We start from the raw sequence: 288,358 nt of genomic DNA on the forward strand, positions 1-288,358 counted from the left end.
ATGGACTTTTGCACCATATTCAATTTTTTACAGTTTCACTTGTTTGTATAATTGGGTGTTTTATTTAGCATTTCTATTTCTCATAATGTAGTAAAAGCATATCTAGAAATAAAAATCCTTAAAAATGAGACTAGAACAGGCACAAATATGATGGAGGACTTAAACTTTTTTAACGCCTGAGTGTTACAGGGGGACTAAAGAGATGATCAGCAACACTAACTGGTTCCAGTTGGATGACTGGAGGATGACAGGAAGATAAAAGGTCTTGAAGAGGCATTACTGTTGCATAAATGTAAAAGAATTAGCTTACCTCGACTTTTGTAAAGCTCTCTAACCCTAACCCCCAAAAGGGTGTATGATGCTTGTTCAATTCTATTACCTTTTTTCAAGTTATGTGCCTACTTATTAATGTGTGGTGTAATTATGTCAGTAGAATAACTAGATAAATGAGCTTTCTGGCACAAATGCTGTTTAAAAGCTGGTTACTGAAGAGCTGAGCAGATCCATCAGGGTATAATGTGTCAGGGATTTAGAAATGTGGGTGGGGGGTGAACTCGACCACCCAAAGAAAACCCCCATGCAGCACAAAGACAGAAATAAATTGATCGGGTGATCTTTTTCCTGTGAGATAATCCGTGTGCTGCATTTTTTTATACTCCAAGGTGGACGGAGTAGATCCTAGATAGAAACACCTCCTGACCGCATGTCTGACTCCAACAGGTTTTGTGTTACCACCCATCCCCACGTGCTTCTGGCAGCTCGTCCACATCCAGTGTCTTTGTTATCCAGACTTCTTAATGAGAGAGCTACATTTCTTTTTAAAGGTTTGGAAAAGTTTCTTCTTCTGATGCTTGGGTTTCAGATTTAAGTCTTTCTTCACTTGGTTCTCTGACTGAGACAAACACTCCTCTGCCTGGACTAACTTTTCAGATTCTGTGTGTTTAGCTTTTAGATACAGGACTTGTTCGTGAAGGACTTGATTTAGGACCTGGTTTGTTGTAAGTTTCTCCGTTAAATGCTGAACATTCTCCTCCAAGCGTTCATTATCCTCAACCAGAGCGCTAGCAACTTCTATAAACTCCTCAGTTTGGCATTCAAGGCTGCTAATTTTCTCACAGGCATAATGGAAGTCCAAAATGCTTTGATCCAAAGCTATTTTCTGAATTTCCACGTTCTCTCGACTCTTCTCCAGGTCTATGGTAGTGTGTTTGAGTTTCTCTTCAAAGTCTTTGTTTTTTTCAGAGAGGGAGCTGTTTAAATCGCGCAGGAACCTACACTCATATTCAGAACCGTCGAGTTTAAAACGTGTGGCTTGGAGCTCCAGAGTCTGTTCTTCTAGTTTCTCCTCTAGTTCTCCAACTTTCTCGGTTTTCTGAGATAACTTGTTGTTACAAAAGGCAAGTTTTCTCTTCAGATCCCCAACTTGGTCATGAAGTAACTCATTGTCTTCCCTCTCCTTCTCAAAGTCCACTTTAACGTTCTGGAGTTTAAGACTTTGTTCTTCCATGACTTTGTGTTGTTTTTTCAGATGTTCCAGTTGGTTGTTGAATTTTTCATTGAAATTGAGAACCAATTTTTGATTTTCCTCTTGCAGTGAAGTGATTTTTTCACGTAGAAAGTGATTTTCTTCTAAAAGGTCCTCTTTTTCCTTTTGGATCCGTTTAGACTTCCTATTTCTAAACGTTTCTATAGTTTTACGAAGGTCTTCCACAATTTTATGGAGTCCTTCATTGTCTTGTCGAAGGCTAGCATTCTCTCGGCTGAGAGAATCAGGAAGACCAGTTTGGTCTTGAAGACCCGTGTCTCTCCTTCTTCTTGCTGTTTGGAACAGTTTCATTGTTCTGATTTATTAGGTTCAAAACAAAAACGTGCTCTAACAGGGTGTGTGTTCACAGCGGTGCGTCTCTACAGATGTGATCTGTAGAACTGGTGAGATGAGCACAACAACATGCATTTAGGCATCAAAGTGATTATGATGATGATGTCACAAAGAGCATTCTAGAACTTGCTGTATGTCCTTTGATTACAGCAGATTGCATGGTAACAACATCCAAATGAATAATGCTCATCATGCAGAATAAATCAAAATACAAATTTTGATGATTCGATGACTTCATCATTGTGACAATATAAACTCAAATACATGCGTGTTTACAAATACACATTATTTTACTAGGGGTGGGAGTTGATTAAAAAATTAATCTAATGAATTAGAGGTTTTGTAATTAATTAATCTAATTAATCACATCTTAATCATTCAGGCAAATGTGCGCTCAAAGCAAATTTTTAAATTAAAAATAATCAGGCAGAGAATCAAACACTAGACATGGATATTAATACTGTAAACTCAAGCTTCATTTGTAAAAAATGCATTTTAATTTTTCAAATGTCACTTTGTGATATGAAACAAGTCACAAATCAACATAGATTAATAATTGCAAATAGAAAACACCTGAAACTGGTTCCTGGCCCTTTAAATTGTCTCTGTGTTGAATTACTGAGATAAATGGACTTTTGCACCATATTCAATTTTTTTCAGTTTCACTTGTTTGTATAATTGGGTGTTTTATTTAGCATTTCTATTTCTCATAATGTAGTAAAAGCATATCTAGAAATAAAAATCCTTAAAAATGAGACTAGAACAGGCACAAATATGATGGAGGACTTAAACTTTTTTAACGCCTGAGTGTTACAGGGGGACTAAAGAGATGATCAGCAACACTAACTGGTTCCAGTTGGATGACTGGAAGATGACAGGAAGATAAAAGGTCTTGAAGAGGCATTACTGTTGCATAAATGTAAAAGAATTAGCTTACCTCGACTTTTGTAAAGCTCTCTAACCCTAACCCCCAAAAGGGTGTATGATGCTTGTTCAATTCTACTACCTTTTTTCAAGTTATGTGCCTACTTATTACTGTGTGGTGTAAATATGTCAGTAGAATAACTAGATAAATGAGCTTTCTGGCACAAATGCTGTTTAAAAGCTGGTTACTGAAGAGCTGAGCAGATCCATCAGGGTATAATGTGTCAGGGATTTAGAAATGTGGGTGGGGGGTGAACTCGACCACCCAGAGAAAAGCCCCATGCAGCACAAAGACAGAAATAAATTGATCGGGTGATCTTTTTCCTGTGAGATAATCCGTGTGCTGCATTTTTTTATACTCCAAGGTGGACGGAGTAGATCCTAGATAGAAACACCTCCTGACCGCATGTCTGACCCCAACAGGTTTTGTGTTACCACCCATCCCCACGTGCTTCTGGCAGCTCGTCCACATCCAGTGTCTTTGTTATCCAGACTTCTTAATGAGAGAGCTACATTTCTTTTTAAAGGTTTGGAAAAGTTTCTTCTTCTGATGCTTGGGTTTCAGATTTAAGTCTTTCTTCACTTGGTTCTCTGACTGAGACTTACACTCCTCTGCCTGGACTAACTTTTCAGATTCTGTGTGTTTAGCTTTTAGATACAGGACTTGTTCGTGAAGGACTTGATTTAGGACCTGGTTTGTTGTATATTTCTCCGTTAAATGCTCAACATTCTCCTCCAAGCGTTCATTATCCTCAACCAGAGCGCTAGCAACTTCTATAAACTCCTCAGTTTGGCATTCAAGGCTGCTAATTTTCTCACAGGCATAATGGAAGTCCAAAATGTTTTGATCCAAAGCTATTTTCTGAATTTCCACGTTCTCTCGACTCTTCTCCAGGTCTATGGTAGTGTGTTTGAGTTTCTCTTCAAAGTCTTTGTTTTTTTCAGAGAGGGAGCTGTTTAAATCGCGCAGGAACCTACACTCATATTCAGAACCGTCGAGTTTAAAACGTGTGGCTTGGAGCTCCAGAGTCTGTTCTTCTAGTTTCTCCTCTAGTTCTCCAACTTTCTCGGTTTTCTGAGATAACTTGTTGTTACAAAAGGCAAGTTTTCTCTTCAGATCCCCAACTTGGTCATGAAGTAACTCATTGTCTTCCCTCTCCTTCTCAAAGTCCACTTTAACGTTCTGGAGTTTAAGACTTTGTTCTTCCATGACTTTGTGTTGTTTTTTCAGATGTTCCAGTTGGTTGTTGAATTTTTCATTAAAATTGAGAACCAATTTCTGATTTTCCTCTTGCAGTGAAGTGATTTTTTTCACGTAGAAAGTGATTTTCTACTAAAAGGTCCTCTTTTTCCTTTTGGATCCGTTTAGACTTTCTATTTCTAAACGTTTCTATAGTTTTACGAAGGCCTTCCACAATTTTATGGAGTCCTTCATTGTCTTGTCGAAGGCTAGCATTCTCTCGGCTGAGAGAATCAGGAGTACCAGTTTGGTCTTGAAGACCCGTGTCTCTCCTTCTTCTTGCTGTTTGGAACAGTTTCATTGTTCTGATTTATTAGGTTCAAAACAAAAACGTGCTCTAACAGGGTATGTGTTCACAGCGGTGCGTCTCTACAGATGTGATCTGTAGAACTGGTGAGATGAGCACAACAACATGCATTTAGGCATCAAAGTGATTATGATGATGATGTCACAAAGAGCATTCTAGAGCTTGCTGTATGTCCTTTGATTACAGCAGATTGCATGGTAACAACATCCAAATGAATAATGCTCATCATGCAGAATAAATCAAATTACAAATTTTGATGATTCGATGACTTCATCATTGTGACAATATAAACTCAAATACATGCGTGTTTACAAATACACATTATTTTACTAGGGGTGGGAGTTGATTAAAAAATTAATCTAATGAATTAGAGGTTTTGTAATTAATTAATCTAATTAATCACATCTTAATCATTCAGGCAAATGTGCGCTCAAAGCAAATTTTTAAATTAAAAATAATCAGGCAGAGAATCAAACACTAGACATGGATATTAATACTGTAAACTCAAGCTTCATTTGTAAAAAATGCATTTTAATTTTTCAAATGTCACTTTGTGATATGAAACAAGTCACAAATCAACATAGATTAATAAGTGCAAATAGAAAACACCTGAAACTGGTTCCTGGCCCTTTAAATTGTCTCTGTGTTGAATTACTGAGATAAATGGACTTTTGCACCATATTCAATTTTTTTCAGTTTCACTTGTTTGTATAATTGGGTGTTTTATTTAGCATTTCTATTTCTCATAATGTAGTAAAAGCATATCTAGAAATAAAAATCCTTAAAAATGAGACTAGAACAGGCACAAATATGATGGAGGACTTAAACTTTTTTAACGCCTGAGTGTTAAAGGGGGACGGGACTAAAGAGATGATCAGCAACACTAACTGGTTCCAGTTGGATGACTGGAGGATGACAGGAAGATAAAAGGTCTTGAAGAGGCATTACTGTTGCATAAATGTAAAAGAATTAGCTTACCTCGACTTTTGTAAAGCTCTCTAACCCTAACCCCCAAAAGGGTGTATGATGCTTGTTCAATTCTATGACCTTTTTTCAAGTTATGTGCCTACTTATTACTGTGTGGTGTAAATATGTCAGTAGAATAACTAGATAAATGAGCTTTCTGGCACAAATGCTGTTTAAAAGCTGGTTACTGAAGAGCTGAGCAGATCCATCAGGGTATAATGTGTCAGGGATTTAGAAATGTGGGTGGGGGGTGAACTCGACCACCCAGAGAAAACCCCCCATGCAGCACAAAGACAGAAATAAATTGATCGGGTGATCTTTTTCCTCTGAGATAATCCGTGTGCTGCATTTTTTTATACTCCATGGTGGACGGAGTAGATCCTAGATAGAAACACCTCCTGACCGCATGTCTGACCCCAACAGGTTTTGTGTTACCACCCATCCCCACGTGCTTCTGGCAGCTCGTCCACATCCAGTGTCTTTGTTATCCAGACTTCTTAATGAGAGAGCTACATTTCTTTTTAAAGGTTTGGAAAAGTTTCTTCTTCTGATGCTTGGGTTTCAGATTTAAGTCTTTCTTCACTTGGTTCTCTGACCGAGACAAACACTCCTCTGCCTGGACTAACTTATCAGATTCTGTGTGTTTAGCTTTTAGATACAGGACTTGTTCATGAAGGACTTGATTTAGGACCTGGTTTGTTGTAAGTTTCTCCGTTAAATGCTCAACATTCTCCTCCAAGCATTCATTATCCTCAACCAGAGCGCTAGCAACTTCTATAAACTCCTCAGTTTGGCATTCAAGGCTGCTAATTTTCTCACAGGCATAATGGACGTCCAAAATGCTTTGATCCAAAGCTATTTTCTGAATTTCCACGTTCTCTCGACTCTTCTCCAGGTCTATGGTAGTGTGTTTGAGTTTCTCTTCAAAGTCTTTGTTTTTTTCAGAGAGGGAGCTGTTTAAATCGCGCAGGAACCTACACTCATATTCAGAACCGTCGAGTTTAAAACGTGTGGCTTGGAGCTCCAGAGTCTGTTCTTCCAGTTTCTCCTCTAGTTCTCCAACTTTCTCGGTTTTCTGAGATAACTTGTTGTTACAAAAGGCAAGTTTTCTCTTCAGATCCCCAACTTGGTCATGAAGTAACTCATTGTCTTCCCTCTCCTTCTCAAAGTCCACTTTAACGTTCTGGAGTTTAAGACTTTGTTCTTCCATGACTTTGTGTTGTTTTTTCAGATGTTCCAGTTGGTTGTTGAATTTTTCATTAAAATTGAGAACCAATTTCTGATTTTCCTCTTGCAGTGAAGTGATTTTTTCACGTAGAAAGTGATTTTCTACTAAAAGGTCCTCTTTTTCCTTTTGGATCCGTTTAGACTTTCTATTTCTAAACGTTTCTATAGTTTTACGAAGGCCTTCCACAATTTTATGGAGTCCTTCGTTGTCTTGTCGAAGGCTAGCATTCTCTCGGCTGAGAGAATCAGGAGTACCAGTTTGGTCTTGAAGACCCGTGTCTCTCCTTCTTCTTGCTGTTTGGAACGTTTTCATTGTTCTGATTTATTAGGTTCAAAACAAAAACGTGCTCTAACAGGGTATGTGTTCACAGCGGTGTGTCTCTAGAGGTGTGATCTGTAGGTGTGATCTGCAGATGTGATCTGTAGAACTGGTGAGATGAGCACAACAACATGCATATAGGCATCAAAGTGATCATGATGATGATGTCACAAAGAGCATTCTAGAACTTGCTGTATGTCCTTTCATTACAGCAGATTGCATGGTAACAACATCCAAATGAATAATGCCCGGCATGCAGAATAAATCAAAATACAAATTTTGATGATTCGATGACTTCATCATTGTGACAATATAAACTCAAATACATGTGTGTTTACAAATACACGTTATTTTACTAGGGGTGGGAGTTGATTAAAAAATTAATCTAATGAATTAGAGGTTTTGTAATTAATTAATCTAATTAATCACATCTTAATCATTCAGGCAAATGTGCGCTCAAAGCAAATTTTTAAATTAAAAATAATCAGGCAGAGAATCAAACACTAGACATGGATATTATTACTGTAAACTCAAGCTTCATTTGTAAAAAATGCATTTTAATTTTTCAAATGTCACTTTGTGATATGAAACAAGTCAAAAATCAACATAGATTAATAATTGCAAATGGAAAACACCTGAAACTGGTTCCTGGCCCTTTAAATTGTCTCTGTGTTAAATTACTGAGATAAATGGACTTTTGCACCATATTCAGTTTTTTTCAGTTTCACTTGTTTGTATAATTGGGTGTTTTATTTAGCATTTCTATTTCTCATAATGTAGTAAAAGCATATCTAGAAATAAAAATCCTTAAAAATGAGACTAGAACAGGCACAAATATGATGGAGGACTTAAACTTTTTTAATGCCTTAGTGTTACAGGGGGACTAAAGAGATAATCCGCAACACTAACTGGTTCCAGTTGGATGACTGGAGGATGACAGGAAGATAAAAGGTCATGAAGAGGCATTAATGTTGCATAAATGTAAAATAATTAGCTTACCTCGACTTTTGTAAAGCTCTCTAACCCTAACCCCCAAAAGGGTGTATGATGCTTGTTCAATTCTATTACCTTTTTTCAAGTTATGTGCCTACTTATTACTGTGTGGTGTAAATATGTCAGTAGAATAACTAGATAAATGAGCTTTCTGGCACAAATGCTGTTTAAAAGCTGGTTACTGAAGAGCTGAGCAGATCCATCAGGGTATAATGTGTCAGGGATTTAGAAATGTGGGTGGGGGGTGAACTCGACCACCCAGAGAAAACCCCCCATGCAGCACAAAGAGACAGAAATAAATTGATCGGGTGATCTTTTTCCTGTGAGATAATCCGTGTGCTGCATTTTTTTATACTCCAAGGTGGACGGAGTAGATCCTAGATAGAAACACCTCCTGACCGCATGTCTGACCCCAACAGGTTTTGTGTTACCACCCATCCCCACGTGCTTCTGGCAGCTCGTCCACATCCAGTGTCTTTGTTATCCAGACTTCTTAATGAGAGAGCTACATTTCTTTTTAAAGGTTTGGAAAAGTTTCTTCTTCTGACGCTTGGGTTTCAGATTTAAGTCTTTCTTCACTTGGTTCTCTGACTGAGACAAACACTCCTCTGCCTGGACTAACTTTTCAGATTCCGTGTGTTTAGCTCTTAGATACAGGACTTGTTCGTGAAGGACTAGATTTAGGACCTGGTTTGTTGTAAGTTTCTCTGTTAAATGCTCAACATTCTCCTCCAAGCGTTCATTATCCTCAACCAGAGCGCTAGCAACTTCTATAAACTCCTCAGTTTGGCATTCAAGGCTGCTAATTTTCTCACAGGCATAATGGAAGTCCAAAATGCTTTGATGCAAAGCTATTTTCTGAATTTCCACGTTCTCTCGACTCTTCTCCAGGTCTATGGTAGTGTGTTTGAGTTTCTCTTCAAAGTCTTTGTTTTCTTCAGAGAGGGAGCTGTTTAAATCGCACAGGAACCTACACTCATATTCAGAACCGTCGAGTTTAAAACGTGTGACTTGGAGCTCCAGAGTCTGTTCTTCTAGTTTCTCCTCTAGTTCTCCAACTTTCTCAGTTTCCTGAGATAACTTGTTGTTACTAAAGGCAAGTTTTCTCTTCAGATCCCCAACTTGGTCACGGAGTAACTTATTGTCTTCCCTCTCCTTCTCAAAGTCCACTTTAACGTTCTGGAGTTTAAGACTTTGTTCTTCCATGACTTCGTGTTATTTTTTCAGATGTTCCAGTTGGTTGTTGAATTTTTCATTAAAATTGAGAACCAATTTCTGATTTTCCTCTTGCAGTGAAGTGATTTTTTCACGTAGAAAGTGATTTTCTTCTAAAAGGTCCTCTTTTTCATTTTGGATCAGTTTAGACTTCCTATTTCTAAACGTTTCTATAGTTTTACGAAGGTCTTCCACAATTTTATGGAGTCCTTCATTGTCTTGTCGAAGGCTAGCATTCTCTCGGCTGAGAGAATCAGGAGTACCAGTTTGGTCTTGAAGACCCGTGTCTCTCCTTCTTCTTGCTGTTTGGAACAGTTTCATTGTTCTGATTTATTAGGTTCAAAACAAAAACGTGCTCTAACAGGGTATGTGTTCACAGCGGTGTGTCTCTACAGATGTGATCTGTAGAACTGGTGAGATGAGCACAACAACATGCATTTAGGCATCAAAGTGATGATGATGTCACAAAGAGCATTCTAGAACTTGCTGTATGTCCTTTGATTACAGCAGATTGCATGGTAACAATATCCAAATGAATAATGATTAGCATGCAGAATAAATCAAAATACAAATTTTGATGATTCGATGACTTCATCATTGTTACAATATAAACTCAAATACATGCGTGTTTACAAATACACATTATTTTACTAGGGGTGGGAGTTGGTTAAAAAATTAATCTAATGATTTTGAGGTTTTGTAATTAAATAATCTAAATAATCACATCTTAATCATTCAGGTAAATGTGCGCTCAAAGCAAATTTTTAAATTAAAAATAATCAGGCAGAGAATCAAACACTAGACATGGATATTATTACTGTAAACTCAAGCTTAATTTCTAAAAAATGCTTTTTAATTTTTCAAATGTCACTTTGTGATATGAAACAAGTCACAAATCAACATAGATTAATAACTGCAAATAGAAAACACCTGAAACTGGTTCCTGGCCCTTTAAATAGTCTCTGTGTTGAATTACTGAGATAAATGGACTTTTGCACCATATTAAATTTTTTTCAGTTTCACTTGTTTGTATAATTGGGTGTTTTATTTAGCATTTCTATTTCTCATAATGTAGTAAAAGCATATCTGTGAGTTTCTCTTCGAAGTCTTTGTTTTTTTCAGAGAGGGAGCTGTTTAAATCGCGCAGGAACCTACACTCATATTCAGATCCGTCGAGTTTAAAATATGTGGCTTGGAGCTCCAGAGTCTGTTCTTCTAGTTTCTCCTCTTGTTCTCCAACTTTCTCGGTTTTCTGAGATAACTAGTTGTTACTAAAGGAAAGTTTTCTCTTCATATCCCCAACTTGGTCACGAAGTAACTTATTGTCAATCAATCACTTTATTAAAGACACAAGAAGGTCTAAAACTGATGACAAAAGCATGAATAGATAAAAAGACATGCAAGCTATTTTAGGCTCACATAAAGTTTAAGACGCTAATAATTCAACATGTTAGAATGAAACATGACAGAACTCCATGTAGGGTTTGTCAGGGACAGGATTATACTGTTCTTAGAGTCCCTTAATCTACACATACAACTGGACATGAGATTCAGTCTCACTGCAGGGCTTGTGGGAACACCCACACTAACAAACATTGTGCTTGCACTGCACCTTCTTGGCATTCTAAGCATTGTCCTTAACCCATCATTATACGCAACAGTGAGTTTCCTCATGCTACTTTTCTTATAACGCTTCCATCGATGGGCAGTGTACATAGGGGTACAATATGCTTTAAACAGTGCGGTTTTCACAGGTACAGAACCCATTCTATATCTGCGTGCCAGTGTGTTTACCTGCACTTACAGTAGAAGGCACTGTCTGTACCTGTCCACATCGTCTGTCAGGTCCGCAGATGTGTGATGTCCCAAATATGTAATCACAGTACATTCATTTAGAACAGCACCGGATAGAAAGGAATCTGGAAAAACCAGCTTACTGTCCTCCTTACTTCTCACAATTAAAATACGGCTCATGTTGGCATTAAAATTTATGTCAAACTCTGACTCATACTGAGAGCAGACTATCAGTAACTGCTGAAAGACAGCACTGTATGGGCAGAAGATCACCAAATCAGCTGCATACATTAAGTGGTTTGTTATTGTCCCACCAACCACACATCCAGTTCTGCGGTCATGAAGCCGCTTCGACAGGTCGTCCGTATAGACAGTAAAATGAAGAGGAGACAGAATACGTCCTTGTCGAACACCATTACAGACCTTAAAAGGAGAGGATACACAATTACCCCATTTCACATACATGGATTGGTGAGTATACCAAAATGATGAAATCCTAATTACAGACTTAGGAACACCTCACACCAAACCTTCTATCAGGAATCTTGGCATGACCTTTGACCCAGCTCTCACCCTGGATTCTCATGTCAGTTCTCTTGTTCGCTCTTCCTTCTTCCATCTCAGGAACATTGCTAAGCTGAGTCCCATTCTGTCCTCCTCTGAACTTGAGACAGTTCTCCACACCTTCATCTCCTCACGCTTAGACTACTGTAACTCTCTTTTCACGTGTCTGAGCAGAACCTCCCTGAACCATCTACAGGTGGTTCAGAATGCCTGTGCTCAGTTTCTAACTAAGTCCTCCAAACACACCCCCATCACCCCGCTTCTCCTCCAGCTTCATTGAATGCCAGTCAACTTCAGGGTTCATTTCAAGATCCTGGTTCTGGTCTATAGGGCCTTACATGGACAAGCACCATCTTACATTGGTGATCTTCTTAGTCCCTACACCCCCAGCAGGTCCCTGAGGTCCAGTGATCAAAGCCTACTGGTTGTGCAGCACCAGGCTAAAGACCAAAGGAGACAGATCATTTGCTGCTGTGGCCCCCAGACTCTGGAACTCTCTCCCCCTGAGCCTGAGATCAGTGGACTCAGTGGTCTCCTTTAAAAAGCAGCTGAAAACTCACTTGTTCAAAGTGGCTTTTGTATGACCTTCTTCACCACTCTCTCTTTATTCTGTTCTCCCCACTATTCCACCTTCCTCAGGATCCACTGATTTCCCTCTTTCCTGTTCACTCTCTCTTCCTTAACATTTTTTCAATCACAATTGTCTATTTTTGCTCATTTTAAACATATTTTTAACTATTTTCTATTTTTGTTTTAATATTTTTACATTTTTTGTTTTTGTGAAGCGCCTCGTGATTTTATCTTGAGAGGCGCTATGGAATGATATTTTCTTCTTCTTCTTCACAGGAGATTTCCCAAGGTTCCGATGGTCCATGATGAGACAGAGCAAAAAATGCTGCTAAACACTGACACTAAACATCAAAGCTGTGAGATTGTTTCTGAGGGAAATGGAGAAGTGCTCCCTGCAGAGCACATCATGCAGAAAAAGCTTTAAAAGGCTGAAGCATTTGTGACTGACACCATAGATATGTATATAAACACATGTAAAATGTATTTATATACAGATCTTAGTTTAGACGGGGGAGCCGTACCAGCGTAAATAGATGCCAAATTGTGTACTGGCTGCGCAAAATGCGTACAGGTTGGCAGGTCTGCCACCTACCGACGTGGAGTGTGGACTGGCATCAACTTCACATTGCCAGGCTGTATTCAGTTAAGATAAGATAACCTTTATTAGTCCCACAAGTGGGAAATTTGTTTCGTTTACAGCCAAAGTAAAAGTAAAGTAAAAGTTATGCAGCAGAGGGAGAAAACACTAAAATACAAGTTTGATCGTAATGAGATAAAATAAACTCAATACAATAGATAATTTATACCTTAAAAATTGAGTAAAAAATAACCATACTATATACAGCTTAGAAATACAGATGACGCTTCATCTAGCAGTTTTGTTGTCGAGTCTGACAGCAGTGGGGAGGAAAGACCTCCGGAATCTCTCTGTCCCACACCTTGGGTGTTGCAGTCTCCCACTTAAGGAGCTGGTCATAGCTGTCAGTCACCTACATGGGATGGGAGATATTATCCAACAGGGATGACAGTTTAGCTGTCATTCTCCTGTCACTCACCACCTCCACAGGGTCCAGGGGGCATCCTAGAACAGAACTGGCCCTGCGGATCAGTCTGTTCAGCCTCTTACTACCCCCCGCAGAGATGCTGCTGCCCCAGCAGACCACACCATAAAAGATGGCTGAGGCCACCACAGAGTCATAAAAGGTCTTCAGGAGAGGGCCCACAACTCCAAATGACCTCAGTCTCCGTAGTAGGTACAGCCTACTCTGCCCTTTTCTGTACAGGGCATCTGAATTATGAGTCCAGTCCAGTTTATTGTTCAAACGGACCCCGAGATACCTGTAACTGTCCACAGTCTCAATGTCCATGCCCTGTATGCTCAATGGTTGAAGCGAGGAATGCTTATGCCTACAATAGTCTACCACCAGCTCCATAGTGTTGCTGGCATTAATCTGTAGATAGTTCAACTGGCACCAGTCCACAAAATCCTGAGTCAGTCTCCTGTACTCCTTGTCATCCCCATCCTTGATGAGACCTACAATCGCAGAGTCATCAGAGAACTTCTGCAAGAAGCACTGAGTAGAGTTATAGGAGAAGTCCGCAGTATAGATGGTAAAAAGGAACGGAGCCAGAACCGTTCCCTGGGGGGCCCCCGTGCTGCAGACGACACTATCCGACACACAGCCCTGAGTCCTCACATACTGTGGTCGGTCAGAAAGGTAATCCAGAATCCAGGTAGCGAAGTGATGATCCACTCCAGCGTTCACCAGTTTGTCCTTCAGAACCGAGGGAAGAATGGTATTGAAGGCACTGGAGAAGTCAAAAAACATGATCCTCACAGTACTCCCAACAGTCTCCAGGTGAGCGAGCGAGCGATGCAGGAGGTGGATGATCGCATCATCAGCACCAATGCCAGTTTGATAGGCAAACTGAAGCGGGTCCAGTGAAGAGCCCACTAGGCGCCGAAGCCGAACCAGAAACTAATTACTACTGAGAATTAGTACTAGGTGTTCTGCCTCATTTAGGTGAATCAGCCATCATCTTTTCTGGAGTCAAATATATTTTAAAAAACACCATGAGTGCACACATTTTTCAATTTTCTTTAGTTTAATAGCTTGATATAAATAAAATTAGCACAAATACTTACATGTTGGTTTTATTTTGTCCATTTCAGGCCTCAAATTTTAAGTAAAGTGTTGTTTTGAGTGTAAAATTAAAAGGGAAAATGTGACAGCAATCTATGGCTTTTACTGTTAAAGAGACTCGCTTTGGCATCAGGATTCTGGGTTGTGATTAAAATGTAAGTTAAGCAAAAATACAGCAACCTTTACAAAATGACTGTCAAAAATCTTGATAAAAAGCACAATTAGGACTTTGTGATGTAAACAAGTTTCTCTTCAAAAACAAAATAAAAAGGACAAAAATCCCTTCAACATTGCATTTTTTTTGTAGATTAAACTGTTTTTAATCATGTGAGAGAAATGTGTGTTTCCTGGAAACTTCATAACATTAAATAAAAAAAAATAAAAAATAAAGGTGAAAAGGGAAAAGTGCAGCTTAGTAACTTTTTTACACATTTAATACGATCAGTGTTTAATATACAGTGTTTATATTATCATGATTTTCTTTGACTTGCCACGAAGTCTAAAGCGGATATTTTTACAAATTTTGGATTGTTCCTTCTAGATTTATGAATGCATCCTGCTGATCTAGGTGTGCGGACATCAAATTGTCCATAAAAGTGCTAAACTGTTGATGACTAATCTTTTTTTAGTGTAACATCAGAGCAAGTCCTTCTATTGGGTCCATGTGCTTGTGTCCCATTATTTACACGATACTTTGAGCAGGCTTGAACTTAAAATCCCATAATGCGCAGCACCAGCAGCATCGATAACAAAAGGCTTAAAGTGGGCGTGGTCATAGATGCTTTACCTGAAAACAAGGAGGAGGAAACATTTTTGAAACTGATAATATTTGATCAGTCAGTAACTTTTTGAGGTCTTACCCTGAATCCTAATCTTCCGTACGGGGCCGTCTCCACCTTCATAACGGCCACGCACCATCAGCTCAAAATCCCCGAGCTGAGGCATGGGAAAGTCCATGAAGTGCCAGCCAGTGATGTAGACCTTCCCGTAGATGTAGCCCGTCTTTCTAAACATGACCTTGCAAACATCAAACATGGATCATTTAAAATACTTTGCCATACAGACCTGAAAATGTTCCTTTTAGTACTTTTACCAACCTTGTAGTACAGTGGGAAGGATACATTTCCAAACCAGTCATATGGAATGTGATCCCACCACACGTACAACCATTTTCCAGTCCAGCTGATGTAGCGCCACATCCTGGGAGGCTCTGAGGGTGCTGTGGAGGGGTCATTTATCAATATATATGTAATTGTTATTGCACATCTCTTAGTCAGCATTACTGGTCTTACGTGGTCTTTTTGTGAACATCTCACAGTGTTCACCGGGTGGTCCAAGTCCTGCTCCGTTGAAGGCACGGACCTCGATGAGGTAGTGTGAGTCCGGCAGCATGTTCTCCAGCCTGGTCTGGTTAACTTCGGCTGAGACAAAAATCCGATTGGCTCCTGGCTCCGGGTCATCGTACTTTCTCCAGTATTTGACCTGGTGAGCAAAACACAAGAACAGGATTAATGGTAGATTTATGGGAGGCCCAGACTTCATCAATCAACATCATCCTGAGTACACGTCAGCAGCTCATCTGCCTCACTATAAACAGTGTTGGTAGCACACTGCTTTCCCCTCCTAAGGCACCAGATGGTGGACCAGAATCTCCTTGAAGCCGCACAGAAGTATTGCCCCATGGTCTCACGGAACTCTTCCCACGCCCCGGTTTTTGCCTCTGCGACCACCCGAGCCATATTCACCTTGGCCTGCTGGTACCCACCAGCTGCCTCTGGAGTCCCACAGGCCAAAAAGACCTGATAGGACTCTTTCTTCAGCTTGACGGCATCCATAACCATCAGTGTCCACCAGCGGGTTTGGGGATTGCCGCCACGACAGGCACCAATGACCCTGCGGCCACAGTTCTGATCGTTCACTACAAAAATGGACAAACGGGGCCCACTTGGACTCAGTGTCCCCTACCTGCCACAGTTTGGTAGTTATGTCAGAGGTGGGAATTGAAGATCCTTCTAGCAGGAGACTCTGCCAGACATTTTCAGCAGACCCTCACAATACGTTTAGGCCTGCCAGATTTGACCGATATCTTCCCCCACCATCGGAGCCAACTCACCACCAGGTAGTTGCCAGTTGACAGCTCCACCACTCTCTTCACTCGATTGTCCAAGACATGCGGCTGCTGACATATTTTTCATGCCTCTCAATTTTCTAACATAGTATAGCGATAAATATATTATGGAGATAAAAAAGAAAAAATATTTTAAAACTACCATATTGACCCGAATATAGGACAACCCTCCCTTTTATTTATTATTTGATGACTATCAGAACTTTGCTCACACGTTAAATCAAAAGTAAAATTAGGCTTTTATTCACAGACTGCCTCGCTGTGCTCACTGTCACTCTCATACTGCTGCGGTTCCGGCTCCTCCCACAGAACGTCATCCTCACTGCCATCCAATGCATTAGATATGCAGCACTTTTTGTAGCCAGTGATGATGCTCTCTGGTTTTATTTTCACCCCATGCCTGATGGATCAATTCATAAAGCTGATGTACAGCCGTTTATTTTTTATTTTTCCAGATGGTGTGAGTGTATGATCACCATACAGGAGCCACTTGGTGACCTCCTGCGCAGACTATCCTGACAGCATCAGTCAGGTCTCCACGAGCATGTTTCTCTTTTTTTCTGAGAGCGCCGCTCCGTGTTCCCCACACCACTTTCAGTCAGTCTACCACAAGTTCACTCTCCATCCAGCCCTTTTCCTGCGCTCTTACAACAATGCCAGCTGTCACTGGCTCTTTTGGCACAGTTTTGCACTTTAAAATCACATATGGGGGCAACTTTGTCCCGTCTGCCAGGCACGCCACCATGATGGTGACCCGAATTTTTTTCATTTCCAGTTGACTTCACAACAACCGACTTTTCACCTTTTTTGTACACAGTCACAGATGATGGCATGTCAAAAAACACAGGGTCTGGCCAGCGTTACCGATCTGATCAAGGGCGTATGAGTGTTTTTTTTCTCAAGCCATTTACATATTGTAGCTCTGAAAAGACTACAGGTTCCCTTCAAAGTCTGATAGCAAGTGCTGGGCAAGGCTGGTTCTGCGCCGTAATGCAAGAGCAGTTTGGCGCATCATTCTTCTGCACCAGTCGATGCCGGCTTTAAACTCTGTGGGGGATGATAGCTGACGGGAGGGGTGAGAGTTCTGAGACCATGTTTGTTTTAAACTAGCTTGTTTGTTGCAGCTAAGTAGTTCAATTTCTCTTGTACAAGTTATTTTTCTTGCGTTGCTTTAGAACTAAAATGGTATGTGTCCAAAAAAAATGACACTGACCCATTAATATGCTTTCTGATGAGATGGGGAAAGTTTTTACTGGATTCCTAGTATTAAATTTCCTCATTATCATAAATGTATTCTTTTTTATCAAAGGTATTAACACTTTTTTGTAATAATATAATTAATTCGGAGATAATAAGTGCCTAATAAAATAATCCCATTTAAAATGGAACCACATATTTGTACCTGGTAACCCTCAATGTACTGCTGTAGACCTGTTCCAGTGTCTACCACTGGAAGCCACCAAACCACAGCTTCAGTGGAGGACACCGGCCTGGCGTAGACATCTGTTGGAGGCTCTGTGGGTACTGGTTGATATAGAGAGTACAAAAGCAGGGTTGATCAAGGGTGTGCCTGAACTATTAAATGGTAAATTATTTGAAGGATGACTTTGATTTCAAACTGATGGAACAATGAAAATCCTCTCACCATCTCTTGGGTAATAGATGACCTTAGTGAGGCTGTAGGGTCCATCTCCTTTCACATTAAATGACTTGATCTTCACCTGAAACTCTCGTACCTGGAAGTCCTCGTCAGTTGGAACAAAGTAGGTATCTCTGTGAACGTGTCGCCTGGTCTCGGGGTCTGAGATAGTCTCGTACCACCAGTCATAAGCATTGTGAGGCTTGAACGCAACGATGTAGCCAAATTTCTTGCCATAGAAGTACCAGGGCTGGACAGGCTGAGGGTCGGATGTGGAAACAGGTTTGTGTAAAAAAAAAATACAGGCTGAGTGACATAAATTTCCCTTAAGAATGAGACATACTGTGAAGGCACTTACATTCCACGTGATGACGATTTCACCATTTCTCCCTCCGTATCCCGCCACACCAGTGGGAGAAACCACTGGAGCTAAAGTGAATACAATGTGTTATCTCCTTTTCATATAAACCACATGAAACAATCTTGTTTTCCAGTGTCCTTACGGGCATCCCAGGTCTTGATCTTGAGTGAAGGTATACTAGCCTCTCCGGAGCCATATTCATTAGTGGCAATGATCCTGAACTGATACTCCATCCAAGGGTATAAATCTGTTACTTCTGCTCGCTCCCTGGTTCCATCAATGACAGCTGGATCTGAAAGACACAAACGTCCAACAAAAAAGCTAATAAAATGTAAGATCTACCTATAAGTATAAAGAAAAAAGCCTTCACATTCAAAAATGTTCTTTTTTTGGATTAGAAGGTAATTGGAATTCTGTTTTGGTGAAGATGTTTCGCTTCTTATCCAGGAAGCCTTTGAATATGATGTCCACAGTGTGTATCAGGAAAGCGGTTAGATGTCATGTGTAGCAGTTTTAACATGTTTTGTCCACTGTTAGCTAGGATAGTGGGGGTCTCTCTCTGGAGCCTAGGAGAAATTAGATGGAGACGCTCCCAGAGAACTATTGATTATTCACAGCTAAATGCTGATAACACAACTAGTGGCTTTATGGGTGGAGAACTCCTGGCCTGTGAAGGTGCACATGCCAGGTGTGTGTGTGTGTGTTTGTGTGTTAGTTTAAAGACAAAACCACCCCTACTCCTAACAGTGGATTTTCATTCAATGTTCTGTTTGTAATTGTGAGTCTACACTCATCAAAGTTGTCCTGAGTTCAAAGGAGTTGTCTCTCTGTGAAGTTTCTGTCAGTGTGTGCACAAGCTGTGTAAAGCTGCCCAAACTTTCAAGGTTGGTGTGTTAGGAAGAAAATTATTCCTGGGAGACGTCTGGATCTCTGGGGCTTGGAACTAATCCATTCTCTGCGGGCCTTTGGGGGAAGATCTGTGGCCCTTCACACTCACTATTGAACACTCCTATAGAGAAACCTTACATACACAAGCAAGTGTACACACACAGGTCAGTATTTCTTTTACTCTAATCACTGACAGGAGCACAATTCATCAGAACATCACACCACAGGACCGAGAACATCCTCATCAAGAATGAAGAAAGCCCTCAAAACCTGCTGATACCCCACAAAATCTGAAAATTTCGAAGCATCAAAGAATCAGAAGTCAACAGAGGAAGAGATGCCTCATGCTGGCAGAAAATCAGTACTTACTAGTGCTGGCATTCCTCCAGTCATCTTCATACAATGCCCAGAAGTGCCTGGTTTGAATGGTGTAGTAGAGGATGGGGCTGTTGTGTTCAGCTCCCTTTGTCCACAACAGATTCACTGTTGTGTCCCCAATCGCTTCGACTCGGATTACACCAGGAGGCCCAGGAACACCTGAAGATTCACGGACACATGTATCCAAACTGGTACTATAGCTTAATACAGAATGTCAACAGATCTTGTCGGCCACGTCGAACACAAAAACAACAGTTATGCTTAGTTAACATGTAGTTGAAAGCATGTGAACAGACCAACAATTTTGAGGTCAGCATAAGCGGTGTCATCATCCACAACGGTTTGAGCTGTGCAAGTGTAGCGACCTTCATGCCAGATCTGGGCATTGATTATTTTCAAGTCACCAACTCCATCTTCACTCTGACCAATGAGAAACACAACATAAATGAGGCATGCCTAGAAGAAACAGAACCTTTGACTAAACCTTTGAAAATGTCACTGTACCATAACTCGCTCATAGTGTTGCCACTCAGTGTTGAAGTCAATGACCCGAAAGTCTATGGCCCAAATGAATGTGATGTCTAGCATAGGGTCATATGAAGCAGTGCACCTGAGAATCACCTCATCTCCGACCTGAACCTCAGAGTCTTCAGGTGCTACTGTGATGCTGGTAGGCTCTGATGAAATTAAATTTAAAAATTCAGAACATAATCAGTATAATACAACAATTGAACTTGCACTCCTTCTGTCTTGTGGAAATAATTTTGTGAATCTTGCAAACAAACTCTTGATTTGGCCAAAGTGCAGAAACATGCATGCAGAAACTTACCTGTGATGGTTAGATAGCCCGAGCTGTTAGATTTTCCTCTGTCATTCTCAGCATAGCAGGTGTAAAATCCCTCGTCATTTTTGGTGGCATTGAGGATCTCCAAAGTCCCGTCCAACATGACAGAAATGCTAAAAGTAAACCAAATTACACAAAGAACTTGGTGGCACTTAATCCTGATAGATGTTTCTTGTTTCATGTGAAATTTAATCATGCTGACCGTGAACTGTTGTAAAGCAACTCTTTGCCCTTCATCCAGGTGAATCGAGGTTTTGGAGCCGCTCTAGGTTTGCACTCAATCAACACTCGAGCATCTTTGGCACCAAGAAGCTGCTTCTTCACGGGGTTGAGCTCAAATGTTGGCGCACAGGCTAGTGGGAGATTCAAATGATAACTTAGTGTATGCTCTGCAATGTATTTGCTTTTGCAAGTACTCACCAATGACTCGCAGCTCAGCATTGGCATATTTGATGCCCCAATAGTTCTCAGCGATACACTGGTACATCCCTGAGTCATCAAACGTCAGGCTGGAAAACTTCAACTCGTTTTTCCCAAACTGAAAAACATACATTTTAGAGCCGACACCTAAAATTGTGTAATTTTTTACAACAAAAGGGAAAAAAAAGACTACCATGTATCCATTTTTGTACCAGCGGATGAAAGGGAAGGGTTTTCCCGAAGCCACACAGCGCATCGTGTGTTCCGAACCAATGTCTACCTGGGTGTTGTTGATGGTCTCCGCCCATTCAGGAGCAGCTAAAATGTACAAGCAAACACATTACTGTGTGCATCTTCCAAAAGACACTTTCAAACACAGTTTCACGTACATTCCACATAAAGCCAGCCCTTGTGCCAGTCCTTTCCTTTAGTGTTGATGGCTTCGCAATCATATCCTCCGACGTCTTCGTACTGAACATTGTACAGATGAAGCACCGCACCTGATTCGCTGATTTCATGATTTGCAGGAAGGTCAGTGGCATCCACTTTCCTCCATACGATATGAGGGATGGGACTGAATATACAGAAAGGTACAGTAGTTGATACGATCAAAAATCTTGAAAGCAAGTGCATTCATGTACCAAGTTTACCAATGTACCAAAAATATATTGGCTTCACTGATACGTTTAAATATGCAAATATCTGATTGTTTTTAACACAATACCAACAGGATGCATAACCAACAAAAGGCAAATTAAACATAGCTACCTATTGTTTTAGTGTGTCTTCTGCAAAAGCATTTTTTAAGTAGAAAGGTATATTTTAAACTATCCCTTCAACAATCTAAAGGGGTTCAAATGAAGGCGACTGGACTTCTTTGGTTTCTTGAAGACATTCCGCTTCTCATTTTTGTCAATTCTGACTGGAAGCTTAAAAATTGTAGCCGTCTATTGTTGCTTAACAAGCTGAAACTACCTATGAATACCATTCCTCCCTACCCCCTGAAGAGTTGTTGGGAGTCATTAGGCTTTATTGTGTTAAAATGGTTGTTTTGATCAGATGCAGGAGGGTGTGACCTAGACTGAAAACAGTTTTGGATTTGGGTTCAGAGCTGCACTATAGGTGCTGGAAAGGGGAAACCTGTGGCCTGTGCTGGAAAGGGGAAACCTGTGGCCTCCTCCTCTGTTTAATGCAGGGTTTTCCAGTTTGACATAGACGGCTTCCTTTACTCCTCTCTGAAACCATCTATCTTCTCTGTACAGAATGTGTACTTTGTCATATTCAAAGTGTGTCCCTTGTCCTTCAGGTATAAGTGGACTGCAGAGTCTTGACCTGAAGAAACAGCACTCCTGTGTTGTGCTATATGGTTGTGCAATTGTTGTTTAGTTTCCCCTAAAGGTCTTAACAATCATTCCCACATAAAAGAGGTTAACGACTCTAACAACTTCACAGGAGTAGGAATGAGGGGTATTCATAAGTAGTTTCTGCTTGTTACGCAACAATCGACAGCTACAGTTTATAAGCTTGACTCTCCCATATTCCAGTCAGAATTGTCAAAGCTCCTCGGATGAGAAGCGAAACATCTTCAAGAAACCAATGAAGTCCAGTTGTCTTCATTCGAGCCCCTTATTATTACCATGGATCACCAACAAAATTACCCAGTTTAGGGTTTTCTCTAATGCGCTACCTACATATCTCAAAGGGCTTCAAATCTTGTGATTTTCACTTGATTTCATGGTCAATATTCTTTTGAAGGGTTCAAAATTCTGTCAAAGTTTGACTGAGTTTATGAAAACTTACTTTCCAAGAGCAAAGCACTCCAGTGTGATATTAGAGGCCAGCATGGCAGTAGTGTCTGGAAACTTCACTCTGATGTCTGCTGGATATTTTTTCTCCTCACCTGAGACAAAAAACTTTTAAGTACAATGAAAATAAAACAAAGTATTTTTATACCAGCTTTCAGTTGACTAACCATCATCAGGTGGTAAAGGGATGAGAGGGATGAACTTTGAGTAGACGCTCTTCCCTAAAATGGGACTAGAAACAAAGCATGAGTAGTTTCCTGCATCCTGAGCTTCCACCTTGGCGATGTACAGGTTCCCCGTATTCTGAGAGACAAACCGACGACGGTCTGTTCGCAGGAAAACTGGAAACTCATTGTAGATCCACTGATAAGTCACTTCCTCTGAAAACGAGATTAAAAAAGTTAAACAGGCATAAGAATATTTTTTTCTTTGTATATTAGACGTTAAATGTCAAAAAAGCTATGGACTGATCTTGTGGTAAATGTGAGACATTGTCAGTTCTACTGAAGGCTGATGAAGACAAGAGAATCTGCACGTACCAGGCCAGACCTTTGGAGGGACACACAACAGAACGGCCCCCTGTCCTTCTTTCACATACACTGGTTCTCTCTCGTCGTCAGGAAATGCCTCGATAACTACGCGTTGAAGATGAAAAGAATTGATTTTAGGAAATAAATGGCCTGTATTTGATATAGCGCCTTCTAGAGTCATGGAACCCCTCAAGGCACTTTACAACACAGTCATTCACCCATTCACACACACTTTCACATGCTGGTGGGGATGAGCTACGATGTAGCCACAGCTGCCCTGGGGCGCACTGACAGAGGCGAGGTTGCCGAGCACTGGCGCCACCAGTCCCTCCGACTACCACCAGCAGGCAACGTGGGTTAAGTGTCTTGCCCAAGGACACAACGACAGTGACAGACTGAGGGGAGCTCGAACCTGCAACCATCCGATTACGGGGCGAGCACTTAACTCCTGTGCCACCGTCGCCCCATCTTATTTTGTCGCTTATCTTATTTTTCACACTGTAACAAATGTTATGTTTTCACAAGCAATTTGTCTAAAATAAAAATAATAAACGGATTAAAATAAAATTTTATCACCATCACCAGTGACATACATCACTGTCGACATGGTGCATTTGCTTTCAAAGTCCTTTGGGTACTGAATTAAAGAATTAAATATTAACAAATGACAATCATATTAAAAATAGCAAAAAAGGAAAAAAAAACAACTGCAATTATTTGAGCTATAGTACAAGCCAAAAGTTTGGACACATCTTCTCATTCAATGTGTTGTCTTTATTTTCATTGGGAGATTCTCACTGAAGGCATCAAAACTAATGAACACATGTGGAGTTATGTACTTAACCAAAACAGGTGAAATAACTGAAAAACGTATTTTATATTCTATTTTCTCCAAAACGGCCACCCTTTGCTCTGATTACTGATTTACACACTCTTGGCATTATCTTAATGAGCTTCAAGAGGAAGTCACCTGAAATGGTTTTCCAACAGGCTTGAAGGAGTTCCCAGAGGTGTTTAGCACTTGTTGGCCCCTTAGTCATGGTCATGGTCATGAAAATAAAGACATTGAATGAGAAGTTGTCCAGACTTTTGGCCTGTTCTGTATGAAATGTTAAGCTGTCTTCAACTTTGTAATTGGTCTGTCATCCTGCTTTATTTGTGAAAAGTAATCACAGTGCTGTTTGGTATCTGGGTGTGTACCACACTGAGCATGGACCAAAGACAGCTATGGCCAGAGTTGTCTCAGGGGATTAGAAAGATATTCATCATCAACCGCTTGATGTATCTGTGATTAAATTTTGAAGTATTTAGGATGCTAAAATCCACAGGACTGTAAATAACACCAAGAGGAAAAATGCTGACAAAGAACCCAAAAGTATCTTTCAAAGAGGTGACCTTTAGATCACAGGCTGTTTGAGCCAAAGTGGGTCCAAAGGAAGAGAACTGAGCAGGACACCAATGATGTTGACACCATTGTTGAAAGCAAATCATGAAAAAGGAATTTGCCTAAATAACACATCACAAAGGAAAATGTCTTTTGAAAAGAGAAGACAAAACTAGAGCTTTTTGGCACCGCTGGAGATAGGCACCACACCCCCCGCGACCCTACATGGACAAGTAGGTTAGGACAGTGGATGGATGGATGGATGGAGCTTTTTGTCAAAACAAGCAACAAGAACTCTACAATAACATATTTCAAAATTAAGCAAAGAAAGAAAAGACCACTGTGTGTGTTTAGGGAGATGGAGGGAGCTCTGTTCCGTTGGCTGCTTTGTTGCATCTTATACAGGGTGTCCTGAATCTGTTCAAGGTCCAGTTAAATCTAAAGACTGAGACAATACTGCAGCGCCGGGTTTTGTAATTCAATACCAGTAGGCCAAAAGCTCCAGAGTTGTTCAAAGCGGAATTAGGCAGTTTTGACTTGTTTTTAGCACCCCCAAGTGCACGTAAGTAGAACTCTCCTTGCTGTGCATTAATTTTTTTAACTCCTTACACCCGGAACATACCAGCTGTGAAGCATCGTGAATTGTATCACTCACGAAATTTGTGCGCTGTCCGCTCCTCCTTTGTTCACGTCAGGTGAGAATTTTCAACGAGCGCTTCTGCTCACTATTACTGTTTTCCAAACAGTGTGTGTGTGTGTGTGTGTGTGTGTGTGTGTGTGTGTGTGTGTGTGTGTGTGTGTGTGTGTGTGTGTGTGTGTGTGTATTTGTTCATTTTTATCTCTTTATTTTGTTTAGATACACAAAAATGATCACATTTATCAATCGCGGTTTTATTTTGAAATATTTCTTTTATTTTGTCAAAATTTACCAGCCTGCCTCTTCTGCTTTGGTATGACTTCCTGTCAGAATTGACACTGCTCACTCACAGCTCACGATCAAAATAGAGCTCATGCTGACATGATTGCTGCACGGTGCGTGCCTTCACAGTGCTTTGCAGCACTTCTCAGCTGATGTGACCGAGAGCATGGGCTAACAAGGGCGCCGATTAGAAGCGCTCGTTTCTTCAACGGCGCTTCGCGGCATATTGTTGCGCTTCCGCGTCCGGTATATTCCGGCCATTAATGTCTGAAATGTCTCCCCAGTCTTCATTAATGTCTACAGGAGTGATTCTTCACTAAATTGAACAAATCAGCTGTGTTCATGATCTAAAACATGTAGGAAACATGCTGGAACCAGACTGAGTGCCAGTTGTGCCAGTTATGTCAGCTCCATAAGTCCCAACAGAGCGGCCCAGCCAGTTTGAAGTTGAAAATGGAATATTCTGACCACAAGCGGCAATAGGGGCTGGGTGGCATTTCATTAACCCTGTACAGGGTCATTTTAGCACATACTGGCTCAAGAAATGTATGTAAAACATGAAAATGTTGCTAAGTATCCCTTTAAAGAATCAAAGCCAGTAAACAGAATTTATTTCTTGTACCCTTAAGAAGCCACAGCACCTTTTTGCTTTACTTTAATATGATGAGGTAAAGGCTAACGTTGAGCTAACGATGCTAATGGTGTTTTAGAAGTAAATAGTGCGTTCTAAAGATATCTCTACTTTTTCAATTATCAACAACTTGATATTACAGTGAAAAGTAATGTGTGAAGTGAATTTAGTCAATAATGGTGTTTAACTTTCTATAATATGTCATTCATAATTATAACTGCAGGCTGCAAGATGGTAAAAATCCACACTTACTTTAAAGAGCAAATAGCAGGTACATTTTTTTTCTAATTCATATAAAATTCTGTCCAAAAAATATTTGAACTGCTTTTTGTGGATATTTCATTTTAAAATACACAACAGCTGAGTTTTTCAATTAAAAAGTGGCCTTTCTCAGAAAAGCTTCTAAAAAGGCTCTGTTTTCTGAATCTGAACCTCTGATGTAACCAAAGGGAAAAAGAAGCTAGGCGCTGCCTCAGCTCAGTGTGAGGAGTGGGTAGTTTTAGGGTAGAGAGGTCATGTTAATGAGTGTGTGTTCACTAGTTCTAGATTGTGTTCATTTTGAAAAACTATAGTTTGTGACGGCTGGACCAACTCCAGCCTGTCCAGACTTCAAGTCCACGGATTTCCTGATAAGAGAAACAACGCTTCTATCTCCATGCCTGAGAGTGTTTTGTGCAGCTGAATAAACGGACTTCTGTAGCTCACATCGGTCGGTACCGGGACAGGGAGGTCCGCGCTGGGCTCCAGAGACCCGTGGCGGGGTTTAAAAAATTAAATGCGGATTCCTGGAGCTCGGATCACCATCAGAACCAGATCAGAACCGACCACCAGAAGAGACGCGCAGCTCAGCGGGCCAGTCAAGCTGGTTTCTGAGTCGGATCCAGCTCACAGAAGCCAACATGAGCTCCACAACCGGATGACAGGCGTCTCTCTCCCTCACTCTAAGCGCTAAACTATGTTATGTGAACGGATATTAATGAGTTTGAGACAGCTGACAGACGCTCATTAGTTTATTATTGTCACATATTAATATTATATTAACTGAGCAATGCTATTTTAATTGTCTGGTACATGATAGTAATCTGTACAATGTTATGATGTTAGCACACGAGTTTAAGCCAGCATCGTTATCGCACCTGCTGCTCCCCCGCTGCTTCTCCACAATCTCTCTGCTTTGGCCGATCGTTTCTCCCTCTGGTTTGTCTCTGCTCTCTGGGGCATGCAGCAAACTCATAACTTTATGGTTTTGGTCCATCAGAAGTAGAATTATAATAATAATAATACATTTTATTTCAAAGCGCCTTTCAGGACAACCAAGGTCACTTTACAGAAAACACGTAATAAAATACAATAAAACAAAAATAAAACCCAAACAAGAAAAAACAAAGAGAGAAACAGTTCAATAAAATCAGAGGTTGTAGGCAGATTTAAACATGTGTGTTTTGAGTTTTGATTGGAAAAGGGTAAAACTGTCAATGTTCCTGATGTCTGGGGGAAGTGAGTTCAAGAGACGGGGAGCAGAGCGGCTGAAAGCTCTGCTCCCCATGGTAGCGAGACGGGCAGAAGGAACCGCAATTATCAGCGGAAGCGTCAGCCCTTGTGTCTCAGCCCCTCCAGTGTGAAGACTCTCCGGGGTAAAGACATACGTGTCTACCTGCGCGTGTCCACAGAGCAGGTACACAGAGCAAACAACTCGACCCAGACGCTGCTCCATCAACACCTAGCAAAATGTGCCATTATCCTATACCTGTGATCACTAGCTCCAGAGGAAGGTCACACACAGCAAAACGCTTTCGCAACCTTCAAAACCTCCGCTCACTAAAATCAACTCCCCCCGAAGACATCCACCTGTCTATGGGACTGTGAAACTGCCAATCAGCTGTAAACAAAGCTGACTTCATTACCACATATGCAAACCACCTGTCACTTGATGCACTGGCTCTCACTGAGACCTGGATCAAACCATGTGATAATGCTACCCCATCTGCTCTCTCAGTTAACCACACTGTCTCCCACACTTCACGTGCATCTGGCTGAGGTGGTGGAACGGGCATGTTAATTTCCAATAAATGGATATATAGTCAGTTGCTACCCATCACTAAATACAACTCCTTTGAATACCATGCCATCCAGGTGACTGCACCGAAAAAATTCTTTTTGGTTGTCATATATCGTCAACCAGGTCAACTCAGAGACTTTCTTGATAAACTCGACACCCTGCTTTCCTCCATTCCTTAGCACGACTGTCCCACAATGGTCCTTGGAGACGTGAATATTCACCTGGACAATCCAAGCTCATCAGGATTCCTGTCACTAATGTCATCATTTGATCTAAAACTAGTACAAAGTCCTCCGACTCACAAAGCTGGAAAAGCACTTGACCTCATTTTCACCAGAAACTGTGCCATAGACACAATCTCTGTCATACCGCTGCACCTTTCCGATCATTCCTTCATCCATTTCAGTACGACTCTACAAGGGAGGTCCACTGCTTCCTCCCCAATGGTCTCATTCCGCCGCAACCGCCGCAATCTGGCACCCAACTACTTCTCCCCTCTTGTTGCCTCCACTCTTCCATCTCCCAGCACATTCTCTGCTTATGAAGTGAATGAAGCCACCGAGTCACTCTGCTCCACACTCTGCTCTTGTCTTAATAACTTGTGTCCTTTAGCCACTAGACCTGCTAGATCCTCTCAGTCGCACCCTTGGCTAAATGATACCCTCCGGGCTCTACGCACCAATCTTAGAGCTGCGGAACAGAAATGGCGCAAAAACAAAAGATCCTGGTGATCTATTGAAATTTCAGGAATTACTTTCCTCATTCTCTTCCAGCATCACTGATGCAAAGAAAGCGTTCTACACTGACAAAATTCTCAGCTCTACTGACTCTCAGAAACTATTTTCAACATTCAAAACTCTGCTCGCCCCTCCATCTCCACCTCCTACCAAAAATCTATCAGCTGACACCTTTGCCTCATTCTTCACTGACAAAATGGCAGCTATAAGCAAACAGTTTACTCAACTGGCCACTCCTGAACATTCACTACCACAAACTCCTTCAAGCCCAACCATCTCAGGCCCTACTCCTTCATTTTCCTCTTTTTCCCCAGTCACTGAGGACTGTGTGTCCAAGCTTCTCACATGCAGCCGCCCTACCACATGCCCACTTGATCCCATTCCGACTAAGCTGCTCCAAGCTATTGCTCCTACAGTAGCCACAGCAGTCACACATGTGAGCAACGCATCACTGACATCCGGTACATTTCCCAGCTCTCTCAAGCATGCTCAGGTTAAACCGCTGCTAAAGAAACAATCTCTTCCTCCAAATCATGTGGAGAACTACCGACCTATCTCTCTCCTCCCTTTTCTGTCCAAAATCATTGAAAGGGTGGCTTTCAAGCAGATCACAGAATACCTCTCACACAACTGTCTGCTTGATCCTTACCAATCTGGGTTCAAAAAGGGCCACTCCACTGAAACTGCTCTGTTAGCAGTGACTGAATCCTTAAAAGAAGATAGAGCAACAGGCAAATCCTCAGTGCTTATCCTGCTCGACTTATCGGCTGCATTTGACACTGTCAACCATGGCTTCCTTTTGTCCACACTCTCTACCATGGGCATCACAGAGAAAGCACACGCCTGGTTTGAATCATACCTCACAGGACGATCATTCAGTGTATCTTGGCTTGGACAATCCTCTACCGTGCACCATCTTGCCACAGGAGTCCCCCAGGGCTCTGTACTAGGACCTCTTGTCTTTGCCATATACAACACCTCACTGGGTGAGATCATTCGATCACATGGCTTCTCCTACCACTGCTATGCAGACGACACCCAGCTCTATCTGTCATTTCCACCGGACGACCACACTGTCTCCGCACGAATATCAAACTGTCTCTCTGAGATATCAAAATGGATGAAATCCCACCATCTCCAACTCAACCTCTCTAAAACTGAATTACTTGTCATCCCAGCAAAACCATCCATCCATACAGCACAATATCTTGATCCAAAATGAATTCCTATCTATGGCTCCTTCAAAGGCAGTTTGAAATCTGGGTGTTATGATTGATGAACACCTGACCTTTAAAGATCATGTTGCCTCTGTTGCACGTTCATGCCGCTTTGCGCTGTATAACATACGAAAGATCAGACCATACCTAACACAACATGCCACCCAGCTCCTGGTGCAATCTACTGTCATCTCCCGCCTTGATTACTGCAATGCCCTTCTAACTGGTCTTCCAGGCAGTACTGTGAGACCTCACAGGTCCAGAACGAAGCGGCACGTCTGGTCTTCAATCAGCCAGAAAGAGCACACGTCACCCCTCTGTTCATTGAGCTCCACTGGCTACCGCTAGCAGCACGCATCAAATTCAAATTGCTAACACTAGCATACAAAGTCCAAGATGGTACGGCTCCCATCTACCTGAACCCTCTAGCAAAGGCTTACGTCTCGGCCCGGCCGTTCCGGTCATCACAGGATCGTCGGCTAGCAGTGCCTACACCACGCTCAGGACAATCCAGACTTTTCTCATGCATCATTCCACAAATGTGGAATGACCTTCCAAGCACTCCCAGAACAGGGGCTTCCTTTTCAATTTTCAAGAAACTCCTGAAGACCCTGCTCTACAGAGAGCATCTTCTTAACTAGCACCTTGCCTGCACCCGTCCCCCCTCTCTACTGTCCATTCCTTGTTCCCTACTCTCCATGACTGATGTCAATGTTGTTGTTGTTATTGTTGTTAGCCTCAAGGGCAATATGCCGATTATCACTTGTAAGTCGCTTTGGACAAAAGTGTCTGCTAAATGCATAAACATAAACATAATTATAAATATTTTAAGTTTCCTCTGTGTCAGAGCCGCATTAGAATCCATACTTTTCACTGGATTAAGCTAACAGGACTCCATCAGCTGATGTCACATGGTTTGGCAAAAAAATAAATAAAAAACATTTTTCTCACAAAAATGACTCTAATAGCCTAAATAATTTATGCATGTGTAAATTTTTTAAAAAGAGTTTCTATCACGTATCTCTAAATATTGATTCATGGGAGGCTCTAACTTGCTATTTACTTTCTATCGTAATAAGTATAGTAATTGCTCCCAAATGGAAAACACCCTAGAGTGCTAACACCAGATATGACCAGATTATCAACTTGCCATGTATTGTATGCCTATCATCTAGAATCTTCTAGTGCTGATCCGTAACTGGCAACTGCCATGAAACTCATGGAGCAGGAATGAGAAAAGGACTTCTAGTTTAGAAAATTGGACTGCAGTACCCAAATTTGACCACAGGACGTCGTTCTTCCTTTTTTCATACATATTACCCCTTTAAGACTTCCTTTTTGTTAAAACTGAGCATTAATTAGGGTTATCTTGACTCATCTTTTTAGTTATGCTGCAGTAGGCTTAGACTGTTGGAGGACACTTGCTTTTTGGTACTGTGTTGTGCTTTTCTAAATCAGTGTAAAAGCTATAAAATGCTCACATCCAAACTTGACCCTAGCATCTTTGCTGAGGACAGTGCCATAGATATTTCTGGCCACACACGTGTATGTCCCAGCATGCTTCTTGGTGGGATTGGTAATCACCAGGTTCCCTCCAACTAGGCTGTAGTGCTCATTTGGTTGCTCCTTCAGCTTGACTTCCCAGTTATCGTGACGCCAACTATTAAAAAAAAAATAAAAAAATAAACAACCATCACATTAAACAGAATAAGTGAATACTGTTTAGGTATATTTACTTTCCTGACCTGTAAAAAGCTGGCGGGTTTGCACGTGCCCTGCAGTTCATGGAGATTCTCTTATCGGGAGAGTCATCAGAGTAGACCACATCCACAGGCTCTTCTTCGAATATGGGGCCATAACCAGTAGCCTCCTCTGACAGATTTGAGCAAAAAGAAGTTAGCGTATTTGAAAAAAGAAACAAAATTTGCCCTGCTGCTTTATTTGTCCAACAATTGAGCTCACCTCCATATATCCTTGGCTCACGGAACAGGACCGCCACTAAACAAGACAAACCGCCATGTCAGAACGGGCCTTACATTAGCTTATCACTTGGAGAGAGCAGGTGGTTTGAGCTCACCTGTGACGGAAGTGTAGGAGGAGAAGCTCAGCAGCAATAGAGCTGTGAAAGCCATGGCTGTTAGCAGAATGAATCTCACAACCCACAAGAGTTAGATGGATGGACAGAAGGACACCAAGGAGAAGTCATTGAGCAGAGCATGAATCGGAGAGGGCTGAGAGAGGGAAAATCACAAGTTAGTTTAATTCACTCATCTAGTTTGCATCAAGATGTCCTGAATGAGCTGGACTTCTTGTTCATTTAAAAGATTCAGTGACTCAGCACAAATGAGAGAGAGAGAGAGAGAGAGAGAGAGAGAGAGAGAGAGAGAGACAGAGAGAGAGAGAGAGACAGAGAGAGAGAGAGACAGAGAGAGAGAGACAGAGAGAGAGAGACAGAGAGAGAGAGACAGAGAGAGAGAGAGACAGAGAGAGAGAGAGACAGAGACAGAGAGACAGAGAGACAGAGAGAGAGACAGAGAGACAGAGAGAGAGACAGAGAGAGAGACAGAGAGAGAGAGAGACAGAGAGAGAGAGAGACAGAGACAGAGAGAGAGAGAGAGAGAGAGAGAGAGAGAGAGAGAGAGAGAGAGAGAGAGAGAGAGAGAGAGAGAGAGAGAGAGAGAGAGAGAGAGAGAGAGAGAGAGAGAGAGAGAGAGAGAGAGAGAGAGAGAGAGAGACAGAGAGAGACAGAGAGAGACAGAGAGAGAGAGACAGAGAGAGACAGAGAGAGACAGAGAGAGACAGAGAGAGAGAGACAGAGAGAGACAGAGAGAGAGAGACAGACAGACAGACAGACAGACAGACAGACAGACAGACAGACAGACAGACAGACAGACAGACAGACAGACAGACAGACAGACAGACAGACAGACAGACAGACAGAGAGACAGAGAAAAAAAACACTGACACACCAAACCCCAGAGCTGGGCTGTCTGCTTGCACGATAACAGAAAGTCTGCAGCAGCCAGATGTGTCCTGCTGTGCACTCACAAGTGTCACCTCTGCAGGATGACTTTGCACTGCTGCTGCGTGCAGCTGCAGCCACATGGGATGTAAAAGGAAACAAGAGACAGCAATAGGAAAGAACCAGACAGGAAAATAGATATAAATAGAACAAACTGATAGGCCAATAGGATGAGCTCAGGTGTGGGAGGGGGCATGCCAAAAAGTCTGGGGGTAACTGATGCTACACTCACTGCATAAATACATAACTGCATTTATTATTGCAAAAAAATGTGTTTTTAGCTCTTACTGATGAAACAGACCTCAAGATGTGTTTGATGATTGAATAAAAATAATAAATGAATCACAGTTTTGGGCTTTGCTGTTTCATTTTCAAATTTAGATTTTCTTTATGAGAGAAAAAATGTTTTAACTATTTTCTGGAGTTTTGGGTTCTGTGTGTAATTTACTTTAGTCCCTGTGCCTTTTGGGTCTTTCCTCATAACCGTCACCTGTCCTTTATCTGCACATCATCCAACTGTTTTCTCATCTTAGTAACCAGACCTCCCTGTAGAGATAGCCCTCAGTTTCATCAAAACATTGTAAAATGTTGTCCCCCGTGTTTAACTTCTGTTCATCTCCTTATGGAAGGTTTGCACCGTCGACTTATTTTGTTGTTTATTCATAACTCTTTGATGACAAATTAGGTCTTCTTCAAGGATGCCCTAAAGTTAACTGGAGAAAAATTCTAAATAAAAAAAATTTAAAAGAGAAAGTAGGTGTTTGAATTTAAAAAGTTAAACATTGATCTGTTAATATCAGAATTTTAAAGCCTTACATTATTCTAACCTATATTGCCACCAATAAATAAAAAAAACATAAACTAATGGTTTTATTTTGCTTTAATGTAAGTTTCTGGGGTGAGGACATTGATGGTTTAAAGTATTTTAGTGTTTTCAGTTCCTCTTTGTCCAAGTCTTCATTCTGGGTCCTTTTATGTTTTCTTTGTTACAGAACGAACAAACTGTTTAAAATAAACAAACTTAATCCGCCAAGGCTGCCCTTTGTCACGATTCTGTTCATAACCTTTATGGACAGGATTTCCAGGTGCAGCCGAGGCGTTGAGGACATCCATTTTGGTGGCCTGAGGACCAGGTCTGCTTTTTGCAGATGATGAAGTCCTGTTGACTTCATCAGGCCAAGATCTCCAGCTTTCACTGGAACAGTTCACAACTGAGTGAGAAGCAGCTGGAATGAGAATCAGCTCCTCTAAATTTGAAACCATGGACTTGAGTCAGAAAAAGATAGAACACCTTCTCCAGGTCAGGGACGAGTTCCTGCCTCAAGTGGAGGAGTTTAAGTATCTCGGGTCTTGTTCACAAGTGAGGGAAAGATGGAGTGCGACATCGACAGGCGGATGAATTGGTGCTGCATATAAAGTGATGGAGCATCGTACTGATCTGTCCTGGTGAAGAAAAAGCTGAGCCAGAACACAAAGTTCTCAATTTACCGGTCGATCTATGTTCCTACCCTCACCTATGGTCACATGCTTTGGGTAGTGACCGAAAAAACGAGATAGTGAATGCAAGCATCCGAAATGAGTTTTCTCCTCAGGGTGGCTGGGTTCTCCCTTAGAGATAGGGTGACATGCTCGGTCATCTGGGAGGGGCTTGGAGTAGACCTGCTGCTCCTCCACATCAGCAGGAGCCAGTTGAGGTGGCTTCTAGTTAGGATGCCTCCTGGACGCCTCCCTGGTGAGGTTTTCCAGGCATGTCCAACCAGGAGAAGACCTAGAGGAAGACCCTTGCTGGAGGGAATATGTCTCTCAGCTCGCTAGGGAATGCTGACATTGGGAGAGGGAAGTCTGGATCTCTCTGCTTAGGCTACTGCCCCCACGACCCGACCTCGGATAACCGGATGAAAATGGATGGATCCCCTCATCAATAAACAAGTGTATGTCTCCAGTAAAAATTCAGGCTTGTTTCTTTTATACAAAAAGAACAGAAAAACATTGATGACTTGACTTTTAAAGTATTTCCCTCTGAGTATGCAACAGAAAGATGTGAGGTTACAACAGAATAGCACAACTTGAGCATTCATTCATTCATTCATTCATTCATCAGTTTGAGCAAATGAGTAAATAGGTCCTGAGTCTAAACAACTTACGGGACAGAGGTTTTCCTCACTTCATTCAGTTTGCTAAACAAAATGCATTTAGGTATCATTTCAAACCACTGGCGTTAAGCTCATGTAAGAAATGTGTTGTCATGTTTTATTCTTTGCTGATTTAATTGAAAATGAAGTAGTGTCTGAAGAGTTGAGTTTTCGACAGTAAATCTAATGTTTAATGTTTGGAATCAAATTTAACCCCAAAGACAGCTCAGCTCGTTAATGAGATCAACATAATTTTCTCCTAGTCATGCTTACATCCAGCAGCAGCAAGGTACCGCACAGTCATTTCCATATGGGGGGGGTGAAACAGCCATTTATAAGCCTGACAGAGGGTGTGTGTGACCAGAGCTATCCACCCGACACAGATCTATTCCACATGCAGACTGCAGCACTGACTCCTAATGGACAATCCTGATGACTCAACACTTATGCTGCTACAGTCCTCAACTACTGGATGCATATGTTGTGCTTCTGTTGCTAAATCAGTATGTCCTCTGCATATCTTTGAGATGCAGTTCAGAAACAAGACAAACCCCTGTCTGATCGAGAGGCACCTCTTGGTCTGATCAGATTTCTCTCAACTCAGTTTAATCCAAACTCAAAGTAAGCTAATTTATTTAAAACTCATCCACAGCTTTATGTATTATAACTGTGATTCTGGTCAATTCACTTGATAGTTTTTTGTGTATTCCTCCCTGTTGGTAATCCCATCCTCACATCCTCTCAGGGCAGACTGCTGTAATGTAGGTCAGATGTATTAATCCTTGTGTTTTAGGGACATGGGTGGCAGGATTGATGCTTTCAGCTGTCTCAGTCAGCAGCACTGCATCAATTCAGCATGGGGCTCATTTTTCTTTTGTGTTCCTCAATTACATTCAATCACAACAGAAATTGACAAATGCAGACATCTGAAAGGAGATCTAATCTCGTTGTGTGCAGTCCTAATCATTTATTTATTTATTTTGAATTGTTCAGTTTACATTAGAGAATAGGAGCTGGAGGGAGATCCTTTACAGAAAAACTACAAACTGCATTTTAACCCAAATGAATGCAGGTGATTGATTATGAGAGCCATCCAGCTGCTCTCTCTCTCTCTCGCTCTCTCTGCCCTTGACTCAATTCTGTCACTTTCACCTTGCACCTCCTCCGTCCTCTTTCTGGTTGTTTTTTCAAACTCTAAACTGTTTTCAGAGCCCTACGTTGCGCACAGCATCCTCTAAGCTAACTGCGCAGCTCCTGACATCACCTCATCCTAATGACGACGGAGCTGCACCGGTACTTGCTCTGCATTGCGGTACTTCAGAGCGCCGGTCCACTTCTGCGCCACAGCGCACCCACAACACACCCCAGATGTCCCCCTTCAGCCACAAGACACCGGAAGATCTGCCCCGGTTCGGTTCTTACCTTTGAGGCGGGATGGAACGGGATTAGTCAACACGCTGTCCTCGCGACACTCCTGAACCAGAACCGCATCGCCCCGCGCACTCAGCCCACCCGCCCGACTCGAGCGTCCCGTTCAGGATGAACTTTTCTGTTGGATTTGTGACACGTCATCGACGCTTCGGCTGTGATTGGTCCGTGAGAGAGGGAGGACGAGGAAGCAGGAATACAAGCGCATCCCAGATCTGAGGAGGCATCAGGAAAAATAAATCTGGATTAGACCAGCCCAGAACAATCATTCCTGGGAGAAAAGGATTTAATCACAAACTAAGCCTAGAGCTAAAAGGCTAGAATAGTATAACTCATGGGGAAGCTGCAAAAATGATGTAAACTGAATAAATGTATTTAAACTAATTGTTGTTGGATTATCGACACATGCGTGGCACTGATAATATAAGTTAAAGCTGCAATAGAAAACCAGGAAAAACATGCTTTAAACACAAATCCGGTCACAGAACTTTCAGGCCTCATTGGCAAACATTGGAAAAGAAATGGACCATTCCCATCTGTACCGGGTCGGCCCGGGCCGGGTAGCGTAGGTTGTTTACATATCTGGGTGGCCTGGTATTTTTCCGGGCCAACCAAGGCTCATTCTCAACCCTCTTCTCGAGGGAGTCTGCTTCAGGCCGACCAGGGCCGACACACCCACTGCTGACAGCAAATTCACACCTTCCATTAGAGCAAGCCTCTGATTGGTGGGTAGAATCAGCCCACATGGGCTTAAGACAAGGATGTGTGGAATCAACCGGGCCAGGCTGGGGCCGACTGGGGCTACCCGGCCCGGGCCGACCCGGTACAGATGGGAATGGCCCATAAGATGTACCAGGAATGGCCCACCTTTCTGAGCTCTGCTATGATTGGCTGTTTCATTTAGCAGCAAACAGTTTTTCCTGCTAAGTGTAGGGCATCCTGCCACCAACACAACAGCTGCAGGGCTGCCAACTCTCACGCACTGAGCATGAAACACACGCATCTGATCTTTCATGCTCCACAGCTCCAATATCTCACACTGAAGAATCCCACCCCCCCCACCCCCCCACCCCCACCCTACCCAGCCAACATGTCTCAGACAGAAAGTAACTATTGGACCATCCCGTTGTTGGTCTTGCTGAACCACCACTTCTGCACTGTTGGGTCCTCCACACATTAAGCACTCACGTATTTTGCAATAGAACACCACTGGTGTGAGAGATTCCCCTCTCAATAATATCAGAAAAGGAGAAGCATCCAGCTGCTACTATTTCAGCTATTTTCAGCTCAAGCACCCCGAGTGACTGGTGCACCATAACTTCATCTGGTGTTACGGGTTTGCAGGTCTGGCAGAAGCTTATCAGGGGAGAGACCTGAGGGGAAGGGCGAGTGTTCTTTGACTGTGGTTGCCTTCAAAACCAGGCTTGTTTGCAGATTTGTTATAACAGCTTTAAATTTGACTTAAGTTATACACATTTAAACAGATGAGAGATGTTTCTCCTCTCTCGTCCTAGTAAATGAAATGTATTTACATAGTACTTATCACAGAAAGAAAAATCACAAAGTGCTTCACAAAGATCAACAAAACAAATCAAACTCGTCCTAGGTTTTCACACACTGTTGCTGGTATTTTGGCCCATTCCTCTATGCAGCTCTCTAGAGCAGTGTGGTTTTGGGACTCTTGCTGGGTAACAGACTTTAAACTCCCTCCAAAGATGTTCTAAGGGGTTGAGATCTGGAGACTTATTAGGTCACTCAAGGACCTTGAATTGTTTCTTACCAAGCCACTCCTCCGTTACCCGGGCGGTGTGTTTTAGATGAGTGTCGCGCTGAAAACACTGTACCCAGCCACATTTCATCTTCAGTTGCCCTTGCTGGTGGAAGGAGGTTTTCACTTCTTTTTATGCAACTCAGCGTTCCATCTCCTTCAAACATGACAAGTAGAGTTTTAAACAAAAAGTTCTATTGTGGTTTCACCTGACCATATAACATTCACCCAGTCCTCTTCTGGATCATCCAAATGTTCTCTAGCAAACTTCAGATGGGCCTGCTCATGTACTGCTCTCCCCACTTATTCCACCTTCCTCAGGATCTACTGATTTCCCTGTTTCCTAGTCACTCTCTCTCTCTCTTTCTCAACATTTTTTAATCACAATTGTCTTTTTTTTTTTTTTGCTAATTTTAAATGTATTTTTAACCATTTTCTAAATTCTTTTTTATATTTTTTGTTTTTGTGAAGCGCCCCGTGATTTTTATCTTGAGAAGCGCTATAGAAATGATATTTTCTTCTTCTTCTACTGGCTTAAGCAGGGAGACATGTCTGGTGGTGAGTTACTGATGCTAGCCTTTGTAGCTTTGGTCCCAGCTCTCTGCAGGTCATTCACTAGGTCCCCCGTGCTGTTGTGAGAGTTTTGCTCACCATTCTTGTGATCATTTTGACTCCTCGGGGTGAGATCAGACATGGAGCCCTTGATAGGGAGATTATCAGTGGTCTTGTATGTCTTCAACTATCTTATAGTTGTTCCCACAGTTGATTTTTTCACACCAAGATTCATTTCTATTGCAGATTCAGTCTCCCCAGCCTGGTTCAGGTGTACAGTGTTGTTTCTGGTGTCCTTTGACAACTCTCTGTTCTGAGTGTGACTGTTTGAGATTGTGGGCAAGTGTCTTTTACACTGATAACAAGTTCCAAAGGGTGCCATTAATACACGAGTAGAGCCATTTTCTTCTACTCTTTTCTGTCTCTCATTTGATGACATCCATTTAGTGAGTCAAGCATTTGTAGTCCTCTTTGTCTTTTCACACAAAACCTAAAAATTACTTTAGCCACCTGTTGAAAATAAGCACTTTCTTGGTATTAAAATGTGCCTCCACACACATCATACACTCAACAAAAATATAAACGCAACACCTTTGTTTCTGCTCCGATTTGTCATGAGAAGGACTTAAAGATCTAAAATTCATTCCAGACACACAATATTACCATTTATTTCAAACATTGTTCACAAATCAGTCTAAATGTGTGATAGTGAGCACCTGTGCTTTGCTGAGATAATCCATCCCACCTCACAGGTGTGCCTCATTAAGATGCTGATCTGACATCCTGAGTAGTGCAAAAGTGTACCTTATACTGCCCACAATAAAAGGCCACCCTGGAATGTACAGTTCTTTGCTTTATTGGGGGGGTCTGGGGACTCAGAACCGGTCAGTATCTGGTGTGAACACCATTTGCCTCATGCAGTGCAACACAACTTTTTCGCATAGAGTTTATCAGATTGTCAGTTGTGGCCTGTGGAATGTTGGTCCACTCCTCTTCAATGGCTGTGCGAAGTTGTTGGATATTGGTGGGAAGTGGTACACGCTGTCGTATACGCCAGTCAAGCACATCCCAAACATGCTCAATGGGTGACATGTACGGTGAGTATGCTGGCCATGCAAGAACTGGGACATTTTCAGCTTCCAAGAATTGTGTACAGATCCTTACAACATGGGGCCGTGCATTATCTTGCTGAAACATGAGGTGATGTTCATGGATGTACGGCACAACAATGGGCCTCAAGATCTCATCACGGTATCTCTGTGCATTCAAAATGCCATCAATAAAATGCACCTGTGTTCTTCGTCCATAACAGATGCCTGCCCATACATAACCCCACCACCACCATGGGCCACTCGATCCACAACATTGACATCGGCAAAGCGCTCACCTATACGACGCCACACACGCTGTCTGCCATCTGCCCTGAACAATGTAAACCGAGATTCTTCCATGAAGAGAACACCTCTCCAACGTGCCAGACGCCATCGAATGCGAGCATTTGCCCACTCAAGTCTGTTACGGCGACGAGCTGGAGTCAGGTTAAGACCCCGATGAGGACGACGAGCATGCATTTCAGCTTCCCTGAGACGGTTTCTGACAGTTTGTGCAGAAATTGTGTGATTTTGCAAATCAATTGTTTCAGCAGCTGTCTGAGTGGCTGGTCTCAGACGATCTTGGAGGTGAACCTGCTGGATGTGGAGGTACTGGGCTGGTGTGGTTACACATCGTCTGCGGATGTGAGGTCGGGTGGATGTACTGCCATGTTCTCTGAAACGCCTTTGGAGATGGCTTATGGTGGAAAAATGAACATTCAATGCACGAGCAACATATCTGGTTGACAATCCTGCTGTCAGCATGCCAATTGCACACTCCCTCAATGCTTGTGGCATCTGTGGCATTTTGCTGTGAGACAAAACTGCACATTCCAGGGTGGCCTTTTATTGTGGGCAGTAGAAGGTACACCTGTGCACTACTCATGATGTTGGTTCAGCATCTTGATGTGGTACACTTGTGAGGTGGTATGGATTATCTCAACAAAGCAGAAGTGCTCACTATCAGACATTTAGACTGATTTGTGAACAACGTTTGAGAGAAATGGTAATATTGTGTATCTGGAATGAATTTTAGACGTTTAAGTCCATCTCATGAAAAATCGGAGCAGAAACAAAGGATGGTGCGTTTATATTTTTGTTGAGTTCATGTTAAATCCATGACAGATATCAAACGGAACCAGAAAATAACTTTTATCCTTTCAGAGACTCCTTTTCCCTTTTTTTTTTTTTGGTAGTCCTGCCACCAACAGAACAGCTGTTTTGGGGAGTTTTGTGAAGAAAATCTGATCTTAATGCTATAATACCCATTCTGTCCTGTTCTGCAGAAAACTAGTTTCTTTTAGAAAAGAAACTGAAAAAGTCAAATATGAACTTGTCATGGCTTTTATAACACAGTTAAGCCAAGCACCGGGGTTATGTTACTTATTGTATCTCCCAAGAACGTTTAACATCTTGAAAAGTTCGAATACTCACGGTCTTATGTACGTATTCCCTGAACACAGAAAACATAGCCCTGTGGGTGAAAGATGAATCACTTAGTAGAGCTTATATATTCACAAAACAACAACAAAAACAAACAAAAATAAATAAACCAACAGTCTGAGTCTTTTGAAAAAGCTGAAGGTTAGTTTCATCTGTTATATCTATAATATAATTTAAATATAACATAATATAATATAATATAATAATAGTTTCTTGTATAGTTTTTGTGAAGCACTTTTAGACTTTTCTACTCATTTTAATGCAATCTAGTTACGATCAAACAGATGTGAACAAAACACATGCTCCAGATGTGTGCTTTTCGTTGAAGTTCACATCTTTACAAATTCATACACTAGTTGGAGTAAAACACATCTCTCTTATCTTGCACTGCACGCATGACTCAAACACGCATGACTTGAAATCCTAAAGCCAACATTTATTTGTTTAATTATTTAAACTTAATTTATAATACAAAATATTTTGCAATTTCATATTGTAGAGGAAACCATTTGACAGCCTTTCATGCTTCTCATGTAGCTTCAACATTGACCAGAACTTTATTTAATCACATCATAAACTTTGTCCAGCAACTACATCACGTTCCCACTGCAGCGTGCCAGTCCATCGTTGCTCCTTTTTTACCCCAAAATTCACAAAGCCATCATTTCCTGGAGGTCTAAATTAGGAAAGCATCCAGACTTTGTCTTAAATTTGTTATTGTGGATTTCCTTGAAGTGTCATAGCCTGCTTGACGTTGCGCCTTTTGGTAAAAACAGGAAAAAAAAAATCCAAGAATGTGCATAAACTGTCAGAAACAAAACAAGAGTCACAAGTTTAATAATCAGCTTTGAGACCTGAAACTGTAACAGCTGCTTCAGTAAAGTCACTTAAAGAGGTTTAAAATAAATAAAAAGTGAATTTCACACCAAACAAAAGAGTGAAAACTGTAAATAGATTTAAATCACACAATGACCACCCCTTTTCCATAACGCAGCAGGGTTGGTTGAGGTCAGGCTCTCACCTCTGTCCTCTGCACTCAAGTTAAGCCATTATTTTCAATAAACAAAAAGTATATATCAACATGTGGTATGCTGACATATTGCAACCTAAAAACTTGATGCAAGTCATGAGAGGAAAGGAGAATATCCTCTAATAAAAGAACAAACAGGTGTTTGAAGGAGATACAGGTTGCTCGACACCCACTGGAATAAAAACAGTTTTTCCATGTAAATAAAAGTCACACACACACACACAATACAGAGTAGCATGCACGTACCGCACACACCCGTGCACCCAAGAATTCGCTCTAAGCTTTGCAAAAATAGAAAACTCACTCGAATGCTGAATTCAGATTGCAACAACGTATACTGCAAACGGATACATGCTTAAACCAAAGTCACCAGTTTGTTTTCATTTTCATTCACATTAACAGATACACTGGTATCCACATTCTGGAGCATTATTTCTGGCCTTTTCTGATAGCTACCATTAGTAATTAGACTAAGCAAGGTGGTGAATCTGGTTCCCACTGGCAGTTACCTGGTGAGAGGGTTGGCAGTAGTTTACCGCTGCTGAACCAGCGCCTCCTCTTCAGATGAACGAGTTTAGAGGAGAAGAGGTGGGTTTGTTAAATGAACTCATGACCTCAGGGTTCCCTTAACGTTTTCTCCTCACCTATGAAACTAAACTTTCCAAGATGGTGTGTGTTGATGCGTACTGTAACGTCAGATGATGTCAGCTGAATATCATGATTGTCAACTAGGCACCAAAAGATTGTGCAGCTGAAAATGAATTGAAATCGGTGTTTTTGATTTAAGGTAGGAATCTGAATGCTAAAATAATGAAAGTGTTTTGACACTGATGGGTTCAGTTTAATGGAAAATCTAATGTGAATGGAAGCAGATCAAAGGGCAAACTCAAAAACTTGTTTAGGATGGCGTTAAGACCATTACAAAAACAGTTTCAACAAACAGTGTCGCTCCAAAAGACGACGCTTCATTCTGATGTTTTATGGCTGTGGTGGAGTACAACCATCAACCCAGTATCTCCAGTATATGTTCAGACTCATCAATGACAAACCATCAAACCTCTCAGTGATGTATGAATGGGAGCATTCGTGAATCAACCACTCAAAACTAATTGGTAAAACTATACAATGGCCACAAAAACAATCTTTGTTAATGATGAACTAACGATTTATTATTAATGAGATAATTATCTGTTGATGCTGAACGAGTGTTATCTAAGATGAATTAATGTTAGCATAAATAATGTCAAACTAATAGTTTGTTATTGTTGAACTAAATGCTAAATAATGACTTGCTTTACTTTATGAGCTGCGATAAGTTACACTAGTAGATAGTTAATCATAAACTTATGGTACTTAATCATGAACTAAGCATTTCTAATGATAATGCTCTGAAACAAAGCAATGCTTTGCTTATTCTTATTATGTTTACTTCATGTTTATTTCACCTTTAGTTTATCATTAAAAAGAACAGTTTTGTCCCCATTTTTAGGAAATGTTACCAATAACATTATTTTCACTGGTTAGCTGTGACCTTTGCTATGAAGTGTGCGGATGTAGTTTGTAAAATGACCAGCATCCTAACTTTCATTACTTTATTATCAGCAGAACCCTGTAGATAATTTCCATGAAGTACTGGATGTAGCTTTGGCTCCTCCCACAGCTTTTAAAGCCGAGTTCACGGTTAGGAGTTTGTTCCAGTGTGGTGCAGTCATGCGTTGCCGTCTGTTTAGAGAGACATGGAACTGTAGTTAGGTCGCAGTTTTCTGCAAAGGCACTAGAAACCACGCTGACAGCTTCTTAATCATCAACATGTGAATAAATACCTGGAAATGGCCGCATATGCTCTCTGTAAACCTTTACGAGAAGCATTTTCTATCAACTTTTTAGCAGAAGAAGAGCAGTGATATCATTGTTGAGATCTGATGGAAACACTTGACAGCGGCATCGGACCAGTCATACTCCTTTTTTGTGGTTCAGTTAGTTTTCTGTAACAAGGGTTTAATGCAAAGACGCGATATAAGGAAACACAAGGCTACAAACAGGCTAAATGTTGGAGTACAGGCTGGCTGGTGTGATGCTGAGATCCCTCATTTCCACATTTCCAGGCATTACAAATGAACAAACCTCACCTGGAAACATAGCTTTCTTGTTTTTTGTTACTCATGTACAATCAGTCCCTCTGTCTTAAAAAAATAAATAACATAAAATAACGTAACTATCTTCTCTTTTAAGTCACGCCCTTTTTGCAGCTATACGTCCACAAGGACACTACTGCCATTTTTTCTCATTATGTCCAAACGCCATACATTTAACACTTTCTGGGAGGAAAAAAAAGCCATACCCACTGGCTCGTGCACCAAATACAGTTAAAGATGCGAGTTACATCTGCAAAAACTGACACAAGGTTGTAAAATGCTCAACAGACTTATGATTTACTCCATGCAGGTGCTGTAAATGTGATTCAATGCATATTAGCCTGCCAGCGGGTCATGTAGTGTACTTTCATTAAAATATATACGTATATATAGATATCTAAATGCATCATATTCAGGGACCACTTTATGTAAGGGCCCTTTTATTAACGCTACTTTATGCATTATTAAGCATTAATAAACAAAGGATCTCTTTAATAACATTTGTATTTAGTTAACTAAGTTTCCTTGAGGTTGGGCCAAAGGACCGGGGGTTGTCTGCTTAGTAACACATTACCTAATAACATTAAGTAGTTGTTAATATTTTAGTAGTTTATTAATGCTTAATGATGCTTAGTAACATTAATAAAGGGACACTTATTGCAAAGTGTTACCCAGGGACCAAATGGCACTAACACACAACTGGCCGCACTCGTGCTCAGTCCGAGTGGTGAAACCCCTGGTTGTACATTCTATATTGCTTCCTTTCCTTTTCTCCATTGACCCTCTTTTTATGGATTCTTTAATGGTTGTGGGGGAGATTGTTGAGTGTCCCAGTGTGACTGGAACTGACGAGTGTGGAGATGACAGCATGTCAGCAGCCTTGGCCAACAGCGAGACAGCCACCACAGGATGAAATTAGGTGTCCACAACAAGTGTCAACTCAGCAACTATCACCACAGCAATGGTCACATCTGCCAGGGTGATGTCGGGTGGCCATTGCAAACGCTGCAGCGAGGCCGCAGTCCATCGTTAGACAAATGAGTTCATGGCATTGACGGGCGACGGGGCCTCTGAACTTTCGTTGCCTTCGTGTGTGTCCTTCTCCTTCTTGCCGCTGTACTGGCCAATAAAGGAGCCATCCTCATTGAACTGTCCATCCCCGCCCTCCCCGTAGTCCACTAAACTGTCATCACTCTCATCACGGCGCACCGTCCCATTGGACGGTGTCCGGCTGCCCTTCAGTGGCTTGTGGTCCTCTGTGTCACTGCATGAGGAAGAGATGGAGAAGGAAATTCAATTCAATTCAAAGATACTTTATTAATCCTAGAGGAAAATTAAAGGTTCACTCAGGAATCACAAAAAAAAAGTCCAACTGCTAAAATGTGTAGGCTTTCTGGCTTTTCCACTGCACAAGCATCACAGAGGATGGTGTCAAGTCAACAAGTCTTGATACCACCTTGTGTGCACAGCTTGTTTTATCTTAAATCCAAACTTGTGTTTGAAATCCTATTTGTAACACAAATCTTTAGGTTACTATCGTAACCCCGGTTCTCTGAGTAACATGAGTGAGATGTCTCACTATGGGATACGCCCCTCCGCGGATTCCTCAGAAGCACTTATCACAATACGCCAATCCTGATTGGCCAGTGACCGTGACGTACGTGTCCCCTGCTACTATAAGTAGCAAGCATCCCAACACACGCACTATTCAAGATAAACACCTCTTCTCGCTTCGCCCAGCAAGAAGGGTTGTCTGGTGAGACATCTCACTCATGTTACTCAGAGAACCGGGATTACGATAGTAACCTAAAGTTCCCTTTCTTAACATTCGTTTCGATGTCTCACTATGGGATATGGAGACTCCCGTATTGCCAGACAGCTTATCCAGCGATCACCAACCTACAGGGATACTGTTGGTGCCAAAAAGGTCAAGAGGTCATCTACAAAATGTATTGAGTTAAAGCTGAGTTCTTGGGTTGAAAGTGTTTTCTGGCTAGAGTTCGTGTGCTGTTCCAACATCAGCTCCAAAGGAATTTCCTGTTTTGGTCTCTGCTTGCTTCCAGTAACATTGCTTAAAGCTTATCTGACTTGCTAAATACTTGATGTGATTCCAAAAGTGTTGCTGTGTCCCAGACAGAAGTCTCCACCCACAGTTTCCACAGAAGAGATGTGAGCTATAAAAAAGGGAACCACTCTTTTGTCGGGGTCTTTCAGCTGTCAACCCACAGTTTCCACAAAAGAGTGGTTCCCTTTTTTATAGCTCACATCTCTTCTGTGGAAACTGTGGGTGGAGACTTCTGTCTGGGACACAGCAACACTTTTGGAATCACATCAAGTATTAAGCAATGTTACTGGAAGCAAGCAGAGACCAAAACAGGAAATTCCTTTGGAGCTGATGTTGGAACAGCACACGAACTCTAGCCAGAAAACACTTTCAACCCAAGAACTCAGCTTTAACTCAATACATTTTGTAGATGACCTCTTGACCTTTTTGGCACCAACAATACGTCTTGGCCTGCCAAAGACCCCACACTCAGAATCGTGTGAGTCATTGCAGGGACCGAAACATCAAGCTTATAGAAGCGTGCAAATGCAAGTGGAGAAGCCCAACTTGCTGCAGCACAAATCTCCTGGATTGACAGCCCCCGAAAAAGGGCCCAAGAAGCAGACAGGCCCCTAGTAGAATGGGCCCTGAGCCCTACAGGTGCCTGAATGCCCTGACAGGAGTAAGCCATAGAAATAGCCTCCACAATCCAGTGGGAAAGCCGCTGCTTTGTGACGGGTTTCCCCTTACGAGGCCCACCCCATGACACAAAAAGCTGGTCCCCCCTGCGAAGGTTCTCCGTCCGATTCACATACTCCTTGAGCGCGCGAATCGGACACAGCTTGTGCCACCGCTCCTCCTCAGGAGAGGAGAAGGGCGGTGGGTAGAAAGCTGTGAGTATAATAGGAGAAAAGAAGCCCACTATCTTAGGCACAAAGGCAGGGTTGGGCTTCAAGGACACCTTCATGTCACCTGGTGCAAACTGGGTGCAGGATGGGTGCACAGAGAGAGCCTGTAAGTCACTAACTCGCTTTGCAGATACCAAAGCCAGGAGTAGCACCACCTTAAGAGACAGGATCTTAAGGTCCAGGCCTTCCATAGGTTCAAATGGAGGCCCGGAGAGGGCCGACAGCACCAAGGACAGATCCCATGAGGGCACCAGGGGTCGAGACACAGGGAGAAGCCTGCGTGCGCCCCTCATGAAGCTACACACCAGGGGGTGCTGACCTGCCAATTTCCTCCCAAAACCCAAGTGTCGGGCGGAAATGGCTTATAGGTACACTTTAATGGTGGAGAAAGCCTTCTTCCCATCCAACAAGTCTTGCAGGAAAGACAGAATAACATTCACCGGGCATTGGAAGGGTGAGACCTCCCTGCCCTGACACCAGGCTTCAAACACCCTCCATTTACAGTCATATAGGGACCTAGTGGAGGGGGCCCTAGCATTCTGAATGGTTCGAATGACTGCCTGGGGCAGCTCTGCTGACACTAGCCCGCACCCCTCAGGGGCCAGGCCCACAGGGCCAGCCGTTCTGGATGAGGGTGGAAGATCGAGCCTCCCGCTTGAGACACCAGGTCCCTGCGAAGTGGCAGTTTCCAAGGTTGGCCCTCCAGGAGCTGGAAAATGTCCGCCTCCCAATACATGGCTGGCCAGTATGGGGCCACCAGAATGAGAGTGTGGCGCTGGGTTCGTACCCTCAGCAAGGTGGGTGGTATCAGGGCCACTGGGGGAAAAGCGTAAAGCAGTCCCCGTGGCCAGTCGTGCGCCAGCGCGTCCACGCCGAGTGGAGCATCTCGGTCTCGCAGGGAGAAGAACAGTGGACACTGAGCATTCTCCTTGGAGGCAAAAAGATCCACTACGGCTGTGCCGAACCGGATCCAAATCTGTTCCAACACTGCTGGATGCAGGCTCCAATCCCCGTACAGGGGTGTCCCTCTGGACAACAGATCCGCCCCCCGATTCAGAACACCCGGGACATGGGTGGCTCTGACTGAGAGGAGAGGCCTGCTGCACCATAGGATCAGTCTGCGTGCCAGCGTGTGTAACCGCATGGAGCGCAGCCCCCCCTGGCGGTTTATACAAGCCACAGTCGTGGTGTTGTCTGTTCTCACTAGGACATGATGGCCGGAGAGAAAAGGCAGGAAGCGCCTCAGGGCCAGAAAGACCGCGAGGAGTTCCAGATAATTTATGTGTGTCCCCCAGAACTCTCTGCTCCACACACCCCTGACAGAGCGACCCTCCAGGAGCCCCCCCCCCCCCCAACCTGACAGGCTCGCATCTGTCGTGACCACTTTCCTCAAGAGAACCAACCCCAAAGGCACCCCCTGTGCCAAGAGGGAGGGGTGACGCCAACAGCGGAGCGCCGCGACGCACGCTGCAGAGACCGTCACCCTGCGCGCTCTGTGGCGCACTGGAGAGAGACCCAGAGAAGCCACCCAGCGTTGAAAATCTCTCATGTGTAGACGGCCGAGTGGTACCACTGAAATAGCCGACTCCATGAGACCCAAAAGCCTGAGGCATAACGCAAACCGCACCGAACTGTGTAGGCGGAAGCGCGCCAGGCAGAACGAGAGCGCGTTCACGCGCGGTGCCGAGAGACGGGCCGTGAACGCCCCTGAGTCCAGATTCAGACCCAGAAAGGTTATTTTCTGGGAGGGGAGTAAAGCAATTTTCTGCCAGTTTATTCTGAAACCCAGACCACACAAGTGATGGATCACAACCAGCGTGTTTGACGCTGCCTCCTCTCTGGACCGTGCCAGCAGGAGCCAGTCGTCTAAATACGTGGCCAGCCGAATGCCCCTCCCACTCAGTGGGGCAATCGTCGCCTCCGTACACCTGACAAACACCCTCGGGTTCAGCGAGAGGCCGAATGGGAGCATGGTGTATTTGTAACACACTCCCTGAAAGGCAAACCTCATAAATTTCCTGTGTAGAGGGTACAAGGGAATATGAAAGTATGCGTCCCTCAGGTCGATTGAGGTGAACCAGTCGTTCTGGTGAATCAGATGCAAAAGGGATGAGAGTGCGAGCATTTTGAATCTGTACTTTCTGAGGCATCGGTTCAGGACCCTCAGATCCAGGATCGGGCGAATACCGGTCCCTCCCCGTTTCGGGACCAGGAAGTACCTGGAGTAGAAACCGCTCTGAGACCGATCGGGAGGCACAACGCATATCGCTCCCATCTCTAGCAGGGAGGAGATTTCTCCCTGAAGGATGTGAGCTGATGTCCCCTGGGTGTGGGAGAACACTACGCCGGAGATTCGAGGAGGAACAGAAGTGAATTGGAGCCTGTAACTTCTCGAAATATTTCTTAGCACCCAATGTGAAGCAGAAACTGCTGTCCATTCCTCCATGTGAGTGGAGAGCTGTGACACAGCCGTGACACACGGAGCAGCAGCTCCCTCCAGAGGTTGTGGGGCAGCGGTGCTCGTGGCAACCACTGCGCATGTGCGGGGGCTTTGTGCTTTGACGGCCCTGGTGTACGGGGACGACCCGTGGCTGGCGGGTAAGTCCGCCAGGGGCCGCCCCCGCCTGGAACCGCTCATGGGCAACATTTTTATTGATTTGTGCTGCACCCTTGACATCTTGTCTGGATGCGGCAGCGAACTTTTTAATGCTCCTTGAGCGTGACATGTTTGCAAAAAACAGTGTGAGTGCTTGTGACGTGTGTTTTGAGCTGGCACAGCCGGTTGCATGTCCTGGCCCCACCCTGGACCGCTCAGGGACTCTGCCGGAGGGGTTCCGTGAGGGGGGGGGGGGGGGGGAAGGCACCATGGCAACATCGAACAGGAGGAGCTGGCGAACGGGGAACTGCCAGCTGCAGCGTTGGGAGGGAAAGAACTCCGTCAAGCTGCCCTCTTCTTCTTCCTCACCTGCTGACCGCCGGGTCGGGTGGGTTGTCCCGGCGGCGGAGCGGCTTGGTTGCCGGATCTCTGAGGCCAAACTGGTCGAGGCGCTGAGCCCGAAGGAGCTGGTTGGACAGCTTGAGGCTTTGAGCACTTTGGGATCCGGAACTGAGGCTGGGCTCAGGCAGCTGCCTGAGGAAGGTTCGGCCGAGCCAGCAGCGCCGGTGAGGGCTTACGGGGAAGGCAGAGATGAAGGGCTTCATCCTCTTTCTTTTTGGCCTCACACCGTTGCTTCATTGATGCCAGGGCAGAGCCAAAAATGCCTTCAGGCACGATTGGCATGTCCAAAATGTCCTCCTTCTCTCTATCAGAGAGGATGGTGAGGTTCAGCCATCGTGCACGTTCTTGAAGCACCATCATGCCCATAGCTTTAGCCGTAGCCTGGACCGCGCAGCGCTGCACACGCAGGCAGATGTCGGTCAGTACGGTGATTTCCTCCCACACCTCCGGGTCCGGCTTCGTATTCATGTCCTCACAGAGCTCGGCTTGGTACGCCGAGAGCATGGAGGAGACATTCAAAGCTCGGACCGAGATGGCGGCAGCCTTGTACGCCCTCTCGTTCAGTGCCGACTGGAAGCGGTCCGCCTTTGCAGGGAGAGCGGGAGGCCTGGAAGAAGTTGCCGAGAGCTGTGGGTGCAGGTGGGCTGCAACCAGCGGCTCCATCGGCGGCATGCGAAGCATGCCAGCCTTCTCCATTTCCTCGAAGTCCAGCGAGGAGGCTCCTTGGACAGGAGACCTGGAGCTGAAAGGGTGTTTGTCCCAGGAGGACCTCACTTCTTGGAGAAGCTCCGGGAAGGCGGGGTTTTGCCGCCCTTGTGGCCTGAGGCAGCTTCTTTCCCTCGTAGCGGGACCTGACAGCCTCAGTGACCACGGTGGGCCAAGGGATGTTGAGCCTGGTCGCAGCACATCGGCAGACTGACTGCATGTCCAGGTGGGCGGCCGGAGAAGCCGCTCCATCCCTGGGAGAGGACGGAAAGCTAGGCATAGAGGCCTGAGCGATGGGGAGAAAAACGTCATCATCCTCGTCCTCCTCTGAAATGAGGAGTCCCGAGGTGTCTTCGTCGTCTCCGTAGTCCAACTCCAACACGTCCTCAACGGGGTGGCTCGGACCGGCCAGTTCGAGCTGTGAGCCCCAGCTGAGTTCGGCACACGGTTCCGGCTCCGGGAGGGCATGTTCGCTGGCGTCCCCAGGCGGTGGCTCAGGGGCCGGCAGGCAAGGGTCCTTCCCCGACAGGCTAGCTTGGCACGCTAACCGCCGGTGAAGGCTCTTCAGGCTGAAGCAAGCACAGCTCTCACATGACCCGGGGACTTCCAATGCCAGCTGGACATGTTCCAGCCCGAGGCAGCTCGAGCAGACCTTGTGCGGGTCTTTGCTCAAGATTTTGTTCCCACAGATACAGAGGCGAGCTCCTGCGCCGTCGACTCCTCTGGTGGGAGGAGCGGCTTCCATGTGGGCTAACTGGTGTGTTAGCAGAGAACGAACAGGTGCACTGGAGTGTGAAGCTGCTCGTTATGCCCCGAGCCTATGGTGAAGGTCAGGACAGAAGGATAGTAAGTTAATGTTCGGCAACGGAGAGAATATTAGCTGGCTCTGTCTGTGAACAGTTGAGCTAACTTACCTTAGAGATAAGCGACCACCGAAGCGAGAAGAGGTGATTGAATAGTGCGTGCGTTGGGACGCTTGCTACTTATAGTAGCAGGGGACGCGTACGTCACGGTCACTGGCCAATCAGGATTGGCGTATTGAGATAAGTGCTTCTGAGGAATCCGCAGAGGGGTGTATCCCATAGTGAGACATCAAAACGAATGTTAAGAAAGAGAACTGAAAGGTCTGGTACTTGTACAGTGAAACGGCACAGCTAAATAAAAATATACATACCAATAGTACTGTAGGGGTTTAAGCCTGCGCACTGCTAGATAGAAGTTTGCAAATACGTGCAGTTCAGCCCTTTGAAACATACCTGCATTATGCAATTTTTTGATGGCTTCAGTCATTAAGCTAGCAGGTCACATGCAGTAATCCAAAATGCAATCAAGAGTCATTGCTACAGGTACATCTTCTTTTTACTCTGGATTCATATGAAAACTACAATCTATTTTTTATGCAGGGTTAGATATTCATTGAACATTGAAAGTTTGTAAATATGACAAAAACCCTAAGAAATTATTAAAAAATGAAGTTAGCATGAGTAAAAGCAGTAAAATATGATTTGAGCTTTGAGTTGAGCAGCATAGACCCATTTACACTTGGTATTAGCTTTAGTGAATAGCTTAGGTGTGAACGTCAAACTCCAGACAGACTGATGGCAGACAACAATCTGATAGACAAGACAACATTAGACAACCATTGCTGTAAACACCAAAGAGTTCGGAACTAGACTAAAACACCACCAACACCCTAATGTATGAAATCTTCTGGCTTTTCCCTTGAAGTGGCTACAGCCAACCATCTGTCTCCATTTAGTCCTGTCTTCTGCATCCTCTACACTCATACCAAGTCACTTCATGTCCTCTTTCACCACATCCATCTTCTTGTTGGTCTTCCTCTCAGCCTCTCAACTTATTTGTAACGTGATATTTCAATGTAAATCACAAAATAAACGTGATGAAAAAAATTACTATTAAAAAATTCTGGAGGGTTTTTACATTGTTGCCAAAATCAAATGAAAACCCTTTTAGTTGTCAGTGTTTTACAATTGCTTTCATTGGTGATGCATTACCCATTACACACAGGAATAGCACATGGATTAAGAGCACAATGTACGAAAAAAAATGTTGGTAGATTATTTTTCATAAAAAGGCTTCTTGGCAACACAGATATCATTGAAAAGCCTTGTAATGATTAACAGCTAAAGGTGAAGCTAGTTCTAATTCCATTTTTGGTTCTTTTTTAAAACACAGGAAAGGTTTCTATTTACCTTGCTGACAGTTTCGTTTGCGTCTGCAAACATCCTCAGAGCTGACGCTGATGGTGGCGTCACTTCCTACTTCGTTTATCCGCAGGCAGCAACGTCCTCTGCTGCCCACGGATAAACGAAGTAGGAAGTGACGCCATCATCAGCGTCAGCTCTGAGGATGTTTGCAGACGCAAACGAAACTGTCAGCAAGGTAAATAGAAACCTTTCCTGTGTTTTAAAAAAGAACCAAAAATGGAATTAGAAGCCAAACACAGAAAGAACGTACCAAAGATGTGAAGCTAGTTCACTCCCAAAAGTGTCAAAATCGGCACATAAGTGGTTGTACTTGCTAAGATTAAATGTGCCAATATACTGATAATTCAATAAAATCTTCATGATTTCACTCTTGACTCTAACCATTAGGCTCCATTATGATTTTTTTCCCCATAGATAGGCATATTCCTTGCATAAATGCATGACTTTAAAGATTAAAGGTGCAATATGAAAGAATAAAGTAGAATGACATCCTGTGGTCAAATTTGGTCACTGCGGTCCATTTTCTTAAGCAAAATTTCACTTTCTCACTGCCGTTCAGTAATGGCGTTTTCACATCTGGCCCAGTCCAGCCTGATCTTGGTAGTGTCGGCCCGTTCGCGCACAGACAGGTTTTGTGCACGAAAGGATGCCGTAGCTTCTTAGGGGCACAAGTAATCATTTCTGGGTCGCTCCTGTTTACTGGCATTGGTTCTTTAAACAACTCTTTTTGCCCACTGGTGTTGATTTAATTACAAATGCCGGCACTGCAGCATTAGCTCACCAGGGACCAAGCAACCTCACAAACTCACTGATTGTAAACAGAAACATGGTCCCTCTTTCGTTTTGGTTAAAGGAGAAAAACTGACCACCCCCCAGCTGGCTGAGAATCAAATCTCTTTCAGTAAAACCTTCTGTCCAACATGATTGAGACAGTAGACTGCTGTGTGATTATTTCTAAATAGAATTCTTACATATAACGGACTCAAAACAAATCTGAAAGGTCTGAATTGATATCAGTCTGGTTCTACACATCAAATCTAAACAGAAACACAAATTTCCTTGACACACCACACTATCCACATGTGACTGGATTCCTCAGACCCACAATAATACCAGGTGTAAATAAGGTCTCTGTAGATCAGATAAATTGGTGTTTTTGGCCCACTAATGTTAGAAAGAGCTTACAAAGCATTTAAAAGGGTTGCATGGAATACATGCTGGTTATTTTTGCTTCTTGCCTTACCTCTCCATTGACCTAAACTCCTCAAAGCAGAAAGATAAAACAAAACAAAATAAAATGCAAGTTTACATGAAAATAAGTTCACAAGCCATAATGAGAGTCTTGTATCCTTTTAAATTTGAAAAACAGACAATGATTTGGGGAATTGCAAGAAAATAAAAACCGGATGCATAAACATCCATAATTAAAGCTAGACAGGCAACAAAATGCTAATTTAAATCTATTTCTTGATAAATTTTTTAGATCGTAAAAAGAAATGACACTATGGATGTAATGTTTTTCTTCTCATGGTTAGTATATTTTAAAAGAGAAGAGAAAACTTGTTAAACTTGAACTATTCTATATTAAATTAATCTCTTTTACTATCAGAGGGCCAGTGGGGTGGCTTTGTAAAGAGTGCTGAGGATGTTGCCTTGCCTCTATGCAGTGTTTGGAAAATGGAGTCTGAAGAGGAGAGTGTCTCTGCAGCCTGGTAACATGTTTTACACATATATATCCACATCAGGACAAAATAAGTGAATTAAAAACACAAAAATAAAACATTTGTCATCATTTCTCACCTGTACTCCCCAAATGTTCCATCGTCCTCCTTCATGGGCTGGATCTCTGGGTCTTGGTGAGCATCTTCTTTCTCTTTCACTGTAGATTATACAATATATTTATTCTAAATGAGTGTCCATTTGTATCAAAGGGCTTGAACTCAGATGTGTAGCCTTACCTGGATATTTTCCTCCTTTGTTCCTCTTGATGAAGCAGACTATGAGAAGCACCAGGATCAGGAGAGCAATGGCACACATCAGTCCAATAAACCATCCCTGTGTGGCGATGTCGATCTGCCGGTTGGGGACAGCTGAACGGAGAAAGCGAAACAGAAAAAAGAAATGTATCAGTTTTAATACAGGCTGTGAAATTATTGAAACACTGAGATTATCAGAGGCTGTCATGGGATTATAAAATGGGTTAAAATGAAGATATTAGTTAGACGGTATAAAAGAAAAACAAGATGTTATAAAATGATGAACATTTACACAATTTTATGGCAAGCACTGGTGACAAAGTCTTCAGTACCTTTTTTTTTCTCTTTTTCATGTAAATAGTATTGAAATAAAATCATCAATGTCTCTTTTCACCCTAAATTGAAGTTTTACTGCAGTAGAGTTAAGTTATTGTGTTTAAAGATAAAATAATATATATGTTGAAAATTAATATAGAAAAAATATTTAGCAGGACAATTTTTTTTGTCTGATTAATTTGCTAGTGTGCAAAAAGTTGTACTTAATAATCTGGGGAAAAGATGTGGCTACCTTTTACAGTCACCTAATCACTAAGTACTTACATGGTAATTACATAGTAAGTAAAAGTGTATTATTGTTTCTGAATTCTTGAACTGTTATTGCCATGTGACTCAGGTTCAATTCTAGTTCTTATTTTATTAACCATTCCCAGTAAATAATTACACCTTATTACAATTATACACTTTAATTACACAGTAATACACTTTAACTACTTAGCAATTAGGGGACTGTAAAAGGAAGTGTTACCAAAAATGGATATTTGACTATTTTCTATTCGTTAAGTAAAAAATAACATTGACCCTTTAAAGCCTGATATGTGACATTACAATTAGTAGTTTTACTTGAGCTAATCTTACTTTAACAATTATCTAATTATTTAATAAACAGAGGGCACCTGGTCTCTCTCGAAAATGAAGTTCTTAATCTGAATGGGATCGCCTTCCCAACTAAATAAAGGTTAAGTAATAACTATGTTTTGATTTGTGATTATACAATAATTTTACTAATATAAGTAAATAAACTGATGCTCAACACATGTAGTACTTATATCCACCACCGGAGGTAGGACACTGAAACCTATGGAAAAATACATTTCACAGATTTTTTTAAAAGAATGCACAAATACTGCTAAAGAGGTAGAGCTCCTTTAAACCCAAGAATAATCTAATCAAATATGATCATTCTTGCATAAATATGTTAACACTGAACTGTGTATTTCACATACTTGTCTCTAATATCCTTATTTCAAGCCTCTAATTAATATCTCAGATTGAGATGGTAAGACTGAATGTATGCAGTCAAAATGTTGTGGATTCATGAAAAACAAAACAAAAAAAATCAAGGTTAGAGTTACTTAACATGAGACAACCCTGAGGCAAACGGATAGCAACCAGCACACAAACTAGGAACGTAACACTTGACATATGATGATGAACATTCACACAAAAATGAGCAAAAATAAACAGAAAGACCGTCTACGCTGAGGCATGCTGCCTCACCTGGCACTGTAACCGACACTTCATTTGTCTTGTGGACCGTCTGGTCAGCTCCGTCTCGAGCTAACACACAAACCCTATAGGTTGTCCCCGGCTTTAAGCCTTTAATTGTATGTGAATGTGTACCGTTTACCAACTCCCTCTTCCAGTCCTCCTCACCTGGAATCGGTTGAACGGATGGAGAGAGATTAGAATCAGACTCAGTTCACATAGGTATGCACAGGTTTTCAAAAAAGAGTTAAAAACAAGAAGCCTTACTGTTTTCTACATTATATTCCACAAATACATTCTTATGGTGTCCAAAGTATTCCCAACTGATCACTGCACCTCCCTCAATCGCAGATGCATTAACTGTGCCAAACACAGGGCCAACAGGAGGCACTGAGACCACAAGGGAGACAAAAAGATGAGTTCAAAATGCAAATCAAGTTTGCAACAAAACTTGCTAGTGAGCCAAAGTGTGTGCAATATCTGCACACATCACAGATAATCACAGTGTGTTTATCAAAAACAGTCCAATGAAATACATGTTAGAATTATTAGGAACTCAGACATTAAGTCTGGAAAATTACTCATAAGATCAATTTTTGCAAATTATATTCAGTAATTTCACAAAAGCTATTTTTTTACTAGTAAAGAATATTATAACTAAAATGTTTTCTTCTGTTACGGTTTCATCTCTTTTTTTCCACTGTCTTTGATTTGATGTTTAGAAGTTTGTGATTCTTTTAGAAATTCATTTTTATTTAAAGAGTAATTCACCTCCAAATCAACTTTTTTTTCCTGATAAACTATATAAATGCGTGTCTAATCATGTTGCAGACACGTGTAGTCAATAGTTTAGCATTTTAGTGCATTTTAGTTCAAATTAAAATTTTCTGCCTAAAACTATCAGCGTTGTGCCGTTGTCAGGTAAAAACTCTGCACTGCATTTGAATTTAAATCTGCCATTGTATTTGCTATTGGCTAAGAGGTACCCTAGGATGTTAGCTGGTACCATATGATGTCAGAATGTTGTTGTGAGCCTGTGTGTGTGTGTGTATTTGTTAGCGGCTCCGCCCCCTCGATCTGCTAGGCAACGGCATTTGGTGCATTTTTCAAACAGGAAGTGGGAGTGGAGTAATACTCTGGTATGGGGTGACCCTGTAGGGAATGCACACCATCAGAAAATGTAACTCCACCCTTAGTAAAGATTTGAAAAATGCCACGAAAGTGAGCATTGCCAGGAGGCACAGAGTGGCATGGCCAAGTGTGGGGAATTTCCATCCTGAGAGGGAGAGGGAGGGGGAGTGGGAGGAGACCATACCGATGACTTGAAATTGTACCAGCCCCAGTCAATCACAAGTTTAAAATGCAGTAGCCGCTGTTCTACCACAGGGGGCAGCACTAAGACATTTTTAGACCTAGATTCTAGATTTAATCAAGTTTACACAAACATGTCAAAAAATGCACAGAAACAGGAAGATTGCATTTGTAAAGACCCAATTATACAGCTTATTAGCAAAAAAGTTAGTTTGGGGTTTAGTTACTCTTTAAGCCTATATTTTTTCACAATTTCTAAAGGAAAGATGGAGAGAGTGATCTTAATAGAAATGCACACAAAAGTCTTGGAAACATTTTTGAAATACTTGTTTATGTATTTAGCAGAAGGTTTTTATCCAAAGTGACTAACTGATGAGAATGTAACAAAGCAGTCACGACTAACAATAAACTACTTCCAGGGAACATAGAAGTGACAGGGTGTAGAAAACTGAGTATAAGCAAGAGAGTGCAGCTGAGTAAAGGAAGGAATATATAACCCATTTATTTCCAGTTTCCCAAGTCTCAGTTAGGAATTGTGTGGAAGACCCAGAAGTAAACATGTAAGATACTGATTGCTGCTCTCAGATATGTAACATTGAACCCCTTCTTTCCTTTTTGTCTCATTTCTTTAATACAGAATCTCTGTTTCTACTGAAACTCATTCACTGCCATTGACGACAAAAGTCGTCATTTTAAATCCAATGACTTCCAATTTGCATACGAACCGGAAAAGCTTCTGCCGATCACAATTTCAATTATTCAATTATGAAAGAATGGATATCGCTCGAAATGCGTGGATTCTTCCTGATGTAAGAGGTGAGTTTACTCTTTGTTTTGTTAGTTTTGGCATTGACATCATCCTAGCACGCAAAGTTCTGCGACTCTTAAAAAACAGTAAAAACACTGAAAAACACTGGCAGCGAAGGGCTTTACTGATCAGGAAACGGCTGACAGTGAATGAATTAAACGGATTCTTCAAAACCTTTTACCTTGTTGTTGTTGAATATGGAAAGCTTGTGGTGTCTAATGTAACATATCAAAAAGGCTGTGCCGTCTCTGTCCTGCTTTGATTTGTAAATGAATGATATTGAAAAAGCCCTGAAGAAAGGATTTGTTCTGAGTAGAGCTGGTTTAAGCCCTGATGGGTATAGACACACACCATTAAATTTGCACATCCTAACCAGACCTGGACTGGGATGAGAATTCAGCCCTGGCATTTATCTGTCCTCTGCCCTCAGAGCGGGGGTGGGGTGGTGGGTGCTGGCGAAAATGTCTATGGCGGGGTGGGGGGGTGGGGGTGGGGGGGGGGATGGGACTCGAGGATAACTCTCCGCGACGTCGGCTGTCAGAGCGGGATGGGTGGGGGTTGATAACCAGACCGGCCCACCAGGAGGCGCCCGGTATGCCAGATAGCCAGTCCGACCTTGATCCCAACCCACTCCACTAACCCAACCCACTTCAACATCAGCAATATAACTGCAGAATTTTTGCCCATGCTACTGCTAACTAGCTTGCTGGACAAGAGGAAAAAACAAAGGAGAATATCGGAGCACACATGTAACGCTGCAGGCTGTACTGGGAATATCCGGAATCTGAATGAAAGATGGGGAGATAGACCCACAGCTTGTCTATGGCGTCATCCGGCTACTGTACACAGAGTTACTAGCATCAGTCCGTCATGGAGACATCGGTGTTAACTGGACAATCAGTACACAGTTCACTTATTTGTGCCCTCGCCAAGTGGGCGGGGCAAACCAACCTTTCCAATGTGGGGCTCCTGGGCCATTGAGAGGCCCAACAAAGTTTCATAAGCCATATTGAGGCTGAAAGAAGGAGCTTCCAATTTTCCAATCTTTTTTTTTTCATTCCAGAGAGTTCACAAACTTTTAAACACCACTGATGAGATTAATAGAATTTGCTGATTGGATATTTTGGGGGAGGAAGGGAGGGCATGGGGGAGTGCTTGTACCCTTGTGAAACGTGGGTTGCAGAGACTGAGTGATGGGGGGAGTTTGGTGAGGGGGCTCTGTGGGGCCTGAAAGGACACAGAAAGAGTGAGACAAGAACACAGAACAAAACACAGCTTGCATTACTGAAACATGCTGCTGCAGCTCAACTAGACCGAAAAAGATCAAATAAATGAATGAATGAATGAAGCAAAACAGCCTGGATTCACAACACAACGGCATGCACATGGAGTTAGGATAAAATAAAAGTCTATTTGAGAGTAAAGTTGTGTAAATGGAGAGGATGGTAAATATGGTTGTAATCAACACAAATTAAGACAAAAGCTGTCTAAATGAGATGTAACTTAGAGATTGCAAAAATTTTAAATAAAAAACTAAAAGCACAGCTAACATCTAACACATACAACTATAGGTTGTCGTAAACTAGCCTATTTTTTCCAAATAAGCATAAACGGTTTATTTTGCATGCCATGGAAGTCTTTTTTTCTGTAACACGTGCAGAAAAATGAGATAACTAGATGATCTATGCTAAGATTTGAGGGGATTTTGGGATATCTTATGAGAAAACGAGCATGCAGATACTTCAACTGACACACAGGGGTTACCTTTGTCTGTTTCTACAGTGGGTTGAATAAAAGCTTAAAGGAAAAGAGAAAAAGATCAAAAGAATTTAATATGTTGAGCAAATAGTGCAGAAGGGACTGCTTGATTTTGCTTATTTGGGGTGGGGCAGGGGTATTCCTTTAATTGATCATTATTTCTTTGAGGCTGGTGGTAAAAGATTATTCCACGCAGGACTCACCTATATCCATGGCCGTATAGGCCTCCTCTGTGATATTGGGGCCTGGGCCCCTGACAGTTGTGGCGCTCAGGTAAAACTTGTAGAGGACGCTGGAGTTCAGGCTGCTCAGAGTGAACGTGGTCTCATTGGCTTTAAAGCTAAACTTCCTGAGTGGTCCCAGTTCGTTAGTGGTGTTGACTGTTGAGAGGGTGAGGAGTAGACAGCGACGGGTAAGGAAACAAAGAATGAAAAGAAATGGATCAAACTGCTGCTAACTATACCTGGTTGGAAGTTGAGGGTGTATCCTGTGAGGCGACCGTAGTTGTTGACCGGTGGACCCCAGTTCAGAGTGAGAGAGTTCAAACCCGGGTTGATCACTCTGAGAAAGGAAGGAGGTCCTGGCACTGAAAACCGACAGAGTAATGTATTTGATTCATTGTGATATAGAAATATCTACTACAAAATATCTTTGTTGTAAAACAGACTTCTGAAATACAGTTAATGTGAATATGTTCCATCAAACTGAGCCACTGTTCCTTCATCAATGCATCCCTACATTTCTAAAACTAGTTGAATATAACCAGTTTGTAGCCTGGCCTGCCAGACTCATCCTCTGTTTAATCCTGCACAGAAAAAGAGTCTGGTTACTCACAGGCAGAGAGGCACATGAGGGGCAAGACTAGGCAGCTCAAAAATAACCAATCATAAATAAAGATGGAAATGCAGACTGTAAAACTACAGCGTTGTACTTGTACAATACTGTAGTTTTTTTTTAGCTGTGGTAAAAAAAAGGCATCTGGCAACATGTCTGGTGGACATGTCTTTAAATTCACAGGAAGAAGAAGCGCTAAAAGCCTTTCTTCTAAAGAAAGATGTTTGTGCTGTCGCCAGACACAGTCATTGTCTTTGGACTACAGCTAAAAAACTACAGCATCGCGCAATACAGTTGTCATTTCCGCCTTTTGTCTGATTGGTTACTTTTGAGCTGGCTAGTCCCGTCCCTCATGGTGCTCTCTGCCTCTGAGTATTCAGACTCGTCCTCTGTGTAGAATAGACACAGGGCGAGTCTGGCAGGCCAGGCTAGTTCTACCACTGACTCTGTTTACTTTGCAACATTGATGTTTTATCTCCACAAATAACACAAGCCTGGAGGAGTTTTGCAGTGTGGTAGAGTTGCTAATGCTAACGGTTAGTTTCTACTAGTCGTGATGTTCTCTGCTGTTTCCTAGGTGCTAAACAACAACCTTGTCTGTCAAGAGTCAAGATGGGCGAGTCCATAAATGCTAAGTGACATTGTGATGTCACACTGTCAGGCTTTTTAAATCCTAGAGTTTCACCACCTATTTTCTATCAGACGCTAATGCAGGAGATAGGGGACAGGCTCATTACATGCAAAGCCTGATATTTCAAGGCTTGATCTGTTATACCTGCACTATTTACCAATCTGATTTTAAGGATTTTCCAGCTACCTGGACTTATGTTTTTCTCTGTGGTGCTCATAAGTACCACACACTAAATTACCTCTGCGTTTGAAATGTATAAGAAAATCTGCCCTGGCTTGCCAAAAAAAGAGTGCTTAGCTTTGGCTGTCTTTTTGTCAGTTGTATTTAGTTCTGTCAAAAGCTGTTTGGTATTGTTACAGAGGAGTTAGTCTGTCCTCAAAAGTTCAACATTGTGTCGTGACTGCTTTGTAACCAACACAATGCAGAATACCACTAATTACACACACCTCCTTCAGGTGTTTCAAAAGTCAAGATGGGGCTGGGTGGTCCTTCTCCTTTGCTGTTGAGGACCTTGATGTAGAGGCTGTAAACACTGTAAGGTTGGAGGCCTGGCAACATTCCCTCACTACGGTTTCCGTTAAAGGTTAAATGTTGCTCCTGCTGATCGAACTCCTCCTCAGTGCCATGCAGGCCTCGCTCCCGACGGTAATACAGCTAAATGAAAAGCACAAAGAGTATAAGTGTGAGACGCTGCAGATTTGTAGTGATCACTCATAAACACCACACAGTTGTGATAAAAAAGGTGAGGCTGTTTTTTTAGATGTGAAAGAGTAGGGTAAGCACAGCTGTATTAGGTACCTCATATGTCTGATATAGCACTTTCTAGAGTCCTGGAACCCCCAAGGCACTTTACAACACAATCAGTCATTCACCTATGCACACACACATTCACACCTTGGTGGTGTTGAGCTACAGTGTAGCCACAGCTGCCCTGGGGCACACTGATGGAAGTGAGACTACAGAGCACTGGAGCCACCGGTCCCTCCAACCACCACCAGGCAATGTGGGTAAAGTGTCTTGCCCAAGGACACAACAGCAGCATTCTCTTCCAGGAGCCGGGATCGATCTTAGAACCCTGCGAATACTGGACGACTCACTCTACCTCTTGAGCTACTGCTGCTAAAGTTGCCAGTTTACACTGTGTTACGCTCATTAGTGGTTTGCAGAGCATCTAGTGGGCACAGGCTGCAGAAGTGGAATGCAGCCATCATTAGTTCATCAGTGCTTCTCTTGCTCATAAATTAATATTGTTCCTATTATCCATTATGCTGTCCTCATAACTACCTAAAGCCTAAATCTAAAAGAAGAGTTTTACTTAGATAAAAAGGACAACAATTGTAGATTTTTAGTTTGTTGTAAACATCATAACGAAATGAGACCTTCAAAATTCAAGCATCGTTTTCCTACCCCTAAGTATCAGAATGGTTTGGAAATGATCTCCAAACTTTTTATCACTAAATAATAATTATAATTCATTCATGCTTCAAACTGGCAAACTGTGTCAACTTTTGCTTTCAAAAGTTTATAAAAATGAAAGGTACCTTGTATCCTTGAAGTTTCCCTCGAACAGACTGAGTAGGTACGGGCTCCCAGTGCACCTCAGCTAGCGTGCTGTTGTGGACCTTCACCTGGACATCATCAGGAGCAGACAAAGGCACTACCAAACAGAGAATTTTTATTAACTTCTTTTGTAAAAAAAAAAACTGTTTTCAAAATCACTTCTTCTGTCACTCACCGTCTTCTCCTGAGTAGCCAATCACGACCTCCGGTTCAGGGCCGTGATTGTAGTCATTGAAGGCCTGAACTTTAATTTCATATGGCACGTATGTCTGAGTTCCAGTCACAATGAAATGAGAAGAATTAGTGACGTTCACTGAGGACCAGTCTTTTTCTACATCCTTCTGTCTCCAGTGCACTTTGTACTTCAAACCCGGTCCATTAGACTGGAATCCTGTAAGTGGCTGCACAGAAGGAAGTTTGGATGAGAGTGAGATATAAAAAAAAATGACGTTCTTAGGATTTTCCTTTTGCTGTTAAATGTTTAAGGCCTCCTTACTGTCCACGTGATCACCAAGTTGTCGGGCTTCGTTCCTACTCCTTGAACATTGGATGGATTTTCATCCGGGGCTATAAAAGTAAAATAAATAAAGTTTTCACTCTGTCCACCTTTTACACGAGTGGATATTAGATTTTCGGATAAAGGATCTTTTTATTACGTGCAGGGTTGGTTAGGTATTTGGCTGAGGAATCACTGGGCTGGCTGTAGCCCACTTGATTTCGTGCCTGCACTCTGAAAGAGTAGTACACATAGGGAGACAGCAGCAGCTGGGCTGTAATGCTGCTACCAGGAACTTCTGTCAGGTTGACCCAAACTCCTGGCTGGTGGAGCAAATCCTCATATTGGATCAAGAAGCCTGGAGAAGATACACAATCCAGGCTTTAAGAGTAAATCCGATGGTAGATAAGGACTAAAACACAACGATCAATCAATCATGAAAAACTATTTTGATGTATGTAAACATTTTAAAGTTGATTAAAGGTGCTGGACACTTGTTTGATCAATAATTCTAACCCTAGTTGAAATGAATGCCTTCTAAGTCATACTTGAAGGGGAAAAAGCCACAAAGGCTTGGATCAGCACGGATGAGTCAGCTGGAGGAGAGTGGCAGACATCTCTCCTCAGATTGGATGAAAGCAACGCGGCTCTACCACGGATATTGTTGGCTCTGCAATGTTGAGGTTTTATTTCCACCAATAACATAAGTCTGGAGGAGTTCTGCTGTGTGGTGGAGTTACTAATGCTAATGGTTAGCTTCTACTAGTAGATACATTCTCTGCCGTTTTCTGGACACTAAAACAACAAAAGCCTTCCCTGTCGTGAGTCAAGATGGGTGAGTCCATGAATGTTAAGTGACAGTGTGACGTAGATCTGCCGGGCGTTTCTAATCCTAGAGTTTCACCGTAACTTTACCTAATAACTTATCTTAGTAAACACTTTGCAAGACCAATACTGTGGGAAATATTTGCATTTTCTCTTGAAAGCTTTCATGTAAGTAAATATTAGTCAAAAATAAAAAGAAATACAGAATCAGTCTGTTTAAAACTGATGTTTGTATTCAAGTTTTTCAGTATGAGAATCCAAAGGCTGGGCCAAAGAACGTTTTGTCAGTGGTCTAGAGTTTGACACTGAACAGATGTAGAAAAGTTGGGAAGAAATGCTATGAAATTAGAATGAACATTGTTTATTTCATACTCTGTACGGGACTGTTATGTTCATCTCCAGGGGTCCAGGTGAGCTGAATGCTCCTGTCTGTTTGGTCGGTAAGCTCCAGGTCAGTCGGAGGGTCGGGTACCTCTGCAAAAAATGATCCAAGTTGTTAGATATTTATAGTGTGTCAACTGAAACAAGTCAAACTGATGCAATAGTCTTTCTAATTTAACAAAAATAAGATAGAAACTCTAATTAAGCAACACATTCTTTAATTTATGCCCTAATTTTGCTTTTATTTAGAGAATGGTTTATGTTGCAGGAATGATTTTCAAAACAATTTAAAAATACCCTTAAAATTAAATATTAACAAGTAGAAAATAAATAATAGGAAGGAATGTTGTATGAACTTTATTTGCCTTAATCATTTAAAGCAGCAATCTGGAATTTTCAGCAGCCTCTGCAGGCCTGTCGTTGGCCTGAGCAGTTTTGTGTCTTGCCAATCAGAGCACTCTACTGTTTTGGTGGGTTTGTGGGATTAGGACAATGCTGCAATGGAGCGAAACGACAAAGATGGCAGCAGCTCTTTAGCATCCACTTTGGACAATTTAGACTAGGGCTTTTCTCTTAGTCAAGAGCAGATAGAGGTACTTAAGTCCTTTATTTAGGAAAAGGATGTATTTGCATCTTTGTTGACAGTGTATGACAGACTGCCCCATTGACTGACATCAGCAGCAGTGAGTATGTCTTTTTGTTTGGACTGGTCCTAGCATTGTCCAATAGCATGCAGAGACAACTGTAGATTCCAACCTGACTGAGCTTCCTCTATGGTTCGTGACCAGACTATAAATTAATATATATAGGATGGCTTGCCATGCAAAGACAAAAGCAGAGTTGGTGACATTTCTTCAGGACACGTAAGTCTTTAAATTTTAAATATATGAATAAACTGCATAACAGCATAATGTAAAACAGTGTGTTTGCTCTGTTGCTGGGTTAGAGGTGTGCGTTTGTGAACAACCGTGAGGCTTAAGGTGTAGTACATTTTCCTGCCTCTAGAGGGTGTCCTCTGACAACAAAAATGTGAATTTCTGCTTTAGTAAAAAAATGAAAAAGGCAAAGGTGAATGGTAGCGAATATTGATTATATGTAATCAGTAAAACACAGAAGTAGCTTGCAGAAAGTGTTACGAGAAAAAAGCTTGCTCAAATAAAACAGTTTTTTTCCACTCCTACACAGGTGTCTTCACTTGTGTCTGACTAAACTTGCTGAAGTGAAGAAAATGCACTAGATCAGGGGTGCCCAATCCTGGGCCTGGAGGTCTGTATCCAGCACGTTTTAGTTTTAACTCTACTTCAACATACCTGATTGCAATCAGCAGGTGATTAACAGGCTTCTGCAGAGCCTGATGAGCTGCTGCAAAGCTGAATCAAGTGTTTTGAATCAGAGAAATCATTAGAACATGCTGTATACTGGACCTCGAGGACCAGAACTGAATACCCTTGCACTAGATAATAAAGGAAAAACACCCATGGCTGCTTGATGGTAGCACGGATGTATTGAATTTAAACTAAATAAGGTAAAACTAACCTAAAGTAGCACATTTTAGGAAGCAAACCCCTGATTAAATGAACTGGATGGAAGCTACAGTGGTTTGTTTACCGTAAACAATTGCTGGGGTAGGAGTTGCCTCTGACAGCAAGAAGAAAAGAGTAAAGTCCAGAAAGAGAAGATGTTAGTGATAGGCATTATTAAAGAAAAGGATGGAAAAGCAGAAAAATTACAACTGTAAAGAGATTCTAGAAATAAATCCAGAAAAATGTTATTGATAAATTAAAAAGGACTTGAAATTAAAAAGCTAAATTTAAAATGTTTTTAAATACACAACAGAGGCAGGACAGATTACAGATTAGTAGAGATTTAAGCTACTATATGTCTGTACAATAACATGATGTGCCAACATTTGATTTTAAACATTTCCAGGAACAAAGAACAAAATTATTATTCAACGTACCTACAACAGTCAGCGTGGCGCTGGCTGAGTCCTGATCCAGAATGGTGTTAGCGATGCATGTGTAAGTGCCCTTATCATCATCTATCACATCATTGATGATCAGACTCTCCTTGCTCACCACAAACCTGTAAGTATTACCAATCAAAATTAGTTTTCTGAGTTGTATTTCAGACTTTAATCTGGATTCAGCATTGTGTGTGTGTGTGTGTGTGTGTGTGTGTGTGTGTGTGTGTGTGTGTGTGTGTGTGTGTGTGTGTGTGATTTCTCTCTTTACTATTCACTCTCTCTCTTTCTTAACATTTTTTCTTTTAAATCGCAATTGCTTATTTTTGCTCATTTTACATATATTTTTAAACATTTTCTAAATGCTTTTTTATATTTTTACATTTTTATTTTTTTATTTTTTGTTTTTGTTTTTGCGAAGCGCCTCATGATTTTTATGTTGAGAGGCGCTATAGAAATGATATTTTCTTCTTCTTTCTTCTTTGTGTGTGTGTGTGTGTGTGTGTGTGTGTGTGTGTGTGTGTGTGTGTGTGTGTGTGTGTGTGTGTGTGTGTGTGTGTGTGTATGTGTGTGTGTGTGTGTGTGTGTGTAGGACCTCTCATCAGGAGGCAGCTCTACACTGTCTTTCAGCCAGGTCATGGTAGGAGTGAGGGTACTGTCGTGTTTGACCTGACACTCGAACACAACGCTCATTCCTCTCTGTACCATTCTGTACTCTGGTTGCTTCAGGATACGAGTCGGCTCTGAAGTACAGACAAGATTGGGTAAATATTGATAATTAATGCAGCTTTGCGACTTAAGTTTGTTAGGAAAAACAAACAGAATCAACATATTGACCTTTGACCTCCAGGGAGACGTGGTTTTCTTCCCTCCCCAGGTTGTTCGTGGCGATGCAGGTGTAGTTTCCACTATGTAGCGGCTGGGCCATGTTGATTTCCAGGGAACCATTCTCATGGATTACATATGGGTCAGCATTCCTAACACTGACCTGGAAATCTTTAAACCTGTTTAAAAAATGGCCAAAATGATAGATGCAGTACAATGATTGTGACTTAGACCGAAATGTACCGTTGTGAATCAGACCAAAGAAATGATTTCTGAAGCGCAGCTTTGAAGCCTTAAGTCTGGATGATGTTCACAGTCGACGTTGCTTTCTTTCCTTTTTTAAAATGTTTTGTAAGTTTCACCAACTTCACTTATCTATGAGATCAGCTGTGAATTTTCACTGCTGCCTTGGCAGTTTTGGAGGTTTAAAGCATTGATAAACAAACTGACATCGAAAGTAAAAAGATTCAGTATTTTACACAAAAATCAAAGTCTAAAATAAACTATAGACATAGAAGAACTGTATATGAGCGTGTGTTAGATTTAGGCCCAATCTTAGTGGGAAATACAAGGTTTGAAATAACAAATGAATTCAGCTTTCTATTGGTAGCACCAAGAAAGGGCAAGTGGACTCATCTTGTTGCTTGAGGACATTTGACCCCTCATCCAGAAAGTTCTTCTGTTCTGATCATGAGTATAGGCAGCAGTAGCTCAACAGGTTGTGCGGGTTGTCCAGTAATCGGAAGGTTGCAGGTCGATCCCGGCTCCGGACAATGAATTCTGCTGTTGTGTCCTTGGGCAAGACACTTAACCAACCTTTCCTGCTGGTGGTGGTCGGAGGGACCGGTGGCGCCTGTGCTCAGTATTCTCACTTCCATCAGTGTGCCCCAGGGCAGCTGTGGCTACATCGTAGCTCATCACCGATTCTGTTCATAACCTTTATGGACAGTATTTCTAGGCGCAGCCAAGGTGTGGAGGGCATCCGTTTTGGTGGCCTGAGGATCAGGTCTCTGCTTTTTGCAGATGATGTGTCCTGTTGGCTTCATCAGAACGTGATCTTCAGATTTCGCTGGAGCGGTTCGCAGCCGAGTGTGAAGCAGTTGGGATGAGAATCAGCTCCTCTAAATCTGAGACCATGGTCTTGATTCGGAAAAGGGTAGAATGTCTTCTCCAGGTCAGGGATGAGGTCCTGCCCCAAGTGGAGGAGTTTAAGTATCTTGGGGTCTTGTTCAGGAGTGAGTGAAAACTGGAGCATGAGATCAATAGGCGGATTGGTGCTGCATTTGCAGCGATGCGGGCGTTGTACCGGTCTGTCATAGTGAAGAGAGAGCTGAGTCAAAAGGCGAAGCTCTCGAGTTACCGGTCGATCTACGTTCTTACCCTCACCTATGGTCATGAGCTTTGGGTAGTGACCGAAAGAACGAGATCGTGGATGCAAGCGGCCGAAATGAGTTTTCTCTGAAGAGTGGCTGAGCTCTCCCTTAGATATAGGGTGAGAAGCTCAGTCATTAGGGAGGGGCTAGGAGTAGACCCGCTGCTCTTCCACATCGAGAGGAGCCATTTGAGGTGGCTCGGACATCTGGTCAGGATGCCTCCTGGACACCTCCCTGGTGAGGTTTTCTGGGCACGTCCAACCGGGAGGATGCATAAAGGTAGACCCAGGACACGGTGGAGGGACTATGTCTCTCACCTGACCAGGGAACGCCTTGGGATTCCCCCGGAGGAGCTGGTCCAAGTGGCTGGGGAGAGGGAAGTCTGGGCCTCTGGCCTTAGGCTACTGCCCCCGTGACCCGACTCCGGATAAGCGGATGAAAATGGATGGATGGATAAAATAACAGTACATATCCAAAACATTTAACTTAAATTTTACAAACACAAACATTTTAGAAAAACACATTTCAGTTATTTAAAATGTTATCCCAAATTTAATTAAAAAAATTTTTTAGGTTAATTCACCTGTTGCTGTGTTCACAAAAAAAAAAACATGGAGATAAAAACTTTTTTAAAATGGTGAGCAGCAGAAACGTATGTATTTTTTTTATTCTGATTATTTCTTTACTCATTAATTGTAATATTTTTATTTTGTTTTACAATTATGTCTTGAATAAACAAGATCAATAAATGGTTTGACAGAACATTTGTTAACCCTAGCTTTTGCTAGGAGGACCAGCAATTTTCTCGGGGTGGCCATGGCCATCCCTGGCCACCTGTTGGGGTGCTCTTGCTAACCAGGAGACGTCCAGTTGCCAGTTTTTTAATCTCTTGACATTGCCATGTCCTGGAGGAATGAGAATCTTCACTATAAGTGATTAATGTCATACCATGTGATGGTTGGTATGGGAGAGCCAAAGGAGGAGCAGTCGAGTAAAGCTGGGTTGTTGGTGATGACCCGGTACACTTGGTTGGGTGGAGTAAGCACCCTTGGTCGTTGAGCTATTGAGGGCAAAAGCAAACGCCGAAATCAGAACTTTCTAAAATTCCTTTCCTCACACAGAAGCCTGTAAGGTTTTAAGTCATGATGATTAAATGTTTTGTAACTCACCCAGAACGCTGACAAAAGCATTTGCCAACAAGTAGCCATACTCATTGGATGCGTTGCATTGATAGACGGCGCTAGTCCCGGTTTGCACATTGCTCAGAATCACAGTGTCATCTTCCACTTTGCGACTGTGGTCCTTTGGGTCATCTAGCATGAAAATAAATGTGAATAAATATTTATTTTATCCACAAATTTCAACGGCACCAGCACACAATGTAAACCTTTAAATCTGATCACTAACAATTCACTGGAACTGTTGGTTAATTTACCGTGGCAACCCACAAAGTAGATTTTACACGTTCTGTTCTCTATAAAAGCATACAACATGTGGTACAATCTGTTTTATGACAGCATTCTCTCAGTTTACTCACTCTCTATGGGAATTCCATTCACAAACCAGCTAATATTTGGTTTAGGGTCTCCATCAACGCGACAGGTGAGGCTGTCCGTCTCATTCGGAGCCAGAATCAGGTTCCTGGGGGCACTGACCCAGAAAGGAGCCGCTAGAGAAAATGGACAGAAAAAATGAGTAAAGGAAAGGATTTCTCAGGAAGAACAAATTTAATTTTGAAAATTTTAAAGTGATGAAGACACAGTTGTGTCAGTGCAAAGGGAAGTTTAGACCTCCACGTGAAATATCCATCCATTCATTATCTTCCACTTATCCGGGGTTGGCAGCAGATGAAGCAGAGAGGCCCAGACTACCCTCTCCCCAGCCACTTGGGCTATAAATATAATAAATAAATAAAAATACCTGTTTATTTTAATACCTTTGACAGTCACTTTAATGATGTGGTGTACAGAACCCAGCTTGTTGGTGGCCGTACAGCGATAGTCGCCAGCATCCCCTTCATTTACATTAGAAATCATCAATGTTTTATTGAAGTTGTAGAAAACCGTCCTGCCACTTTGCAGCTCTCCTCCAATCTTATGCCAGGAAATACTTGGAGTAGGCCTGTCAGAGAAGGTATTAGGCAGATAAAGGGCAATCTCATCAGATTAGTTGATTACATTATTAAAAAAAGACAACTTACAATCCCTCAGCAATGCACTCCAATGCCAAAGTTTGTCCCCTTAGAACCATCTTGGTGCTTGTGGAACCAAGAGGTAACATAAAACCTGGCCGACGGTCCCCTTCTGGGCTGCCTAAGATGATGAAATCAGATTCAGTTTAAAGTGACGTTATGCTACAATGTCTAAAAGACAAGTATCAAACAGGTAAAATGGGAATTAAAAACTGTTAATGAAGAATAACGTAAAACTAAATTAATATATTAATAAAACCACAGAGTAATGAGTTGAGGCCAACATCAAGGGACCAAGGGAGTAAAAACATCACTGACATAGTTGAATGGGAACAAACCATCAGCACTCACTACTATGGAAATCTCAGATATTGTATAAATACAAACCAGAGTTTCCTTCATTGTTGCAACACGAAAGCAAGTCATAAGCATTTAAAACATGAATTGTCAGTATTTTAGCTTTGAAAAGTCCTGTGAACAAGAATATTTCTTAAAAGTAAAAGGTTACAAAACTTTGTGATTCTTAAAAGATAAATGTTAGTATCAGTTATATTAAAGTGGTGTAAAAAACCTTAATGTCTTCATTTTAATCAAATTTGTAAAAATACTTTAACTCGTAGGTCGCCATTATTGTCAGCGTCGCAATGCACTCTGGGTAGTGATGTCATATGGTTGTACCTCGGTTGCACCGGCCGGCTTTGGGACCCTGTAGGGACTTTTCAGCGGCGTAAACATGTCATCTGTTCAACCTCTTCAATTTGAACCAGAACGAAACATTAATGAGGACATCACTGAAGATGTTTCACAAAACGAGCATCAAAATGAAGAGCAAGAAGGGCGGGATGAAGCGGGTGGAGGACTAAACTGGTGGTGCGTGTGCGGCAAATGCGTCTCCATGGTAACAGAGAGGGAGAGTGCACACATTTTTGTCAGCAGAAGTTAACGGTAAGCTATCGTGTGATCAAACTTCAACTATGAATGATTTTGGAGAATTTTAGCATCCAGAGCTGCCGTGTGCTTTATAGATGATTAGGATATTCAGGGGAACGACTTTAATCATTTTTGCAGATGATATATATTTGGAGAACACTGTATTGGTACACTTCCTGCTTGTTTTACTGACAGGAGAGGTGAATGTTCAGCTTCATACGTGATGAGTAGAGTGTCTGATGGTTCGTTGAACGTGACAGAAGCGGCAGCTGCAGGAGCGGGTTGTCGGCTCAGGAGAGCGTCCAGCGTCTCGTTTCTCCGAGGACGTTTAGGCTCCTTGTGTGGGAAAATGGTTGGTAAAGCATTTAGTTTCCGCCTTCTCTTATACCCAGCCACTCTAGTGAGCTCTTTATGTAGTTGTGGTCGACTATAAGCCTCAAACGCATCAGGAGAAAAATGTTGGGAACACAGCCACAGATCTTTGGGAAGTTGTGTCCGTCCACATATATTGGTTGTGCTTGGAAGAATAGCTATTGACGCTAGTGCTTGTTTACATGCTCACCGTATTAATAATTAAGTAAAATGCCGCATTGTGCTGCTTTTGGATGCAATTTCCAGTCAGAGGACAACAAGGGGAGTGATGTGATCGCCCCCAGAATGCATTGCGTGTGGAAAACACGGCGTCCTACATATGTAAAAAAAATTTACTAAATGTTATAGATTTATAAATAAACAGCAATATTTTGTGTGTTTCTAACAACATAGTTTGGTACAACAGAAAACTTGTGGCTTATTAGGCAAACACGTCCTCATAGCCAGAGTTCCTTTTAACAATTGTGAGTCTGTTTGTTCAGAATTGGTTTAAATGCAGCTGCTAAGTCCATTGGAAATACCTAGACAGACACCCATTTGCATTCATTTATTCACACTGACATGGCTGATCTGATCTTACTGCCGTAAAACAACATGAATCTTTTGGTTTTTTAATATTAAGATTAAATGGTAAGTGACCAGTATTTGTATAACATGTATATTAACAAACCAAGACGCTTCACACCACACTTAGTCATCCATTCATTCACACACTGGTGAATATGAGCTACAGTGTAGCCACAGCTGCCCTGGGGCACACTGACAGGAACGAGACTGCTGAACACTGGCACCACCGGTCCCTCTGACCACCAACAGCATGCAAGGCAGGTTAAGCGTCTTGCCCAAGGACACAACAGCAGCATTCTCTGGCAGGAGCTGGGATCAAACCTAACACCTTCCAAATACTGGAGAACCCGCTCTACCTCCTGAGCTACTGCTGCCTGTTAAAAATAAAGATTTTTAACAACCCATGACCATTCAACACGGGGGCTTGTCCGGGATCTCAATCTACCAGCTCAGGGTCCTAGTGATATGAGTGTCCACCCTGGGACTGGGAGATCAGAGTTCAAAATCCCGGTTGAGTCATGCCAAAGGCTTTATAAAAATGGGACCCAATGCCTCTCTGCTTGACACTCAGCTTTAAGGGGATGGATTGGGGGTTAAACTGCCAAATAGTTCCCAAGCGCAACCATGTCTGCAGCTCACTGGTCCCCAAGGGGATGGGTCAAATGCGGAGGACACTTTTCACCACACCACACCAGTGTGTGTGACAACTATAGAATCTCAATTTGACCTTTAATCTATTTCATCTTATTTATAAGCATTTTTAGCTGTAATTTTGTTCATCTTTGAGAAAATAACAGTGAGGAGTTATCTCTCTCTTTAACAACTGACACAAAAAGTTTAATAAATGTCTCCATGTAAAATAACGGGACATTGAGCTTGTAGTTTTTAGACCCAACACAGAATGTATTATAATCACAAAAAGTCACTTTGCACTATTATTTGCTGTACAATAACATCATTATGAGAATAAGATGTGAGCTTATTATATACTAAATATTGCTCAAAAAGCAATTTTTAAAGCATAAAATCAGAATATAGGTTTATTAGAATGTATATGTATATTATAGATGACTTACTGTTCATCACAGTGACTGAAATGGGCTGTTTCTGCTGGATAGTCTGAGTGTGAGGGAACCGGGCATAGCAAATATAATCACTTCTGGTGTCTTCTGGGAGAACATTGGAAAAATACAAATCTCCATTCAGGGCCTGGGACACTCGCCTGTCCAGTGGCAGCTTCTGAAAATCTGACAAAATTTGAGACATGAAAAAAATATCTAGCATTTACAGTTTTATGTTGTAATTTCATAGCATTTCTTTCAATTTAGTTTATCTTCTGTGGTGTTTTTGTGGGGATTCCTGCAGATGCTGTGTTGCACTTTGTTGAAAATGGGAATTTGTAAATTTTTAACTAATGAAAAGAAATAACCTACTGTTATCCATCCAGAAGATGACAGGAGGAGGCAGCCCAGTAGGCGGTCGGCAGTGAAGCACAAGGGAGATCCCCGTTTGCACCATGATGGGCTCATTTACCTCCTTTGACCATAAGGGGGACCCTGTGAGTCACAAACCATCATGCAAAAGAATCCTTTGCAAACCAGGGTGGAAAATGTTTGAAAATGCTGTAACAAGATTCAATGAGATATCTTACTGGACTGCCTGATGAAAATTTTATTGGAGAGAGCCGTGCCGTGCTGATTCTGAGCTCTGCACTGGTACATCCCCTCATAGGCTTCAGCCTTTTCCCCACTGATGTCAATGGTCAGAGTTCCTGAACCGGGGCTCATCAGAACTTTAGGGTCTTCCTCCACGTCAAAGTGGCTCCCGTTTCTCGTCCACGAAAAACTGCAAAAGGAAGAAGTAAAGAATGACCAAAGAAACTATAATTGGTTGAAATTCATGAAGATGGTGTCCTAATTGCTCGATTCCCAGTCCTTTAATTCAAATGATGTGGAAAATCTTAGTGGTAGCTAAGTCAACTCTTGCAGCTGAGTTTCCCTAGCAGCCTGTCTCCTAGACAACAGTTGCTATGGAAATTTATGTTACCTCAGTGCCCCAGGTTGAGTTGCCCTCAGAAACAGAGCTTTGCTTCACAGAGAAGACCATCACTGGATTTAACTCATTAATCAAGCATTTGGATTGGCTGTCTCACCTGGGATGAGGTTTCCCTTTGGCCTCACATCGGATGACGATGTTCTCCCGTGGATCAAAGATGTAATCTTTTGGGGACTGCTGTGTTATGGTAGGGGGTTGAGGCACTAGAGAAAGATGAAAAACAAGATAATTCTGACACTGATCAGCACTGACATAATATGCTGAATCAAACCTTACAGAAACAAGCATATAAATATGCAAGCAACATGCGGCGAGCATTAAAGGCAAACATGGAGCAGAACGACACCCTTCACCTGAAAAACCATCACTTCCTAAATTAAAATTTAGGAACACTCCAAGCCAAGCAAAAGCACCTACTAGTGTTGAAAAACCTGCATGCACACATGACACACTTTAAAATGGCAAAAGCTGAATTCAGTGTTAAAGCCAACTTACATCCTTCCAGTACTTTAGCTTTTTGTCCACCGTGACATGCCGTACCACAGTAATAGAATATTAAGGAGAGATATTAGTTTTTTGTTGTTGCTTATTTGCAAGACTGGGGTGAAATGGCAGAACTTTAAAGCATCTGCTTGATCAGTTTGACCACTTTTTAATTGAATTATTATGTTTGTTTTGTTTGAAGCAGGTGGAATGACTACAAGCATCAGGAATAGCATGGAGAAAAGTTTTAGATAGTCGTTCTGGTGTGCAGTTAATTAAAATGACTTGACTTAAGCATCTTAATTCTTATAACCTTAATGTGACGTCAGTGAGCATGATACTTACGATCTAGAGGCACTTCAAGTCCTGAAGTCACATGACTCAGGAGTAATAGCACGGCTCCAAAACCTGAAACCCACTTCCAAATCCGGTCCATGTTTGTAAGTTTCAGTGTCCGGATTCTGACGTTCCACCAGGTTCTAGAGCAGCAGCAGCAGAAGCATCAACTCTGCAAGGATGAGTAAAAATAAAATATACATTGTTTTGGCACCATTTGGTCTCCATACCTGTTAACTCAATTTTAGGTCTTGTAAACTCAAACATACAAACACTTGAGTCTATAAATCTAAAGTGCTGTAAAACAGATATAAATGTTTAGTCTGAACAAGTGGAATGTTTTCTTTTTGCCAACGCTGACATCCTTGTGGCTCACAACCAAGAGCATTGTGTCTTAAGTGACTTGTCTGTAGGATAGACCATCATTTTGCTGGAGTAAAGACCGACAGAGGCAGCAGTCAAAACAAACCGGATTCCTGGTCTTGTAACTTAAACACGTGTCTATCTACTTTCCTGTTATTTACCTTATAGTGATGAAGAACAAACGTAAACTTTTACCCTGCATTAGTGCACAGTGCTGCGGAATAGTTTCCCCTATCAAAGTTCTTTGTTTTTTGTTGTTTTTTTTAATCATACTTAATGTTTCAGAACAGCAAACAGATTTTAACATCAGACTAAGATAACCCGAATACAAAATTCAGATTTTCAAAAGCTATTTAGTTTATTAAGGGGAAAAGCTATCTAAACTAAATGTACATCAGTATGCCTGCGTCCCAGTTGAGGTGGCTTGGGCATCTGGCTAGGATGTCTCTTAGACACCTCGGGGTTAGGTTTTCCAGATACGTCCCAGGAGGAGACCTAAAGGAAGACCCAAGACACGCTGGAGGGACTATATCTCTCAGCTCCCCAAGGAACCTCTTCAGATTCCCCTGGAGGAGCTGGCCCAAGTGGCTGGGGAGAGGGAAGCCTAGGCCTCCCACTTCAGGCTGCTGCCCCCACGACCCGACCTCAGATAAGTGGAAGAGAATGGATGGATGGATGGATGGATGGTGTCCCTTTTGCTCCTTACTTTTGGAAACCCAATTTTCAATCTTTATTTGTTGTTTTAATAGTTGAAGGTTAAAATAATAGCCTACTGCCAAACATTTACTTTTATTATTTTTCTTCTTACCTGGCCCTGTATGAAAAATGAATTCCTTCCCTTGTTGATTAACCCTCTCAGGCTCAAAATAAGTTTTGATAAAAGGATGAACAACTAAGTCCTTCAGGAGTACTTCTGAGTTAAAAAATGCTCATGAAATACGTATGTGGAGTAACCAGGTAGGTAGGTTTTAACTCCAGAGGGTTAATGAATAACCTGAAAAAAACTTCACACTCAGACCTGATTATTACCTGATTTGTAAAGCCAAGAAATCACCTCAATAAAACTTGCCAAAGAAAATTGAGTCAGCTAAAAGATCTTGAGATGACTTGTGTTAGGGATTGGCGCTATTTAACAAATCAAACTGAATTGGATCTTCCCGATGATTCCCAAGAATTGGAGGGAGATATTCTGTGGACTGATGACACAAAACTGACACTTTTGGAAGCGGTGTGTCCCATTACATGTGGAGTTAAACTAACTCTGCATTTCAGAGTAAGAGTCAAGCATGGTGGTGGTGGTGTGATGGTCTGGGGCTGCTAAGAAAAATGGAAAATTGAAAAACCTGGATTAAAGCAATACTATGCAGTTTTGTCAGCTTTTAGCACCCCCAGTGTTCATTAGTGAAAGCAAAAATGAAACTTATCTCCACGCTGTGCGTTCGTCTTTTTAATACCTTAATCTAACTACTGAAATGTTTCCTCAGCCTTCATTAGTGTCTACAGGAGTGATTCATCACTAAATACAATAAATCAGCTGTGTTCACAATCTAAAATATGTAGGAAATAGACTGCAGCTCCTGGCTTTTTAGCTCCACTTTTACTAAGTCCAACAGACCGGACCGGCACTCTGAAGTTGCAAGTGCGATACTCTGGCCACAGGGTGTGGTGAGGGTCTGAGTGACATTTCATTAATCCTGTAAAGGGTCATTTTAGAACATACAGACTCAAGAAAATGTTTTTAAAATTTTGCATAGTGCGAATTTAAAACAAGTCCGTTATAGTGTTATAGAGGAAAACGCCTTTTCAGAATTCTGTAAAATACTTTCTTCCATGCTGCGCAGTGGCACAGTGGTTAGAGCTGTTGCCTTGTAGCGAGAAGGTCCTGGGTTCGCTTATCGGCCTGGTATCTATCTGCATGGAGTTTGCATGTTCCCCCTGTGCATGCGTGGGTTCTCTCCGGGTACTCCGGCTTCCTCCCACAGTCCAAAGACATGACTGTTAGGTTGATTGGTCTGTCTAAATTGTCCTTAGGTGTGAGTGTGTGTGTGCATGGTTGTTTGTCCTGTGTGTCTCTGTGTTGCCCTGCGATGTACTGGCTCTCTGTCCAGGGTGTACCCCGCCTGATTGCCCGTTGACTGCTGGAGATAGGCACCAGCCCCCCCGCGACCCTGCGTGGACAAAGCGGGTTTAGAAAATGGATGGATGGATGGACTTTCATCCATCAATACATACTTGCATACTTTTAAATAAGTTGTTGCCAAAACAGACAAAAATCCTTAAATTATCATTTATACATTTAAAAATAAGACCAAAACAAATGCACTTTCTTGAGTTTCTAACTGTTGTTACTTGTGTCCTTTTGAAAAGCTGCTTCTATGCATGGACTGAGATGCCCTTTTAACACGTGTTTGTCTGCAAACCTAAGACGTGAGTGCACTCAGCTGGATAAAAGAAAATTGCAGCTACATTGGAGATGCATCTGCACGCGGAGTGGCACATGCATGTGCAAACACAGCACTCCAACAGAAACCTCCTTGGCAGTGTGTCGTATGGATCGAGTTACACATGAGTGCAGACCCACGAGCTTCAGCTCCTGTTGTCTAGTGCATCACAAACACACAAAATCATGTTGGCATTAATGGGCTCCCGTGAACTGCACCGTGGGGAGAAGAAATTATGTGTTTGGTTTTCACTTTTACTGCTTGCTGTGTATAAACTGCCAGACATGTATTAGCAGGAGTTAAAATATTAAATTTATAGTTTTGCTAGTGCTTTGACATAAATACACACCTCTGATGTACACCAGATACATGTTTAAACAGATGAAGAGCATCAAAATCAAATGAGTTTAACACACTCCACTAGCGTGACTGCTGAAATATAGAAAGAGGAGGTAATGAATTTTTATCCAGTTGAGCAATGCAGTGTGAGCTAACACACCCGCAAGACACAGCTAATTACACTGGCACGTCCTACTGGATATTACTGACTAGAGCACAGAAAAGCAGGGATAACGAGAGCAGAGTTAGAGGGAGTCCATCCATGCTAAAGCTCAATCCAGCTGTGATAAAATTGCAATATGATCAGCCAAATGTAACGTCTCATCTTCAGATGTACCCTGGAAAACTCCAGCTGATATCCTGTAATACTGGAGCTGTACTGGACCTTCAGCGAGATGTAATTAGACAAACATTAATATTCACATCTAGTTATGTATAGGGGATTTTTAAACACAAAACGCATAGAGTAATAAAGTCACGGTGGTCAAATAAAGTGCACAAATGTGCAGAAATAAGTCTTTGTGACCTCAGATGAAACTACAGTATAAATATCTACAGATAATTTGTTCACCATAAAAAGGTACATTTACTTATCTTTTATTTATTTATTTATTTTCCCCCATGTCCTGTCTGTGAAGCAAACAGAATTAATGTCTGAATCCTGGTGACAAGCCTTACAGATTTACTCTCAGGTGGAGCATCAAACCTTCTGCTTTTAATGTCACGCCTGATACTTATTGTTTTTTGAATGCTTTATAATTCCGAACAGAGATGGAGACAGAGGTGAAAGAGAAAGGAAGAAACAAAAGGAGGGGGGGGGGGGGCTCCACAAAAATAAACAATCAATGATGAACAAGAGTCTGCTTCTAGACCTGCAGAAAGAGAAAAACAGACAAAACAGAAAAAAGGAGACACAACAATACAACAAGAGCAAGCTATCACTGCGTGAACCTGATGAGAAAATATAAAATCAACATTGTTTAACTGAATAATCACACAATAACAAATCACAGTGCATTAAGTGCCAACCACAGCCATAAGACATGTGTTGAAAATGCCCAAGTCCATACTTATGAGAGCACCATGTGAGCACCTGTGTGTGTACACGCGCTTGTATGTGTAAGGTTTCTCTATAGGAGTGTCCAATAGAGAGTGTGAGGGGCCACAGATCTGCCCCCAAAGATGCGTAGGAAATGGAGAGTGCTCCAAGTCCCAGAGATCCAGGGCTGGCCCAGAGCGCAGGTACCCCAGGGAGAAAGTAACCAGAAAAGCACCAGCCCCCTCTCAAGAGGCGCAGAGGATTGCCCCGGGGGGGCCACAACCAGCAGCCGGCAGAGTCCCGGGAGATATCAGCAGCAAGGTACATTACAAAAAAGGTACATTACAAAAGCCTTTTATAAAAAAAAAACACCCAATTTGTGAATATTGACAAAAAATCATTACATTTAATAAAAAAAAGTTGTTGATTTTAAATTTACTTTGTTCATCTGTTTCTGAATACTTTATAACAAAATATTTCTGCTTATCAGAAAATGTGAATAAAAACATGAAAAGATCTTTATAAATAAAATATTTATATGGATACTTGTACTATATAACATGTATTATTTGTATCATTTAAATATGCAGTTTTGGTTTGTTGTTTTGACCTTATGTAAACTGCTTGGTCCCACTCCCTAAATCTGAATTTTTAGCCTTGAAAAACAGGAAAAACTGTTTTTTATGTTGCTTTTTTGCAAACTTGGATAAGTGAATGCATATCTGAGACCTGTTGTATTATTTTTTTCACTGTTAAAAGCTAAACTGTGAGACTAGCTGTGCTGTGTGGTGGAGGATTTAGGTCTGGCTGCAGCATTCTCCACAGAATTACACACACACACACACACACACACACACACACACACACACACACACACACACACACACACACACACACACGCACGATCAAGACATTTTTACACCAACCCTACAGCAAAATGAATTAATTCCATTTTCTGAGCAGATTTTCTCACAGGCTGCAAAACGATGACCACACTGGATGAGTAGAATGACTTTAGCTTGTGGGCAGGTCATCTCTTGTAATCTTGTCTTTTCCTTTCAGTGACTGTGTGGGTCATGAGCCTGACTTTCCAAAAAAAAAAAAAACTAACATTCAGATATTTTGTAGTTAGTTCATCTGCAGTTGAATTCATAGTAGAAGTCCACAGGATTATGCACTGAATATATATTTTGGATTAGATTTCAGATTTATTGGCCAAGTAAAATTACATTTAAAAGGAATTTAGCTTCGGTACCTAGATTAGATCTATTAAAAGGTAATTATTGGGTGTACATCCACAACTTAATGACTTTTTTTGGGTCAACTTTATTCAAGATAGCTGCCACAACTAATCAGCATTAATAAGAAGAGATCAAACACACACACACACGCATACATTGTGAATGTCTGTGTGATGGAGGAGAAAGGCGGAAGCTGGGGGAGGGGCAAAAGCAGAAGAAATGAAGAGGTTGACATCTAGCAGTTACACATTTAACACTAAGCAGAACTATCCAAACTATCTGTGACTTGAGAGCTTTTTTTGGCGCACCATATGTAGCTATGACTAACACAAAGAGAAATGAAGTTAGCATCTGCCTACATTTAGCTAATATTTCCACATTTAGACAAAATGGACTACATTATACAGTACCTATCATCTTTCTCATAGAAACTACTTTATCACCTTGCACGATCCTACTCCATTCGCTAGATATTTCTTCAAATATTTGGCCATAACTGTTAGAATCAACCATGCTTGTTTGATTTTGCTAAATGAGTTAGAAAGTAATCAGATGCATTTGAGATTTAATTAAGTTATGTTCACTAACATTGTTAAACAATCATAAACACTGCTTCCTGTCAGCTAGAAGTAATACGCGTATCCTTTGTCTTGTATAGTTAAAATGATTGAGTTTAGTCTTCCATTCCTAATCCATTAATACCCATTCTCAATCCAAAGGAGAACATTGGTCATGCTGGCCGAGACCCAAAAGTACATCTGTCCCTCAGTTTGCAAAGCCAGAAGCAACTTACTAAGTTGGTCACTGCACAGCCTTCAGTCACACCCAGAAACACCAAGGGACGACAGCCTGATGAGACAGAAACAGGGAGACAGAACGAGAATTAAAGGGTGGGATAGAAAACAGAATTATCTGCAGTCACATCAAATCACAGTAACAGAGATATTTGTGAGACAATAAACTGAGTCAGACTGCTTTCAGCTAGTATGAACCAGAGTGACTGTTCCATTATCCACCCATAGGCTCTAAACTCATGATGTATATTTTGTAATGTGAAGTGAAAAGTTTTTTTATTATAATTTTTAAATTGTTTATAAAAACCTGATGAGCTGTAATGGGCATAAAAAGAAAATGATTATGAACCCCTGACATCTGAGAAAACAGATTTTCACTTGTGTTGCTCAAACGCAGGGTTTCAGGTGTACATCTAAACTTCACAGAGAAAAAAGAAATCCATTTGAAAAGAATACTTGAAAAGACAATGAAAAAGGAGGAGGATGGAGACGGTGTGTGAGCAAATGCTTTACAAACCATACAGACAGATCACTGCTAACACAATCACCTCTGTGCATCCAGTGCCTGAGGTCAGAACTTTACCTAACCAGTTCATTTTACTCTCACAAATATCGTATTAGCTTTTCTTCTGCTTTGTAACAAGAAGGTGTGCTTTTAAAATAAGGGTAAACGTCTATTGGCTCTGGCTCTGTACTTGGTCTCAGACTAGACACCTTGTTAGGAGACCGTGGTGGAGACGAGGAATGACCAGCACCCCCTTCATCACACAGTAGGAAGACAGAGGAGCACCTTCTCGCACAGACAGTTACAGCTCCGCTGTCAAAGGGATAGTAGATACAGGAAGTCTTTTTACCATATGCCATCACATTGTACAATTGCATTAACTAAAATTTGGTTCTGCTTTTCTTGTTTTATGTTTTTAACTACCTTAATGTGTGTAATGCTGCTGCTGCACTGCAATTTCCCAGCCTGGGACCAATAAAGTACATCTGTCTGTCTGTCTGTCTCACTTTTGCACTTTACAGGCCAGGGGTACCCCAAGGATCAGTACTCGGACACTATTCTTTTTGGTTCAAATTCGCACACATTAGTTATTTGATCAGTAACAAAAGACAATTTCACTTTTGTTCTTCAATGTCCAAGAACTCAGCCTCTAACATGCTAACTTCCACTGACTTTGCAATTCTGGTTCACCAATTCTGTCTCTTAAATAGGTTAACCCTAAATTTTTTCGTCCCCTGAAACGAAAGTTATTCTGTTAGAAAGTTACTTTAGTGGAATCATCTGGTTTATGCCATTTAAAAATGCTAATTTGGTATTCATACCCTCCAGTTCTCGTCTCTCCATCTATGAATTTAATAACCTTATTGTCTGGTTCTTCTTATTCTTTTCTTCTTGGCAAACTCACACCAGCCAGGTCATTTACTCCAAAAAAATCCTATTGTTTGGTGTAAAACTCTTTCTCAGTGTTTTGATCAATAAAGATTGTGCATCACTAAACCACTACAACAAGGAACGCTTTTCATGCATACCACAAATCTTCCTTCAAATGTACTAAAACACAATTATGCTTCACGCAATAGGTGGATCAGGTTGCGCTTTTAACAGCTCAGTTAGTAAGAAGGGAGGTTAGCTGAGCAAACGGAGTTAAAGCTGTCGTTCTCAAGCTTAAGTGAAACTATGCGATATGTAAATTGTTCTGAGAAACACAACAAGTGGATGCGGAAGTTTAATTTAACAAAGACAAACTTATGAAGCATTCTTGTGAGACAGACAGATCAGATACCCAAATAACATCCGTCATTGAGCCGAGCTAGCTTGAACATTTGAGGCTTTTTTTTTTTATGCCTGTCCTGTTTGTATAGCTTAAGCCTAGAGAATGTGGATTTGCGTGCTTTACATCTCAGATCAAATGTATTCTAATGTGAGCTATTCCTTTTGTTAGTTAATGACAACCGATCATCAGCTTGGGCAACAGAGTGGCCAGACGGCTTCTTTTGAGCAGAACAAACTGATTTGTCACAATAAACATGTTGCAACACACAAAAACAGAAACTACTTAACATCTTATAGTTTGTTAGGAAAAAGGCCCGGTGCTCTCTCCAGCTGGGTTTATCTTTGGAACCAGAAATGTTTCAGCTAAAGGTTGCAACTTCTTCAACTGCTGACCGAATCAAACCCATCTGCCACATTGGAAGTTATTGTAAAAGGGGCTTTCACTACACTAACACTGCTTCTTTTCAATGAAAAGACAGGACTGACAGGCCCTTTGTTTCCAGCAGCCGCCAAACCGGACCACACTCAGCCACCAAACCAAAACAAACTATCTCAACCTTGTTTAGGGTCAGATATTTTAGCACCATCCGCAGAAATCCCCCAGTGCCTGCTTTCTCTGAGTCTTTGTGAAGTGCTGATGGTCAGCATGCATCCAGCCATGCCAGCACCCTCCTCACCCTACCGCCACCCCCACCCTGTGGTCTTCCAACTCTGACCCATGAGCTTTTGTCCTTCTCTGTTGTTTACAACAGGGATAATGCTGAAATGGCAGAAGTGTTCTGTGGCACAAAGTGACACCTCGGGTATTAAAAGATGAGACCTCACCACAACAACATTCTGTATACGTGATGATAAATGCTAATATGTATGCAGGGTTGGAAATGGTTTGGTTCTCCTGACTAAATAAAATGGGCTTTAACTTATTCAGTGCAAGAATCATGCAATCATGTGCATTTTTCTGAAATAAAATTGGTTTGTTTTCTTTTGTGAGAATTTAAAACAGCAAGGTCTTAAGACACGAACAGCAGGATATCTTTTGACCTGTCCCGTGGGATCTTAATGTAGCCTAATGAGATATAAGTGGCATTATTGATGAGCAAAGCCATTAAAATTTAAACACAATAGCTGCTTAACCAGGTAACAGCTGGTCATGATGTATCCTCTAAGTTCCATTAATAAAACATTTATTGATCTCTAAATGTTTACATTCTCTGGTTATAATGAATAATGTTATGCCTACACTCTCTCTCACACACACACATAAAAAAAATTATATATATATATATATATATATATATATATATATATATATATACATATATACATATATATATATATACATATATATATATATATATATATATATATATATATATATATATATATACATATATATACATATATACATATATATATATATATATATACATATATAAAACCAGCTCAGTGTCCTAGTGGTATGAGTGTCCTCCCCGAGACCGGGAGATTGTGGGTTCAAATCCACGGTCGGGTCATGCCAAAGACTTTTAAAAAATGGGACCCAATGCCTCCCTGCTCTATACATTAAGGTGTTCGATTGAGGGGTCAAACCACCAAATGGTTCCTGAGCACGGCCGTGTCTGCAGCTCACCGCTTCCCAAAGGGATGGACACTCAGGGCAGTAACCCCCAAACTGGAGGCGTGGCTAAAGCAGATTCTAGGAAAAACATCAGACATCTCAGTTCAGATAAGTGAAGTTCAAGGAACATCTAGGTTACTGCACAGAACCCTCAGGCTCCCAGGTCTTTGGTAAAGGACCCAAGCTTGGAAGGATGAGACCACCCATAGAGGGTGAGGACAATGTTCTTTTAATATATGTATATCCATCCACCCATCCATTTTCTGAACCCGCTTTGTCCCCCAGGGGCTGGTGCCTATCTCCAGCGGTCAATGGGCAATCAGGCGGGGTACACCCTGGACAGAGAGTCAGTCCATTGCAGGGCAACACAGAGACACACAGGACAAACAATCATGCACACACACACACTCACACCTAAGGACAATTTAGACAGACCAATCAACCTAACAGTCATGTTTTTGGACTGTGGGAGGAAGCCGGAGTTAATATATGTATATAATTTTTTTATTATTTAATTTTTATTATTACTTTATGATAAAACAAGTTGGTTTTGTTACCAAACTTGTTTATTGATTCTCTGCAAATGTATTGAAAGACCATTTCTGACTCGTGAGAATCTAATAATTGCCATTCTGGTGAAGTACTGTAAACTTTTTTTGGGCCATTTCCTTCGTCTCTCCTTGCAGCGAAATCATGTTTAAATCACCTGCTGTCTGTTTTGGATTGAGAGGGGAGGGTCTGTGTTTTGATTGGAAGGCAGTAAGTAATGACTCAAGTACCACATTACCTGAAAAAAGAATGGAAACTTGCTTTTATTGACCCATTTTTTTCTATTGCACCACACATCTAATGAGATTGAAAATGTGTCGTCAAACCTGGCTTCAAAACGCAAAGGATTGTAGGTATGAGGGACAGCTCCCCCCCCCCCCCCAAACCACTCTGAGTGCGCTCATTCCATTCTATTTTTTTCCGAACAGTTGTCCCCAAACATGGTCAGAGCTTGTTGTGTTGTTGATTACCATACTAGGTTGCATGAACCAGGGAAGGCTAATAGCCAAAGGTACACTTTTTTTTTCAGATTCCTGTGTGGAAGAGAGGTTGTTCCAGCGATGTGTCTGAAGCTAAGAGGCAACAGATGGTGTGGATTGCTACTATCGGAAGACCTAACTTAATATTTGAGGACACCCCAGCAATCCATCCAGCCTCTTCTAGACTGCCTACGTGATGTGAAATGTTGGCTGGCCACAAATTTTCTGCATGTCAATGATTCCAAGACTGAAATGATCCTGTTTAATCCAGTAAGATCTAGCTCATTCCAAACCCCAGATCTTTCATCTATTTCTCAAAATCTGAAAACCGTTGTGACAAACCTGGGTGTGAAGATGGATTCATCTCTAAGGATGGATGCCCAGGTCAATGCCACTGTAAAATCTTGTTTTTTCCAACTCTGCCATCTGTCCAAATTAAGAGCTGTTTTATCTAAAAAAAAAAAGCGTGTTACAAATCATGTGGACAAAGAGCTTTCTCTGTTGCGGGTCCTAAACTGTGGAACGAATTTCCAGTCACAGTTCGACTGGCATCCACCTGGGCAGATTTTAAGTCTAGACTAAAGACACACAATTTTACCCTTGTATTTAACAGTTAGCTGTTAGTTTGACTACTCTTATTTGTAAGGTTTTATTGGTACTTTTTTTGTCGGCTTGTCTGTTTTTTATTGTTGGCTGTATTTTATAGTACTGTTTTATGTTTTTTATCTCTATTATTGTGCGACTGTTCAGCACTTTGGTCAGCCGTATGGCTGTGTTTTTAAAGTGCTATATAAATAAAGGTTGTATGGTATGGTATGTTGGTCTACTATAGACATTTCCATAAAGGTAAGTTTATGTATTGCAGTGAAGTGATTTATCATAGCGAATTTGTAGATACGGGTCACAAATAAGGCCTCTGCTGGCCCATTTGTTTCGCTGGAAGGCTTTGCTTACATTAGCTTTGCAGGCTGCTATTTGTGTCGTATGCAGGCAAAACGGCCTACAGCATGCTGGAATCCGATCCGGACTGGGCTCCGTCCCTCCACATGGGTCATACCGAGGTGAAAGCGATGACCACTGCCAGATTTGACCGGTTTAGACGGAGAGCCAGATCAAAACAATCAGAATCAGAATCAGAAAAGGTTTATTGCCATTGTCAGTGAACAAACAATTCATAATCTAGGAACATATAACATGAACACACAATAAGAATAAAAATAGAATAAAACTTTCAGCTATAAAAATGGCAGGCAATGGTAACATGGCCGATAACGTGACGATGTGTCGAGTACAGAAGACCAGCATGGTTGAGTGTTTATAAGCTATTCACAAGTGCAACGGCAGATGGAAAGAAGCTGTTCTTGTGGCGGGAGGTTCTGGTCCAGATGGACCGTAACCTCCTGCCTGAGGGAAGCGGCTCAAAAAGTCTGTGACCCGGGTGAGAAGGGTCAGCTGCTATCCGACCTGCACGCCCCCTAGTCCTGGAGACGTACTGGTCCTGGAGAGATGGAAGGCTGCAGCCAATCACCTTCTCAGCAGAGCGCACAATGCGCTGCAGTCTATGTTTGTCCCTAAATGTGGCTCCAGCGTACCACACAGCGATGGAGTAGGTGAGGATGGACTCAATGATGGCCGTGTAAAACTGCACCATCATCTGGGCCGGCAGCTTGGCCTTTTTCAACTGCCGCAGAAGGTACATCCTCTGCTGGGCCTTTTTGAGCAGGGAGCTGATGGATGGCTCCCACCTAAGGTCATGTGTGATGGTGGTTCCGAGGAAGTGGAAGGAGTCCACAGTGGTGACGGGGGTGTCTGTCAGGACGAGGGGGAGAGATGGGGCTGTGACTTTCCTGAAGTCCACAATCATCTCCACTGTCTTCTGAGCATTGAGCTCCAGGTTGTTGCTGCTGCACCAGTACACCAGCCGATCCACCTCCCTCCTGTAGGCGGACTCATCACCGTCAGAGATGAGCCCGATGAGGGTGCTGTCGTCCGCACACTTGATCAGTTTAACGGAGTCATGGCTCGAGGTGCAGCAGTTTGTGTACAGGGTGAAGAGCAGAAGAGAAAGTACACAGCCCTGTGGAGATCCTGTGCTAATTGTTTGAATGGTGGAAACATTCTTCCCCAGCCGCACGCACTGCCTTCGGTCCGTCAGGAAGTCAGTGATCCACCTGCAGGTGGAATTGGGTACGTTGAGCATGGAGAGCTTGTCCTGGAGCAGAGCAGGGAGGATGGTATTGAACGCAGCGCTGAAGTCCACAAACAGGATCCTAGCGTAGGTTCCCGGGGAGTCCAGATGCTGCAGGATGAAGTGGAGGGCCAGGTTGATGGTGTCATCTACATACCTGTTGGCTCTGTATGCGAACTGCAGGGGGTCCAGGAGGGGGGAGGTGAAGGACTTGACATGAGGGAGGACCAGGCGCTCAAAAGACTTCATGACTAGCGCCACAGGCCTGTAATCATTCAGTCCAGTGATACGGGGTTTCTTAGGGACAGGGACAATGGTGGACAGCTTAAAGCAGGCTGGAACATGGCAGGACTCCAAGGAGATGTTAAAGATGTCCGTGAAAATCGGAGACAGTTCCTCTGCGCAGTGTCCAAGGGTTGCGGGGGAGACACCGTCCGGGCCCGGGGATTTCCGTGGGTTTTGCTTTCTGTCACTGAGAAGGCAGTGGAGGGGGAGGGGTGGTCAGCGGGCACCATAGTGTTCACAGAGGTGGAGGTGGTGGGGGAGGCATGTGACACCAGAGTGGCTGAAGAAACCTGTGCAGTAGGGGTGGGGGGTGGGGGGAGAGGGGGGGGGACTTCAAACCTTGCATAAAAGGAGTTAAGTTTTTCAGCAAGTTGTAGGTCGTCAGTAGCATGTTGGGCTCTAGGCTTGTAGTTGGTGATTTGCCTGAGCCCTCTCCAGACAGAGGCGGTGTCATTGTCAGAGAACTGCTCCTTTAGATGCTTATTGTACCGAGATCTCGCCTTCTTCAACTCTTTTGTGAACTGGTACTTAGCGCCCTTGTAGCTTTCTCTGTCCTTGGCTCTGTGGGCTGCTTCTTTCTCCCTCCTCAGCTGTCTCAGTCTGGGTATGAACCAGGGTTTATCATTGTTAAAAGTGACCCTGGTTTTTGTTGGAATAATGCTGTCCTCACAGAATTTTATGTATGACGTCACAGTGTCTGTATAGTCATCCAAGTTGTCTGTGGCAGATCCAAACACGTTCCAGTCTGTTGTGTCCAGACACATGCGAAGCTCCTCCACAGCCTCACAGGTCCACTTCTTAGAAGTCCTCACTGCAGGTTTGGAGAGCTTCAGCATCTGCCGACATGAGGGGATGAGGTGAATCATGCCATGGTCCGAGAAGCCGAGAGCAGCTCGCTGTACGGCTCGATAAGCTCCACTGACTGTGGTGTAGCAGTGGTCCAATGTGTACTGCTCTCTTATCGGGCATTTAACAAACTGTCTGTACTTAGGCAATTCCTGGCTCAGATTTCCCTTGTTAAAGTCGCCGAGGATAATAACTAGAGAGTCCGGAAAGGTCTGTTCCACACTTGGGATCTGCTCCGCGAGCGCATGTTGAGCCTCGTGCACGTCCGCGCCAGGCGGGATGTAAACAGCGGCCAGAATGAATGAAGCAAACTTACGTGGGGAGTAGAATGGCTTACAGTTTATGAAGAGGAATTCCAGGGCAGGAGAGCAGTACTGGGAGATCACAGTCATATCCGAACACCAGGCATTGTTGACGTAGAAGTAGACACCTCCACCTTTTGTCTTTCCTCCGGATAAGACCTGCTGTCTGCGCAAAGGAGCTGGAATCCCTCCAAATGGAGCGCACAATCCAGGATCTGCTCGTTGAGCCACGTCTCTGTGAAGTATAAGACAGAAGAGGAAGAAAAGTCTCTGTTTCGTCTCATCAGCAACGCCAGTTCATCCGTCTTGTTACTAAGTGAGCGGACATTGGAGAGGAAGATCCCAGGTAAGGGCGTACGTGAGCCATGTCTTCGTAGAAGCACGAGCACTCCCGCACGTTTCACTCTCCTACGGTGTCTCACTGTCTTAATTAAAAAGTGGACACAATCTGCCACACCCACTAAAAAAACTGGAAGTAGGTCCGTCGGCATTGATGTTCTGACGTTTAGAAGCTCTTCACGGGTGTAAGAGCACGCTGACACACAATTTACAGACAAAAACAAACAAAACACAACACACGTTAGCACCAGGGCGTCCTTCCTCGGCGCACGCAACAGCCTGTTGTTGATCTTCTCCTTGTACCTTTCTCTAGATTTTGTGTTGAGCCTGTCTTTGTACGGGCCGGGAGCAGTCTCCTTCATTTTATACATCCTTGTGAATTAATAGAGTTTAAATTCCTTTGCTAGTTTACACCACAGAAGGACTGTTTGGAATGTAAACACCGAGCCCAACAGAGAAAAACTGTGTCTTCCGGGTTTTTAAATCTCCCTCCGTCCTCAATTCCTACAATGCACCGCGCGTAAGTCACGTGGTCTGTCAATCTCAATTGATAGCTACATATCATTATTGAATTAATGTCCAGCCCTGATATGTATACAGTCTCTGGTTGTGATTTTACTGAAAATATTTATGTTATATTTTTCCTTATCACTTAATCTTAATATAAATGTATCCAAACAGATGACACATGTGGCAACATGAGAAGTCTAAAAATAATAAAGATGACTAACGTATATGGTGAGTCCCATCCTGTATAAGGACAATCCTCTCTTTCAGAGCAGAGGACTGTGCTCACCTTGTCTACAAATATTTGTGTGTGTGTGTGTGTGTGTGTGTGTGTGAGTGAGTGAGTGAGTGAGTGAGTGAGTGAGTGAGTGAGTGAGTGAGTGAGTGAGTGAGTGAGTGTGTGTGTGTGTGTGTGTGTGGCAGGTACAGTGACAGGTACTCAAAAAGCCTAAAAAACATTATTGCTATATAAAAAGAATGAAACTTGTGGACATTTTTAATATATAATTAACAACAGCTGCATGTTAGTGTATTTATGCATTATGCATATATGTAAATCACTGCTAACTGTTTCTATCACAAGAATCCAGCTGATGGAGGATATTACTTGAGAGCATCTCCCATGTGCGCATAAACTGTGAAAAGTATTCTTTGAAATGAAGCACATGAGGATGCACATTGGTTGAAGGGACCTAAAATCAATATTTTAGTGGCGTTCCATTGCAGCGTGACTGAGAACACATGCACTAAAACCTTCTAGGTCTGTAAACCAGCCAAGTCTCATTGGTATTCCTGGGTGCTATTGCTAGCTAAAAGGTATTGATGAGCTGAAAGATGCACGTGGCCTTGGCATGTGACTGTGTGTCAGAACATGAGGAACTGCAGTCCTGTGGAACTTTGCATATGTGCAGTACATTTAACGCTAAGCTTCAGGTATGCACTATTGTTTTTGTAGTACTGGATGCTTAGAAAGAAATGCATGATATTTATGATGGGTTAAGCGAACAGCACTGTTGAAACAGTTATCTGAGTAAAATGACAAACAAGAGGTGCACATGGAGGCAGGAGCAGGCTGAAGTGCTGACAGGAATGAAAAGGCCATAATAGAAATGGAGCAGAGAGGTATGACATGAGGGTTTTGATTGACAGGGTTATGGCAATGCAACAAGCTGGCATTCCCCTGTTTTCCCTCCTCCAACCATCTGTTCATCAGGATTAATCATGGAGAAATGGTGGATGAGAGGTGAGAGGATTCAGGAGGACTGCAGTGTGGAGATCCACCTTCACAACCTACAACAACTCCATTTAACCACTTTTTTCTTACAGTAAATGAACTGCTGTGATAACTTGCCCCTTGAATTAAGGCTTAGTGCAATTAGCTCCTCTCATGGGATTGTTATAGTAGCATGGATGTTAATTAAAAGTGGGCACACTGTAGTGATGTGGTAGGTAATATGGTGCTTAGCATGCTCTGCTTTTAAAACTATTGCTCCCTGTTGGCAGATACATTTTATAGGGTTTCCACATAGTGGCATAGTTTACTAGTAGTAGTGGTTATGGGTAGGCATTATAGTCACTCTCGAGTATATCTGTATAAAATAAACCCACAGTTTGTAAAGTGCATGTATAAAAAGTCTATTAAAGACTGATTTTAAATTACTCCCATTTAAATTATTAACCCCTTTGTAGCTGATTTTTGCTAATTCATATCACATCAGCCCTTAAGGCATCCAGATGGAGTATAAGGATTAGTGCTTTCTTTTAAATCTTGTTTTATGCAGTCCAACACATGTCTACTGCCATCTATTAAAGGATCTACATGTGGAGAGGGCCAATTTTATTACTTTATTTCTGTTATGTTATGGGCAGCAGTAACTCAGGGGTTAGAGCAGGTTGTTCAGTTATCAGAAGGTTGTAGATTCAATCCCAGCTCCCGCCAGTGGATGCTGCCGTTATGTCTTTGGGCAAGACACTTAATCTGCCTGGCCTGCTGGTGGTGGTCAGAGGGACCGGTGGCGCCTGTGTTCTGCAGTCTTGCTTCAGTCAGTGCACCCCAGGGCAGCTGTGACTACATTGTAGCTCATCATCCCCTGTGTGTGAATGAGTGGATGACTGATTGTGTTGTCAAGTGCCTTGTGGGTTGCAGAAACCTAAGAAGGCTATACAAAGACAGACCATTTATCATTTATGTTACAATTACATAAAAAAACAGATAATTGCTATATAATAATATTCTTTTATTTGCCGCTCCATTTCCTCCCCACATTTGATGTATTTGCAGTGTGAAATTAATTAAAAAAGAGGAAATAATAAGAATTTCCATACATTACCCAAAAACACAAAACAAAAATAAAAAACACAAATACATAATATCAACTTATGTCTTGTTTCATGGCACGGTATGGCACGGTTTTCTTTTACATCTGATAAAATGGCCACAGTTTGGCAATTAAGGAAGGGGGCAAGACAAGTAGGAAAATATAGAGAGTTTTTTTTCTGTAGAATGTTCTGAAAAGTATTTGTCACTGTTTTGCGGTGTTGATGATAATAAACATACATTTTCAAAAGGAATGTATATTTGTTTCTGCCTATCGATTATATGAGCTTTAGAAACAAGAAAATATATTGTTATATATATTTAAACTGGGATGAATATGCAATTAATCACCAGTTAATTATAGAACTTATGTGATTAATCGCAAGTTAACTATAAAACTTATGTGATTAATCCTGATTGAGCATATAACAATATTTGACTCACCAGTTGGAAATAAATCTCAGCCACCTTGTCTTCAAATCTTTGGATCAAACTTGGAGTATGAAACAAAAAATTCACGTCTTATGTCAGTTCCTAATTGGGGAATTTCTCCATATCAGTTACAACATTTCAAGTAATGTTAAGTATTAGGAATTAAATGAACTAAAACTAAAATAAAATCAGCAAACAGACATATACAATTGTAGCACTCCATTGCAATTGAGGACTTTAAACTCCACTGTTCAAAATCTGGGTTCGATATATTTGTAAGTCTAGGTCTCCATTTGCTAAAGCCACTTCCTGTTTGGTGATAAATGATAAGGGACTTCCTGTCAGGCTATGCCTCCAAAATACCTAAGCAGGTCTGGGTGAGTTCTGCTCCTGTATAAAATGCCATTCAATAGTAACAAGAAGTAACTTTGGGGCACTTTAAAGCAAATGTTTTCTTACTTATGGTTGAAACCACTTCAGTGTGTACATTTTCAACTGTCTGAATACACATGAAAATTTTAATGTAGTTTGAGGTGTGTTCAAGCCTCTAAAACAGGCAAAGCACATTACATAGGAATAGTAACAAGTACTATAGTTTCAATACACTGCCCATGCAAGTTGGGCCTAGTAATAAAACCTATGGGCTACTGTTATTCTATCTTCTGTAAGATATCGTTTTATACTATCTTAAACAAAACTAAGTAAAACATGCAAAAATGCAATATTTTCCATCGATCATCAATCAAAAACCTTCATCTTCTCTTCTCATCTCTCTTCTGGTAAGACCAACCAAATGCTGTTTGAGTACAATTACTAGAAATTAGATAGTTCTTGAAGCAAACAAGCTGTAAATCATTTACAGTGATTGTTAAACACAATAACTTCCTGAATTAACGCCTACAGCCTTGTACCTCCCCAGAGAATACCGAGTAAATGACTCCGTTTATTGAACACATGGCCTCTAATGAACAAAAACGTCACTCTGTCACTGTTATTGCTTCTGCCTCCTGCAGGGTTCATGTAACCTCAAAAGCTAACCTACCAACATGCACACACATGGCCTCCATCCATGACCATGAATGCATTATCACAGTCTCCAGAGAGATTTTCCATTTATCTCAAATTAGCAAAACAAATGTTTCCAACAAAGGAAGCACGCCCATTCGAACCAGTTGAAGCTGTGATGCTGGTAAAGAAAGGTGCACAATTTGCTTCTCGACAGTATATCCCTGCATCAAATCTGGTTCATTATCAGAAAACTCAGAGTACTGATCTGACTTATAACTGGCCTGCTGTGTGCATTGATATTTTCAGATCTCAAGTGAAACAAACAGCCAAGATACAAGGCAGAAAACATGGGCAAGAAAGGAGAGATGGGATAAAGAAACACAACCAACAATCAGAAGTCTCTGATCCTAATGAATGGAGACAGAAACACACAGATGCACCTGAAAATGGAGGCTATGGAGGCAAAGAGAGAATTATAAGAGAAGTGTCTGAACTAGAGAAAGAGTGAAAAGGAACAAACATGAAATAATGAAAAGCGAGTTGAGATCGGAAGCATGCATTATTGAGAAGTAAATCTAAAAGTGCTTCATCATCAGAGAGCAGGAGAGGGAGGGAGTGGGGTACAGAGATGGAGTGTGAGAGGAGAAAAAAAGAGAGAAACCTAGCAGAGCTGACCCCGTGCTCCAGCCCGTTACCATGGAGACAGGAGAGGGGAGACTAAAATACCACGTAACAACCAAGAATCCTGTCTCCTCAACTAAAATAGTTTACCATTTGACAAAATATTGTATTACATGCTTTCGTATTTTAGCATAAATAAATCCATCTCCCAGTGATTTTGCAGATGTAACCTCTGAAATCACAAAAGGTTTTGAGTGTGGTTTGAGACAGAATGTCTCTATGACAATAGTGTGGATGTGATTTGTAAGCAGTGGAACTGAAGGCCACTGTTTGTCTTTCAGTAGTTTTCATAAGTGAAGCTTTATATCTCCAGGCCTGGAGCCAATTTTGATTTAGACTCGTGTTTCAATTAGCTTCCTGATTTTATGGATCCATGGGGAGCCAGTAAACTGCATGTGTCTGATTTTTCAACTGACCTCAGGCATGAATAGAAGTGTGTGTGTGTGTGTGTGTGTGTGTGTGTGTGTGTGTGTGTGTGTGTGTGTGTGTGTGTGTGTGTGTGTGTGTGTGTGTGTGTGTGTGTGTGTGTGTGCGTGTGTGTGTCTAATCCCTTAGGCCAATGGCTATAACAATCAGAGAAAGTGCAGCTGTCTGACACGCCTTAGCCTGCACCCTTGCTGCTTTGCCACCCAGCTCCTAGTTGAAATGACCTCAGAATAAAAACATGTGAATAAACTAAATTTCAAATCTAATTTGTAACTTTTAGTCAGAAGTAAACTAGAGGCAGAGAGCAAAGATTACTGTCTGTGTGATAGAGCCTGATGGTTGATTTGTTCAGTGTCCAAAATACCATTTGTCTGTGAAGGGGCTCTGGTGAGGGGTTTGGTTTACATTGGCTGACCGTGTGTGTGTGTGTGTGTGTGTGTGTGTGTGTGTGTGTGTGTGTGTGTGTGTGTGTGTGTATTCTCTAGCCGTAAACTTCTGTCTACATGCTGTTTCAGTCACACAAAGTGACAAATTATATTAAGATTATTGGCATTAGTGCACCGTGTCCTTGTCTTGTAATTCACTACACTGCTGTAAACATTCTGTGGATTTATCTCCCACCAACATATTACATAAGAAATGCAGATAATTACATATTTCTTACATGCAAATGCTGCAGGTACACCAGTGACCGTATACAAGCGATAGCTATTAGCATGCAGATACCCTATCAGCATAAAACAGTATTTATCGTCAACCGGTTGCGATAAACTTATTCAACTGGAAAAAGAGAGTGGCTGAGAAGGGGTTGGGGTATTAACCATAAAAGATAGATAGGAAGTGGATGGAGCCACCATATTATCGCCCACAGCCTCCAAATCTATTGTTCTGAAGTTAATCTTGTCCTATTGTATCTTATTTTGACAAGAAGAGATTTCTGAAATCCGACTTGATAAAAATGTGTTATAAAATTTCAAATCTAAATATTCATTCAATTCGTATTTTTCAGTGAATAGAGGCTATACACCTACATCACTGTTTTTGATGTGGCAAAACATTCAAAATGGATTCCCTCACTACTGGTAGGATTAAGAACATTACAAGTAAATATTGAGAGAGAAATGCTGTCCATATCTACAGGGATCCTTAAAATATACCAAAAAATTAACAGACTATGACAACCAAAATCCAACCAAAAACAACATTTTCTGTATGTATTGGTTTATATGCTGGTAACTTCACAAAGAATACAGGAAATAATTTAAAATAAACTGAATTTAAGCTAAAATGTTTATCCCACTATTGAAATAAATCAGGAAGGTAATGCCGGTGTAAAGCTGAGAATGGTGTACTTCCAGGCAAGTCTTCACAGACTTGAAATCTTTATGGAAGCTTGAATATTTTAGTGTCTTGTGGACGTCACAGTTTTACCTGATTGATGCATCAGTATGGCTGGATTAAATGTTAGATGTTTAAATGAGGTCAAATGAATCCATTATTCATCGCTTTGAAGACTGACATGGTTTTATGTTTACAGTTCCTGGTACACACAGGTAAACATTACAGTGTAAAATGGTATACCAAAAAGAGATTATTGATGTTAGTACAGTGAGAAATACCACAAACTGGTGTCATGTTGCTTTTTAAACATCCATGAAACAATCTGAAAACCAATACATTCCCTTTTGGCATGTTAGTGACAGAGACCGAGTGGGAGGGCTTAGTTGCCATGACTATTCCAAGAGTTTTGTCCATACATATGTATGTTGACGGTTTAATCTCAAAGATTTACTGCCCCATCCAAGTTTTCTTTTCTTCCCTCCAGAGGTCAAAGGGACAGCTCTCCTTCTCTCACTTGTTGTGAGAGGTCTTGTTCTTGTTCTTGAGAGGTCTTGTTCAGGGTCTTGTTCCAACCCAACACCAAGCAATGAACACAATGGAGACATCAAGAACATCAAACAGAATGCAATGGCAAAAATACAAATCAAGATTAAAAAGTAGCAAAACTTTTCTTGTTTTCTACAGGTTTATAAAACTGAGAAAAGACATCAGAATGATTTAAAACTCCCAACAAGCCTGAATACATTTTAAGCAATAAATCATAAAAGATGTGATTCACCATCAGTGGAAAGACATGCCAAACAATACGAAGTCTAACTCTATTAAATCATTCACAGTGAATTAGAGGCCCGCCTTACAGTTTGATTTCTATGTTAATTTCAGGGATTTCTGCAGGCTGTGGTCTTTGTGTGTGTTTGTGTGTGTGTGTGTGTGTGTGTGGTGGGGGGGGATCGCCCCAGGCCATAAAACCTCATTTACATAGGCTATTTGACAAATTAAAGCACATTTACCAACAGTGCAATAGTAGATGTAGTAATTTACATCATTCAGTTTTAAAGGTTTCAGATCATACTATTTTAAACCTTTGAGAACAAAGGTAGGCTGCTGTTTGCTGCTGTGGCCCCCAGACTCTGGAAATCTCCCCCTGAGCCTGAGATCAGTGGACTCCGTGAACTCCTTTAAACAGCAGCTGAAGACTCACTTGTTCAAGCTGGCTTTTGTATGACCTTCTTCACCACTCTCTCTTTATTCTGCTCTCCCCACCTATTCCACCTTCCTCGGGATCCACTGATTTCCCTCTTTCCTATTCACTCTCTCTCTCTTAACATTTTTTATAATCACAATTGTCTATTTTTTCCTCATTTTAAATATATTTTTAAACATTTTCTAAATGCTTTTTTATATTTTTACATTTTTTGTTTTAGTGAAGCGCCTCGTGATTTTTATCTTGAGAGGCGCTATAGAAATGATATTTTCTTCTTCTTCTAGGCACAGTATATGATAAAATGTTACTGTTGGCTCTATTGAGATCAGTGGCGGCGCCGGGGGGCCCTAGGGGGTGCTATAGCTACCCCTGGATTATATTTTTTACAATCTAATTTTAATTTAACGTGTAGATGTGATAATATTTAACATACAAAACAAAAATAATCAGTAAATTATCATATAGATAGTAAAAACTTAAACCAAATCAGGAAATTGATTTTAACCTTTGACCTCATTTTCCACCTGCGAACGAGTGAAAGGTAGAGCTAGTGGTAAAATGGATCGGTTTTTGTTGCCCAAATTTCCACGGATTCAGTCAGAAATGAATGAATCTTTGGAAGTGATCTGAGACCCACAAAAACCTACGGATCTGGATGAAGAGAATCAACTCTCAACCGCCGCAGCAGTCGAGGGTTTTGCCGCTGAAAATGCTAACACTAACGTTAGCCAACCTTGTAACACTATAGATGGTTTTCTGTGTGGCTGTATGTTTATGATTTCATGGAAAAGTCAGCGATTGTTCATATGTTTATGATGTATATTAATGATTGTTTCAGGTGGTGTTGAGTTTTTGTGCACGCATGTGTATCTGCTAGTGTTGAAGGTGTTTTAGAGAACAATAGGTACGCATGACCACTTCCTTCATAACAACCTCAATAAAAAGACTAGCTCCTTCACAGCACCTGCAGAAAAAAATTTCTTCAGCCGCCACTGAATGAGATGTCAATAATCTTAAACAGGAGTTATTTTCGTCAGCCTGAATTTATACCCGGAAATGAAAAGCTTAGTTTCAGTGAAACTCTGCCCATGTCCACTTCAACAAAATGTGCCTACAGCGTCTTAGACGAGCCAGTTGCTGTATTGACCAAGGTAGTCCAGTGGCTAAAGCATCCAGGCTGGCACTCCAACCACTGGACTACCAAGTTTGCTACATGACAACAGTCATACGATGGCACTTATACACTAGCACTGGCTCTACTCCACCTGGCCCGAGTTTGAAGTGTTTTCATTTGGGTAGCCTTGGATTTTCCCACACGCAACTGGATGTCTTTTCAGCCTTCTTCCTGAGGCAGTCGGCCTGGAATTAAACTGGCCCAACACACCCACCGCTGAATGATTGGCTGACCAAAAATCACACCTACCAATAGGAGGAGCCTCCAGATGGCAGATGGATTCAGCCCGTTGGGGCTTCCCACATGCATGATTCATTATCATTCTGGATTCTGTAGATTTAACGAGTCTCTGACTGAAGTCGTTTTTCTCTGTTTCTCACTGCTGTGAGGAGCGCGCGCGCGCACACACACACACACACACACACACACACACAGTGCTGTCAGACACAAAATCAGAGTCAGAGAGTCTCCAAAAGCAAGACTGCTCAGGCCGCTTTTGTTTAACTCATTCACTGCCATTGATGACTTAAGTCGCCATTTGCATTTTTTTTTTACTGTGTGGGTGTTGGAGCGAGCCCCCGCACCGTGAGCACAAAAATTCCAGCTCTAAAACCGATCTTCATTTGCGTACGTCACATGTCACATGATCAGGAAGAAGAAAATCCATGTGTTAGGTGATCATTTTGGGCTACTGCTGTAAAAAAAAGTGAGGCGCAAACCAGAAAAGCTTCTGCAGATCACATTTCGACAATTATTGTCAAACGATTGCGAAAGAACAGATAAATCTAGAAAGGCGCTGATTCTTCCTGATGTTGGAGGTGAGTCTACTCTTTGTATTAGTAGGTTTGGCGTTGACATCTTCATAGAGTGCAACGTTCTGTGACTCTTAAAAAGACAGTAAAACGCTGAAAAACGCTGGCAGTGAAGGGCTTTTCTGATCAGGACACGGCTGGCAGTGAATGAGTTAATAATGAAGAAACCACGGATTTCTACACACTCTTTTGCCCCACCCACATGCTCTGAGATGACATCACTGATATCTAGTTTTTGAGCCAATTTTGGAGACCGCCTATGTGCTCAATCACATCCGCATTCCTAAGGCAGTGTGGAATAAACGCGGCCAGGCTGGGGTGTGCGTAATGGAGTGGAGTCTAAGCTAGTGTGGCATTAGCCACATGTCCTGTGCTGACCAGAGGAGAGAGGTTTCACACCAGAGACTAGCTTCCATGAGAGGAGCTGCACCTGAAGATGAGATTAGTTTCCATTAAGGCTTTACAGGATTTTCAAAGTAAAACTCAAAATTTGCTGCTGAAACAGAAAAATGCATGAATGCTGCCAAAAACAGGTTTGGGTTTAGTTTGTTTTTTTTTCATGAAGAAATAACAATTTCACATGGTAAAAAGCTTTAAAAAGTGGAGTTTCCATGATATGGCCCCTTTGAGTGAAAGAATGCAATTACAGCAGATGAGAAAATGTGGTCGTCAGTTCAGATGTCTAAAAATCATCTGTAAAAACATATAGAAAAAATGATAGAAACATTTCACTACTAGAAAAGGTAAATAAAATAATTGATTATAATCACAAATACTTTAAGATTTAAAGATCTCACAGAATTGGACATATTAAGGATTCCAGTTGGGAAAATTGGAATGCTTAATATTTAGCATAGTTAGCGAATGAACTAAGATATACTAGAAAACCATCAAAACAATACAGTTTGAAGCCCATCACACTTAGTCTTGAAAGCAAAAAATTTCTATAGAAATTTTCTATTTTAAAGAGACTGCCGATAGCAGTAGATCAGTCAAGCTGTTTAAGTGGGATTAGATCTCAGGGCTAGTCGTTTCATCCCACAAGAACCACACTACTATTTCAAATTACCACCTAATGTCATGCCAATTTGGAATAAGTAAAAAATACAAACATTTTGTAACATTTAAAGGTCAGTTTGAAACACGTGAAAACCAGCGGGTTGAAAAAGTTTGTGCTTGATAGAGAAATCATGGACAGGCAGAGATGCTATAAAAGCACAGAAGAGCTAAAACAGAAATAAACAAACAAACAAACAAATAAATAAATAAACAAACAAACAAACAAACAAATAATAAAAGTTTTGTTTAAGGAATGTTGATACCAGGGGCGGCGTTAGGCCCGGCTACTTGGACTCAAGCCCCGAATCTTTAATGAAAAGGCCCGGATCTCAAACGTGGAAGTAACATGCAGTACCAAAGTCCAACAGAGAGGGAGCAGCTAGCAGTAGTTTGTATACAGCCTGCCTGAGCCTCCACCACTGAAGAAGAAGCCCTTCAGCTGCAACCGGCTTCTTCTGCAGTGCCTGGTTTCTTCTACACTCTGCCTGAAACGCATGAGTGAAGATGGACATAAGGACGTTTTTTAGACAAAAAGTACGGCGACAGAACCCCAGCTTTGATGATACTGGTGTTGACTCAGGTTTGTGAGTCTTATTTGAAAATATTTGTTGTGCTGCTGGTTTGCCTAAAGTTAGCTTACTATCAGGTAAAGTTTTTGGAGAAAGAAAGGGAATATTTACTATCATCTCACACTAAACACTAACAGGAACAATACTCTGCCCTGAATATGATTAATATGTAGCTTCAGATTAAAAATTATGTAGTACAAGGCATATGTGATGTTGACTAGTGCGTGTCACGTGTGTGTGTGTGTGTGTGTGTGTGTGCGCGCGCGCATGCATGCGTGTGTGTGTGTGTGTTAAGCCCCGGATCTTATTCAGTCCTTAATTCACCCCTGGTTGATACTTGGATATCTAACTATTTGGAATAATTAATTGACAAAAATGTGGGAAAAATGTTTGGCAACAAAATGTTTGCAAAGAAAAACGTAACATAGATTTTCTTGCAAAACCATAACAGAACTAAAACTTTTGTAAGTGACATGAGGCAAAAATTCCCTCGACAAGCTTTACCATCAAAAGCATTCACAGTTTGTAATCAAAGTGTTTATTTCATGCAAATAACTTGGCAAAAGTACACTTCTCATCTGTAAAAAAAAAACCCATCCATCAATTCATTTTCATTCGCATATCCAGGGTCGGGTCACGGGGGTAGCAGCCTATGCAGAGATGTTCAGACCTCCCTCTTCTCAGCCACTTGGGCCAGCTCCTCCAGGGGAAACCCAAGGTGTTCACTGGCCATCCAAGAAGCATAGTCCTTCCATCGTCTCCTGGGTCTTCATTTGGGTCTCCTCCTGGCTGGATGTGCCCTCACCAGGGAGGCATCCAAGAGGCATCCTAACCAGAAGCCCAAGCCACCTCAGCTAGCTCCTCTCAATTTCAATGAGCAGCGGGTTTACTCCGAGCCCCTCCCGGATGACCAAGCTTCTAACCCTATCTCTAAGGGAGAGCCCAGACACCATGTGGAAAAAGCTCATTTTGGCTGCTTGTATCAGCAATCTCATTCTTTCGGTCACTACCTAAAGCTCGTGACCAAAGGTGAGGGTTGGAACGTAGATCGACTGGTAAGTTGATAAGTTCACCTTCTGGCTCAGCTCTCTCGTCACCATGACAGATTATTACTGCATCACTGCAGATACAGAACCAGTCCACCTATCAATCTCCTGCTCCATTTTTCTCACAGTCGTGAACAAGACCCCGAGATACTTAAAACTCCTCCACTTGAGACAGGACCTCATCCCTGACCTGGAGAAGGCATTCTAGCCTTTTCTGACTCAAGACCATGGTCTCGGATTTAGAGGAGCTGGTTTTCATCCCAGCTGTGTCACACTCGGTTGCAAACTAGCAAACATTCTGATGAAGCCAACAGGACCACATCATCTGCAAAAAGCAGAGACCTGATCCTCAGGCCACCAAAACGGATCCCCTCACCACCTTGGCTGCGCCTAGAAATCCTGTCTATCAAGGTTACGAACAGAATTGTTGACAAAGGGTGGTCTTGGTAGAGTCCAACTATCTGTAGCAATGACAAGTGTAACTTAGTATATGAGTAAAAAGTTAAGAAACCAGGGCAAACAAGACTGTCGCTTATTACCATGATGAGAGTGACACAGACATGCACAGAAAAGCTAAGCAGGGCACAACGTGGCAATCAGTGACACGACCTGTCAGAAACCTTAAAAAAAATGTCCAACTACTCATCACCCTGGAGACCATCTCATACAAGACAACATGGGGAAAGAGGGGTGTAAGGGAAAGCAAAGATGGACACAGGTGTCGAGGAACGCAACATGAGTAAAGGCAAATGAGAAACAGAGCTGAGGGAACAAGTGTGAGGAACAAAAGCTACAATGAGTCTGCAAACAGTAAAGGCTATAGGATGCCTGGAAGATGTCTAATATTGACTGAATATCTTCCAGCTAACAAAGACAAAAGCAGGAGGAGAACAAAAGATTGAGGCCTGCTACTATTAGCAACACTAGCGGAGAGGGATTTCTCCTTGGGATCTAATTAATTTAGCACTACTCACAGTTCTCACAGTGTGGAAACTGTGATGAGGAGACAAGCCGACACAAAAGCTTTCTGAGACTGAAGTGGAGAATCACTTTGACTGGTAGTGTAACCAAGAGAGATTAAAGAAGACATGTTTATTATTATGATACAACAAAGTCTGACCACGAGGACTGAAACATGGCTGTAGCTCTATCATAGAGGCACAGTTAATGTTTCCCTCCCATCTTCATACAAGATCTAAAAACCAAGAAGAAAAAGGATTTCAACTGAGCGTGTTGGATAACAGGAAAAGACAGTCACTCAAGAGTTTCTATTTTTAGGGTTTCAAGGAACTGGGTCTGTTTTAATGTTGTGTCCCTACCCTCCCTCATATGTTTATGTGCATTTATTCCAAGCTGAAAAAAAACCAGAGATCCTAACTGCCAAGTTTTAAACAAAATGACATATTTACAAGTGAGGATCTATTTAAAGATAAGGCTTTAGTTATTTCCGCATGATTTGCAAACCTCACACCTTGTTAAATAGCAAGACAAAGTGTCTGGTGAAGGTCCTCGGTCAACCCAATTCATGGTAATCAAAAGGAGTTTAAATGAAGGCAAATTAAACTGAAAATGAAAACAAGACTTAAGCATTAGGATGCCTCCTGGACACATCGCTGGTGAGGTTTTTCAAGCACGTCCAACTGGGAAGAGACCCAAGGGAAGACCCAGGACACGTTGGAGGGGCTATGTCTCTCGGCTGGTCAGGGAACACCTTGGGATTCCCCTGGAGGAGCTGGCCCAAATGGCTGGGGTGAGGGAAATCTGGGCCTCCCTGATTAGGCTACTGCCCCCGCGACCGTCCCGGGATAAGCGGCTGAAAATGGATGGATGGATGGATGGATGGATGGATGGATGGATGGATGGATGGATGGATGGATGGAGAAATACAGGTACATGTATCCAAAAATGTCATTTTGCATAGGCTACGGAGGGTTCACAGGAAATGATGTATTGTACATGACTTTATTTTGAAAGTCTCTGGATGTTTTACACCACCTTTGTGTTCGATTTCCTGTCTAAACCGATCAAAACTGCAACGTTTGACATGTTTAGGAAGCGTAGCATGTAAAAATAGACTTGAAATGTAATGATAGTGTCCCTTTGCTTCTGGGACGTGTCCAAAACATTACACATTGCTGCTGGTAAAAAGGAATCCATACAATACATAAAGACATTGTACAGCCTTCCCATCAATTCAATTCCGTTTTATTATAGCGTTAACAAATATAAACTGAGATGGTGGAGGATGTGAATATGTTGGTGATCTGCCAAAGCAGAAATGAATCAATTGGGCACACGCTTTGGGACGCTTCCAAAACGTAATGCTTCACGGCTGGTGGAAACACACCCACACACTATAATGATGGCTAATACTGCGTTGGTATGTTAAAAAAAAATCCATAATCTGAAAAATTGCAATGTTTTGTGTTATTATACTGAATCATATTGAAAAGCGGTGTATTAGGATTGTCCGAAAATCTTTGCTTTTTGGAAAGGGGTTCAAAAAGAAATAAGAATTTTACACATTGAACTACAATTTAAGTTGAGTATTGGGAATATACCTAAGAACTTCACACACAAACGAATTATATACTTTTAAAGAAATTTAATTATGGTTGCAAAGAAAAGTTCTACCACATTATGGTTAAAACCCCAAACACCCAGTCTCACACAGTAGAGAAGCAAGGTTACACAGGTTTGTATTATGGAACAAATAACTGCAAGACTATGACTGAAAATAAAAGAATTTGAAAGAATATGGAAACCTGAAATAAAAAAGATTGAGTTAAAAACCCCAGGATTTTTTTGTATGTGTTTTTGTTTTCTCTCCCTATGTTATGTTTATATTTTTTATTTATTGAAATGACCATTAATTACATGGACTACTGGGCTTTAATATATTGAGTATATGTATGCTGCAAGCAAATAGTATGAATTTTATGTACAAAATTAGATTTAAGCATATTATATTTGGATTTAGTTTATTTCAAACTGCAATGAAATGAAAAAAAAAGTATATGACTTGTTATGTTTGATAAATATAGTCAAAAAAGAAAAGCAGTGTATTGATTTAAAAAAAATTGAGAATGAATATGCAAACTTTTACTGAATTAGTTTTGTGTGGTGCAATTCCCACACCAACTGATAGATGACTAGTGGTAGAGTGTCCGCCCTGAGACTGGGAGATCAGGGTTCGATTCCTGGTCGGGTCATACCAAAGACTTTGAAAAAATGGGACCCAATGCCTCCCTAATTGGCAATCAGCATTAAGGGGTTGGATTGGGGGGTTAAACCACCAAATGGTTCCCGAGCGTGGCTGTGTCTGCAGCTCACCCCGCCCCCAGGGTCAAATGCGGAGAACAAATGTCGCACACACATCAGTGTGTGTGACAACTAATGGGACTTAACTTTAAGATGGCAGCAGTTTTATCGCCTTCATTCTGATGGAAAAACAAGACGTCGCAATACCACTGGATGCGTCTTGAAAGTGTCTGGCCTGTTAAAAATTGCAAATATCATCTGACTTTTAGAACTGCATTATATTGTATTGTCGCTTTAAACAAAATGTGATAGAATATTTTGCATAATGGCCCACCCTTAACATAAAGTAACTTAATTTGCATAAAAAAATCATTTGGAAATGGAAATTTCCACAACTTTATTGAATTTGTATATGCTATGAATACTTCCATAAAACATTTTAGTAGAAGAAAGTGGGAATGTAAAAGGAACTGACATTAGGGAGTGCAGGACTGATGGGACTTTTGATCATCTGTGTATTTTTGTTCCTAATACAAAGTGACAAATTCCACTTCCCTTAGCAGTTGAAATTCATTCATTGTGAAAGCTCTAAAATACGTGCTTCATAAGCTTCACATCAAGCTACCTAACGCCGAGCAAGAACTTGAGGCTACAAACAGACAACCAAACACTATATAAACATCCTGCAAAACAGGCCTTTGTGAAAAACTGAATTAACTCCTTTTGCATTAATAAGTGCTGTGTTTGTTGTTGGACCTTCGGGTCAAATAAATCTCAGATGGCGCTCGTACGTCTTTCGTCTGAGCAGCCCTCGGCTTTTGTTAATATCACAACAGTTTGTCAGACAACAAAAGCAACCTTGATGAAGGGCCGGAGGGCGCGTGCAAATGTGGTACCATGACTTTTTGAACGATGGAACAGCGATGGGTCACGACCACACCCGAGCAGCAAATAAAAGCTTGGTCTGACTTATTTGGATGTTGTCATGGTGACACAATGGAGAGATTCCTAACCGCGGTGTGCAGGATGATCACATAACCAGGAACTCACATAACCAGTATTGTGCAGACACGTGATTGAACAAGCATCAACCCACTTCATTTGCTTCTTATGCTTGGCTTGGTTTTCATTAAGCAAATTCAAAAACAACAACGACCTGTAGTCAAATCTAGCACACAAAACAAAGCAGGTGGTCAATCCCATTGTTCTGAAAGGTCACAGATTTGCAATGTAATAATATCCCAAAGGAAAAATTTCCATTTTATTAACTATTTTTGTTTGTATTGATAGGCCATCTAAGAAGACTGCCCCTTATACTAAACTATGGCTTCATTTACAAAATATAATAAAGCTGGGTGATCAACAAGGACAAAATAGACACCCTCTATCTCTCATCTTTACAAACGCTTTGTCAATAAGCATGACATACCTTGTTTAGTTGTTCTCTAAGAGACTCTCCTGGGGATCGCCATAATATTATTCTGATCTTGTCACCTGGAATACTTTTAACTCAGCTGTGGTATCACGAACAGATGTATAGTAATGTACTCCAGCACAGCAATTTCAGACCAACTGTGTTTAGCAAGCCGGAAGAACAGTGGGTTTTGTTTATCGTTGTTCTTGGTCACTAGGCTAACTTTGTTTAGCATTATAAGCTAATACATATTTTTCTGCATTCAACAACATGTTCAGTAACAGTGGCTGGACATTACTGTGTATGTGACTGTTTCGCTAAGATACAAACCATAAGAAATGACAATGACAAAATGACAAATGACAAAAGTTTATCACTAAAACATCTTATGCAAGGTAGCCATTTTGAACAATGAGGTTGGGGCAGAAATCTTTGATTTTCTGAGTCCAATTTATGACCCTGGGGGCATTTCGGGCAATTATACCAAATTGGAACTTTGAAACGAATGCCTCCAACTAGTACAAACACAATGCACTGTCACCCTTTTTTATATTTCCAGGACAACCAACGACTGTAAAAGTGGAATGCAGCCCTCATTAATGCATCTGCATTTTCCCTATTTCAGGTCTAAATGTCTGCCATGAAACAGATCAATATAAAACTGATATGTAATGTGAAACAGCCATGTTTTTAGAAAGGTTGTAGACCAAATTAAATAATTCAGGGAGAAACTTGATGTTTTCTGTTTGTTTGGCTTTAAGCAGGTCTTTTTACTACATTTGGCACTTTCATTAGCTGTCATGCTACCTACCTAAATCATCAGCAAGCTTCAAGTGCAATAAATTTAAGATGGAATTCAAAATAAATTGTTTATGGTTCTACATTTCATGTTGGATTCATACTTATTCTATTCTCTTGTTATTTCTTGGTAGCAACTGTTAATTACATGTTACACAGGCTTTGTTGGTCAGGAACATTAGCTTTGTTACGTTTAAAGTAAAACTAATTTTGTATTGCAGGTTTTAGTTTAGTTCTAATTATTTTTGCTTTGAGGCATTGAGTCTGGTCCTGTTGTGGAAAAATAACAGTCCTGGTTGGTGTCTGTTTAGCTACTGTATAAATGGACATCTGCTGCTACCTGGCTGTTAGCCAAGTTGCACCAATCTGGCAAGTGCTCCCCTGCTGACACAGAATATATGAAAGATTGTTTTTTTTTTGTCACTCTATTTCTCTAGGTCTGGACAGAAAAATCAGTTTGTCATTGAAAATTTCACCTCACTGTAAAAAAAAAACTCAGCAGTCACCATGATAACTCTACAGTACGGAATCTACTGCAGGTGTTTTGGATTACTTCAGCTCCTTTGTTAAGTTTTCCTGCTGCAATACCTAGAAAAAAAAACTGCTGAGGTTCCAGTTCTCATTTTTCAGTTTTTTTTTCTCATTTGCAGAACAGGTGCAGATGCAAAACATCTGAACCAAGATCAGCATGAACAACGTGGGAGTTACCTACCAAAAGAGCAAACCCTTTTAAGTTGCTAGTGCCTTATGTCTTTTCAGTGCTGCTCAAGGCCTCTGCAGTCTTGTTGGCCTTTGGTGCTGAGCTTGTAACTAACCAGACAGCGTGGACCCAGTAGTTAAAGAGAGGCTGTAGGGATCTCTCCACAAAGGCCTCAGTCAGCATGCTGGTACTTCAGAAACAGCTGCTGTCTGTGTCAATGAGGCTAGCTTCCAGAAAAGCTAGAAACGAAAAGCAATCCATCTGTGCAAATATACGTCTTCTGTTCCCTTTATTGGCTTTACTGAGCACCATGGCCTTTTGATTACCCTCTACAAAATCACCTTTTGACTGTTCCCACGTTAACCTAAACCCTTTTTCAGTTCTTGCAAAAGATTTTCACCAAAAATGCTCAAAGGACATCTTGCAAAAATGATTTGCTTGCACATAAAATAGGATAGAGTTAGAAAATCATTCAACTCTTATTAAATCTGAATTTTTATTTTTTATTATTATTATTATTTTATTTTTTGCTGAAATTTGTTCAAACCAAATGCTTATCTAAGCATAATGACTGACACATATAAGCTGAGCAAACCCACTCATCTTCATCAAGCCTGCTTTATTGAGATTCTAAGACACCGTGCTGCTGCTGTGTACAACTGAGGGTTGTGCAGTCAGCAACAACAATGCTCACAAAGTCCCTCATCCTAATCTAGGAATCAATCATGCACCAGCACTTGATCAGACATGTGATACTTGATCCTCATCAATTTGGGAGTTTATGCAAGCATAGAATCTGAAAGCCAAAACCTGATCTGAAGCCATATGGATCTGCAATTTTTAGGATTTTCAGCCTCTCAAGTGGAAGATGTCAAACAGCAGGAGCAAAAGGCCATAAATAATTCACATCAGTATTCTATTTTGTCTGGCTTTGATTCATCAAAGACAAAGCACTGCTTCCAAGCCAGAAGATAAAAGACGTTTTTATAAAGTACGACAGAAGATTTAAATAATTCATACATGAATCATTTTTAAGGGTGAAAAGACCCTTAAAGTTAATCTAGAAGGGCCGTTTCCAACGTTGGCTTCTGTGTTGCATTATTGGCTTCTTCACCTTGAATGATGAGGTTCAAAGTATGGCTTAGTAAAAAAAAGAAATAAAGTAGGATTTCAAACATTTTAACTGAGAATGCTGAAAATATGAAAACTCACCAAGCACCTGATTAGGTTCAATGGTTCAATTAGTTGTTGACACAAATCACTTTGACACCTTGGTACCAAATGAGTCTGGTTTAAACACCACAGTCTACCTGAGTAATGTTGCACTTTTATGACCACATAGACCCACCATGTCTCAAAGCTTAGATCATCTCTAACTGGGTTCTTGAACATGACAAACATACAGTAGCCTCTACGGTACCAGATTTCAATCCAGTCAAGAACCTGTAGGATGGGATATCAACTCGGTACTAATAACATGTACAGCAGTAAAGGAGGTAGAGCAGGTCCTCCAGCAATCTAAGGCTTGTAGGTTGTAGGGTTGTAGGTTCAATCCCTGATCCCAGCAGAGAATGCTGCTGTTGTGTCCTTGAGCAAGACACTTAACATACCTCGCCTGCAGATGCTGGTCAGAGAGACTGGTGGCACCTGTCTTCAGCAGCCTCGCCTCTGTCAGTGTGCCCTAGGGCAGCTGTGACTATGGTGTAGCTCATCACCATCAGTGTATGAATGTGTGTGTGAATGGATGAATGATACACTGTAGGTTAAAGTGCTTTGGAGTCCTCTGACTCTGAATGGTGCTACAAGTGCGGGCCATTTATCATTTACTTAAGTGTTCCAGTTTGACCAAGTAGATCAAAAAGTTTTTAAAGGTTAAGGAAAATAAGCAGCTGTTGATCATCATTTTTACCCAACTGGCTGTTCAGTCTGAGCAGACCAGACTTTTGGGAAACAACAACAACGCGTGCAGAAAACAACACCGGTATTGTCTGTGTTACTGTCGCAACCACTTCTTCAGTTTCATGACTCTGATGTGGTATTTCCTGTTTCTCCATTTCCATTCTCTTATCTCACCTCCGTCTCTGGTTTGGGAGTTTAATACTAAGCTCTTTTGGTTTCCACCTCCAGCATTCTGCTGTGAGATGATCACATGACACATGGATGGACTGCAGCTTTAACTCCATCCCTGCTGACAACACAACAGATAGTCAGCGTGAAGCAGCAGTTGCAGGACACACCCTTGCCACCTGATAGCTTGCCTCACCTGGTTTTGTGGGTGTATCCATGGAGGAAGTTACTATGAGAAAATCATGTGATACCATTTTTGGACAGATTGCTGCCATCCCACCTACAAATGGGCCTTTGTAGAGTAAATATCTCACTTGTAATATATATCACACAGCTGTAATGGAAGACTGGGCTGAATGGATGAATGTGCATGTGAATGTCGTCCTGTTTTCTTATTATACCTGGCTTTAGGTTATTTCAGGAACAAAAAAGGGAGTTTTCTTGCTTTGCATGGGTGGCTATGACTGCAAGAAATCAATAGATAGGGTTCTGGTTAGAAAATGGAATGAATGGGTATAAAAACACAGTCGAGAGTCATTTTCTTCAACAACCCATAAAAGTGTCGGAAACAGGAACACAGAGATAGTAGGTGAACACAGCCAGTGGGTAGAAACAACGTTCTGGTTCCATTTAGCTGGGTAAAGGTTAAATGAGATTTGTGAGTCATGGATCAGAGCTGAGGAAAGAGAAGAGATGGAGTGGGATGAGGGTCAGAACCAGCTGTGTGCATATGGTGGGAAAATGATGGGAGGACACACGAGTAACGAAGGCTGTGGGGAACATGTGGAGTCACTCTCGCAGCCTTTCAGGCATCAGAGAAATTAGGATTTAAAGGACGGGGATGCGTTCAAATGTCATATTTTAAAATGTTACAAGCACAGGGCACACAGGTGCAATCTTTAGTAAGATATGGGGACTAAAATGTGGCTGACTTGCCTACATAACATAGCCGAAGGTTCATAATAAACACAAATTTTACAGTGAGGAACATAAGTATTTGAACACCCTGCGATTTAGCAAGTTTTCCGACTTAGAAATCATGAAGGGTCAGACATTCATATTATAGGACCATTCCCACTGTGACAGCGTTTTAAAAAATCACTCCGCTATAGAATTCTGGCTCTCAAAGACCTGTTACTCCACCTTTAAAAAGTCCACCTACACTCCACTTATCAATCTAAATCAGGAGCACTTGTCTGAGCTTGGTAAAGACACATCCACCCCACAGTTAGTCAGACTCCAACTACTACCATGGGTAGGACCAAAGAGCTATCCAGGCCCGTCTGAAGTTTTCCAATGACCATCTGGATCAGAGGAGGCATGAGAGAAACTCATGTGATCAGATGAGACCAAGACAGCATCCCAAGAACACCATCGCTACTCTGAAGCATGAGGGTGGAAACATCATGATTTGAGGTGCTTTTATTGTGAAAGGGACAAGACGACTGCGCTGTATTAAGAGAGGATGAATAAGGTCATTGGGAGATTTTGAACAACAACCTCCTTCTCTCAGGCAGAGCATTGACAATGGGTCATGGCTGGTTCTTCCAACATGACAATGACCTGACTCACACAGCCAGGATAAGAAGAAGAAGAAAATATCATTTCTATAGCGCTATTCAAGATAAAAATCACGAGGCACTTCACAAAAACAAAAAATGTAAAAATATAAAAAAGCATTTAGAAAATGTTTAAAAAAGTATTTAAAATGAGCAAAAATAGACAATTGTGATTTAAAAAAGGTTAAGAAAGAGAGAGAGTGAATAGGAAAGAGGGAAATCAGTGGATCCTGTGGAAGGTGGAATAGGTGGGGAGAGCAGAATAAAGAGAGAGTGGTGAAGAAGGTCATACAAAAGCCAGCTTGAACAAGTGAGTCTTCAGCTGCTTTTTAAAGGAATCCACTGAGTCCACTGATCTCAGGCTCAGGGGGAGAGAGTTCCAGAGTCTGGGGGCCACAGCAGCAAATGATCTGTCTCCTTTGGTCTTTAGCCTGGTGCGTTGCACAACCAGTAGGCTTTGATCACTGGACCTCAGGGACCTGCTGGGGGTGTAGGGACTAAGGAGATTACCAATGTAAGATGGTGCTTGTCCATGTAAGGCCCTATAGACCAGAACCAGGATCTTGAAATGAACCCTGAAGTTGACTGGCAGCCAGTGAAGCTGGAGGAAAAGCGGGGTGATGTGGGTGTGTTTGGAGGACTTGGTCAGAAGCTGAGCACAGGCATTCTGAACCACCTGTAGACGGTTCAGGGAGGTTCTGCTCAGACACGTGAAAAGAGAGTTACAGTAGTCTAAGCGTGAGGAGATGAAGGTGTGGAGAACTGTCTCAAGTTCAGAGCGGGACAGAATGGGACTCAGCTTAGCAATGTTCCTGAGATGGAAGAAGGAGGAGCGAACAAGAGAACTGACATGAGAATCCAGGGTGAGAGCTGGGTCAAAGGTCATGCCAAGATTCCTGACGGAAGGTTTGGTGTGAGAAGCAAGCTGACCAAGAGAGTATCTGACTTTGGGAACCAGCTTGTCTGGGGCACAGATGAGGATCTCAGTCTTATCTTCATTCAGCTGAAGAAAGCTCCCAGCCATCCAGGTTTTGATAGAGTCTAAGCAGGTGTGTAACAGCTGCAGCTTAGACATCTCATGGGGCTTAAAGGAGATGTACAGTTGGATGTCATCTGCATAAAGATTGTAGGAGATTCCTTTGAAGGAGCTCAGGATGTGCTGAAGAGGAAGCAGATAGAGGAGGAAGAGCAGAGGCCCCAGCACAGAACCTTGTGGGACACCATGGGTAAGAGAGGTGGTGGAGGACCTAAACTTGGAGACGGCCACAGAAAAGGAGCGCTCAGAGAGATGAGAGGAGAACCACTCCAGAGCAGATCCTGATAGGCCTATCCAGTCTCTGAGCCTCTCCAGTAGCAGGTGATGGTCAACAGTGTCAAAGGCTGCAGTCAGGTTCAGCAGGACCAGAACAGAACAGTCCCCTGCATCACTGTGAGTCAGAAGGTCATTAGAGATCCTAAGAAGTTTCAGTAGAATGAGCTCTATGAAAACCTGACTGGAAGCTATCATAGATGTTATGTTCATCAAGAGCAGCTGTGAGTTGTTTAGCCACAACCTTTTCCAAGATCTGAACGGAACGGAAGTTTAGTGATGGGCCTGAAGCTGCTATGGAGAGAGGGGTCGAGACTCAGTTTTTTAAGATGCGGGTGGATTACAGCATTCTTAAAGTAACCAGGGACCTGACCAGAAACCAGAGAAGCATTAATTATAGAGAGCACGCTGGAACCGATGGACTGAAAAGCACTTTTAAACAAAGATGAGGGTAAGATGTTGAGGGGGCATGCAGAGGTCTTCATAGAGTTAACTAATTTGGTTAACTCAGGCAAAGAAACAGGAGCAAAGCTATCTAGGATGATGGGCCTGGTTGGAGTCGGGAGAGGCAGCGATGAGGCTGAAGGAGAGATGCTAGATCTAACCTTATTGACTTTGTCCACAAAGAAAGACAGAAAGTTCTCACAGTCTGTAACAGACTGGATGGAGGCTGTAGGAGTGGCAGGGGAGACAGGAGAGACGATGCTGCTGATGGTGTTAAACAGCACCTTGGGGTTCCCTTTGCTCTGAGACACCAGGTTGGAGAAATAGGAAACTCTCGCGTCTCTGACTGCAGAGTTAAAGGATAACAGAAGATCCTTTAGTTGCAGCAGATGGACGTGGAGATGGGTTTTCTTCCACAAGCGCTCAATTTTTCTGCGTTGGCGCTTCAGGCTGCGTAGGCTGTCATTAAACTAGGGAGTAGGGTCCACTGCAGGAACTGATCTGGTTCTGACAGGACAGATGTTGTCCAGAATGGAGAGGCAGTGCTCTTTGAACTGAGAAGTTAAGGAATCTGGGTCGTTATCAGAAGAACAGGGTGGATCAAAAGCAGCAGAAAAATTGCTAGCTGTGCTCTTATTGAGAAAACGAGAACTAACCACACGGCGAGCAGGAGGTGGGGACGCAGAAACTGACAAGTTAAAGAAAATGCAATGGTGATCTGAAATATAAACATCCTCAGGACAAACACTGTCAGCATTTAGACTCAGGGTAAAAACAAGGTCTAGAGTGTGCCCCCTGGTGTGTGTGGGGCCAGAAACATGCTGGGTAAAGCTGAAGGTGTCCATAAGGCTGGAGAAATTCATGGCAAAGTGATTAGAGGGATCATCAATGTGGATGTTAAAATCACCAACAATCACCAGTCTGGTCAGCTTCACAGTGGAGGATAGAAAGTCACTAAACTCCTGAAGGAAAGAACAGTTTGGACCAGGTGGACGATAGACCACAGCACAGTAGAACGGGTTCTTACACCCGACTTTAATCAGCTGCAGTTCAAAGGAAGCAAAGTGACTAGAGGTTGTAGAGCTACATGGAAGATGGTCTCTGAAAACAACAGCTAGGCCTCCACCTCGACCAGAACCCTGAGGCTGGCTAAGAAAAGAATAACCACTCGGGCAGAGTTCAATCAGACCAGAATAATCAGATGTTTGCTGCCAAACTTCAGTCAGGAACAGAAAATCCAGGTTTTTAGAGCAGGAAAGACTCATTGTTAACAGAGCGGGTCTTTAATAGAGCCATGCTGAGTGAGGTGGAGGAATCAGAAACTACAGAAACAGCTGGAGTTAGTGGACATAAATTAGCGGGGTTAGATCCACGGTGTTAATTACAACCACTTATGGAGGGAACAGGAGGAGAAACGACTGAGGAATGAGGATAAACCGACCTTAACAAACTTGAACGGATGAACCGCGTCACAACGCGGCCTGGCGGGAATGCGGAAGTGGCGCTCAGGTCACCAAACAAAGGAAGAGAAGCTAGAAGATCGTGCTGATGTTTACTAGATAAACCACGCTTTAAGAGAAGTCTTATTCTCACCTGGATTCCTGCTCGTTTACCTCTTTTCCTCCTACGTTTTCCCGGGACCGGATAAACATAACCGGAGGCGGGCAGCTCGGGACCATCGTTTGGCTCCGGGCCAGTGCGCCACTTAGGTAAACAAACTGGATAGTACATCCTCGGTGCGTCTTGGGCGATTGTGAACGAACGGAAGGACAAAAGAGTCTGGCGATCATAGGAGATGGTAGCAGGGACACTACTGAAGAGGATCACAGACAGGAGCAAGGTGGAAAAGAAGAGGTTAGTGCAGAAAAGTTTGAAAAAGTGGCCGGTGACTGCGGCTAAGCCAAGCACAGGTGCCATCTTGTTGCCGACCGGAAGCCAACCATAACCAAGGAGTGACTCGTCAGATGCATATCAAGGTTCTGGAGTAGCATAGCCTGACCTAAATCCCATAGAAGATCTTTGAAGGGAGCTGAAACTCTGTGTTGCTCAGCACCAGCCCTAAAACCTGACAGAGCTAGAGGAGATCTGTGTGGAGGAGTGGGCCAAAATCCCTGTTGCAGTGTGTGTAAACCGGTCGAGCACTATGAACTATAAAATGCAGGGGGTCGTGCTTTGTGCATGCTGCGTCTGTTTTCTGGAATGCCTTGCCTGTTGAAAAGTGCCAAGCAGCATCTATTGCAGCTTCAAATCTCAACAGAAAACATTTTTTATTAATTGGCTTTTAAATTATGAATTAGCTTTTGCCAAATCTTAGTTTTCTTGTTGTTTTAATTTGTACTTTTTATTTGGTTTTATTGATTGAACAATTGCCAGTTTGGCATTTTAATTGTTTTCATCTTTGTTGTCACTTTTTGCTTAATGATTGTCTTTTTGATCACTCCTTTTCCTGTTTGAAGACACTTTGGTCAGCTCCCTTGCTGTAAATAAAATGGTATGGTAAGCTCTACATGAAATGTTTGACCTCTGTAATTGCAAACAGACTTCTGCACCAAATGATAATGCTGACTGGTGTTAAAACACTTATGTGCAGCAGTGCAATAAAAATCAATTCTTTAGAAATCATTAAATATGTTTTCCTGATTTTTTTAAAAACTGTCTTCAATTAAGATGTTTAATTGTTTGTTTCAGCAGATTTATTTGGACCATATGCACAGCAGATTTAAGCTATTGAATGGCTGGCAGATGTTTCTGGCTTTATATGGACCTACATCCCTCTGACTGATAGCCTGATCTTGGTTCTGGTGCTAGCATCATCTCTGTATCACAGCAATCAGAGGACTGACCCAGGGGTTATCTGTTTCCCACAGAAATGAGATCAAGGCAGCAAAAGAGAGTGCCAGAGATCTAGCAGCTAATGTGGTAGAAAAAGGTCAGATTACAATCTGCTCTTCCTTTTAATGGGAAGCCACAGAGAACCATAAAATGAATCCATTACTAAATCAATGTGTATCACAACAAATGAGAATGTTTAGCCTGGGAAATGAAGCTAAATGTAGCAGACACCAGCCCTGTTTGTCTTCAAACAGAAATCCTATAACGAAGTGCTTTCAAGATGTTCTGAACATATTATTTCCGAGCTGACTCCCATCTCAATGCAAACTGCAATAAAGTGAAGTGCTAAGACAGCATGTAGGGATGCATTATGCCAGGTTGCCAGGAAGCCAAGGTGACTAACACAACGTGTCAGGAAGCTCCCCAAAAAATAGTTTCAAGGGTAAAAAAAGGACAGACAACACAGCAGCTAGAGTGATGGTGTGTGACATTCCTGCTGATGGGGGAATGCCGTTGACTTGTATACAGAAGGACATCCAGAAGCATCAAATGATGCTGAGTCAGGACAATGACTAATAAAGTTACTTCTTCTCACTGTAAGTCATACAGCCTACAGCCTGGTCAACAAACGGCCATTGGTACATGCGAAAAGCTGGATGGAAGTTGTATTCATGGTGATTTTTCATTATCTCAGAAGAAATAAAGCCTTGAGCTACTTTAAAAAGGATATTTAATCAAGATTACCATTGGTAACCATGCAGCAAGTTGAAATTTTGTACTCTGATGTTTGTCGATTGGGGAAAACATTGGGGGATTAGCCAGAGTTTACCATCAGTTAGTTATAGAAACCTTTTTATAGAATTTTGTGAGAATATTTTGCTTTAGCACACCGATGTTTTAAACGTTTGCTGAAATTTTCCACTTTATAACTTTTAACCATCATTGTGAAATTTTAATTTAGAATCGAGTTCCAAACTTATTTCAGTTGGAAAAGTCATCAGTTGGGCACCATTGTTTAAGGACTTCTCATCAGTTGTTATTATTTATATTGTAAAGGCAATGGTCTGTATTTATATAGCGCCTTCAAGGTTTCTTTAACCCCCCCAAGGTGCTTTACAACTAACCAGTCATTCACCTGCTGGTGGTGAGCTACATTTTAGCCACAGCTACCTGGGGCGCACTGACATAGGCGAGGCTGCTGGTCACTGGCGCCACCATTCTCTCTAACCACCATCAGCAGGCAAGGCAGGTTAAGAGTCTTGCCCAAGGATACGACTGCGACAGACTGGGGCGCAAACCTGCAACCCTCCAGTTACGAGGCGGGCACTTAAACCCTCTGCCACCTTCGCCCAATGACTTCATAATCCAGCACGTTGTTGTTCGAGCTGCAGAAAACATGGCAACACCAAAGATGTGGATCCTGCTTTCATAAAAAGTATTAGTCACAAACAGCCACAAAAGCTAGACTGCAATCCAATGGAATATTGTGTGTGGGATTCCTTAAGTTGGAAGATCAAACTGAAACAATTAAAGCACAGGAACTAAAGACAAAACCAAGAAGTAAGAAATTCTAAAATGCCCTGTATGCTGAAAGATGATAATGAAGACAAAATCCTTTTTTATTCTCTCTGTAAATAAGCACAAACATCAGGAAGTGGCTGCCTTTAACTGGTTTATCAGCAGACAGACCCATCACTGGCTGATGGATGGCTTTTCCATCCTGAGAACTGCTTCTGTTCTTCGTTATCCACCCTCTGCTCATCGTCTTCGACAAAGATGATCTTTCAGTTTAAGTAAAGGGAGATGGCGTGGCCTTGGAATGGCCTTCTCTCTGGTGTCAAACGAGTATGACAGAAAGAGTTTAAAGGCTCAAATAAATTAAAAATATGTTTCTGTTAAACTGATGATTTGCAGATGGTAAATAAAGAGACTTCCCATTGTCTGGAGTCAGCTTCTTTGCCCTGACCGTGCACTTCCCCTTTACTGGATTCAGTTAAAGCATTATTCAAAAGGGGGACAGATTCAATTTGGGTCTGTAAAAAGATCTTTAATAATCATTATTTAGGTGGATTGGTTCCCATCCATCATATGAGGCTGGAGTCTTGAATAAAGGGGATGTTGTGATAAAAGAGCTCCTTAAAGGTTCCAGTGACCCAAATCCTCACTAATCATTTTAAAGCTGTGACAAAGATGCTGGTGGGTGGAAGTAATATCGCTCCTTAATCCAGATGTACAATAAAATAAACTCCCACTGCTGAGATTTAACTCTTCCTCCTTTTGTTTTCTCTAACCCTTTAGCTATCCACCTAGAAAAAACAATAAACTTAGTTTAGCTTTTTTTAAAATTGCATTGCATTTTTTAGTGTTAGTAGTTTGTGTGACGTTGTTACCTGGCATCTATTTATTTTTACCTCTGATTCTCTTTGAAGCCATTGTGTGTTTTGTTCTAATTTGTGTCACATCTGATGTATTTTGCATCTCATGTTAGTTTCTGTGGTTGTTTACTGACAGTTTTAGTTGCTTTGTGTTATTTTTCCTGTTGACTCACATCTTGGAAATTTGCATCCTTGACTGGGTTTTCACTTTTTATTCTAATCTTCTGTCTTTGTAGCTATTTTGAATACTTAAGGTTTTCCGGTTTTGTGCTAATCCATAGGATCTTTATGTGCTTCATTGGTGTACTTCAAAAAAATTTTTATTTTTATTCATTTAGCATCTTCTCAGTGGCCTAGTGGTATGAGCGTCTGCCCTGAGGCTGAGACATCGTGGGTTCAAATCCATGGTTGGGTCTTATTGAAGACTTTTAAAAAATAGGTCCCGATGTCTCCCTACTTGGCACTCTGCTTTAAGGGGTTGAACTGGAGAGTTAAACCACCAACTAGTTCCTGAGTGCGACCACTGCTGCAGCTCACTACTCCCCACAGAGATGGGTCAAATGCGGAGATGTCATTTCAGTGTGTGATGATGACTACTGAACTTTAAATGTTGATTTCAATCCATTTTTGTATTTTTAGTTATTCTGACATCTGCACAATGTCGGTCATTTTCAATCGCAGTTTGAGATTTTATTTTTCTCGTTTTATTTGAAATGTTCAATATCGGCTTTCTTACCGATATCCGATATATCCATAGCATTATAAATCACACATGTACTATTTAGAGTGCCTTGTTTGTTGATGTTTACGTATGTTTACTTATTGAATGATTTGTGCTTTTATTCTGCACAGTGTCCTTGAGTGACCAGAAAGGCGCTTTTAAATAAAATGTATTGTTATTATTACTACTATCTACCATCATGCAAACTTAATCTGTAAGTACTAGTATATATATATATATATATATATATATATATATATATATATATATATATATATATATATATATATATATATATATATATAATGTTTCTACCAAATTTTGAATTTGTCTTTTTTTTAAAGGAGTCAAATATAAATCATTTCATCTGGAACAAAGCTGATAGACTGTGAAACCTTCATGCCACAGTCATAAGTTGGATTTTGTATTTTAATCAAGGTGATTTTATGGCTAGAATTTTTCCTGTGAAACAAACAATCCCAACCACCCGACCTAAAATCCAACCGCCTGTATCAACGTATAAAATAAAATCAGCCATTCCACCAGACATGCCGATTTATTTTCCCACCCACAAAGCGACAGCTTCTCCTAGTCTGGCAGCTCCTCGGCTGCCCTCCACCCCCACTCCCTCCCATCTGTTGCCCACCTGATTCGTGAAAACAACTCATCTGCTGGCCATCTTTTCTGAAGAAAAGAAGAAAAGAAATAAGTACCACTACTGCAGTTCTCAGCACATTTATTCTTTTGTTGTTTCGACATCTTAAAGGAATTACTAATATCATTCTTGTCACTGTGCAGAACGGGATTCCCTTCCTCCCATTCTGCAGCTAAAACATCTAGAATAATGTAAAAAATATTAAAAACCATCCATCTTAATTAGAACTCAGGAACAATTACTTGTGTTCTCTCAGAAACAAACCAATACTCATCCTCACTGTCCAGTTTGTCAGTCTTAAGATTGCCGTGTTCATTTTTAATGCCCCGGTGATGTAATGAAAACTGCTGGGAGCCAAAGGGGCCCCTATCCACCCCACTAACACTGCTGCAGGGTGCCATTAACCCAGAGCTTCCCGAAGGATGCTGCCTGTTCATCATAGCTCTTGGCTGCAGCTTCAGTAGCCAGGACCAGCATAAGTAACTGTCAACTTCATGTCTACTGTGTGATTTGAAAGGATCTGATTCCTAAACAGCCTGAAGACAAAATTACTGGGACTATACGCCATCACTTTCAGGTAAACTGGATGGACAATAAACTCCTTTAGCCAGCTTCTCATCTAATGAGCCATGGACAAAACAGAGGAGCTCGAATGGTGATGGTGATACTGCATCTGCCATGAGTAATGGCTCCAAGCTGACAGCCCAGGGGAGTTGTCAGACTCAAGCCACGTTGGCCGACAGGAGAAAACCTCAACCTGCAGCGGCCATGATGGTTTGCAGAGCCGAGACACAGCCCAAGCTTTAACAGAATCTTAGGTGTTATAATGAAAACATATATGTATGTATGTATATATATATATATATATATATATATATATATATACGTATACACACATATATATATACATATATATATATATATATATATATATTTATATATACATATACATATATACATACATATATACATACATATACATATACATATATATACATACATATATATATATATCCGTATATATATATATATATATATATATATATATATATATATATATATATATATGTATATATATATGTGTGTATACGTATATATATATATATATATATATATATATATATATATATATATATACGTATACACACATATATATATACATATATATATATATATATATGTAGATATATATTTATATATACATATATACATATACATATATACATACATATACATATACATATATATACATACATATATATATATCCGTATATATATATATATATATATACATACACACACACACTAAGTTCTTGTTATGAAGGACTGGTAACGAAACGAGGCACTGTTTCAAATGACGTGAATCGGTGCTCAGTCGGTACTGTGGAATTCGGTCGGTACTTTAAAAAGTACCGAATTCAGTACCCATCGCTAGCTTTAGTTGAAGATTTTATTCAAATCCAAGTGTTAAATGATCCAAACAACATTTTACTGGCAGTGATTGGACTTTCATTCAAAGGCTTTAATGAAGCTTTAACACAATTACACTTTTTTAATAGGGATGCATCATAAAGTTGGTACAGAGTTAGTCAATGTTCAGGAAAAATCTGTTTAATCATGTTCGGCCAATCAGGAATCAGCCAATATTTTATTTCGGGGGGATTTTTGGGAAAACTTTTATTTTGTTAATTATAGTTCTTTGACATAAGCCAGATCAGGCTGTTTGAGAACCAAAAATAAGTATCAGCCATTAGATCAAAACTAAGATATCTTTGTTTTTTATATTTAAATTTCATTATGCTTAAGTAGTTTTTCTAAATGTCCCGCTGTTGTATAGCACCTTTCAGAGTCAGAGGACTCCAACGCGCTTTACACTACAGTGTATCATGCATCAATTCACACACACATTCACACGCTGATGAGTGATGAGCTACAATGTAGCCACAGCTGCCCTGGAGCTCACTAACAGAGGCAAAAACAGTTTCTCTATAAAGTCATGTCAGGGTTTCACATCGATACGTCAACTGATTTTTTGACTACTAATGTGCATTTCTGGATTACAGAAACAAAGATTTTCCCATGTTACAGATGTGAGAAATGCATTTTTCTCTTTGCTGATGATCTATTGATTCTGCATCTTAATGTGACTGCAAACAGCTTTTGTGCTCTCTCTTTAGAAAAGCAAAGTTAGATGGGAGGTTTGAAAACAGGATAATATTCTGGTTCAGCACCATAGATCACAATATCTCTCTTGTTCACCAGCTGCAAACAGCTGGGCTGCTTAAACTGTGGTTTTAGAGTGAAAATACTCCATTGAGTCGTGTTGCATCACAGGGAAAGCAGGTTGTCCCATGAAAACATCACAATTTTTAGTTTTTAAGTGGGTTTCTCATTTATTAAGATGCACATTCACTAGTCAGAAGTAGAACGATTAACCATCCAAAATAATAAACCAATTTGGTTATTTATACCTGTACCAATGAAAATTAGGAAAAGGAATTTGCAAAGCCAGAAAACCTGGAACAATCTATATGCAGCTGGACAGAAACCTTAGACTTCCATAAACAACACTGTTGTTGTTGTTACACAATAAAATAGCTCCTGCTAATTTTAACACTTTTCGTTAAATAATCATCCAGAATAAATAAATATGTACAGATGAGCTGATGCAAAAACATGAGAATGCTGAAAATAAAGCTGCACCACTGATGCTGTAAACATATCTGCATTATTGCGCTACAAACAAGCATCTGCTTTTTTTTAAATCTTCTAACAAAGCAAATATTGGGTTAAAATCTTGAAATTGGCCAATTTTACATGTAAAAATGCGAATTTCACCCAAAAGTTTAAACTCTTCGTCATTGAGCGATTTTCTCCCACAATTAAAAATATAGCCATCAAAAAATATTTAGTTATATACACGCTTCTGTGCCGGGTGTTTTGCTCTTTAGCTCCAGATTGAAACCAGAAGAGACCGTTTACTACCTCAACAGTTGAAATAACGCCCACAGGAGTAGAACTACAGCTGTCAGCATCACTTAAACAGTCCGCTTGGTTCTGGTGGGGCCTTCCTGCACCATCCGGCAGAACAAAAACCTGCTGCACCGATGAAGGAAACGGACAATCCATTGAATGAACACACTTGCTCCCTTCATCCTGATTGCTTTGATGGTGGCTCCTCAAGATGCAGAGCGTGCGGTGCAGACTGCAACGATCTGCTTTTGATGCTCAAACCAAATGCAGATGATAAAAAATAAATCCTCACAGACCGCATCAACATCTTTACACTTCTGTTTCACCTGCTTATTGCAGATGATCAGAACGGGACAATGCAGCAAAACAAAGGACACCTTGCTGAAACATTGACTGCAGCAATATTCTTATAACAATGAAAAACGATTTCATATCAGTCATCAAAGGAAGAAGAAACCACGCTCACCGCTTTCTGCAGTCCGGTTTTCCAGTCAGCTGTTGAAAATGGTTAGGCGTGTGTGCGTGTTGGAGGCACCGTGCCCGGCTGGTGTGTCCGTTCTCCCCACTCAGCCGCTGCAACGGCAAGCTGTGTCCAAGGATCCATCCGCTCCCCCCTCCAGCCCCCCTCCGCTGTCAAATACCAGCAGCCACGGTGGGATCGTCTCTTTCAACAGAGCGCGTGCTCCCCCTCTAAAGGCTCATCCGGGTTACAACGCTGTCATCGCTGCGTTCTGTTTGGACAACAAACTTTATATTATGTCAGATGTTGCTCAAATGGTTATAAAATTAGCTCCTTAAAATATATTTGTTGTAACAGAAACGCATAGCATAGGTTTTACGTGACGGCTCGGCGTTCACATAGCTAATTACTCTAGTGGCACACCGCTATCAGAGTTACTACTTGCTGGCATTATAATAATAATAAAAAAAGAGTTGCTGGCATTAAAAATCCCTCCAGGCTCGAGGAAAATCCCCACATTACACGAAAATAAAGTCCGAGTGACGCATCTTCGCATGAATCTCGGTGCTGAAAGAACGAATCGCGCCTGCAGCGCCCCTCTTCCACCGGGCGGCAGAAGGTAGAGCTACAGCTGCGAGATGCGTAAACCAAACAATAAGAATGAAGACGGTCTTTTATATACCCTCAAGATTAAAATCACGAGGCGCTTCACAAGAACGAAAATTGAAAAAATAATTTAAAACATATATAAAAATGGGGAAAAGTAAAGAGCAAATAGATTTTAAAGCATTTGAACTTAAACAGTGCTCTGAAACTAGTTTACAAACTAAGATATCCCTCAGGTCAGTGGGGTCCAAAACTTTGGAGAAATGATCAATAAAAAGTGTTGTTTTAATGAGTTTCCTCCGTAGGGTGGCCGGGCTCAGCCTTAGAGATAGGGTGAGGAGCTCGGACATTCGGGAGGGACTCGGAGTAGAACCGCTGCTCCTCCGGATCGAAAGGAGCCAGTTGAGGTGGTTTGGGCATCTGGTCAGGATGCCTCCTGGACGCCTCCCCGGGGAGGTGTTTCGGGCATGTCCTGCCGGCAGAAGGCCCCCGGGTCGACCCAGGACACGTTGGAGAGGTTACATCTCCAATCTGGTCCGGGAACGCCTTGGGGTCCTGCCGGAGGAGCTGGTGGACAAGGTCGGGGAGAGGATGGCCTGGAGCTCCCTAATTGGGATGCTGCCCCCGCGACCCGGACCCGGATAAGCGGAGGAAGACGAAGTTTTAATGCCATTGTGAAATTTAAAAACCACAAAATGCATAATGAAATTAGGAAATATATATATAATTAGTTTAGATAAATCATTTTCTAATGTTGTGCTCTTGAAAATAAATGTCAGTTTATCATCAGCAACAAGAAGGACACATCAGGTCACTGTTTGCTGTGTTTATTCAGGTTTTCTGAAAGTCTGCTTTTAATGTCAGTAAGGGTTGATTTGGTCCTATTCACCAATAATCTCAAAAAAGTCAGATCATTGGTTAATAAAATACCCTTTATATTTTAAAGTAGTTTTAACAGAATTTTTGTTTGGATTGAAATCAGTAAAACATTTTAAATGTTTATTAAAGCATCTGCATCTAGGGTCTAAATAATAGTGGATCACATGTAAAAAGATGTATACATCTGTGGTGGAGAACTGTGCTGGAGGAGGAGGATGACTGTAATTCACCTGCTGTAAATGTGATGAACCTTGCTGTGGTTGTTAAAGAAACAATCATCCTTCAGGATCTCCCAGATCTGCCAACGGCTTTTGCCTTCGTCTTTGGGTTGATCTATGTCTTAAACCTTCAATATCCAAAAGATCTCAGGTACACCTTCGAAACGGTTCAGAAAATCTTTATGGGACTTGGGACAGATCTCTTGGCAAGAGTAAGATCCCTCAAAACAGGCTTTTTCTATGTGGTAGCTGTTGGATCTATTACCTTTTTTTTTTCTTTAATGTATTGCAGTTTTTCAGTTTTGGGCTTACTTAAATTTAGAGTTCAAGTCACTGTTTCCACTGTTGCCACTTTAATAAAAAGACTGTTTTTTACAGAAAAAATATATATAAATTTTTATTTGTAATGCTATGCTTGTTCTCTAGTGAAGTTAGCATTTTAAAGATTTTTTATGTTTTACGGGAGTTTCTCTTAAAATGTCTGATACAAGGTCAGCATTTTGTTTGTTCCTGTCCAGCCAGTTATTCTGGAGTTGGGCTACTCAACCAGGTATACGCCAGGGTCTTGTAATTTTACGTTTAAAATAATTTAGTCTTACAGCTGGTCTCACAGCTAGATGTGTTGGGCTTCCTACAGTTGTAGTTTGGCTTTTTCAGCTGTTCTGTATCAAACAGATCTTAATGTTTTCATACCAATATTGTCTGTCAAGATAAGTTTTATGCTCCATAGCTTAATTTGTGTAGTGTGTTTTACTAAGCATTCTCAGTTTTTGGGAAGTATTACACATGGTGTTTAACATGATGTAACAAAAGTTCAAAATAAAAACACTTTTGAGTAGACATGGCATCTGAATTTGCTTTTGTTTAGAATTTGCTGTTTAAACCCATCTGTTACATTATTAAGTGTGGTCTATTATCAAAAATGACATTTTCCTATACTGTTTAATAACAGAGTTGGTGAATACAATATATACATGAGGTGGTAATTAAACTTTTCGCTGTGAAATGTCACAATTAAAAGTTGTTGAAATGTAAAATGTTATGCCTCAATAACTTAATTGAGTTTGGAAAAGTAAAAACTAATAGCTGGTGTAATGTTAAATTTTAAGTAAGTCGAAATTTTAAAATTGAGGTATAAATTAGGATTTACAGTCAGTACTAAGTTACAACTTAAAATTGGGTAGCAAAAACTTGGGATTCAAAGTTGCTACAACATACACTTGAGTTAGATAAACTCAGGTTTCATACTTATTACAGTTTAAATTTTTGAGTCTTTCCAACTTATAACTAAGTTAGCAAAACTTAGAATTGAGAGTTTGTCAAAATCAAATGCATAACTTAGAATATTAAGTTGATGCGCCAAACTTAAAAATTTCCTGAAGTTTGTTGCCTAAAAATTTTGAGTTTTCCCAACTATTTTTTTACAGTGAGAAAGAAAACAATCTTTTATGTAGTGCCACTCAAGATACAAATCACAAGGCAGTTTTAAAAAATGATTAAAAATTAGAGAAATGACTTGATGTTTTAAAATGTAAGGAAAGGGAGAGAGAAAATGAATAAGAAAGAGAAAAATCAGTAGATCCCGGGAAAGGCAGAATAGGTTGAAAGAGCAGAATAGGGAGAGGGTGGTGATGAAGGTCACACCAAAGCCTGAACAGGTGAGATTTCAGCTGCTTTTTAAAGGAGACCACTGAGTCCTCTGATCTCAGGCTCAGGGGGAGAGAGTTCCAGAGTCTGGGGGCCACGGCAGCAAATGATCTGTCACCTTTGGTCTTTAGCCTGGTGCTGCAGAACCAGTAGGCTTTGGTCACTGGACCTCAGGGACCTGCTGGGGGTGTAGGGACTGAGAAGATGATCCATGTAAGATGGTATATTGAATAAAAGGTTTTTATTCCCCTGGTTGTGGACAAAATAATAAGAAGACAATCTTTTATATAGCGCCTCTGAGATAAAATCACGAGGCGCTTGAAAAAAAAACCACGCTTTAAGAGAAGTCTTGTTCTCACCTGGATTCCTGCTCATTTACCCTTCTTCCTCCGACGTTTTCCCGGGATCAGATAAACATCGCTGGAGGCGTTCAGGTAGGAATCAGCGTTTGGCTTGAAAACAAACAGGGAGGTAAATCCTCGGTGCATCTTGGGCGATCATGGACGAGCGGAAGGACAAAAAGAGTCTGGCGATCATAGGAAATGGTAGCCGGGACACTAAAGAGGATTGCGGACAGAAGCAAGGCGGAAAAGAGGTTAGTAGAGAAAAGTTAGAAAAAGTGGCCGGTGACCACGGCTAATCCAAGCACAGGCGCCATCCTGTTACCTGTTAAAATAATGCCATCTTACACAAAATAATGAGTTATTTTAGGTTTGATTTGGAAATTTTGTGTCTTGAAGGACTCAAGAGGGATTCAGAAGGAGTCATGGAGACTCAGAATAATTCGGCATGACTCAGAGGGACTTCCCAGGACTCAAAAGGGACTCAGCTGGACTCTGATAGACTCGTAAGGATTTGTAAGGACTCAGATAGACACAGAAGAACTCAGACACAGAAGGACTCAGAGGAACCCAGCAGGACTTAGAAGGACTCAGACAGACACAGAAGGACTGAGATAGACTCATAAGGACTCAGATAGATACAGAAGGACTCAGATAGACTCATAAGGACTCAGATAGACACAGGACTCAGATAGACTCATAAGGACTCAGATAGACTCATAAGGACTCAGATAGATACAGAAGGACTCAGGTAGACTCATAAGGACTCAGATGGACTCATAAGGACTCAGATACAGAAGGACTCAGGTAGACACAGGAGGACTCAGAGGAACCCAGCAGGACTCAGAGGGACTCATAAGTACTCAGCAGGACTTAGAAGGACTCAGACAGACTCAGGACACAAGGGACTCAGAGACTCTGTGGGACCTCTGCAGCCTGCTGGTGAAAACAGAATCCTTTCCCAGGTCACACAGGAGTTTCTCAGTAGACAGGTGTTCTACAGATATAAGCCAGAGCTGTTCTGGTGCCAGAGTCTAAAGCAGCACACAGCACTACTCTTTCCTATCCCACCAAATTACATCTGCCAGCAGAAAGTTCTTCTAACCTGACAGCTGTGTGGGAACATTTCTCACCTTTTTCTCCTCACTCGGCTCCAGTCAGAGACGGCGCAGCCGAAGGCACGTCCCCCGTGGATTGCAATGATCATTAACAAGGCATCCATCAATAGAAGCTGGGTCTGGACCTCTTTAATTAAAGAAGAGTTTGGGCTGTGAATATTATCACACTTAAAATAGCTTTACATTAGACGTGCCCAACAGGTTTCTGGTTTGGACACCCGACCGACCGGCTGACATTCATCTTTTCCTGCATCTCACTGTTGAGTGAGAGTTTGCACAGTGGAGACGTTGGAATGGCAGGCTCAGGCAGCGCCGTCTGCCTTCCATGCCAGTCAAATAGTATGTGTGTGTGTGTGCAGGTGTGCCCCCGGACTAACCGACTGGCAGGGATCTGTGGACAGTCCCACCACCATGTCAACTACGTTGTGTTTTTCCTGAACCTCTCCAGGCACAAGATTTATTTTAAGCTTATTTAAATCCTGAAACTGATTAAATTAATCAAGTTTTGAAGAAGAAGAATCCACCTAACAATAAAAAGCCAATGTCTTGCTGTCATTTAACTGTTTGTGGATGCTCCAGTGTTTCTGTGTTTGTCCCATTTCCCTGAGCAGATAAGTGATGAGACACATTTGACATTCACCAGACTGTTTTTGTTTACCTAACAGTCATCTGATGGTAACTAGGACAGGTAGGATCTTTATCACACTGCTTATCTGACTGGGGAGGACTCCGATTAGAAGAACAGGAGACAAAAACGGCTGGAAAAACTAATCAAAATGCACTTTTAACAACAAAATAAAGCCAATTGATTAGTGTGATTTTTGCCAGATCAGACACAATTAGAGACAAGCGTGGGTACAATGAGAATATTTTAAATTAGATGGGAAATATGGCGGTTGCCAGGCAACAGCAAAAGACCACAGGATCCAATGTGTGTGAGTGGGAGGAGGAAAGAGACGCATTTTATTAATTTGTCTTTCTAAATACTAAACACCTCCCCCTTTTGGATCCCCCAAGACTTTATTATTTTGTGCTGAAACCTAAAAACTCCACAGATATCCTGCACCTAAACAGCACACAGCACACCAGCAGTAGCAGTAGCAGTGAACTTTATCGGTCAACATCCTTAAACACACACGCTATCCAGTGTTTACCTAATGAGAAGAGCCTTCTAGAGCAGAGTCAAGCAGAGGTTATGCAGCTATAAATCAGGCTGTGGCACCAGGGTGAAGCTGCATGTAATCTCAAACTGCACAAGAAAAGATAAAACAGGATTAACACAATAACTAATCAAGAACATTATCCAGAGTCAGCAATTTAAGGAGTTAAAGTAATGTACACTTTCATTACAAAACATGTCCCCATTCCGTAGAGCCCCATGCAATTTATTTATACATTTGATATTTGACACACACACACTTATATATATATATATATATATATATATATATATATATATATATATATATATATATATATATATAACCGAAATCCAAAACTAGTCTTGTGCTTTATGAAGATAAGCTCCGACAAGCTAGAACCGCATATTTTTCACTGCTAATTGAGGAGAATAAGAATAATCCAAAATTTCGTTTCAGTACAGTTGCAAACCTTACACAGAATCATAGCTCTGAACCATCTATTCCCTTAGCCCTCGCAGCAACGACGTTGTGGGATTTTTCTCAAGTAAAATTAATTCTATTAGAAACAAAATCATTAGCATCCTCCCTAATGTGATTTCTTCTTCCTCAGTGAGGCAGCATCAGAGGTAACTGTAGAACCTCATCTGTGTTTGAAGCGTTTTGATCCAGTTGAGCTTTCAGAGTTATCAAAAATGTTAGCTTCACCTAAAACTTCAACTTGCATTTTAGATCCAATATCAAATTATTTAATGATGCATTTCCTTTGGTTACTGCCCCCATTCTAAATATAATCAATCTATCCTTAGTAAGAAAATACACACTCTCTCTCTCTCTCTCTCTCTCTCTCTCTCTCTCTATATATATATATATATATATAGAGAGAGAGAGAGAGAGAGAGAGAGAGAGAGAGAGAGCGAGAGAGAGAGAGAGAATTTTCTTTTCTCTTTGTGCAATTCAAATGCTGACCGCTATTTAGCAGCAGTGTGCAATGGGTTTTGTTTCCATAATTGAAATGCAAGTCCGTCTATTATGGTTCGGATACCTCATGTTAAACGTGTTACGTATCAGTTTGGACTGTTTACTGAATTTTCCTATAATAAATTCAGTCTAAAAAAACACTAATATCATCTGACTGAATGTATTGCAATATATTGTGATACTTCGTATGGTCTCACCTGTATCGTAATACGTATCGTATCGCCAGAATTTCACCAACACACATCCCTACTAAATAATAATCGTTTTTCTTCTTTGAACTTAAATTTGTGGTCATTTGGAGCTTCTATCAAGTTTAAGTAGTTTCAGAGACTAAGTAAAAATTGAAATACTCAAACTACTACAGGAAAAGTGTGTAAGGCTGGTTAAAACAGACAGGAAAACACGTTGCATTCATGATGACGGCTTGTCTTCAAAAGAAGAAAAAAGCATTTAAGATGTTATGTGTAATTTTATTCTTTAGTGAAATAGTTTGACTCTTAAATGATGTAGAAGGCAGGGATTACATCAGTCAGGATCTCATGAGGTAAAAGGTGCATCCATCAAATAAAAATGTTTAAAAAAGAAACGTTTTAGAACATGCTTCATACTCATGATTATAACAATCATACTTCAGCGTGAGAGCACATTTCAAGACAAGAGGAACTCCAAGGCATTCATCCTCATTTGAAATATTTACAATTATTTCCTACAAAGTGCACATTTAGTAATTTATTACAAATAGGCAGCCACGTCATTATACCATAAAATATTCAACTTACTGAGAAGAAATATCAGCAGTTTGTTGAAAAGAATCACGCTGCTGATGTGTTTCACACAGACAGCCTTTTGTTTTTAGAAAGTATTTTTCTATTTTTTTTCTTTTGTTAATCACAACGATTTGATCATGGTGCTGACTGTGTGTACTGTTTTACTAATTAGGTCAATTATCAGCCTAATTCATAAGCAGCTTTTAAATGTAAATGTTTGACATTTAATACAATTCCCAAAAAATGCCTAAAATGTGCCAGATTGTTTTCCTCTAGAATTTTTCTAACATTAGTCCCTTTTCCAGGCTTCTGACTACAGCTTGGAGCTGAAGGGGATTCCCTCGTACATGCTGGCTTTCAGCTTCGCCCACTCGGCCAGTCTCTGGATAGCTCCCTTCTCCTGGCCCAGCACGCTCGCCGCCTTCCTTAGCTTGGCCTCGTTGCGCTCCAGGTAGCGTTCGGCTTCGCTTTTCAGTAAGTTGAGCTTCTCCTTCCGGTTTTCGTTCAACGGGACGTCCTCGCTCATGTAGGGGTTGAAGCGGAAGTAGGTATCCTGGGGCAGGAGGGCATCCAGCATGGTGTGCACCTCTAAAAACCAAATATTTAGATTAAGAGTGAGTCAAATATTCACCAGAGACAGAAGATTTTCAGCTCGACTGGTGTCCAACATGCAGCAATCAGATTTGTGAATTTGATTAGGCTAAAAGCGTCTCGGCAACAGATTTAAAGTACTTTCTATGTTTGCTACTGTTCTGGAGCATTAAAGGGGACAGGTTATCCTTTTGTCTTACCATGTGGGTCTCTACGGCCTCTATAAATACTACAGACATGAAAAACATGTCCATCTGTTTTCTGTGAGTTTGGTTTTTGGAATTATGTGCCTAAAACTAGCCGTTTCAAAAAGTTGCCATTTGTGATGTCACAAATGGGGAAATAAAAATAGAACCACATCTCATGTACAAATTCGCTGCCGCTGCAGGAAGAGCAGTGGTCCTATTCAGGGCCAGTCCGAGATATTAGAGCTTCTCAGCTTATAGCAGACTGGGTGGGGATGGGTGGGTGTGGCCAGTTCCAGCTTGTTTTATTATTTTGTTTTGTGTTGCTGAACTGCTGAAATTGTTTTACGTAAGAAGCACTTTCAGCAAAGAACTTCATTAACTTGTTTGGTATTAGTCATAGACCTACTAAAATTCAAGAACAAAAAAGTCTCAACATGTCCCCTTTATGGCCTTTCTTTGCTTTTGGCTTTACCCTCCAGGAGTTGCCACAGCCTATCACCTGTCTCCATTTAGTCCAGTCTCCTGCCTCCTCTACCCTCACACCAGCTAACTTCATGTCCACAGTAAATCTCCTCATGTCTCTCAAAACACCTGACACTTATAAAAATAGCTTAGTGTTTTCCAGAAAACTTCAAGTGTTTTGAGATATGCATTGGGGTGACGGTGGCACAGGAGTTAGGTGTTCGCCCCGTAATCAGAAGGTTGCAGGTTCGAGCTCCACTCAGTTTTTCGCTGTCGTTGTGTCCTTGGGTAAGACATTTAACTCTCCTTGCCTGCTGGCGGTGGTCAGAGGGACCGATGGCACCTGTGCTCTGCAGCCTTGCCCCTGTCAGTGCGCCCCAGGGCAGCTGTGGCTACATCGTAGCTCATCCCCACCAGGGTGTAAATGAGTGTGTGAATGGCTGATTGTGTTGTGAAGCGTCTAGGGGGGTTCAGGACTCTAGAAGGTGCTATATCAAATACAGGCCATTTACCATTAAATGCAGTAAAATGTAGTAAAATACCAGTATGAAAAATCAACTACTAAACGGTTTACTTTTGACACGAACGAAGGGTCAAATATACTATATTCATTCTATATTACTGTATAAATTGTAATTATTGGGATTTATTCAACCAGAGCTTCATAATTCAATCTTTATTTAACAACACTGGCTGATTTGTTGACTTTCAAGGCTCAATGATTCACAAATCAGAGTAAAGTATCCTAAAAAAAAGACTCTAGAAGGCTCTTCAACAAATACAGGCCATTTACCAGGCATGTTAGACTTTTAATGCGGTAAATTAAAGGAAGTTCACAGATATCTGCTATAGAAGCTGTGATGTAGATAGCCTAAAGTTAGCATCTAATATTCAGCAAAGACTACTGTATGGTTTAATCAGTAAAAACACACCTAAGGCCCGCTGTACCAAAAAGTAACAAATAACCAGGTTCAGGAGCTCAAAGGGGTTCCTGAAACTGCCTTTCACTTTTTTGAATCATTTAGATTTTTTTCCCCATCACCATTTTTTGTTTTATTCTAGAAATAATATTTAGAGTTTACTCGTTAAATTACATTTGGACTTATTCTGGACCATTTGGGCCATGCTGAAGCCTCTATCAGGGAGTGTGGGAGCACTTGCTGTGTTTTCGTACCCTCGGTGTCCGTCGCACTGCTGATGACGTGAGCCAGCTTTGTCTTCAGACTCGTGTAGGTGGTGCTGCTGGTGCCTGCAGTCTCGTACCTCCCAGTTCCCAGAGACAACACGCACTGCAGAGGTGTGTTTGGCCACAGACACTTACACTCGTGGATGGCCAAAGCTGTGGGATTGTTGATGAGAAGTCCTCCATCCTAAAGAGAAAACCAGATGCTTGTAGCATCACGATGGAGTTTAAATATAGCGTTTGTGACACATTTCTGAGAGGGAAAAAGGTGAAGTGGACAGATCTTCTCAAAGCTGAAAGCAAGTTTTAAAAAGCTGTTTTTAGCTGATTCTGGAACCTAAAATGACCTACAAAGTGAGTCAAACAGCTGTTTTGATCCAAACTCAGCTCGATTCATGATTAAATTGTAATTGTAGCTCTTTGTTATTGATTGGTTGCAGGTTTTAATAATTTATACTGTAACGTCCAGCAATGGTCAGTTTTTAGGTACTGTTTGACCATCCAACATCTGGTCAAAAAGGAGACACGAGACTGCATGTGTCCCCTCTAAATCAGCCTGCCTCCATTCCACCAGCTGGAGCTCAGAGCCTGCAGCTCTGACACAGATAATGAAATGTCAACAACAGCATTCTCTCCTCAAGGTCCCTAGCAGAGCACCCTTTTATCTAAGACTCCTTGCTTCACAGAAGAAAGAAGATTTAAAATTAAATATGAACTTCTAAAACTTATAAGCAAGATAATCATTAAATAAACGTTTGTTTATTGCTACTTATGATAATTAATATAATGAAATGCTTTCATTAATATGTGCTCAATGACTGAAGGTTGAAATGAATATTATGATTATGGGTACAGTGATTGAAATATGTTTCAGCATGTTTACTTGACAAGGTCATCACCATTTGCACTCACACAAGAACAAAGTAAGGTAAAGTTAAACTCATGACACATACATAGCCTTTTACCCCAGATCAGAGCATCCGGTATCAAAGAAGGCGTGTTTCTGAGATTCTTGGTAATATTCCTCAAACTTGTCAACCTCTGGTTGGCTACACAATCATAACATGAGAACATTAAAACCAGATCACTCTGGGATTCCTCAGTTCTAGAGAAGGCTTCAGACCAGCCACCTGAAGCACACCTCTTTAACCATCAAAGCTTTTGGCTCATCATCAAAACCTTTTTGCACCTCCAAAGCTGATAAAGCAAACAGTTCCTGCAGAATGAGCTGATATTGTTTAGACTCCTTAAGAGTCCACCAGAGACGCGCGGTTCCATACGTCTGTCGTGACCCGAGACATCTCTGGACTGAAGGGTCGGTGCCACGGTATTCTACAGCCCTTCGGGGCCAGAGGTCATTCGACCTCTTTGACCTTCGGATCCACCAAGAGGGTCTCAGAAAATGGGTGAAGTAGACACACAGATAGCGTCTGACGTGTTTTTGATAATAATCAACTTCATAGCTTAACGCAAACCAACTTCTTTTACATCCAGAACTCAGCTCTCCTAGATACGGAAGTTCTGACTAACATCGCCTTCACACATAGGTTCATACATCACAGTAGATGCTTAGTTAACTTGACATGTTTTAATTGTTTGTAAAATAAATTCTTACTTTTATAAACCTGACTCTTTTCTGAATCAAAACGAAGTGTGTACAATCCCCTAATAAATAAAGAATCTAGAATCTTCTGATTAAGGCACAATAAAGACCAGGCAGGGTGATATTCTATATTTAGATAGAGTATCACAGCTTATTGGTCATAACTTATGACTCACAAGTAGAGGTAATATATATACTGAGCTCTTAAAGCACTCAATTTACCAAACCCTACAATACTAAATAAAATATTTATAAAAGCGTCACAAAGAGAAATGCAGCCAATAAACAGAGAAAAAGACAACCTGCCCCGAGTTAACGGCCAGATGTAGCAGCCCTACTTTATCTCAGCGTTTCCCCGCAGGAGCGTCTGGATCCCATCAGAGCTCTGGGATCCCCGAGATACAGAGTCTGATACAGACTGAGACTGTGGTGACAAAACTGGTGACGTGCTCAGAAATCTACAAAACATACATCTAAACTCTAACGTATACTTTAGAAGGTTTATTCTTTTTATGCATTTAACATTTGTTTATGTGATGATTTGTTTTGGGATGTCCAACAATCCTGCAGCAGTAGTAAAGTCAGCTCAAACAGAATCGACCTCTTTCTGTGGCTGCTACCATCCCAGAGTGAAAAGCAGACAGAGTCAAACAGAAAAAAGCAACACATAGCTGCAAATAGAACAGTGAGTTGTGTCTTTTAGGCTTTTTCTGTTGCATTTTTGTCAATAAATAAAAGAAAACCACTGAAGCGAGGCTGCAGATCCAAATACCGCTATAGCTAATGTCAGTAAATAAATGATTAGCATCAATTCTGGACTGAAACAATAATCTACTGGAGCCCTACCAGACGAGAGGAGAAGGGACAGGGCTAATTTCCTTTAAGTAGGTTATCAGAATGAAACTAAGCTTGGAAACTAATTGCTCTTGATTAGGAATGTCTAAATATATCTGACCTAATAATCAAACTTCATGAAATAACAGATCTGTGTGGACAGCTGCTGAAAGGAGCACGCATGTTGATTAAAGGAGGCCACCAGAAAAAACTTCTTCCTCTCCTCTTCGTCTGCATTTTTTGATAACCTGCATCTCTTGCTGTCAATAATCAGCGAGGTAGAACTGACCACGATGGCCTCTCTGTGCACTGAAGCCAAGAATAAAGCGGCAAAATCACATTATAAGATAAAGATCAGACGTGTCATCCTGGATCCAAACTAGATTTAAAATGTGACAAATATGAGCTCGGATGACGAAGCTGGGATTTGGGACACTTCCAAGAAGGCTTCGCTAAGTCAGAGACCAGCTCAGTCACAGCCTGACGAAGTTTGCAGCCGCAAACGAAACGTTGCAGGTAAATAAAACCTTTCTGTGCTTTAAAAAGAACTAAAAGATGGAGCTCAGTCACACACTGGGGAACACTTATCGGCCACGCAAATGTTAGTTAGTGACCCAGGAGTTCAGTGGAATAAAGATCAGCTCATTCTTAGCACTGGATGTTTACCATCTAAGATTAGAACTCCTTATTTGTTCATTTTCTTGTATTAATAAGCTATATTCTGGCAAACATCAGTATAATAAATGTGTTTTTTTTTTTTTTGTTTATAAGAAAAAGAAATGGTAAAGTTTCTGAGGAGAAGAAAGCCATCCCCCAGCTCTCTCTGTTACGTGTCGTACCTGATGAAGGTCTTTTCCCAGGACAAATTCCTGGAAGTATCCCGGAGCAGCGGACGAGGCCCTGATGGCCTGCCACATCTTGTGTTTGCAGTCTCCAAGGTAGTGGGACCTCACTCCGGGCATGAGTCTGTAGTTTCTGAACACATAGGCCTTCAGAGGCGAGCCTCTGTTGACAATGGTGCTCACTGCTGACACCTAGTGGACAAAAACGGAACTTCAAAGGTAAGTTTGACTAATTGTTTCTGACGGGTTTTGACTGCGTAGGAAAAAGCTGACTTACTTTTGGGCAGTGTGGGTCTCTGGCACTCTCAATCATGCTGCCCTCACCCATTCGTTCTCTAATGACAAACAAAAAAGAAAGAAAACCAAAACCTCAAACGCTTCATACATTTTAAGCGATCTACTCCTCAAAATCAGATTTACTTGAGGATGTTTTCCCAGATTTCGCTGTCGTAGAACGCGTGGCTCCAGCCCATCTTCACCGTTCCGACGATGACGTTCTGCTTGAAGACATCCGAGCCCAGTTTCCGGTACATGTCCTCGCACTCTTCCAGGGGGATCTGAAAAATCCCCAGCATGAAAGCCAAGATGGCGCCTGACGTAAAACGAGAAAGTTTTGAATATGAGCGCTCAAAGGACGAGTGAAAACCCAAAACTCCAGCAGCACACCTGTGCTGACGCCGCAGATGTAGTCGAAGAGCTGGTGGATTGGTTTTCCTGTCAGGTCTTGTAGTTTATGAAGAGTCTGCAGAGCTAGAAGACCCCTGAGACGGAGACATGAGAGTTTTAGATTTAACAACCAGTCTGTTACTGCTGCTTTGTATGGTAGTTATTACTGAGAACATCCTGCTGTTCAGTTCCCATTTACTGAATTCCCTAAAGCTGCACCTCGTGCCTCCTCCATCTATGGACAGCACCCTGATTCCTCTGCCCTTCACCGGGTCTGTGTAGCCAACCACAGCCAGAGCTTCCCTTACAGCCGCCTGCAGAGGAAGGTCTTTGGCCTGGCGCAGTCTCAGCAGGCAAGGCACCACGCTCTCCTGAAACACACGAATCCCAGCATGCAACAGGATCAGAATTTTGTCCGACCCCAACAGTACGGCTGAGCTACGGGGTTCTTACTTTGACAGCGACGCCTCGGGTCTCGGGGAACTCCAGCAGGTGGAAACTGAGCTCCTCCACTCGAGCAGTGAGAAGTGTGACATCGGTGACCTTCTGCAGACCTTTCACCAGAGACCTGGTCCTGTTGTCTAGACTAACTCTCGCTATTATCTGTAAGACAGACAGCAGCAATAATAATAATAATACATTTTATTTAACAGCGCCTTTCAGGACACTTTACAACAATGGCGAAAAATAATAAAACAAGATAAACACAGTACAGAAATATGTAAAAACACTAAGATGCTAAAATTTAAAAAACAATGTGTTTAAAACTAAGTGGTAAAATCTTGTGTAAAGAGGTGGGTTTTGTGTTTCGATTTAAAAAGTGGGAAAGAGAGTGAGTGGTGCGTAGATCAGACAATTCCAGAGGTGGGGAGCAGAGCAGCTGAATGCTCTACTCCCCATGGTGACAAGGCACGGAGGGAGCCGAGAGTTGAGGAGCAGTAGAGGAACAAAGAGCGGACAGGAGTGGTGATGTGAATGAGATCAGATATGTAGGATGGAGCCAGGTTATGGAGAGCTTTGAATGTGATGAGCAGAATTTTGAAGCTGACTCTCTTGTTTAATGGGCAGCCAATGAAGTTGTTGCAGGATGGGGGTGATGTGATGAGATAATGGGAGTCCTAGTGATGGCACGTGCTGCAGCATTCTGGAGAAGATGCAGTTAATGGAGGCATTTACTTGGGAGACCAAAAGAGAAGTGAGTTGCAACAATCAGTCCTGGATGTGACGAGGCTGTGGACGAGGATGGCAGTGGTGGAGGGAGTAAGTGATGGACGGAGACGGGAGATGTTACGCAAGTGAAAATAAGCAGACCGGGTAATATTGTTGATGTGAGATTGAAAAGAAAGTGTGCTGTCGAGGATGACACCCCGACTCTTAACATGAGGGGAGGGAGTAACTGCTGAGTTATCAAGAGAGATGGGGAAACTTAGATTTGAAGAGAATATGAGGTGTGCCTACCAGGAGGACTTAAGTTTTAGAGCTGTTCAGTTTGAGGAAGTTGGAGGAGAACCAAGAAAGGATTTCTTGGAGACAGAAGGTGGAAGGTGAAGTTGAGGGTTTGGTTGAGAGGTAGAGCTGGGTGCCATCCGTGTAACAATGAAAATGAATGTTGTGTTTATGGAAAATGTGACATAGTGGAAGAAGGTAAATGATAAAAAGAAGGGGCCCCAGGACAGAGCCCTGGGGCACACCAGCAGAAACAGGAAAGAGACTGGATTTATATGGCTTCAGTTGAATGAATTGTGTTCGGCCAGAGAGGTAGGAGGTGAACCAGGCAAGAGGAATGTGAGTGATACCTATAGATGACAGTCTGCTGAGGAGAGTACTGTGGGAGATGGTGTCAAATGCTGCTGTGAGATTGAGAAGAATGAGAACGGACAATAAACCAAAGTCAGAAGCAGTGAGAAGGTCATCGGTGATTTTGAGAAGTGCTGTTTCAGTGCTGTGAAGAGGACGGAAGCCAGATTGAAATTGTTCAGAGGTTATTGGTGATAAGGTGGTCGTGAAGTTGAGAAGCAACAGATTTTTCAAGAATTTTGGAGATAAAGGGCCGATTGGAAATAGGGCATAGGTTATTGAAGTTAGTGGGGTCTAGGCCAGGTTTCTTCAGAAGAGGTGTAACTATTGCAGTTTTGAAGGTTGAAGGGACAATCACAGAGCTTAGAGAGCGATGAATAATGTTGGTTATGAGAGGAGCGAGAGAAGAGAAGCAGGTTTTAACAAGAACTGTACGGAGTGGATCGAGCTGACAGGTGGAGGGTTTGGATTTGAGGATATGTTTTGTGATGTCATTGACTGAGGGAAGGATGAAGGTGTTAAATGTAGTTGAGGGATGTGGTGAGGGAAGAGTGATGTCCACTTGGAGACAGAAGCACCGTGAGAAGCTAGATGTTGATAAATGTCAGTGATTTTTGAAACAAAAAAGGACATGAGGGAGTTACAGAAGTTAGTGGATTGCAGATAGAGGGGGAGGGAGGTTTTGTGATATTGTTCAAGAGAGAAAAAAGTGCTTTTGAATTATCCTGATTAGAGTGAATTAAACCAGAATAATAAGCAGATTTGATGAGATGGTCCTTGTAGAGCATTATATGATTGGAGTACATCAGTACAGCAATGTTAGAAAATCTGATGTTTTTCTTATTATAATCAGAATCAGTTTCCCACCTTCTCCCTTTGACTTAGCAGCTGTTGCTTCGCCTTCTCCGCCTTTTCTTCTTCACTCTCTGTCCTCTCCGTCGCCTTGTCCACAGTAGGGACACCCACATAGACAGCTGACGATGTTTCCTTGTCATCTGTGGCTCTTTTGGAATCAACTCTAAATTTAGGGACCAGAGGTGCGATGTAGCTGTCGACAAATGCCTGGACGCTGGGCCGAGGGTAGGACAGATAGTGTGTGAAGCCTTTCTTTGAGGGGGGAGTCAGCTCAGAAACAGACAGGGAGGCCGAGGCTTCAGCAGGAGGGACGTCCGCAGCTGGAATGGGCTTGTCTAATGGAGAGGTGGATGGTGCTTCTATACTCTTTGTCTCTGATGCTGGAGACAAAACAGGAATGCGGTCCGCAGTTTCCAGAGAGGATGTGTGAGGAAGAGGTTTAGTTACAGTATCCTGTTTTTGCTGCAGTTGCCTGAGCTCCCCGTCTTCTTGTATGTCCGAGCCAAAATAACTGCTGATGTGATGGGACAGGGAATTGTATGTCTCATCCAGGTTAGTAGACAGAGCTGCTGGCTGTAGAAGCTGCATCGTTTGTTTCGCCACGGTTGAGGAAGAGCCGGGGGCAGACGTAGGTACACTGGATGACTTCTTTGTGGCAACAAAAGGATTTTTGTTTATTTGCTCGTTTGAATAATCAGACTCGTCCACCACTTTGCTTTTTCCACCAACTTCTGCTTCTTCCATTGTGGTCTGAGGTGGAGAGGTGTCGCTGGAGCTTAGAGCCTCAGCTTGGATCAGACCTTTCCCAGTATGGGTGCTGTCCGCTGTGCAAATGACAGGCTTGAGCCGAGTGAACTTGGACATGAGGTCTGTGCTGCCAAAAGCCTTGGTTACACTGTTGATGGTGGACCTGAGTCGGGACATGCGTCTGATGACTCAACAGGAACATGGGTGGAGAAATAACTGAGGCAAAGGGCTTAAGCTAAAATGTTTGTTTGGATTTTTGCACCATCCATGGCAGACGCAGCTCGCTCCATTTTGGACACAAATTATCTTTACTGAATCTTTGCTGTGGATCCACTTTTCTGGGGGGAAAATGGAGCATTAATAAGATCAAATAAGCAGGGATGTTTCCTTTAAAACTGTAAGTTACACAACGTGGCCAGCAGGGGGATCTGTCTAACCTTCTTTCTGCTCTGGTAACCATGGAAACTGTGCTTCAACGCGTTCTCGGGTCACTTTTTGACCGATCTGATGAAGTTAAGATGGATACCTATACCGCGGAGTCGTCATTGCTCGTAAAAGCGTGGCTGGACAGACAAAAATCCTCTGAGAAGCAAGGAAACAACTCTAACGGAACCCAGACGGACACATTTCAGTGGATCACCTGCAGAGACTTCACCGTCGAGCTGGGCAAGGAGCAGATTAACGATTATATTCAAACATGGGGAATTCGGCCCTGTTGGCGTCACAGCGTCAACTTTCTCTACTCAACCGAGGAGACGCACGGCACCCTCTACCACTACCGGGCCCGCTTCGGCACCCCGACAGCGCGGAGACCGGTTACAAGAACAGCCTGTGTCTACTTTGCCGTAGAAGTGACTAAAAACGAGTCCCAAAGCCTTCCGGTGGAGGTCTACTTCATTGTGGAGTCAAACAGGCTTGTCCACTCCGCCGGGGAGAGCCGCGTGAGGGAGGAGTGGCTGGCGGACGTTATCGAAAACAAGACTTTGGTCCAAACAATGATGGACCTGTTTGACCAATAAAACACCGGCCAGCTCCTCTCGGGTTCTGTTCTGTTCCCGCTGTAAAACGCTTTCTGGACGCTTTACTTTTTCCTCCAATGACGAAACGTTTAAATAACGTGGAACGAAAATGACTGATAACTTGCGTCAAACATGCGAGGTTAACATTCTGTTAAACGTTGTGGTTCTAAACTGATAAATGTGTTGAATTTGTACACATCTAACATGTATTAACAAAGTGCATCCTTACCAAACAAAAAGCAGGGTGGGTTTCAGAGAATTTTCATTGATCGAGGCTTGTTGGCAAAAAATAAACAGGAAATGGAGTTTTTCTTCTTCTTCTTCTTTGGTGTAATAAAGTTAATTTGCCGCCCCCTACCGTTGTTTCTGTGGCTTAGCCACAGAATGTTTTTAGAGCAAAAATAACTGCAAAAAATACAATTATTACAACAATGAAATTTTAAAGATGGAAAAGATTCAAAAGCCACAGTTTATCTTTTATTATATCAGAAGTTAACTCTGCTAGAATTATAACAGATGATTGTGAAATACTGTAGATTTGTCATTTGAATGAACAGGCTGCAGTACTTTGTTAGAGCCACACTATGTCGCCAAAATAATGAGATCATAAAAAAAATATATATATTTTTAATTTTCTGACTAATTGTTAATAAAACGTGTAATGATAATTGTGCACCGTGCATTACCAAATGCAAAGATTAACTTCAGGATATAAAAATGAAATATGGGTTGATCTTCCATACAAGTTAAAAATACAATAAAAGGTCCCAAGTTCTAAAAATAACAGTGTAAATTACAGTCTTCAGCAAATCTGTGATCATTCACAAGCTATTCATAGTGTGTCCCCATAATGTTTCATTTGTATTTACAAACTCATTCAAACACAAATATGCCCCAAACACAAGCTAAATATGGTTTTATAATGTTGTAACAACCGTAAATAACATCCACTCACACCTAGGGACAATTAGGCATGCCAATCAAACCAGCATGCATGTTTTTGGCCTGTGGGAGGTAACCGCAGTACCTGGAGAAAACCCTTGCATGTACAAGGAGAACATGCAACAGTGCTGCGCCATCGTGCACCTCATCATTGAGTCACCTTGTAAAAAAAACACCCCGTAGTACATCTACTGTCAATTTATTTGTATAATTATAAAGGTATCATCCACTGAAATTAATCTATATTCACAAAAAATTAAACATTTCATCCATAATAAATTCTGCATCCAAAGCATGATTTACACCAAGAGTCTTTCACTGATTACCATGCATGTCAAATGAACAGGCCATTAAAGCGATGGAAATCCTTTTCTGCTGGTGAAAATTGCTGGAGAGATTTGTGTGCTTTGTTCGGTTTGAGCATGCCTGCTGATAAACGTGTCGGCAGATGACAATAACTCTGTCACATGGCAGATCGATGCACCTGAATTTCCTGGAAAAAGGTTAATAGCCTTTTGACTAAAGTGCCTGAGGAACTTGTTCCCAATGTGAAATGTGAAGTTCTATAATGGAAACTACTTCAAAGAATAGCCTTTTTACAAAACATCTATGTAGCTTTGCAAATGTATACAGTGGTGTGAAAAGGGAATTTAAAGTAATTCTTTGAGATTTCTTGTTTTAGCTTTTCTGTCCTATTCAATAAAATCGTATTTAATAACACACAAAAAAACCTGAGTAAACACAAAAGGCTGTTTTGAAACAGTGGTTTTGTCACGTTGAGTCGGGGTTTGGACCCAAGAGGCAGAGAGAGAGAGAGAGAGAGAGAGAGAGAGAGAGAGAGAGAGAGAGAGAGAGAGAGAGAGAGAGAGAGAGAGAGAGAGAGAGAGAGAGAGAGAGAGAGAGAGAGAGAGAGAGAGAGAGAGAGAGAGAGAGAGATATTAAGTCGATTATGAATGTTCCTTTATGGAGGAGGGTCGCAGCAAAATCCAGATGAAACACAAGAATCAAACTGAAAAGTCTTAGGAGGACAGGCAGCAAAAAAGAACACTGACAAGCAACAATTAACCACCTATCACAAAAGACAAGACCGGGGCTTAAATACACAGGGCTGGGTGATTGAGGGAATTGGGCACAGGTGGGACTAATTAACTGAGAGGAGAAGCAGAACCAAGCAGGGGAGGAAACCAGACCGAAAACCTGTAAAACAAAAGCTACTGAACCTAAAGAAACCTAAACACTATAGAAATAAGGGCAGAGGGGACACTAAAGATAAATAAACTAATGACCTAAAGTGTTATACAACTTTAGTTATCCATATAGAACAAAATACACTGAAAGGCTGGGGGATAATAATACCTAATCAAAGTAAATGACATAAGAAGGAGGGGAACCATGAGGGGACACAGGAGACGGGGACACGGGGGATGAGGACATGGAACGTGACATGTTTCAATGATTCAAAAAGAGCAGCATGGAAAATCAATTTGTGTCCTAACCCTAAGAGCGATGCAGGTCTGACGGTAACCAGGCCTGCACGTGCGGTTACTGGAAATAACCTCAGCTTTATGAATTATAGTTAATCACATTTAAATTGTGATTTAATAAGGGCCAGATGGGTGTAGAGAGCTTTTAGCTCTTAATAAATAAAATAATCATTTGAAAACTGGGCTTTACTCAGTTTTTGAACGTTTGAATGCTGAAATAAAAAGAGGACTTATTATGTAAAACTCATCTTGTGCATCCTTTTGTGCTGTGAGTCTCTACTGCCACTTTAAACACTCCAAACAAGAAAAACATCCGTCCATCCATTTTCTGGCAGGGATTGGTTTTTAGGAATTTTGAACCTGAAACAAGCCATTTCAAAAAGTCCCCATTTGTGATGTCACAAACAAGTACAGAAACATCTCTTACGTGCAAGAGAGAGCTGCAGGTAGAGGGGCAGCAGATTGACTCTGAGCCCCTAATGGATATCGAAGCTTCTGAGCTTGTAGACACTTTGACATGTGATGTCACGTGCTCAAGGTCCAACCCCCAGCTTCTGGCTCAGGCGCAAGAAGATGGCGCTTCCTCATTGACCACCGTTATTATCTGTCAGTTCCCAATAAATCAAGCTAAATCGCAGCAAAATAAAATCTATCAGCATGGTTAACACAAGCAGGTGAAAGGACAGTGTTGTAAAATTTTACAGCTGATAAAATGTGCCAAAGATAAAGGTTAACAGCCATGAAGAGAGTTGGTTGGAGCCAAAGTTTCATAACAGAATAAAAAGGTAAAATATCTGTCCCACATTACCATTTTATTTGTAAAGCACTTTCAAATTACAGCAAGGTTGGATTACTGTTTATTACAACCACACAATTAAGCAAGACAATTCACATGCCAAATTTTTACTGTATTAAAAGTTAAAAAATAAAAAGATTTAAAAATCTGTTGAATCGACTGGAACACTGGGTGGGGCTCACGGGTTCTGCGTTAGCGTGGATGAGGTCCTACCTCATGTTTGGCATTTAGAGTAGCAAAGCTGAAGCTAGAATAAACTGCCATCCGGCACCTCTCAAACCAAGACGGGATAAAGGAAGGTCACTGCCACCCCCCACCCCCCCACCCGCATGTGACGTACAGGGTCGCGCATTCAGCGTCAGACGGAAGACACGTCAGATTAATGGAATTTCTTTTTCAGGACCTTTAGCTTTGATGTGACCTGTTTTTTGTCCCGCTTGACGCCCGCTCAACCAGTGTTTTCACCACTCTGTCGAACAGCTGGCTGTCTCTCACCGTCTCCGTAAAAAGGCCACTAATCTGTTCGTCCGCTCGCACCGCCAAAAGCTCCATGGTCTCCGTGTCCGTCCAGTTTGCCATGTTGTAGGTGGTTGAAAGATGCTAGTGAGAGGCCATGTTTATCTGTGTTTATATCCCCTTCCGGCCGGCACTCAGCGCGCAGTATACGTCTCTAACGCGACCACCCTCTTTTGCGGGGGGCCTCCCACAGTCGCTCCAAAGGGATTAGCGGGGCTGACGCGTGTTTAGCCGTCAGAGGCGAGAGGCTCATGCGGCAATATTACTACGAGGCTAAGGGCATCAGAATCGAGTTTTATCACCTTTCCCCTTTGCTCCTTGCCACATTTACGAGACCCACAAATTCTGATTTATCACTCTGTAATGACGCGATGGTCTGTCTTATAAAAAAGGCTATGGATAGGACTTTCTCTGTTTTCCTTGGCTCTTAGGGTGCGTTCGATTTTCCTCGGAACTTGGAACTAGGAATGATGTCACACCCGAGTTAACAGCGTTCTGATTGCCGGAGACGATGAAGTTGGGATTCCAATATGGCGACGCCCTCAATAACTGCTGTTTTGTTAGCTCTCAACGAACACAGACGACTCATAAACACAAATAAAGCTCATCTTGAAAAAATATTCGAAGAGAGGCAAAGACGCTCTAAAACAACACACTTAGATTGTTCAGCTTGGAGTTGCAGGCGCTACATATAACATTGATTTTAGACACTTTTATAAGTGTGTCTTGTAAAATAAACACATTTCAATCAAAACTACTGTTGTTGATACGGAGAGCTGCCATTTTGGATCTCGAAGTCGGGGTTGTGAAAATTTTCCGAGTTTCCGACTGGGAGATCCGACTGGGGGGGGGGGGGGGGGGGGGGGGGGCTTTCATTTGATTATTCCTACTCGGAGGTTGGGATTTCCAAGTTCCGAGGACAAATCGAACGCACTATTAATCTTCAGGAGATGCTAAGCTTAGGTGTGTGGGGGGGGGGGGCTCATGGCTCTGTTTTGGGCCCCCTGCTGTTCTCACTCTATCTGCTACCACTGGTACTGTTGTTTAAAAAACATAACATTATCTCTATACTGACAATTAGCTGCATATGCCTGTTAAACAGGGGGCCAGAGGTAGCATGCAGCAGCTGGTGAATTGCCTGCATGATGTTACCCAATGGATGGGGTCCAACTTCCTTTCTTTAAATGAGGGAAAAACTTAAATAATAGTTTTTACTCCAAATTACTGCCAGCCACATGGATTGGACCTTTTGTCGTTGCTCCCCTACGAGAAGTCCGTGATTACGGACTTTGGTGTCAAGATAGACTCTGGTCCACGATTTGATAATCAGGTGAACTCGTTCATTTGTGTTGCTATCAGTTAAGGCGCCTATCTAATGTTAAGTCGATCTTAACAAAACAGGAGTTGAAAACTGTAGCCAATGCTTTTTTCATCTCTAGGCTATAGTACTGCAACTCCCTCTATGCTGGCTTGAGCCAGTCCTTAATGACTCGGCTCCAGCTGGTCCAAAACGCTGTTGCCAGATTTCTTTATGGAGCACGTAAGTGGGAGCATGTCACTCCCCTCCTGACAGCTTTGGACTGGCTCCTGGTGAAGAGTTGCATCTTGTTCAAAATCCTGGTCCTTGTTTTTCAATCCCTGTCTGGATCAGCGACACCATTTAGCCTCCCTGCTGACCCGTTACGTCCCTGCAAGGCTGCTACGTTTAGGTCAGAGTGACCTTTTGGTGGTACCACGATCAAACCGTAAATCTGGGGTGATCGTGCCTTTGCAGTTCTGGGTAATCGGCTTTGGAACCAACTCCCACAAGAAATCAAGCAGTCCACATCGCTGCCCGCTTTTAAAACAAGACTTAAACTGTATTTTAGATCTGTTTCTTAGTCGTTTTTATTTACATTGTAATGTTTTTGATCACTGTTTTTGTTTTCAGCTCTTTTTTTTGTTTGTTTTTAAATGATTTTACCTTTTACTATAGAGCTGTTTTATTGTGCTGCTTCTTTGCATTATGTTCAGCACCTTGGGCCCCCTTGATTGGGGGTGGGATGAGGCTTTATAAATTGAATGAATGAATGAATGAATGAATGAATGAATGAGTGAAAGGGAGGAGGCCTGTCTGACCTAAAGAGGTGATGCATTCTGGGTCTCACCACTTCAACTCTAGAGCTTATTGCTGCTAAAATCCAGTTTTCTATAGATATTTGGCCACGTAAAAAACATTTTTTGATGAAATTTTGCTTTAAAAATTCTGCCTGAATTTTTAGCCTCAAGCTCTGAAGAACACCTGTTTGAAAAAATGAACTCCACATTTGTCCATAAACAGATTCTTCTGCTTTCAAGTACCTGCGGAGAGATTATTTTGACATTGACATTTGGACATTTATTTATAGATTTCCACCACTGCCTCCTTGTCTTTACAGTCTAACCCTTAGAACTTCAATGATGTCTCCAAGTCTAATCACACACACACACACACACACACACACACACACACACACACACACACACACACACACACACACACACACACACACACACACACACACACACACACACACACACACACACACACACACACACACACACACCTCCTCCTCTCAGCCTTCAGTGCGCCCCCAGATCAGAATGCCGCGTCAAATCTACGCCAACACGGGAAAAATCCAATGTTTTCTGAACAGGAATTGTGATTTAATTAGAAGACACGCGAGAACCTGAAGAATTCGCGCCTTAATGGAAGCCAGCAACAACCTCACTGGAGAGGCAGCGGATGAAGATGGAGTCGTGCGTTTTGCGCTCGTCAGAGTTGGAGTTCTGGGTTTGGTTTTTGTGCTCGCGACGTGCGGCAACTTTTTCTTCCTGGGCACCCTGTGGAAGAGGAGAAAGAGAAACACAAGGACCCACCTGTTCCTCCTGCATCTGTGCCTGGCGGATTTGGTGGTCGCCTTCTTCCAAGTTCTACCGCAGCTCTCCATTGAGATTACGCGCAGGTTCCGTGGCTCGGACTTCCTCTGCCGCACCGTCAAGTACCTGCAGGTGGTTGGGATGTTTGCCTCCGCCTACATGATTGTGGCCATGGCCATAGACCGGTACCACGCAGTGTGCATGCCCATGGTTTCGTTCTTGGAAGGCTCGTGTAGGAGGTACATCTCCATAGGCGCAGCGTGGCTGATCTCTCTCCTCTTCAGCTCTCCGCAGCTATTCATCTTCTCTCTCCGGGAGGTGGAGGTGAACCAGTACGACTGCTGGGCCACGTTCATCGAGCCGTGGGGGAGCAGGATCTACATCAGTTGGATCACTCTGGCAGTGTTTGCCTTGCCTGCTGTTATCCTGCTCTTTTGCCAAATGAGAATATGCACAACGATCTACTTCAACATGAAGACGAAGGCTCTGCAGTCAGGGCGCGCGGGCTCGAAGGGCATCTCCAACGCCATGCTCAAGACCCTGAAGATGACTTTTGTGATTATAATGGCATACACTTTGTGCTGGAGCCCATTCTTTGTTGTACAGTTGTGGTCAGCATGGAGCCCCGGCAGTGCACCAACACAAGGTTGGTGTGCAAACTGGACATTTTTATTTTAAAAATGTGATTTCACACAATTTCTTTTCTGTTTTTTCTGTCTCACAGGTCCAGTTTTTTCAATCATCATGCTGCTTGCCAGTCTCAACAGCTGCACCAACCCTTGGATATACCTGTACTACAGCTGAAGAGGATGTGGACATAACCAGAAAAGGACAAATTGTCTACAAAGCCCCTAAATTTTGTTTATAAACAAAACTTTTTACCTTGAAGTCAGTGGTGATATGGGGTGCCGAATGTAAAGCAATGGATTAAAAACTTGGTAGATATTTTACACACAATTTCAAATAGTAATGTTAAATTTAAATATTTAGAAACAAATTTAGGTTAACCAAATATAAATATTTGAAGTTAAATTTAAAATTAAATGTGTATCCCCTTCATCTACATGTTTAAATTAAACAAAACTATAAATTCATATTTAACTTTAAACTTAGACCTAAATGTGTGTTGCTAAATCTAAATATTGAAATTTTTGTTTAGATGTGATGATTTTAAACCAAATATTTCTTAAAAGGGAAGTAGCCTATCAAAATAAAAGCATGGTGAGATTATGAGAGCCAGTTTAAAAATGGAACATTTATCAGTGTGCATGAAAAGGAGGGAAGATTTTAAAGTATTACCTTAAAATGTTGATTAGTTTGATAACATTCAACATTTTAACACCAAAATTATTTTTCACATTCAGCTTCTCCTAACAATAAAATTGGGGTTTGTATTTTTAATATTAATTTTCCAGCAGGATTATACATTAAAATGTTAATATTCTTGATGTATATATATAAAAAACAATAAATGTAAAAATAGAAATTTTTTACACAAATCTAAATTTATAAAGTTAAATCTAAATATTTACCATCCTAATTTGGCTGCTTTGGGAAAAAAATCAGAAGTGCAACACAGAACAGTGTTTTTAAAAGAAAGCGTTACAATCTTTATAACGTAGTTAATATATGGATTTTATTGCTGGTTAAAGGAGCAATATGTAAGAAATTTACAGTGAATGCATCACAAAGCAGTCTAACGTCTCATTCATGTTGGAAGGAAGGTTACGTTGAAAAAGATTTCATTCTCAGCTGGCTGGACAGTTGTCAGTTTTTCTCCATACTTTTTTTTTTGAAAGAAGTGTCAGTGAACTTGTGAGGTTTCCGTGTCTCCGGAGAGCTAACGCTGCAGTGCAAGCATTTGTAATTCAACATCAGCATGCAATAAGCTCCAGAGCAACAAGAGTGACCCAGAAGTCATTTCTTGTACCCCCAAGAAGCCATGGCATCTTTTTGTTTTATTCAAATACTGGGTGAAGAAGGTTAGAGGCTAATGTTGAGCTAACAATGCTAATGGTGAATTAAAAGCAATTAGTCGGATCTAACATCATCTCAAGCTACTTTCAGAATCACCAACAACTCAATTTTTACTGTGAAATTTGTGTGTGAAGTGAATCACGAGTCAATTGTGGTGATTTACTTCCTTTAATGACTCGTTCAGAACCACAACAGAAAGCTAACAGCAAACAAGCACACTTCCTGTATTGCTGGTCAATAACAGGGCTTGTGATCACACGCATGGACGTAATTTTTTCCAAAGTCAAGTTTTCACCCCTGCACTTTTTACCATGCAAAAACAATATTACGCTATATTAAATTAACACTGGTTGAGCTCTAGGACCAAGCAGAAAACAACCGTTTGTGTTGAAGCCTGTTTCCCATTAGAACATACAAGATATCCCCCCCCCCCATCCCCCCCACTTCTAAAGTGAAAATTACATCCATGATCACACGTGATTACGCATAGCATTCTGGGATGTGCGCGGGCACGTTGGAAGGTTGATGAGTGAAACACACCGTGAAACAAGCAGTACTGTCGCAGAGAAGAAGTGGATTTTGGCGAAAGAAAGTGTTAAACAACATTATGAAATCCCAAAAAGGATGTAGAATATACTTAGGGATGGGTACCTTTGACATTTGAATCGATCCGGTACTAATTCCCGGTACCTACGAATCGATACCGGTACTTAACGGTACCAATTTTCGATACTTTTGAGTGTTTATTATTTTAAATCTCTTTTATAATTAAATATTTTTTCAATATATAACAATATTTGATGAATATCACGATAAATAACATTCAACTGTTTGCATTTTAACATCGTCCTTGTAGTTTTATAAGCTGATGATTAAACTGAAGCAAACATCTTTACTGTGAACTAAATTTACTGTGTATCTTCATTGCTTTTGCCGTCTTTTTTCATTTGATTTTTCCTACTGGGAAGTTAGAATTTCCGAGGAGAAAGCGAACGCACCATTAGCTGATAACAATGGTAGCAATGGAAGCTAACATACCAAGCTAACGTTATCTTAAACAGTTTATTTAGCTGCTGGAGCAGATTAAAACGACGATGCCTCACACTTAGATCGTTGTCACTGGTTTCATCTTCACCCGTCACATTTAGTAAAGTGAAGCCAAACTTTAGAGCGCGTTCATGTTCTTCTAGTCGGGAATTCGGAGTTCCGAGGAGAAAGCGAACGCACCATTAGCAAAACGGAAGCTAACATATCAAGCTAATAATATTTTCCTACCGGAGAAGATTAAGATGAGGATGTCTCACTTAGATCGTTGTCGCTGGTTTCATCATCACCCAGTTACCCATCACATTTAGTGAAGTGGACCCAAGCTTTAGCCTGCGTTCTTTCTGCCATGCTGCTCTGTTTACAACTGGTTCGCAGCGAGCGACAACATAACGCTCTTGCGCATGCGCAGCTGTCTTGGCAAGTTCTCGTTATGATGGACGGGTACCGAAACGAGGCACCGTTTGAAATGACGTGAATCGGTGCTCAGTCGGTACTATGGAATTCGGTCGGTACCTTAAAAAGTACCGAATTCGGTACCCATCCCTATACAGGATAGGTTAAATAAAGACGTTGAGGACCGGTATGTGGACAAAATCAGCATTAAAAATGGTTTTGATCCACATGAGACAAAAGACCGGAGCACCGATGACGTGTTTTTGCCGCCGCAAATCTGCATAACGAACATTTTCTGCTTTCTTGTTTGTACTGTAAAACCACTCTTGTCTGTAGTTTTGTATTGTCTACCAGGCTCTTACTCTGAGTTTTTGGGTCAGATCTCTGATTTTGTGTCTGATTTGGTGCTAAATACTGATAAGGTCATTGTAGTGGGGGATTTTAACATTCGTGTGGACATTGAAAATGATTGCCTCAATGTTGACTCAATTGGTTTTACCCAAATAATACATAGCTCTACCCACTCCTGCCATCATACATTAGACCTTGTGCTGACTTATGGCATAGAGTGTGAGGAAATAACAATATTTCCACATAATCCAGTCCTCTCTGACCAACTTTTGATAACCTTTGAGTTCTTTATAACAAAGTTCTTGAGACATAAAAGTAAATTTCACTATAGCCGGTCTCTATCTGACAACGCTGTTGCATCTTTTAAATCAACTGTTCCATCTTTACTATCTTCAGCATCTCAGAGGAACGTAGTAGAGGACAATATTTTTATTTCTAGCCCTTCACAAATTGATGCTTTAGTTCATAATGTTACTTCCTCTTTACGTGTGGCATTAGATGATGTTGCCCCTTTAAAAAAGAAGGTAATTAGGGACAAGAAGTTGGCTCCCTGGTTTATTTCTCATTTATGAACTTTAAAACAAAACTCTAGAAAATTGGAGACAACATGGCGCTCTACACACCAGGAGGAGTCCTACTTATCCTGGAAAAATAGTCTCGTGCTTTATAAAAATAAGCTTCAACAGGCTAGAACTGCTTATTTTTCATCACTAATTGAAGAGAATAAGAATAATCCAAAATGTATTTTCAGTACAGTTGCCAAACTTACACAGAATCGTCCTCGTTGTCGTCGTTGTCTTCCTCCGCTTATCCGGGTCCGGGTCGCGGGGGCAGCATCCCAACTAGGGAGTTCCAGACTGTCCTCTCCCCGGCCTTCTCCACCAGCTCCTCCGGCAGGACCCCGAGGCGTTCCCGGACCAGATTGGAGATGTAACCTCTCCAACGTGTCCTGGGTCGACCCGGGACATGCCCGAAACACCTCCCCAGGGAGGCGTCCAGGAGGCATCCTGACCAGATGCCCAAACCACCTCAACTGGCTCCTTTCGATCCGGAGGAGCAGCGGTTCTACTCCGAGTCCCTCCCGAATGTCTGAGCTCCTCACCCTATCTCTAAGGCTGAGCCCGGCCACCCTACGGAGGAAACTCATTTCGACCGCCTTTATCCGCGATCTTGTACTTTCGGTCATTACCCAAAGCTCATGACCATAGGTGAGGATTGGGACGTAGATCGACCGGTAAATCGAGAGCCTGGCTTTCTGGCTCAGCTCCCTCTTCACCACGACAGATCGGCTCAGCGTTCGCATCACTGCAGATGCCGAACCAATCCGCCTGTCGATCTCCCGATCCCTCCTACCCTCACTCGTGAACAAGACCCCGAGATACTTAAACTCCTCCACTTAAGGTAGGGCCTCTCTCCTGACCCGGATTTGGCAAGCCACCCTTTTCCGGTCGAGAACCATGGTCTCAGATTTGGAGGTGCTGATCCTCATCCCAGCCGCTTTACACTCGGCCGTGAACCTACCCAGCAAGAGCTGAAGGTCAGAGCTGGATGAAGCTAGGAGGACCACATCATCCGCAAAAAGCAGAGACGAGATTCTCCTGCCACCAAACTCGACACACTCCACACCACGGCTGCGCCTAGAAATTCTGTCCATAAAGGTAATGAACAGAACCGGTGACAAAGGGCAGCCCTGGCAGAGTCCAACCCTCAGCGGGAACAGGTCCGACTTACTACCGGCTATGCGGGCCAAACTCACGCTCCTCTGGTAAAGGGACTGAATGGCCCTTAACAGAAACCACCCACCCCATACTCCTGGAGCGTCCCCCACAGGGTGCCCCTGGGGACACGGCCATAAGCCTACTCCAAATCCACAAAACACGTGTGGATTGGTTGGGCAAACTCCCATGCCCCGTCCATCTCCCTTGCAAGGGTATAGAGCTGGTTCACAGTTCTACGGCCAGGATGAAAACCACATTGCTCCTCCTCAATCTGAGATTCAATTATCGATCGGACCCTCCTCTCCAGTACCTTGGAGTAGACCTTTCCAGGGAGGCTGAGGAGTGTGATCCCCCTATAGTTGGAACACACCCTCAGGTCACCCTTCTTAAAGATGAGGACCACCACCCCGGTCTGCCCCTCCACAGGAACTGCCCCCGATGACCACGCAATGTTGCAGAGACGTGTCAACCATGACAGCCCTACAACATCCATAGCCTATTCCCTTAGCCCTCAACAGTAATGACTTTATGGGATTTTTCACAAGTAAAATTAATTCTATTAGAAACAAAATCATTAGCATCCTCCCTAATGCGTTTTCTTCTTCCTCAGTAAGTGAGGCAGCATCTGAGGTAACTGTAGAATCTTATCTGTGTTTGAACCGTTTTGATCCAGTTGAGCTTTCAGAGTTATCAAAAATATTAGCTTCATCTAAACCTTCAACTTGCATTTTAGATCAAATCCCAATCAAATTATTTAAAGATGCATTTCCTTTGTTTACTGCCCCCATTCTAGATATAATCCATTAATCCTTAGTAAATAGATACGTACCACAGGATTTTAAGGTTGCTGAAATCAAACCTTTACTTAAGAAGCCTTCTCTAGATCCAAATGACCCAAAGAATTATAGACCAACATCTAACCTTCAATTTTTATCCAAAGTCTTTGAGAAAATAGTGGCCATCCAAGTATGTGAGCATTTAAACACTAATGATCTGTTTGAGGAATTTCAGTCTGATTTTAGAGAGTATAGAGCTCCGGACCCCACGTGACTCTCAGTTAGTAGACGCCATATTGGCAGGTAAAAGAAGCTAAACAAACACGGATCGTAAACATGAACGTGAACGGGATCGGCTTGGATTTTACTTTGTCGGAGTTTACTTCACACTTTAAAACCGAAGAAATCACTTTATATAGTCAGAAATTAAATAGACTAAACATCTCCGACCCTTACCTTGCCCCTGGGATACTTTTTAAAAATGCCAGAAGCTGTCGAAGCAGACTTCTTACCGGACCTGGCCAGGGAACTCCTTGGGATTTACCCGGAGGAGCTGGCTCAGGTGGCTGGGGAGAGGGAAGTCTGGGCCTCTCGACGCTACTGCCCCCACAAAACGATTCCGGATACGCGGGTGAAAATGGATGGACAAATAACAGAGTAAGTAGTTTAAAAAGAGTGCTGTGCTGTTTGAATGTATAAACTGAACGCCAAGAGAAATCACTAGTTTGATTGTTTTCCGTGAAAAAAATAAGTCAGGCAGGAGCGTCTCAGGATTTGTCTGAGATCTGTCTCGGTGAGACAGATAATAGCAATCCAAAGTGCTTTTTATGTGTGATCTGACAATTGATCAACCATTGCTTAAAAATTAAATACAGCTTAGCCGGTTAATTGCTGTGATCATAAAACACGTAAACGGCAGCACGCAGAACTCACGAGGCAACGTTTTACGTGATGTTTACTTGTTACTATGAGTAATAAGACAGAAAAAGCCATGCCAAAATAAGTTTAGGAAGCTCACTAACAATTATAATAAAAGCATTTAAAATAAATACCATACACAGTTGAGGAAACGTTGGTTTAAGAACCTGATATGAAGCGGTCGCTGCATAAGCGAAAACTTTTACTCTCGGGATACCACAGTTTCATTTAAGCCCGGTCACTAGCGCATTTTATTACAATCATCCAACATTTGCGGCGCTCCGGATCTTGGGGAATCCTGTAGATGGCTCATTCCTTATGTCGTCCGTGTCTGTTCTGCATCCTGGGGCACAACAGGAATCTACCATATTTCCTGTCTGATTGAGTTTTCTGACAATAACAAATAGTCCAGCTGCCGGCTTCTACCTGCCAATATGGCGCCATTTCGATTTAAACTGTTGCATGCCGGGAGAAGTGACGTCAACTCCCGGAGCTCTATTACAGCACTGAAACTGCGTTAGTGAAAGTTACAAATGATATTCTCATGGCATCAGATAAGAATCTTGTGTCTGTTCTAGTCTTGTTAGATCTCAGTGCTGCTTTTGACACAGTTGATCACAATGTTCTTTTAGAAAGACTTGAACATGTTGTAGGGATCAAAGGAACAGTGCTAGGCGGTTTAAATCCTTCCTGTCTGACAGATATAATTTTGTAAACGTACATGACAAATCTTCTTCAAACTCCAGGGTTACTTGTGGAGTGCCACAGGGTTCGGTGCTTGGACCAATTCTTTTTAACTATATATGCTCCCAATTGTTAAAATAATTAGACAGCATGAGATAAACTTCCACTGTTATGCTGACGATACTCAGTTATATCTTTCCATTAACCCTGATTAACCTAATCGGTTAGGTAGATTACAGGCTTGTCTTGAAGACATAAAAAATTGGATGACTCAAAACTTTTTGCTTTTAAATCAAGACAAGACTGAAGTTCTCATCATTGGACCTGAAATTCAGAAAAGGAAATTGCTTAGTCAATCACCTGACCTGAATGGCATTAAATTAGTCTCCGAGAACAAAGTAAGGAACCTTGGTGTTATCTTGTCATCTAGAATCTTCTGGCACTGATCTGTAAGTGACAACAGCCATAAAACTCATGGAACGGGAGTGAGAGAGTGATTTTATTGCTTAGGAAAATGGGCTGCAGTAACCAAATGTGACCACAGGATGCCATTCTTACATATTGCGCCTTTAATGTGAGAATAAACAGTTATTATCAAGATACAAACAATTTTTATTCTAAACACAAATAAAATGGGCATTGGTTACAATTAATGCCATGTCTGAAATTTAAAGTATTTTCAGAAATTGTAAAAGGTCTAAATAATTCCACATCTACACTCAATAAACCCAAAAAAGGGTAGTTTTAGCAGCGATCCATTTCTTTGCAACAGTCTTTTTATTTTCCAAATTCAAGCACTTTTCAAAACGAGTTCATTGAAATCAAATTCCAGCCTTCTAATTTTAGAGATGCAGTCTGAAACGACCAAAAGTTATGATAAAACTTATAATGCAAGTTTTTTTTATCATCTAAGAAACTGAGCGATGTGCTTTCCTTATTTGTGGCACTTATTGATTGCCTGCAGGCATATTCCTTTGCAAGAATAATCAGATTACTGGTCTGTGATGATGATTTGTTTTTCCACCATAACACAAATTAAGACAATCTCATTAGTAATTTAGAACACAATTTTTCTACATCCTTTCTGTTGCGTTGTGTTATTGTTTCCCTACGACACACATCACCTCAGGGCACCCTGGAGTCACATTCCAAAGCCTCGCATATGTAAAACACAGTTTTCCTCTTCAGATCTCACTTATTTTAATTTTCACATGCAGAGAAGCGTATAATGTGTCATCGTGAATTCATACTCCCTTGAGAATGAACACCTACGTGCAGAATATGTGAAAGCTCAATGAGTGAATCATTCTAGAATCGTTCATGCTTATTTTTATCCTAACTAAAACATAAAACGTGGCCAGAGAAACCAGAGAGCCTGTGGCATTTTAACATCTTTTTTTATTGTAGATCTGGAAAGCTGCTTCAAATCAGATTATGTGTCTCATGAGGCCAAAATGCTTGGGTGACTAAGTCAGAGCCTAAGGGTGGAGAGGTGTGAGATAAAAACCTGGTGCAATTTGGGTTCACCTCTTTTAGGGATTTAAAAGAAAATAGGATAAATCAAAGAGCAGCATTCTCGGGTGCATGCATGCTGTAATAAATATGCACTCGGTGCAACCGCACTCTGCAGCAATGTCTTTATTGCTATAATTTACAGCTTTTTTGCACAAAATTGCATGAATGTATGGATGTTTTTGACTATGATTAACAAGACTAAAATTTTCTTGTTATTGTTTAAAAATAAAAAAAGGAAATTGACTAAAAACAAAATAATTGTACATGTTTTATGGCATATCTTTCAAGTTTTTCATTGATAATTCCTAATTCTATTTTTGCAATGAATCTATAAATTATTTTTGCCAAACTTAGACCACCAGAAGGCTTTCCTGTGGTAATCCATGCATGGAGAACACGTCTAGCTGCACAGCCAAGGTTTTCCAAGTCTTCAGACCTCAGCCTCTGGTTCACTGCTTCTGCCTAATAAAATAGTAAATGGAGGAAGCAGCTGCCTGAAAATGCTTTGCCGTCTTCTAACAGCCTCATCATGGTTTGGGGTTGCTGGTCATTGACATTTCAAAGATGTTGAGCAGATGGGAGCCACTGACTGCTGATTATCGGGATGAAGATGAGGCAGAGTCTTTATAGCGCTTTGATAAACACCAGGGCATGAGATGGTGGTAAAAAGTGAACCGAGAGCAAACATTTCCTGGAATGACTTCATGTGGCTTTGGTGGACCAGAGCTTCACCTGCTGCAGAATTGCTCGTGGGGTGTTGGGAGGTTGGTTGTCCAGTTTACAAGCAAAGATTCTGGGTCAGTCTTGGTTCTGGTTGGGTCCTGCCCTTTGTCTCCGATCCGTTTTGTGGTTTTTAAGGACGGTATCTCATGGTGCTGTCATGGAAAAGCGTTTTTGGTTTGTGAATGTCAGGGTCAGATGATGTGGTTCTGCTGGTGTCTTCTCGCCATGACCTTCTGCGTGCACTGGGATGGGTCATGGCTGAGGGTGATGCAGCCAAGATCAGTCTTGTTTCTGCAAGTCTGAGGCTATGATACTTTACCGGGACAAGTGGGATGCTCCCTTCGGGTTGGAGTCGGTCTCTGGCTCAAGTGAGTGTCTATCTCTAAACTGATGAATTGGGGCATTATCTGCAGAAATTGGGGCATTTCTGTAGTAGAGGAAATAGCTGTAATTATGCTCTGTCTACGTTCCAACCAAGCCCCCACAATGCGGGACAGAAATTGAGGCCAAGGCAGAAATAAAATAAATTGCAGTTCCACCCTCATCCGCTGGGGGCTGGCGTCAGAAACAAACCATTCCTCATTGACTCCCATGTTAAAAATACCAATTTCACAGCAGAAATAAACATGTTTACAGCCTGGTACCAAAACATGTTTTTGGTTTAAATTATCTAGTTTACACTCATGACAACTCTGAGGGGGGTGAATTTTTTTCTCACTCTTCTGTTTAAGTGTATTAAAAGCCTAAAATTCTGGATAATTAATGAGCATCAGAGCCACGTGACCACAGAGCTAGCTCGTGGAAAGGCCTCAGCCTGAAAACTGTCCCATCATTTTCAGTCTCTCAACTTAGACCATTAGTTGTAGCGTTTGTGCGTTCTTTTTTGGATATTATTTGTGCAATTGTTGGACAAAATGACTTGCTGTGGCATTAATTGCACTAATAGATCGTCCAAGGAGTCTCAACTTAAGTAAGTAAAATTATATTTATGTATTGTAGGTCACTGCCGAGCTGAGCTTGGATTTTAACATGTACTGTTTAACCATGAAATTTAAATGTAATAGGGTAAAACCCAGTGCATTTAACATAATGCTGCACTTTAGAAAATGGGTTGAAATATAACATGTTGGTGGAGCTGGGTTCCGACTATCGGCTTGTGGAGCTCTCAGGAGACCGATGTTTTCCACCCGTTCTCCCCTCCCCGCAGCTCGGCGCATCTCTGTCTGATCGCGGCTTCTGTCTGCTGCGCGGGCTGCCGGCTTGTGGAGCTCTGGGATGGAAACCTTTCCACTCGGTTCTCCCCAGCGGCAGCTCGGCGCATCTCAGATCGCAGCGGCGCTCGTCTGCTGTGCGGCTGCCGGCTTGTGGAGGTCTCGGAGACCTCTGTGTTCCACCCAGTTTTACCCAGCGGTCTGATCTCAGCTCTACCTAGAGGTGAGGCGCCGAATCACACTAGGGAAGCTAGCAGCAAAGTAAAGTCAGCAGATGATTCAGGCATCATGGCCAGATTGGAGGTTTTCTGAGCTTTGGGAGGAAACCCTGGGTCAGACCCAGAACTCTCCTGACTGGGAATGCCTTGGGATCCCCCAGGAGGAGATGTGGTGCTACTGGGGAAAGGAAATGCCTGAGCTTCTGGATCTGTTACCTCTACTTCCTGAGCTTGAATAAAAATGCAAAGAGATCATTTTCATCTTGAGCTTGCTAAATCCCAGAACAAATACTTCAAATGTAACAAGATTTCTTTCTCCAGTGAGTGCCTGTGCCACTGAGGTCAACAGACACGAAGCAGCTGCTCCATTAAAAGAAATATTCCCCGGAGCTCTAAAACTAAAAGGAAATAATCGTGCAATTAAGCCCAATCAAACAACCATAATGCACTAAAACAGCAGGGAGGTCACAGATTAACAAGTAACCTTTTTACTTTGAGTCACAACGAATCATCTAAGTAGATTCATAACTATTCAGATTTTAATAGTAGAACAGGACACACGAGGGCCATTTTCACACAGTGACAACGTACAAATAAAGCTGTAAAAGGACCATATCATTAAATTAAACAAGATGAAGGAAAAACAAAAGCACTAATTAGATTGGAAGTAGCAAAGAAGTACAATTAATGTGCATTATTAAAGAGACAATGTGTTGTTTTTACCATTAAGTTCTGGGAACATCCTGTTGTTGAAAATGAATGAAATGTTGCCCAGTTGTTGAAAATATTGGCAGCTTCATAACATCTAACCATAAAAATCAGGTCTAAAATATATGCGAGTGGGTCTCAGTACGCGCACTGCACCCTGCAGTCTTCAGCAAAGTGCACTTGGAGAAAGTGCACAGTAGGGTTTGAGTTCGTAGTACACAAGTGAGCAAATAATTGCTGAATTGAGACAGGGAGCATTGCGTCATCGATCACAACGCATGCCAGGATGCTGGTCGCTGTGAAACTTCTTTCAAAAACCTTTATTAACAACTTTCAAACAAACAACAAAGCACTTATACATACTTTCAGAAAAGGAACTTGAGACATTTCTCCTGCAGCAATGACTTGTGGGTAATACCCTTGCCCGAGGTCCGCATCGCTGCAGACGTTAGTAAAGTGCAGATTAAGGGTGCAATGGGGGCGTGGTCAACTTCCGCACTTGAAAATCGGGACACCCTACGCACTCGCACCCCTGGCCGGGAACGTGCAGTTGAAGGGCACAAGTGTGAGTATTGGGATTGGGCCCCAAGTCTCTGGGCGACACCATATTAGATGCCATGTTTCCTTCTATGAGAGCCCATGAGGACAAAATTCATTTACTGACTTGAAACAAACTGTTACAAATCTTTCTCCATTCATAAATGTTGTTTTACACATTTACCTCTTCTCTTCTCATGCATACAAATGTGGAATGACCTTCCAAGCACTACAAGAACAGGAGCTTCCTTTTCAACTTTCAAGAAACTCCGGAAGACCCTGCTCTTCAGAGAGCATCTTCTAAACTAGCACCCTCCCTGCACCCGTCCCCCCTCTCTACTGTCCACTCCTTGTTCCCTCCTCTCCATGATTCATCATGCTGCCTCACTGCCAACTACGACTGACTGGAAATTATTTGTTGTTGTTAGCCTCATGGGCAACATGCCGATTATAACTTGTAAGTCACTTTGAACAAAAGCGTCTGCTAAATACATAAACACAAATGAAATACTGCTTTGAATGAGTGCAAATATGTTTTTAAAAGTTTTATTGAACGTTTAAGAATCCTGCAGCAGATTTAAAATTTCTCAGACCTTTTTAGAATCCTGCTGCGGGCATCCTTTATCTAATAAGTCATAGTGCTTTATTAGGCACTGCATTGTACTATATCCCATCAAATCCTTTCCAGTAAAGCACAGAAAATGCTAACAGTACCATCTGGTGGACATAATTGGATATGCATTTGAAGTGACTTAATTGTGAGTGTAGATTTTGAGCTTCATAAGTTTGTGCAAGTACACATTTAGCAATTTCATTTATAAAATCAGAGCAAAACAGATGATATATAATCCTCCAGTAATTTCTGTTTTTCCTTAAAAACAGCATCGTCCCTTTTCAGGAGCGCCATCTCATTTTCCAGAGCATGGATTTTAGCCACAGTGCTCTCCTCCCGCCGATCCAGTTCCAAGATCTTTGCATGTAAGCCTAAGATCTTATTCCACAGCTCGTCTTTGTCTGTGTCCGGCCTGCAGTACGAGTGCTCGTCAAGCCGAGCGTGTTCCTCGTCCCCGAATCGTGTTTCTACCACACAACAGTCTGTGTTCTCCTTCAACGTTTCCAAAGGAACCAATTTTAAAGTCTGTCCAAGCGCTGCCTGAGGAGAAGCAGCATCTACTTCTGCCACTCCATTGGATAAAGCACCCAGCGTTTCACAACCCAACACGGAAAGAAAGGAGTCACCCTGCTCTTCAGGCTGGGTTCCAGCATGTATTGACCTTCCAATGTCGCCCGCTATCTCACAAGGAGTACTTTGTGTCTCTGAGAGGATTGACTCATGAGCAGAAACCGATTCTGGTGCCACCGGGAGGTCTGACGTCAGTTCTGAGTATCCTGTGACAGTCGTGTTTTCTGTGTTTAGCTGGATTTGTTTACATATTTGTCTCAAAATGAGGGGCCTCTTTCTGGGAGGAGACGCTTTAGGCTCTCTGTCAGAATCCGAAGTGCTGGGTTTGGTGTTTAAGCTTCTTTTAGAGGCAGCTGATATTTTATCACCATCCTGAGTGGAATAAAAAAAGATAAACTTCAATAAATACATTTAATAATTGTTGGATAAATTATGCATAGTAAATGCTTACAGAAACTGTGTAGATTTAACGTGTATAATGCAACAAATACTACAAAATTAAGTTATGAGCATCGATTCATAAAGAAATAAACATTTTACATCTACTGGAGGAAATATGGTGGGAATGGCTGTACTCTTCAGGTAACGGATTCCCCATCGGATGTCAAAGCAGTCTTCTGTAAAGTGTTCATTGCAGAGATACTGATGTCGACTCGGAGTCCACTCCTCCCGCCTCATGTTGTCCACCCACTTCTGAAGCCTCTGCTTGTCTTGCAAAGGAAACCTCCAAAGGCAGAGAAGAAAATTACCTTTTAAACACACACAGCAATCGCAAAGACACGAAAGTCTTATTTTAAAACTGACACATAGGTACAAAATACCACATTATTTTTCAGTTTAACACTGAATGGAAGCAGAGTCACAGCTGTAGAAGAGTAGGAAACGTACGGGTAGAAGCTAATTCTCTTATTTTCTGGCATATTGCTTATTGTCTTCCATGCAGTCCCCCCGCGGTTTCGGCAAACTTTCACAGCGCAGTAACGAGGCATATCTGCTGTGAATAACACATGAAAACACTACAAACGTTTGTAAACACGACAACCCTCCCAAAAATTTACTTCCGGGTTACAAACGTAAAACGGAGGTGACGTCTCTCTAACCTTTTTTTTAATCGAAAATAATCATATGACAAAATGGATAAATATTTTTTACGACATTGACTCGCAAAATATGTAAAACGATGACTTATACAAGTTTAAACTTATTTATTATTTTAATTTCAAGTGATATAAAAAAGCATGCTGTTTTTTATTAAACAACACCTTTCATCTTAAAACGTCTTGAATTGTATTACAAATATAAACTTTATAGTAAAACTTTCAGTGTATATTGTGTTATTATGTTTATTTCATATATATTTGAAGCCAAAAACAACTTATAAAACATCGTGAAGCGAAGACAGAAGTAAGTGCCGATCACTCTCTTGTTTCGTTCAAACTCTTTACGAACTCAGTCCTCCACGTGCGCACAGTTTCACCCAATCACAGTGCTCGGAGTCATTGTATTAGGAAATGAACCAATAGGAATGCGAGTCGTGGTGTTACAGCTCTGGAATGCTACTCGTCAACATCTAGCTTTCGTTTCACCATCAGCTGGAGCTGTTGGCGATTGACCGAGAATCCCTGAGGCTGTTTGTCAGCTCATCTGCAGGTAATCTTTATTTTTTTTAACTAAGCATGAACGTTATGTGTCTTTAGTGGTTTATTTAAAACCTGAAATAGATAAAAAATGTTACAATATGATCTATCCCTGCTTAATTTATGGAAGCTTCTAGTTTGTTCCACCAAGCTGGAGAGTTGTGAATTTGTCCAGGCTAACGCCTTCTTTTTAGGTTACTTTGCTATTTATTCTTCTTAAAACTAAACTTATATATATATATTTTTATTAATTTTAATACCACAAGAGGCTATTTTAACTCGTTCTGGTGTCTTCACAGCTGAAAACGTGTCAAACCATCAATATGGCCACAGCACAGTCGATGCTACTGCTAGCTGTTCATGTTCTACTCATCTCGGAGTTCATTCTGGCCAAGAGAGACTACTATGAGATCCTGGGGGTCCCCAGAGATGCCACCGACCGTCAGATCAAAAAGGCTTTCCATAAACTGGCCCTGAAGCATCACCCAGACAGAAACAAGGACCCGGGGGCAGAGGCAAAGTTCAGAGAAATAGCAGAGGGTAGGTGACTCGTTATGTCCTCCTATGTTGTCATGGAAGAACTATTGTATTTACCTATGCATACGTCATAGTAACATTTACGCATTTTGTTAAGATTTTCCAAATATTTGCCCCAAAAAACAAATGACTGCTTATCAAGCTGTTGAGTTCCAATTTTCAGATTAAATCTGTTTTAAAAACACAATTTAAGGAACTAAAATCAATTAGATCAGATTTGATAAATTTAGTCTTTTGGCAGACATTTTTTGGGTTTTTGTTTTCATCCAACAAACTTTATGATCTTGTATAATCACGAGTTTAAAGCTGTAAGTTTAGGAATGTCATTTTCAAGTGAATTTCCCCCACTGCGGGATTAATAAAGTCTATCCTATTCCCTTTCAGCTTACGAGGCGTTGTCGGATGACAAGAGGCGGAGGGAGTATGACCAGTTTGGCCACGACGCATCGTCAGGGGAGGGCCATGGAGGCGGCAACGAAAACTACAACTTCAGACAGCACTACCAGTCCTTCAACTTTGATGACATTTTCAAAGACTTTGACTCCTATGGTCAACATCATCAACACCAGTTCCACTCCCAGGATCAGGCACACCAGAAGAGACACTTTGACAGCCACTTCCAGGCTCACCGGGAGGCCATGAACAGGCAGAGAAAGGGCTACCAGCAGGGGGCCTTCGGCAGCGGACTGTTTGATGACATGTTTGAGGACTTGGAGAAAATGTTCTCCTTTAACACGCACACCTCCAGGACTGAGAACAGATTCCAGGGTGCAGTGAAGCAGCACTGCAGGACAGTGACTCAGCGGAGGGGGAACATGGTGACTACCTTCACCGAATGCTCCTGAGGCTGCAGAAAAACGGCACACTTAGGAGAGGAGCCACTCGAGACACAGCAGGGCTTTATTTTCTTTACTTGCTGTTTTGGAATAAAATGCTAATTTATTACCTTTTTTTTTGGCGAAGAGAAAGTCATTGTGTTTTTGGTTATTCAGTAAATATCCCAGCTGTTTTAATAAGTGGCTGCTGTTAAGCAATAACTCAGTCAATGCTCACTGCAAGGAAATAAGTCTTAGGATCCCCTTTGTTTAGCTCTCCATTTTCCTTTGTTTACTTGGCTTTTCTGATGATACAATCTGATAAGACTCCGACACGACCGAGGATAAAGGATCAGCTGAGGACATTTTTCTTTTGAGGTCACCGGGGCAATGAAAGTTGTTGGGAATAACAGTTGTAATACGGTGAAACTTTAATTCTACAGATATTTGGGCAATTCTACTATTGTGTATTTGTCAAACAAAAAAAAACCTTCTAGCAATTTCAGGAAGTCTCACCACAGTTGCTTCCCATGCTGTAACTTGTCCAGGCTGGCCATCATCAATGATACCTCATTTTCAGTTCTCCGCGCGGAGCAGCATCTACCTTCACTCGTTCAGGGCAGGAAATTAGCTTCAGTCCCACGACAAATCCTGGTAAAACGCAGCCGCCGGTGAGATGCGTGATGTCACCCAGCTGTGTTTGTCAGCTGTTGCTGTGAATCTCACTCTGGGCTCATTTACCAGCCAAGCTGAATGGTTCTGAGGAGTTTTCCAAACTGGTAATGTGCAATATTTAGCACCTTTGCTTGTCGTGTTGCCTATCTTTTGAAAGACAGTGATGTGCAAATGTCCTCGTCTTAAGTTTGCACTTTGGTGTGTGTGTGTGTGTGTGTGTGTGTAGACTGTTGATTGGAAAATGTTTTGAACAAATAAATAATTGCAAGAGAAGGTTTTGGTTATTTTGTGCAAACTCTCCTATGAAATGTTTGTTATTCTCTTTTACACAAGGACACAATCACCACTCCTACTGTTGTTCAAGAAAGTTCCAGCAGGGTGTGTTATTACTCAAGGCAGCAAAACTAAGTGTATAAATAGCTTCTGCTGCAAGAAGTGGAATAGAATCCCTTTAAATTCAGATTAAATCCAATTGAGCTCATTCAAATATATATGACATTTTGAGAATTTCAGAATAAATGACAAAAGTTTCCAGTAAACTCAAACCAAAGAGTATTTTTGACATTTCCTTTTTCTTGTAGAAGGAAATGCTAAAGTATCATGAAGTTGTGTTAAACAATCATCTGCTTCTTTAATGCAGTTTGAAAACATTAAATATAAACAGGTAAATGGCTCCATTTGGTCTGCTGTTTTTTTTTCTTCCTTTCTTAAAGCTCCACCAACCAGATATGATAAAATTATGGGATGGAAGTGCACATGACTAAAGAGGAAGAGGATAATTGCCTAAAAGCCAACCAGCTGACTGCTCATGAGTTCCAACCCCAAAAACCAAATTGTGGTTAAATTGTGGAAGAAAGAAAAACTTTCTGAAAACTGCCGCGTCATCTTTAAACCTGAATGTGGATCATCAAATAGAGCAGAAAAGGTTCCCACTTAGTTGCTGAGTCATCACACCTGGGCACTTTATCTTAAATGTTGTGTTCCTCAAAGCCTAAAACACAAAATCATTAAACTGTCAGTAAACCAACAACCCGTGGCACCAGTCGAAGTTCTGAGGGTTTCATCAGGACTGACCCGAGTTTATTTCTGCAGCTCGGTGGAACCATCAAGTTCTGTTTGGGTTTCATCAGAACACCAAGCTCTGCTCCAGCAGTTATTGTGTGCAAGTGACTCAGTAAACAGATGTTAGACAAAATCTCAGAAAGCAGTGGTTTTGTTTTTGCAGCCTGAACAGAAACCAATAATTCACAGAGAAGTTGCTCCCCTCAGGCCCAATCCCAATACTCGCACTTCCACCCTTGAGCCTTGAGGGTGTCCCGACCCTCAAGTGTGGAAGTTGACCATGGCCCTCTTGCATCCTTGATCTGCACTTGGCCCAAGTCCACATTGATGCAGACTTGGGCGAAGGGTATAACTCACAATCCATAGCTGCGTGGGAATTTTGAGAAGAAGGCAGAAAAATGGCTCAGGTGCATTTTCTGAAAAAATGTATTTTCAAACAAAAGTTCATTTTAAGATGATAACTGATATTTATTCATGCTCTGAATAGTTTAGACCAGGGGTGCCCAATCCTGGTGGTCCTGGAGGGTCAGTATCCAGCAGGTTTTGTGGTTTTTCTGCTCTTACACACTTGATTCAGTGGTTGAAACACATGTGCAGTAGCTCATCAGGCTCTGCAGAAGCCTGTTAATCACATTCTGATTGAAATCAGGCTCAAAATGAGTTTTGATAAAAGGATGAATGACTAAGTCCTTCAGGGGTACTTCTGAGTTAAAAATGCTCATGAAATACTCGTGTGGAGTAACCAGGTAGGTAGGTTTTAACATTGCAAATCTGCAACGCCTGCCTCCAGAGGGTTAAAAGTAAAACATGCTGGATACCGGCCCTCCAGGATCAGGATTGGGCACCCCTGGTTTAGACCAAGATTTAATGTGAACAGTAATGAATGTTAATTTTTCCAAGAAATTGATTGAAAGTTGTTAATAAAGATTAATAAAGAACTAGCACAAACAACGTTGTGGTCAATGACACAATGCCTCCTGTCCCAATTCGACAATTATTTGCACACTTGTGTACCAGACACTCAAATTCTTATTGCACACTTCCTCCAAGTGCACTTTGCTGAAGGCTGTAGGGTGCAGTGCGAGTATTTGGATTAAGTATCAGTGAATTATTGGTGCAGTCTTTGGAATGCTAGAACTAAATGCACCATCTGATTAGTGTTGGAGCAGCTCCTTAATTGGCCTGATAAAACACAGCGATGCATATTAAATGTGACACTCAGTAGGCCTGCTATGGAGTGGAATATGTAGGCCACCACCATGGAAAATTTCATACCAGCTGATCTGTAGTTTTTATGAATCCCAGCATTTAATTAAACCTGAGCTTAAGACTGTTGGCTCCACCAATGACGACATAGGGAGAGCTGGCAGAGACAATGTTCCATATTGTTGTTTTTCGCCCACAAAACCAATTATTTATTTTACTTAATTTTGATCCAGTTTATGTATCATCTTCATCACGGTATTCTAGCTCGTAGCACCCTGACATCCCCTTTTGGCTATTCCTGGGAGATCCAGAGGCGTTCCCAGGCCAGAGAGAATATAGAAGCTATTCATATCTGGATCTGCCTCTTCAGGTCTCAGTGATGGATAAACTCCATATGGAAGCTTCTAAGTCACATGATGAACCAACTTTGCTTGTTCCCTTGGTCATGATTCAAATTTCAAGACCACAGGGAAGGCTTGGAACATGGACCACTAATGGAGAGCTTTGCCCTTTGGCTTGGCTCCTTTGACAAAACCATCATTACTCTAAACAAATCCCAGATTTGTTGTTGCATACCGCTCCATTCTTCCATCACTCCAGACTTGTGAGTACCCCAGGAGCAACAAAAGACCAATGAAGTCATTATTTGGTAACACAGAACACATAAAATATAGAGACTGAGCATGATGCATTTAAAAACTCATATAATGGACCCACTACGTCAAACGCATCAGTAACAGCTCCATGAACTTGGCATCATCCTTGCACTTAAGATTTCTAGATATCAGTTAGAATGAATGAAGACATTGATTTCCTAACTTCTCCTGATTTTAGCGCAAAATTAAAATAATCTTCCATGCAGTCACACCGTGTTCCAATGATGCTCAACATGCAAGACAAATATCCCTGCAGGCTTCAAACCCCTCCCATTTCATGTCCAGATAAAAGGCTGCAAACCTTTTTGCTTGTTGGACTGAAAGCACGATATGACCAAGATGATTCCTGCAGTTACTCTCTACAACGGAGCCCAGATGCCTACAGTTGGTCTGGGAACGTGGAGGGTAAGGATAGAGGGTTTAAATGCATGCAGCAGCTCAGAGATGAACATTTATGACCCGCTTATGTTGATAATGTTTATGTTCTTTTAAAACTTCTTTTAAAAGCTTTGAGCGATGCATAAATGTCGGCATTCTCAGTTCTTGTTTTCATGTTTACAGCATTCAGAAGTTGTCTCAAAGCAGTAAAACTAATTGTAGCCGAGTGTTATCTGTGCAAGGCGGTACATTTTAACACTACTGTTCTGCGCTGTTGATCTCTGCCTGCTAAAACTGGTGTAGGGATCCATTTCAAAAGTACATCTAAAGAAAAAAACTATACAAAGATACATGCAGACGATTAATCTGATTGGGTTTTTACTTTTGCTGGTGTTAAACTGAAATGGTTGCTCATAATTTAAGTCACATTCCCATTTTTTTGCAAGTGGTGGAAAGCAGTGATGTCTCTTGAGACTCATTTTTTAATTCCCAAACCTAGAAATATTAATTTGCACAAGTTAAAACAGTCATAAACCTAAATTATACTTGACACGGCTGTTTGTCTTTTGTCCTGCAGGCAGAACCAGGGAAGGCGAGCGAGGCTGTGAAAGTGGCTTTGAGCTGTGGCTACAGACACATCGATGGTGCCTTCGTGTACCAGAACGAAGAGGAAGTCGGTGCTGGGATCCATGCTATGATTGACCAAGGAGTGGTTCAAAGGGAGGATTTATTTATTGCCAGTAAGGTATGACTAAGATGCTGTGAGAAAAGATAATTACAACAAATGTCATTTCTAAGAGTGTTTGTTTTCACTGTTGGTCATGCACTCATCTCATTTTAGGTCCACATTGTTCCAGATGTCTTAAAGGTCTAGTGTAATTCACACCATACAAATGTGGTTTCATGGAGCAGAAAATGGGATTGTTTGCTTTAAAAGAAAGGATTACCACTCGTGTAGAGAAAAGACTTCTTTTGTCAGAGCTTAAAAACACATTGCAATGTTTTTTTTTTAATTGGGAGTTTTCCACTAAACTGGTTCCAGCTGCTGATAGCTAGCCTCTTTCAGTGAAAACCAGTGATACCTCTTAGCTAAGCATGGAGTAATGTAAGGTTTTAATGGTATTACTACCAGTAGTACTTCAGTCTCACTGCTTTCAAGTGGATACGTTTGACCATGAGGATAAAAATACTTCTCTTTCCACTCAATGTGATTTATGTTTGAACGAAAACAAACAAAAAAACAACTTAAATTTAACTTAAAGATTATAGTTACCGGGCTGCACAGTGGAGCAGTGGTTAGCGCTGTTGCTTTGCAGCAAGGTCTGGGTTAATATCCTAACCTGCAGCCTCTCTGCATGGAGTTTGCATGTTCTCCCTGTGCACACATGGGATTGCCCTCCAGGCAATCTGGCTTCCTCCCACAGTCCAAAAACATGACAGACTGGTTGTTTGGTCTCTCTGAAATTGCCCTTAGGTGTGAGTGTGTGTGTGCTTGATTGTTTGTCCTGTGTCTCTCTGCGTTGCCCTGCAATGGATTGGCAACCTGTCCAGGGTTTACCCCGCCTGCTGGAGATAGGCACCCCCCCCCCCCCCCCCCGGCGACCCTGCGAGGATAAGCGGGTTGAGATTGAGAACGTTGATGGATTATAGTTAGCATTATATTTAGGCTTAGCTGTTTGTGGCTTACATGTCGACAATACGTGGTTTCATGTTTCCACGCAACTTTTACTTAGCATTAAGTTGCTAATAACTGATTTTGACCAAGTGAATATTGAACAAACGAATGTTTATTTTGATTATGCGTTGTTTGTACAGTTTTGATCCCTAGTACATTTACAGATCAGGGGCTTGCTTATGCTCATTGAGGTCTGAAAACTTCACAAGTCTTTTTCTAAGCAAACTTTGTGAGTTACCCCCAGTCAGTCGCGGCAGACGGCTGCTTATGGCCAGGTTCTGTTGGAGGTTTCTTCCTGTTAAAAGGGAGTTTTCCTCTCCACTGTCGCTACATGGTATAAAGACACTGACACAAGTCTGTGACTCGATGCAACCTGCTGGGTTCCTTATATAGTACATTTTTAACTCATTGGCACGATGAACTAAACTCAATAGGAATGTTTTACTTTTTGAAGTGGCTTGAGACGACTCTTGTTGTGATTTGGCACTATGTAAAGGGACAGCTGCAGCTCAGGAGGTAGATCGGGTTGTCCAGCCATCAGGAGGTTGTAGGTTCGATCCCGGCTCCCGTCAGAGAATGCTGCTGTTGTGTCTTTGGGCAGACACTCAAGCCACCTTGCCTGCTGGTGGAGGTCGGAGGGACCGGTGGCACCAGCGCCCAGCAGCCTCGCCTCCATCAGTATGCCCCAGAGCAGCGGTGGCCACACCAGCATATGGAAGTGTGTGTCAATGGGTGGATGGATGACTGTGTTGCAAAGTACCTTGGGGGGTTGTAGAATAATGTATGTAGAACCCCAATAAGGCACTGTACAAATACAGGCCATAAATAAACTGAACTGAATGAATAAAATCAACAGAAATCTTACTAGCGTTGAAAGGTGCCAGGTATGTAACTGATGTTTACACGCGTGTTCTATCCATATTTGGTGGAAGAAAGTTTCATCATATCAGCTAAGTGTGATCTTATGTCTTCAGTGAATGTGCTAATGAAGTTGGACTCCACTGAAGCTGCCCTTTGAACCCGATTCTGTTCTTAACTTTTATGAAAAGGATTTATAGACACTGCCAAGGTGCTGAGAGATATTATGAGTTAACTTTATTACTTTTGTAGCCCGTCTCATCCTTGTGAGTCAATACGGATAAACTTGGTTGTGAGCGAGTTTCCCTTAGCCTAAGCACAAATAGAATTCCCCTTTTCATGCTCTACTTGCACAAAATGTCAATAACCTTTTTTGTGTTTCTTAGTTATGGTGCACATTTCACGTTCCGTCCCTGGTGAGGGGAGCATGTGAGAGGAGTCTCTGTGATCTGAAACTGGACTACCTGGACCTTTACCTTATTCACTTCCCGATAGGGATGCAGGTCTGACCACAGAGGAAACCTTTAACCCTCCCACTGTCCTAATGGGTGTGACCCCATGAGGAAAGTTGACCATTGAGCAGGGTTGATGGTTTATCCCTTGGGTCCACGTGGCAGGGGTGAGGAGTGAGAACCACCTCACCCCTGCCACGTGGACCCAAGGGATAAACCACCAATCCTGCTCAATGGTCAACTTTCCTCATGGGGTCACACCCATTAGGACAGTGGGAGGGTTAAACTAAACTGATCTGACCTCACAGAGTTAGATGTTTGCCACATATTATTTGCTTGAGAAGTTAAATCTATCTGGTTAAAATGTTGCCTAACTTCTCTCCACAGCCTGGGGATGAAATGTTTCCAGAGGATGAGAACAACCAAATTATTAGTGATGGCAGTTCCTTCTTAGACACTTGGGAGGTATTTCAGGAAAGCACAATCACCATTCATGACTTGTTGGCAACAACCACTCACATCCAATAACATAAAACTGTTGATCAGGCCATGGAGCAGCTGGTGGACGACGGTTTGGTCAGAGCTGTGGGCATCTCCAACTTCAATAAAGACCAGATTGAAGCCATCCTCAACAAACCAGGCCTTAAGTACAAACCTGCCAACAACCAGGTGGAAAAGTTTCCTTATGGAGAATCACGTCCTGAAACAATACCACAAAACAATAAATTCTGTAATACTTTGGCTCTTTTAGATTGAGTGCCATCCTTATCTGACCCAAGAGAAGCTAATCAACTATTGCCACTCGAAGGGCATCTCTGTGACGGCGTACAGCCCTCTGGGCTCCCCTGACAGACCCTGGTGAGACAATCCACAACTATTATTTACATTCAAATGTGTTATTTAAAACGAAAAAACACTGATCTTTTTTGTTTTAATTAAAGGGCCACCCCTGATGATCCCAGTCTTCTAGAAGATCCTACAATCCTGGCTATCGCTAGAAAGTACAAGAAGACTTCAGCACAAGTAAGAAACCAATGCCGATCCTATTATTTCCCTGTATTTTCCCAAATATCTTTAAGCTATTAGGCCTTTTGGGGTTTCTCAAGTGAAAACAGTAATTTGGTGAATCCTTGTTAAGGAAGAACAAAGTGTAAAATGAGATTTTACCGATGACAACGTCACAAGTTTGCATGAGATGTCTCGTAAAAGGAGAGTCCTAAAGGACACACATTTGATAACAGCAGCACAAATTAAAGCAACAAGCCCAAAGAACAGGCACACTGTGTGCTGTGGTGATGTTTTCAGTCAGTGGTGATTGGTGGGACAACCACAAACCGTCAATGTGTACCGCTTCATCTAAAAGTGAAAATTAGGTCAGAGATAATCAGCATGGTGGACGATCAGATTTGTAGAGAAAGCTGTAACCACAGAAGATTAATGGGCGATCCGATTTCACTATTAAATGGTTGCGTTTCAGGTTCTCATGAGGTTCCATACTCAGAGGAATGTGGCGGTCATCGCAAAGTCAGCGACACCTCATCGGATCAAAGAGAACATCCAGGTAACTTTTAGACCATTCTTTTGGGGAGTTTCGTCCTTTGCAGATCTCATTTCTAGCATTCTTTTGGTTCCAGCTGTTTGACTTTGAGTTGAGCGAAGAGGACATGAAAACCCTTCTGAGTTTGAGCAAGAGCTGGAGAGGATTCCCAGCAAAGTGGTGAGCAGAAACGAAAGAGAATAAAAAGGACAACCCAACATAAACAGTGTTAATGATCTTTATCTTGTTTTCCCCACAGGGCTTCTAAGCACAAGGACTACCCATTTAATACAGAATACTAACATAAGATGCATCGTCTGTTGCGAGACTTCTTTTTTTCTGACAATTTACCAGATTATTTAGCATTGAAAAACTTTAATTTCCTACAGATTTATAAACAATATTGATCTACGTTTCATAATTAGAAGGGTGTAAATCAGGGGTGCAGGTAGGATTTTCAAACGGGGGGGGGGACAAAGTTCCAATGTACCCTCCCCCAAACACATGCACGCACACACACACAAACACACACACACGCATGTACACATACACAAACTATTGCAAGCCCCTTAACTAGAGCTCAGTCAGTTTGTGTAATTTCATCCAATGGTTTACGTAAAAACTAACACTTTTATATACGTGTTTGGAGCCATTATGCAGTGGAACGCTGGCAACAAAGCTCTGCCTGATCAACACCATAAATGATAAATGATCTGCACTTGTATAGCACCTCTCAGAGTAAGGACTCCAAAGTGCTTTACACTACAGTGTATCATTCATCCATTCACACACGTTCACACACTGATGGTGATGAGCTACGATGTAGCCACAGCTGCCCTGGGGCACACTGACAGAGGCACCCCACTATTTAATTCAGTCATTTGTTATTCTTCCAATCAATTACTAACCAAAACCTCATGCTTTATGCAAAACTTTAAATGATTTTCAGCAAACCAATCTTTGCAGAAAACATAAAAGCCCTAAAAAACTGCACATAAAATATATTTAAAAAACAATATTCACTTATCACTTAGAGCAAACTAGCAAACTTTTCAGCCTGACCAACAAATGTTCCTTCGTATTTTTACGTTATTTAGAAATTTTCATTATATTTGGAAAGTTTTAATTTATATATAAATCTCTTTTTAAATTTTATATTTAACTTTTTTTTCTGATTATGTGGCACACTTGACTTCCATACAACGCATCGGCATCTGCCTCTTTTTTACGGCTTTTTCTTTACACTGTCGCTACGTCTGTCATGTTAGCGGTGTTTTTACCATCATTTCTACATCCATCACGTCCCAGAGAAGGTTAAACCAACATCAAACCCAACGTTTGGAGCTTGTAAACTCCACACACCTCTCGTGCAGCACCAGCTGTCTGATGCTGCAGCAGCGTCAATCTTCCCAGCTGGATGAGTGAATTTCTTCATCAGAGTCAATATTCTGCTTCATAATCGGAGTCAGTCATGACCAGACAAAGTGATCAGTCAACAAAGACCAGACCTGCTGGCAATTATACGTTTTATCTAATATTTGCGCTCTTCATGCTGCCCGCATCTCCTCCTCTCCCCGACTGGGAGCCTCTCGGCGGGAGGCGATTTTCGAACTCTAAAAACTCCCAAACTTTGCCCAGCCTGAAGGTTACACATTTCCACCATCTTCTGATGTAAAGTAGTAACTTCATGAGGGATCATATTTGTAGATGAGACTTGTTAAAGTCAGCAATGAGGCGTTGGCGCTTATAACCAGCATGCAAAAACAGACAGATCAGTCCTGCCTACTTACACTGTTGGTCTTTTGTAAATACGCAGTAATCATTGATTGCCTTTTTCGCTTCATCCTGCATCCTAGCAGCAACCACTTTGGCGCCTCTGGAGTCAGTGTTTGTTTACGTCATGCTGCATTCAATGTAATTGGAAAAAGGAGCTTCAAGCGCTAAACCTCCGATTTTGTTTTCTTTCTGGCCTTAGTTGGGGGGGACGGATCGGGGTCGATCTGAATCTGGGGGGGACAGATCCACCCCATCCCTCACCCTATCTGCGCACCTGGTGTAAATGTCTGGTGCCTCATAGCAAGAAGATTCCTATTGTACAACCCCTTATGTTCCAGACTGGCTGTGATCATGGGTGTGACCTCTGACCTCAGCAGTTTAAAGGGAAAGGATGGTTGTATGAGCACCATCCCTAAACAGAGAAGCAGCTAAAGGGAAATGAAAGGTCTTATTGAAGGCTAAATGGTGAGATTAAACTATGGATACAAAGCAGAGCAGACAGGCCTCAGTCACAACTCATACATTAGATCTAATCATGGATTAAATGATTTCATTTGTTCAGCTGAAGTTTGGGAAATATTAGAAGTGAAATAAATTTGCTGCTTGACTTCCATCTATTTTCCTCTGCTTATCCGGGGTCAGCAGTCTAAGCAGGGAGGTCCAGACTTCCCTCTCCTCGGCCACTTGGGCCAGCTCCTCCGAGGGAATCCCAAGGTGTTCTCTAGCCAGATGAGAAACATAGTCCCTCCAGTGTGTCCTGGGTCTTCCTTTGGGTCTCCTTGGACGTGCCCAGAAAGCCTCACCAAAGAGGCATCCTAACCGGATGCGTAAGCCATGACCAGCCGAGGGCTGCTAGTCCCCAGCATATCTAGTAGTAACGCCAGTAAAGGTGCCATTTCTCAGTAATCAGCACCAGCGTCTCAAGTTACCGGCGCCAGCTTATCATTAATCAGGTCGGTAGTTTGCTTCGGAACTTATATAGCCTCCTGCTGCTGGGCAGTAGTCTTAATTTTGGCCCCCATACCGTGCCATACAATCCAGGGTCTAAGGCAAAGCGTATTAGAAAATAGCTCTTTTAGTCTCGTTCATCTTCTCGTTCTTCGGGGACCCATGAGCTGACCGTAAATGGAGGATAATCCCTATTTGAACAAGAGGCAGCATGCTGCCTGCGTCAACACCAGATAAAAAAGCAAGTATATTCCCAACCTAAGAGAGCCCAGACACCCTGTGGAGAAAACTCATTTCGGCCGCTTGACTTGTGAACCTTGATTTGTGCCAATAAATCAGATTTTTCCGAACTAATTTGAAGTTCTGCCATTTTAAATCCGTTTTTGTTTGGTTTCACAGTACCAACCCCTGCTGGTGACCTTTAATTATTCTAATTTATCATCTTAGAAAACAATCATTGACTTCTCTCTCCCACAGGACTTTATTGGAGTGCTTTACAAATGCAGATCCCATAGGAGTGAATGAAGTGTTTTACACATGACAGAGTGCCAAAATGGAGTCATTTAAAGTCGAGTTGATGAAATAAACAGGACCATAGTTTTAGAGACATATTTAACCCTTTGATGCACAATGGTGGACAGGAACTCAAAATTGTTATTTATTTTTTGCTATCAAGCACAGCTGTTGAAGACTTCATTGCATTTGAGCCGCTCCATTTTGACTTGTTAAAAAAATCATGGTTGAAGATTTTATAATTCATGCATCAAAGGGTTGGCACTTTACAATGAATGAAAATCAGAAGGCACTTTTTGCAGACCATTAACTCATTCACTGCCAATGACGACTAAGGTCGTCTTTAGCATTTTTTTTTTTACTGTGTGGGCGTTGGAACGAGCCCCCGCACCGTGAGAACAAACATCCCAGCTCTAAAGCCGATCTTCATCCGCGTATGTCACATGTCACGTGACCAGAAAGCAGATGTGTTAGGAGATCATTTTGGGCTGTTGCTGTAAAAAAAAAAAAAAGAAAAAAGTGAGGCACGAACCGGAAAAGCTTCTGCCGATCACAATTCAACAACGGATTATGAAAGAATGGATAACGCTCAAAACACGCTGATTCTTTCTGATGTAAGAGGTGAGTTTACTCTTTGTTTTGGTTGTTTTGGCGTCGACCTCATCCTAGCACGCAACGTTCTGTGACTCTTAAAAACAGTAAAAACGGTGAGAAACGCTGGCAGCGAAGGGTTTTACCGATCAGGAAACGGCTGGCAGCGAATGAGTTAAAATGATAAAGCTGCTCCTGAATGTAGTGCTATAAAATGTCTTATTTGGGAAAATATATTTAAAGGCAGTAATTCCCTTTTTGCCTAAATAAAGCTGCAGATAAAATTTCCATTTCAGTAATTTAATTCAATTTAAAACCAGCCACATCAGGGTCATTTGATGAACCACTAAACAAAACAAATGACAATGAGGTCAAATAGAAAATAAATCCTGAAAAATCTGACAAAAAAGCTGTTAAGCTCCAGTCAAACCAGCAGGTTGAGCAGCAAACTCCAGCACCCTGTGGGACTTTGGTGGTTTTTCAGAATTCAGTGTTGAACGGATAATCCTTGTGGTGAACAGCCCTAAAAACGGAAAATCAGAACGTTTTATACCAGTTGAGTAAAACAAAAGACAACAAGAACCAGAATAAAGAGACTTTACCATGTCATTGCACACACCCTCCAGTTTCTGTTGAATCCCAGAACAGTTTTCATTTCCTCCTCGGTCAATTCAAAGTCAAACACCTGCAAACATTCACACGACTGTCTCAGTTCACAACCCCAAAAGTAGATGGGAGGTTAATCCAACCAGGAAGAGAACCCTCTGCTCGATGACTTGCCTGGAAGTTCTCCTGGATGCGCTGCGGCGTGATGGACTTGGGGATCACAATCACGTTTCTCTGGATTTGAAAGCGGATCAAGACCTGGAGAGAGGATGGGGATCGGTCAGCAGCAACCACCTCAAATTAGTCAGAGAGAGCCGTGGGAAGAGGCTAAACACAAAACTAAAACACAGTTTGTACAAAAGTGTACGTTAAATGAGGTCCTGATCAGCCAGGGAGTAAATATGCATTTCTAAAAAGGGATTCAGAAACCATAAGAGCGAGCCTAATGAGTACTGGTGAATCATTCCAGACAAAAGTAAATGAAGACGTAAAAATGGGCTAAACTGTCGGTTTTTCTCCTCATCAGCATGTAAAAGTAGCCATTTTTGCAGAAGATGGTACTTAGAGGCAGCAGAAAAAAAGATGCTGAAGAGCAGAATCAGAAGGGTTTAATGCCGCATGTGTGAGAAATCACAACTTTAGGAAACTACTGCGGTACCTGGTGCAAATAAATGAGAAAATAATAAATAAGCACAATAAAATAATAATATAGACAGGCAATAATTAGAGAAACGGATAAGAGATGAAAGACAGTGTAGGTACCAGAGTTAATTTTGCCAAGAACTTTTAATCTACTCTTGGTCTTTTGACTAAAACGTAAAAGAATTTCACATATTTTAGTCCTTTTTTAGTCGACTAAAGTAAAAGTATTTTTCTTCTAGTGAAATAATTTCTACTTGTGTATTGGAAATGTTAATTACACCTACTTGAAACTGTAAAGAAATACGTAAAATTCACGTTTCACACTTTGGATCAATAAAACTCTACATTTCTAATAGTTTTAATAACAATAATTTATGGAAAATACCTAAATGAACACTGACAGTTTGAAATTCTGACTCAGTATTAAAAAATATATTTGCTGATTGGTTCTTTTTTCGCTGTCCCGTCTTTTTGTTTCTGTCAATTTTCCTTGTCGTCTCTTATTTATCGACAAAAGTGTCGATCGATATTGGTCATAATTTAGTCTTTATTGGCGTGTACATTTTAGTTTTTGCTTCTTTTTAGTCCGCAAAAATTAATTCGTCATGAAAAAAGAAATGCAAATATTTCATCAACAAAATTACCACTGGTAGGTACTGGTCAGGTGCAAACATCACACGGGGTCAAATGACTGAGACAAGGTGACTGGCAGCTCCCTGTGCTCACACAAAATGCTGTGAGTGTTGTACCTGAGCAGGCGTCTTCTTGTGCTTCTCAGCAATGGCTTTGATGCGAGGATCTTCTAAAAGCGAAGGGTCTTCTGGTTTAGCCCTGCAATGGAAAGGGATTATCCACCTTTCTTCACATGCTGCTTTAAGGCTCCAGCTACATCTGGGAACACGCTTTGTTTTATAATTTAGCCAAAAATGAACCCCCCCCCCCCAAAAAAAGGCTAAGCTAGCTGTGAGGTAATTTGAAACAAGCTGAAACTAACAGATGGGATCCAGGAAGCAGAATGGCAACAGATAAACAGAAACTTTACCTTCAAATTGAAGACTCATAATTTAGCAGTGATTGTGCACATACCAGGGTCTGTCAGGGGAACCCAGGGGGCTGTAGGCAGTCACTGTAATGCCCTGAGAGTGGCAGAAGTTGATCAGCTTCTCCTGGTTAAGATAAGGGTGGCACTCCACCTAAAGGGTAAAACATACATCATTTTATTTAAGTATTTTTAAACATCTCTGTGTGTGAATTTCTATTAACAGATCCATTTACTAATTAAAAAAACAGGAGACTCATTTTCCCTTAGTTGTGTGTGTGTGTGACGACAAAAAGCGGGAAGAAAATGGAGCTTTAATCTCATAAAAAGACACAACCAGGTAAAGCAGGATGCTGATTGTGAACAATGGTTCTCGAGAAGCACAAAAACATAAGGTCAGCTCGGCTAATTGTCGTGGCCTGAGGGAGAACTGATGTGGACCATTGTCATCCCAGCACAGATGAGAGGAGACCGATAATGTCGTTACTCTTGCCCTTTCAGAGCCATGAACTTAAAAATGCATCCGTTTTCCTGCTTTGCAGCCCTCAGATCTTCTATAAAAGGCTAAATGTAAACACGAGCATACCTGGTTGTTTGCAGGTTTATATTTGAGGCCAGGTTTGTTGAGTAGAGCTTCAATCTGGTCCTTATTGAAGTTTGAGACGCCGATAGCTTTGACCAAACCAGCATCGACTAGTTCCTCCATCCCCTGAGAAAATAAGTAATCTATTCTAGGGTTATGTATGTAACAGACAGCGTTTGTTCTTGTTTAACACCTGACACGAGTGACTGACTCACCTCCCACGTCTGCAGGAAGTGAGTTTCATCACCGATCGTCTCTCCATTACTGTCAGAAGGAAATAGCTCTTCACCAGCCTGCAAATAAAAACAGTCAATCCAAATCATATTTAACTGATTTCTTTATTGGGAAAAAAGTTATTTAACACATAACAAAAATTTGTTTCAGCATGATTGATGCAAGCCCACCTTAAAACCCATAGGCCAGTGCACAAGATATAGATCCAGATAATCCAGTTTCAGATCACTGAGCGTTTTCTCACAGGCTTTCCGTACCAGGGCCTTCTCATGGAAGGTGCACCACAGCTATGGAAGACAAGGTTGATTCAGCTTTATGAACTACCAACTTTTATTTCGTATTTTTTCGTAGCTTTACAACATACCTTACTGACAACAAAGAGATCCTCTCTCTTGACCAGGCCATCTTTGATCATGGCATTTACACCCTCACCCACCTCCGCCTCGTTCTGGTAGACAAACGCCCCGTCGATGTGCCTGTAGCCGGCGGAAATGGCTGCTTTCACTGCCTCTGTGACCTTTCCAGGTGGAGACTAGTAGACGGGGATGACTCATGAGTAAAACAATGTTCGTATTACAGCTCGACTTAAACTAGCAAATCATGCAGTTTTTATGCAGATTATTTTTGGGAATGTTTTAGAAAAGGATAATTTTATTGTTAAAACATTTAACAAACAAAATATTTGTCATTTCTGCATGCCTGAGTGCTACTCCTTTACTTTGGAAGTCTGTAAAGATCATTCTCAGTGTTTTGATATATAAGCAAGAGGTTTTACATATTATACTTGTCAGAAAATAATTGTTTCACAGCTATTAATTGTGTCAGAAATCCTTATTTATACGTTCAATCTGCGTAAAAAGTATTTTAAGGTCAAATGTGGGCATTTAGTAAAACAAGAAACTTAATGTGAGGATTTAAACAGTGTGTTATGATGAAAACATGCGTAACATTGCATTTACAGCAAGCAGCTTACACAGGATTGATTTTAAGTGACACGCGCTTCAGAAATCAGCGTACGTAAGTTACGTAACGTCACGTTCTGATTAGTTACACTAATTATGAAATCAAGGCAGTTTACGTGGTCACGCGTGGATTAGCCACGCATTAAATACTCCATTTGGTCCTGAAGTAATATAAAACTCCGTATGCATTATTAAATCAGAGTTCAACGGAGGAAAAAACATTTAAAAGGAGAACAGGTTTCTGCTCCATGACACGCTCTCTTCACAAAAGTACCATAGCTAGCTTTCGTAACAGGCGAGCTTCAGCAAAACTGCTATTACGTCAAAAAGATACAAACCTTCCACGTGCCCAATCCCAAAATGGGCATTTCGGCACCGGTGTTCAGTTTAACAGTGGTTGTCATTGTTGCAGAAGACCAGCAAAACCCCGAATTTGGACGAGAAGGTCGGATGTGCGACAGGAATGCAAGTGGAGGAAGACGAAAAGGACTCGTCAGAGTCGTCAATCGATTATTGATGCCTTGCTGAAGTGCGCCGAGCGCCGTACGCAGCTGTCAGTTTATTAATGGGAGGAAAATCCCCTGAATAAACAAGAAGATGGTTGTCTTTACAGATGAAAGCGTCTCATATCTGATGGAATAAAAAAATCTGAATATTTTAGTATTTGAAAGCATCAGTTTGAGTTATATTTAAATGTTTATCTGTCTTTTTGTATTAGTATTCTACAGCAGCTGTTCATGTGATTCTGGTTGTAATCATTCCAGTATATCGGGTTATTTTCAATATTTATGAGCTAAGAAACAACAGACAGACTTAACTATACCAGGCATTTCATAAAATTCATGTTCTAGCTTTTAATTGATAGTAATTGCGTTGGGGGTGTTGGTCATAATACAACTTTAGCTCATTCTCTGTTGTTAATGGACTTATTTAACCACGTCTATTATACTTTAATAAAGCATTGTTTTTATTCCTCCCTGTCATTTTATCTTGCAGTATTTAATTCAGCTTGTTTTAAACGTGTTTCTTTCCTGTATGTACCTATTTCTTTAATGCTGTTACACTAGAGGCCCCACAATTTCCATGTCTTTTTCCCCCGCAAACAATGTTTTGGTCTTTAAAATTAATGAAGTAACATGTGAGTCATTTTTAAACAGTTGGCAATTAATGTGCAGAACAAAATCTCTTCATGAGATGCTAACTGGCATCTACAAACGCGATTTATATAGAAAACCTTTTACTGATTGGCTCAATGAACTGAACTATATTCGAATGCATACTTTGTGAAGCACCTTGAGACGACTATTCTTTGGCGTTATATAAATAAACTGATTTTAAATAAATTTAAACTTGATTGAGAAAATGTGAAATTGTTAAAATGCTGAATTCTTTGGAGAATGGTTTTGACTCAGTCTTTAAATACATTTAGAACATAAAACAAACCCTAAAAACATGCATTGAAAATATTAGACTGTAAAAGGAAGTAAAAGAGTTGCACAGTGATGGTGATAATGGAATCCAATGATCAATGATCAAGTTATTAAAAATTTCAAAAGTTAATTATTAAGACACATAAGAATGAAAGCAAAAACAATGTGGTCCATAAAGTCTAGTTAGCAATGGAACCAATAGTTCACATAACGAAGCTTTTTTGTTTTTTATATGTTTCATATGTTTGCCTTTTTCTACAACTTACCGGGTATCCACATATTTGTACAGGCCCAAGCACACATGGGGACAGACCCCAAATTGGAAGTTCCACTATTCAGCCACTAGAGGGCAGAATCACACTTTACTAACTGTGGAAAAAAGCCACCAGCACTCATCCAGATGTCTCAAATGTGAAACTGTCCAGATTTTAGAAACTGGTTAACACGTCTTTCAATTACAGTAAGAAACATGATTAATCACTTCCTCTAAAGCTTCCAAACGACCTCAAAAACACGCAGACGCATTAATGAATCACCCTTTTTTTAACCACCTCTGGTTATGTTTTGATTAATTCTTCGTGACCAAATCTCAGGATGACGTTTGAAGCTACAAGCATAGACCAGCTTAAACCTCAAGAGACGTCTGAAAGGGAGAAGAACACACACAAGGTGACTTCTTTTGGCAAAAATCAGATAAACCCTCACAGACCTTTAACTGAGCCATTCAACATTCTGAGAAGAAGATAAGAGAGGGAAAAACAGACGTAGAAAAAAAAGAAGAAAAACATACAAAGGGAAAAGTTATGTGAGCTACAGCAGCCACTGTGTACCTCGCAATGCTTCTCGCCAAAGTTTGAGTCTCTTCTGATCTTCTCCCAGCTGGACACCCGCTTTTCAGGCCCCTCTCTCGTCTGATCTGACTTCACACACTGGAAGGCCTTTTGACAACCTCCAAACTGTCAAAGTACCGAAGGAATCAAACACCATCGCATACTGTCAGGATCAAAGAGTCACAGGTAAACCAGACAAAGACACGGACGTGTACAACCGCTGCCTAAAAGGGAGGGGGGGTCATTTCAGAAGCTATTATTTTACGTCTGCAGACAGATAACATCTCACTGTACCAGGCCGACTGATTAAAATAAAGAGGAAACAACATCTGAACGAGCTACAGAGGACCAGCTTTCAAGAAAAGCCTTTGGCTGAAGTATAAACCTGCCTTTCAGATATCAAGCTGATCGTGGCGTTTCAGATAAACACAAGTCTCCTCTGTTATTTGTGGTCATAATGAACGCTCTTAACGCTCCATGTTCAGCTTTTCACTGACTCCAAATCAGATCAGACACTCTACCGCTAAGACACAACCCATCCTGGGGAGATCAAACACTACATTTCATTTCATGGCATTTTCCCCCCACAATCCCCCTCCCCTCCTCCTTCTCATGTCTCTCCTCACTAGACCGTTTTCATCTCTGTTTCTGCCAGAATGTCCTAGGTCACATTCTCCACCCGCGAATCTGATGTTGAGTGTCAGTTCATTTTAGGTTCACACACACACACACACACACACACACACACACACACACACACACACACACACACACACACACACACACACACACACACACACACACACACACACACACACACACACACACACACACACACAATCTTGTATTTGTACCCATCTTAGGACTTTGTCTTGACTTCCATTCATTTTAGTGAGTCCACTATGCCTAACCCTTACCCTTACCCTAACCCTAACCAGTGTATTCCTAAAGTTATCTGTAACATAAACTCAATTCACATCTTATCTGTAACCCTCACTCCTAGGGAGTACTCCGTATTAGGACTGGGTTTTGGTCCTAACAAGGACCATCGGTTGTAAGAAGGTTGGTAAATATCCCAAATCCGGTCTTCACAAGGGTACAAATACAAGTGCACACACACACACACACACACGCACGCATGCACACACACACACACGTTTAGTACTCATGGTCATGAAAATAATGACAACACATTGAATGAGAAGGTGTGCCCAAATTTTGGCCTGTACTGTATATACCAAGAAGTGTTGCTACATTGTGATTTCTTGATAAATATTTTATTTAGTAAGAGATAAGCTTTATTATCTTTATCTTAGTGAATCTATAATTAATTCAACAGGTAAACTAGTAGTAGCACATTCCATGTCAAAGAAATTAAAATGTTATCATCTGAAGAGGGAGAGTGTTTAAGTGGTTAGCAGCAGTGTGCTAGCTGATGGTCCCTCCATGAGGCTACTACAGCTCACCAGATAAATAACAGGATCAAGAGGAGAAATCCCTAACTCCTAAAAAAAATTGGACCAGCTTCTCCTGGGAATCCCAAGGCATTACCTGGCCAGCTGAGAAACATAGTCCCTCCAGCATGTCATGGGTCTTCCTTTAGGTTTCCTCCTGGTTGGACATGACTGGAAAACCTCACCAGGGAGGCATCCAGAAGGCTTCCTAACCAGATTCCTGAGCCACCTCAACTGACTCTTCTCAATGTGAAGGAGTAGCAGATCTTGTATGAGCCCCTCCCGGATGGTCGAGCTTCACACCCTTTCTCTAACGGAGAATCCAGACACCCTGCAGAGAAAACTCATTTCGGCTCCTTGCATCCACAATCTTGTCCTTTTGGTCACTACCCAAAGCTTATGACCAGAGGAGAAGGTAGGAACGCTCTCCATTCATCACAACAAATGCAGCACCAGTCTGAGTATCAATCTTGTGCTCTATCTTTCCCTCACTTGTAAACAAGACCCCGAGATACTTAAACTCCTCCACTTGGGGCAGGACTTCATCCCTGACCCCGAGAAGACATTCTAACCAGAGAAAGCTGGAGATCACGTTCTGATGAAGCCAAAATGAGCACATCAGCAGAGATCACAAAAACGGATCCTCTCAACATCTCGACTGTGCCTAGAAACCCTGTCTATAAAAGTTATGAACAGAATTGGTGACAAAGGGCAGCCTTGGCGGAGTCCAACTCTCACAGGAAACAAGCTTGACATGTCGGCAATCCAGACCAAGCTCTGACACCGGTCATATAGGGACCTAACAGCCCGTTTCAAAGGGCCTGGTACCTCATCCCCTGGAGTACCCCTCACAGGGCCCCCTGAGGGACGTGTTCGAACACCTTCTCCAAATCCATAAAACACATGTAGATTGGTTGGGCAAACTCCCACGCACCCTGTGGGATCCCCACAAGGGTATAGAGCTGGTCAGGTTTTTCATGGCCTAGATGAAAACCACATTGCTCCTACTGAATCCGAGTTTCAACAATCCAACAAACCCTCCTCTCCAGAACACGTGGATAAACTCAGGGGGCTCAGGAGTGTGACCCCCCTGTAGTTGGGACACATCCCTATTTAAATGGTGGGACTGCCCCTGATGTCCACACTATAGGGAGCCTAAGTCACTTCCGGACCACGGGTCCCCAGAAAAACGAAAAAAGGAATGCAAGTCAACGGGGCTAAAAACGCTATTTTCTACTTCTGCTTGTTTTGTGCCATGGATTTCACATATGATGTCCGCAAATTATAATGACACGTTTCGATACCAAGGACGCGCTTATTTTCGAACAGGGGGAACGATATTTTAGGTTTTGTGTGAAAATAAGTCCAGGACTACAAATGTGCTTCACAAAAGTGACGTCAATGAACCAGACACGGAAAAAACTGAGAGAAAATGGCTGTAAGTTCAGCAAACTTCCCACAGGAGGAAAAAAACTACCATAAATCTGGCCATTTGGTAAGTAGCAGCTACTTTGAGAGAGGAGATTATGTGGTGCCGTCACATATGCAACGTGCCGATTTCTAGTTTGTAGTCATGCTACGAACTTTTACAAGCTGATAAATCTCAAAGTATGTGACTGGCGTGGTCAAAACACCCACTGTTACTTTTCATTTCAATAGCAGTAGAACATATGTGGGATCAGGGCGTAAGGCAAAGCAGATAAGAAAATTAAGTTTTTGGCTCCGTTGACTTGCATTCATTGTTTTCGTTCTTCCGGGGACCCATGATGTGGAAGTGACTTAGGCTCCCTATGCTGATGTCAGGTCATGACATCTATTTTTAGCTCAAGTTCATCAATATTTAGGATCAGGATAAAACTTTAAGATCGTATGATCATTCACCAACAAGCAACACCCTGAATGAATCAGAGCAGCATGGTGTACAAAACATCTTATCTGCTGTTGACAACCATTAGAACAACCTCGGTTTAGAAAAACAGAGAATATCTTTGATCAAACAGACAAGCTAGCATCTAGTCACTTTTCAAGGTCTCTTAAACATTTCACAAGTCATAAAAAATTCAAAAAGTTGTAAAAATTTCCAATTCATAGTTAATCTGAAACACTTATTGAAAATTCCTCCCAGACGTTCTACAAAATTCCTCAATTGCTAATTTCTGCTTTCAACAATCACTGAATTCAAAACACAGTGCAAAAAGTGTGGAAATTTGCATTTGGTTAATTATTTCAACAATGTTTTTTAGTAATAAATCTTATATTGTTGGAAACCAGTCATCTTGAAGAACCAGGCATGCACAGAATAAGGGACAGAGCTAAATCTGTGGATTTAGATTTATTGCCAAGAATTCTTACAACAGCTAAATCACCTTTTGTGTTTAATGAATGTACTGTAAATACCCATGCAATGTGATATTTAGGGGGATATGAAATCTATGAAAGAATTTTTCAGATCAGATTTGTTTAAAGAAAGAATAAAGACATTTTTATGTTCACCCCTCAGACTAGCTGTTGGCTGTTTGGTCAGAAATAATCTCCATTTTTCCAAACTGAAGCCAGTCAAAAAGCAACAGGTAGGATGAATTATTGTTTTACTTTTTTACAGTGTCCCGTTGCTCAATCTTAATTATTCACATCCATTCCACAGGAAGTTTCTAGTACAGGCTGCTCGTCCACTTCCATGCTAAAAACGATAAATGTTAGTGCTCGCTTATTTTTTCTTCTGTGATGAGCAAAGTTTCACAAATGAAATAAAAATAAAAATAAATGTTCTCATTCAAAATTTGTAAGAGAAAAAAATACAGAAACCAGACAGCAAAGTTTGAATGTATAAATAATACATATTAACATAAATATCTTTAGCAGTTATTCTCGAGTGTCTGGGCACATTAAAAGCAAAAAATATATAGAAAATGAGACTTTTAATGTTTTCATTCAGAATTTTTGGGGTCAGGTTCTGTATTGTGTTGAGCGGACCTGGTTGGTACAAAAGAACCAGACGTTTCACAAATTGGACATTTTAAAATATTTATTTTATGGATTTATAGGTTGATGGATGCACAAGTATCAAAATGACAGTTTCTTTTATAAGTTAATGGTTAAAACATCTTGAGATTGTCATGTGAAAATATCATTAGAAAAAAATTTAGTTCATTGGTTTGTTTTTGTTTCATTTTCATAGCAAAAAATAGTGATCCTCGTGAAATCAGGGATTCCTTTAAATGGTTATGATGATTCTGCATTTTTGAAACAAAACACAAGGGTGTAACCATGTTAGAAAAATCCTGAGCAGTGCTCAGACATAAAGCTGCCAACCATTTATGTTTTCGTGTTCGATGTTGTGGCTGTACAATATATCAATAATAATTTAGGACTATGATGCTATAGTTCGATCAAGTAAAATCCCACATTGACTTTGAAACGTGTGTGGTGCCCATTTCCATGTTCGGTTTTTGTAGCATGATTAACTCAAGTTTGAAGGCACGATTTATGCTGAGCCAGCTTTTGATATATTTGTTGCTGGGTGATTGAAATCAGCTTTCAGAGGCACGTTCAGACAACAGAAGACTCAGCATTTCTGCCACCATCAGAGTAATTTTACAGAGTTTTGTAAAATAAACCCAGTCCTGTGTTCTCACTGGGTCACATTGTTGTCTTATACAAAACTAAAGTTCACTTTATTTTCAAAACGGTTACCGTATTTTCCGCACCATGAGGCGCTATTAAAAACCTTTGATCTTCCCCTGAACCGGCAGTGCACCTTTTAATATGGATGCGCCTTTTATACATGTATTAAGGTACCGGTAACTCTGGCCCAGCGCGGTACCCCCTATTGTGAATGAGAGGAATAAAGTTTGATTTAGATCTAACTCCTTCGTTTGGCTTATTGTACCAATTACGCACTACTAGGTGGAGTACGACTTCTCTGCTCGGCTCCTGGGTCATTACAGCCACACAGTGGCCGCGCATAATGCTTTATCTCCGGCCGACTCAGCTCTTCTGTCCTACAGTGGTAAGAGGGGCTTAGCGCTGCGTTCAGTCAGTCACCAGAGTTTAAATCTTCATTCTTGCTGCTTAAAGCACCCGTGCATTAAATTGGGACTAAATGTTACTTTAATAATGAGAAATTTATTTTTTAGTATAGATAATGAGTGGAGTAACATTTGACTTTGTTCTAATTGCCCTATTTGCCTTAATTGTGCCGACCAGGACGCTCGTTTGCTTTGCTGGGTGCATGTTTTGATCCAGTGAGCCTCATGTGCGGACCAAACCTTTTAACTAGGACGCTGACTGGCTGTGTGCCGTATAATCAGGTGAGCCTTATGGTGCGGAAAATACCGTAATTAAGAGCATTCATTTGCATCATTCTAACTAGGAATGAATCTAAATCCTAAATATAATAATGCTTGTGTACTTTCAGGCTGGAGATACTCCAGATGCAGTCTTTGGTTTTATCCCTGAACAGAGGCATCTCCTCTCTGGCCCCTCAGACGCAGTTTGGGCTTTTTTGGGCTTGATTAACCACTAGTTCGGTTTCTCAGACACAAGATTGCAGCGAGAACGCAAGTAATGGAGTGCTATTGAATTAGCATTCCTGAGAGCCTTAGAGATGCCTTGATTTCAGTCTGCCGTCGCTGTTTGTTCTTTGTCAAGTGATGTCTGATATTTTAACTGTAACGCGCAACAAGTGTCCATCCAGCCTCCTCCATATTGCTCCCTCATCAACCTATCTGCCACGAATAAACACAATCAACATGAAAGAAGGGGTATTTGGAGGCTTTTTCTCTCTGATGGGTTCTTTATGATTATCATTATGGAGATTAGCGTGACCGTGGACGTTATATCCCAGCCTTTTTCGCTCTGGAGGGAAGCTTCAGTGTTCCATAAAGCTGCCCAAAACACTTGTGTGTTTTCTGCTTTTGTTCTAAGTAGTGCTATTCAGTTTTAGGAGAACTGTCTCAAGAATAGGAAATGAACAGGATTCATCAGCACTTGAAAGTCAAGCTTTTTACTTAGTGTTAAATCCAGCATAACGTGCAGCTGCGTGGCTGGGTCATCAGCGATAACCCACCAGGTAAGTACCGTATAGTCTGGCCACAGTTTCCACATAAAGGAACAAATAAGCACAAGTCAGTAAGACTGAAAGCTACTTTGTAGCTTTTGTTTATGTTTGAACTACTCGACTCCTTTTATGGTCAATCGTGATTGTGTCACATGATGACTTGTCAGAATCAGTGATCATTTCAGAGTCTGAGAAAGGAGGAGGGTGTTGACGTAATAGTTTCTTTTTGCACCCCGCTCCTCCTGGGTGTCACGAAAAAAGAAAAAAAAAGAGGAAACCCTGTTGGATTTAAATCTGGGGCCCTTTCACTTGCACATGATTCCATTAATGGTTCAAACAACAAGAGGGACTTTGTTTGGGATCTTCTGAAGCAAGACTTGGAGGAGCTGATTTCTACAAGCAGCAAACAAGGTAATGGGAATTTTCAGAATACTTCCAGGCTGGAATATTAAACAGGATTATAAATACTGTCCAATAATGTGATGGAAGGATTGAGTTAAACTTACTGTTGTACTTGTTTTGATGGTGAGGTAGAAAAAACTATTTTTCTGCTCTGAAAGCAACATTCTGTTAAACAAGAAATTAAGTTATTAACCACAGCAGGAAAATGTTTCGGAATATAACGTTTTAGCACTTGGATGCAAATAGATTCCCTACTTTATCTTAGCTCAAAATATCTTAATGTTGTTCTAATCCACTTTTGTCTTTGAGGCCACCTGAAATGAACTCACTGTCCAATCATCCATTCATTTATTTCTGAAAATTTTTTTTAAAGGTTAAGAAGGATTTGTACAAATAAGCAATAAATGTGCTTTATTGATCCCCTTCTTCCATCCCTGAGGAGGAATGGGCTGGTGGCATCTGGGCGCCAACTTTCGTGGTTCCGTGTCTTACCCACGGATGGCCGGCGAAGCCTGGGCTCAAACCAATCACCTTTAAATACTCTGCCCGTCAAAGAAGAAATCCAGAGTCTTTAGCTGTTTTTACAGGACCATAGCGCTTTCAGAATGGGATTTGCCGCGGCACCCTGGGGAGGATTTTGGCATTTATAGTAGCAAAGCTGAAGCTAGAATATACTGCCATCAGGCACCCCTCAAACCAAGACGGGATATAGGGAGGTCTAGGGAGGTCTCCCCCCCCAGTTCAAAATGCATTGGACTCTACCACTGCCATCATATACGTAAATACCCAGTGGACTGGCACTGCCTATGAGATCTGCCGTAGTAGCCGACCGCCATCTTGGATGGGTCACCATTCGCCCCCAGTGCATTTATTTCTACTGAAGAAGGTGCTTACCCAACAAAAAACTCATTTTATGACACTTTTTTTAAACAAAATCTGACATGTGGTATGGCACAATAGTTAAAATATTATTTCAAATACATAGAATAAATTGAAAAATATTATACAATTGTCATTTTGTTTTGAATTGTCCGTACACAACACACCACTGCAGTATATATGAAAGCTTGTGATGGCTTTCATTAAAAGCCGGGCAAAGATTCAACCCTCTCAGGCTCAAAATAATTTTTGATAAAAGGACGAACAACTAAGTCCTTCAGGGGTACTTCTGAGTTTAAAAATGCTCATGAAATACGTATGTGGCGTGACCAGATAAGTAGGTTTTAATGTTGCAAATTTGCAACGTCTGCCTCCAGAGGGTTAACTGGTTAATTTTTATTTATAAATGTATATTTTTTGATTTTCCAGCATATTTAAAAAGATACCTGGTGCGCTCTACTTGTCAGCACATCACAAGATTTAATGAACAGATTTCTTTTATTATTCCTAAATTTAAAAAAGAAGTGGGAAGATTTGCTTTTAGTGTTAAAAGCTCCACTAGACTGGAACAATTTACCTGTTGACATACGGTCAATCACTTCTTTTAGACTTTTTCAGAATGCTGTTTATTTTCACGTTACACCCATTTGGAACTGCTTCTAAGTGATTTTAGTTGAAAGCTTGAAAGTGTGTGAGCCAGGCTAACTTATTTAGGTTTTTTTATGTTTTGTTCTCATTGCATATTTTTAACTATAATTTTGTTTTATCCATATATTCTGTTTTTTTAATCAGCTGTCTTTCTTTTCTTTTCGTGTGTTGTACGGATGGAGGACAGTCTAGAAAACAAGATGCTACATCTCAAGAGGCTTTTTCCTCCAAAAAACTTAAGTAAATAAGTAAATAAATAAATCAATAAAATATGAAATCCCAACAGGTAGGCTTGCAATTGTACGCCTGTTGTTGCAACTGTATGCTGCACAAAAAATGGCAGTTGCTCACCCTGCATTGACTACAGTTGGGTTTGGAGAGTGAGAGACCCATCCAATATGGCAGCAACGTTGTTATGCCCTCCAGCGCCCAATGTCGCATCTACGTATTCATGTCTATGGGCACTATAGGATGGGGGAGGGGCTTAGCAACAAAACAAATAAAAAAGAAAGACATAACCTTATCGGACTATCACTTGTACAGATTTCTAAAAAAATATTGAATCAGGTTGACCCCAAAAGTTATTCAGCCTAGGCTATAAATCTAACTATTACTTTCTTATTTGCATTAAAGATGATGATAAAATAATCTGTGAAATAATTTAAATAATGCAAAAATAGCTTAACTATAATAGATTTCTCCTTTATTCTTGCTAGTTTCAATGAGCTTGTTTTTCAAAGCAAATTTGTTCTGGATGCTTTGCTATAAAACATATCAGAGGTTCTACCGTGTCCTGTAACAACCTTAAACATCACCGTGTTTGAGCACCAGAATGACACAGCAGGAAAACTTCCCTCATGTTATTTCCCCATTTTTAGTCATCTGATTTTATTGACAATTTATCAAGAACACTGAACTTCTCTAATCTTGCATCACAGGGAATGTTGATTCGGAGGCAGCAAGTGCATGTGCAGCCTCGGCTCACAGTGAGGGAAAAACCGTGTGAACACGTGGACTTATTTTGGGGGGACGTGTGTAAAAACATAAGACCATGACACAAAATTTGTTGGCTATAGAAATTTGAAACATATATTCCAGCATATATCCCAGCAAAACCAAATAATAGAAAACAAAATATATAAAATTTGGTCAGAGGGACTGGTGGCGCCAGTGCTCGGCAGCCTCGCCTCTGTCAGTGCGCCCCAGGGCAGCTGTGGCTACATTGTAGCTCATCCCCACCAGGGTGTGAATGTGTGTGTGAATGGGTGCATGACTGGTTGTGTTGTAAAGCGCCTTGAGGGGTTCTAGGACTCTAGGCGCTATATCAAATACAGGCCATTTACCATATAAAATTCATTCAAATTGTTGTTGAAGCTTTAAAATTTTGATATTTTTATAACAACGTAAAAAAAAGACCTTAAATATTGACTTTTTTTCTTGTCAAAACCAGAACCTGTGTGGTGTGCAGCAGCAGAGATGTGTGCAGCTGCTGCACCTCTCACTCAAAGAGAAGAGCGCAAATTTCATGCACTCTTTGGTATATTGCAAAATAATGTGCTTCCTTGACATTAAAGTAGGTGCACATGGCACTTGGTGAGTTTTGCAATTTTGGGAAGTCAGTCATGTCTGAGTCATCACTAGTAAGAAGTATGCCACATATTTATTTTCTATTTAAAGACTGTGTAGGCATCAACAAGAGGAAGATCAAGGCATGAATAATCAATCCTGTTTTTAATAGTCATTTTCCAACTTTTTAGTTATGCCTTAAAGCATACAGTGCCCCCTTGTGGACGATATGCAAACTGCACCAGTTAACCCGCAGAAGAGCCTTTTCCTAGTGATAGCTGTCCATGTTTGTTTTCTTTTTGTTTTATCATTTGTGTGAAGGGAGGGTTCATTTTTCATTTCTGTACCTGAAAGGAGAGCTGGAGGGGGTACAGCTCCAGAGGAAGGTAAATATTGTCTGCTCTGAGGGCTGATTTCAAAGAGTGCAAAAGGTAAGCCCCTCTCAACAGTGGTGCACACCCTTTAACTGATGAAACGTGAATGCTTATATGAGACCTTAAGAACACTCTTTGATGTCACAAAATGCATCTGATTTACTCACAAACCTTGTTCCATAATCAAGAGAGGGACTGGTGTCTCTTCCATAGAACAATAAGCTCCTTTATGTGGTGAGATTTGTGTTTTATGGTTGCTAAAGTTTCAGAATTTAGGTCTTAATTTGGTATCTAAAGAGCATCATCTTGAAACAAAAAGACAAAAAAAAAGGCATCACAGATTGAATTTGAATGCAATATTTAAAAATTTCAACATTTAAAATTAGTTCGTCTAAAATACAAGACCAATCAGCTCTAGTACTTTTGTCTGATGAGTGTGACTAAAATAAATAAACACATAAGAGGTAGAGGTTGGACGGACTCATCCTATAAGTGTATTAAGTATGGATTGCTGATTGACAATGTAGTATGAAATTTAAAAAGTCACTTTTTACGCTTTTATTTTGTAAATTAAAATATTATGTTAAATGCAAATTATAATGTTAAAAATTAAGAGCTAAGGTCTGACTATACGAGGTAAATCTAAACATTTAGAATCAAATCCAAACATTAAAAACTAAATAAATATAGTCAGATTTAAATCTAAATATGTAAAGATATATTTGGGTATTTAAAGATAAATAAAAAATTTCTTTAGTGTAAAGCTGCTTTAGCAAATGTGGACAACAAGTTAGCGTAACACATTATTTTCATGCCTCATTTTTTTCTAACATAAATATATTGTGGATATAAAAAATTAATTAAAGTGGTTCTTGCATTTGTCTAAAAACTTCTGCCAATAACACGGTTCGGCCCGAAAGCAACCATTGGACCATCTACTCCAGGGGTCTCCAGCCTTTTATGGCCCTTGAGCTACTTTCACGCATTTAAAGTACAAAAGAGCTGCTGGCATGCAATTTATTCCCACTGATGTGCGAATCTGCTTACAAAAAATGCTATACTTACTATATTAATATGGGTTGTATTCACAAGTTGGTTTCTCTGTATTTCAATACATCAACATTATAAAAAAGTACAAGGAAAACAGTGAAATTCTCAAAATTAAAAGTAAATGAAACATTTTGTTTATTAACTATTTAGATACTTCTAGATAAAGAAGCAAAAATTTAATTTGTTGAATGATCTTTTAGAATGGATCAGTAGCATAACCCTTTGAGCACACAGGAACAGCTAACCTGTTCAGTCCCTAACCCTGTCTGGAGCTTAATGCCAGTGTTCCGCTATTTCGTCATCAATGAACAAAAACTTCCCAAAACTATAGAGGGACATTTAAAGAACATTTGAGAGAGAGAGAGAGAGAGAGAGAGAGAGAGAGAGAGAGAGAGAGAGACAGAGACAGAGAGAGAGAGAGAGAGAGAGAGAGAGAGAGAGAGAGAGAGAGAGAGAGAGAGAGAGAGAGAGAGAGAGAGAAATCATGTTTTGTTGTTATATGGGACAATCGTCTGAACCTGTTAAGGGAAATGTGTTGAAACTAAATCACAGGAGATGTCCAGAGTTTGGAAACCTGTGTTCATTGTGTGTTCATAAGCGAACAGCCTTTAATTTGCGTTACTGAGCTGTTAACGCGGATGGGACGTTACTATCACCCAGATTATTTTATTGAGGATGTTTTTCTGAAACCAGGTCTGTATAACCGACGCCACCTTGTCTTCTTCACGAGCGCGTCTTCATCCACTCGCAGCTGCAGCCACTGAGATCAGAAACGGGGATCCATGCTAGTCTTTAGCGTTCTCCCATTTCCTCTGGCAATGCTGGCTTCCCGCTCCGGCAGGGAAGAAACCCGAGGGGAGGAGTGAGTGTTCCATGACCGTGCTTACGTTCAAACCCTAGCTTGTGCTTTAGAAGCTTTAATATAAATATTTGAAATTATATCCACATCCTGACATTTAGGGTAAAATCTCAATACAATCAAATTTAAATGTTTAAAATTAAAGCTGCTATTGCAACTTTATTATATATAAATAATTTATAAATATCTAGTTTGAATTACATATTATTTTTGGATTAGAAATTATTTTAATTGGAACTTTCGGATTTCTTTTGAATATTCATGAAAACCTAAATCCTAAATGTTGATTTAAATCTTTAGCCTGTATATTTGAATTTGATAAATAAAAAATTTGATTTACTTCCAAGGATTTAGTTTATTTAGTTTGATACGACCCTACGATCGTTCCTATGTTTATTTTTCACAACATTAAACAAAGTAAACCACAGCTGTAATTAAAATCTAACATTTTACTTTCTAATCAGCGCCCCATACAGAAGTCCAAAAGACCAGCTGAAACATGCAGGTCTGAAACACAGTTCTTAGCAGTGACCCGAACTTCTCAGACAACTCGAACGGTGTGATGGAGGCTGAATCTGCTTCATGTCTGAGCCCCTCATCATTATCTCTGCTCAGTGGTTCAAGTCTTGAGTGTCGAGGACAAAACTCTCGTGGGGAGTCCGTTTCCTGATGCGGCAGGACACCGGGATGGACAATAGGAGAGTATTAGTAGCTTTAAAAACCCCAAATAAATACATGACAGCCCATCCACAAAGCCCACTATAGATGAGAGAAAGAGGGAGGCTGGTGGAGGGAAGGAAGAAGAGGAGAGCAGACTTGATGAAAATAAATAGAGGAGCTCAAAAGAGAGGCAGGGGTTGAGCGGATTGGAGGTGATGATGAGTGAAGAGCTGTACAAAGTACAACATCTATGGGAAAGGTTTTAATGAGGCAGACGTCTGTGTGTGTGTGTGTATGTGTGTGTGTGTGTGTGTGTGTGTGTGTGTTTTCTCAACTGTTTAATAGACAGTCAAAATTCAGCAGCAAAAACACACCAAACTTCCTGTCTCCAAGTGGGTGGTGGAGAATTTGTGAAAGTGTGGACAGACAGAGGAATAGATGGAGGATAGAACGAGGATGATGCAAGCGGTAACAATAAAAAGATGATTTAAAAAAATACACGATGTGGATTTTATTTGTATAAACGGGAGATTTCAACCTAACACCTTAATTGCAGAGAGAAACAAAAATTTGATTTGCATAGGTGTAGTTGCTCAGGATGCATTAAAGATGGAATAAAACACCAGCTGGCAGACTCCGGGAGGGGATTGCACACTAACAGGGATAAATACATTAAAAAGACACGGGAGTGATATTTAGACATTAAATCAGTTAGATCCTGCATGTTCTCATAATAAATGCAAAATGAATAGATTTTCTGCTTGCAAAAACATTTTCTATATACTGGTGTGTGTTTATTTGGTCCATCAGCTGATCTATATCTAAAAAAAAAAACCCAACAAAACACAGGTTAGCTGTTGGAGACGAAAACCACAACAGCACCATTGCTTGCATCTTCCTCCAGGCTCTGTGTATCAGTCTCTGCAGAGCAGCAGGAGGCATTTAATTGAGCTGTTAATTCTCAGCTGGAAATAAAGCGAGTCATGCCGGCTCCAACAGTGTCAACACTTGTTTAACGACCACGGGATCATACGGCACTGGTCTCATGAGATAAGGACATCCCAGTAAATTGTTTACAGCATTACATGGCCATTCAATAGATAATCTATAATGAACCACAGGGGCAAGCTAATTAGGACGGTCAACAGAACACCTGATGCTCTCAGGGAATTAAAAAGAAAGGAAAAAAACAGCTTTCTGGTGATTTCAACCAAGCACGGCATTGTGGTCTAAGGTGTGTGTGTGTGTGTGTGTGTGTGTGTGTGTGTGTGTGTGTGTGTGTGTGTGTGTGTGTGTGTGTGTGTGTGTGTGTGTGTGTGTGTGGGATTTGAAACATTAAAGCACCCATGTCTGACCCAAGGCCTTACAGACTTCTTTAAATAAACACATTTTAATATATTGTTAGATGTTGCTGTATTGATATTTTATTGTTTTTAAATCCCAATAAAATCAAGAATTAAATTTTAAAAATCTAATTTACCTTAATGTATTTTTACATGCATTAACCCTTTAACCACCAGATCAATACTTTCATGCATGCACTAAACTTGACTGAAAAATGTTTCACTAAATGTTAACTTGCATTATTTATATCAAAAAAGTATTATGATCTTTACATCTTCATTTTATTCAAACCAAAGTGCCCCAAATGAGGAAAATAAAGGCCAAAACAAAACTTTTCCATTGCTTTTCTTTCACTGTGGCAGTTAAAGGATTATTCGGGGCATTTTGAAGTATGTTTCTGTGTAAAAGGCATACATATTTACCATCTACTACTGTACTATTGCAGAAAGCTTCCTGAATTACCCTCAGAAATATTGAACAAAGAGCTTAACTCTCTCTGGGTCTTGTTTATGAGTGAGGGAAAGATGGAAAAGGAGATCGATAGGCAGAATGGTGTTGCCTCTGCAGGGAACAATCAATCAATCAATCAATCAATCAATCAATCAATCAATCAATCAATCAGATTTTATTTATAAAGTGCTTTTCAAGCATAGTGCTACTCAAAGTGCTTTACAGAATTAAAATGACCCCAAATTCCCATAACAGTTTAAAAATATTAACACACACACACACACACACACACACACACACACACACCAGTAAAAACTTATATTCGGCTGAGTCCAGATGAGCCATCAGAGGAGCCGTCTGCCCCGGCAGCATCAGGTCTTCCCAGCAACATATATACGGGTCTTCCACAGAGTCAGGGTGCTCAGAGGAGGGGGAGCATAGACCCCCACCTCCACTTAAACAATACCGGTAGAGCGCCCAGGAAGCAACAGTCAACCACCGCCCCTGGGGCAGAGGGCCCCTACAGAGAAAACACTGGATTAAAATGAGTAAAAATATGAAAATAAAAGAGCTAATATAAATGACAAAAGTAAGAAAATAAATAATAAATAAAATCATATGGACAGTAAAATTATAATATTATTAAATGTTAAAACTGTGCTAAAATATAATCACGTTAAACGAGAAATAAAACTATAGTCTATAACCTAAATAGGTGGGTCTTGAGCCTGGACTTAAAAACGTGGGAAAACAGCAATGGGGGCATTGTACCGATCTGCTGTGGTGAAGAGAGGAGCTGGAAGCTCTTGATTTACCGGTCAATCTGCGTTCCTACCCTCATCTATGGTCATGAGCTTTGGGTAGTGACGGAAAGAAGGAGATCGCGGATACAAGCGGCTGAAATGGATTTTCTCCCCAGGGTGGCTGGGCTCTCCCTTAGAGATAGGGTGAGAAGCTTGGTCGTTCAGGATGGGCTCGGAGTAGATCCACTGCTCCTCTACATTGAGAGGAGCAAGTAGGTGGCTAGGGCAACTAGTCAGGATGCCTCCTGGACGTCTTCTCTTACATGAACTTGTTAACTGGTTGAAGTTTCAACATGAATGAGTGTTTCTAGTCAGAGAAACAGATACTGGATCTCTTTATGGAACTTTAATCTTCTTTCATTGACACATTTCCATTAATTACAATTATACACGTTTATGAAGGTGATGGTGGAGGTAGTGTTTGCCTTGTGTCTGTATTTGAGTGTGTGTGGTCTGTAAACAGAAGCAATGGGAAAGCAATCAGAATATATATGTGTGAATTCAATTCAGCATTACAAACATTTATCAAAGAAATGATTAACACGACGTGCCATATTTAATCATCAATGTAACGTTTAAAGTAGAAAACATTCCTCCTCTCAGAAACTGATTTGCGGCACTATTTCTAGCATCGGAAAACAACTAAGTTAGCGTTAGCGTCAAAATGCTAACAGACACTTAAAATGAATCTAGATTGCTGGTAGTCAAACAGAATGAAATAAACCACTAAATATTTGTATAATCAGGTCAATAAACAACACAGTGGGTGCTAATCATTACTTGAATTATAACACTTAATTTATATCAGGAACGCACGATATAATGAAACAACTTGACTGTTGTATTGTAGCTAAAAATGTTTGGGCGGAAACCGGAACTTAACACGCACAGTTCTGTCTTTCTGGCACACGTCCAACTGGGAAAAGACCCAAAGGAAGACCCAGGACACGCTAGAGGGACTCATGTCTCTCAGCTGGCCAGAGAACGCCTTGGGAATCCCCCGGTGGAGCTGACCCAACAGGCTGGGGAGAGGGAAGTCTCCCTGCCTAGGCTGCTGGCCTCGCGACCTGACTCCGGATAAGTTGAGGAGAATGGATGCAACTTTTATTTTACAAACTTTACACTACTATCATTCTTGATTTACATTGGCCTGGCAAGCCATCCTATTTATGTAAATATATAGTCTGGCTACAACGGCTGTTAATTTTATTGTTAAGCTTTCTCCACGTGGAATCGGACAGCACTGTAGACCAATCAGAGCAACGAATAACATGACATATTCATCGCTATAGAAATCAGTCAACGGGCAGTCCACCATACATTGTCAAAAACAAAGGAGGAGTATACAGTATTTTGGAAAAAAGGACGTACATGTCTTTTTCTGCTCATGTCTCAAAGACAAGCCCAATTCTAACTAAGCTGATGCCAAAGCTACTTCAAGAGAGCACCATTCGTGACCCGACACCATCTTTGTAGTTTTTCTCCATTGCAGCTAAAGTGCTAAGCCCTCTCTACAAACACAACAACAGGCTCTGATTGGCCTGACCTAAATTTTTGGGCCAATGGTAGACCTGCTGAGGTTACAGCAGTGGTTATTCTGACAAAAATATCCTGATAGATGCACCAGAAGAACTGATACTGTGGATTTATGCTTTTACAAAACCATATAATTTATAACTGATGGTGGTTTTAGGAGATTGGTGCAATTTTAACATGACCACAGTGGTTATGGATGCTTTCAGACTCAGTTAACTCATGAGTCCTGAAGGAAGGAGAGCTAATGTCGAACTGAATCAACAAGTGAGATCATAACTATATATCAAAATGGACGTTTCATTGTATCACAGAAATTGACAACAGGACTGACTTAAACTCTTTTAAAACCAAGTTTTTGACCATTTTTACTAATGAAATATGATTTGAAAATTTTCAGATATGAACCTTCGTACTTAGATTACTGAATTTAGACTTCAGGAATACAAAAATCTGGTCACAAGAGATTTGTTTACATTCAGATGTAACTATTTTAAAGAAGCAGGTCAAACATGAGTTTTTATTCTTTAACATAAACTTAGAAGGGAGCAAATATAAGTATTCATTATTACTAAAGCAGGCAAGCAAAACTTTCTATGTCATCTGCTTTAGTACCCAATATAAACATATTTTATGTTTATGAAAACTAGAAAAAGTATCCAACAATTTCATCTTTATAGCCACTTCACGCGCTAGAGGAGGGGTAACTTGGAAATTGTTATGTGAGAATGATGCCTTGCTAACAGAGAAGCCCTCAACCCTCAGACAAAGACTCAAACTTAACCCACACAAACAAACCACTTGTTCAAGATGAGCCTTTTAGCAGGAATGCAGCTAGGTGGACAAAACCCTTTCTCTGCATCCACAAGAAGCAGCTTTCACATTCTCGGCCTGTGTCAGAGACATCGTTTTCCACGATACCTAGAGCTGCCAGACAGATTATGCAGTTAAGGTATTTTGCCACGCTGGCAAAAGAATAACGTCAATTAAACAGTGTTTTCACCATGCCTGGACAGCCGTATGCTGTGCTCATTAACCTCCAACATGAAGAGGAAGGAAGGGAAAAGAAGGGAGACACTTTGGGGCTTTAATCGCACACATTCTTGGACTTTCTCACCCTGCTTTTTCTTTTGTTCACTCAGCTCTGTTTGGCAGAGGCGGGGGGTCTAAATTTGATGTATTTTAATCCAGAGCCAGCGACAGCACATTTGGACTCAGATGTTGCATTTTTATATATAAAGTGCTTACTTATGCCTTCTCTCTGCTCCCTTTGGGACCATTGATTGTTGAGGACTTTCCCAACTGCCTCCTCAGTGTTCTTCAGCCGTGTCAAACTTTGTTTCAAGTTGGCAAAAAATTAAGAAAGGGAACGTTCTGATTTAACATCTGCGAGTCTTTTGAGTAAAGATAATTCAGTTTAAAATATTAAAGCACACAATGTACAAAGTAAAAGACGTTCATTGTGTCCTTTCTATTTGTATCCCTCCTAATGTTTTTTTCTGTCCTCTCAATAGAATAAAGTCATTTCTGGTGCTAAGTTACTGGTCTACAACAAAATGTCTTTTTGTGATCTTCCCGCCAAACTGCTTCTGACGTGTTCAACTCAGAGATGCGTTCACTCAAAAGAAAGAAAAAAACTGAATGACTGATGGTTTGAAATCTAAATTGGCATCTGATTAAACATCAACTGAATCTGGTTAGGACACCGCTGAGAGGCTCTGATCAGTAACGTGCTGCTTGTAGTAAACCAGTAATCAGGTTTGTTCATTTGCTTTGTAACATTAATATTAAAACATTTAAAAATTAAACAAAGCAAAAGTAAATGGAACTAGAACACTGCTGAAGAAATTCTGAAACACTTAAAAATGTACAATACATGAGACAGGTTGCCATAGTGATTTCCACCTTTTGGGGAAAAAAGGGAAAGGAAAGCAATATTTTAAATACCTACGACAACATTGATAAAATGTGCCAAAATTATCCTTTTTTTGTTTGTTTGTTTTGAAGAGAAAAGAAAACAGAAAACCACAGAGCAGTGTTGCCAATTCAGTGACTTTGTCGCATTCCTAACAACTTTTCGACAACCCCCCCCCCCCCCCCCCATTACTTTTTTCCCAAAAAGTGCTTACTGACAAACCTAGCGACATTTTCGAAGACCTTTGCTACTTTTTGTAGAACTTTCTTGTACCGTAGATATTCCCTGCAGATTAGCAACAAATAAACCATTTGCGCTCTGAACCATTCTTCTGGGACTAAGGAAAGAGAATGATAATCTGAGCATGTGCACAAGGACCGACCAATCATAAACCGTTCTCGGCCAGGCCAAGAACAGACGTACAACTGTAGAGCTGGAGATTGCGGATTTACGCCTGCTGCAGGTTTATGTTTCTACTAGAGACGGCGCAGGCTTCAACCTGCAGTCTCTGAGTCTGCAGTTGTCAGACACTTTGACCCTTTCTGCATTTGGCAAATAAAGTCAACGGGAGTTTGAACTACCATCCTGTTAACACACGCAGCTCTGTAGCTCATCTGAATTTCCTTCAGTCACACTGGGATGGTCATATCATGAGACACCTGCTCCCTTTTGCTCTGTGCACCATTATTATCATGATGGAGAGAAAACACAATGGAGAAGTTGAGAAACTATGAAGGGGGAAAGCAGCTTTTCATGAAAATGCTGGTAATTCACAAACTTGTCCAATAATATAGTGTTTCCCAACCATTGTCCTCAAGGCACACTGGCCTGCATGTTTTCCATGTTGCCCTTTAAAACACCAGTGTTTCCCTGCTGCCACACCTGACTTAAATGAATGAGTGATTAACAGGCATCTGCTGCACTTGATGTCCTCCTGAGGAGCAAATGTAAATGTGTACTGAAGCGGAGACATGGAAAACATGCAGGTCAGTGTGCCCTGAGGACCAGGGTTGGGAAACATTGCTACAACAGAATGGTTTGGATCGTCACACCAAAAGTGTCGTACTATCACTTTATTTATACTTTTGACATTTATTTTACACATCAAAGCAATTTGGGCCATTTTAATCATGCTAATTAATCAATTTAACTGATAAAATATTATTTTCCTCCCACTTAATTCTAAGAAAGACCAACATGTTTTAAAAATCTTCATACACCTTTTTATATGCAAATTTTTTTAGATGTTGAGAGGAAAATGAATGCCTGATGATGCGTGATGATGTCATCAATATGCAAATTAGTGTGTGTCATCATCTAGCGACATCTGGTGACTGTCTGCGTCAACTTCAGCTACTTTCTGTCAGGGGGAGTTGGCAACACTGCCACAGAGTCTAATTTACTGTCTCCTAAACAAGATGTTCACCAAGAAAGACAAAGTAGAAATCATAATTTAATAAATATAATTTACAATTTCATTATCCAGTTAGGTAATTTACTGACTAATAATTACTTCCCTTTCTTTTCCCCTTAGAACCAGTTTTGTTCCTGCCAGAAATGTTTCTGCCGTCGTCTGGCCCGGAGAGCCAGTGGGTGATTAGTGAGAGAGTTGATGGGCGGGCCGTGTTTGATTTTGTACCACATCCACATAGTTGGCCTCAGTTCTACCCACATGGCACCACCCATCATCCGGTTCGGCAACATCCTTATGGTGAAGTCTACCGCAGACCACAAGCCCATGCATGGCACCGGTCTGAAACCACGTGGAAGGTAGGTTCTCATGCCAAAACACCACTGCAAATCTCGACTGTACAACATAGAGCCCAGTTTAATAATACAGACTGGGAGAATGTATGATGGGATACTGAATTTTGGGAATGAAAACCATTTATTTTTCGTTATGTCCTATTGGATGCGGAAATTTGGGCAGCGCTGTTAATCATCATGGTTTTCCTGGCTAAGTCGTTGGCTGTTATAAAAAATGATAGTTAAATATACCATATAGGAGACACACACAGTGATATTTGAGAAGTGAAATGAAGAGTATAGGATTTACAGAAATTGTGCAATACTTGCTTAAACAAAATTTGACAGTTGCATTAGTTTGGGCACCACAAAAAAATTAATTAACCCAATATTTAATAGATCCTCTTCAAAAGTTTTAGACTCTTAAATAAATTAAGGAAATTACATCCACAGATATAAAGCCTACGTGTTCTCCTGAGTTGGGAGGCATTTTCATGTTAACTCAAAATTCCAAACCAGTCTGTGATTGTTTCAGGCGGAGCTGTCAAACTAAGTTCTCTGATCAGTAGCTACGTTTACATGCACCAAATATCCAATTCAAATCTTGGTTGATCGGAAATCCCAAATCTCTGTTTACATGGACACTTAAGTGAAATGATCCGATCACGCCGTGAGTATACATGCACCGAGCATTCAATCAGATTAAACAGGTTGAGCATTTGCAGAGTTGTCTTTCCTGGAAAAAAAAAGTAACCAAACACCATCTTGTCCGCACGTCTTTTCACTCGCATTTGATTTTTTTTTCTCCAGCTTTGTTCGTTGATTTACCTTTCCAGCTAATTTTGATTTGGTCGAACCTTCAGTGAATTCCCGCTTCCTGCATCTTTAGATGCACTTGAGTGTATAACTCAGCATTTCTAGCTTTTCGGGGTCGTTCAATAATATTGAGCTTCCATGGTGTTCCCATTAAGAAAACAGCGTTGGCAACAGACCACTTCTATTTACCTCCTGCCATGTTTTTTACTTGTCCTGAGCATCTGCAAAGGCAGAAAGACATCACGCTGAAGTTGCACACATGTGTAGTGGGCATTATTTTTACCCCCCAACTATCCAAATGGCTGTGTTCAAGGACGTTGATCGGAATTTCAGTCCAATTGGGCCGTATCGGATCAGAATATTCCAATACATGGAGAATCTTTGATCTGATAGGGCATTATTCCGATTATTTGTGCCCATGTAAACATAGCTAGTGATTTTTTGAGCAATCAGTTCAGATTTGATACGAACGCAGAGTACAGTTTGTATCTGATCATGTGTGACAAATGGGTTTAAAACCCTCCACAGGAAGAAGAACACATGTGCCTGTCTAGTTTGGATAAAAACCTTCATCTTTTCTTCCAACTTTTCATTTTTTATGAGCCAATTTTCTCTATGATCCCATTTCCTCAGGTTTGTGTGTTTTTAGACAAAACTAAATTTATAAATTATGGTATTTAAATGCTATAAGAAGAAAAATATCTTTGTGCTTTATCAATACTTTTTGTCCACCTGTAACTAAATTACTATTTTTTCCACATTTGCTAAAAACCACTGTGAGATTTATATTTAGTTTGTCACCAAATGCATACTCACAGGGTATATTCATATGCTATTGCATACTGCATGTGAGTATTTCTTTATTTATATGTTTATATTGCACAAAGATTGCCGGTTTCATCTGGGATAAATAAAATGCATCAAGTGCTCTGCATTACTTTGATGCAAAACAGAAGTGAATTTTAGATGTTTTGGATGCACCAGGCGCACCAAAAATCCTCCCAGATTGCCTCTTGACTTTATGGTGAGGTTTTCCTGTAGGGCTATATGAATCAGACTTTTAGACGAGAAAGAACAGAAAATATCCCTACGTTAGACGGATAGCTGGTGGACTTCAAAGCATTGTTGCGCTGTGCTTTCCACTTTGGTAGGAGGCCTTTCATGTGCTAAAGTTGCTCTGCTCTGTGTTTGTTGGCTCGCACAAATGCTTGTGGATGTTTGCAGTTTGATATTTGCTTCAAGGCACAAGCTACCCTCTTGACTGTAGACTAGAGGAAGAGTAGCAGGAGGGTTCAAGAAATCTGCTGAATATTTCTTATGTTTCTATTTACGGTAGATAGACCTTAGGTGTAGGTTATGGATTGTGCTGTTTGAAAACAATAATAAGAAATTAGGAGGTGTGTAGGGTCTAATGAGCTTATAATTACGGTACTCCAGAATTCAGATGCACATGTGCTGACCGGGACCAGAGGGCAGGAACATATTACACCAATTTTAAAATCACTGCATTGGCTTCCTGTACATTTTAGGATCGATATGAAGGTGCTTTTATTGGTTTATAAATGTCTCCATGGTCTTGGACCATCCTGTTTAGCTGACCTTCTATTAAATTATGAGCCACCGCCGTCCCTGAAATCCTCCAGTACTGGCCTTTTAGTCAAACCAAAAGTTCGAACCAAAACTTATGGCGAAGCATCGTTTTCCCACTAAGGCCTTCGTCTGTGGAACGGTGTGCCGGAGAACCTCAGGGCTGCTGAAAATATTTATGTTTTTAAGAAGAGGCTCAATGCCTACCTTTTTATCTTGGCTTTTCATTGATATATTTAACAATTTTTAGCTCACTTTAATGGTTTTTTTTATGTAAAGCACTTTGTGCTGATTTTATCATGAAAAAAGCTCTATAAATAAACTTTGATTTGATATGATAAAATTTAGCCAAGTTCAGCAGAATCCAGTTAATAACTTGTTAGAATCAGATGTGCTGGATGGGTGCTTGGTAGAAAATTTCTCTCACTTGTTGAAATTGTATAGGTCTATCAAAGATAAGCCAATTGACATTTAAATTTATATGATCCCAATTCCCGGTATGTAGATGGGTGATGGGCCTTTGCAACTGCAGCTCCAAGGCTGTAGAATGCCCTCTCAGTCCACCTTAGGACCCCACAAACTGTAAATGCTTTTAAATGGACCAGTAAGACTTATCTTTGTGGGAAAGTCATTTGCTAGGTTCATTTTATTGAGAACTTTGAGACTGTTGAAATATAAAGTATGTTACAAATAAAATGTATTATTATTATTATTTACATGGATAAAAGAGGACTTAACTAGCCTGACAACTGCATTTCCTGCATTAGCTTCTGATGGAAAATAGGGGGGGGGGGGGGGGGGGGGGGGGGGACTCTTGGTTCAGAAAAGCCAGACAGATATATGTCACACTGTCACGTATCATTCATAGACTCACCAATCTTGACTCATGTTGATTTAGAGTAGAGGAAACAGCAGAGAGGGTCTCGACTAGGAGAAGCTAACCATTAGCATTAGCAGCTCCACCACGCAGCAGAACTCCTTCAGGCTTGTGTTTTTTGTGGAGATAAAACATCAATGTTGCAAAGCAAACAGAGTCAGAGGTACGCTCTTTATCTCTGACTGTTAGCCAATCAGAGGCGTGATTTCCAAATATAAGCAAATAATACAAATCCTACCGTCTTCTGCCACTTTCTCCTCCAGCTGACTTACAACCTCAAACAGGCACACCGGAGCTTTTGTCATCAGAGAATGACCTAAAAGACATTAATTCATATTAGAGACCACTGCAAATGTTTTAGAAATATGAGTAAAATTAACCTTTAGTATTATTAGCATTACTTTTTCATTGCTTGTTATGGTGTGTTAAAGGGTTAAGACTGCTGGAAAAAGCCACTAGGGGCCAAGTTAGCTAATTTACACAGTGTTCCAGAAATAAAATTAACTAATTAAACAAGTCCTTGCATTTGAAACCAGTTTTTTTTACATGACCTGTGAAAATTATATTTTAAGGAACAGCAGTTTCATTGTTTCTATTTCTGAAGCTCATAGAAATGGCAGCAAATATAAGAAAAATGGCCGGGCATGCAATGGTAATTAACATAGCTTAAGGGAACCTTGTTTCCTCAGTCTTTTTTTTTTAGCAGTTAGTACTCACTAACAAAAAAAAATGCATTTCACATTCACAAGCAACACGAGGGCCAGGCCTTTTTGTGAGTTTCTTGTAAAACTCTAAAAAGACTCAAATATTAAATGTTTTTAATGAAAGCAAGAAAATCAGGTATCAATACTTAAAAACCTAAAGGTAAGTGCAACAATTCTTATCTTTTAATGACACATTTTAAAATGAAACTACAAAACGCTAAATTTTCTCAAGTTGTTGCCCCAACCGATCTGATAATCTTATGTTGTCCAAGCCTCTAATAGGATTAGACATTATAACCACTAAATGCCTCACATTCAAGCTTTAAGTGTTTCACATTGGACATTACTCCAACCCAACAACACACACACACACACACACACACACACACACACACACACACACACACACACACACACACACACACACACACACACACACACACCACCTGTCCAGCCAACCCTCGACCTCTCTCTAAACCAATTGTTCTTCCAACATCAAGAGATCAGAGCTAAAACACGGGGTGCTTCTGGTTAAAACATAACATAATCCCTCAAGGTGGTGCAGTGGGGGGTTTCAAGGCCACCAAGAAAGCTATTCACAGCACTCAAAGACCTGAAGAGACCTCCGGGACAGACATTATGAGGTGTTGGAATGGGACTGGGTATGACACCCTGGGAAGATTGGTGATTAGAAACCAAGGGGAGCGACTGGACTCTAGGAGCTTTGCTGGGATTTAGATTGGGAAAGATTCACTCATTTAGTCTTGATTCAAGAAAAGAAGGAAAAATGTTACATGCAAACAAACTGCTGACTCAACTAGAACTACTAACCTATCAATGAAAATTTCTCACAAGACTGGTTGGGGAAAAAAGCAATCCAATAATGGGATGACGTTAGATGTGCTTGTTTGCCAGAATGCAAACAATGAAGTACTGCAGTCAGTGATACCAGGGAAGGAAAAGCCAGAACACCAAGGCCCAACATTTCATTGCACAATCCTCTGACTCTTTCATGTAAAAAACGATTAAATATCTTCTGGTTAAAGTACATGTGCCTCAGGACAACAAGTCGAGAGACGATAATTTAGGAAAATGCGTAACGATACCAAATAGTTCTGTTTAGCTCTCAAAATAATGAAACAAATTGTATACAATCTGTTTGTATACATGAGGGCAAATGTAGCTCAGGGGTAGGGCTGCACAATGTATCGAAAAATTATCGTCATCGCGATAACAGGACGTGCGATAGGCCCATCGCAAAACACGGCAAAAACAGCGATAAATGTTTGGTTCAAACATTTCCATCCGTGTCATACATCAGCTTTTTGTAAACCAGCTCTGTTTTTTATGCGGAAGTCTTATTTGACCAATCAAATGTAGTCCTTCTGATATGCGGCCAATCTGATGGTTCTGTTCACGTAATACGCCCGGCCCCTACGTAGACCCTTTTGGAAAGCAACACCCGAACAGAGTTTGCGGCGCTGTTCCCTTGTTCGTCATGCTGGCTCAGAGCAACAAACGCACTTTGTGCTGAGGTTTCTGGATTCAGCGCTGCTTTCAAACGTGAACGTGAGTCCGCTCGGTGTCGTTAATCATTTTTACCGGGCTGACTCCGACACGTGCCGGTGAATCAACCCACCTTCATGTCGCTAGTGTTAGCCCCAGGCTCCGGTTAGCTTCCAGCTAAATGGCTACAGCACTCTCCTCCCAGTCTAAAGAGGGCCTGGAAAAGTTCCCCCACACATCAAAGTGATTTTTTCTTTATGAGCTTTTATAACCTTGTTAATCAGGATAGTTGATTTGCTGCTGCACATAAACTGTCAGTCAGAAGCTCTGCTAGCCGGTTATCTTAAGAGGAGCTAGTTCAATTTGTTAGCTTGTTATCAGAATCATGGTTGCAGTTTCATCATCTGAGCTGCTTTTTAAGATCCAGGTAAACTTGTTCAATTTGGGGTTAAAACCAAACGTTTTCACATATTTTCCATGCAGTTTTTTTTGCCAGTTCCTCTTCTGAAAGGTAGACAATTGTTTTTCTCTTTCCCTCAGAAAATCTTAATATTCTCCTAGTTTGGCCCAGCACAGTTCACTTCCCAATTACAGCAACAGCCGTATATCATAACCACATAAGTGGAGAAAATGCTCAGTAGCAATGAGAGAATTTGCTGTTGCATTAAGTGATGTTAACTATTATTTAACATTTAAACTTATTTTCTGATTTTTTTTTATTTATTTATTCAGAAAACCCTGGTAAGGGATGTTTTTCTGTATTTGGAGCATCAGAAAAAGTTTTATGGTGGTGGTGATGTTTTAAAGTCACTGAGAAACTGCATGCATGCAGTTTGTTGTTTTGCTGCTAATACAGTAGCAGGTGCAGCTGCATATTTTTGCAATAAAAATGTTATGTTGTAATGGAATTCATGCATTAGTTTTTGTTTGCTTTGAACCCAAAGCAGACATCACACGCCAGACGACATCAACACTGAATACTTTAGTATTTGTTCATTTATCGTGAGTAATATCGATATCGCAATATTAAGCACTGTTATCGAATATCGCAGGTTTTCCTAATATTGTGCAGCCCTACTCAGGGGTTAGGATTTTGCTCTGTAATCGGTGGGTTGCCAGTTTGAACTCAGGCTCTGTCCATGTTAGTCATTTTGTACTTGGGCAAGACACTTCACCCTCCCTGCCTGCTGGTAGTGGTTGGGGTGACTCGTGTACGGCAGCCTCGCTTATGTGAGTGTGCCCCAAGGCAGCTGTGGTTACAATATAGCTCATCACCACCAATGTGTGAATGTGTGTGTGAATGATAATAAGCGTGCACAAAACAAGAGCAGGTTATCTCTGAATAACACACATGAAACGCTTAAAAAAAATTATGCTTGACAGTGATAATGATAATGATAAATGACCCGCACTTGTATAGCGCCTCTCAGAGTAAGGACTCCAAAGCGCTTTCCACTAAAGTGTATCATTCATCCATTCACACACTCATTCACACACTGGTGGTGATGAGCTACGATGTAGCCACAGCTGCCCTGGGGTGCACTGACAGAGGCGAGGCTGCCGAGCACAGACGCCACCGGTCCCTCCGACCACCACCAGCAGGCAAGGGGGGTTAAGTGTCTTGCCCAAGGACACAACAGCAGAATTCTCTGTCCGGAGCCGGGATCGAACCTGCGACCTTCCGATTACTGGACAACCCGCTCAACCTGTTGAGCTACTGCTGCCCCGACAACAAACAGCTGCGATAACCTCATCCACGAGAAACAACACCAATGGGCAACTAAGCTGTTTATAATCTGTATATAAGAAAGAGTAATATGGTTATTAAATATCAAACACACTTATTTTTTAAATAAATTTGCAGTGGTCTCTAGTAGGAACAACTGTGTTGTATATCATACTCACGGGCACTGAAGCTTTGGTGCACTTCTATCAAGAACTAGAAGTAAGCCAGATCCAAGTTGAGCTGAACACAGCAGAATCTGGAGTTTTATTTCCTGATATTTGGACGTCTCGCCTTGGATAGGTTAACAGCAACATGATTTTACCACTGACTGACTCCATTTGCTTTGCAACGTTGATGTTTTATCCCCACAAATAGCACAAGCCTGAAGAAGTTGTGCTGTGTGGTGGAGTTGCTAATGCTAATGGTTAGCTTATCCTAGTCGAGACGTTCTCTGCTGTTTCCTGGACGGCTTGTCTGAACCAAGTGTTTATCTGTCTGTTTTATACCTGCCTTATATATCAGAACCTAATGCAGAAAATAAGTGTAGGAGACTATTTTCACATTCATCCTGCATGTTAAACTCAAAGTGGCTGATCACTTTCAATAATAATAAGTAAAACATTGTTTCTCAATGAAGGACCTGAAGTGCACTGAATTCCAAAATCTTCTGTTATGTTTCCATTTTGGGAATGTTGTACAAAAGTGTAATTTTCAGTAACATTATAAAACAAAAACCATCTGTGTTGTATTCTGTATGGCTACATAACATCCAGTCTATTGGACCTAATACCACAAAAACTTGTTTGCTAAACTTTAATAGCTCAACACACAATCTGACCAGGACACCTGCAGCCCTCCCATCTTGTCTGATGCAAATACAAATACTACCACCATGAATGCCCTCCAGACACTGGGCATCACTAAGGCCAGAAACCAAACCACTCATACTCTACAACCTTTATAAGATTAATACAACGGCCTGAGCTGGTGTCTGCCAAAATTCCACTCCTATTTAAATCTCCAGGCCCATACCAGCAGCCTAATCCTATTAGGCCCAATTGAGTGAAGTCGACAGTCTTTTTCAGTTAAACTAGGTTCATGCACTAATAGGATTCAAAAGGGGGTAAAAATGGTACTATGTGTGGTGAGTTGTAGTATTAGCATGTGGCTAGTGTAGATTGCTTTATGTAAGAAAGAACTGGTGGGACCAACAGCGGCATCCTGCTGATGTGTGTTTAAGGAAGAAGGGAATGGGCTGGGGGTCTCCCCAGAGGTGAAATTAGGACATCAAGTTGACACAACATCATCATCATCATCATCATCATCATCATCATCATCATCATCATCATCATCATCATTAACTGGTAATCATAAACCAAAGTAAGCGATGAGAAATAATTTAATGAAGAAATCAACCATGATCAATCTGAATACAGATTAAACTGAATACAGTTATGAGCCAGCATCTCATTGGGCTGCAGGTTTGTGAACAGTGTTCAAATTGGGCCTTGCTGCTGTATTTGTGTAACTTTCTACATGCTTGAAAAATTTGCAAGATAAATTTCCTGTCAAGAGTGACGGAGTTGTCATGGGCATCTATTAGCAGTTTTGACACTCTCAAAAACTGTAGTTATTATCAATTCAGTGCAAAGGGAAAATATGCATGTTTTCTTTGCAAATTTGCATCTCCAAGTTTTTACCAACACCCTCAACCCAGTTAGATACTGGTTAAACACATATGCATAACAACTAACGCAAATAAATAAATAAATAAATAAATAAACAAACAAACAAATAAATAAATAAATAAATAAATAAATAAATAAATAAATAAATAAAGGGTTCTACTGAGTGTTCTTTATTTGGAGTTCTAAATGTCTGGTCATGAGGTTGTGGTTAGTTTAGTAACAACATACTAAACGCTGAAAAGCTCAAATTTAAAGTTTCAGAGAAAATAAAAACTTCACTGCATGTATGCATCATGCATTGTTTCTGCAGGAGATTTCCTTCCATCAGTGTTGCAATATTTTTTCACCAACGTCTTGGGAGAATCTAGCCTATGGGGAGAAAAAGTTTCAAAAGATCTGTGCGTATGTGTCTAGATTTTTGTGTGTATCTATATTTGTGTGTGTGTATATCTATATTTGTGTGTGTATCTATATTTGTGTGTATATCTATATTTGTGTGTATATCTATATTTGTGTGTGTCTATCTAGATTTGTGTGTGTGTAACTCTTGATTTGTAACTTGTGTTTACATTTTCGTGTGTAACTTCAGTTCTTACACATACAGAACATGGAGTATGCACGCACAAATCACCTGGTAAACATGGGCAAAACTACATTACACACAGATCAGTTTACAAGTACAAAAATCCTTTTGAGACTATTTTCACACCTGACTGATTCGTGCGTACATGGTGTGTTTGAATGCTCGGTGGAAGCTGGGAAATCCAAATTTCCATTGGATTTAGTCTAAACTTGTGTTGACGAGACAAACAAATAGAGTATCTCAGGATCCTGCTGTTATAAAAGATAGACCAACATTTAATTTTTAATAATCTAAAAATGCTTATTTAGACTTGTGTTTGTGAACCATGAAAACATAGTGAAAGGGTTATAAGAAATGACTAATAAATGGCAGAGTGGTTCTCTGACTGGAAAAAGGCAGGGTTCAAAAGGAGAGAAGGCATGAGAAGATGGCACGGCGTCATGGGGCGCCTAAGTCACACCCATCTACTTTCGGAGTCCGGAAGAATGAAAAAATGAATGCAAGTTCATGGTGCTAAAACGCTTTTTCCTAATTCTGCTTGTTATGTGCCATGGATTTCACATATAATGTCCATGAATTCTAAAGACACATTTTGATACCAAGAACTCACTTATTTTCCGACAGGGGAAATGCTATTTTAGGTTTAGTGTGAAAAAAGGTCCAGGAGTACATATGCGCTTCACGAAAGTGACATCATTGAACCACAAACAGAGAAAAACAAAGGGAAAATGGCTGTAAGTTCAGCAAACTTCAAATCCTTCCTTCAGGAGGAAAGAACCACCATAAATCTGGTCACTTGGTAAGGAGCAGCTATGCGAGAGGAGAGGAGATTATGTGGTGACATCACATATGCAACGTGCAGATGTAATCATGCTAATTAAGAACTTTTACAAGCAGACAAATCTCAAAGTACGTGACTGGCGTCGTCGAAACACCCATCATTAATTTTCATTTAAATAGTTGCATTATTGTGCACACACATAAACTGGCCCAAGAGCCACTTTCTTGTCTGGGAACAGTGTGCCAATCTTTCAGACCTATAAAACATCTGAAATGGTCTGAAATAATAGCCGTCTCATTATAACCTGACTGCAAAGCATGCTGGATTTACTTTTACTTACTTCAGTGGAAAGATCACCAGGACACTGCACCATCTTCTTTTGCCTTCTCCTAGTTTGAAGCCTGCTTTTTCCAGTCAGAGATTACTCTGCCATTAATTAGTCATTTCTTTTAAACCGTTGACTACATTTTCATGGCTCATAAACACACACACACACACACACACACACACACACACACACACACACACACACACACACACACACACACGCACACACACACACACACGCGCGCACGCACGCATGCACACACACACACACACATATATATGTATTATATATATATATATATATATATATATATATATATATACACACACACACACACGCACATATATATATTCTCAGCCTAATCTTTTAAAAAAAGCAACAAAAAAACTTTAAGCACTGATAATGCTCAAATTTAGTTTTTATTTCCCATTCTTCAGTTTTTGGACTTTTAAGACAATTCTAAAGAGCGTAAGTTAAATACTAACAGACAATTCTTTGATTTATTGGGAAGCACAAAAAAGTCTAAAGTAGCACTTTTATTTTCTTCCTTTTTCACCTCCACATTATTCCTCCTTAAACACAAAACTTCCTGATAATAAAAAGATTAAGATTTGATCAAAACTAAAGCCCTCGAACCAAAACGCAGAAGAACACAACAGTGTAGCCCAAGAAATTCGTAGAGCTTATCAGCTCCCTAAATCACTTCTGTTTTTTTGGCTTGTGGCTATCACTTTGTTAACTAGCTCTTTGTCGTTAAAAGACAAGATGAGTAGCTCTGATAGTCAAAGCTTCCCACACAACAAATTAAAGAGGGGTCATAATAGGACACCTTGTTTAGGCAGTGGCGTCAGCAGCGGAGAAATGGCCCCGGGATGTTTCCTTTCAGGACTGACCGTAGCCAGAGGTGCTGCATGGGACCTCCTTTTGAAGAAAACAAATCCAAAGAAACTCAAGAGACACGAGGTTAGAGCAGACTCTGTCATCTTCCATTGCTTGGCAACAACGAATGAGATGAGATTCTTGACCTTTAACTGGAAACTATAAAGCTTCTTCATTGTCTAGTAACAAATCCAGAATGAAACGGGTCTGTTTCCTTCAGATTTCTTAAGGTGGTGTGTTATTTTTAATGGAACAAAAAGTAATTTATATTAATAGTGCTTATTTTATTTTTTGTTGGGTTTACTCTTAGTTTTTACAGTGTAGTCTGAGACTTTTAGGAAATACAAATCCACAACTGTTAGTAATCAGGTTGAATAGACGGACAATTGCATTATTAGACTGTCTAATTTATTAGTCTTTTTAAAGATGTATTAAACATTTGTAATCTATTTACTGTTCTTCTTGATTTCTTTTTCTTTTCAGAGAGTCCCACACAAATGTCAAATGCTATTTTTGTCCCAACGGATGATTGAAAGTCATAATCTTTCCATATTTGAACAAATGTGTTAAAAAAAATTTATTGGCCTGATAAAAATTACATATAAAAATGTAGTTCAAACTAATACATTTAAAACAGTGTATGTCTGAATCAAAAGACAACAATTTAGTGATATTGATGCAGAAAAGTTCTGTACTTTCTTAACCTTTGTGACTAACTTCGTTATCTGCTAAAGGTTTTGGAGTAAGAATCTCGATAAAATTACACCACTCACATGCAGACTCACAGAAACAGTGTAGGCACGGGGGGAGTGAAGGAGTATGCTTAACTCAATTACGTTAACTTTATCTGTGCACCACACGTGATTTCTGTTAGAAAAAAAGGACAAAAAAGTGAAATCACCACTTGTTGGATCTATCTTCTTCCCCACATTTCCTCTTCTACTCTATCAACTGGCCAACGACAGGCCCAAATGAGCCATGTCAGACATTTATTACCATGAAGAAAGCCTCTCTTTGTTAAATATTTTTGACATTTTTAGGAAAAATGAGCAAATCACTGTTTCTTGCTGAGAATTGTAGGAGCCGTAGAGCGGAAAAGCTACATTTCACATAAAGATCAGGAAGAAAATGTTCCTAAAACCAGAACAAAAATATACACTTTCCTATCTTTTTTGGCACTTTTATGTCAATATCAATAATATAAATGTAAAAGTTACGCATAAGTGGATTTGTATTGAGCTAGCTGGAGTTCAAATCAAGTTTCGGCTAAAAACTTGAATAATTTACCAGATTTCACAGTGTGAACCTGCTGAGTGAAATGATGATAAATATGTAATAAGCAGCTTGAGCTTAACCCAAGGAAGCCTTAAGCTTCCAATGAAAACACTGAAGGTTATTGTCAAAATACATGTAATACATAAGTGTGTGTGTGTCTGTGTGTCTGTGTGTGTGATCTAGACTGAGCTGCAAAAGCAATAAATAGAGATTCAATGATGTAAAAGAGAGAGGGAGGATTAAAGAAAAAAAGTCAAAGAATTGGAATAATTGGCATAATTCAAGGTGGCTGGGCACAGTTGGGGGGTGGGGTGGGGTGTGTCAGCATTGGGCGAATCTTTTACCATCCTCAAAAAGAGACGGTCCGCACAATTATCCACGTGAACTTTGACCCCGCTCAGAATAATTAATGAATAACAGAGGGGATAAAGACAAAAGACGCAGAGCGGTCTGCTTGAGTGGCGAGTGAGAGGGTAATACATCAAAGAAGGCTGTTAATTGGCCCTGTGGCTTTCATTCTTTGCCCTATTTCTTTCAATTCATTGACTCAAAATAATGGGTTCAGGTTCATTATCAACAGGTCGTGAGCCCTGGCAGTGCCAAAATTCAACAAGAGGTGTGTGAGCGAGCGTGCATATGCTCAGCCAGCCCGTGTGTGCAAAATTCATGTGTGATAGCTTAGCTTTTGCCCGGGCCTCCCATCTAAATCCTGACTACAGCCTCTCTGTACGGGGGGCAGTCAAGGTTGTCGCTCTGCAGATAAGACAGAACCAAGCAAACGATTTTATTTATAATTTTCTTAGTCTGTGCACAAAAGGGAGGTGCTGCAGCTGCTGTTACAATGCTGGAATATAACTGGTATGGACAGGTGAGTCAAGGCGATACAACTATGCATGCAAGTGTGCCAACTGATGATGTACACAGCGGATTTAATGTTCTGATTGCGGATGAAACTGAGCTCAGGTCAAATGATATTAAAGAATTCTGTGGAAATGAGTTTGTAGAGGTGATCAGAAAAGAACTGCCATGGTCATAGTCTGTTTGATGTTGCTTCATCGTTTTCGTAGGCTCCTCACGTCATTTTTATTCCTTCTAATTGAATTTGCACACAATTGTTTTACTTGTGTAATATGACTGAGGCATGTGAACGGACGGTCTTGTTTCTAACCTTAAAAAGAGCCTTTATCACTTAATTACATAAAAAAAGTATAATCAGGTTAAGTTTAAGGCAGAATAAATCTGGAGTGAAATGGCATCAGATGAAGTCAAGTTCAGTTTGGTATTTTAATAATTTACCTAAGCCAGAAACAAATTAACGTGTATTGTTCTTTAGGTTATTTTTAAAGTATATGTTTTTCTTGAATTTTTGTCAGTAAAAATATAAATCGTACTGCAAAAAAAAAGCACATATTCACATTTTCTTCAAAATTAAAATGAGAGTGAAGTTTGAGGAACGTTGCTTTGAGAGCCTTACTAGAACACACGTTAAAAAACAAAGGTAACCTAAAAGTGCAATAAATAAAAAGAAAAGGTCAAATGAATCACAATAATGGTGTATCGCCTCAACAAATACGTGATGCTGGAACATTTCAGCGATGCCATAGGAAAAGGTTTCCCATACGTGGGTGAGCCGCGTCAAGAGATTAATACCCTGAAACATGCCTTTTAAGTGAGTCCTCAGACTGTGTCGCCTCACATTAGCCTTGCACAGGCGCGTTGCACGAGATCATTTCACCACAGTGCTAAGAGGAACTAAGAGACAATGCAGAGTACAGAGAAGAAGGAAGATTAGAAAGAAGTGAGGCTAAAATCCTAAAAGCGGCTAACCGGGAGTTTCTGAAATGAACATTTGCTGTAAATACATTAGAAACCAGATTTTTACGACACGTTGATAGTGCTGGTTGAGATTCAGGTAGATAAGAAAAATCTGATTAACGAATAATAAAAAGAACTGCCTTTACTTTAATTTCCTCCTTATTTGATAGGACCAGTTAAATTCAGTTTGGGCTTCAGCAATCCAAGTCTTGTGTCTGAAGGTGGTGAACTCTTGGTCCATGCATAACATTTAGTATCAGTGAACCTTGTCTGGTGAATAAAAGCGTCTGATAGTGACAGAGACCGTGTAACACTTGGAACTGACAGTGGATGGATTACGGAGATAACAAATTGAACTCAGGCACAACTGATTACTTAATTTAATGGAGACTAGCAGTGAGGAGAAAGTCTTACTGCCGTGAGTTGACGACGATCAAACGGCGAGCAAATTAATCAGGAATATTTTTGCTAATTCATGCTGATTACATTTAAAAGGAAAAAGAAGCTTGTTTGTTTTTTTTATAAGATGCATTTCTATTTGTTTGCTTTGGGTTCCAGTTTTGATGGGGTCAGAGGTGGTTGTGTATATCAAAGTTAGCATTAGCGGCTAAATTTGGAGCAGGCTACCGTAGACTGGAAACTATAACTGGACACAAAATAAAAGTTACTGTAACCTTTATGTGTACTTCAGAAGAAACTGTTGCATAATAGTCTTCAGGTACAGGTAAGCGTCTGATCTGAGCTGCATGCCACTTGCCCCTTCCTCTCATGCTGAGTACAAGAAGACTTCCTGCTCTCCCTCCCACACTCCCTCCCTCTATGATCTCTGCAGCTCGCTTGTTGAAACGGCCAGGGCTCAAAGATAGCCAGACGAGGCAAACAGACACGTCTTTGTCCAAGTAACAAACTATATATTATTAGCTTGGGGTAAGGTCAAAGTTGATTTAATTTTCTGCTTAGTTCTCATTAAAACAGCTATTGCATTATTTAATTTCCCTTAATCAAGTTAAGAAGAATGGGAAAGATGGGAGGTGGGGAGTGTGCGTGTGTGTAGGGGGGAGGGGGTGTTTCTAATCGCAATACATGTCCACCAAAGGCTTCTGAATGATGCTCGACAAACTTAGCCAACAAATGCACTTTGTTTTGGTTGGAGAGAGCATGTTTGATGTCATGTTGGGCATCGGAGGTCTAGCAGAGGTTTTCTGGTGTTACTAATTTCACTAGACGTCTAAAATCAGTAAAATATATTAAAGAATTTTACTTTGCAGATTTTTGTGTCTTTCGATGAAAAATGAAAATCTGAAGTGGAGTTCACTCTTACTGAGCAATCTGAATGAATTTAGTTGGTTTGTGTAGAACTATACAGATACATGTGTACGTTTATCTTGGAGTCAAGAGCAAATCCTTAAAGTGAGCTGGTAACAGGAGGTTACTGGGGTAAAATCTTACCGACTTGCATGTTTACAATCAAATTATGCACCCATGTATTGTTTCTAACCCACTATTTGGATCAGCAATGGATTAACTCTTGAAATCAATCATCCCTACATTTCTGCTGCTTCTCTATGTTTGGTTCCTGTCTTTTAAATGTTTGGCTCAAACATGTAGGTGCTGATCAACCATACATTGAGTTGCATTTGTTTAACCTAAGTAGACGTGTAAAGTTCTAGCAGCTGTGAAAAGTACACAAAGGGAACTCTTAACTATTCATAGATTTGACAAGAAATTTGACTGATTTAATGTTCAGAACCTGCATATCAGCTTTTACGTCACTCAGTTTATAACATTTTACAATTATCTCACTCTTCAATATTTTTTAAGCCTTGAAATTTTAATATTTTTCTGATGTTTTTCTATTATTATTATTATTATTATTATTATTATTATTATTATTATTATTATTATTATTATTATTGTTATTAATAACATATTTGGTTTGATGATTTACTTCTGAATATTTTTACTCACTAAGCATCACGACTTAAGCCAGGTTCACACGGCAGGGTTTTTAAAGATGTGGTTCAGTTGTTTAACCAATGCATTTGTAGTGGACACTAGTAGGAAGGCATGCCTTGTCACACTCCAGTTCCAGTGCGCCGTTTCAAGAAGTCAGCTGGAGAAGAAAGTAGCTTCAGACGGCAGCATTCTGAGTCTTACTTCCTGATTTTTGGAGAACTCCCTTCTGACTGGATAACAGCAACACAACTCTACCACTGACTCTGTTTACTTAGTAATGTTGATGTTTTATCTCCACAAACAACACAAGCCTGAAGGAGTTCTGTCATGCTGTGGAGTTGCTGATGCTAACAGTTAGCTTCTACTAGTCAAAACGTTATCTGCCGTTTCCTGGACGCTAAAACAACAACAGCCTCCCTCGTCGTGAGCCAAGATGGGTGAGTCGATAAATATTAACTCATTTACTGCCATTGACGACTAAAGTTGTCATTTGCATTTTTTTTTTCTGGGCGGGCGTTGGAACGAGCACCCGCAGTGTGAGAACAAACATCCCACCTCTGATGCTGATCTTCATCTGCGTACGTCACACGTCACGTGATCAGGAAGCAGAAAAGCCATGTATTAGGAGATTATTTTGGGCCGCTGCTGTGACAAAAGCGAAGCACGAACTGGATAAGCTTCTGCCGATCACAACTTGACAACAGATTATGAAAGAACGCATAACGGTAGAAACACTTTCTTCCTGATGTAAGAAGTGAGTCTACTCTTTGTTTAGGTAGTTTTGGCGTTGACATCATCATAGAGTAAAAAGACTTAAAAACGCTGGCAGCGAGAGGCTTTTCTGATCAGGAAACGGCTGGCAGTTAATGAGTTAAGTGACAGCAGGGTGTAGATCTGTCAGGATTTTTGAATCCTACCATCTATTTTCTATCAGAAGCAAATGCAGGAAATACCTGTAGAAGACTATTTTCATGTTCAACTTGTATTAAAAACTCACCTTGATTTTCTGATTGGCTGCACATCACATTTAAAAAGAAGCAGGTTTGTTTATCCCTGAAAATTAGACCAGGACAATCCAACATGTTTGAAGTACTGGATTCATGATGGGAGTGGTCCTAATGACCTTCTGAGCGGACCAGAGCACTTGTAATAAACCACACATGGTAGGATTATCTGAAGAGATTATTTTTAAAGCCGTTATGGTAATCGTGCTTAATTTAAAGATTGCCAGAAGGGGGGAGTGAGTAAAACATTTATCCTGCCATGTGAACCAGGCTTTACATGCAGGACCACCATGCCCAGTTTTCAGGTTCATGGGGTTCATTTTTTTACTGCTCAGATTAAAACTGTGAAACTGAATGATTCCAAAGTGTTTCTGTAATCCTATTTCAAAGGTTCTATCAACTGGGATTAATGTAAGTAAGTAAGTAAGTAGTAAGTACATTTTATTTATATAGCACTTATCACAGACATAGAATCACAAAGTGCTTCACATAGATAAAAAAAAATAACACACAACCATGGGAACAACAGCGCGCGCGCACACACACACACACACACATACACACACACACACACACACACAAAAGCGGAAATATTGGCACACTGTCCGGAAACATTGAACAAATTCATAAAATCGTAAATAGATTAACATCATAAAATCAAAATGCTCTCAAAACAGAATCAATGGAATCCATAGACTAAAATATTAAGTGAATGAAACCATGTTTGACAAACTTTTTAAAAATGCATTTAAAGATTCAATTCCCATTAGTCATCTCGCACACACTGGTGTGTGATATTCTGCGGAGCTGTGTTGCCCTCATGGAGGGGGCCATCAGCTTGAACAATGTTGCTAACCATTTAAACATTCTCCCTCTCCTGATAATAACATTTTACTTTCTTTGACATTGAATGTGCTACTACTATTTTATCCATTTAATTATAGATTCACTAGGATAAAAACAATAAAGTTTATCTCTCACCAAATAGAATATTTACTAAGAAATCACAATGTTACCATAGAAACATTGCAGTGATCCCTCGCTACTTCGCGGTTCGTTTATCGCGGATTCATGACTTTGCGGATTTTTCCTTATTCAAGGGAAATTCGCTGATTCGCGGTATTTTTCACCGATTCGCGGTATTTTTCTATGCAAAATATCAAGAAATTCCTCTTTTTTTTCATCAATTTCATCATAAAATGCACTTTTGTAATAAAACTATAAAAAAAACAAGTAAAAAAAATTTTTTCTTGAGTTTTACCCACAAAAAGAGAATGTGATCATACGATAATTCAATATAGTACTGTATGTCAGACTGGTCGGCTGGATTCGGGAGTTGAGCTTGTAGGGAGTGTGGTTTCACAGACACGGAAGTGAGAGCGTCGGTGAAACGCCGGCTCACGATTTAATCTAGAAAACCCCCGAGCGTTCGAGCGTCAACGAAGTGACACGGAAATGCCGGGCTTTCCAGAAGTAAGTAAGATTACTTACTATGAGCTGATAGTTTGTGGGATGGATCGGTAGGTTGGAAACTGTGATCATGAATCTGAAGAAACGATGACTGAGTGATGAGCTGGAAAGGCGACTTCCGTTTATAGCCGCGGTTTGTGACGTAGATGTGACGTGGAGGGAATCCCCGCGAGGGGCATGCTGGGAGTTTTGGTCCATAGTGGAGGCCGGCTAGCTGGAAGAGGCTGGCCTGGGAACTTGGGTTCTGACACTGTACTGTAAATATGGTGTCCCTACTTCGCGGATTTTCACCTATCGCGGCCAGGTCTGGAACGCATCTACCGCGATAAACGAGGGATCACTGTACTTGGTATATATGTTGTGTGTGTGTGTGTGTGTGTATGTGTGTGTGTGTGTGTGTGTGTGTGTGTGTGTGTGCTCTGTCTTCTTGATCCCCAGTGAGTCGTGGTGGATGGCTGCATAGTATCCTCTGGAGGTTTCTTCCTGTTAAAAGGGAGTTTTCCTCTCCACTGTCACTAAATGCTTGCTCAGTATGACGATTGCTGTTAAGTAACTGTCATCAGTCAGTGACTTGACGCAATCTGCTGGGTTCCTTATATAGGAAACGTTTTTCTGATTGGCTTAATTAACTGACCTGTATTGGAATGTTTACTGTGTGAAGTACCTTGAGACTATTGTTGTGATTTGGCACTATTTAAATAAACATGAATGGAATTGAAATTTGTTTTCCATATGTGACCCATCACCTGGGGGAGTGGTGAGCTGCATACACAGCTGCACTTAGGAAATATTTGGTGGTTTAACCCCCCCAATCAAATCCCTTAATGGTGAGTGTCAAGTGGGGAGGCATTGGGTTACGAACCGACCGTGGATTTGAACCCACAACCTCCCTGTCTCAGGGTAGACACTCATCCCACTAGGCCAATGAGTTGGTTGTGTTTTGTTGTGATTGCACAAATGCCAAAGGTAACACTTGAGCAAACTTCTGCTTCTTTCAGAAACTTTATGAAAGATTTCTTTATCCTGGGCTTTAAAGGCTTTTAGCTCACTGAGCTTTAACTGTCTTGCAATCAGTCATGTGCATAATTTTAATAAGAATTCATCCAAATAGTGATAGTTGGTGCTCTCCAGGGCTCCTTTTGACTGTCTGCCAGTGTGGGAGATTAAAGGTTGTCTATAGCGCAGCTTTCTGACATCATTCAGAGAAGCGGTGCTAAACACCGACCTATCATGTTCCAACTCACCGGATAGCGACGTCCAAGAGGAGATTCCTGTTTCTAGAGTACACCAATGCAGTTGGGCCAAACTTTATCACCTCTGCTGCAGCTGCTCTACATTTTAACTTCAGATTTATTTTTCTTGAACACACTAAGACTGCACTACAGTGCAACAGTTTCAAAGCAGGATTTCCAACATCATTTGTATTTATAGAAGCCAGACTTTCCTGCAACTTTATCAACTGATTTGACTTTTTTTTAGCAGGGATTGTGAATGTCCAAACATTTAAGAATTCAACTTACAATGTTTGCAAAAAATTAAAACAATTTTTTTAAAGAAAATACCGCTCAAAATAAAAAAAAAAGGCTTTTTTTTTTTAGCCAAGCGGGGTGCAGCAGTGGCAGTTGCCGAGGCAAAATCTCGGGCGTGGGAGGAGTTTGGTGAGGCCATGGAGAAAGACTATCGATCGGCTCCAAAGAGGTTCTGGCAAACTGTCCGGCGCCTCAGGAGAGGAAGGCAGCAACTCGCTCACACTGTTTACAGTGGGGATGGGGAGCTGCTGACGTCAACTGAGGCTATAGTCGGACGGTGGAAGGAATACTTTGAGGAGCTCCTCAATCCCACCAATGCGCATTCCGAGGAGGAACCAGAGCTGGGAGGCCTGGGGATGGACTGTCCGATCTCGGGGGCAGAAGTTGCTGAGGTAGTCAAACAACTACACAGCGGCGGAGCCCCGGGGACGGATGAGGTTCGTCCTGGGTATCTCAAGGCTATGGATGTTGTAGGGCTGTCATGGTTGACACGTCTCTACAACATTGCGTGGTCATCGGGGGCAGTTCCTAGGGAGTGGCAGACCGGGGTGGTGGTCCCCATCTTTAAGAAGGGTGACCTGAGGGTGTGTTCCAACTATAGGGGGATCACACTCCTCAGCCTCCCTGGAAAGGTCTACTCCAAGGTACTGGAGAGGAGGGTCCGATCGATAGTTGAATCTCAGATAGAGGAGGAGCAATGTGGTTTTCGTCCTGGCCGTGGAACTGTGGACCAGCTCTATACCCTTGCAAGGGTGATGGAGGGGGCATGGGAGTTTGCCCAACCAATCCACATGTGCTTTGTGGATTTGGAGAAGGCTTATGACCGTGTCCCCAGGGGCACCCTGTGGGGGACGCTCCAGGAGTATGGGGTGGGTGGCTTTCTGTTAAGGGCCATTCAGTCCCTTTACCAGAGGAGCGTGAGTTTGGTCCGCATAGCCGGTAGTAAGTCGGACCTGTTCCCAGTGAGGGTTGGACTCCGCCAGGGCTGCCCTTTGTCACCGGTTCTGTTCATCACTTTTATGGACAGAATTTCTAGACGCAGCCGTGGTGTGGAGTGTGTCGAGTTTGGTGGCAGGAGAATCTCATCTCTGCTTTTTGCGGATGATGTGGTCCTCCTAGCTTCTTCCACCTCTGACCTTCAGCTCTTGCTGGGTAGGTTCGCGGCCGAATGTGAAGCGGCTGGGATGAGGATCAGCACCTCCAAATCTGAGACCATGGTCCTCGACCGGAAAAGGGTGGCTTGCCACCTCCGGGTCGGGGGAGAGGTCCTACCTCAAGTGGAGGAGTTTAAGTATCTCGGGGTCTTGTTCACGAGTGAGGGTAGGAGGGATCGGGAGATCGACAGGCGGATTGGTTCGGCGTCTGCAGTGATGCGGACGCTGAGCCGATCTGTCGTGGGGAAGAGGGAGCTGAGCCAGAAAGCCAGGCTCTCGATTTACCGGTCGATCTACGTCCCAATCCTCACCTATGGTCATGAGCTTTGGGTAATGACCGAAAGAACGAGATCGCGGATACAAGCGGCCAAAATGAGTTTCCTCCGTAGGGTGGCCGGGCTCAGCCTTAGAGATAGGGTGAGGAGCTCGGACATTCGGGAGGGACTCGGAGTAGAACCGCTGCTTCTCCGGATCGAAAGGAGCCAGTTGAGGTGGTTTGGGCATCTGGTCAGGATGCCTCCTGGACGCCTCCCCGGGGAGGTGTTTCGGGCATGTCCTGCCGGCAGAAGGCCCCCGGGTCGACCCAGGACATGTTGGAGAGGTTACATCTCCAATCTGGTCCGGGAACGCCTTGGGGTCCTGCCGGAGGAGCTGGTGGACAAGGCCGGGGAGAGGACGGCCTGGAGCTCCCTAGTTGGGATGCTGCCCCCGCGACCCGGACCCGGATAAGCGGAGGAAGACGAGAGACGAGACGAGGCTTTTTTACCAGCTTGACTGTTTTCTGTTGACACAATACTACTGCCTACTTCACACCCCTAAATCACAAGCTATAAATAAACCGTCTGAAATTGATCCAGAAAGCAACAAAAGTGCAAAAGAATTACTTTCAGGAAGGCAAAAAAACTATTTATCAACCCCACTTTCTGGGATCAAAAGTGCAACTACGGGCAGATTAGCTAATTCTAGGGTAGCAGGCTCACGATCAAGTGGGGTTCCAAAAAAACCCGATGGTTGTGAAACTAAGAACATCTAAACTCTACAAGCGGAAGAAAAGTCCTCACCATCCTCTTTATTCTTAGCTAACTGCAGCGCTATGGAGCAGAACCGCTGCTGCCAGGTTCGAGTCTGCTCGGCTACACACCGCAGCAGGATTGTGGCAAGCCACTGTAGCATGTAATTCACAAACGAGTCTGTCTATGAACATAATTTAAACTGGATTGTTTCCAAACCATACATAATAAATATATCACCGTAAAACTTTAAGCAGTAGAAATGAAATGCTATCAGCAATAGACGTAATTTTCACTTTAGAATTTGAGGTGGGTGGGTGGGTGGGGGTGGCTAGAGCTCAACCAGTGTCAATTTAATATAGCGTAACATTGTTTTTGAATGGTAAAAAGTGCAGGGGTCAAAACTTGACTTTGAAAACAGTGGGGGGGTGGGGGGGTGGGGTGGGGGGGTGGGGGGGGGTGGGGGGTGGGGGGGCGGGGACATGTCTCCCCCGTCCTCCCCGAAAATTACGTCCATGCTATTAGCATTTCCAGTAGTTTACTGCTGAACATGTTAATGAAATGCATCAAATTTTCTAATCATGTTTGTTGTTAAAGTAAAATAAAGTAAAGGAAGGAGAGAAAATATGTATACCTAGTAATTTTTAATTAAGTAATAATTAAGTAGTTAAGTAACTTTTTAATCTGTAAAGCACTTAGAGTTAAATATTTTGTAAGAAAAACGCCTTATAAATAAAGTTTGTTTTGGTTTAAATGTTCCCGTTTAATCCAATAAATCGAGTCGAGACCCCATCCGATTCATCGATGATCCAAATAATAGTTTGGTGCAACCCTATTGTCTGGGCTCAACCTTAGAGAGAGAGGTGAGAAGCTCGGTCATCCAGAAGGCGGTTGGAGTAGATCCGCTGCTCCTCCGCATTGAGAGGAGCCAGTTGAGGTGGCTTGAGAATCTAGTAAGGATGCCTCCTGGACGGCTCCCTGGTGAGGTTTTCTGGGCACGTCCAACCGGGAGGATACCTAAAGAAAGATCCAGGACATGCTGGAGGGACTATATTTTACAGCAGGCCAGGGAACGCCTTGGAATTCCCCCGGAGGAGCTGGCCTAAGTGGATGGGGCGAGGGAAGTCTGGGCTTACCTGTATAGAGCTCCGGGAGTTGACGTCACTTCTCCCGGCATGCAACAGTTCAAATCGAAACGGCGCCATATTGGCAGGCAGAAGCCCTCAGCTGGACTATTTGTTATTGTCAGAAAACTCAATCAAACGGGAAATATGGTAGATTCCTGTTGTGCTCCAGGATGCAGAACACACGCGGACGACATAAGGAATGAGCAATCTACAGGATTCCCCAAGATCCGGAGCACCGCAAACCTTGGATCATTGTAATAAAACGCACTAGTGACCGGGCTAAAATGAAACTGTGGGATCCTGAGAGTAAAGGTTTTCGCTTATGCAGCGACTACTTCATATCAGGTACTTAAACCAACGTTTCCTCAACTGTATATGGTATTTATTTTAAATGCTTTTAATACGATTCTTAGTGGGCTTCCTCAACTTATTTTGGCGTGGCTTTTTCTGTCTTATTACTCATAGCAACAAGTAAACATCACGTAAAACGTTGCCTTGTGATTTCTGTGTGCTGCCGTTTCCGTGTTTTATGATCACAGCAATTAACCGGCTAAGCTGTATTTAATTTTTAAGCAATGGTTGATCAATTGTCAGATCACACATAAAAAGCACTTTGGATTGCTATTATCTGTCTCACCGAGACAGATCTCAGACAGATCCTGAGACGCTCCTGCCTGACATATTTATTTTATTCACGGAAAAAAGTCAAACTAGTGATTTCCCTTGGCGTTCAGCTTATACATTCAAACAGCACAGCACTCTATTTAAACTACTTACTAAATCTGTTATTTGTCCATCCATCCATCCATTTTCATCCGCTTATCCGGAGTCGGGTTGCGGGGGCAGTAGTGTCAAGAGGCCCAGACTTCCCTCTCCCCAGCCACTTGGGCCAGCTCCTCCGGGCGAATCCCAAGGCGCTCCCCGGCCAGGTCCGGTAAGAAGTCCGCTCCGACAGCTTTTGGCATTTAAAAAAAGTATCCCAGGGGCACGGTAAGGGTCGGAGATGTTTAGTCTATTTAATTTCTGACTATATAAAACGATTTCTTCGGTTTTAAAGAGGGAAGTAAACTCCGACGAAGTACAATCCAAGCTGATCCTGTTCATTTTGTTTACCTTTGTTGCCTGCCAACATGGCTTCTACTCTCTGAGAGTCACTTGACGTCCGGAGCTCTATAGACTACTGCCCCCACGACTCGACCCCGGCTAAGCGGCCCAAAATGGATGGATGAACATTTATCTTTTGATTCTGCTTGATTTTTATTTCTTTTACTTTATACTACTGAGAACAAGTAAACCCTCTTTTGTAGGAATATATTAAATTTCGTAAATAGTTAAAAACAATTATGACATTATGTTTGTTATGTAACTTTTTTCTTTATGTTCTGGGTTGATTTATCTTTAGTAAACGACAGGTTAGATCTAACAGTTCATTTATTTATTTATTTATTTATTTATCTCAAACCATTGAAAAACATAAAATTGCATATGCACTCCTCCATATTCCTGGTGCATAAAATAAATAAATAAAAATAAAAAATATGGAATAAGATTAACGTATGCTGTTGAAGAAAACAATACAAAACGTACAGTAGGGGACAAATAAGTCAAAAACTTCTGCCTACCCCTTTTATGAATTAGTGTACAATCCAACTATGTTCTAATTATCATATAAATTAATTTGATTGCAAATAACTACTTTAAAAGATAACAAGATAAAAATATATTCGAGGTGATTCAAACTCTGGTTAGTTCTATATGAGAGCACACACACACACACACATGCACATGCATACGCACACGCACACGCACACACACGCACACGCGCACACGCACACGCACACGCACACACACACACACACACACACACACACACACACACACACACACACACACACACACACACACGTGTTATGTTGTAAAGTGCATTTCACCAGAGTAAAGGCACCATACAGAGCCATGTGTGCACCAGAACGTTTGCATGTGCACTTGGAGAATGGGCAACCTCTCAGGTGTTCCTGTGAATAGGCTCCTTTTTCAGTAAGAAAGTACCTCTAACTGATTTAGCAGCAAAAATCATATTATTCTATTTCAACTAATTACATCTTCTCTTTATCAACTGAAAGGGTAGACTGAACCACATCCGCCCAGTTCTCCTCCTTCAACCTCTCATCCTCCTGAAGCCCTATGGAAGACCCAGCTTGTTTATGTAACATAAACAGGAAGGGAACTAGGTAGTGAGTACTTTCATAGTAACTTTCAGATGTATTTTGAGATCTGATTGGTTAAAAAAGTTAATGTAATTATTAAATACATGACCGGTGGGATCTCTGGGCCTGTCTGTGGTTTGTCACAAGCAGCCCAGAATTTTGTGAACTTTGTGTTAAAAAGAGGGGGAAACAAAAACACAAGAACAAGAGAAATGAAGGTATGCCCTAAAACACAAGAAAAAAAATGCAATTTTTTTTCAGTTGAATTCCCTGTACACCTCCTACTGGTGATGTGAACATGGATGTTCAGATGACTTAAAAAAAGAAAATAGTGCGTAAGTGTGTGTGTGTGTGTGTGTGTGTGCGCGCACACGCGCTCGAGTGCGTGTGTTGGCATAACACCAGTGGTGTATATATATATAAATCCTCTAATATTGTATTGTATTTAATTAACTGCCGGGTATCACATTTTGGCCGGTGTCGGAGTCGGCGGAGGTGAATAATGGCCGCTTTTTTATTGTGGCCGGGTGGAATGTGGTAACAAGCAAGTACCACATACCACATAAATACAGCGCACGGTTGTGTCATCCGTCTCACTTTTGACTTGCCAGTGATAGACCACGAGGGTAACTTTAACCGTGCGGAGACGAAGAGGAGGCGGAAATTTGATATCAAGTTTAAAGAGAACGTGCTGATTATGCTGCAGAACACTGGGGAGCAGTAGCAGGGGTTGTATGAACTAGTCACTAGTCGACTTCACCGCTCTATAGTGACTTTTTATGCCTGTCATCAACTAGTCGCTGTCACGTGATAATGACCGGCAAGATGCAGTCCTCGGAAAAGACAGCAGCCTGCTGTCAGCAGGTGACAAGCTCCTGCGCGTCGGGAGGCAACGCGCTGTGCCAGAGCGTCGGTACTGACGCCCGCCGTAAAACAGACATTTAACCAAATTGTGACATTTACCCTCTTGCAATTTAACATTCCCCTCACCCCCTTCCTAACCTTAACCAGCTTGCGCATGCAAAGCTCTGATTGTTGACGCGCTCCAGACATCTGCGTCCTGAGCACGGCCACAGTAACATTATCAAATCAGGTGTCGCCACCTCAAAAACGAATTTAACACACGATCGTTCATGTCGGCTAATTTCCTTTTATGTTTTCTGTCTTTTATTCTTTTATTTGTGCCTGATGCTTTTCGCTGCTGTAGATCGGGGCACATCACCTGTTTTGTCCTCGGTGACGCACCTAACTGATGTGGTCGGCAAGCAGCGCACACTCCGCTGTTTTTGCGGTCGGTAGATCTTTTAGAACTGCAGTTGAAAGGTAACTCATAAGGTGAATATATATGAACCCAGGTAGCAGTTTTTCTTTAGGATTGAGAGGAGATGCAGGAAGAAAATAAACAGGCAGGACAGAAAAATAGTCAAATAAAACCAAGTTAGTTTTTGTACCTGGTGGTTGCAACAAACAGACACCATTGAAGGTAATCAGAAGTGACGAACAGAAAATGAAATAATTATTTTAATGTTTAGAGCAGCAGGAACTCCGAGAGGCTGCAGGCGCATCAGTGAGTTTGCGGCCGCTGTGCAGGGGAGGGGGGAGAGGGCTGAAGCAGAAACTACCGTTGTTAAAAGAAATGTGTTTAACTTTGAAAATGTGGGCGCAATTTTAATTGTCAAAAACTCCAGTGAACCATTAGTTCATTTTGCTCAAATAGAAATTGAGGCCTGCCTCTAATTCTGGTCCTCCTTCCAATAAAGGCCTGGAGCTTGATGAGCTTGAGTCAAATACAGGCCCGGGGCTGTATTAGAGGATTTACGGTATATATATATATATATATATATATATATATATATATATATATATATATATATATATATATATATATATATATATATATATATGTTTTTTTGGGGGGGGGGGGGGTGGGGTCCTCTCCACTTTCGCTACATGCTTGCTCAGTAAGGGGATTGCTGTTAAGTCACAGAGACCCAATGCAAACTGCTGGGTTTCCTTAGACACAAGACTTTTATTGGCTCACTGAACTCAGTGCACTGATTAATAGGTTCAATTGGAATGTGTATTGTGTAAGGTGCCCTGAGATGACTTGTGAGTTTTGTGTTGGCCCTTGAAGTCAAGGCACCTTGACGCTTGAAGTCACATGCTCTGGATCCCGCCCCCAGGTTCTGGCTCAGGGGCAAGAAGACGGTGACCATTGACCACCGTTGTTATAATCTTTCAGTTGTGGAGGAGTTTATGTATCTTGTTCATGAGTGAGGGAAAGATGGAGCGGCTGGGGATAGGGAAGTCTGGGCCTCTCGGCTTAGGCTACTGCCCCCACCAACCGTCTCCAGATGAGTGGAAGAAAATGAATGGATGGCCATTTACCATAACATTTTTGTTTGTATAGAGCTTTCAAATTCAACAACGGTCTGTGTGTGTGTGTGTGTGTGTGTGTGTGTGTGTGTGTGTGTGTGTGTGTGTGTGTGTGTGTGTGTGTGTGTGTGTGCGCGTGTGTGTGTGTGTTTCAAAACCATAAATAGAAATAAAAAATAAATAACTGAAACAAGTTACAATAAGAAAAGGAAAATAGCAACACAAGTAAAGGTAAAAGAAGTAGCAGAATTTAAAAATGTTCTTTCTAGGGCTTAAAGACGCCTTAAAGCCTTTGAATAAAACTTGTACTAATAAAGAAATGTAAACATAACCACATCCAATTAAATATGCATGGAGAACCTTTAATTTCTTTTGAATCTTAATTATTTTCACAACACGGCTGAAGCGCAGCATTTTCATAAATTCAATATTTCATCAAGGTAACAAGAATGCACCGGCTTGCACACCATCATGCACAATTTCATGTGTAATTTGGTTAAAACAGCTGTAATATTTAATTCATATGAGAATCATTAAAAGTGCAGTGGGTCCGTGTCCATTATGCATTCCTTTTCTAGCAGGATAAAACAGTCCTCAGATGTGGGAGCTGCACTTTGAAGTGTTGTCTCAGAAGCAGACCAACTCTTACAGGAAGACCCTGATGTTTAAAACATGTCATGTTGGGTAGGTGGTGCATGCATGTGTGTGTGTGTGTGTGTGTGTGTGTGTGTGTGTGGAGGGGGGGGGGGGGGGGGGGCTGTTGTGGCTGGCCCCAAGACAGGCCAAAAAAATGGCCAGCCAGGAATTTGGACAGATCTCCTAGACTGTACACCAATAGGACATCAAATAAACAAAAAAGCAGACAAATACACACATGGGTAATGGTGAAGGGAAGCAAAACAGCACCATAGTGTGTTAGCAACAGCAAAGACAGCTTCAAGTTGTACTTTTGCAAAAAAAAAAAAAAAAAAGGAAAGAAAACAGCTGAGCATGTGTTGAGTTCAAATCAGTAAAATAATTATTAACAGCAGCATAAATAATGCTCAACTATTACTGTATGAGAGGAGTGGTATCAAGACTGGCATTCTCCGTTTAATCAAATCATCCTGCAGGAACATGTGCAATGTCACAGCAAAATGAAGACTTCCTGTAAAAAAACATGAGCTTCGTCTGATTTAAACTAATCTTCCTGATTCAATTTGTTGTGTTCCATTCAGTGTCCCCAAATTAATGCTGATGCTTTTAGGTGATCAAAATATATGAACCCCCAAGTTTTTATAAGCAATCATCACCAAATCAATGGCTTTTGAATGTGATGCCATAAAATAGGCTGGTTTGATATTTTTAGGAAGAATTTGGCTAAACTTGGTAAGTTTTTCTAAAATAATCTTGAGATGTTATAAATGTGAGATTGTTTAACATCTAAAAAATTATCCAGAGGCTTGATATGATCAGAACAGGTGAATTCAGGTCAAAACGATTCTGGAAACTAAAGATTTGTTCATTTGAGGGAACAAAATCAAGAAGATTTAATAAAATCTGAACGTTTTCTTTAAAAAGACGTTTTTGTGGCATTTTGTAATTTACTCAACCTGATTGTATTGAATTGGACTGTTTGCAATTGGATTTGAAATGGACTTGCTTGCTTTTTTTGTGCTGTGTCCTAATATGACTTTTGCAGAGAACGGGAGCTGTATACACAAATGTAATTGAACTGAACTGAATTGCTTTCATTCGTGAGAAGGCAGCTCATGGAGACATTCCTGCTGTGATTGGAATGTGTGAAGAAAAAAGTTTTGAAGGGGCATTATGGAAGTTTGACAGCCAAAACATGTATAGAAATAATACATTTCTTCTTCCTACATTCTCCTGCAATGCCCTGGTCCTGTAGAATGAGCCCTGGCATTTTTACTGTGATTGCCTGTTTTTCTGTAAAATCACAGAAAAAGAGAGCTGCTCGGGTCGAGCAGGCTGCTTCATGCGCGTTCACACTCAGACATAGCCCATAGCATTTGCTATCAGTAGCTTTAGCAGCAGAGAGTGAGGCAGTGCCACTTTGTCGCTGTTCCTAACGCCTAGTGACAAACCTAGCTACATTTCTGAGGACCCTTAGCTACTTTCTGTAGAACTTTCTTCTAGATATTTCCTGCAAATTAGCAACAAAATAGCCATTTTCGCTTCGAACCGTTCTTTGGTTTGACGTTGTTTCAGGTGTCATCAAGGATATAAATGTTACAGATACTCTGAATGTCACTAGTGTGCAGCTCACCTTGTAAGATGTCTGACTCTCGTGCAGAAGACCCGGGTTTGATTCTGGGTGTGAACGTAGTTCATTTAGAGTTTCTTTTTTACATTAATGGTATATTTTTTACAGTAAGATGTCCAAATTTTTATTTGAGACTCGCCGAACGGCATTGAATTCACAGATAAAAAAGATGTGGGTTCAACTTTCATTCTGGAACAATTTTTCAAGCAAGGGAAGGGAATGATCTGAGCATGCAGGAGGACTGACCCATAAACCTTTGTCAGCTGTGCTGAAGAGAAAGGTACAGAACCAAATTATTTAATTAATTAGCTGCGCGTTCTTCTGTCCTCTGTCCTTCGGGCCACACACACACACACACACACACACACACACACACACACACACACACACACACACACACACACATGGGACCGTCTCAGCTGTTATTTTCGTTGAAGAGTGTGCACGTACAGCATGCGTGCCTCGTGCACGAGCCTACTATTGAAGCTGCCGTTACAATTTTGGCCTGAGGGGGCAATCGCGAGCATAAAAATTCAAAAGTCCGTAAAGTCTCTTTAAGTAAAAGTCATTAGTAGAAAATGTGGGACAAGTTTACTTAACCCTTTGATGCATGAATTATGAAATCTTCAACCATGATTTTTTTAAACATTTTTTTTTCATTCATCTTTAGGTGTGAATGTAACAAATTTCATATTTATATTTTTTTGTAACATTTAATTTTCAAATCATTTATTACATGTCCACCTCAGTGGACAGCGCGCATTCTGAACATGAAATATGTTGGCTTGACTTGCTGAAGTCCAAAAGGAGGAGCTCAAATGCAATAAAGTCTTCAACAGCTGTGCTTAATAGCAAAAATAAATAAAAACAATTTTGAGTACCTGTCCACTGTAGTGACCATTATGCATCAAAGGGTTGGAACACTATAAAAACCCTTTTTAATTATTATTTCTGATTATAATCGGTCATTCTGCCTTTTCATGCAGGCTGAACATAAAAACAAACAAACAGAGTCAGTGGTAGAGTCACGCTGCTGTTATCCAATCAAAGGTGAGATACCCAAATTTCAGGATGTGAGACTCCAAATGTCATGTTGAGCTCTCCTCTGATGTGGTATTCTGCTAGTTACTGAAACAAGCATATGAGATGTTTGCATATAATGAATATTCCATTAAATTAAATTCAAGTTTATTTATATAGCGCCAAATCACGACAAGAGTCGTCTCAAGGCACTTCACATGGTAAAAATTCCAATACAGGTCAGTTCATTAAGCCAATCAGAATAAAAGTTCCCTATATAAGGAACCCAGCAAATTGCAGCAATCCTCATACTAAGCAAACATTTAGCGACAGTGGAGAGGAAAACTCCCTTTTAACAAGAAGAAACCTCCAGATGATCCTGGCTCAGCTGCGGCAGACACCAGACAACCGGCTCTTCTAAGAGCCAAGCAAACATCAACCTTAGACACAAATAAGCATTTCAGCTTTCGGCCTTCACCTTGAGGGATCTCAGACTGGACGGGTCATATGGGAACTATCTATGAGTTCCTGATATCAGAGTTCTCTCCACCGGCAGTGACCATCGACCCCCCGGATCGAACGAGAACCTCCACACCAAGGGTGTGTAAACTTGGCATGACAGATTGCGTCTGATGCTGTTTATAAATAAACAACTCTCTAGTTTAGAACCAAACAATAAATTATTTCACACCCAGATTTCACAATTTCTCTCAGATACAAGGAACGGTTGCTACAGCATCTAGCTTCCATCACAACACCTCCCATCCACCACATCACATCTCATTATTCATATCTTGTCATGCATAATTATTAGCTTAAGAAAAAAATGAAATTCATTTTATAAACTATATGCTTGACTCTGTCTGAATTAATATGAAGTGTGTTTACAGTCTCTAAAGAAGTAAAGAACCCTAGAATCTTCTGATTAAACATTCAAAGATTAATCAGATTGATATTTCATATTTGTATTGAATGATCACATCGTATTGGTCATAATTAATATGTTTTAATTGCTGCATATTATTTGTAGTGATCACACTTTATAACATGACCACAGCAAATGAATTAGGACCAATAAGGTGTGATGATTCCATAAAAATATGAAATATCAACCTGATTGATTTTTGAAGTTTAATCAGAAGATTATAATTACTTTTACTTGTTCAGGGACCATAAACACACTTCATTAATTCAGAGTCAAGTATATAGTTAAAAAGGAATTTTATTATTTTCTAAACTAATGATTATACATGACAAGATATGAATAATGAGATGTGATGGAGTGGATATGCGGTGATGGAATGTGATGTGTAGTTGGTGTGATGTAAACTAGATGTTTATCAGAATCTTTGTATCTGAAAGAAATTGTGAAATCTGGGTGTAAAAGCATTTGTTGTCTGCTATAAACTTAAGAGTTGATTATTAATAAAACAGCATCGGACGTAATCTGTTGTGTCTACAAACCTTGGCGGAGACCTCCAGCAGATCCAGACTGTCGGATGTCGGGTGGACCTCACGGCACCTGGAGCCAGTAGATTAGCTCCGAAACGACCCGTCCAGTCTTGAGATGTCTCCAGGTCACAACAGTAGCTGGAATGCTCATTTGCGTCCAAAGTGGATGTGGCTCATAGGGAGTCGTCTAGCTGTGTCAGCTTGCAGCGTGCAAACAGGTTTTTGACTGTATGTCAAAAGAGATGTCTCAAGAATGCCTGTCCCAAATTGGCCGGTTCGGAACTCCGCTAGAAACTGAATTGCTCGGGAAGTAATTCTTGTTTTTATCAAACTATGATTATGATTTATGATTTCTGGCCAAGTTTGGCCAATCAGCATTTGACACGTTTCTGAGTATTTACCAACGTCCCTCAGAAAGCCACGTCCTCCTCAGATACCAAGATGTTTTTCACACTGTGAATGAGAATGTCTCTAAACACTTATGTGAGGTGAACCTTAACCTTAATTTGTATCTTATGAAGATGTGTGAGTGTAGATAATGATTAACTTGTTAAATCAAACACACACTGATCATAAGATCTGCAATAGATCATTGTAAGAGCAACATTCACTTCAACTTCGTTGATTTAAGCACAGATTATTCAAACATTTCATACATCTTGTTCATTCAACCATGTAATTAATCAACTTGTAAGTTGTAAAGCCTTGTGGATTCACTTTTTATTCAGAGTGAGGCAGTTTTGGCATCAGCATGAAGAAAATTATAAAAATGAACAGTTTTATTAACAGAATCTAGTATGAATAAATGTCTTGTGGGCCCTTTTCTGTGAAAAAAAACTCTTGTGCTCCCATTTTAGGAAATAGAAGTTGTGGAAGTCGGGATTTGTAATATTGCTCTGGAGGATCCAGATGCACAAATCACGCACAATTGCTCACTTATTGTTCTTCAATGCAGACAAAATAAGCTGTCAAGGTCTCCCGCAAAAGCCCTTCTCTCTCTGCGTAAAAGTCAGACTGCCGGATACCTAGGAGCTCTAAAGTTCCAGATGCAGATGATGATTTATGATCTAAAAGAAACTCCCTATTATCAACTCTTGTTATGTTATTTACATAAGAATTATGGCATTTTTAACCAAATGAATAATTTAAAGTTTTCAATCTTTTGAAATTAATCTAATTTAACTTTTAAACTAAGAAACAAACAAAAAAAAACATGTCCTCTTTATTTTCTTCTGCTCTAACACATGGGTCATCTCATTTCTTTCAAAACAAAATTCTGCACACATCACAGAAAGCATGACTGGACAATGAGCTGGAATATGAAGTGGTGCACGCTATGAGGACTTTACAGAAAAAAGGGGATGAAATAACCCACTAAATATGTAGCGCTACATTTTTAATGCTTCAATGTTGTTTTAGGTTTTGCTTAAAATGTGAGAATAAAAAAAGCTGCAAATTACAAAATAGTTTTCTGTAATGTGCTGCAGGCATTAAGACAAAGGAACATATGCTTCAGGGCAAATTCAGTAAAGTAGAGAAGGCAAAACAAGGAGTCAAAGCAAAATGTTTGGGGAGAGTAGGCAGTTTTGGCTTGCCTTTAGCACCCCCTAGTGTCCACTTTTAGAACCAAAAGCTAAACTTCTTGCTGTGCGTTCGTCTTTTTAACACCTTGATCTAACTACTGAAATTTCCTGTCTACAGGAGTGATTCGTCACTAAATAAACAAATCAGCTGTGCTCGTGATCTAAAACATGCAGGAAATGTGCTGAAAGCAGACTGCAGCGCCATGTATGTCAGCTCAATTTTTTCTAAGTCCCAATGCCTGCAGGCTGAAGTAGCAAGCGGAATATTCTGGCCACAGGGGGCGATAGGGGCTGGGTGGCTTTTCATTAACCCTGTAAAGGAATGAACCTCAACTGCCAGCTTGCGGGCCACATCCTGCCCACCAAACCCTTCCCCCCCCCCCTTCCCCCCCGCATTAGTTTAGCAGCAAAATTCATGTCCCAAATATCAAAAAATTGTTTATGTTCTCCAAACACAGCTAAATCTACAATCAAAACGGTTTAGGTGCAAAGCAAAGTCATTATAAATATTAATAAACTAAGATACAATAATAATATTAACTTTATTTTAGAAGAGCATCTGGCCTTCACAGTGCCTGCAGGTAAAAACTCTGGCCCTTGAACACATTTAGTTGAGGACCCTTGCTGTAAAGTTATTTTTGCACACAATGTGTCAAAAAAAAAGCAAAAAAAAAAAAAAAAAAGATTTAAAAATATGAAAAAGTTGCCAAGCATCACTTACATGTAAATGTTAAAATGAGACATACTCATACATGTGGATTTCTGCAGACACGTAAAAGTTTCTTTGCATTTTCTGAGTTGTGATGGTAGACTAGGCCTCTGAAGTAAGTTAAGATAACCTGGGAGAATGTGCTGAGCTGGACTGGATCTTCTGCAGGCAGGAAGGCAAAGCGATCCACAAGCAGGAACTCACTTTCTGTCAGCTTCAAGCTTCCAGCCAGAGGTTTTGTCTCAGTCAGGCCTTTTTAAAACCAAAAAGCATACACATATGAACACTTGCACAGGAAGAGGCCCGTGTGGCTCCCAAAAAAAAAAACCAGGATGCGTCATGCCTTCCTTTCTGATATTTCCGCAAAAAAGAGAAAAAAACTTAGGAAGGAGACTGCTGCACCTCTCTTTTTCTTCCTCTTCTGGTCCTCATGTCTCACTGTGAGACAGCGGTGGTGGTGATGGTAGTTCTTCTGAGGCGCTGCCATGAGCCGCTGTTGTGTGGTTAAAGTGTTCACCTTGACAGAGGTCCAACTTCGGCAGGTAGGACAGAAGGGAAGGGATTTTGATCCAGTCCAGGAGGTTGGGGAAAGATGCATGTAGGGAAGCGTTTTTTGTGCAGGTGTTTGATTGCAGTGAATCTTATTTGTGCTTAAACTGAAAAGTCACTGTGGAATGCAAATTTTTTTTGTGACCAGTTTTATATCGCAGTCTTATCTTCCCACTTATTTCACAATCTAGTTTGTGGTTACAGACGTTTCCTGGTTAGCAGGCTCAGCAAAAACACAGTAACCATTACTGATGACGCTTTTCGTTCCACTTGCCTCCTACTTCCATTGATCAGGAAGATCCACACGTATCGCCTCTTCATCTTTTCCCAATCGTCTGTAAGCGTTTAGCAGAAATGAATCCAAGCCTCCTCCTTGGTTTGTCCATGATTTGTACAGCTAACCAGTGTCACCATCATCTGGGGTTTCATAAGTTATCAGATTTTTCTGAAGTGAAAGGAGAACTTGGGTAAGACTGAAACTGAATTTGGTAATCTCATTTAGAACAAGCAGCTGTTTGAGTGGCTCGGTGAACGCAGCATTTCAGAGCGGACTAAAGAAATTTGTATTTTTAACAGCGAGGTAAAGAACACATCTTAAATACACACCAAAATTAAAGGTAAATCAAAAATATATGCTAAGATTACAGATAATGTAGAGTATGTCTGTTATCAGGGGGAAATGCTGAGATATATGTTCTTGCTGCTGTTTTACTCTTGTGATTTGATTTCACAGATGTGCTAGGTTTGTTTAACCTGGAGAATACGTGCAAAAACCTTTAGGAGTGTAATGAAAACAGGGTGCATGTTGAAATAGATCTGGTCCTGACATCTTTATTTTAGTTAAGTTAGAACGATTCAGCGGATTTCCTGAAATCGGGCGAGTTTAGATAATTTATCTGAACGTAAAGAGGAGTCTGCTGTTTCAAAGTGGAAAATATTTTAGTTTCTTAATCATGAAATATAGCAAATCAAACTGTGCTAAAATAATTTCCTCACTTCTTCTAAAATTAAGCTATTTGTGCAGTCAAAATCAAGTGGAATGCCTTATTTCCTATTAGATGGCATATAATTGGGATGGTTTGTAAACAGATGTTGAACCTGTGACCTGCTCTCTGCCAGTAATCTTAAACACAGACTCGATTGTTGCAGCAGGTGCTGGTGCATCTTCGAGAAAAAACAAACAAAAACGAACAGTCTGAAGAACTCCAAACTTCAATTTTGACAGATTAGATTCTCATCCCGTTCCTGTCTGAATGCGTGGCGGGCGCTCATCATTTCTAATTCACACATGCACAGGCACATCATTGTCAAAACCAACCTTGGTGACTGAACAACCATTAGTGCTCAAATCTAATCAGATCCCCTTAAGTGGATAACAAGCATGTCTCCGGAATTTACAGTAGTGAGAGGACCGGAGTGAAACCGGGACAATCCGCCGTCACACACAGCAGGCGCGGTGTGTAGCCCTTCTGGCATCCCATCCGCTATCCACAGTGGAGATAGAATGTTGATTAGCTAACAACTAGCATCTTGTTGGAGCAGGAGAAGTCAGATAAGAGCTCTCAGTTACTACTGACAAGTTGAGTATTGTGGGGAACTTTAGTTACGTGGATGAGTGCTGAATAAGGCCAGAAACGTCCTGCTGACAAGAGAATTTAGAGTGTTTGGGTGCATTCATTGGGCTAGCTGATACTTAGCGAAAAACATTTTGTTGCTAGCGAACCAAATGAGCTTAAAGCGAGTTATTTAAACCAAATGTCAACAAAAAAGTTGTAAATGTCAAAAATACATAAAGAATGAATAGTTAAACTCTTGTTCTGCATTTTAGGTTTGTGCATTTTGATTAATCTTGGCTAATGAGCAAGACAAAAATTATCCATCCATCCATCCATTTTCATCCGCTCATCCGGAGTCGATTCGTGGGGACAACAGTTTAAGTTGAGAGGCCCAGACTTCCCTCTACCCAGCCACTTGGGCCAGCTCCTCCGGGGGAATCCCAAGGCGTTCCCTGGCCAGGTGAGAGACATAGTCCCTCCACCGTGTCCTGGGTCTACCTTTAGGTCTCCTTCTGGTTGGACGTGCCCGGAAAACCTCACCAGGGAGGCGTCCAGTACGCATCCTGACCAGATGCCCGAGCCACCTCAACTGGCTCCTCTCGATGTGGAGGAGCAGCGGGTCTACTCCGAGCCCCTCCCGAATGACCGAGCTTCTTATCCTATCTCTAAGGGAGAGCCCAGCCACTCTTCAGACAAAACTCATTTTGGTCGCTTGTGTCCGCGATCTTGTTCTTTCGGTCACTACCCAAAGTTCATGACCATAGGTGAGGGTAGGAACGTAGATCGACCGGTAAATCGAGAGCTTCACCTTCTGACTCAGCTCTCTCTTCACCACGACAGACCGGTACAACGCCTGCATCACTGCATATGCAGCACCAATCCGCCTATCGATCTCATGCTCCAGTTTTCCCTCACTCGTGAACAAGACCCCGAGATACTTAAACTCCTCCACTTGGGGCAGGACCTCATCCCTGACCCGGAGAAGGCATTCTACTCTTTTCCGAATCAAGACCATGGTCTCAGATTTAGAGGAGCTGATTCTCATCCCAGCTGCTTCACACTCGGCTGTGAATCTCTCCAGCGAAAGCTGAAGATCACATTCTGATGAAGCCAACAGGACCACATCATCTGCAAAAAGCAGAGACCTGATCCTCAGGCCACCAAAACGGATGCCCTCCACGCCTTGGTTGTGCCTAGAAATCCTGTCCATAAAGGATATGAACAGATTCGGTGACAAAGGGCAGCCTTGGCGGAGTCCAACTCTCACTGGGAACGAGCCCGACTTACTGCTGGCAATGCGGACCAAGCTCTGACACCGGTCATACAGGGACCTAACGGCCTGTATCAGAGGGCCTGGTACTCCATACTCCCGGAGTACCTCCCACAGGGCCTCCCGAGGGACGCGGTCAAACACCTTCTCCAAATCCACGAAACACATGTAGACTGGTTGGGCAAATTCCCACACACCATCCAGGATCCCCCTAAGGACACAGAGCTGGTCCAGTGTTCCACGGCCAGGACGAAAACCACATTGCTCCTCCTGAATCTGAGGTTCAACAATCTGATGGACCCTCCTCTCCAGAACCCCTGAATAGACCTTACCAGGAAAGCTCAGGAGTGTGATCCCCCTGTAGTTGGAACACACCCTGCGGCCCCCCTTTTTAAATAATGGAACCACCACCCCGGTCTGCCAGTACAGTGGGACTGGCCCCAATGTCCACATGATATTGCAGAGCCGCGTCAGCCAACACAGCCCCACAACATCCAGAACCTCAAGGAACTCCGGGCAGATCTCATCCACCCCTGGAGCCTTGCCACAGAGGAGCTTTTTAACCACCTCAGTGACCTCAGCACCAGAAATTTGAGAGCCCAACTCAAAGTCCCCGGACTCTGCTTTCTCACTGGAAGACGTGTCGGTGGGCTTGAGGAGGTCTTCGAAGTATTCTGCCCACTGATCCACAACATCCTGAGTAGAGGTCATCAGCACACCGTCCCCACTATAGATAGTGTTGGTAGTGTACTGCTTTCCACCCCTGAGGTGCCGGATGGTGGACCAGAATCTCCTCGAAGCCGTATGGAAGTCTTGCTCCATGGTCTCACTGAACTCCTCCCATGCCCAGGTTTTTGCCTTGGCGACCACCCGAGCCGCGTTCCGCTTGGACTGCCGGTACCCGTCAGCTGCCTCTGGAGTCCTGATAGGACTCTTTCTTCATCTTGACAGCATCCCTAACCGCCGCTGTCCACCAGCGGGTTCAGGGGTTGCCACCACGACAGGCACCTACGATCCTGCGACCACAGCTGCAGTCGGCCTCCTCAACAATGGAGGCACGGAACAGGGCCCATTCAGACTCAATGTCCCCCGCCTCCCCCGGAACATTTTGGAAGTTCTGTCGGAGGTGGGAATTGAATAGAGGACAAAAATTAGCTCAAGTTAATCAAAAGTTTTGTGTTGTTTGTTTTTTTTCTGTGAGAAATGAGGTGTCTAACGTGTGTCACCTAGAAAATCAGAAAAGGTGAAATGAGAATCATCTATTTTATTTCACATCGAGTTTCACTTCTCTAGTCAGTTAAAGTGAAATGAACATCTGAAGTGAGTTTTTTTGGAAAAAGTTAGGAGCAATAAATATCTTACCTGTTGCAGATGATTCTTGAAAAAGGTTGGCAATTTAACAAACTAACAACTAGCCTTTGTGGCTGCTACATAAATCCGCTCCAGTCTCAAAAATGCCATAGCAGTTCAGGCAATTCCACATTTTTACAGAATTGTTATAAAACTCCAGCGAGAAGCTAATATATAGGATAATCCTGTATTGTGAAATTTTATTGTTTAAAATAAAGTTTGGAGTAAAAAAATACTTTGTAATTGGCCCAAGTCAAACTAGCCGTATGTGTCCATTTAGAACTTATATCTGTTTCTACAAACTGAGGCTGTTCAGTGAGCTATCTAAAAACACACTAGAAAAGATTTGAACTGTCACTTTAAAATAAATAATCTGCCAATCAGAGCTTCCTGTTCCATCTGAGAGGAAGTAAATGAAATCTGTGCAGGAGGCTGAAAAACAGAAACTAACTTTGGAAAATCTTTTCCAAAATTATATTTAAGTACCATCCAAAAACTGACCAAGCAACAATACAGGTTTTTATGATTAAATATTCATGTAGATTGAATTCCTTGTCCTGTAACAAAGACTTCAAAATAGCATTTGTTGTATGAGAAACTACACATGCTAGCTACATTTAAATCAGTGAATGAATGAAAAGATTTAGTTGAAATGGCATTAGAGGAGTTATTTAAAACCCTCCCTGACAAACAAGGGTCAATTGTGCTGCCACAACCCCTGAAGCAGACAGCAGAGGACTTTGGGAATTGATCGATGATTGGTCAGCCGGACAGAGAAGGGCGGTCCAGATGAATTAGTGACAGACGCTAAAGGCAGAAATCCTGCAGTGATCAAACCCTGAATGATCTAACAGTCTAGCATTTGAAGTGATTATCATGCTACGCAACATAAAGGCTTACACCCAGCTGTGGGGCTAATTAGCTCACTCAGGGCCCTGAATAAAACACTGGTAGGGGACTGGAAGAGACAGACGGTCACAGAGAAGTCAGCAGCCTAACAGGACAGCAGCAGCAGCGGAGCTGGATCCTAAAGCTGACCTGAACGAACCAATCTGAAGATTACTTGCTTTTCTAAGAATGCCTCATTTAAGTGACTGCAGCTACTACAAAATGAGGGATGCAACCAGAGCTTCAAAAGTAAGAAGATTGAAACAATTTGTTACTGTCTGTTTAGAAAATGCTGAAGTTTGAGAAAGATATTTTCATCAGGACCACTTTCTGAAAGTGTTCTCAGTCAGAAAATGAAAGAAAGACGTGAGACGGCAGCGTTGGTTTGGTCAGGAAGTACCTGACAGTAGGTGGTTGCTGCGTCAGTGAAAAATGACTCAGTCAAGGCCGTCTCAGCACATGAACAACAATGCACAGTTGTCCTAATCTTGATTTAATTTTTATATCTAGTCGATTAGAATGTGATTTGTGGTATTTTGCTGTTTTTTACAGGTACAAAACCACTTAGATAACTCCAAGTTCCATCTCCATCAGAGCCAGAATCAGCCAGTGAAGCAGTACCTGACGCTGGGCTCCAAGCTGGCCTCCTCGGCCGGACCGGGTCACACTGTGCCACATCCACACACCACCGGCCAGCCACTAGCAACTGTGCCAATCATGAGGAATGGACACATGCCCCCCGTCAGTGATGGCAGCAACCCCAACAGCCCCGTCACGCTGCTCACGATGGCCAATCACGACAGCGAGGTGAGTGAAAACAGAATCCAGTCACCCACACGTGGAACTGAAACTGACAGAAATACCCAACATGTGCCTGGAAAGAGTCAAATCGCAACAAAAACCTTCAGCCACAGCCTGGCTGACGTGCCATTGAGCAATGGGTCAGAACTTTTGAAGATTTCATAATGTCCTTGAAACATTTCTTGTCAGTCGCCCAAGTTCCTGTCAAATTATCTTTTGTGGTGATGTAAGAGATGTGCTGTACTTTTAAACTCTTCCAAATTGAGTCTGATAAGTCACGACTGGCACTTTGTTTGGAGGAATAGTTATCATGAAGAGAAGCATCAAGGGCTAGATTTATATCTGCGCTGCCTTTGAACCTTAATGCGGGGTATAACTAATCATCTAAACAAAGTTGTGCTCCTCTCCTCTCTCTGATGTTCTCATCAATAACCTCAGACATGCAGTCTGATGAGAGAACTCTTTCAAAGGAGGAAACTAGTTTGATTTTTGCACCAACACTGATAACGAACCTCCAAACATGGGTTTCTATTGCTGGATTCATCTCTTTCTAAGGCTGTTGAGGTTCCAACGTTCTGATTGCTAAAGTCGTGGACCATGTACAAAAAAATACTGTTTGCTTTTAGTTTCCAATGGATGAAGTTATCGATGACCTAATTAGTCTTGAATCCGGCTTCAATGATGGGGGTTTGGATTGCATGGAGCCTAACCTCATAATGCAAAACAACGTAAGTATGAATCCCATTGAATCTTCCCTCCACTGTGTTTTGTATTGAATGACCCCATTTGTTTGGTGATCCAAACAGTTGTTTTAGGTTTATGTCACATTAGTTTGCTAATCACCTCTCCTTTTATGTAAACCAAGCAAGCCAGATTAGTTTGGAACGGGGAAGGATCCGTGGCTTACTTTCAGGTCAGCTGAGGATGAGAGGAGTCAAAGTTCACGTGGGCTTAGCGACACTAAATCACCAAAAAAAACGAGCAAAGAAGATTACGTTTTTGTCCAATAAAGGATGGTGAGGGGTCTTGACGACGCTTTCAGGACACGAAGAGTTTGTTTGATGGGTATTCCTCATTTTGATTTGGCCGTTGACACAAACAGATCCATACAAAGACTCAAACACAATGACAGAGTTAGGTTGGAACAAATTAAAAGGAATGCAGAGGAGGTAAAGATAAGCAACAGAGGAGGAAAGTAAAAGAAGAGTCAATAGGTTTTCCAGAGCAGACAAAACAAAGGAAAGCTGTCCGGGGGGGGGGGGGGGGGGGGGGTTACTGAGCCATGGGATTGGGCTAATGTGTATACTCCCTATGGACTTGTTCAGAAATGATACCATGCTTAACTGGATCAATTCATCCTAATTAGTCATACAGTACGATGCATCACTTTGCTTCGCCTTGTCAACACACCCAGGAACACATACGGGATAGAGGGATCGGAGTGATTACAGTAGGGAGGGGAATTGTTGCAATCTTTCTTTTTCATATTCATCTGTGTCCCCTCGTCCTCCTCCAGTAAATTCTCTAGTATTGACGAGGAAAACCATGTCGAATCATCTGACACGCGTGTCGCAGATAGAACGGACTGTGCCTTTCTTGGAATCCCGGCGACTTCTTTCTGATTCTATCCCCCATATAAACACAAATGTGAATTAGGCACACATGTGTGACAGCGTGCTGTTTCGACTCCGCTTTATGAAAAGGCATCATTATTGCAGAAGTCAAGCGTGCGCTTACATCGGATAAGAGGCCCGTAGGAAACAGATTTGCCTCTGTTCCAGGAGTTGACCCAGCTAGCCTTTTCATCTAATGGGATGCTACTTTTAACACAAGAGCTCATCAGTTATCAATGAGAGGCCTTTGGAGATGGGTGCCTTTGGTGACTTGAGGGCTGACATCTGGTAGAGTCGCCCCTTGGTGAAGCTTGGATACATTTGTCTTGAATTATTTTACTCTTTGTCCTGTAAGACAAACAACCAGTCACATTATGGGTCACAGAACAGGGTTTGTTCTGTCCTGCTGTGACAAGATGAGGATCTGCAGTACCCCCCTGCTGGGGAGTCCAGCATCAGAGGCCCTAAGGCTGACGAGCCTTTCTGATCACCTCGCTCTCATTTAGTTTCTGCCGATGTTAAACAAAAACCTATAAAGCAACTAAAAACAACTATTTGTCCATTGCATTTTGTTTTAGTCTGAAAGGCGCTTCCACTTGACTGATCTGTTTGTCCTCCTTTTCCTAACGCCCACAGGTCTCCCTCAGTAGCAGCATGCTGGACGTCTATGGGGGTGAACAAGGTATGAACCCCCCTAATGGTGGAATGAGTCCCACAGATAACCCCACAAAGCTCCCTGTTAAAAGGGAATACACAGGTATGGACTCATACCACGGTACTGACTTAAACAATCAGCAGTGAGAATTAAATCAGTTATTTGGGATTTCTACAAAAAACAAGGGTTCGTTATGAGTTGAGTCTTTGATAGAAGCAGAAAAAGTACCAATGTTGGCTAAAAATGGCAACTGGCTGGCAAACCATCCAGTTAAATGTGTCAGGCTTATTTCTGTCCGCTACTTGACACATGTCACCGAGTTTGAATTAGCTGCAGAAGCGTGTTTTGGTGCAAAGGAGGACAGAATTTAGGCATTTCTCAATACCCTCAGTCATCAAATAAAAAAAAAACTAATTCGTTTAGGAAATAGAAAGGGTGGCGGGAGAATCCTTCACACTCAACAGGCAAGTCAGTAAATTACAAAGTGTTTTATTTGACGGTGGACTGAGAGGACAATGGGACATTACACAGACTTGAAAATATCTTGATTGAATCAACAGGCAAATTGGGAAATCCAATCTCAGGCTCCTAATAGTGTAATTAGGAGGAATGTGAGCACAAATGTGGGTGCAGTGGCATTTCTGTCCCTCTCCCGGACACATTGGGGAATTTTCTAAACCATCCTAATTGCAGATTAAGTTGTCTAAAAGTGGTTGCAATCATTTATTCTCTATTTTACTTTACAATGAGCTTCAGACATGCCTGAGGGCACAAGTGGAGCTCAGTGTGTGTGTGTGTGTGTGTGTGTGTGTGTGTGTGTGTGTGTGAATGGTCAAACTTGAGTGTGCAGCATTGGCTAACACACATTCTGACCCCGTCCTCAAAACAGGCGATTGTGTCTACTGACTGGGCTTTCTGTTGGGGTGTGTTGTCTTTCAGCTTCTATATCTGTGTGCGTAGCTAATCCATTTATGTTTTTTTTTGTCTGACAGAGCACGACACCAGGGTGATGGCCAAAGAGAGGCAGAAAAAGGACAACCATAATCTGAGTAAGTGTCCCTCACTGATGCGTTACTTATTATCCAAGTGTTAGTTGTGGCTATTGCTAAACACATCAACTAACAATGCTTTTATCTCCTTTTTTTTTGTTTCTCATGGTTTGCTTAGTTGAAAGAAGGCGGAGATACAACATTAACTACAGGATTAAGGAGCTGGGCACTCTAATACCCAAGTCGAACGACCCGTAAGTTGCAGTATGGCATCAGAATTAACGTTAAATGTGTTAAATTCACAGCACAGCACAAATCAAATGAGTGCTGAAGCACATTCCAGTCATTCTTCAAGGGTGTACTTGAGCTTCTGCTGCGGTATACACTCTTTAAGATGTACGTCGCCTCAGCGGGTCTAGGGAGCTCACACTGGAGCATCGGGGAAGGGGGTCAAATGTAAAGAAGCGGGGCACGTTATTCAAATCGAAGTTTGAAGCTCAATTTGAACCTACAGATGGAAAGCAGAACAACGGCCATCCAGTCGCAGTTGAACTCTGCTTCAAATATAAATGGGAGGTTGGAATTGTCACTGTGCTATTAACAAAGGATAAAAGAGATTATTAACGCTGATCAGACCAATGTCTCACTTTTGTGGAAAAGGACAATTTTACCGAGCTTCCTTGTCCTTTAATAAAAAAAAAGCAATAATACCTGCAAAAGAATGACTTGCACTCTAGCACCTTAAGTCCGACGCTCCATTTTTCTTCTTGCCTTCCTGCTTAGCTCATTTTCCCTCACCTATTTTTACTCGAGGATTAATTTTAGCGAACAAGGAGGTACAAGAATGGACTTTCCACATACCTTCTTAACTATTCTATTAAAATTCCCATTCTGTGTCCTCGTGTAATGTCCAAGGATGAATAATTGCCTCGCGTAAGTCTCCATTTCTTATTCATATTATAAAAAGGGGTGAAAAAAACTCCTCCTGTTAAAACTTTTCCCCATTTTTTCTTTTTTCTTTTAATTGCAAAGGATATTCTGCCGACATCAGGAGGTTCTGTGTAAAAAGGTTACCCCTTACATTTCCTCTCTCTGTAGTGACATGAGGTGGAACAAAGGCACCATCCTGAAGGCCTCTGTGGAGTACATCAGGTGGCTGCAGAAGGAGCAGCAACACGCTCGGGAGCTGGAGGGCCGTCAGAAGAAGCTGGAGCAAGCCAACAGAAGGCTGCTGCTGAGGATCCAGGTAAATCGGTTACTCTGATTTCATGTGTTCATTGTATTTTGGGAGTAAATGCACCCAAAAAGCACATGGTTGAAGGAAAAAAATAACAATTTCTCTTCAGGAAACTTAGAAAACATTTCTGAGGGAAGTCTAAAACTGTGATGTTAGCAGTGGTTCCCAACCTTTTTCCCAAGGGACCCCATTTTTTTACCAGTAATTTTTTTGACGACCCCCTCCCATTCTCTCTTCCAGTACAAACATTATTAAGAAATGATCAAATTGTTCAAGCACATTTTAATATGCTTTGATTCAATAGATAACAGTAATAGTAGGCTCCAGTACAGAACAAAGTCATTAACAAAACCAAACAGAGCACAATGTGCTTGACAGTTTGTGTTACTTTTCTGAACAATAGTTTCTTGTAAACACTGATAAATCAATCATTCCTTTCAATAAACGTTTGACACATAAAAAATACACTGAGCAAAATGTACTTAAATGTGTATATTACTGTTTATACCAGATTATTTACTGTAAAGGCTGTGATTAATCAACCAGTCCTATCTTTAATGAACTTTTGACACTTCAAAATAAAACAGTGAGCTGAGCAAAATGTTCTTAAAAGTGTGTTACTTTTTCTGTACTAATTATTTCCTGTCTTAAAATCAGTAAACTTTTCACTCATGAAAAAAAAGTGAGCAAAATGTAGGCTATAAACAAGTAATAAATGAAGTTTTAACCCCTTAAAGTGGAGAGGTCCTGGCGACCCCCTGAGAGGCTTTGGCGCCCCCTTGTGGGGGTCGGGACCCCCAGGTTAGGAACCACTGTTCTGGGAGTCCTGGAACCCCCCAAGGCACTTCACAACACAATCAGTCATTCACCCATTCACACACACATTCACACGCTGGTGGGGATGAGCTACGATGTAGTCACAGCTGCCCTGCTGCGCACTGACAGAGGCGAGGCTGCCGAGCGTTGGCGCCACCAGACCCTCTGACCACCACCGGCAGGCAAGGAGGGTTAAGTGTGTGGCCCAAGGACACAACGATTCGAACCTGCAACCTTCCAATCACGGGGCGAGCACTTAACTCCTGCTCCACCGTCACCCCTAGATTTAAGGGAACACCTTTAATAACTGAAACATTCTGCATGTAGGTAAAATATTACATGAGATACTCATTCCATGCAAAGCCAGATATTCCACCCTTTATTTGTTATACTTGTGGTGATTGTGGCTTACAGCTTATGAAAACCCCAAATTCTAAATCTAAGACAATTAGAATATTACAAGAAATCAATAAAACAAGATTTTAAATAGAGAAATATCAGCTTTCTGACTCAGTATTCGGTTTGGGCCCCTTGTGCTCTCACAGAAACAAACCAACTTCTGCACGATATTCTGTCTTTTCGAGGTTCACTCGTACAATCATGTTCTGGTCCAAGACGCACCTCTCTCTGATGGTGTCCCATGCTCGTACATCTGTGTACTCACAAACTCTGACTCACTCTCTCGCTGTCTGAGGTCAGACATTCCTGCTCCTGCAATGTCTCATTTCTCAGGAAACTGAGTTGCTCGATAACTTTCATTACATCAAACTTAACAAAAACACGTCAGGTGTTTCCGTCTCCCTCGCTTCTTCTGACATCTGGTCTCATTAACAACAAACAACAGACTCTGCAACATGGAACGTGTGTTTTGTGAACCATGGGTTTGCATCTGCAGGATAGGAAAAACTTAGTTAGACAAAACTCAAAACCAGCAAAAGCTGACAGTAGTCAAACACAGACTTGTGGTGACTTGACTCTATGACTTAGTTGGAAATGCTATGATGCGTGTGTGGGAGGGGATTGCTCTGCAACACTTAGACATCCTGACTTGACCTCAGTATGAGGAGGAGATGGGAGGAAAAAGATGTGGTGTGGTTGTCTTGGCGTCACTCCCTTAGATAACATCTTAACTCCTGTTTGATTTCACTCGTCATCCAGGAGCTGGAGATCCAGGCACGGGCGCATGGACTCCCAAACATGGCGGCTACCTTGGGGACAGTGGAGTTATCTTCCCAACTCCTCAAACAGCAGCAGCAGCAATCTCCACCCCAAGTGCAGCAGCAGTCACAGCAGCCACCCCTCTACCAGGAGGACCCTAACAGCGACTACCTCCAGAGGATAGCTGTGGCGACCGGTGTGCCGTCCATCGCCGCTGCCAGCGGGCCACACGATCACATCCAAGGGGCGGACGCCTGCACAACGTTCTCCGACCCACTCTCCCATTTCACAGACTTCTTCACAGCCACGCTCAAGGAGGAGAACCAGCTGGATGAGATCCTGCTGGATGACCCGCTCTCGCCGTTTGGCACTGACCCGCTGCTCTCGGCCAGCTCCCCAGGAGCTGCGTCCAAAGACAGCAGCCGCAGGAGCAGCTTCAGCTCAGCGGAGGGCGACGACCTATAGGACTGCAGAGTCACCGTAAAGGAGGAGGAGCATAGAACATCGACAAGACGGACTGATGGAGAGGGATGCGTCTGTGACCCCTTCCAGTCTGGAAAGTAGATTAAATCAGCTGGAAAACTTTTCTGTATCTCTAAAAGTGCCCTTTGTTTAAAAAAAAACTCACTGCCCCGCTCCTTCAGCTGTACTCCAGACAATCACAAAAGACTTGTACCAAAAAAAAGGGAGACAATCACCAGTACATAGTGTACAGGAAAATACCTGCTGTGGTGGCTTTACACTGTAAAATATGCAAAAACATTTCTAAAACTGTACTTTTATAAGACCTATGCTTTACATGAGGATCCTGGCCAGACGTATGCACTGTATGAGCGGCCTTATTTAAGCTTTTCATTGTTTTAAAAGGAGAACCTGTAACAAATGTACTCACATCAGAGCTTAACGTTGTGCCTTTTTCATGTTTTTTTAAAAGATTGTTTGTATTTATGTTTTAACTCATGTATTCTTAAAAAATATACGCGTATGAACCAAAAAATAAGATCTTTCTTTTATTCTTGGAAGACGCGTGCAAACGAGAAGTGCAAGACCAAACCTGAAGGCATTCAAATCGAAGACGCTCCTTCGGTGACGGAAGGTGAAGGGCTGGCTTACAAGGTGGCTGATTGGAAACGAGTGGTAGAGCGGAAGAGAGAGAGAGGAGGGAAATTGGATAATAAAGACAAGTAGAGGAGGAGTGATAATTCGGATGAGTCTGCTGTGAGTTGACGAGCCCTTGAGGATGAATAATGGTGACAGACAAGGAGCTATTAGCAGCCAGCCAAGAAAGTTTCCTGAAAGATGTGGAGATGAGAGCCTCTCTTCTGGAGAAGAGTGGTCATTCTCTGGGTTTAAGGCTGATGACGTTAGCTGAAGGTCTGATATCACTGGCGTCTCAAAACACAACCGGAACAGTTGCATCTTTCTCTTTAAGTCTGAAAACAATAACAGACTAAAATAATCAAACTTTGTATTGCACATTTAGAAAGAAGCCTGTGACGTTTATGTGCAATTGGAAAAAGTAATTCTGGTAAGCTTGTACATGTGTTTATTTCTAAAGGTTTAATATTAATTAATTTTTTGTTATTTTGTCCAAAGCCTTTGATCCAGCACTTTTAAAATAAACACAATACATTTATTTTTGACTTATAATAATAATAAAGCTAAACATTAGTAGGCTAAAGGACTTCAGCAGGGATTACTTTGACTACTTACTAAAAATCCTTCACACTAGAAAATGAGGGAAACTATGCAAATAAAGCAAAAGATAATCACACATACTGACGTTGCACTGTTTAGAGATGAGGCTTATGCAACAAACAGAAAAGTCACTGTAAACTTTCTAACTGTCTGTTTTTCCTCTCTATCAAAGCCGCCAGCAGCAAAATTCAAAGCCCATTTGCAGATTTCAAACGTAAATGTGGTGGGTTGATGCAACAGTGACATCAGAACCAGATGCTTTTTTATTTGGAACATCACAGCTCACCGAGGATCGGGAAGTCACAGGAAGTGTTGTTGTTGCACAAGATTAAAAAACTAAAATAAAATTCAGAATTTATCTGATAAGTTTGAAAGAAAAGGGTCATTTGGGGACATTTGCAGCCACACAAGCCTGTTTCTCACTTTTTCTACTGCTTTTATAAAGGCCGTCTTTCCAGAAAGAGGCTTTTTAAAAAAAAAAAGTTTTGTTGAGGGAAATAAAAAAGGCTGCTGCTGTTTCTGCATTCCAGCAGTAGGTGGCAGTAATGAGCTGTGTTTAATCCTCTAATGTAGTTTAAAAAAAAGCAGGACTGTGGCAAAGGAAACCCTATTTTAAGATTCCTCCTAAAATGCGTATTTTTCTTTTTAAAAGCTTTTTACATAAATTGTAATCCAGGTCACGTTTTCCAGTGTTTAGAACTCGCACTGTAACCTCGGCAGTACTTCATAAGCTAAAGTTCACGATACAATACCTCCCAGCATAAACTGACAAATCTAAAGGAGGCAAGTGATGTCGTGAACCTCACAGCAGAGTCGTTCTGTCACCAAAACAACGTTGTCAGACCTCCTGCCACCCACCAACACTGACACCACCACTGAGCAGGCGAAGCTGTCACCTGTGCAAATGCCACAGCTGCCAGCATGCTACAATGCACTCGCCTGTCGAGCCTGCCATCGGAAACTCTTAATCACCTCCCACTGAGGAGACTCACTTTAGAAAACACACACACACACACACACACACACACACACACACACACACACACACACACACACACACACACACACACACACACACACACACACACACACACACACACACACACACACACAGTTGCCCTACATTCACCAACACAAACAAGCCCAATCAAATGTGCTTGTGTGCAAACACAAAAATGTGCACACGCAAGCAGAAACCGAAACACATCCATGCACGCACGGGTTTGTGTCTCATTGCACTCTGTTGCCACATTTATGAGGAAGATGGTGAAGAGGGATGGGGGGGGGGGGGGGAAGAAAAAAATAACCACCTAAAAGCCCTTATCAGGATCTGGACTGTGACAAGACTTGTGCACAAATTAGGTGAAATTTGAGTGGGAATAACAATATGACAGCCGGCAGAGAGGCACCAAACATCAAGTGTCATATCTATTTTCAGCTGTGACTCAGAGCTGTGTGACAAACAACACCACGCTGCTTCTCAATCAGTCAGCCCGACTTCTGGAAATGTGGCAAACTAGGGCCCGGGAAGAGCTTTCCCTTCGGGAAAAATAAGAAATGATCTGACGCTGCGGTCAAAGATAAAGGTGAGGTGGTGAAACTTAACCAAAAGTTCTAAGCATTAACATTTAGCGCTTCGGGAACTTATCAATATTTTCCTTCCTGGTGGCGCGACGGTAATCTGTTCCATGATTCTTTGGGGGGCACCAGCCTCAATGGCTGCTTTTATTAAGGACCACACCCCGGCCGGCTCTTAAAATACTCCCACGTCACTCACCCGGCAAGGCCCCCGCGTGCATTAACAATGGAACGCAAGAGAAACAAGAAAGATGTCATAAAATTAATGCCATTTCCAGAGTTTTTATGAATCCAACCAGATGCCAAAAACATAACTTCAAACAAATTGACTTCCAATTATTGGTGCCGCACACCACTTCCAGATGTGCAACAGATGGGAGCTGGAGGCGAGCGAAGGTGTCTCGGTTTGAGCTTTGTGTTCCTCCACAGTAAAACAGCAGTGCAGTTGTATGCATTTTAAATCAGACTGGGCTGTGGGCTGGAGGTGAAGGGAAGGACAACGGGATAGCGGAGGAGAAAGGGAAGGGGGGAGGACCAAAGCACATCATTAGGAAAATGTAAATCTGCCCAGAATAAAGAGCCATATGCAGCTTTAATACAGCTTGATTATTATTATGTAAAAGCAGATGAGATGCTGGAGCCATATCAAGGAGGTGGTGGGATTCCAAATCCTACACGTTAATGTGATCTCTGCTGTTTCTTCCACTTGGGATTAAACGGTGAAAAGTAAGCGTGTTATGGGCTTACGACGTCCTCACGAGCATAAAGAACAGCATATGTGGATTTGAAGATACTCTCAAGACTTTAGAAGGTTAGGTGCAAGAGAAACAGAGCTTTGATTGGAAGGTGTTTGGCCAGTCACTTGTTGAGATACATAAACGTAAAACAAATGGATTTCAGAGCAGAGAAAAGTGCGGAGGAAACTAGAATATAGCATACGGTGTCCTGAGAGGGTCATGGCTCTGATCCCATTATTACCCCAGACTTTGGCCCTAAGGAGCACAAAACGGATGTGTATTTCTCCCTAAATGGAAGTCGTCTACCGGGGCCTTATCCAATTCACTTGACTGGAGCAGCACAGGTCCTTCCCCCCGATCTTCAGGGGCACCAAACGTCTCTATTTCCTGTCTATCTTACCCCGCAGAGAGCAGGGGCCATTTTGCTTGGATATCATATCTCTGCGCTACCCATAATTCCCTTGCTCTGTCAGGGGCCGTATGCTAATGGGGCCCGACTGTCACCACCCCCCTCCCTCGCCCTGCACCGCCACCACTTTAACCTTGTGTAATTTGGATAACCTTGGACTCGATGGGACGCTGCTGAAGAGACGTCCATGACTGATGCGTAATTCATCACCACGGCACTCCTACCATGCTGCCAACAGGTACTACTTGAAAATGCAATAAGACAAAATAAATCAGGATTTCGTTTTGGACTTTACTTTCTTCTTGTTGTGCGGATGATGATGTCAGAATTGGGCGCTGGGACGATAATTGGTGTCTCGTTTGCATTATTCATCCACCTTACCTCTCTCTCACCCGCTCTCTGGTTTCCCCGACTCAAACCAGGTGCTGGGCTCCAGGAGATAGACTCATTTATTATAGATGGGTAATTGTTTATTAAATGCAGGCTCGACCCTATTAGGCTTATTACCCATGCGCCCCGCACCAGTGTGCCTGGCAAGTGTCTGTCTAACCCCATATTCTAGAAGATCTGACAATCCCGTCGAGGACGAGAGGCTGCTTTGGCATGACTAAGTGTCAGGGAGGGTGAAGATGTGGAGAAAGAAGGAGAGGAAAATTAGATAAAGACAGAAAAGGAGGAAGCAGCTGGTAAAAATGGGGAAAAGATGCTGATGAAAAATAAAGTCTGTGCAGCAGCCACTGGCCAGAGGAGTATCTCTCCTTCTCCTCCAAGGCTTGAAGGAGGCAAAGACAAAAGGTGCAGTAAAAAGACGCTTTGCCTCTCATTACACCGACTCCTAATCTACCTCTGCCCTATCCCAGACAATCCCTGCTGCAGGCGTTTGGAGGCTAAAGCTCAAAACTAGGCGGTTTGTCCAAAGCGGATTCATTATCTTAAATAGGACTACCAATGAGCCTGGTAACATGTCACATTTTACCGAGAGCAGCCAACGGGCTGGGCTGACACCAGAGGTCAGTATTGTCACAGGTTTCAGACTGGATTGTTGCTGCCGTGAACAACAGTGGCGCTCAAGACACAGATGCCATCCCCTAAAATGAAACTGGTAAAATAATTCAGGTAATACAAATGATTAAGTTCATTTAATTACCTGGTAGCTTAGGCAAATCAGCTTCACTTCCATCAAAAATCATTATTTCTGCCACAAAGGCAGATTCACTGCAGATATTTAGCCAACATGCCGTTAAATCAGCCTATGCAAAGTGGGATCAGGATAATGGATTGGACCTAATGCATGTGACACTCTGTGTGGTAATAAAAATGTATGTGCAGAATCGATTTAAAGCTACAGACGGTCTGCAGGCACAGGAAAGGCGGTGAGGGCGTATTTCCCTGTCAGAGGTTGAGTTCTAGCTAAATAACTTATTCTTCAAGCAAAAACAGACCTCTGTTTCCTTCCTCAGTGAGTCAAAATACCTACTGAGACGTCTGTAAAACATCGCAGTGAGGCGGGAGGGGAGTGCCGCCGCGCCGGGGCACGATGAAGTGATCTGGATGATGGCATGTCACCGGTTATTGGCTGGGTTGAGAGTGATTAACATGGGGTGTTAATTAGCAGGTTGTTGGGGAGTGTGTGTGTGTGTGTGTGTGTGTGTGTGTGTGTGTGGCTACCACGTCATGCCTCGGAACAGCTCGGTCACACATAAACACACGGCTCAGCTCAGGCCTCATTTTGCAAATTAAAATGGATTTGACAATATTCAGAGTAATGTGGTACCTTTTATTTAAAAGCCAAAAAAATAAAATAAAAGAGTAGGAAATATTAAAAACTTTAGCTGGAACAAAAGAAAATCAAAACTGATTGGAGTGGTGTCTGAAATGTGGCTTTAAATGTTAAAAGTTGCATTTATTTAAATGTGTAAGAAATTCATGTCAAACTGTGGCTTTAAAAAAACTGCATGGAAAAAACATTTTTTAGGTGTTTAGTAAATTTATAAAATAAATAAATAAAAAGAAAATTAGGCCAAAAATGCACCAGAGAAGCTGATTCAACCCAGAGAAAATAAACAATATTACTTTTGGGGGAATTCCAGCCAAATAAATGAAAGACAGCATTTTAGGGTCACTTAGAGGAAATACATGATAAAGTTGATAAGTTAAAATGTCAAGAATAAAAGGTCAAAATAGTATTCCAAGAACAAAGTATTACTGTTGAAGTGAGTTAAAATGTTGAGTAAACACCATAAATATTATCTACAGAAAATAGTTTAAAGGTTGAGGAAAGAAAACTCAAAACACAATTTATAGAAAAAAAGTTTAAAATATTTAGATTTAAGTTGAAACGTTGCTAATAAAATTCTAATGATTGTTTTCCAGAATCAAATTTCACGGTTAAGAAAAAGTTTAAATATTGTTTCCAGAGTAAATTAACAATGTTTAGATTCAGTTTTCTTGGGTAAAGCTTTCTAAATGTTATTGATATTATAGGTCGAGGAAAAAAGTTTTTCTCAAATACAGAATGAAGTTTAGATTTGATCTAAAATATCAAAAATAAAGTTGAAACGAGAAAACAAAATCATAAAAAAAATCTAAAAAGTACTCAAGGCTGCAACGGTGGTTTTACAGGAAAACAATGCTGTTAATAAAGTTTTTTTAAAGGTTTCAGATATATTGAGATACGCGTATTTGAAACTTTTATTGTGAAGGACTAAAGGAAGTTCTGCTGTGGATGCTGCTTCTGAGGCTATTTCTAAATTCATCAGCTTTTCACTATTTCTGTATTACTTATTTCTGACTTCTTTATACTTTCACTCTAATCTTTGTATTTTTTTCATTATTCATGTGCCCTAAGCAAGGGAGTCAGGAAGAGTAAAAGAGAACAAGTCAACAGCTTTCTCCCCTCCATCCCTCCACTGATTAGGCAGCATCACTGCTTCCTAATTCTCTGTCACAACGACGAAGCCACCCCAACTTCAGTGGGCTTATCTGTTGTTCAGTAAATAAAGCTGGGAGCTGACAGTGGCTTCATCATCCAGGTAGCTAATGCTGCTCTGGGATTAGCTCCGTTCAATGAAGGCTTGTCATCCAACAAAAAGGAAAAAGCTGCAAACAGTTTTCAGGACCCTCCGCCCCAAGTGGAACAAATAAAATGCAATTAGGGAGCGATGAGAGGGCATGAAGGAGGAGTGGTTAGACATGGTTGCACACACACTTAGCATCTGCAAACACACACTTTACCTTCTTTGTTAGTTGCTCTTCTTTTTAATACCCAGAGAGAGTAAAATTCCCTCTTTTTTGTGTGCATATTACAGAATTTGTCATGTTCAGTTGCAGCTGTCATTGCTAGAGCAGTGTGCGCTAATGTGTGTAATCTGCTGTGCAACACATCAATTATGATGGATACTGCTGCATCGCCATGCTTCCGGGGTTTTTTCCTGCAAGCCTGCAGGGGAATCCGTCTTTTCTTGTTAGGCAACCTGTTTAGTAAATAATGATACACTTAGAGCCTGATGCTGGATAATGTGGCGCTTGTGTACAGTAAAACGTGCAGCGCTGTGGTGCACAAGAATCAGAAAAAAGAAAAAAGAACATTTACGAGCAGGAGGGATTTTAATCATGCCTGCAGAGTACAAAACCCTGGGAAACCTACAGAATCCATAAGTAAGAGCCATAAATAATATCAATGACTTGGTTAAAGCACTTCCAGAAAGCTCAGAGCTAAAGTGACGGATGAAAGATAAATATTTACATCTTGCTATGTGTCAAAAGAAAATTAATATTTTTTCCATTTGGGGTAAGACTGCTCTGGTGTACATAACTCTTCTTCATTCCCCTCTTTACCTTCCTTTGTGCCTTCAAAAGGGAATTTTCTTCCTCTTGAGCAACCAAAGCTCTGAAACTTGCCTTATAAATGATGTTTCTTGACCTGATCCAGAACGGGCCGTGGAGAACAAGGAGGATGCAGGACAGATCTGATATAGAATTAGCTCTAAAACCACCCGGTACGTTTTTTTCTCTTTTTAGCTCAGCTTTGAATACTTCACACACCCGTATTTTTGCCTTAACACACAAAAAGGAAACAGAGGTGGCAGCAAATTTGACCCCAGCAACCTCCAACAACCCAGCTGTGTGGCTCAATGGTGTTTCTTTTTGCTGTTCTGACAAAACTCACAAGTGTTGCAAGAGACTTTTTTGGTTGAGGAACAAGATTCATTTCACCCTGCAACTGGAGCCGCGTCCTCCCTCCCAATATGCTTAAGGACCTTAGCTTTGCGTCCTTTGGGAGCTGCAGCTGATCCCTGTCACATGTCCACCTCACCACATTTCAGCAAGTCGGAGACTGGGACAACGAGGCCCCTCACTCCTAGTTGCAGACGTTCTTTAGTGTCAAACATAAAAACTCTGAGCTGCACTGGGACCAGTTCACAGACACTAGGTGCTTTTTTAGTTGCTGTGTGTTCTCACACGCCCCCGAGTGTGTCAAAGTGAAACCCTGAGATTGCAGCTTCCTCTGAGATTGGGACATACATCACTGGATATTCTATTTACTCCACGCAAGCTGCTCCCCGATGTCCCATAAAGCAGCTCGTCTCTGAACTAAAAGCTGGACAGGGTTTCAGGGTTAAAGCTCCCCAGCGACAGCAGTCTGAGTACCTGCTTAGAGGGAGTGTGTCAGCCTGTTTGTGTGTGTGAACACACAGTTCTGTCCCCCGCCTCTCCGCAGTGTAACGGCTTTATTTATGGAGTGGCACTAGTAGTAGCATGCAGGCGATGAAAGAAGTGATAACACAGCCATCTAGTCCTTATGACTTTTAAAATGTGGTGTGAAGTTGTGTCATTATGAGGGAGATTCAGTGCTTTTGGAGGAAGAAAAGGGGGGAAAAATCTTAGAAATAAAAGAAAAAGCGACAAAAATAGCATACTATTTCAAATGTGCTTCAGGAACTGGTCATTTTTATGCTTTTGTTTCACATGGTGGCAGCCTTGTGGTTTTTATGAAAAGAAAATCAACAATGGTGTAGCAACAACTTCAGTAACTTACAAGAGACAACTAGTTATTTAAACTTCTGCAGAAATCTGCAAAATCTGTGGGACAGCTGTAGCTCAGGAGGTAGAGCGGGTTGTCCAGTAATCGGAAGGTTGCAGGTTTGCTCCCGGCTCCCACCAGTGAATGCTGCTGTTGTGTCCTTGGGCAAGACACTTAACCCACCTTGCCTGCTGGTGGTGGTCAGAGGGACCGGTGGCACCAGAGTTCGGCAGGCCTTGCCTCTGTCAGTGCGCCCCAGGGCAGCTGTGGCTACATCATAGGTCATCACCACCAACATGTGAATGTGTGTGTGAATGGGTGAATGACTGATTGCGTTGTGAAGCACCTTGGGGGGGGGGGGGGGGGGGGTTGTAGAACCCTAAGAAGGGGCTATGCAAATACAGGCCATTTACAATTTATTAACTCATTAACTCATGCTGATTGGTAGGAAATGACATTGGCACAAGTCACCAAACAAGACTTAGGGCTGGAATATACTTGCCTTTTAACCCTGCGTCGGCGCAGGCTGTGCCTTTGTTTGTATACTTTCTGCTTCACGGCATTGTATTGCATGTAGTACTAGAGAGTTCCACTGGGGGGCACAGTAGAGAGCTCAAACCTGATAGAGAACCGGGTTTGTGAACAGACAGCAGCAGCATCCTAGATAGTATGAAAGACCTTTAAACCAGAGACTGAGTAGAAAGAAGGAAAGAAAACAATCTTTTATGTAGAGCCTCTCAAGATAAAAATCACGAGGCGCTTCACAAAAACAAAATAAAATTAAGTATAAAAATATTTAAAAAAAATTATTAAAAATAAGTTTAAAATGAGAAAAAATATTAAAATTGTGAATTAAAAATGTAAGGAAAGGGAGAGAGAAAACGAATAAGAAAGAGGGAAATCAGTGGATTGCGGGAAAGGCAGAACAAGAATAGAATATGGAGAGAGTGATGAAGGTCACACCAAAACCTGAACAGGTGAGTCTTCAGCTGCATTTTAAAGGAGACCACTGAGTCCACTGATCTCAGGCTCAGGGGGAGAGAGGTCCAGAGTCTGGGGGCCACGGCAGCAAATGATCTGTCACCTTTGGTCTTTAGCCTGGTGCGTTGCCCAACCAGTAGGCTTTGATCACTGGACCTCAGGGACCTGCTGGGGGTGTAGGGACTAAGAAGATCACCAATGTAAGATGGTGCTTGTCCATGTAAGGCCCTATAGACCAGAACCAGGATCTTGAAATGAACCCTGAAGTTGACTGGCAGCCAGTGAAGCTGGAGGAGAAGCGGGGTGATGTGGGTGTGTTTGGAGGACTTGGTCAGAAGCCGAGCACAGGCATTCTGAACCACCTGTAGACGGTTCAGGGAGGTCCTGCTCAGACACGTGAAACGAGAGTTACAGTAGTCCAAGCGTGAGGAGATGAAGGTGTGGAGAACTGTCTCAAGTTCAGAGCGGGACAGAATGGGACTCAGCTTAGCAATGTTCCTGAGATGGAAGAAGGAAGAGCGAACAAGAGAACTGACATGAGAATCCAGGGTGAGAGCTGGGTCAAAGGTCACACCAAGATTCCTGACAGTGAGTTTGGTGTGAGAAGCAAGCTGACCAAGAGAGTCTCTGACTTTGGGAACCAGCTTGTCTGGAGCACAGATGAGGATCTCAGTCTTATCTTCATTCAGCTGAAGAAAGCTCCCAGCCATCCAGGTTTTGATAGAGTCTAAGCAGGTGTGTAACAGCTGCAGCTTAGACATCTCATGGGGCTTAAAGGAGTTGGTCAAGTGACCGTGGTGAGTGCGTCTTACTTTTTTGTCAACTCTACCAACTGGTTACTTGTATATTGCTGCATTTGGACGCGTTGTGTTGTAGATGCCCAAAAACAATGCTTCAATCAATGCAAGTTATGAGTTGTCGACATTTTAAACATGCATATGCATCGTTGAACAGCAAGTATAATCCGGCCCTTAATGGTAAAGCGGAATGGAAGGAAATGAAAAATTTCCACACCAGAAAAAAATGGTGGCAATCCCACCGTCAAAGCCAAAAATCAGTCCGCTTCGTGGTTTCAGCGTCGTAAAAAACAACGCTTCTTCTGGTCATTGAACACTGCTTTTGACCTCACACAGCTGCTCTCCCTGCCTTCTTAATGGAGTAAATTACAGCGTACTTTGAAAGAATAAAACTTATAATGTCATTAATGTCCACGGACGCCTTTTTGAGCTGACCAGTGATGTGCTGACCATAATATCTCCTGGTCAATTTTTTATCCACCAGAAATTTCATGGAACTTCTATGGAAAACACAGTTATTCATACATTTTCCACGTCACGTATTTTCTCACACTTCTCTGAGCCCTACAAATGAAAACAAAACCACCATAAACCGGTTCTGAATCCATCACAGGCCTTTTAAATAATAAAATCAGAGATATACAATCAAGGAACATGTTGGCCACAATAAAACATACTTGTTGTTTCTTTTCCTCACTAATGATAAAAATTAGGTTTGAGTAATGCTTGCTGAACAAACTGCTGTTTTAGGGAACTCCACCTGCTTTGGGACTGCATGAGCACAAAGGTGGGTTCTAAAAACAAACAATGAGGACATTTCCTCAGAGCTCCGCGTGGCAGCAACCTGCTGGCCAAGGAGCTTTCCTGGAAATGCTGAAACCTGTTGAAACACCCTCAACTTATTCAAACTCTTCTTCCTGTCCTCTTAAAATCCAAATGAAGGAGCGAGACATTTCACTTCTTCACCTCAGCACACCTGCGAGCCGGCCACTAAAATGACTTAAACATTCGCCATGTTTTTCTTTCTGGTTTTTGCCATGAGCTCCTGAGCAAACTGGACGGGTCTCACGGGTGTCGTTTTTAACCTGTTTACCTGAATGGCTAACATGATTTACTGTTCTGTTCGACCCTAAGGACACCGAGTTGATGGCGTCTGACCGCGACCAACAGTGCATGACGGCAAAAACAGAGGTGCACTCACGTGTACAATGAAAGCCTGATTTAATGTAAACCAAATACCTGCACAAGCACAACATATTTCCTTAAAGAAATCGATTTGCGAGCGCAGGCTGCTGTCATCACCATCACATGGTGTGCATTTAAGAAGAGACAGACAGCGTAAAAAAAGGAAGAAGGTGACGAGACTCTCTCTCCACTTCTGACTTCTCATGACTAAATATAGCATCTGGCTTTTGTTGCACATATTTCAGTCTGACCCTAATCTGGATATGAAGCTCTTTTCTTTTTCTTTCTTTCTTTCTTTTTTTTATTAATAATTCTGTGACCTCAGCTTTCACCGCATCTAAATTTACTATTAAGACAACAGACAGCACATGCGTCTCGTCGGCAAACAGCTCGTTTGTTAGCGGAGACGTTCCACTCGCTGTCACATCCAGGTCCCATCTTGTTTTGCCAGGTGAACGGGTGGGCCCCCTTTCCCCTCCTGCTCCATCTGACTGTTTTGATCCAAAGCAGCTGGCTGGACACCCATTTAGTCTGAGAAATCAGCTTGTGCAAACAAACACCTCCCCTGCATCACAGCTCCAAGCTAGGCCAGCTCATCTGACAACTATTACAGCCTGCATGTCAGCCTTTTGTGCAAAATAAGCCAGATGCTGTTTCTACTGACAAATACACAAAATCGACCTCGAGTGTCGTTATTATTAGCAATGATCAGGCTGAAGCGTTGGGGGAGGCATGCGCAGGTTAGACACATGCCTTTAAGATGTGTCATATGGAAATTGTATCATTTTTATTCATTTATTCAACTTGTCACCAAACCAGAAACCAGGCTGAAAGTCAGTCTGAGACGAGCGTAATCTGTGAAAGCTCAAACTTATTGGGAACTCTTGTAGTTTCCCTGACACATCAAAGGTACAAACACGCAGCTGATAGCTGTATGTTGTCAGTCATTCCAATGCAAAACTGTCAGGCTGATGAGAAAAAAAAAGTGCTGCGTTAGGTAACTTTGGAGTGTCGCGGCGGTTGAAGTTAACTTGTCGGTCTGTGCTGAGCACTTTTCCCCAGAGTAAAAAAATCGTTACAAAGTAAGAGAGCACTTTTGTACTGATGGGAGCGAAACGGAAAGCCTCGATGGTCGGTTGCAACAACTTCCAAGCTTGGAGAGACCTTGCAGCACTTCTAGGTGGAGATGGGAAGAAGATGCAGCAAAGACAAATCGGTAGAACAAGGAGCAAAGAGAAGGAATGAGAGACAACGGGCGCGTGCCCAAATGAACATGGTTGTGTTTGGAGGGTGAAAAAGAGGTCGAGTTTGGCACGTTTTCCTTGGCACCCTTTACCAGAGAAGCAGCCATGAACAGGAAGGTCTAAACGGTAATTACATCAGTCAGCCGAGCCAAAGCAAATGTTAGCCCCTGATGAACGCAGCAACACCACCTCGACTCGTGTTTGCCTCTCTGCAGGAATCACACCTGCTTTAACTTAGATACCGTTTTCAGCCTAAATGAGCTGGAATCAAATCCATGCATCATCTTGGAGAAACACGGAAATAGATATGTTTCATGAAAATAATGGGTTAGCATTTGAGGTATTCTGGAGGCATTTTTGAGACAAAATCCTCAAGGGAAATCTGTGACCTTATGAATATCCACCCTGTGTCCTGTTGTCCATCTTTCTGGAAATGTGTCTGCACATTTACCTTGCTGTAAAGAACCGCTCCTGGTGCTTCCAGCTTCTTAATCATTCTTAATTTCCCTCAGCACCTAAGGGTGGCCTTCCTAGCTCATGACTGTCCCCTCTGGACTTGCTCTGACTGCCGGACGTCATCAAATCTCAGCTTTTAACAAACCTCAAATGACTGCCAGTGTCAATCCAACTTCAAGCTGCCACACCACTCAAGCTTCAAGCAATGCGATAACACCTTGCACACCCAGATGATTAACATAGCTTAACCCAACACCTCTGGTCAGCCATGAAGAGAGAGACAGTGAACCGTAACAGTCAACTAATGGTTTTTCTTTTTTTTTTATCCTAAAAAGTAGATCAATTATTGCATAAATATAACAGCAACATCAAAACAGACGTGGCCAAATACTGTCTATAAAAGGTCTAATTCAAACACTGAAATACGGCATTTCCCATAAAAGAATAAATATAATAATTAGGCTGATTTCGACATTTGTATGTATACTTTTGTTTTTAAACTGATATCCTCCTAAAAACCAGGCAGCATCATGCAAAGTTCAGGTTTAATGCTGCAACAACAACATTTCATCAGGCCTGTTGTGTTTTCATAAATACCTTAGTTTGATGCCGTGTCTGACTTCCACTTTGCTAGATTAAAGATATTTGAAAAATATTCTAAATTTATTTAGCAGTTTTAAATAAAGATTACTAGCAGGCCCGAACAGTCTTGCTGTTATTGTGACTGAGTGGAAAAAATAAAATAAAAGATGGCGACAGCTCACTTAACGGCTTTGGCATCAACTTTGGACTGTTTAGAATTGGGCTTTTCGAGTCAAGACAGAAGTACTTAATTATTTTATTTAGAAAAAAGATGTATTTGCTGCTGCTGGACCTGGCCCGCGGGCCGCCTATTGAGTACCGCTGATTTAGGGGCTGCTTGAAGTGGAAAGGACTATGCTGAGGTAATTCAGGCGTAGGGTTAGTGTTAGATGTCTTCTGCAGGTTGTCCAGGCATGTCCAACTGCAAAGAGATCCTAGTGCTGACTGGAAAGATCCTCCTGGCCTAGCAACACTTTCAGATCATCCAGGGGAGGCAGCTGAATAAAGAGATGACTTTATTTCCCTCCTAGACTTCTTATCTCCACTATGTGACCTCGGATAAGTGGTGGAAATGGATGTACAGTATGAATGGGTGTGGTAAACGAGAAGCCTACTTTTGGTAAAACATTGTCATCATCAGAAAGTCTGACACCCAATTAGCTCAGATGGTGAGCCGGGTAAGATGTCATAAACAGCTGGGATTAGGATTTTAATTTCGGGTTTCTGTTACATCACATTCTCCTGGCTTGGTTAAGTAATCCTCTTCATCTTGCCCTTGACCTTGTTGTGTTTAAACTTGAAATTTAAAGAAGCCAGATTGTCCTACTTTCAGTTTAACTCAGATAGTAGATTTTCTGGGTAAACTTTCATCCAACAAGACCATTAACAGCCACTGCAACACGTCCAGAACACAGTACGTGGTCATCTAGGACCTTGCATGCGCATCTCCCTTTCCCAACGCAGTGAAAGAAAGAGTGGGTGGGCAGATGGCGAAAGGCAGCACATCTCACATCTTCCTCATGCTGTCACTTTGAGAATCTTCGTCTGTCCTCCTCTTCTTTTTCCACTCACGGCAGGGGCAGCGCGTGGGAGTTGCTCAGGAGACATCATCACGAGCCACTTCACTTGAGTGCTGCCTTCAATCAGACGTTGAATTAATATTAATCACGTCTCCATCCCCCACACAACAAGCCGTTCGTCTTCCCACTGCCAATAAAGACCGATGTGAAAAGAAGCAGCGATGAAACAGCCACAAGTTGGCAAAACCGTACCTCTTTCTCTGTGTCTCGAGCACAGTTCAAGCCTTAATTGTCCCTAATCACAGCAGAAGGTCACTGCAACACATATCCTTTCCTCTGGCTCATCCTTCTCGTCACTGTTCAGATCGTGTCTTGGACTGTATTTTCTTTTTTTGCACTCAAGGAAGGCAATCCTATCCTTCCATTACTGCACTGAATCTTTAAAAGAAAAAGAGTAGAGCTTAGAGACATCTACATCCTTACCACAACTGACAGAGAATAAGGATGGAATGAGAAATGGGATGAAAATACGAGGCCTTAAAATCAAAAGTTATAATTTAGAAGAATGTTTGGATGACGTGTGTGTGTGTGTGTGTGTGTGTGTGTGTGTGTGTGTGTGTGTGTGTGTGTGTGTGTGTGTGCATGTTTGAAGAGGGCAAGAAAGCTGAAGATGGCTGAAGGTCAGGGAGACATTGAGGCAATCACACTAATGAAAACAAACGAGGGACAGACTTGGAGAGAGATGTGAATAGAGGGGAGGGCTGAAAGAAAAGACAAAAAAGGAAATAAAATGCAGTGTGTGTGTGTGTGTGTGTGTGTGTTTGGAGAGAGAGATCTCCTGCTCTGGCTCAGACTAATCAAACACAACACAACCCTATAAAAGACAGGAGAAAATGTACAGAATTATGAGCAAACTCCCCGTGCCTGCCAAGTACAGTTCCTTTATTTACATGCCCTCCTAACCTTTAGTGAGGCACAGGGACTCATACATGCATACATATACTGTACGTACACAAACACACATACACATGGCAGCGGTAATAAGTGAGGGTTATTCCTGAGGAGGGATGACAGTGTTTATTTAGGGCTAGCAGCCAGTCTCCGTGACATTCAGCTTTGCGAAAATGATTAATGCTGCAATATACATAGGCACGATGAAAAACGACGGAAAATAAAGGGGTTCACTGTTCGCTCCATATTGTAGCCACATGTGCCGTACTTCCAGCTGTCTTTTCTACTGCTTCATTTCCATTCCTGTGAGAAAAAACTGAAATTAAAATATATTATGGATTCATTATCTGAAGCGGTCTCATGCTTTATATCGCCTTGGAGCTAAAAGAGTGGACAGCAGAAGACCTCGTCCCATCGTGGCTAAATTTGAACATTTTAAACAGAAGGATCTTGTTAAAAGTCAAGGAAAGGAGCTCAAAGGAAAATACTACAGCGTGAATGACCAGTTTCCTAAGGAAATTCTGGATCGGCGCCGAGTCCTCGTCCCGCTGCGCAAAAAGTTTATCCAGGATGGGAAGGGGGCTGTCATCTCGGTGGATAAGCTTTATGTGGACAGCAAACTTTACAAGGAGCGAGGAGTGACAGACTGGCTGTATTAGCCCAACATCAAATCAGACATTTATCATTCTTATCAGGATTCACTGGGTTTGAGCACGTCAGGATTAAATAGCTGCTAGATCCGTGTTCTAGATGATGAGATCACCAGTTCTTAACCACCTTGCACCCCTATCACCTTTTCTTTTTAGTTCTTTCTTCTTCTTTAACCTTTGTAATTCTTTCCTCTTTTTATCTGCTTGTGGACCTTTACATCTGTATGGCACAACCACACAACTTTCCAACACTGCGTCAGACTCAGGGGCTTTTCTAGTCGCAGTCTCCTTGGGGTCCCTGTGCTCTGGGGCAGCTCCTGGATCTCTGGGAGTTGGAGCTCCCTCCATCTCCTACACATCTTTGGGGGGCAGATCTGTGGCCCCTCACACTCTCTATTGGACGCTCGTTTAGAAAAACCTTACATATACAAGTGCGTGTACACAGGTGCTCACATGGTGCTCTCATTGGTATGGACTTGGGCACGTTCAACACAAGTCTTAAGGCTGCGGTTGGCACACAATTTACTGTGACTTATTATCGTGTGATTGTTCAATAAAACAATGTTGATTTTACATTTCTTCATCAGGTTGACGCAGTGATAGCTTGCTCCTGTTGTATTGTTGTGTGTACCTTTTCTGCAGGTCTAGAAGCAGACTCTTGTTCATCATTGATTGTTTATTTTTGTGGAACCCCCCTTCAGGGGAAGGAGCCTGAGTTGGTGTGTGAGGTTGAGAGGTTCTGACTAGATAAAGTCGGACTCACCTCAACACATGGCTCTGGCTCTGGAACCAGTTTCCTCGAGAGGGGTTGGACTTTCTACCACTCTGGAGTTGCTCCCACTGAGAGGCGCCGAGCAGGGGTGGGCATACTAGTTGCCCCCCATCTTGGTGCCTGTACGTTGGGGTTTACCCCAGTGAATGAGGGTTGCCTCCCTCCGCCTAAGTGTGGGGGGACGGGTTCTGACTGTGGTCTGTGTTTATGCACCAAACTACAGTTCAGACTACCCACCCTTTTGGAGACCTTGGAGGGGGTGCTGGAAAGCGCTCCTTCCGGTGACTCCCTCGTTCTGCTGGGGCACTTAAACGCTCACATGGGCAACGGCAGTGAGACCTGGAGAGGTGTGGTTGGGAGGAAAGGCCCCCCTGATCTGAATTCGAGTGGTGTTTTGTTATTGGACTTGTTCAGACATAAAGGTGTCCATATGTGCTCTTGGCACCAGGATACCTTAGGCCGCAGCTCGATGATCAACTTTGTTGTTGTTTCATCTGACCTGGGGCCACATGTCTTGGACACTCGGGTGAAAAGAGGGGTGGAGCTGTCAACTGACTACTACCTGGTGGTGAGTTGCCTCAGATGGTGGGAGAGGATGCCGGTGAGACCAGGCAGGCCCAAACGTATCGTGAGGGTCTGCTGGGAACGTCTGGCAGAGTCTCCTGTCAGAAGGAGCTTCAATTCCCACCTCCGACAGAACTTCCAAAATGTTCCTGGGGAGGCGGACCGTGTTCCATGCCTCCATTGTTGAGGCCGCCGACCGGAGCTGTGGTCCCAGGATCGTCGGTGCCTGTCGTGGTGGCAGCCCCTGAACCAGTGATGCTCTGTCCTGGAGAAGGTACCAGCAAACCACCACTTCTGTTAACAGGTAAGTAATTTATGTAGGAACCTCTATTAAAATCAACACTGTGGTTTTATTTGCTGAAGAGTCACAATTGTTATACCAGTGGATCCATAAACCATCTCCTCATTTCCTATTTCTGAATACATCTTAGAGATGTAAAAGCTGTCGTCTGAGCCAGCCCAGCAGTCCCTGTAGATGGACGATGGAGTGGACAGTGAGAGGAAGCGTCCCAAAGCTCTCTCTGCAGACCGTCCTGTATGATGTTCCTCTGACCAGAAACATCCAGCCACAAGTCTGCTCCAGCCCTCCATCCACGCCTGGATCCTCCTGCAGCAGATCCAGCTGCACTGCCAAAGACTTCCTGCTCACTCAGTTTAAATAAATGATCCAGGAAGAGTCACTCATGTTAATCCTGCTGATACAAACCCTAGGTGTTAAGCATTGTGGCAAGGGGTAACATAAAAACTGATGCGGAGAAAGGAGGGGTGAGAGTAAATAAAAGGGTTTTATTTCGCAGAATTCAACCCAAAATACACAGTCCCAGACTGGAAAAGTTCAAAATGAATGTACGTAAACAAAACACACGAAGGAGAAACTGGAGATAACTCAAAACACCTGGGACAAACGGTCCCGGGGAGAAAAACACGACAATAACTATAGATCTAGAAACGAAAAACAAAGAGCCGGAACTAACTAAAAACCAAATCTCGACGGCTATCAATATTATTACAAACACAACTTAAAGCGAGCTATAAAGCTAAAAACGAAAACAACGGCCTCACGGGGGCAGAATCAAACAGATCTTCCAAATGAACCAAGGATACTATTTACTGTTAGCTGAAGTCAAACCAAGTCAATCCGAATTACCAAACCGAGTTAATCGAGGAGAGAAAGACAGATGTTTAATCTGTGGTTCTCCCGCTGAGAAACCGAAACAGGAATCTTTTAAGAGCGTCTCATCAGCGGTAGACTGTTTGCAGCTGAAGCAGAGTGGGCGGGCTGAGGCGGAGGCCAGCCTGATGGAGGACCTGTCCAAGGTCCTGAACAGCAGAGAGGGAACAGGACCGGGCCATACAAGGTGCGGGAGCCCAGGATCCGTAACACCTGCTTTAACCGTACATAACTGGTCCATATATGTTTTGATCTGTAAATAATTGTAAGATATTATAAATAATCTTGTCTCCCTACCATCTTTTGATTTTCTGTTCATGTAACATGTTCAAAAACATCTGTAATAATAAAACTAGTGATAAAAGGAATGATCAAAAGAGTTATCAGTTAGTATTTGTTTTAATAAATGTGTTAAAATATCAAACAGCTAAATAACATTAACATGATGACAGTAGAAGGCCTCTCTCCCAGGAGGACCACCAGGTAAAGCCTCTCCTGACCCTGGACACCTGCAGTCCTAAACAGAGAAAATCAGACCGCAGGGGACAAAAAAGCAATAAACACATTTTTACATTTATCCACGAGAAGATAAAAATTATATGCTTCACACAAACAAATATTACTTCATTAAAACGTATTAGCTGTGTAAATCCCTGAATGTAAAACTACTTTTCACAACAGAACACAGAATAACTACTGTGGTTGTGTGTAAACAGGTTCACTCTTCACTTCTAAGCTTAAGAAAAGCACTCTGTTGTCCCTAAAACAAATGACAAGTTTAATTCACTACAAACACACACACACACACACACACACACACACACACACACACACACACACACACACACACACACACACACACACACACACACACACACACACACACACACACACACGGGAATAACTACTGGACCTGCGATACAAACTTGTTCTGGCTGATTTCTGCCTAAAATGTAATTTAAAAAACAAATATACAAACGAAAAATCTCTTTAAACAGAACCGCCTTAAGCTTTTTAGGTTTCTACGGCTAGTTTTTAACAAACTTACATTTAAAACTTTGTAGCTCTCCCCATTTTCTCTTCCTGTTGAAAATCCACAGCTGGCGTGCAAAGCATGCTGGGATAGCCTTGTTCTGTGAGGATACAACAGACCTGTCCTCGAAATGTGGGTGGAGCGAGGACGCATTTGAGGACGCGAGAATGAGTATTCTTGGAATTCGGACAGTACTCGTTGCTGCGCTGTAACCAAGCCCCCACAATGCGGCTCAAAAATTGAGGCCATCCCGAAGTGACAAAAATTGCAGTTCCACCCTCATCCGCTGGGGGCTGGTGTCAGAAGCGAGCAAATCCTCATTGACTCCCATGTTAAAAATACCAATTTCACAGCAGAAATAACATGTTTACAGCCTGGTACCAAAACATGTTTTGTTTAAATGATCTAGTTTACACTCATGACAACTCTGAGGGGGGTGAATCTTTTTCTCACTCTTCTTTTTAAGTGTATTAAAAGCCTAAAATTCTGTATAATTAATGAGCATCAGACCCACGTGACCGCCGCCTCAGACCCACGTGACCACAGAGCTAGCTCCGTGGAAAGGCCTCAGTACAGCCTCGGTCTGGCCTGGAAACTGTTCTGGGATTTTGAGTCTCTGTGTTTGTGTGCATTTAACATAATGCTGCACTTTAGAAAATTGGTTGAAATATAACATGTTGGTGGAGCTGGGTTCCGACTATCGGCTTGTGGAGCTCTTGGGAGACCGGTGTTTTCCACCCGTTCTCACCTCCCCGCAGCTCGGCGCATCTCTGTCTGATCACGGCTTCTGTCTGCTGCGCGGGCTGCCGGCTTGTGAAGCTCTGGGATGGAAACCTTTCCACCCGGTTCTCCCCAGCGGCAGCTCTGCGCATCTCAGATCGCAGCGGCGCTTGTCTGCTGTGCGGCTGCCAGCTTGTGGAGCTCTCGGGAGACCTCTGTGTTCCACCCGGTTTTACCCAGAGGTCAGCCCGGCGTATCTCTGACTCAGAAGCTCCGGTGTTGTGCACAGTTAACTCCGGTTGTAGCTAGGTTGCTACCGCTGTTAGCTTAGCTCCCACCTCCCTATTAGCTTTGGGTTAGCTTCAGGTTAGCTTGTAGCTAGTTCGACCAAGTGCCATCAGTTGATCCCAGCCTTACAGCCCCACCCTCAGCTCCACCTCTCTTCTCTTTTGTGGAATTTTCTGGGCTTGACGGAACCTGTGACACGGTCAGAATGGCGGTGGTGGCTACCTCTCATTTTAGCACAAAAACTTATTATTGGAGCCTGTGGAAACCCATGGTCCATATATTTAAATATCAATGGCTGTAACGTCACCAACCTCAAAATGCGCTCTTACAAGCATCCATCCCGTGGATTCGGACACACCCGGAGTCAACTCACTTGGCTGAAATGATTTCTTGGTGCTTCATGAAACACTTTTGTAAAGTGAAGAGAAATTGTCGTCTTATCTGTTTTTTTCCAAGGAAACAAACAAAAATAACGATTTCTGATTACAAACTTATAATTTATTTTGCTGACTGAGCCGAATAAATCAGCCAGTCATTCAACAAACCAGAGCAGCTCAAGACTCTTACTCAGCATCTCTCAGAAAACATCCCCGTCCTGACTGAATAGCTCACCACAAGCCTGTTCCACTCCAGCGAAACCCCCTGAGTTTATTTTTCCTGTTGAACGGGGGATTTGGCTGCTATCAAGTGAAAGCAGGCCAGTATCAAACACGCGTCTGGCTTGTAAACAGGCGGCTGGCAGCTCTCCAACCTCTCCCACAGTGTGCAGCAGGGCCGAGATGAGCGGAGAAGAGCTGTGACACTGATCCCACCCCTATCACTCCCCAACAGCCTGCAATAATAGACCCTTCAAATACTCTTACCTCTATCTATATTTTATTTCAGACATGCCAAGCCTGTTGTGTGCACGTTTGCGTGCTGTGATCGCGTATGTGCGCGTCTATCTCTCCGGATGAGGCATCTTCTTTATTGCTTGTTGTTGACATGGATCCCTTTAGCCGCTAACAGGAGTCAGCAGGAGGGTTAAGCTGCTAACCACTCACCCCAACACACACACACACACACACACACACACACACACACACACACACACACACACACACACACACACACACACACACACACACACAGAGTGCAGTGCATTCTCAGTCTAAAAGGCATTATTCAGCAGGTCAACAGCCACTCTTGCAGTTTGGGAATGAGAATGTGTGTGTGTGTGTGTTTTTGTGTATACAGTATGTGTGTGTGCTGGTGTTCAGCGCTTGAGGCTAAGGCACTCAAAGTGAAATTATGTTCTCAGACAGGCTCCGTGTTGCCCTCTTTATCCTGACCGACGAGGAAACAGCCACAAATAAATAAGCAGAGAGCTCTCTCCCCAGACGTGACCGCCATGGCATACTAGCACTCCAGAAGGCGGCGTGAAGAAAACAGAATCACGGTTTATTGTACGGGTGGCAGGGGACTGTGACTTGATAAGCATGGTGTATTTGTCGTATTTGTGCCACTTAAAGCAAAGCCGCTTCTGTGGGAAAAGATGTTAAGGGGGCGTGTTGGGACACAACAAGCATGGAGGAATTTGTTACTAGTGCAGGGGCCGTTTATTGCTGCAGGCAGTATTTCATAGCAATAAAACTGATACAGATTGTATTAGAAAATATGGTATTTTTAGGGATCAAACAGAGGTTTTAGTTGTTTAAAACTAATATTTTAAAGTGAATATTTATGACACATTTAAAGAATATGGCCATTGCATTGACAGGGTATATAAAACACAACGAGACAACAAAAATGCAGTTTGTGTTACATTACAAGAGTACATTTCTAATAGGGACTAGTGTGTGGGATATAGTATGCAATTCAATTCAATTTAGCTCCTCATTAGTGCACCGAGTTCAGTTTATTATCACAGTTAGTTAAATGCTTCCTACCTAAGGAAATCCAGCAGACTGAATCAAGTCACTTACTTGTGTCAGTGGCTTGGCAGCAACCCCCTTACTAAGCAAGCGTGCAGCGACAGTGGAGAAGGAAACTCCACTTTAACAGGAAGACACCTCTAACAGAACTTGGCTCAGAGCAGCCATCGGCTATGACTGGCTGGGGGATGTGCAGGAAATTTAAACAAAAATATTAACAGCTCCTGCATAGATAACACTTTGAATTTTAGTGGATTGTTGCACAAAGTAGGGAATGCATTTAAGGTTACATGCTACAAGAGGATCTTTTCTGATGTAAAAGTTTATAATTTTTTATTGCATCATAGGGATGGGGTGGTAATTGTTTTGCATGTTTGGAGGAGGATTTAGCAAAGCAGATGGATCATTTTTGATTGTTTGACCCATGGGAGGCCTGATAAAAAGTTTTTATTGGAACTTGCTCCATAAAGGACCGCAAAATACGAAAGATACGATTGCGAGCAACCTGGACTCCACGGAGAAAGCCTGGAGTCCTGCAGCAACAGACAGTTTGTGAGGCAGATTTTGTTCATGGTAAGTTTTTGTGATTAATTAGAGAAGCTGTTTTTAAAAACATTCAACTTTGTGTATTTGTCATTTCACGAGTCATATTGTTTCCGCGTTCTGATTCAGGTCTCTTAACCCGCGATCATTCTAATATTTAATGAATAAATAAATGAGGACACTTATTAATGAACCTGGCTCTGCAGTTGCAGTGGGGATTTAACTGTTTTATTCGACAATCTCCAACAGGTGATGTGATGCAGTGACTCTGCTCGACCGGGCTGACTCCTGCTTTTGGCTTGACCACGGTTTTCTCTTTTGCAGAAGACCTCGTCCCGAGTTTCCTTGAAACAAAATAATCGTCCCGAGTGACAAAATAAGAAATACCGAAAGCTTGATTCAAATTTAAAAGTACAACACTGAAAGGATTTATAAGACGAATACTTTTCTTTTGTGAGTAAAATGGCTAAAATAGTTAACAACAGTTTTCCCGAACACTGATGCAGACAGCAATGGTGTGACATTGAGTGTCAGCAAGTGACATCAGGTGTCATGAACATGTTGGCTGATAAAATCCTCAAATTTTCTACCAGCCATGGACGTAATTTTTTTTTTGGGGGGGGGGGGGACATGTCCCCCCCCACTTTCTCCAAAGTCAGGTTTTCACCCCTGCACTTTTTACCAATACTTTATATTAAATTGGCACTGGATGAGCTCTAGGACCAAGCAGAAAACAACCATTTGTGTTGAAGCCTGTTTCCCATTAGAACATACTGTAAAGACCCCACCCCCACCCCCACCCACCCACACACACACACACACGTGTCCCTCCCACTTCTAAAGTGAAAATTACGTCCATGCTACCAGCTAAAGGTCTTGTTTGTTCTATGAATAAAAGTCTGTTTGCACCATCTTTTCATGAATTTAGAAAAAACAAATTCAAGCAAAACATGAAAAGAGGCCTTACAATGACAATGTGCATTTTTACTGCCAATAGGGGGCAGTACATACCTAAATCCTGGCAAGTAAGCAGTGGTTTTGTGTTAGAGTAAGACCTTACCTACGGATGGCCATTAGGGTCAAAACATCCCTGGGAGCGTAACCTTCAGCAAAATAAGAAGCACATCAGACGGAAGGCAACAAGTGAAGAGCTAAATGTGTAAAACAACGTTTATGAATGACGCAAGTTTTGAAAGTTTGTTACAAACCAGTTATTGCATTTTGTCCTAACGGGCTCCTGTAGAAGGTGTCTAAAATGGCATCACCCAGAGACATTTTTATAGTTATATGTTACGAAGCTGTGGATATTTTTTTTACAACTGGGCATCATTCAATTCCTTTTCAGCGATATTTTGATACTTCCAAAGATTACTGGTAAAAACACCACATTAGCTCTTTAAGAAAGGTTTGAATTTGGAAAACAAAAAAAAAATAAAGTCATTAATAAGTTGCAGTTTCTTGATGGGAAGAAGACTATTTGCCAACATCTGGAAATGCATTAAGATGCACAGCCTTAAAGTGAAGGATTTGAAAGTAATCACTACTTTATGCTAATGTAACGGCTAATCTTAGTGATTACTGAACTCATACAAACAAGGTCCTTTTGAAAGATGCTTATTGGGCACATGAAAGCAGAGGCCAATCGCTTTGTTTTACTAGAAATAATATAATTGATTGTCAGTGTGTGTGTGTGTGTATGTGTGTGTGTGTGTGTGTGTGTGTGTTGACAGTAGTGTTATTTAAATGTCCACAGTCATGGCAAAAAGAAAGAAAAAACAAAAGTGTTCAAATGGTGGTTGATAATAACGAAAAGAAACCCCTCCCCAGCTGACCTATAAAAGACTTGCAGAGACACATCTTTGAAGGCTCTCCTTCAAAGCCCTGGTCTGCCTCCATGGCCGCATCGGGGGATTTCTGTTATTAATTGAAGTTAATTTTCTGGGATATCAGTTTGCCAGGCACGTGGGAAAGATTGATAGCCCCCACGCATCTCCTGAGTGTTGGGGATGTGGATGGGGAGGGGAAGATGGGCAAGAGGACACAGAAATGACACTATTCCCTCACCATCCCAGAACCAGGCTTTCACTTTTATCATCCCCCAAATCAAATTACAAATATCGGAGGCAGACCTTGGCTTGGAGGAGATTTCCATAAGATTAATTAGGCCAGCAAGCCAAAGACGAGATGGGAAGGGAAAATATAAAATAATAAATATAGAAAGTGCGGGGGGTTTGTAATGTGGATGGGGGTTGGCGGAGGAATAGCGGGTGAAATGTGTGTGAGAATGGGCAAGTCAATTGGACAATGGATAATTAGTGCAAGGAGTAGAATCTCAAAGGCACAAGGAGGACAGCCGAGCAGGGCGCTCTGTTTGCCCCATGATGTGGAGGGCGGTGCAGCGGGACCCACATTTAATTAGCACCACTTTGATACCCACAGGAGTGCCAGGGGCCCCGGGGCAACCCAAACAGTGACTGACAACCCCACACCTCTGGACGCTCCCTTCCCTCCAATTATACATGCACCAAGCTGAGACGACCCAGTCCAAAACCTCACACAGAAGAACTCACACGTGCACGCACATGTGCAGATATTCCTACGCATTTCTACCGTGTGCACAAAATACCCAAACAAGTCAGACAACCAGGTAGGCTGGCTCCAGCCTCTTCCTATTTGTGTGCTACAAATTGGCATTTGGATTAAATGAAGCTGGAGATGCCCTGAAGGCGAGAGGAGAAGACTATCTCTCACCTGGCCTGATCTTCCACCAGAGCAGGCGTTAAAAATGAGGATTAATTTTGTGGGAGTTGTGGGGGGGTGGGGGGGTGGGGGTGAAGCAGGGATGGAAGAAGGAGCAGAAAAAATCTCTTCTTCTGTGTGCTGTAAGACAAGGAGCTCAGGCACAAAAAGGGTAAAACAGGCACACAAACAGATGCTAAGCTTTTGTCGCTCCAGCGTACGATCTGCAATATTAATGTGAGCAAGTGAGTTGGAGTAAGTGACTGGAAAGCAGGAGCTTTTGCTGTGTTGCTCTGGTGTTTTTTTAATGTGCAGGGATGAGCCTGACACCACAACATTTTGCAAAAGCATCTGTTAAACAACTCCTGGCGCCATGAATTATGCAACTACAGTGTTTTCTTCTTCCATCCTGCTCAAAACACATATTTAGTAAACAAACTGCTGACTCTTTAGCTAACAAGATGTTTGTGTAAATAATAGATATTTAGCTCGGGTTTCCTGACACAGAGGAAGCGAGCTTTGGTGTAATTTGCTTTATTATTTAGCACATTCTGGTTTTTTTTTTTGTTTTTTTTTTGCATTTCGCTCTCTGACTCCCTTGTTGTCGAGTCACAGCACCACATTGACAAATACGTAAATGAAAACATCAGCGGGGGTGTTGTTTTTGTATTTCACACCACGCCTGGAGAAAAAGATTCTTTCTCTTCAGCTAACAGTGACTGCCTGGCATAAATGAATTACAAGGCTTTAAATATTCATCCACATGACACATCTCTCCAGCAAACTGGGAAGTTTTTGCTGTGGCTTTGGCTTTTATTAAAAAGAAATCAATAGGTTAAATATTGCAGTGAACATAAAAGATGGCAACACAAGCAACATGACATCCCATCCTGCTAAAAGTGTCACGTAAAGTAAGCCTTGGTGTAAATTTGTATGACTGCTCCCAAAATGATACCAAGTGACAAGTTTATCCAGAGAACCGGAGATTGTGTCGTTCCATTCATAAAGCTTGTTTGATTTGGGATTGTCTTTAATCAATACATCACACACACACACACACACACACACACACACACACACACACACACACACACACACACACACACACACACACCTTAGTACAATGGGGGAAGACAACTGTATCTCTGCAGCCATGCACCCTCATTAAAAACAGCTTCCATATCTAAGGTAGGCATGGTTACATCAAAACCACTTTTGCGTGTCATTGGTCTATCCAAAGTAAAAAAAAAATAGATTTAGAGACATGCCTTTACTTGAAATAAACTATTTCAAATGTAGAGTGATCATTAGCTGATGCCTGGTTAAGCTGTAATTTCTTTTTTCAGTGTTCTATTATGCCAGTGTTCTTTTTCGGTACTGTAGGAACACATGTTCAACTGCTCCTTAATGCAGTTATCTAATCAACCAATCACATGGCAGTTGCTTCAATGCATTTAGGGGTGTGGTCCTGGTCAAGACAATCTCCTGAACTCCAAACTGAATGTCAGAATTGGAAAGAAATGTGATTTAATCCATTTTGAGCGTGGCATGGTTGTTGGTGCCAGACGGGCCGGTCTGAGTCTTTCACAATCTGATCAGTTACTGGGATTTTCACACACAACCATTTCTAGGGTTTACAAAGAATGGTGTGAAAAGGGAAAAACATCCGGTATGCGGCAGTCCTGTGGGCGAAAATGCCTTGTTGATGCTAGAGGTCAGAGGAGAATAGGCCGACTGATTCAAGCTGATAGAGGAGCAACTTTGACTGGAATAACCACTCATTACAACCGAGGAATGTAGCAAAACATTTGTGAAGCCACAACACGCACTACCTTGAGGCGGATGGGCCACAACAGCAGAAGACCCCACCGGGTACCACTCATCTCCACTACAAATAGGAAAAAGAGGCTACAATTTGCACGAGCTCACCAAAACTGGACAGTTGAAGACTGGAAAATGTTGCCTGGTCTGATGAGTCTCAATTTCTGTTGAGACATTCAAATGGTAGAGTCAGAATTTGGCATAAACAGAATGAGAACATGGACCCATCATGCCTTGTTACCACTGTGCAGGCTGGTGGTGGTGGTGTAATGGTGTGGGGGGTGTTTTCCTGGCACACTTTAGGCCCCTTAGTGCCAACTGGGCATTGTTTAAATGCCACGGGCTACCTGAGCATTGTTTCTGACCATGTCCATCCCTTCATGACCACCATGTACCCATCCTCTGATGGCTACTTCCAGCAGGATAATGCACCATGTCATAAAGCTCCAATCTTTTCTAATTGGTTTCTTGAACATGACAATGAGTTCACTGTACTACAATGGTCCCCACAGTCACCAGATCTCAACCCAATAGAGCGTCTTTGGGATGTGGTGGATCGGGAGCTTCGTGCCCTGGATGTGCATCCTACAACTCTCCCATGAACTGCAAGATGCTATCCTATCTATATGGGCCAACATGTCTAAAGAATGCTTTCAGCACCTTGTTGAATCAATGCCACGTAGAATTAAGGCGGTTCTGAAGGAGAAAGGGGGTCAAACACTATTAGTGTGGTGTTCCTAATAATCCTTTAGGTGAGTGTATGTCACACAATCTTATTTCCACCCCAATATACCTGTTGCACAATATAGTCAACACTTTTGTTTTAACAATCTGAGAGTCAGGATGTATTTTAGCTCTTAGCTGAGTATCTTTGAGCAGCTGGCTGTGTGTTGGGTTTGGTGGGATGACAGAAACACCAGTGTAAAATGGCAAATTTCTTGTCAAATACAAAAAAAAGGAGAGCTTTGTAAATGACAGAAAAGAATAGGGAGGTCATTGGTTGAAACATATGTTTAAAACTGTCTCACACAAGCCAAGTAATTAAACCCAATGAAAAAAGCAAAGCACAAAACAAATCTAGATCTAGATTTTAAAGGTCAACTTTACTCATGTTTTAATACATTTGCAGTGGTCTATGTTAGAAATGAATGCCTTGTAAGATGTTTCTCCACAAATAACACAAGCCTGAAGGACTTCCGCTGGGTGATGAAGTAGCTAATGCTAATGGATAGCATCTATTAGTTGAGACGCTCTCGGCTGTTTCCTGGACACTAAACCAGCAGCAGCCTACCCGGTTGTGAGTCAAGATGGGTGAGTTCATGAATGTTAAGGGACAATGTGATGTAGGTCTAGTGAGCATTAACCCTAACTCATATTTTCTTTCAGAAGCTGATGCAGGAAATAGGGCTAGAAAACCATTTTCCTGTTCAGCCTGCATGTTAAACTTGGACTGACTGATCATATTCAAAAGTTAAAAAATGATTTTTCGGTGAACTTGCTCTTTCATTGACTCACATTTATTTCTTCATCAGTGTGTTGTGTGATCCTGTTTTAAGCTTTGTGGGGATGCAGCTACCTAAAAAAAATAATGTTTTAATCAGACAAAATCAAATTCACAAATTAGTAGCTTGGCTAAGATCAATTCCTGCAAATGCAATAAAAAATTGGAATTCCACTAGTGTTTTAACACTGTTTTCCAAATCATCATGATGTTTAAATGTACTAGACATTTTGACATATTACTGATTAATAAGACTAATTATGGGTACTTTGCTTGCAGCTCAGACTGGTGTAACGTGAGGAAATATGGGTTTTCTGTCACAATGGTGGTGTTGGACTCAGCTGGGTCAAAGCTGGGTCATTGAGAACTTTCACCCACAGATTAAGACCTGAACGCCAGCGAGTCTGGGAGGAAACCATAACATCTGCCACCTGCGGTACCAGAAGAAGGAGTTCTCATGGACAAGTAGTCATAACAAGTCAAAACATAAAGTTTAAACTTCCTTTTCTTGTTTTGAATGTTAAAAGTTTAATCATCAATTTGCTCATTATAAATGTGTTTTAATCAAATGAATGACTATTATGCTTTTGGGTAATTATAAGAGATTTAATGAATCCATTCTTAAATAATGTTGAGAATGTTTGGTACTGACCTTCACACACACTCAAGCACACAAACATTCACACACACCCACACACATCTGCTCACAGTAAACTCCAAAACACATTTGCTGACGCACACGTTTGCTTTGAGAAGAGAAAGGTTTTTGGTAAGTTTCAGTCTTATGATTTCAGTTCGTGCTTCACAACGAAAGAGAGAGGACGTGTGAACAACCGCTAACGGGGGCACGGAGCCCATTGGCTCAATCCACACCCCCCCCCCCCCCCCTCACGTTGTTTCTGCCAAGCCAGGCAGAATAGCTGAATCGCAACTTCTAACGCAGACTCATTACCGAGTCTTTTGATTTCTGAGTGAACTTAACTTAATAAAGCGCATCGACAAAACGCTTTACCATCAACGTGTACCGAGGGCAACTCTGGACCGGTTCGCGGCGCATCTTTGTCTTCTTTGCCAGCCAAGGTGCCCTGGATGAAACATCCTAAGGTGACGTCCCGGGTCCAACAGAGGGTCCGATTTTCGGTGAGGCAAAACACGACAGATAGCATTTTGATGCATCTTTTCCAACTAAACCTAAGTTTATTCAAACCATCACTTTTCACTCAGACACCTGTTTCTTCCTGAAGCAAAATCAGATGCACACACGCATCCATCTCACCTCATATCACTCTCAATCTTCATTCACCGACAGAAGGTCTATTTGAGCAAGAACAGCATATCAACTGTTAAAGATTGTCCCACAAAGTTGCCAATGTTGATTGTTATTTCCTGTTTGTCAATTTCAAAATCATTAGTTTAATTTGAAGAATTAAAACTTTTAATTGTCAAACTGGTTTCCTCATTGAACTGAAACACAGACACACAGATATTATCGTCAGTTTATCGATGAAAACAACCTTTGAGTCTTCTTAACAATATAACTGAGTAAAGACAGTTTCTCCTTACAATATAACTGAGCCAGTCAATATTTTCTTTACAAATATGGCTGAGCCAGCCAAATTTCTTTACAATATGGCGAGCGTATCCAGACTTCTATATCTGCGATATATCTGATTCCAGACATCTAAAAGCTACAAACAAATCTTTTCTCTGTGTTTCACTTTGAGGTCTTATTTTGAAAAAAAAACGGAAATTATTCCGCTGAAGTCACTCTTCCGGGAGACGTCCTGGTGGAAACTTGATGGTGGGCGATCTCCGATCTCAAATTGTCCGCAAATTACAGACAGTACTTTGATTTATCCCATCTTCGCCTTCGGAGGTTCTTTGATTCTTGTAAACACTACGGTGTGTAGAATCTACATTTTGCTATGTTTGTCCGTCTGATACCAACACGGCAGCATAGGGTTTATTTTTTATTTTTTATTTTTTGTTTTGGACCACTGTACGGGTCGGCTTTCACAGCCTCCATCGCTCGGATCCATGCCTTTTCCTTCCATCTTGTGAAGTTGTGTGCATTCATTTCTCTATCAACAGCTCCTTGTTTTACCCTGTGTCATAAAGTTAAGTTGAGCTACGGACGGTCCTTGAGTGTGAGATTAATTAAGGATCTGTACCGGGCTCATACGTCGACTCAGAAGGTAAAAACGCGAGTTGCTCTGAACTTAAAGAGGGATGGACGAGACACGACAAAATCTTTCTTGCACTGTTACACCTGCTGTAAGGTTCTCTGACGTTCTGCTTCCAGAACATGCCAAGACGCAGGAGTCTGTTTACCGGCCGGGCCACGCTGGTCCCTCCGCCCGCCCGAACGGGCCCGCATTAGGCGGGTGCCGCCGGTCGGGCACGGTGGGGACTAGTGGCAGCGGTTTGGTGCCAGCTGCTTTGAGTCGGAGGTGGTTCTGGTCTGCAATTCATGACGTGAATTCAAACAACATGCTGTTTACAGTCATAACGCTTTTTCTTTACATTTATTTCTTCCAGGGGGTCAAAAACCCACCATCAATATCAAGGTTTGAAATAAACAACACTTTCTCTGCTACTTTTAAGCTGAATAAATCTCTTGAGCCTATGGTTAACCTCTCTGACAAACAGGTTGTGCTTAACCCTTTGGTTCCTGATGCTTC

The 288,358-nt window shown here is 41.6% G+C and overlaps 10 protein-coding genes across 31 annotated transcripts; 5 read left to right on the forward strand and 5 right to left on the reverse strand.

Moving 5' to 3' along the window:
- Nucleotides 1-14,085: 14,085 nt before the first annotated feature.
- Nucleotides 14,086-36,794, reverse strand: cntn1b (contactin 1b). Its single transcript, XM_015957753.3, has 24 exons — nt 36,659-36,794; nt 32,160-32,313; nt 32,045-32,080; nt 31,828-31,954; nt 31,564-31,742; nt 23,145-23,240; nt 22,773-22,985; nt 22,601-22,700; nt 21,190-21,374; nt 20,994-21,118; nt 20,801-20,918; nt 20,583-20,733; nt 20,366-20,493; nt 20,041-20,213; nt 19,833-19,956; nt 19,528-19,695; nt 18,413-18,562; nt 18,268-18,338; nt 17,916-18,168; nt 17,673-17,794; nt 15,435-15,624; nt 15,240-15,361; nt 15,003-15,159; nt 14,086-14,929 (listed from the first exon to the last, which is right to left on the reverse strand). Exons 2-24 carry the CDS (start codon nt 32,212-32,214, stop codon nt 14,853-14,855), a joined length of 3,120 nt encoding a protein of 1,039 aa, XP_015813239.1. The 5' UTR covers nt 32,215-32,313; nt 36,659-36,794; the 3' UTR covers nt 14,086-14,852.
- Nucleotides 36,795-45,465: 8,671 nt separating this feature from the next.
- Nucleotides 45,466-125,760, reverse strand: nrcama (neuronal cell adhesion molecule a). 15 transcript variants are annotated; one of them, XM_070549018.1, is made up of 33 exons: nt 125,537-125,669; nt 91,083-91,282; nt 83,003-83,058; nt 76,796-76,958; nt 76,463-76,480; nt 76,065-76,170; nt 75,564-75,757; nt 75,346-75,468; nt 74,989-75,159; nt 72,053-72,164; nt 71,789-71,973; nt 71,390-71,521; nt 71,022-71,165; nt 70,801-70,912; nt 68,492-68,658; nt 68,250-68,397; nt 67,652-67,776; nt 67,300-67,329; nt 65,683-65,784; nt 64,646-64,843; nt 64,486-64,556; nt 64,165-64,390; nt 63,971-64,086; nt 62,876-63,083; nt 61,428-61,550; nt 61,168-61,344; nt 60,971-61,003; nt 60,368-60,433; nt 57,355-57,477; nt 57,100-57,255; nt 55,525-55,656; nt 55,367-55,445; nt 45,466-45,947 (listed from the first exon to the last, which is right to left on the reverse strand). In XM_070549018.1, exons 4-33 carry the CDS (start codon nt 76,884-76,886, stop codon nt 45,713-45,715), a joined length of 3,903 nt encoding a protein of 1,300 aa, XP_070405119.1. In that variant the 5' UTR covers nt 76,887-76,958; nt 83,003-83,058; nt 91,083-91,282; nt 125,537-125,669; the 3' UTR covers nt 45,466-45,712. The 15 variants fall into 15 exon arrangements, with proteins under 15 accessions (XP_070405119.1, XP_015813167.1, XP_070405120.1 ...); XM_015957681.3 differs by lacking the exon at nt 91,083-91,282 and having other exon boundaries at nt 125,537-125,760; XM_070549019.1 differs by lacking the exons at nt 91,083-91,282; nt 125,537-125,669 and adding an exon at nt 125,083-125,104.
- Nucleotides 125,761-132,908: 7,148 nt separating this feature from the next.
- On the reverse strand, nt 132,909-150,787 carry pnpla8 (patatin-like phospholipase domain containing 8). Of its 3 annotated transcripts, none has more exons than XM_015957627.3 (10): nt 150,650-150,787; nt 142,260-143,332; nt 140,049-140,198; nt 139,815-139,966; nt 139,596-139,690; nt 139,350-139,521; nt 139,207-139,264; nt 138,927-139,121; nt 135,642-135,837; nt 132,909-133,814 (listed from the first exon to the last, which is right to left on the reverse strand). In XM_015957627.3, the coding sequence occupies exons 2-10, from the start codon at nt 143,169-143,171 to the stop codon at nt 133,540-133,542; spliced, it is 2,205 nt and encodes a 734-aa protein (XP_015813113.1). In that variant the 5' UTR covers nt 143,172-143,332; nt 150,650-150,787; the 3' UTR covers nt 132,909-133,539. The 3 variants fall into 3 exon arrangements, with proteins under 3 accessions (XP_015813113.1, XP_015813105.1, XP_070410292.1); XM_015957619.2 differs by lacking the exon at nt 150,650-150,787 and adding an exon at nt 144,243-144,588; XM_070554191.1 differs by lacking the exon at nt 150,650-150,787 and adding an exon at nt 143,432-143,554.
- Nucleotides 143,453-144,323, forward strand: akap14 (A-kinase anchoring protein 14). Its single transcript, XM_015957660.2, has one exon. The coding sequence runs from the start codon at nt 143,453-143,455 to the stop codon at nt 144,011-144,013; it is 561 nt and encodes a 186-aa protein (XP_015813146.1). The 3' UTR covers nt 144,014-144,323.
- On the forward strand, nt 150,122-155,012 carry avpr2l (arginine vasopressin receptor 2, like). Its single transcript, XM_015957648.3, has 2 exons — nt 150,122-151,295; nt 151,374-155,012. The coding sequence occupies exons 1-2, from the start codon at nt 150,479-150,481 to the stop codon at nt 151,451-151,453; spliced, it is 897 nt and encodes a 298-aa protein (XP_015813134.1). The 5' UTR covers nt 150,122-150,478; the 3' UTR covers nt 151,454-155,012.
- Nucleotides 155,013-164,099: 9,087 nt separating this feature from the next.
- On the reverse strand, nt 164,100-165,678 carry LOC107384365 (THAP domain-containing protein 5). Its single transcript, XM_015957607.3, has 3 exons — nt 165,497-165,678; nt 165,149-165,332; nt 164,100-164,980 (listed from the first exon to the last, which is right to left on the reverse strand). The coding sequence occupies exons 1-3, from the start codon at nt 165,595-165,597 to the stop codon at nt 164,249-164,251; spliced, it is 1,017 nt and encodes a 338-aa protein (XP_015813093.1). The 5' UTR covers nt 165,598-165,678; the 3' UTR covers nt 164,100-164,248.
- A 466-nt stretch (nt 165,679-166,144) lies between these two features.
- On the forward strand, nt 166,145-167,732 carry LOC107384359 (dnaJ homolog subfamily B member 9). The gene is made up of 3 exons (XM_015957595.3): nt 166,145-166,258; nt 166,545-166,785; nt 167,167-167,732. Exons 2-3 carry the CDS (start codon nt 166,569-166,571, stop codon nt 167,625-167,627), a joined length of 678 nt encoding a protein of 225 aa, XP_015813081.1. The 5' UTR covers nt 166,145-166,258; nt 166,545-166,568; the 3' UTR covers nt 167,628-167,732.
- Nucleotides 167,733-171,491: 3,759 nt separating this feature from the next.
- On the forward strand, nt 171,492-176,405 carry LOC107384350 (aldo-keto reductase family 1 member B1). Its single transcript, XM_015957583.3, has 10 exons — nt 171,492-171,601; nt 172,152-172,319; nt 174,494-174,610; nt 174,947-175,024; nt 175,106-175,228; nt 175,311-175,417; nt 175,501-175,582; nt 176,037-176,120; nt 176,194-176,276; nt 176,356-176,405. Exons 1-10 carry the CDS (start codon nt 171,527-171,529, stop codon nt 176,396-176,398), a joined length of 960 nt encoding a protein of 319 aa, XP_015813069.1. The 5' UTR covers nt 171,492-171,526; the 3' UTR covers nt 176,399-176,405.
- A 3,803-nt stretch (nt 176,406-180,208) lies between these two features.
- On the reverse strand, nt 180,209-184,589 carry LOC107384342 (aldo-keto reductase family 1 member B1). The gene is made up of 10 exons (XM_015957570.3): nt 184,329-184,589; nt 183,393-183,560; nt 183,199-183,315; nt 183,010-183,087; nt 182,798-182,920; nt 182,259-182,365; nt 181,922-182,003; nt 180,705-180,788; nt 180,527-180,609; nt 180,209-180,447 (listed from the first exon to the last, which is right to left on the reverse strand). Exons 1-10 carry the CDS (start codon nt 184,392-184,394, stop codon nt 180,405-180,407), a joined length of 951 nt encoding a protein of 316 aa, XP_015813056.1. The 5' UTR covers nt 184,395-184,589; the 3' UTR covers nt 180,209-180,404.
- A 21,717-nt stretch (nt 184,590-206,306) lies between these two features.
- Nucleotides 206,307-256,302, forward strand: tfec (transcription factor EC). Of its 6 annotated transcripts, none has more exons than XM_015957514.3 (8): nt 206,307-207,016; nt 248,586-248,840; nt 249,461-249,562; nt 251,084-251,204; nt 252,095-252,151; nt 252,270-252,345; nt 253,190-253,337; nt 255,303-256,302. In XM_015957514.3, the coding sequence occupies exons 1-8, from the start codon at nt 206,804-206,806 to the stop codon at nt 255,765-255,767; spliced, it is 1,437 nt and encodes a 478-aa protein (XP_015813000.1). In that variant the 5' UTR covers nt 206,307-206,803; the 3' UTR covers nt 255,768-256,302. The 6 variants fall into 6 exon arrangements, with proteins under 6 accessions (XP_015813000.1, XP_015813008.1, XP_015813026.1 ...); XM_015957522.3 differs by having other exon boundaries at nt 206,312-207,016; nt 251,084-251,129; XM_015957540.3 differs by lacking the exon at nt 206,307-207,016 and adding an exon at nt 242,848-242,962.
- Nucleotides 256,303-288,358: the final 32,056 nt, after the last annotated feature.

Source organism: Nothobranchius furzeri, chromosome 1, assembly GCF_043380555.1.
Source record: "Nothobranchius furzeri strain GRZ-AD chromosome 1, NfurGRZ-RIMD1, whole genome shotgun sequence".
NCBI lineage: Eukaryota > Metazoa > Chordata > Actinopteri > Cyprinodontiformes > Nothobranchiidae > Nothobranchius > Nothobranchius furzeri.

Excerpts from the sequence above, each read along its gene's own strand:
- LOC107384365 (XM_015957607.3), bottom strand. The coding sequence starts at position 165,597 with ATGCCTCGTTACTGCGCTGTGAAAGTTTGCCGAAACCGCGGGGGGACT. Across the intron at positions 165,333-165,496 it reads AAGAGAATTAGCTTCTACCC|GTTTCCTTTGCAAGACAAGC; the intron begins GTACGTTTCCTA and ends CTGCCTTTGGAG. Across the intron at positions 164,981-165,148 it reads CCATATTTCCTCCAGTAGAT|GATGGTGATAAAATATCAGC; the intron begins GTAAAATGTTTA and ends TATTCCACTCAG.
- LOC107384342 (XM_015957570.3), bottom strand. The coding sequence starts at position 184,394 with ATGACAACCACTGTTAAACTGAACACCGGTGCCGAAATGCCCATTTTG. Across the intron at positions 183,561-184,328 it reads TGGGATTGGGCACGTGGAAG|TCTCCACCTGGAAAGGTCAC; the intron begins GTTTGTATCTTT and ends CCCGTCTACTAG. Across the intron at positions 182,921-183,009 it reads ACTTCCTGCAGACGTGGGAG|GGGATGGAGGAACTAGTCGA; the intron begins GTGAGTCAGTCA and ends TTATTTTCTCAG.
- LOC107384359 (XM_015957595.3), top strand. The coding sequence starts at position 166,569 with ATGGCCACAGCACAGTCGATGCTACTGCTAGCTGTTCATGTTCTACTC. Across the intron at positions 166,786-167,166 it reads GTTCAGAGAAATAGCAGAGG|CTTACGAGGCGTTGTCGGAT; the intron begins GTAGGTGACTCG and ends ATTCCCTTTCAG.
- avpr2l (XM_015957648.3), top strand. The coding sequence starts at position 150,479 with ATGGAAGCCAGCAACAACCTCACTGGAGAGGCAGCGGATGAAGATGGA. Across the intron at positions 151,296-151,373 it reads CGGCAGTGCACCAACACAAG|GTCCAGTTTTTTCAATCATC; the intron begins GTTGGTGTGCAA and ends TCTGTCTCACAG.
- nrcama (XM_015957681.3), bottom strand. The coding sequence starts at position 76,886 with ATGGACCGGATTTGGAAGTGGGTTTCAGGTTTTGGAGCCGTGCTATTA. Across the intron at positions 70,913-71,021 it reads TGCTTTTGTCAGCGTTCTGG|CTCAACGACCAAGGGTGCTT; the intron begins GTGAGTTACAAA and ends TGCCCTCAATAG. Across the intron at positions 63,084-63,970 it reads GGAAACTTCAAGGATACAAG|CTGTATTACCGTCGGGAGCG; the intron begins GTACCTTTCATT and ends CTTTTCATTTAG.
- pnpla8 (XM_015957627.3), bottom strand. The coding sequence starts at position 143,171 with ATGTCCCGACTCAGGTCCACCATCAACAGTGTAACCAAGGCTTTTGGC. Across the intron at positions 140,199-142,259 it reads TGCTAAGTCAAAGGGAGAAG|ATAATAGCGAGAGTTAGTCT; the intron begins GTGGGAAACTGA and ends TCTGTCTTACAG. Across the intron at positions 139,691-139,814 it reads ATAGATGGAGGAGGCACGAG|GGGTCTTCTAGCTCTGCAGA; the intron begins GTGCAGCTTTAG and ends TCTCCGTCTCAG.
- cntn1b (XM_015957753.3), bottom strand. The coding sequence starts at position 32,214 with ATGGCTTTCACAGCTCTATTGCTGCTGAGCTTCTCCTCCTACACTTCC. Across the intron at positions 20,919-20,993 it reads GGTACAAAAATGGATACATG|TTTGGGAAAAACGAGTTGAA; the intron begins GTAGTCTTTTTT and ends TATGTTTTTCAG. Across the intron at positions 17,795-17,915 it reads CATCTATTACCCAAGAGATG|TACCCACAGAGCCTCCAACA; the intron begins GTGAGAGGATTT and ends TATATCAACCAG.
- LOC107384350 (XM_015957583.3), top strand. The coding sequence starts at position 171,527 with ATGACCAAGATGATTCCTGCAGTTACTCTCTACAACGGAGCCCAGATG. Across the intron at positions 171,602-172,151 it reads TTGGTCTGGGAACGTGGAGG|GCAGAACCAGGGAAGGCGAG; the intron begins GTAAGGATAGAG and ends TTTGTCCTGCAG. Across the intron at positions 176,121-176,193 it reads GGATCAAAGAGAACATCCAG|CTGTTTGACTTTGAGTTGAG; the intron begins GTAACTTTTAGA and ends TTTTGGTTCCAG.
- akap14 (XM_015957660.2), top strand. The coding sequence starts at position 143,453 with ATGGAAACTGTGCTTCAACGCGTTCTCGGGTCACTTTTTGACCGATCT.
- tfec (XM_015957514.3), top strand. The coding sequence starts at position 206,804 with ATGTTTCTGCCGTCGTCTGGCCCGGAGAGCCAGTGGGTGATTAGTGAG. Across the intron at positions 249,563-251,083 it reads ACCTCATAATGCAAAACAAC|GTCTCCCTCAGTAGCAGCAT; the intron begins GTAAGTATGAAT and ends TAACGCCCACAG. Across the intron at positions 252,346-253,189 it reads ATACCCAAGTCGAACGACCC|TGACATGAGGTGGAACAAAG; the intron begins GTAAGTTGCAGT and ends CTCTCTCTGTAG.